This window comes from Ammospiza nelsoni, chromosome 1, assembly GCF_027579445.1.
Source record: "Ammospiza nelsoni isolate bAmmNel1 chromosome 1, bAmmNel1.pri, whole genome shotgun sequence".
Taxonomy (NCBI): domain Eukaryota; kingdom Metazoa; phylum Chordata; class Aves; order Passeriformes; family Passerellidae; genus Ammospiza; species Ammospiza nelsoni.
In genome coordinates, this window is record NC_080633.1 from 107,256,592 (window position 1) to 107,544,949 (window position 288,358).

At 40.9% G+C, this 288,358-nt stretch overlaps 6 protein-coding genes across 9 annotated transcripts; 5 read left to right on the forward strand and 1 right to left on the reverse strand.

Annotated features, from left to right (window-relative positions):
* The first annotated feature begins 700 nt into the window (after positions 1-700).
* On the forward strand, positions 701-37,487 carry TTC39C (tetratricopeptide repeat domain 39C). The gene is made up of 14 exons (XM_059489335.1): positions 701-858; positions 11,536-11,584; positions 13,065-13,193; positions 14,164-14,278; positions 17,770-18,124; positions 19,500-19,668; positions 26,038-26,131; positions 26,970-27,077; positions 27,566-27,675; positions 28,352-28,475; positions 31,428-31,525; positions 32,424-32,528; positions 34,252-34,290; positions 34,924-37,487. The coding sequence occupies exons 1-14, from the start codon at positions 725-727 to the stop codon at positions 35,011-35,013; spliced, it is 1,719 nt and encodes a 572-aa protein (XP_059345318.1). The 5' UTR covers positions 701-724; the 3' UTR covers positions 35,014-37,487.
* A 7,474-nt stretch (positions 37,488-44,961) lies between these two features.
* On the reverse strand, positions 44,962-123,008 carry OSBPL1A (oxysterol binding protein like 1A). 3 transcript variants are annotated; one of them, XM_059471443.1, is made up of 29 exons: positions 122,840-123,008; positions 122,544-122,723; positions 117,092-117,214; positions 112,291-112,376; positions 110,287-110,361; positions 109,394-109,505; positions 108,187-108,272; positions 104,815-104,959; positions 104,013-104,080; positions 103,888-103,932; positions 102,426-102,499; positions 102,283-102,346; positions 101,253-101,354; positions 99,690-99,812; positions 97,852-97,933; positions 95,143-95,249; positions 75,305-75,467; positions 68,290-68,446; positions 63,169-63,244; positions 61,440-61,574; positions 57,806-57,903; positions 56,930-57,112; positions 56,341-56,448; positions 56,160-56,249; positions 55,786-55,912; positions 52,411-52,527; positions 51,506-51,629; positions 49,750-49,840; positions 44,962-46,125 (listed from the first exon to the last, which is right to left on the reverse strand). In XM_059471443.1, exons 3-29 carry the CDS (start codon positions 117,210-117,212, stop codon positions 46,023-46,025), a joined length of 2,862 nt encoding a protein of 953 aa, XP_059327426.1. In that variant the 5' UTR covers positions 117,213-117,214; positions 122,544-122,723; positions 122,840-123,008; the 3' UTR covers positions 44,962-46,022. The 3 variants fall into 3 exon arrangements, with proteins under 3 accessions (XP_059327426.1, XP_059327427.1, XP_059327428.1); XM_059471444.1 differs by lacking the exons at positions 95,143-95,249; positions 97,852-97,933; positions 99,690-99,812; ... (11 more) ...; positions 122,544-122,723; positions 122,840-123,008 and adding an exon at positions 92,642-92,845; XM_059471445.1 differs by lacking the exons at positions 75,305-75,467; positions 95,143-95,249; positions 97,852-97,933; ... (12 more) ...; positions 122,544-122,723; positions 122,840-123,008 and adding an exon at positions 72,640-72,775.
* A 6,590-nt stretch (positions 123,009-129,598) lies between these two features.
* Positions 129,599-142,693, forward strand: IMPACT (impact RWD domain protein). 2 transcript variants are annotated; one of them, XM_059480870.1, is made up of 11 exons: positions 129,599-129,665; positions 130,485-130,613; positions 131,344-131,396; positions 131,683-131,745; positions 133,767-133,852; positions 135,465-135,593; positions 135,884-135,978; positions 138,216-138,289; positions 139,933-140,023; positions 142,106-142,240; positions 142,488-142,693. In XM_059480870.1, exons 1-11 carry the CDS (start codon positions 129,630-129,632, stop codon positions 142,557-142,559), a joined length of 963 nt encoding a protein of 320 aa, XP_059336853.1. In that variant the 5' UTR covers positions 129,599-129,629; the 3' UTR covers positions 142,560-142,693. The 2 variants fall into 2 exon arrangements, with proteins under 2 accessions (XP_059336853.1, XP_059336860.1); XM_059480877.1 differs by lacking the exon at positions 131,683-131,745.
* Positions 142,694-145,315: 2,622 nt separating this feature from the next.
* LOC132074224 (histamine H3 receptor-like) lies at positions 145,316-155,014 on the forward strand. Its single transcript, XM_059473865.1, has 3 exons — positions 145,316-146,171; positions 148,711-148,877; positions 151,464-155,014. Exons 1-3 carry the CDS (start codon positions 145,925-145,927, stop codon positions 152,256-152,258), a joined length of 1,209 nt encoding a protein of 402 aa, XP_059329848.1. The 5' UTR covers positions 145,316-145,924; the 3' UTR covers positions 152,259-155,014.
* Positions 155,015-157,614: 2,600 nt separating this feature from the next.
* On the forward strand, positions 157,615-163,334 carry LOC132078650 (histamine H3 receptor-like). Its single transcript, XM_059480924.1, has 3 exons — positions 157,615-157,894; positions 160,491-160,657; positions 162,381-163,334. The coding sequence occupies exons 1-3, from the start codon at positions 157,648-157,650 to the stop codon at positions 163,164-163,166; spliced, it is 1,200 nt and encodes a 399-aa protein (XP_059336907.1). The 5' UTR covers positions 157,615-157,647; the 3' UTR covers positions 163,167-163,334.
* Positions 163,335-244,519: 81,185 nt separating this feature from the next.
* On the forward strand, positions 244,520-247,744 carry LOC132079201 (uncharacterized). Its single transcript, XM_059481686.1, has 3 exons — positions 244,520-244,616; positions 244,789-244,981; positions 246,581-247,744. Exons 2-3 carry the CDS (start codon positions 244,810-244,812, stop codon positions 247,054-247,056), a joined length of 648 nt encoding a protein of 215 aa, XP_059337669.1. The 5' UTR covers positions 244,520-244,616; positions 244,789-244,809; the 3' UTR covers positions 247,057-247,744.
* Positions 247,745-288,358: the final 40,614 nt, after the last annotated feature.

The following is a 288,358-nucleotide window of genomic DNA, read 5'->3' on the forward strand; positions in this document are numbered from 1 at the left end:
CACCGTCCTTGGATTTGTTTGAAAAAAGACTGGACACAGTGCTATGGTTTAGTTAATGAGGAGGTGTTGGGTCATAGGTTGGACTTGATGATCTCAAAGGTCTTTTCTCACCTGGTTCATTCTGTGATTTTGTGCAAAGGTTCTTCACCCAGAGGGTGTTCGAGTATTGGAACAGGCTCTCCAGGGAAGCGGTCACCAAGCCTGCCAGAGTTCAAGAAGCCTTTGGACAATGCCCTCAAGCACATAGCGAGATTTCTGGGGTATCTATGCAGGGACGGGAATTGAACTCGAAGACCCCCGTGGGTGGATCCCTCCCAAACCAACTCAGGCTGTGATTCCGCGAAATGCGGCTGAAGGCTCCGCGGGCAGGGCCGTCAACGCAGCCCCGCCACAGGAGGAGCCGCCCCGCGGCCGCTGCGCCCCCGGCCCCTCGCCCGGCGCCGGTCCCGCGCCTGCGCGGCCTCGTGGCGGCGCCTGCGCGCTGGGGCGCGGGGCAGGCTCCACCGCTTTCGGCGCGGTTGCGGGTGCGGAGCGGCTGCGGCAGCGGCACCGCCGAGTTCGCGCCTCCGCGAGCACCGGGCGCTCCCGGCTCGTCCCACAGGCACGCCGAGGCGGCACCGGACTGCCCGGGAACGGGCGGGCGGGTAGGCACTTGGGTACGTCGGTAGGTACGTAGGTAGTCAGGTAGGGGAGAGTCGGCTGGTCCCGCTGCCTCCTCATCGTCATGGCCGGCTCGGAGCAGCGGGAGGACGGGGAAGCGCCGTTGCCCATCGAGGATTCGGAGCTGGCGCTGGCCGGCATCAACATGCTGCTGAACAACGGCTTCCGCGAGTCCGACCAGCTCTTCAAGAAATACAGGTCAGTCCCGGCCGCCCCTCGGCCGCCCGTTCCCCGGGCCCCTTGCCGCGGCGCGGCCCCTCCGCCCCCGCGGGCGGGCGGTGAGCGGGCGGCGGGGCCGAGGGGCGCGCAGGGAGCCCCGGAGCGGGCAGCCTCGCCCTGCTCGGCCCCTCAGAGCGGGAAGGGTCGTGCTGCCGGTTACTGCCTCGGTCAGCGCTCTCATGGGGAAGGGACACGAGTGTTGCACTGAATTACAGAGTGGGTCAGGTGGGAAGGGGCCGCAGTGGGTCCAACCACCCAGCTCAAGCAGGGTCATCCTACAGCACATGGCACAAGATTGTCCCCAGATCGTTCTTGAATATCTCCAATGAGGGAGGCTCGACAAGCTCTCTGAGCAGTCTGTTCCTATGCAGGGTCACCCACCCACACAGTAAAGAAGCTCCTCTTCGTGTTCAGGTGGAACTTCCTGTGCATCAGTTTCTGCCCATTGCCTCTTGTCCTACTGCTTAGAACCACCGAGGAAAGCCTGGCTCCATCCTCTTAACACCCTTTGGATATTTATACACATTGACGGGGTTCTCTCTCAGTCATCTCTTCTCAAGGCTGAAGAGGCACAACTCCCTCAGCCTTTCCTCCTAAGGGAGCTGTTCCAGTCCCCCAGTCATCCTCGTTGCCTTCTACTGGACCCGCTTTAGGAGCTCCATAGCTCCTTTGTACTCAGAGAGCTGGAACAGGGCACTTCAGATGTGCCTTGACTTTATCAGGGCTGAGTAGAGGGGCGGGATCACATCCTTTAATCTCTGGCACTGCTCTGCCTAATGCATCCCAGGGTTCTGTTGGCCTTCTTGGCCGCAAGGGCTTGGGGGTGATATGTGCTGTGGTGGGGGGTGTCTGGTACCTTGTTGGAGGGTGGAGAAGGGCTGAGCAGGGGTCCCTCGGTAGCACTGTCTGCATTTGGCTGTCGTGTATGTGTAAACACACACGTGTGGCTGGAGATGTGTCCTGGGGGGTTTTCGCTCTGGTGCTCGTGTGCGGTCTGATGCGGTCTTCAGCGTGCAAAGTAGATAGCAACAAAAGGTCTGTGAGTGCTGCTGTGATTATCTTTGGGCTGTAAGATTATGTTCATAATCCCCACACACATCATGTCTACGTTTCTGCGTTAAGTAGGCATCTGGCAGGAGTGGCATTAGTGCAGCTGTGTAAGTCAGGCTTAAGGAAAAGGTTGCCCCTACCTGTCCTTGCTTCTTTTCTTAGGGCTGATGTCTTCCACTCGAGCTTGGGCTGCTGTAATTGCGCATACGTTCTAAATAATTAATATGCACTATGCTGTTGTCTGTATGATTAAAAAAGACTTTGGTTGACTTAAAATAGAACTTCATAGTGATGATGTACTTATGTATTTAAATCTTGTTTACAGAAAGGATGGTTGGAAGTGGAGTGCAGGGATTGAGACATGTTAATATTTCACTTAATAGCAGCAACAACGGGGCAACACTTAATTGTGTACCTGCAACAGGTTAATAATATTAAACATGTCATTTTTGTCTCCAGTATATGCTGCTATGTTACACAAAGTACTGTTGTGTAGAACTAACTGGAATTTTGCAGGTGACAAGCAAGGTCCAATTCTGCATTCCTCACATGCCATGAGCATGAAGTCCACCTCTTAACCCAGCACTGCCGAGACCACCACTAAACCCTGTCTGTAATTGCCATGTCTACGTCATGTGAAGTTGCACCCTATGAGCTACTTCTTAAGTATTTCTTTCTTTTGAAGCTCTCAGTTGTTCTGTGTATCTAAGGAACCTGTTGGTTTTGGTTGCATGCTTTTGTATTGTGTAATTTTTTTAAGGTGCCAGTTAAGGAATACTCAGTGTGGTTTCCTCTCCTCCACTTTTGCTTGTGCTCTGCCAATTGCTTTCTCTCAGTAGTGTGAATCTGGAAGGTAGTCTAGGAAGTCTAAGTATGTGATGCTTCTTACACTTTAAAAGTAGTACTAGGGAGTAAAATTGTTAAGATTCCTGTTCTCAAAATGCAGTTTAATCCTCCCTTGACAGGGTGAATAATGATTTCTTCTGCAAACTTCTCTTGGTTGTCTAGAAGGTTTTATTACTAAAGATATCCTAAGTGAAGAAATCTGCCAATCTTTTTTGCCAGGTGCAGGCTTTTCTTTGTTTGATTTTATCAAGAAATGCCTCTTGAGTTCAGTGTACTTTCTGATTGTGGCTTTTAAACACCCCCTGCAAGGAGTAGATATGAGTCCCTTAATAAGATTGATAGTTCATGGTTCATAAATTGATAATTGCTCTCTTGGGCTGGAGATTTTTAGAGTAATTCAAAAACTTTGTTCTTAGTCCCAAAATTTGTAGCAGGTTTCCTCTTGCTGTGAACTAATAAACTCTTATTGAATTGGAGAGAGGATGCAGCAAATCAAGCTCAACTTCCTATAAACCTGAATTCTGGAGACATTTGCAGTGAGGGCCACTTGTTTTTCCCAAGAGTTTTTGGTTCTGTGCTTGTCTTGAATGTGTTCTTTTTTGCAAGGACTTAAGCAGTGCTTAATATATGTTTGCTTGCATGCACTCTTAATGAGTGTATTTTTGTAGGTGTGTGCTTGGAATCATGCAGTAGGATGGGTTCATCCTAAATGGGACTGGTAAGCCCAATGGGGAGGGTTTAGAAGCTCTCCATAATGTAATATCAGTGTTTGTAGTTAATGGTGCTAGAGGTCAAAGATGTCTGATGGCATGCAGCTTTTTTAACTTGATATCAGTGTGTGTTGTCTGTATTTCAAGTGACCTTTCTGGTAGAAAGTGTTAATTCTAAACTACTGCCTGTGCAGGTAATTTAGCTCTGTTTCAGAAGCTTAACAGTTGTTAACGAATTGTAGAAGTGAAGAATGGAGATACTCAGCAAAACTTCCATTTCAGTAGCCACCTCACTTTAAACTACCTAAAACCATTTCTTAGAAACTGCTGGTTTTGATTCTTTTTGTTACTTCAATTTTAAATTCAATTGCCTCCTGAAAGATCTTGTGAAGAATTCAAATTAATGCTTCTGTCTTTATGGGACAATAGGCAACCTGGTCTCTAGAACATGCAGCATGTATTTTTCTTTGCTCTTGTGCATTTTTGCTTCTTCCAGATAGTATTGAGTATTGAACCAGAGTGTTCTTTTTCCTCTTGTAGCTTTGAGGATTTCTAAGCATATAAGAGGGAAACTGTCAAAAGAAAGCTGACTGCTGAGCCTAAAGTCAGTTATATTTGAAAGCTGGTCATTATGCAGTCCTTGAGGAAACCAGGCTTGGAATTGCAGCTGTTTCATACACGTATTCACACCAGTAAAATCTTGTCTATTAAGAGTGGTGGCACTTTGAAGTTATGTGCCACAGAATCATGATTTCTGTATTGGACATGGAGAGTGATGTTTTGTCTTCTGTGGTTACAGCTCAGGTACATGTCTACAGAGGATCTGAAGAAGATGAATATTCAGTTGTGTGCCAGATACAACATGTAGTTGGAACTTCATTGACTATCACACTGAAGCACTTAATGATTTGTCAGGTGTGGTTTGGGAGTACTGTTGTTTTAAATTATACTTGAGGGAAGACAGTAGGGTTTGAAAAATCATCTACATGTAGCATGTATATCTGCATATGCTTTTTCACAAGTTTATTTTTTTTTAGAAGTCCAGATCTTTTACCTGGTGGTGGTGATGACATTCTGATCACGAATCAAATACCAGTGGATGTGGTATTTTTGTAGATCTTTACTAGACAGCACCACTGTTCTTAGTGCTTGTAGCCATACTAGGTTCCCTCAGTGCTAACTCATATTTGAAACTGTCAGATATCAGTCTTTGTATTCAGCTTGAACAGTGCTGACTCTGTCCTAGTTCTCATCAGTTTAAACTTTTGAGTGTCTGTGGAAGCTGCAAGAGGTATGGAGGTTAACCAAGGACATAGGCAGTGAAGATGGAGCCCTCAAGCATCAGGATGGTTTGGTGAACCACCCTGACACTAGAAGGAATGCTGAACTGGAATATTCTTTTTCCCCTTGTAGCTTTGTGGATTTCTAAACATATAAGAAGGAAAGAAACTGTCAAAAGAAGTTATTTTTTTACTGATTCTTCACTTCTTAAGAGCATTTGAAATTCAAAAATGATTTTAAAACTTCCTCCAGCTAAGAGAAGACAGTGTTAAATAAAGCCAGGAGTTTTTTCACTGAATGTTGACTCACAACGTAAATTGTCAAATCATAGAGTATCCTGAGTTAGAAGGGACTCATCAGGATCAATTTATTGAACTGTGCCCTGCACAAGACAGTTCCAAGAATCACCCTATGTGCCTGTGATCATTGTCCAAAACTCTTTTTGAACTCTGTCAGGCTTGGTGCTGCGACCACTTCCCCGAGGAGCCTGTTCCAGGGCTCAAGCACCCTCTGGGTGAAAAATCTTTTCCTATACCTAACCTAAACTTCCCCATATGCAGCTTTGTGCCATTCCCTTGAGTCCTGAGTGAGAAGAGATCAATGTGGGCCTCTCCTCTTCCCCTCAAGTTGTAGGCTGCAGTGAGGTCTCCTCTCTGTCTCCTCCGGTCTGCAGAAGCCAAGTGACCTCAGCCACTCTTATGACTTGCCCTCAGTGCCCTTTGCCACCACCTTTGTGGCCCTCCTTTGGATGCTCTCTGATGGCTTTGTGCCTTTCTTACATTGTGGTGCCTAAAATGGCACAGAACCTGAGCTGAGGCTGCCCTAGTGCAGAGCAGACAATTGTATCCTTTGACTGGATGACAAACTCTGTGTCTGATGCACCCCAGGACACATGGTTGACCCTCCTGGCTGCCAGGACCAATCATAAGCTCAGGGCTATTATCTCACAAGAAATCCAACAATCTTCTGTCTCCTACCCAAGAGACATTTGACTCTGCATGAATGATTTTAACACCTGAGAAGGCTGGAAAAATTTCCTAATGGAAAGATAAATGGTACAAAATGACAAGTAAAGTGTATACAGTAAGGTCATATCCACAGAAGAAATTGAATATTATATGGAGAAATGTGATTATAACACAAAATGTGTAAAGATTTAAAGAATGGGGCTAGTATAGAAAGACATGATGTTCAGCCTGCCAGGGTAAAGCAGAGCATGCAGAACTGGAAGCTGGTGCAAATGGGAAAAAGCTTACTATGGTTGCTTAAAAACCCTGAAATTAATTTAAAGGTAACATGCTACATCATGTGTATTAACAGGCACACAAAGTTAGTAATGGACCAGAGGTCCATTATTAATAGGCATTTGAACCTCATATTACCAACTTAAAATGCCCTGTGGCCCAAAATACTTTTGATCCAAATGCAAGTTGAGGCAAGGTAACATTAAGCCAGCATTGATCAGTAGGTGGATTATGACCCATGTATGGGCTGTCTAACCACTGCTGAAATTCTTGCTTATATACCTCAGGGAAGGAACCTTAAGAGCAAACCCGAAGTGATTTAGTAGATGCTGCAGCAGCCTCTCTAAAGATAAGGCCAGCAGAGCGGGAGCTGACGTCACTTGGTTGGGCACAGGGTGATAACATCTGGATTGGCAGTGTGAGAATAAATCGTGAGTGCCCTGCCAGCGACCCTGTGTGCTTCTGTTTGTTGCAGCCATGGGCAGAGGAGCAGCTGCTAGATGGATGTGTAGAGAAGGGAGTTGTTTGTAAGGGAAGTGATTTTTAGTAGCAATATTCTAAATGTGTACCCCAGTGAGGCGAGATTTCATTGCTCAGTGCCAGGCAGAGTAATAGTAATAACGATGCACATCAAACCAGCGTCACTTTTCTGGCTATTTGGATAGATTAGAAGTATTTTAAGTATTCTGCAGTTTAAATCTTCCAGGATCTGGGTATGCAGAGATGATCACTTTTGTGGACTTCTTGACAGAGACAGAGGGGGTGTTGCCAGAGGAAGTGGTAGAAAGGGTAGAGGGAGGCTGAGAGATCTATTTGTCATATGGAACAGTATCTGGTGGCTAGAAGTCCAAGGGAAGATGACAGAAAACTAAAGTAAAATCTGGGTTTATAACTCAGAGGTTAGAAGTCAGGTTTGGAGATGGCAGAAGAGGTGTGATAGTAAGCAGATCTTACTAAATTAATTCTGTGAAAGATGCAAATGCTTTAAAGACTTTTTACTCATGTTAGTGCACCCACTCATTGATCTGCTGCTTCTGGTAAAATATTTCAGGCTGTTGTGATAGGATAAAACATTTTTGTTTTAATCTACTTCAGGATTTTCAAGGTATTAAAGTTACATGATGTCAGTTAAGCTGCTGTAGTTGGTTGTGGAAAGTGATTTTGGTCAGGTTGGGAAAAAAAGGTTTTGCTTAAGTACCCGATTCTGACAGATTTAGAGAGTGCAAGTGGAGAGCTAGTACAAATCTGCTGATGTAACTAGCTTGTCTCTTACCTTTGTAACTAGTTTCAAATTAAACATACAATTGAAAATTCTTCTCCTAATCTCCAGTGTTTTGATGTTGTGTGTCTAAAGTTCACAGCCTGAAGTTAGAGCAAAACAATCTCTTGTTAATTTGCAGGAGGACAAAACAAATCGGATAAAAACTGGATAGAGCAGGGCCACAGAATTGTTTTTATGTTCCTGAATGTCTCTTCTGGTTGTGTATGCCTAGTAAAAATAGAAATGTATGCTGAGGATTCATTTAACAAAACAAATATGGGCTGATTATGAAATGTAAACTAAACCTAGATCTGATATTTGCAGTTCTCAATGTGATATAATGCTGTAATGCTTCCATGACACTTTTATTACCATGGGTATTTCATTGACCAGTATTGGATGAGAGGTGTACATACATGGCTCTGTCATGTTTGTAGTCTCACAAACAATTTCTAGAACACATTTTAAAATAATCTGTGATGGAATAATGACCAAAGGGTTTGAATGTTGTTGCAGTGAATTCCTTGCCTTTCTATTTACATATTTTATGCCTTGTTTTAAAATATTCAGTTCCTGCTTCTATATTTATCTGTGAACTTAGATGAATTATGCCATTTTGCTTTATTCTTTCACTTTGTGGACAGAATTAATTAGTTTTGTTTCAACCTGAGCATCACTCTCAGCATGATGGCTGGAATTCTTGATGGACTGTGGTTAAAGTAGCAATGACTAGAAAAACACTGAGGAAGTGTTGGCAAGTTAATTACATTACTCTAAATTTAAACCTGAGCTAGACTGTAGTAGCTTTAGAAGCTGATGTGGAGAAGTGAAATACTGTCTTGGAAATAGCTGTAGGAAAAAAAAAAAGAAAATACTGAGAAGTAATTGATTTTTTTTATTTGTTTGTATGTGCTTCAGTTCTGATGTGTTTTTTAATTGTGAAACTGGGCTGTATTATCTCAGCATTCTTAAACCAAAGCTTAAAACCCCTGAATGTTATCATCATGTGTGAAAATGGGGCATAATGGACACCTTTCTTCTGAAAGTGAGTTAATACCTTAAATGTATGCTATGAAATGAGGCAAATCAGTCAGGGTTTTTTGGGAGAAGCAGTGTCTTGTGTAGTGCTAGTTTATATGTCTGGAAGAAAGTTCTACTTCAGTGCTCTTAAGTTTTTGATTTAAGTTTGGTTACAGATGCCAACTTCATTGATATGTAGGACCTTTTACTGTGGCATCTTGCAGTACTGGTGTTAATAACATAGTTTCTTATAAGAAAGATACCTTCTGAGTCCTAGTTTCCCAGGTGAAGTGCAAACTGTGTTTTACAAAATATGTCTGGAGACTGATTTTTTTTTTCCTTTCATCTTTGAACTAATTAAAAGTCTTGAGATTTTTCTTTACTTAATGGAGGTTTTTGCTTTCAAAGTCATGAGGACAGCTTGGGTAGTGCAGTGTCCCAGTGTTAATTTGTATTCTGTTCCACGGCTCCTGTCAGCATTGATGCAACCCTTGGTTTGCTGTTAATATCTTCTCAAGTGCTGCCTCATTTTTTTGTTTCTTGACAACTTCAGAGTTGTCTGTCAGATAGGATGAAACTTCATGTCTGAAGCTGAAGGTCACTTACAAGGAGCTTGAGCTTTCTGTGGGATTGTGTTTTTCCCAGAAACCTACTGTCATCATTAGTCACACCTGTTTTTACTGGGACAGTACTGTGCCATTTGAAACTTTTCCTAGCCTTCAAGGAAAAGATAACCTAAACCTTGAAGAGTTTATCAGTCAACATAATACTTACAAAGACTGAGCACATAACATGGTTATTATTTAAAATTGTATTTTAAACACTGAAATTACCTTACTAAATGATCTTCCATAAAGCTGCAATTATAGTTTCTACCCAGTGACTATGTAGGAATGTGCTAGAAGTGTTCCTTATTTTCCTTAGTGATGACACAAACTCTGTGTGGGGGACTCCTACAGTAAAGTTTTGATGTTTTGATTGCCAGACTCCATGGTCTCAACAGAACCATCTCCAGACACAGGATAATATTATGCATCGTGTTCCCTTGCTTCAGGGTCCTTTTGTGCTGCAGCCCATATGTGCTGTAATGGCAATGCTTTTTATAGACTGAGTGAGTGAAAGTTAAAAAGAACTGATCTGTGACATTTACCTCATGTATTATAGCTACTGATAATTTCAGAATGGAATAATAAAGTGGCTCTTGATTTTTTTGTTGTTTCATCTTTGATCATGGGGGATGAATTGGGAATAGAAGCAGCAGTGAGTGTCAAGAGTGCAAGTGTGGAAGTAGTTTTGAAAGGTCAGATGAAAAAGATAAGTATGTACTTGGGGAAAAAACTCAGCTGTACTCAGACAAATATACATTGGAATACTTGGGCAAATTTTCATTGCTTCAGTATATTTTGCACGCTTTAAAGAACAGTTGGCTCTCCACTGTAGTTAACTGTTGCAGTTTTTAACATGAATGTTTTTTAATCCCCCAGAACTGCTTGTGTTCTGTGTAAGTGGGTCTGAGGAAACACAAAAATGAAACATTTACTTTATTTCTGAGCTTCTTTAAAATGTGACGTAAATGCAGCTTTGTACTTACATACATGAAAATGATCTGTGTGGTGTTGTGCTGGTCTGTTCTGCAGTTTTAGATCGGTTGGGTGTTGACAATGCAGGTGTGACCTTGGAATGCGTGGTGAAGGTTGTGCTGGGAGTATGGTGGTAGGACTGGCTGCTGGATGGTCCCACATACCTCATGAGCTGAGAAAGGGGTTATGGGGGAGCCATGTGCCCCCTGGAGCAGGAGTTCATGCTGGAAGTGCCAGCTGCAGCAAGTGCACTTGGTGTGGCTGATTGCTGCTGCCCTGTGGAACACAGCTGCTGGGAGAGCACAGCCCAGGTACTGAGAAGCAGAGACATTTGCTGGCAGCTGTTCTTTGTTGCCTGCTATCAAAGGGGGAAGTACTCAACCTATTTTTCCTTTGGAAAAAATAATTGGAAAATGTGTCAAGTTGTATTGATCTTGCATTTAGGTGTATATACAGAATTGAGCAGTGTGTATAAAAAGGGAAGGTTTTTCCTGTTACAACATGCTTTGTCTTCCCTGTTTTTCTTTCTCATTATTCTTGTTCATGGTCTTGCTTTTAGATATTTATGCTAAGTCAAAAGTGAGAAAAGGTGTGTGTGGGGGAAACATTGCTGACTGCTTTTTTAAAAAAAACAAAACACCAAACAAACAGCCAAACTACTCTTGTATTGTATAATGTGTGTTCACTGCTGGAAATTTGTGTTTTAGCAATATACTTCTTCTTGTTTTTCAAGTACCTCTGCTATTTTAAAACTATGCTTTAATATAATGCTTGTAGAATAAAGTTGAAAAAAATTGGGTGCTTTACTGTAGCAGTATATGTTTCTGTAGCCCAAATTATACTTCGTAAATCCTTGAAGTCTGTGTTTTTGTATAACCTGGCAGCCCACCACTGAACAATGTGAATCACTGGTACCACTGAGGTCATGATGTTTTAATTTTATTTTTTAAGTGCCTTCTGTGTGGCATTACTGTAGCCTCATGAAACCTGTCTGATTTATGACCAGGGTTTTGGTTGCCTGAATTTTTTGATCTAGCTGTGATTTCACCCTTGGGAATAGGCCTGTGAACAGAATAGGTTGAAGCATGTTAAAGCTGATCCACATAGGGTAGAAAAATATGTATTCTGAGCTTGAAACAAAGCAGCTACAAAACTGTAAGCATTTTAAGAACCTTGTATTACAACAACTTCATTATGTAGTAGATGCATTTTTTTAGTGGGTAGATTAACTTAAATTCATAGAAACAGTTGGAAATGGGACTCTCTTAATAGAACCAGTTAACATTTGTCTTCTAGGACAAAATCGTAGTGGTGAATCACAAGAGGAGAGTAGAATTGGCAGATTTTTAATTTTTTGTAGCTTTTTCTTTTGACCTGAACTGAATGTATTTTGATGGCAGTGGTTTCTCTTAAATATGTAATTAAAATATGCTCCATTGTAATACCGAAAAGTTATTTTTATAAGATATGTTCAGTATAGTAAAATATATGAAGCTTTTGGTTTTCTGTTTCCATTATGTTTTACAGATATCTTTGTAAGTTGACACAAAATACCCATCAAGACTTATTTACAAACATGCAAGCTAAACCCAAGGAATTCAATATGGATCTTTATTACAGGAAATATGTACAAATATAGTAACTATTTTTTGTTTTCTTTACAGAAACCATAGCCCGTTAATGAGTTTTGGAGCCAGTTTTGTAAGTTTTTTGGTGAGTAGATGAGAGCAGAGAGTATACATCTCTTGGGGTTCCTGAGTGTATGTGCTTGCATGTGTTCATAATACTCTAATTTTTTTTCTTTTTTTGAGACTATTTTTTCCAAATTTATAGATTAAACATAGCTGGAGAATGAGGCATTATGCTGTGTAAAGCTTGTTTACCCATGTGGTTTAAATAGAAAGTAAAGGTTCTGCTATTCAGCTTAAATGTATTAAATATTTATGTGTTCCATTAACAGAGCCGTAATAAAAAGTTCTCTTAAGTGAGCAGTGGAGTTATTTATTTATTTGATTAAAATAAAACTCATGAATGCCTGTTTTTCTGGTAACTTTTGCTATTGAAGATTTCTCCATCTGTACTTCTGGGTGAAAGTTGTTAATTCAATCCATTCACATTGCTTCCATTTTGGATAGATGAGAACTGAGAATATTGATTTACTGAAAAGTCATAATGAACAAGTTAAGTTTGTTAAATTTTTTTTTATATAACTTACTAGGAATTATAATGCCATGTATAAAAACTGAGCAGGTGTATTAGAAAGTGTTTGGATCTTGTTTTTTAGACTGTCTTTGCTGCTTCATCTTAGATCTCACCAGAAATTATCTATGGTAATACTCTTTTGACAGACAGAATTTACTATAATATGCCGGAAATACATGATATGTGAATGAAATAAATATGAATTCTCTCTAGTGTGCAATATGGAAAAATACACTGGTTAGGAAACCTCCTGGGGCATATGCTTCCTATTAAGTTGGTGTGGAGGAGAGGGGAAAGAGAGAATCTCTCAGGCTTGCTTATCTGAATTAATGTGCTGAACCAGTGCAGCATCAGAGGATCTTGAAAGTATCTTGCTTAGCTGCTGTTCTAAATATAGAAGCAGCACTTGGTGTGCCTGTGTCATTCAGAGCTTTTGTTTAATAAGCTCCAAGAAAAGAAGTTACTTGTCCTGAAATTTTTTTCAGTTGATTCAGCAGTAGTTGGAGTGAGATGTGGTTTCTTTTTCTTCTTGCCTGTGGAGGGACTGTGGCTATTATTTTGAAGAATTTAATAGCTGCTTGTTGTTACTGACTTTGAAGGCCTGTTTTTTATATGAATGAATAAAAACAGATACTTGCAGAGATGCAAACCATGCCTTGCATAACAAAAATCAAAAATGAATGTATAGGAGTTTTTCTTCGGCTTAAAGTAATCTGGTGGTGCACTCAGTTTGACTGTATATAAAGGTCTAAGATAGAGGTTTTCCCTTAGTGTGTTCTGAGTTCATTGTCTTGAAATCTTGGTAAAGATCTCAACTTTCTAGTGTGATGTTTATGTGTTAGAAGTGTTTGCACTGATGTATGTGTATTACTACTTCAGGTTAAAAAGTTTTATTGTCTGGTTTTTATGAAATTTTTTACTATCCTAGAGTTTTTGTAGAAGTAAAAGTATTTGTGGTTTTTATCATTCAAATATGGTTGTTTTTTAATAGAATGCCATGATGACATTTGAAGAGGAGAAAATGCAACTGGCATGTGATGACTTAAAGGCTACAGAGAAACTTTGTGAAAGTGAAGAAGCTGGAGTTATAGAAACAATCAAGAATAAAATTAAAAAGAATGTAAGAACATAGTTTGTGTATTGAATAAATTTTTCTGGAAACTTCCTTTCTGTCCTATTTGTATATTGAAAAGATGATTTTTGTTATGTGAAGAGCCATTGAGATTATTAATAAATTTGGAAATTCAGTCAAATATTTTACTTCTATTTCCTAATTATTCTAAAATACTTAGTCTCAGGTGAGTGAAGTGTCTTCTAAGTGTCAGGTTTTGTTGATGCTAGTAATTGTTTCCTGAACATGCAAATTTGTAACCTACTAAAATAATTTCAGGAAGCTGGTAGTCTGTCTGTCTAATTCAGGCTAACTTTAATTCATCCATGCTCTAGTAATGTTCAAAAGTTGGGATGTTGAGGCTGCAGATTGCTGTGAGCCAGGCATATTCCTAGGGAATTTTCCTTCCTTTTTTAGATTTTTCATTCTAAATAATGAAGGAAGAATAAAGCATGGAGATTCAGAACAAGTTAAAGTAGTTGTGTAGAAGCATCCAGTGAGCAGCCTGCCAAGTGCGACACAGCAGAAAAAGAAGCCATTTCTCTTCAGTGTTTAGTTTGCTAGGTAAAAAGTGTTGAACCTGTCATACTTAACTCTGCTCTTAAGAGGCACTGTATTTACCCTGCCACTTGTCATACACCCTTTTCTGTTCTCTTCCTGTCTAATATCTGTTAATTGCATGTCTTATGAATTTAGTAATAATTAAATAAAATTTAAATCTGTTATGACAATTTGTAGAACCTTGGGGAAAATAACTGGTAGTGTATGTATAAAATTTCTCTATTAGGTAGGATTTTGCATGATAATCTGTCTGAGAAATTTTAGTGTAGTTTTGAACTTCAAAATGCTGAGTTACTTTAGTAGCAATACCACCACTTGCAGTTAATTTTGGATTTTTTAATTTCTCAGATTTAAACAAGTATTGTGTATTATCTTCATTAATATTTCACTGTCCTTTGTGTTTGTATATTCCAAACAGGTTGATGGACGGAAATCTACTCTATCCATGATAGATCGTCTACAGAGGCAAATAATTGTAGCAGACTGTCAAGTCTACTTGGCTGTGCTCTCATTTGTAAAACAAGAGTTATCAGGTGTGCTGTGGCTTTCATGTTTAGATATATTTTAGCATGTCTTTTTTATAAAACTTGATCATAAAATAACCATATGACTTGTAGTAAAAATAATTGCTTTGTAAGCACAGTTCCATTTGAAACATTCCAAGACTGGTACACTTAAAGATGTATTCTGCCTTTGTGTAGGTAGTGGTGAAAAATGAGATTGGTTGCTGCAAATTAGGGCTTTTTTTCTTTTTCCATACCAATAATTATATTCAATTGGTTCTCCTTAGACAAGTTTACTTGTTATCATAGAGGTGTTGAGTTGGGGAAGTTTGGATGGAGATGGGTAGTGTCTGTGTGCTTTGTAGCCTGCAAGATAAAAGAGGCTATTAAATCCAGGCCACTGGGAAAATCCTGATGTTCCATATGTATTCTGTTCATGACAATTCAGGGAGGTGACAAAGTGCCAATGAAAGCAATTTTAAATGAATGTGCTGAACATGGAACTGCTGAATCTGTTCTTACTCTCTGGTCGCCAGAGTGTGTCCTTGCATGCCAAAGCAGGTAGTCCTGTCGTGTTGGATACAAACCCTTCCTTTCAACTGCAGAGCTGTTTCTGATGTTTTCTTACATTCCTGCATCTCTTGCACAATCTTAAAACATGCTTTCATCTGTAAGTTTATAGAAACTGTGGTCAAGGTCATATAGGAAGTGGAAGCATATCTCAGGTTTCTACCAAATCAATGAAGACCAAGAGATGGCAGACAGACCAAGCTCTGCTGATCAGCTGCAAGGAAATGGGGAAATAACATTCAGATTATTTAAAATAACACTTAAAATTTTCAGTCAAGGATATAATGCATTCTGTGATGTGCAGACTTGTTTTATTCCAAGCTATGGCATCAAGAATCTGTTTGGTTCTTGTCAGCAGAAATTCAGGAGATATTTCTGTCCACTTTACGTGTTGTGCTGCAGAAGAGTTTTCTTGCTATTTTTGATGCAATTCTGATTTTTTGTTTGTGGTGGTTATTTTTTCCCTCCCTCTTGAAGCTTTTTTCCCTTGTTTCAGTATGTATTCTGCAACTGCATAACTGGGTTGGATGCTGTAACTGAAGGTGGTGTCTGTTCCCTTTCTCTCTTGCCTGCAGCTCAGAGAACTGAAGTGGGTAGTAGAGAATTGCAGAACATGCTGTATATTTGGGTTATTCTGCTGAGCAAAAAATACACCTGTAGTGTTTAGTTAAAATTCCAAGCAGCTAATTACTACCCCAGTGACTGCTAGTTACTGACATTGCTGAGCTACTGGATCTATTATTTTCTGTTTTAAAGTATATTATCTTTCTGTATATACATTCTTTATTTGTATAGTATTCTGCACAGAAATAGCTACCATATGATTGAAATGAGTGTAGTTTCACAAAAAACACTCAGGAGACAAATATTTCTGATTAGTGGATGAGAGAAAAATTCCTTGTGTTTTTCTTCCTGGAACAGTTTGACAAGAAGCATATGATGCCACGCAAGTTGGTTTCTCACATGCTTCACACATTTTATATTTTCTTTTCCGCCCTCGTGGATGTATTAGAAATAGTTTCATCATAAAGTTGTTGGCAGACCAAATGACATTAGCTTCTCCTGGCAATACTGAACTACCTTCTCTTAGTATTTACCACGGCTGTCATGGGTCTGACTGCTTTCATGTTGGGAAATCAACTCAGTGATTTGGCTGGATTTAACTCTTGTATCTAAAAATTCAGAAATTCCTTGTTTTAATTTGTTACATTATTTTATATTGGTATATCAATATCATATAAATTATAGTTATCCTGTGTTAGGGAACTGTTAATGACAGCACACCAATGGAAGCAAAGTGTAAAACTACTTTTTTTTCCACCATACCACATCTTTTCCATTTCATGCTTGCATTGGAATACACTGGTTAGCTCTGGGCAGAATCATTATCTGTAGGCTAGGTAAAATGTGGATTTTTCTTACTACCTGTGTGCTACACTGCTGTGCATAGTTGTGTGAGCATTCATCTTGTGGTGAACCACATAACTTTTAAGGTACTCCGTGCAGCCAAAAAGTGACCTAATTGCTTAGAATTGGAGTAATGTTGGTCTTGTAATGCAACTGAATCGAGATTAGGGGCTTCATTTTTTGTTCTAATGCTTTAATAACACTCATCTCAAGAGAGAGGATTCATAGTTGTTTTTTTTAATACTTCCAAGTTCATGTTGACAGAACCCTTCTGTCATAACTGAGAATTCAAATTTCGCAGTTTTTTTTCAGTACAGTTTTTTAAGACTATCAAACTAACTTCTTGCCCTCTTCGTATAGCAAGAATCCAAAAAGAGGCAGTCTAGTCTGTGATGTTACTTTCTCTAGAAATGTTGGGCTTTTTTTATGATTTGGGAGGGGTTTTGTCAAAGGCCTCAAAGGCATCAAAGGCTTTTATAGAACTGTTTGGTATTAATAGCATCTTGCTTTTCTTTGACACACCCCACCTGTTATGGTCTAATTCTGGCATTAGTTATAACACTGATCTTTGCAAATCTGGCTATATCTGTTTAGAACACTGCTGCTTAAAACATGTTTTTGTTATATTTTTAGTTAGTCTTTGTCACTGCAGTTCCTCACTCTCAGGGCCCTGTCACAGCCAAAATGCTGGTGTCTGTTTTTACAGCTGATGTGTGCAAGGATATTCCCCATTTGTTTCATGTTTAAAACTTAGCATTATTAGAGGGTGTGCTTATAACAAAGATGATTGCTGTGTAAATAGGCAAATTGAACACCTTCCCCTTTTGATGTCAGGCCTTTCTTTACCCTGCTGTAAAGATCACAGACTGAGAATGCTGTCATTCTCAAGCAAGAATACTCAAGACCAGATTTCTAGGGAAATTCAAGTACCCACATTGCTTTTGAAATTGAGGAAGTTAGGCAACTGAAAAATAATTTAAAACCATGTAATTTTTGTGTGGGTTTTCTTTTCGTTAATTGTAGGGCACTGTGTTCATGCAAAGGGCAGGGAAGTGACAATATTGAAAATCTTACTGTCTAACCCAAAGGAAAAGGCTTCTCTTTGTATTTTCCCATCAACTGTGTTTTAACACAATTTGGGTTTAAGAGAGGAGGTGTAATCTCTTCTGAGTTGTGCTTCTCTCTGTTTGCTAGGCAGTTGTTTCATCTGCACCCTGTAGTGGAGCAAAATCCAGCATGAAGTTCTTTGATTGCTTTCTTTCTCTCTGACAGCTCTCTTTCCACGTCGCTGACCAAAGCTGCCTCTGTGTTGTGTGCTGCTGTAAAGTCTGTGGTTGTACACACTGAACTTCGTAGTGCCCACTGTGCAAGACCTCTCTGAGGGAGCAGTAGCTATTACAAAATCCTTTAGACATTAAGTTGTCGCAAATAGAGAGAGCATCTTGGGCTTGGAAAATAGCATTTACTACTTAGGATGTTCTGCTTCTGAAATACGTCCTTGAAGTATTTCTTTCTTTCTTTCTTCCTTGATTTTTTTTTTTTAGCATACATAAAAGGTGGGTGGATACTTCGAAAAGCCTGGAAAATTTACAATAAGTGCTATACGGACATTAATACACTTCAGGAAATATATCAGAAGAAAACAACTCAGGAACCCTTGACTTCTGATGCTGCAAATGATAATCATATTGCTGCAGAGGGTGTAACGGAGGATTCGCTAAACAGACTGAAAGGTGCTGTTAGCTTTGGATATGGACTTTTTCATCTTTGCATATCCATGGTGCCCCCAAACCTGCTCAAAATCATCAACCTGCTGGGTTTTCCTGGAGACCGCCTACAGGGGCTTTCCTCACTGATGTATGCAAGTGAAAGTAAGGACATGAAGGCCCCTTTAGCTACGTGAGTAGCTATATTGAAATGCTTTGGTAGATAACTTAGTACTAAAAGTAAGTAACTGGGAAAAAGTCAAAACCAAAAAGTCCTGTTGCTTTAAAGGAAACAACAGCAGGTAAAATAAACTGGTAGTTTGTTGTTTAACATACCATGGTTTAGTAAATTCATCACTCACTAATGTATGAGATCTCTGCTGTTAATTATTTACATGTATTTGGGGTTTGGGTCAGTATTTTGCTGTATTCTTCAGTACCTGCAGTTCTAATGTCCTGTAATTTAAATTTGAGTAAAAGCTCCCCTTGAAGGCTGTGTGAATTTACCTGAGTTACATTCTCTGCTGTGGAGAGCATACTACTTAGTATGAGTCACTGGTCTCATTTAGCCTTTTTTTCTTACTACTAAGACAAAACATTTTCAGTTGTTTTAATTTTTTGGTTTGTTTTAGCATCTCAGTAAAATGAGATGTTCATTATAGTATTTTTAAGGGAGTATTTTTTGTGTACTCTTTTTCCCAAGACTTCACACTGTGCCCAGGTCTTTTCAAGATCTGAAGGATTGGCCAGACCTAATTTAAACTGCCCTCATAAATGGCTTTATTATTCCATTATCTAAAAATTAATGCTTTTATTAATGGACCTACTGCAGGTACCATCAGGTGTCAATTTTGAAACATGACAGTAGAGCTGAAGTCTCTTCTGCTTCAGGAGAAGTATTGGGATTCTGTTTGTTTCAGAAAGCTTAGGATTAAATATTCCTGTTGATCTTTCTCCTTTCTCGGGGAGAAAAAATATATATTTGGGGGATGTATCCTCCTTCAGATAGTCTTGGAAATCTTTGTGCTCTGCCTTTGTTTCCAGGAGTGATGTAGGTCATGTAAATATCTACCCTTCTGAACACAGGATGTATTTATTTTTCACATTGATTTCAGGAGTATCTGCTGGTGTGTGTTCAGGGTTTTTTGTTGATTTTTGTCGGGGCTTTTTTTGTTGTTTGGTTTTGGGGTTTTTGTTTGCTTGGGGTTTTTTTCTTTGGCTTTTTTTGTTTCCCTCTCTAGTAAGGAGTTAGTTTTCAAAGTATTCTTGTGGGTTTTTCTTTTCTAAAATCTGCTGAGATCTAAAGGCTTAACTTCTTTCATGCTATGAGCTCAGTTGTTTCTTTGCCTTTGTGTAATGTGCTCTGAATTGTATGTTCAGGTGCAGTTTAGGAGTACATTGATGTATGGCAGTAGTATTGTGTTTAAAGTATAAAGCCAGATTGTATAATACAAGATTCAGATCTATATTTGTCTTCCAGAATAATTTAAAAGTTTGTCTGTGTAGAATGTTATCCTTAAATTTCTGTTTACAAGCTGTAATCCTTTTTACTCTTACATTTCTTTTAGATTAGCTCTGTTGTGGTACCACACAGTGGTTCGTCCCTTTTTTGCCCTTGATGGCAGCGATAACAAGGCAGGATTGAAGGAGGCAAAAGAAATTCTTGCCAAAAAAGAATCTGCATATCCAAATTCTTCTCTGTTCATGTTCTTCAAGGGAAGGATACAGCGATTAGAGGTATTGCACATTTTCATCCTTTAGACTGATTTTTTCCTCCTGATCGTTCCTTACATTTTTCTGATGTGAATGAACTGTGCAAGCTTCAGCAGATTGTGACTAAAGATGCAGGTACATGGGAAGATAAGAAAGATTGGATTAAGTCCTTTCTAGTTTCAAGTTCACATGCAGACCTTGCTCTCCCACTGCATCTATCTGAATTAACGACATTTTGAAATTATTTTTCAGCTTCTTGATACTTCTGCAACTCTGTGCTAAAGGAAGTGCATTTGGCCACTCAGATTTCTTGAGCTATTTCAGTTTTGCTTGTCAAGCTAAAATTGAGTATTATCTGCTGAGTACATAGTATTTATCTTCCTCTCTGTTTTATGCATTGTTTGTATACAGCTAATTCTCTGCAGCAGTTTCCCTTCAATAACTACTTTGCTTTTCAGAGGTCACACCAGGATGTTTTCTGTTACTAAGGGTGAGCTTTGACCTGAGCAGAAATGTATTCACTGAGATGTGTTTGTGAATGCTATTGCAAGGCATTATTCAAACATGGCAGCAGCTTTGTGGATTTTGGCAGAATTATTCTCTAAGAATCCGTTTGAAGTACTACTCAACTCCTAGCTGCTGCTTTTATCAGACCAGAATATTTTCTGAGCAATTACATGAACCAGAAAACCTAACACAAAAGCAGAAGCCCAGAATGTTCAAACCCTTCATGTCAACATTATAATTACAAGAGCTAATTGAGATGTTGATATTGGTGTTCGTTTTTTGCTGGATTTGCAGCTAAGTCTTTCAGATGTAGCTCAATATTTTCAGAGGTAGTAACAGAGCAGAGGAACAGGCTTCAGTGCCCTTTCAGATTTGCAGGCATATTTCCTGCATGGGATTTGAATGTTGTTTTTCTTTTTTGCTATCTTTTTGAAAGCAGTGGTGCATTTTGGGAATTATATTCTCACAGGCAAGTTGTCGCTCTTGGGAAAGTATTGCTGTTGCCTGAGAGACCTTAGTGGGTTTAATTCATTTATATGCCTATTCCATTCTTATGGTAAAAATCTTTTTTTTGGGGAATAACTACACAATGAATTCAGGGTATAACTTGGTATTTTAATGTAACAAGGAATAAAAGATGATTTTTCTGACTTTCAGGGCAAATTACAGCAAACGTCTAAACATAAGTTGTTAATAAATTAAGTGTATGTGTAAAGAAAGAGGATGTATTTGGGATAAGTGTCAGTTTTGTGTGGTCAGTCCCTTTCTGGAGAACTGTAGTATTTCAAATGAGAGTTGTTTAAATGTAATCTTACTGCATTATTTAATGCACAGTTACTGTATGGAGATAGTGAAGTTTAGCTCCACGCGAATGGAGACACTGTGGCCATGTTAACTAAGTTAGTTAACTCAGGCAGGCAGAATGCTGTGCATTATGCTATGTAGCCATGCCCTTAGTCAGCAGAAATGTCCCTTTGCTATTCATGTGTGTGTTTTCATGAGAGCTTTTCCATTCAGCAGCCTCTTCCCCTTCCCCCATCATTTCTTTGGTCCAAGTGGTGCTCAGTCACGGAGGTTTTGCTGTGTCCGAATGTTCCAGTTTAAGTCTTGCGCTCTTCTGGATTTTAGTAGAACTTTTCCAGCTTAATTTGCTTAAATGCTGTTGGCATAATAGTGAAGGAAGGAATGAATGTGACTGGTGGCAATGGCATGGGGAGCTGCACTGAGTTTCTCCACAACACACTTGTGGTTACATGACCTGAATTTGGGCATTGGTCTTACAAGCATCCACTGCATATTAGTGTGTCCAGCAGTGACTGTGTCCCCTGTGAGGAGGCACTGGTGAGCCCTCACCTCAAGTAGTCTCCAGTCCTGGGCCCCTCAGTTCGAGGCAGACATTGAGGTTGTTGGTGTGTCCAAAGAAGGGCAGCACAACTGGTGAAGACTCTGGAGCAAGAGTCTTTGGGGAGGGCAGCTGAGGGAGCTGGGATTGTTTAGTCTGGAGTAGGGAAGGCTCAGGGGTGACCTTATCACTCTGTACAACTAGGCAGTTGGAGGCTGTAGCCAGCTGGGGATTGATCCTTTTTCCCAGGCAGTGAGCGATAGGACAAGGGACATGGCCTCAAGTGAACTAGGAGAGGTTCAAGTGGGAGATCAGGAGTAATTTATTCACAGAAGGGGCTGTTTAGCATTGGAACAAACTGTGCAGAGAGGTGGTAGGATCACTGTCCCTGAAGGTATTCAAGAAATGACTGGATGTGGTTCTCAGTGCTGTGGTTTAGTTGACAAGGTGGTGATTGGTCAGAGGTTGGGCTGATCTTGGAGGTCTCTTTAAACCTAAACAATTCTGTGATTCTGAACCAGAAGTGCACAGTAACTCTGACATTACCGGCTAATTTGCTGAGTTGTAATTTCCTCCTTATTTCTAAGGTGGGTGAGGAGAGCTCCTGCAAAGTCTAGGAAGTGCTGATTTGGTCTTGCTTGAAACTGTTAGTGCACAGTTAGGTTTAAATTCTTTTCAGTGGGCTTGGGATATAATTCTAGGTGGCTTACCAGAATTGTATTTTAAACTATACACACTTAAAAGTATACCTTGAGCTGAAGCTTATATACTTTATAGAGTCCTTCTTTTACATCTTTTAACAGTTCTGTGACACAGTATTATAGTACAGATGGATAAAAGGCCCCTTCTGATGTTACTCAGAAGACCTTGTGTGTTTCATTTGTGGTTGTGGGGTTTGTATTTAGGGCCTGCTAGTACTCAGTCCATCGAATTTTTTCTTGTGATCCTGCATACATTTTTTGTAGCCTTCAGCTGATGGTATATTCAGCTTCCATTAGGAAGCCTTCATACTGTATGTGTCTTTTCTTTTCTATGGAAAAAAAACAGTAAGGAGCACAGTTCAGCCCATGGACCCTTGGAGACAGGGAAACTGTTCAAAAGGCAGAAGCAGCAATTCAGGACTGGACAGTGAGACACAAATCTGACAAAGGAGAAAATTGCCAAGGAAGGCAGTCAAGGAGAAAGCACTGTCTCTGTGAAACCTTCCTGTCTATAAAAGACAAATGAACAGCATGGGACTGAATAATGCTTTGTGCCCCAAAAAACATGAATGGATATTAGTCAGTAAAACCCTTAGCAGACTTCAGTTTTTGAAGAAGCAGCCTTACAGGTGTGATAAATGTGGAGCAGATTATCTTTCAGCTTTTTTTCCCCAGATTCACATTTTTGAGAGAAAAGTCTGAAAGCATTTGGAGACTTTTGAATTGGGCAAGTTAAGGGAAAGGAAAGGAAGATCCTGAAAAGACTGGAATGAAAGTGCCCCAGAAAGTTAAAGGTTGCATTCCTAGGTTGATGAAATGTCTCTTTTCTTTACAAAGAGTAGGTTAAGAGACTGTGTATTAGAAATAGTATTTTTCCTGACTTTGGCATAATTTACTAAGGCTGCTTTTATGGACATTTCTGTGCTTGATTTGTGATTATGTGGCACATATTCCAGCCTCAAAAAATATATATAATATATAAACAACAGGAAATCTCTGGCTGCAAAACTGCAAAAAAACCCCTCAGGTTCTGAGGCTTGATTCACATTTTCCATTGGGGTAGGTGTAGGTAAATAGTCTGAAGGAAAAAGTACCAAATACTCCAGGTGACAGGCAGAGCACCAGTGGTACTTTCAGGTGTGCTAAAGTTTGGTTGATGAGCAGGCTGCAGAAAATGTGCAGTGGTACTTAAATGTAATGCCTACAAGCACCTCTTGCTTTTTACTTACCTTTTGTAGATATTGTGTCAGCACCATCATTCTTATTTAGGGGTGGGAGGGTATGGTACAGAAAAGCAGACTAAGGACAAGAGTAATAACAAGCATTGAGAAGTCTTAAATGAACTTTCTGGAGGAAAATCACAGTAGTGTCTAAAGTAAAAAAAATTGCAGAGCATGCATAATGTCAAGGTTTATTTTCAGGAATTGTGCTGACTTTTCTAGTTACTTGTTCCTATAAAATACAAATATCCTAATTTTATTCTAGTTTGATTTTGTGACTTGTCTAAGGAAAAATAGGTTTTAATGTGTTAAGGAATAGAAAATACAGGCTTTGAAACATCCATATAATGTCCTCTGGTGTAAATTGTTAGCTTTTAGAAGTTGGTTTTTAATTTTTCCCTATTTCTGAGCATGACTTCTTAAAAGCTTTATGAATTCAGAGTGGTGATTGAGAATGGAGAAGGAAAGGGTCCTGAGATTTCAGAACAGCTCTGGGAAATGCATGCTGTCTTGGGAAGCCAAATTGTCTTGGTAAGCTCTATAGATGCTTAGTTGTTGGGGTGCTTTTAGTTTTAATCTGAAGTCCAGAAATGTAAGACTAGGCTTCTTCTCACATTAGATTTATTAGTCCTCTTTATGGTCTTGTAGTTCTATATTTTATGGGTTAGTCTTTTTTTAATTTGTATTATGTCCAAAAGAGATGTCAGTGATACCTATTGAAGGAAATGCAAGTGTGTGTATATATCTTTATAAATCTCAAGAGCATCAATTTCAGGTGCAGCCAGGATGTTACACTTGCCAACTCTTAGGATGTTGTAATTATTTTTGTTTGTTCTTTTAAGCAGTAAACAGAAAGTAATTAATTTAAGAATTAACACCAAGAGTAGTAATTCATATTCCAGGATGTTGCTGCCATCCCTGGAGATGATTGAAACTTTAATTATTAATGAATGTCTGAAACATACTTGAATGAGCTTGATGCTGAAGGAGAACTTAGGCGGATGTCAAAACACGTGAGAGATTCAGAGAGTTAGAGAGGTGGGTTATAGAAAATTTGAATATTCAACAAACTGGACTTGTATATTGCAAGGTGGCCCCAGACAGGGGTACAGCATTGCAGACAGTGAGTTGATTGCCAGTAGTCATTGTATGGAATAAGTATTTTCTATTTCAGAATGGTTAGGGCTTTAGAAGGCAGTGTATCTTTGAAAAGAACTAAACATTTAGATTTTTTTTTTCTTTTTTGTCATTTTCCTCAGAAGTGTTGAAGACACATTCAAAAGCAGAGCTTTTGAATTCCTAGCCCAGAAATAAAGTTCTAAACTGATGTTCTTGTATTTTATCTTTTCGCTAAGACTGGGTCCATAGCAGTTACTTTCTGGGAAGGTGTGTTGGGGTGGTGCAGTGTCAGTGGAGTCGTGTAGTGCAGAGAATGTGCTGGCACAGGAGTGAACAAAGTGCACCTGGCTCAGGCTCCCTAACAATTCTGAGAGCAAATACAACTCACCTGTCTTTCTGTGTTGTATATTCTTCTGCCTTGCCAACAAGCATCTAATTTCAATCACTGTTGTGCTTTCCAAGTGTACAGTGTTTGTATTGATACAGCTGTGGCTCCCTGTGCAGGCAGTTGTGTTGTCTTGATGCAATGTGTATTATTTACAGTTAAATCATTCCTTAGCAACTAAACCAGTTTTCCTTGATGAGATAAAGGAGAAAACCTAATACAATCATTTCAGAGCTTTGTGTGTGCCTGGTCTTAAGCTACAATGCTCCAGATTTTTGTAGGAATTTTTGAATTCAGTTATGTTGGCATAGATGGTGAGTTTGCATTTTCAATGGTTTCTTTTGCTCACATGCTTAGTCAGCAGAGAGGGGCTTAAAAATTCTTCTGTTGTAAATTACAATAAACGTATGTGATAAATACAGGAACAGTATTAAAGCTGGTATAGGCTCTGTTGGAATATATAGTATGTTTAATTAAATACTGATTTTCATTCCACCCCATAATGATTGAGAGGGAGAAGTCCCACCCCAGACTGGGAAAACCAGGTAGTGAAAAGAACTATCATTCTAGTTCTTAGAAAAATGTCAGCTCTTTTTACTAAGTTGTTGTTAGCTAATGATTTTTTCAAAATGCTTTTTCTCTCATATGCTTTATCTTCTTACATGCCATGCAGCATTTATAAATTCTCTATTAATTGTTGCTTGAAGGGGTTTTTGAGGCATATGGGAAGAGGTGAAAAGTTCACAATAAATGAAATCAAATACTAAAGGTATCCTCTTGTGCAGAAAGCTAAACTTCATTAGCAGATGCTAAAAATATGATTTTTAAAGGTGGGATGACTAGTTAAAGTAGAAGTGAGATTGCTTAAAAGCTTACTGCACAAACTCAATGAATTTTGGACTTAATAGCACATAGGAGGAATATAGTCACTGATTTTAAAGGTTGAAGGTGGAGACCTGATCTGACCTGGCTGCTATTACACTATTAAACTCCTCTAATCTAGTTTTTATTAACTACCTATTAGAAGAAATACGAATTTTTCTTTTTTCATATTAAATTATCCAACAAATTTTAAATCTCAGGTGTCTGAATTTTTTCTTTTTCTTTCACCTTTGTTAGTGTCAAATTAATAGTGCCTTGACCTCATTTCATACTGCTTTGGAACTTGCAACAGACCAAAGGGAGATTCAGCACGTCTGCTTATATGAAATAGGTATGTTGAATGTGTTTACACCATAAATGGCTCACTTTCAAGTTTTCATTGGCAGCTTCAGTAAACAAACTGGAGACTTCTTACTAGGATTTTAAAAAAAGGTTTTAGATTACTGGCCTATGTCTTGGGTAAATTATGGTTTACTGAATTCTACTTGTTTAGACAAGTAGAATTCAGCACTTTTTCATAATAAAATTATCTGCAAGTACAAGGTGATGCAAAATCAAAGAGTAGACTGTGGAATCAAGGGCAAACTGTTGGCCTACTGAGTATGATTTAAAATTAGAAATAAATTCATCTGACTTGTCTATGGATTCATCATTTCTGTGCCAAAAACTAATTGGTTTTGAGGCTTCAGAGTTCACAGTGTCTGTATTTCTTGTTCATTTCCTTCTGTCAATAGCAGGATATGATTAATTTGCATACAAGTCTTTATAGTGGAGAAGATAGGTTGCTTCAAGCTTTAAATGGGATCTTGTCACAGTTGAAAATAATAATGGAAAAAGTAGTAGCTGTCTAAGTTTCAACATTCTACAAAATGTAGTATTTAAATTTTCAAAATTAGAGCTTTTGGTATATATTTTTGTTCCTGCTCTGAAATGTGGATTCTTTATTTCCTATGGAATCTTCTAATTCAAAATGTCCCAGTAAATTTAAATTAGATTTTAAATGCATGTCATTTGTTTTTGTTTTTAATTTTTCAGTTACTTTTGTGGTTGTTAAACGTGCTCCAGCTCTCATAACAAAACAAACACAACAGAACTGTGTGTTTCAATCATGTTGACACTGAGTTTGAGTTACTGTACTTCCCCTGAAGTTAAATCCTTGTTGCTTTTAGGTTGGTGCAGCATGATAGAGATGAACTTCAAGGACGCCTTTGAATCCTTTGAAAGGCTTAAAAATGAATCCAGGTGGTCCCAGTGCTACTATGCTTATTTAACAGCAGGTGAGTGAATCCAGGCTGTTGGGGAAATGGTAAGTCAGTGATGTGGTAAGGTTCTGGCACTGTTTTCTCTTGGGAAACTTGCTGGTGCATGTAGTGCCTTGCACACTGCCTGCTGCACATGCAGCTTTGTGCCAGGCTTGACTTGGACAATTGTGTTTGTTTCCATAATGAACACCTGCATGCTCATACATGTACCTGCCTGTGTGTACACCCCTCTCCATGCTGATAGAATTATTACCACTTCACAAGCTTGGTGGCATTGCTTCCTTTAATGGATGTAAAAAGTAGTACTGAATTTTAATGAGCAGAGAGGGTACCTGGGGGAGCTGCTCAAATCTTCAGTCTAGATAACTTTTTGGAAGTGAGTATGTGGAGATTTTTCTCTGTGACAATATGATATCTCATCCTAATTTTTCCTGTTTCATATCCTGGTACTGTTAATGTATTTTTGTTTCTGTTAATGTATTTTTGTTTCTGTATTCTTGCAGTCTGTCAGGGAGCCACTGGTGATGTCAATGGTGCTCAGAATGTGTTCAAGGAAGTTCAGAAGCTTTTCAAGAGAAAAAACAATCAGATTGAACAATTTTCAGTGAAAAAGGTTAGTTTTTGCATAGGCTGACTTTGTTTTAGTACACTGATGACAGTTCAGTTTTTAGTTCAGTATTTTCTTTAGCAGGATGCATCTCTTTTCTGCTGTCCTGCTTCTGTAGAATTTGTGGGAAGGAACAGTGTGGAAAAATAGTAGTGTCATTTGAAGGACCTAACAAAGGAAGTGTGAATTAGCTATTCACTCTACAAGCAAAGTAATTATTACAGATAAAAATACATGATACTGTAGTTGCTTCGTAATTTTCCTTCTGGCTTTGCCTTCCTTACTCCTTTTTGTCTTGTCTTGTTTGTGAAAGCCTTAGTTGTTTTTGAGAGCTAGGAGGTGTCAAGGAAATAGCTCTCAACTGGTGATTTTGCAGATGGTACTGTCTCAGCATCCAGTCAGTTTGTGTTGGGACTGTGAAATACAGTAAAACCCAGTCAGGCTGCATACAAGGAGGTTTTAATGTTGATGAATATGTAAGCTCTTAAATTAGTTGCAAGATTTTAATTTTCAGTCATAAAATTTTTAGGCAAAGTTACCGCTGACTTTATTTTCATAAAATTGTTGCGTGACTTTATAAAACAGTTAAAATTAGTGTTTGTGATATATTGTTTGTAAATATCATGTTCCCTCTAAAGAAAAAAATTACGGATCTCCCTTCCTTCTTTCTTGCACTTTGCAGGCAGATAGATTTAGGAAACAAATGCCAACCAAAGAGCTCTGTGTCCTGGCATCCATTGAAGTGTTATACTTATGGAAAGCCCTTCCAAACTGTTCCCTCTCGAACTTACAGCATATGAGTCAAGGTATATATGGCTCCTTGATTTATTTATTTACATTTTAAAATGAGATGTATGATTTTGTGCTGTTGTGTGGAGTAGCTAATTGCAGTAGCATGGTCATTTTAACTTGTGTGAATGTGTCATAGCAAAATACAGGTGAGTAACAAAAGAATAGTGACCCATTATGATTCTGCCTAATGCTTCATTTTTACAAGCTTTTGGGAAAAGTTGTAACTGCCTGGTGCATATAGCTGTTTGTTAATAATTTTTTGAAATGAAACAGTAGCATGATAGTTACTGTTCCAAGTCACTAAACAAAATGTAACTCATTTAAACCTAGCAACAAAATAGAAAAAAATTAAAACAATGTATTCATTCCTGCATGTCAGTTTTCTTCTAAGAGGAAATAGTTAGCTTATGAGGTATCTATGACATGATGGGTATTCTGTTTGTCCTGGGCCCTTCTTAGTGGTGAGTGGTTGCCTCTTCCTTAGTCTCTGGCTGACTTTGGGTGTCTGCCATGTGAAGCTTATTGTAGCAGTGTATATCATGAAGTGTTCAGTGCTTCTTACTCCATCCAGCAATCACTCTTGTTGGCATTCTGCAAACAGTTTCAAGCTGGTTGAAGAGAAGCTCAACATGACCTGCATTGGCAGCCCATTGGCTGCATCCTGGGCTGCATCAAAAGGAGTGTGGCCAGCAGGTCCAGGAAGGTGATTCTGCCCCTCTGCTCTGGTGAGATCCTACCTGGAGTGCTGTGTCCAGCTCTGGGGTGCTCAGCCCCAGAAAGACGTGGACTTGTTGGAGTGGGTCCAGAGGAGGGACACACAGATTATCAGAGGGCTGGAGTACCTCTCCTATGAGGTCAGGCTGAGAGGGTTTGGGATGTTCAGCCTAGAGAAGAGCAGCCTTCAGGCAGTCCTTAGAGAACCTTTCAGTTCTTAAAGGAGACCTACAGGAGCTGGGGAGGGACTTTTTGCAAGGGCAGGGAGTGGCAGAACATGAGGGAATGGCTTTAAACAGAAAGAAGGCAGATTTAAATTAGATATTAAGAAGAAATTACTGTGAGGGTGGTGAGGCACTGGAGCAGATTGCCCAGGGAATCTGTGGCTGTCCCATCCCTGTGAGTGTTCCAGGCTCCACAAGGCTCTGTGTAACCTGCTCCAGTGAAAGATGTCCCTGCCTATGGCAGCGGGCTGGAACTGGATGATCTTTAAGTTACCTTCCAACCCAAACCATTCTAAATTCCTCTGATTATTACTTGCTCATTTAGAAAATAAATCTAAAATTGTCTGCCACGGCTTGCCTTTTTTTTTTTTTTTTTTTTTTTGTAATCGTGGAATTTTGGGGATATACACAATTTTCACGTTATGCTAGAAAACTCCAGTCTTGAAGTCAAGAGTCAGGACTAGTTGGGGTGTTCATTCCAGTTTGAATTTGAGATAACTTGTCCATTTAAATTGCGTGATGGCAGTGGGTTATAGTCAGATTCCTAGTTGTCTAGTCACAAAGGTAATGGTAGGCTTCAAAATCAGATTTACTTACATCAAAATAAATTTAAGGGTTTTTTTTTGTTTGCTGTCATTTGCCTTCAGAGTGGTCAGCTTTAGAGGGTGTAAGGAGTTTGTATTCTCTCCTGCACACTCAGAGGCAGTGTAGGTCTCCCTTGTGTAAGCTTCCAGTCAGTGGTTCACATTTTAATGTGAAGTAGCAGTATGGCTTCAAATTCAGAGATACATTGCTTGTGAGTTTGACACTGACAAATATGTCTGCATCAGCCGTCCCTGTTTGAAAATTTTCTGTACAGTGAATGTTATTTCTGCACCTTATGTGTATTTCAGAAACATGAATAATAGGTTTTTTCCCACATTTGTTTCCTCTTGTCATGAACAATTGGATTGTAATTTGTTGGGGTGGATTTCCAGGCTTTTCTTCAGGGCTAGAACTCAAAGGAATTAATTTGCATCCACTTGTATCTCTGTAAGTAAAATGCCAAATAACTTGAGACTTGTAATCCACACAAGAACTGACAATGCAAATACTTCATAAAGCCACCTTATAGTTATCCATAGGTGGCTTCTTAGGGTTGTGTATTATCTGTGTTGTGAATGGAGAGCTGGTTAAGATCTGGCAGGGTTTATACTTTGAGGCAGAATGTTTAAGGAGCTGCACTGCTCCAGACACAGCAGTTAAGAGATGAAAAGCCCTGTACTCTCTCCTTCCTGGAGGTGCTGGTGTGGGCAAGTGCAAATCGCTCCTCATGGAACTCGCCTTGATTTAGCAGAGCTGGCACTGATAAGCTTGATCAAAATGGAGTCTGATTCATTTAGAAATGGTTCCATGCATTGTGATTCAGTTTTTCCTGGAAACAGAGCACTACTCAGCTGAGGCACAGTCTGTCCCCAGATTGTGGACCAGCTAAGGTCTGGCAAATTAACCTTATCCTCCCATCATCACTGAGATTTGTGATGCCAAAACACTCTAGGCTGGGTTCTTGACTCCAGTGCAAATTTTTGTGCATCTGTCACTTGGCATCAGTTTAGAAAAACTCAGGTTTGTTTGAATTGCTTGCTCCTTCTAACTTGGACTGTGTATTTTTCTTTCAATATGTGACTAACCACTGTCCTGTAACACCAGAATGAGATGATTGTTTTTTAAGTTTACCTTTTAGTGGATATTTCAAAGACCAGTAGAGATCAGTCCTCCTCTTGTGAGGAGAACACATCAACTGCCTTTGACTTCAATCCATTCATTCCTGTTAGGAACTACTCTCATGAGTGACAGATTTCTTTATAAGGTTCATACAGAATGGGTTGTATTTAAAAGAAAATACAACTACTTGTCTTTCTATTGATGTTACTAGCATCTGCTTTTTCTGGCAAAATTTAAATACCAGACTAAAAGACAATGTAAATCACAGTTATTGTCTAAGAAAGTATTTCAAACCACCTTGTTTACTGGAATCTTTTCATTAAGCTTGTCATGATGTGGATGATTCATCGGCTGCTGGTTTGAGGAATTTACTTCTTGGTGCCATACACAAATGTTTAGGAAATTCTGAAGATGCTGTTCAGGTAAGTAGATAAATGATAATTTCCTCCATTATTCCTATAATTTATGAACTGTCCTTTTAAAAACAGTGAATACTTTTGAGTAAGAGTGTTAAGCAAGTCATTAGTTTTTCAGTGCCATTGATCATTCTGGTTTGTGAATTCTAACAGAGTTTCTTTTAAAATCTTCTGATTTAACATGTCTTCATTATATCCTGTGCTGTGAAAGTAATTGGCTTTGTTGAATGAACATGGCAGTAGAGTGGTTTGTAGTAGCAAGAGTTAAGGGGAAGCTGGGAAGAATAAGAGAAAAGTTTTTGCTCTGCTAGATGTACTTTGTCCATCAAAGAAAATGAATTTTTTTTAAAAGTATCTTGGAGATTAACTTTTTGAAGGCACAGCTTTGCTGCTTCTTCTCTGGACATGTTAGAGAGAGGAGTTTGATTATTAGCACATACAAAGAATAATTTTGCCACCACTCCAGGTTTTGATCTGTAGGTACAACTCTCCTTTTTCCTCCCCAGAACAGAATGTTATTCATATAAGTAGCAAGATGTTGGCTTTAAATCCTCCTTCCCCCTGCCTCATTTCTCTCTCACATACCTTAAATAATCTGGGTACTTCATCTTTGATGTCACAGTTTCTTGTTAAAGCTAGTATTTTTTTCACTATGAAATTGGAAAACTCTTGAATCAGTCACTATAATACTTGGTAAAAATCCAAACTAATAATTTTGTCTTGATACAGTAGTGCTGTAAGAATCTAAACCATTGTACATTTTAAATATATTCTCATTTTAGCTTTGGCTAATTCCTACAGATTAAAGTTGAATGGTGCTACTGTATTGTTTGGAAGTAATGACCAGTCAATTTTAATGTACCTCTGCAGTCCTTGGTTTCTTTTTTTCCTTTCATTTTTACAGTACTTTCAGCGAGCTGCTAAAGATGAACTCTGCCGTCAAGGCAACTTGTACGTCCAGCCATATGCTTGCTATGAACTTGGCTGTATCCTGTTGGACAATCCAGAGGTAAAAGCATGACCTGTTTTTACACTTACAAAAGCTGTGGAAGGGGTCAGCATATCACCATGCAAAGAATGGAACAAAGTTTGTAGGTGACTGTGCATATGAAGTTTTAAAAATTTGTTTTATACCTACCATAAAGAAACCTACAACTTTGTGAGGGATGGGGATTCAATCCAAGAAATGGAATGTGTTTTAGGTCACAATGTCTTAGTTTTTTAATATTGAGAGTGTTCCTGGTGCTGGTGGCAACAAAGGCCTCACCAGAAGGCCTTGGGTAGGCAGAGCTTTCTTGTCTGCTGCTGATATTTAGTGTGGTAGATGCCTAGAGTCCTTTTCTTGCCTATTTAATATCCTGTTGGGTGCCATTCAAAGTTCACCTGTACTTATCCTCTCCAAATAGAATTTGATGCCTTCCTAAAATAGCAAGTGGTTTTTTAAGTAATTTAAATTCCATTAAAGCTGTTTGTGTGGGCATTTTGACTTCCACCCTGAGTAGTGAGGGTTTTGTTCTTCAGGATGTGGAAGAAAATAATCCACCTAGCTTTCAGATTGCCCAAATGGCTTGGCTGGCAGTACATTTAATTGTTCAGGTCTTTGCACATACCCTACCTCAGAGAATCTTAAACCAGAGCAGCTTGTGCAGCACTCTTGGTGCCATTTCTCTTCTCAAATGTGTAACCCCAGTCCTTGGAGTTTATGCCACCTTGTGTTGTTAATCAGATGGCAGGTTAGGGGGATGTGGTCACAGGGTAATCACTTGAACCCCCCATTCACTGTGTGTGGTGTATGAAGTAGTGAGCTGATAGTATCTCATGTTCTTCAGATTCTGTTTCCAGTTGGTTTTGCTGTTGTCACATTTAGTTAAGAGTTGAGCCTTCCCCTTAAAGGGGGAAGGAGAGGAAAATCTTTCAATAAAAACAATTTTCATAACAAAGGACAGAACTAGAAACTAGAAATTGCTTTTAAAACTAATTTTCTTTTTGAAAACCCTGCTGCCCTAAGACTTAGAGCTGGGCTTCAAAGCCTGGAAGGAAGGTCTGAGCTCCATAACAGTTCCTGCTGCCTTTCTTTCCACGTTCATGTTTCAATTTGATCAGGTCAAGTGTCTCTAAAAAAAACCCTAAAAAATGTGGGTAGTGAAGGCATGTTAAGATTTGAAGAACATGAGAGCAGTCCTTCCTTCTTCCTGCCTTACACACAGTGTGTGCACACAGTAGCTGAATATGCCCCATGCAGGGTGTTTGAGGGCTGAACCAGCCTCAGCTGGAGGAGCTGTGGTAGCATTTAGTGTATGAAGGATGTGGAGGAGACTCCCTCTTGTGGCACTCAGAAAATGAGGAGGTAAATGATGCTTGGCTTCAACAAAGTGGGATGGGGTAGAGAAAAGCAAGAGCTAGAACTAGAGGTGAATGGTTCCTGTTTACACAAAATTTCATTTAGTAGCTGGGGTGTTGTGCTAGAGCTCCATAATGGTTAAGAAAGAGAAGGGAATAGGATTTTGTAGTTTGTGTAATTTCACATTTTCTGTAGAAGACTAGAAATACATAATAGTGCTTCTCCTGGGTGCCTCATTAGTATTTCCAGTTTGCTAATTTGTGAGGGTTTTGTCTGCTCAGTACCTTTTTCAAAGGTAGAGATGCTGCTTGAGTCTCACCAGCTCATTTACGTAAAGTATTTTCTGTAACATTTGTGATGTGTCTCCAATGCAATGTTTGTATTTTTGTAGACTGTGCCAAGAGGCAAAACCTTACTGCTCCAAGCCAAGGTAAAAACTAAGGCATTTTCTAATTTAATAGTCTAAAATGAAAGGGCATTTGGGAGGTTGTGTTTTCAGGGGACTGGGGAAGGGGGGAGTGGGTGTTGAGTGGTGGTGTCCCTCACCTGTAATCCACAACTCCTGTCATGTGGATGTGCATTAATGTGCACGATACACATTTATGTGTGCTCCATAGGTATGTGCTGCTAGGTCAGCCATCACACAGAGCCCACATCACTGACAGCTCCTGCAAGTGTTAGAACCTTGATCCGTTTTTCAAGCAAGATTTGCCTACAAAACTTTTGAAAATGACAATTCTCCATTCCTTGTCTGTTCCACCTGGTTCCTGCCTTGGGCCTGTTGGGATTTTCTGGAGCTTTTGGATTAGTAGAACCCCTCAAGTGCTCTTCAACTATATGGGCTTCAATCTGCCCTCTTTACCAACTTGGAATTTCTGTAATAATTCCTTTGCTGTGGGTAATACGGGGATATTGCAACATGCAGTCGCCAGTTCATCTCTTTTCTTTGGACTCTTTTGTAACATGATTTTTTAAGCATTAATAGCAAAATTATCTGCATATCTCAAAGAGAAGGAGGCTAATAGGTGTATATTTGGGATTTTTTCCTTTTTTTTTCCCCCAGGAGGAATTTACTGGCTATGACTTTGAGAACAGATTGCACGTCCGCATACACGCAGCCTTAGCCTCTCTAAGGGAAGTGGTTCCACAGTGACCATCAGGAAGGCTTGCTATCCTTTCCCACAGTTCCTGCACTTTAGGATGAAGCAGAAGAAAGAGCTGTTGGGAAGTCCAGCTTTTCTTCTGAAAACCACTTGTGCCAGAGACACTTTCCTAGTATGGCTGAGTAAAAACATTACAATTTTAACTAAAGGTAAATCAACCAGGAAGAAGGTTAAGTGACCTTGTGTTTTTAACTCTTCATTTTTTATTTTGTTCAAACCAAGGTGAACACAATTACTTGTAACTCTGTGGGTGAGCCTAAATAAGCACATGATTTACTTCAACAACATTGGCAAGGCTGATTTTTACCTTTTAAAACAGGTCTACATCTAAAATTTGCCAGGAGGAACACTTTTGGTTTGATTAGAATAATGCAATATATGTAATTGGTTTAAATGTTGAAGTTGGAAGTGGTCAGAGTACTCCTTTTTCTCCAGGTATTAGCCAGCACACCGGAGGAGGAGGAAAACTGTTTGGCCACAAAAAGTAGATATACTAATTTTTTGTGGCTTTTGCCAGTTACCTCATGATGGCTAATGGTGAATTTAAACCTCTCACCTCTTTAAGTTCTTTATCCCTTTCCTCCCAACCCAGCTCATATTTGTGATATCAATGATGTCAATGTTTAAGTTCTTTGCTTCTGGTACATTCCAGAAAAATCCTTTAACATGCAGCTACTGCTTGGGCAGTTCTTATTTCGGCTCTTACATTCTGAATACCATATTAAGATTTTACATGTTTTTTCATTCAAGCTGCTGGATCCTTCCAGCATTGACCTTTAAAGGTATTTTAAAAACCCACAAACAAAAAAAATGACAACCCACAAAACTGCTTTAGTAATTACACCAATATTACAATATCTTCAGTCTCTGTATAGTATTTCAAGCCTGTCATGTCAAGTTATTGAAATACCTCAGAGAGCCTAAAACTTTTGTCATGACCATATAATTTTTAATACTTGGCCATCAGTGTGCTTATCTGTAGCTTTTTTTTTTACTTTTGTCCTGAATGTGTAGTATTTCCTTATGTTTTATATTCAGCTAATATTATATTCTAGGAAGGTAAATATTTTTTTAAAGACGCTTATGAATGGAAATCTGACCATAAAGTTAGTTGAATTGTGTTACTTTGCAAAGCTAAGAAAACTGGATATCCTTGGAAATAGTTATCCAAAAGCCTTATCTTTACTTTGGTCAGGTTGCCTTAAACAGTTCCTTAGCTTAAGCTTTTTTTGTTTCTTCTTACCTTTTTGTAGAGCATGTTGCCAAAGTTCTAGACTTTGCCCACCTAACCTTCATTGATTTGCTTTTGAGGTTACATCTAAAGCAAGACTGATATGGAGGAGAGAAGTAATGTCCTGTTTGGTAGGCCAAATGAAATGGTTGAGACACTTTTATTTCTCTCTAGAAAGACACAGTTCTGCTATGAAAGGCATTCCTAGAGCAGTTTAACACTTCTGTTGCAGTTCCTGAAGGAGAGGAGGAACTCTTTATAAAGCAGTTTTATTTTTGTATAATCTAGGTGTCTTACAGGTAGTACACTGGGATTTTTTTATTCCACTTTGATGGTAATACTGAGTCATAAATGGGTGTTCAACCTTATTTGGTCAATCCAAATAAATATTGACTAGAAAATGATATATTGTATATGTATATAGTGACTGCTTAGAGTTCAAATAATTATTTTAAAAATGGGCTTTAATGTACTTGAAATCTTATTTTGTCCTATCTGACTTTTAATGTTTTTCAATCAGACAGTCTGTTCTGGGTAAATAGCTGGGAATGGTGCAGCTACTGGCAAAATTCTTTTTAAATACACTCCTTAAATATGATGTGAGACTTGGCTGTTCAGGACACAAAGCACCTGCATGCAATTTGTGTTGGGATATTTAGAGTCTGCATACTTGGAGGTAGCTAGAAAATTGTAGTAAATTTACTAAAAGGCCTGTTCTCACCAGGCCAGGAGTGGGTATAGAAAGACATTATATGTTCATGTAACAGTTCAATAACTCTGTGCAAAGTGCAGCTTTCCTGTGGGCTTAGCAAATCATCACAACTGTATGTTTCTGTATTAGTTACTTTTTCCCTCCCCTCTCCTCACAGGAGACCCTCCTACACTGTATATGGCAGAATTATTTTTTATGTTAGATTGTGCCTGTGATGAGAAAAAAAACCAATGGTCTTTTGTGTAAACTAGTAAGTTTTTATACTGTGGAACTCGGAGGCATGGTCTAATAGCAATAATGGAATATGCATCTTGCTAAGTAATATATAAGGCCATCTTTACTGGGACAGGTATTTGTTGATGTTGATGCAGTTTTTATCTCAGTACAACTCATTTCAGATAACTAGAATTTTTAGATGTCACAGGGTGGCATATTTATTGTGATGTACTGTAAATGTTGTTAATTTACAGAACTTGCACTTTTATATTTCTGAGTAAAATTAAAAGAAATGTGGACATGAATTTTGTTCCTTTGCTTCTTGAGTTTGAATTCTAATTGGTAGCCTCCTGAACAAGACGATACAAAGTATTGGGAAAACTTCTGGGATGTTAAGTGACTTTGTAACAAAGTTTTCTACTCAGCAATTACCTCCAGCCATTTTTCTTCCAGTATAATTGCAGTCTCCTGGATTAGCAAGTGAGTTACTTCATATTGAGCTCAACCATAGAGTGAATGAGCTTTAAAGTACATTTTTAAGATGTCAAATTCACTTGTTCATCACTGAAGAAAAAGAACCACATAAAATTGTATTTGTTGTATTCCTACACCTTTGAGAAGTGTTTCTAATTTACTCTAAAGCAAGCACTTTAATTTCTCTGACTTTGAATGTGTGTTTCATACTCTAGTTATGCTTTATTCCTAAATAAAATTCCCCAAATGCTGTACTCAATTGCTTTTCAGTTTGCAACAATGTGATTGCCTTTTTAACAAATGATTGTACTTGTGTTTAAGAACTGCTGTGTACCTGCTGAAGTCTGAGCAGGTGTTAGGTTGATGTAGGCCTGATCAAACCTTGCAGTGGGGTGGAAGCAGAGTATGGCACTCAGCTCCCCTTTCCAGCAGTCATTATGGAACACCAACAGTGGCAGAAAAAACTTTCATTACAAGTTATGCAATCCCAAACAAATATTGTTAAAGCTAATCTTGAGTAAATTTATGTTTATCTTTTTATTTTAAGTTGGGAAGCCGGTGGCATCTGTCAGAAACTTTGCAGGCAGCCTAGAGCACAAAGGAAAAGTGAAATTTAGGAGTAATAGACTTGTTCAAGTGTATTACTTCACAAAAGTGTGCCATTGTTAGGAGATGGTGAAAAGTGTTCCTGCTCACCTGGCCTCTTCCCCACCCATTTCCTACCACACAGAAATTCAATTTGAGGCAACTTTTCCAGAATTAAATGCTGAATTGTTTCTATATCTGATTACTTTTTTGATGTGCGTTTGGACCCCACAGCTGGACTCACCACAGGTTATCAGGGTAGGTACATATTAGTTGCAACTGTTATATTTCTTCCCTGCCTTTGCTCAGAACCCCTTTGCACAATAGTCCAAGATCTCCACAATCTACTGAACCCCCTGTGTTTTTACCACCAGTGAGAGTCAGCCATGGGGACTTCATGTGCAGCTGTCTTAATGTTAGCCCTAATTTTTCCATTGCTGGTTTTTCCAAAATGCTGCTTGTCTTTTGATGTCACCTATTCCATGATGGTGTTCCAGTCAAGTACTCTGTTAAGCTCAGCAGGACTGGCTGTTGGTCAGTGTTCTTCAGGCATTTCTGGCAAGCTTACCTAGAGGAGATGCCCAGGTGGGAGAAGGGAAGAGATTAAAAGGAAAAAAATTACTTGTTTGACTTGAGGATTTGAGAAGGAAGGGAGAAAGAGATTGTCAGAATTTGCCTAGCAAAGTAATTTTTGTAATAATGACCTCCCAGTCTTTCACTAAAAGCAATATGTTTATTATATTGAGAAAAGGTAGTTGTACTGCTGGGACATAGACTTCTTCCCAGTTAATGAATGACCTGATCCCTTTTCTGGTAGAAAAATAAAGCTTATCTGGGACCTTGATTTGCTGAACTTCTGCCCAGGCTCTTAGATTTCAACCTTGTCTGGAAGCTGTTACTTTTGCAAAGGGGCAAAAGGTACAAGGCAATGACCTCAGCTGGGCAGGCTGCTCATGGGCTGACAGGCCCTTCCCTATGGGGCCAAAGGGTGATATGTGTTAGTAAAGTACCTGGTACATTGCTCTTGATGGCTTCCAGAACCAGCATTTAAGTCCCAGCACAGTGAATTAGTTTCCAGACATATTTTTTCCTGTAGCTGCTCTTTAGTTTCAGACACACACAATTTTATGTTAGGTTAGTTATGTTAGGTCCTGCAGCCTTTTCAAATATTTATGGAGGTTTATGTTTCAGTTCTGTCACCTCTGGTAATACCTTTTTTCTGTGGTTTATGATATCTGTACTTAAGCATCTTTGAAGCTTTTGCTGTGCAGAGCTTTGCTGACCTTGAGTTCTGAAAGTTTTCCAGAGAAGCAAATGTGCAAGTTCTCCTCTGCTCTGTATTCACTGGGGATGGTTTTGAAGTAATCATGGCTACCTTTCCACTCAGGTATGTGTAATACCTTTATCAAGGCATGCTGCTTCCATGTGCTCTCAGTACAGAAATCTAGACTTTGGATTGCTCTCCCTACTCCAAAAAAGATTCATTTTCCACTTCTCTCATATATATATTCTTGAAAGATTTTTTCTATAGGAAGCTCTTCTTCCTAGTTTCACGAGTCATAAAATACAAAAATTTAACATTTTAAATATTATCATCTGTGTTGTCACTCTCCAGGACTGAAAAGATAATGTGAGAAGTTTTCTTGAGAAATTACTAAGGATTCAAGAAGCATTTTGTGGTGAGTATACATTAACATACTTTCCTGTGAATGAACTTGAAAGCCATTCAAAATTAGCACAGTTCTGCTGCAAGTATGTTACTTTTAAAAAGAAGCTGTTACAGATTTTCTAAATGCTTTAGCACCAGTGAGTTTTAAATCTTCCCTACTGCCGGAGTTCCCCTCAGGTTTGTGTAGAGATGCAGACATCCAAGAATGCAAGAGCAGGTAGACAGATGATGGTTTTCCATCTGTAATGAAGGCTGATCTGCAGCAATGTTTGTGGTTAAAGTTTTTATCCCTCAGGAGACTCCTGATCATGCCTTGCCCCTGTGATCTTTCTGTCTTTACAATCCTCCAAAATACAGTGGTAACCTTGAAAGTACAGCACTACACAGTGACCTTTCTTGTGCTTGTTGTATGGGAACAGAAAATGATCTTTTGTGTACCTACTAATAATGTGTGCTGGGAAGCAAATGTCACCTGCCCTCATCACCTGGGCAGGTGAGGTTTGTTTCAGGGTTTGCCCTTGCAATCATAAGATTCTGCAGTACAAACAAAGCCTTTATGAAGGAATAACCTGGTTCCTCTTGGGTGTGGCTGAAGAAGTTACAGTCTCCAGCTGTGTCCTCTGAGCCCCTGCCCGAGGCCACTAAGGAACATTGCTGCTCGAGTGCTGTATTTTGCAGTTTGTTCAAATCCCTTGGGTTTTGTATGGCTGTAAGCAAGGGATGGTCTGTGCACTCAGCCCTTCACCACAGAGGGGTGAGATGTGGCTGCAGCCTTTCTGCTTTCTGCAAGTTGCAGCATTAGAGAGTGTGGTGCCATCATAGCCTGAGGCTGAGGGAAGAATTGCCCTCATCCTGGGAAGAAATGTCTGGCTTGGCTGCTAGTGAGGAAAACAGGTTTTGGCAAAGGCACTTGCTTAGAAGGGTTCTGCCTGTGCTGGGCATTAGGCAGGTCAGTGGCAGAAAGCAGGAGCAGATTTCATGGTACTGTGGGGAGGGGGAAAAGGCAGCAGCTCATAGGAATGTGTGAATGCTGTGGGCAGATGCAAGATCTTGCACTTGGCCTTGGCTGAGCTTCCTGGAGCTTGTTTGGGCCCAGTCCTCAATCTTGTCCATCCCTTTGGATGGCATCTTGTCCCTCTGGTAAATCAGCTGCACCACACTCAGCTTGGTGTCATGTGCAAACGTGCTGAGGGCACACTTGATCCTGCTGTCATTGAAGAGACAGTAACAAGTCTGCTACAGACTTGTTACCAATAGTTTTGGTCCCAGTGCAGAGCCTTGAGGGTGCACTTAGTGCTGGTTTGTTTCCACCCTTCTAGCCACTTCCTTATCCATCAAACCCATGTATTTCCAATTTAGCATCCAGAATATTGGGAGGGACTGTTAAAGAAGTTCAGGTAGATGACAGCTGTAGCTCATCCCTTGTCCACTATGCAGTCACTCCATCATCCAAGGCTACTAGATCAGTCTGGTACTGTTTGCCATTGGAGAAGCTGCAGCTCATGTTGGCTGTCCTTAATCACCTCTCCACTTTCCATATGTTTTGATGTATCTTCTGGGATGATCTGTACCATGGCCTTACCAGGCACAGAGGTAAGGCTGGCTGGTTGGTAGCTCCTACAGTCCTCATCCCCTTTTTTTAAAAACAGATGTGATACTTCATTTTCTCCAGTCACTGGGGGCTTTGCCTGACTGCCGTGATTTTTCAAATATGAGAGAGTGGCTGCATAATTGAGAATTGCCACCTGAATGCCTGTGTTAAGGAAATATCCCTGTCCAGCCATCCAGGAGGCACCCACCCATAGTGCCAGTATAGGATTTGGGACTTGTGCACCAGTAGGGAGCTAACTGGATTGCACAGCTGCAAGGCAGCCATTCCTTTCTGTGGCATTGCCCAGCAGTGACAGGTTATAAATGGGCCTGACTTGCCTTGGGCTGGCAGGGAGAATAATGTTTTTTCAGAGGGGATTTAGCTCTAATGCTTCGAATAATGTCTCTCATAATTTCTGATGTCATTCAGAAAGCAGCTCAGTGCTAAGCTGTGATGATGAATTGAGAGACCTGCCCTCCCCTCTGCTACTATGTTGGTTTTACAGAGAATGATCATCTTTTACCTCCACCATCACCTGCTCCTAATGATCCATTACAGGTTATACCTTTCTGCAGTGAAACCAAGGTTACCTGTTGAGGTAACCATTGAGGTTACTGGTGAGGTTGTACCATTGTGTTGGGATGACGAATTGATTATGGATGCAGAAGTTCCATCTTTTATAGAGCAGTTTTCAGAGTAATTCGCTTTGTAGACCAAACAAATTATCTGTTAAAGATGAAGCAGCCATTAAATGCATGCCAGGCCTCAAGTACTACAACCTTAGGTCCATGTGATGATTTATTTGGCATCCAGAATCTACAGCACAACTGGAATCAACTGGCATCAATCAAGTTTATCTTGTCAGGTAAGAAAATTTGGGCATTCGTGTCATCTTCCCAATTCCAACTTCCAGCTCTACAGCTTAGTGGTAAATAAATGAAAGATCACCTATTGGCAGTGCAATGCAGGGTTAGAGGTGACTTCTAAGAAACTACTGAACCAACACTATCTGGCCAAAATGCTTATGCTATATTTCACTGCCATTTAGTCCAAGAAATGTGGCTCTGGCCAGGACTCTACTCCTGAGGGCAAAGAGGCAGGTAAGAGTGATGGCAAAGTCCTCATTGATGCAAAATGATCTTGCTGAAAACCTGTAGTTTCTGAAGCAGGTGTTAGGAACCTAAGATGTAATCCATGTGCCCTGTGGCTAAGGAGAGGTGACTAGTTTGAATCCTAGTTTTGATTCTCCTTGACTGAAAGATCATTTATTCCAGAAGTGACCTAAGTTTTTTCCCTTAGAAAGAAAATGGTGGTGGTTGCCTGTGGTGGCTGGACTTGGTGAGCTTCTGCAGCCATCCTTCCACAAAGAGCAGGAGAGCTGGTGCCCATCTCAGCCCTTGCCCAGCTGGAGAAATCCTCCAGCCTGGGGCTCTCCTGCACCCCTCTCCCTGCAACAGCAGAGCCTTTTGTAAAGGAGAGTTGAGCTTAGGTAGATTTCTAGATTAACAGTGGCTTTTTGTAAAAAATCCTAAACTTTTAGGCAAGTTTGTCAAAGTTCAGTTTCAGAAATACCAGACAAAATAGCCTCTGCTCTGACAACATTTTATCTTTTCATTTTTATTTGCTAGGTTGCAGGTGTTTGTCACCCACCTAACAAGTGCTGTTTGCTGTCCCAGATCCCTTCTGTATCATGCTTGCTTTCCCTAGGTCTAGGTGTGTTTAAGACATAAAGATTTACAATATGACTGGAACTAACTGCTTCTGATTCCCACAGTTATGTCTTTTTAGCTTCAGGTGCCTGGGACATCCACCACACTCTAATGTATGGACCTTCTGTTGTCTAACTCAGTTGAGACAAGGTTAAAATTACCATGAAGCTTTTGTCCTGCTGGAGGTGGGGGTCCTTGTTCCTGGGCAATGCTCAGCTTTTCCAGGGGAGAAGATTAACAACATGGTCAGCTGTCACAAATACCTCTCCAAATTATGTGATGCTAGAAAAATGAAGTCAGTAAATCCTCCACTTTTTGTTCTAGCGGGCTCTGATGTTCCAAACACACAGGACTGGAAACCTGTTTCTACCCATGCCATGTTTGGACAGCCAGATGCTGATGCAAGGAGGAGGAGATCACTACATTGCCTGATGAGAAATCAGCAAGCCCTGGTTCTAACTCTGCAGCTGAGAGCGCAGCTAAGCCATGCAGAGCCAGTGTTTTCCCAGTGGCCATCCCTCTGGCAGATGGGATGTCTGCAAAGACCCACTGGCAGTAGCACACACTAAGTGCTCCTGCAGGAAGTTACAGTACTGCAAAGACAGGCTACCATTACATCAGACCCCATGCCCAGAGCAGGGTACTGAAAAACAATGCTTGCTTCCCACATAGGCACATGCTACTGTTTGGATTTTACTACTAGAAACTTAATTTATCCCTTTTCAAAACAAAATAGAGATGATTGGTTAAACTAGTTGTCCTATATAACACACCCACACTGCTTTCCTCTGCTTGTTATTGTTTGCAAGTCCTGCTCTGATTTTAGTCTGAAAGAACCACAGTTTTTAGCCTCATATTTATACACATCTTTTTGCCTCTAGCCTGAACTTTTAGTTGTTTGTGTAATATTCAGAGTGGGGCAAAATACCCTCCCCTTGGAGTGCATTTATGTAGCACCTAAAGAAGTTCTTCCACACTTACCTACTGAGTTCATGTTAATTTTTAAACAGAAGAGAGAGAGAAGAGAGGCTGTTTGCACTTCAGGAAGTGGTCAGGATGAATGGAATTTACATTGCAATAAATCAAATAATGTTAAGCAAATGTTCAAAAGAAAGCACCAGCAATTAGAACTGCATTCCCATGTTGAACATCCCCAATGTTAGCCTTGTGTGAACTGTGCCCCCTGCCACATCTGCTGGAGCTGTTCCAGTGAGGAGCCACCCATGCTATAGTCATGGGGAGCAGGCAGGAACTAAATGTTTTGCTTTCCTTGACCTGCACTGGCCAGGCTAATTTTGCAGATCTCAGACTCACACCTGGAGCTGCACAGCAGTCCAGACAGATTTCAAGAAGCTCTGGCCAGAGAAGAGGCTTCCTGCAGATAGAACAGGTACTAAAATCCTGCATCTACAGGTCACTATGAGAGCTGGCCCCTGACAGGAAAAGCTGCCAAGGAAAAAGCTTTCCCTTATCTATGCAAATATGGGGAATGTGAGAAGTGCCTAGAATAAAAATAGAAAGCATCTCATTGCCTTATTAACAGTTTCAGTAGTCCACTCAAAGCTCAAACTGCAGGAAGCTCAGTTCCCCAGCCCTCCCCACCCCCTAGAAAGAGACTATTCTTTGCTTATGGAGATGAGAGGTCCGTGGAGCACAGGGAAACATAATACCTGTCCTCACTGCAGCAGGTTTGGGATGAGGCTTGCTTAGAAGGGGTCAGCACTGTTGAACATCACTCACTTTAGACTAGATGCAGAAGTTCTGAAGCCTTTATTTAGTAGCAATTAAATTATTCAATTAATACTAACCTCCAGACAGCAGTTAAAATACTGTACAAAGAGCAGCTTGCCCTCTAGAAGCTCTGTACACAGTTCAGTATAAACAGACTAAGATTGAATGCACCCCACTGAAAAGGGGTAAAGCAGCTGTGCACAGGAGGCCTCACTGAGGTGCTGTACTACCTTTGAAATGCACAAGACTTCCTTGCAGGGAGTTTGCACAGTACAGACACAGTCCTGTCCCCCTGCTGTGTTCCACCAGGTCATTCCTGGACTGATTAGGTTCTTGCAGTGGTGCTGGGCACCGGAACTTCTAGTGCATGAAACAGATTCTTTTAAAACCTGTTACTAGTGTGCAGTTCAAATCAAATCTGTAGATATTTAAATGGCTCTTAATTCCTTAAAATTATAGGTTGGTAGCAAAACAGGAGAGCAAAATTCAAAACACACTGCACAAAACATTGAATAAATAACCTCTGAGTAATGTTACCAGCTTAAACAACTGCATTACTGCTCCAGAGATGGGAACACTTCTGGAATCTCCTGAGCAGAGCTCAGCTTAAGGGAATTACTTTAGTAAAAGAAAAGTCACTTTATGAAAAATTACATCTTTACAGAAGTGACACCCTTTTCTTCATTTAAGAATAGAATATTGCAATTACTTTGTGTGCTTTTTAAACATTCCCATGTCACAATAAATAAAACCAGTTTTACTTGTGCCAATGTTATCTACAAAATAAAGTATTCACAGAACAGCTGAAGGTGTTCTATTCCTCATACACCACAACCTAATATAGGTGTACTCAGGGCAGCTTGAAACCACAGCAACTTTGTCCATGCAGGACCCACCATCAGCCAGAAAAGTTATTCCCCTACCTTTAGGACTGCAGATCATGTACCACCAGATTTATTGCAGAGTTGCTTAATATTCTGTTTGATAACATGTCAGTATTTTCAGGAGATAAGTAGAACAAGGGAAAACATTAAAACAGATTAAGACTTATTTGTATCAGTCAGAGGCTCCTTACTGCATTTTAATAAATATCAGGCAAATTAAAGTAGTTTCTGTCCCAGTAGTTGCCAGAGTAAAGCCAGTCCTGTGTACCAGTGTGGGGATTGGGGCCTTGGTGGAACCATCTGCAAGGAAACACACAGCAGGTTAGTGAAGCTATTAAGACTCCCTTGTACAAGTTCAGAACTACTATGCTGCATCTTCAGCAGATGTTATAAAATACACAGCACAAAATAATTGTTGCAGGAGTCCTCTTGGTTTTAAATTTGTGAGTTTAAAGTCATGTTCAGTGATTACATTTCCCCATTTGCAACATTGCTTAAACATCTCTGAGATGGAATTACTGACACCAGTGTTTTGCCATTTACTGCATAAAAAAAGGACAGATACAGCTTTATTTCAAAGCAGTTTTGAAAAACCATTCTGGCATGCAGAAGCAGTAACAGTTTTTGCAAGACATGTAAACACCACAAGCACTGCAGTCCTAAAAACAAATAGATCCCTGGATCCCTTGTTTTTTTAAAGCCTTGTTTTGCAATGCACTTCATCATAGAATTGTACAGTGACTTGGGTTGGAAAACACCTTAAAAACCATCCCCTTCTTTGACCTTTCTTTTCTGGTTAACATATGTGTGGAAGCCCTTTGTGTTATTTTTTTTTCCAACGCTTTGCCAAGTTCCGGCTTTGCCTTGGCCTTCCTTACCCCATCCCTATACAACTCATCTCTCTGTTCTTCACAGGTGACCTGTCCTTGTTCCCACTGCCTGTGCTTCCTTCCCTTTGGTTTGACCAGCAGGTAACTTGGAACAAGTGTGCCAGCTACCCTCAATGAGGATGAAACATCACGCACAGGCTGCAGGAGGAGTTCTGGATTATGACAAGTTAACTGTTGTGTTACACTGTTGGCAGCAGGAGACTCAATTTGAATGCCCAGAAAGCTGATTCCATCTGCACAGAGCTCCTTGCAAGCTTTTACTAAGCTTGTTATTAATAGAAACACTGATGTTGAGCACCTGCTTTCTTTCCTTTCTTCCCTCTTCCTGCTTAATCTAGAAGCACCACATAGCACACAGTGAATGCCACTTTCTGTTTGGCCCAGTTACTCAATCTTGTGCCTCAGCAGTGCACAGCACCAGACCTCAAGCATTTTAACTTCCTTCTGTATTTTGCCAAGCCACATTTATGGCACAAGCCAGCTTTGTAGAAGCTGTTTCTGTGGTAATGTGCTCCTCAGCTTCCTTTCACCTCTCACTGACCACAGAAGGCATTGTCTCTCTCTGTGACTCACTGTAGTGACCACAGTCACTTAAGTAAATGATCTGTGTGCAAGGCAGCCTGTTTAACTCTGCTCTTCCCTTCTCCAGCAATGTTTCAGAAGAGAAAAGGCACATTTGAACCAAATCTGACTTGATCTCTTTAAAAGGCAAAAACCCAAAGGCCACCAGTACTGCAGGGTTGTGCTACAAAGCAGGGCAGCTAACAGGCAAGTCTTGCTTGGCTCAAAGGACTTGAGAGAGCTGTGCTGCAAGAAATGCCTTGTGCTGCCTTCCTGGGGGTAACTGACCAGGTGAACACTCCAGCAGTTCTCCTGCTGCCCTGGTTAACTGAAGTCAACAGAAGTCATTCACCCCTAGTACTGTACACAGCTCACTCCTGCTTCTCCTCCCACAGGAGCAGTCAGTTACTCCCAAATAAGAGGTGTCTGGATTGGCTTAGGTGTCCAGTTCACTGGTGACAGCAGCTCATTCCAGAGCTAAAGCCAAACATTTGCTGTGAGACAGGGCTATAAGCACAGTGACCTCACCTCTCAGATTAAGAAATTCTACCAGCCCACAGCTCATTAGTGTGTCCTCAACACTTGTACAGGTCAGGCCAGCATGCCCCTCCTCCAGTGTCCACCTACTTCAATAGGAAGGGGAAAGGCAGTGGGAGGAACTAAGCCTGAGAGACCTGTAAGACCTAAATCAGTCAGGGATGTGGGGAAGATGGGACAGACTTCATGAAAATCAACAGACCACTTCAGAACTGAGTTAAATAATGTTACTCAGGACTTAAGATTACTGGTCAGCATCTAAAATATTCAGTATTCAACATTAATCACCTCTTGAGAAACACCTCACTTGTAAAATGGATTCAGAATAATAAAATTATATATATTAAATAAAAAAATCACTGGGCACTTTGGAGAATCGTCTTAGGAAGGAGAAATTCTACCAGACAAAGCAAGAAACCTGTTTTTCTGTGCAGGGAAATGGCAGCAGTTTAGATCTGAGCTCATAATGCACTGCAGAATAAGACCTACAGATGACCTGGGAATGGGTAGGACAGTTCTTCACAGCATGCACTTTTCCCCCCAGAGCACAACTCTCCTTAAACTTAACATTCATCCTTTATAGCCACACCTGGCATTCCTACTAAAGAGATCAGACACCAGGAATTTTCTGCCAAAGCTTTAGGAACATCCTGGAAAGCAAAGAGTTCTTAAAGGATACTCCAGATTAGTGCTGAACAGTTTTACACAATGCACAACAGCAGTTGCAGAACCTTGTGAATGGAATCTGTGCTAATTATATAACCCAAAAACCACAGCTCTATGGGAATCCCCCAATTTCCAGCCTCAGGTGCTTTGAGCTATATTTAAGCTACTTCAGGCACCTGGAAGAATACTATGTAACTATCCCAGGTTTGAAAACACCTGGTGAGAGCTAGAAGCACTGAATTTGGGAAAGGAAGCGAAAGGTGCAAGGCTGTCCAGCACTTAGAACCTTCACAAAGGTGTTATTCTCCATCAGTCTCTATGCAAACAAACCCAAACACTTCAGGAGAGCAGGCATAGGAAAAAGACAAAGGCAGACATGTCCAAACCTGGGATTTTGGGATGATGGGTGACTTCATTTCAAAAAAAAAAAAAAAAAAAAAGAAAAACGTGATTTATTGTTACAAACACTTTAAAGATATTTAATCCAGAGTGTCTGACCGTATTAATAATACAGAAGAGAAGAACCTTGCTTATTTTAGTTTAGCACTACTGTTGTTTTTTCTGAGAAGATAATGCCAACTTATTACTATGCTTTTAAATAGACTTTGTCTGGTAAAACTTGATTCATCTGGTTAGGTTTTCACAGCTTGTGTGTAAGAGCTCCCAGCTGACTCCTTGTAGTTTAAAGAAAACCCCCAAAACATACTGGCAGGCAGGTTCCTTGTACACTAACTTCTCCCTTAGCTCCTCTTTTGTAGTTAGGGGCCCCCTCCATAAGGAGGCAGGGTCTTGGATAACTGGGTGATAAACTGTGAGAACACAGCATTGTCAGCACAGAGCCATGGGGCTGAGAAGTCATGGGTGAGCTCACAAGGAGGGAGCATCTCCTCTTCTCTTTGGCCAGGCATGCACATTTGAGGCAATTATAAACTAACCAGCAACACCAGTCCTTACCAGCAGCCCTCAGAGGTAACATCTTTGTCATGCCAGAAGCAAGAAGTGCTCAGAGAAGACAACAGTTTGTTTGCATATGGGTGTGCAAGAGTGAGAGAAGGAGCCAGAGCAAGCCTGGGGCTTCCCTCTGGAACTACATCCCCATCCCGCTGGGAGCGAGTCTGCAAACACAAGGCAGCACTGCAGACCTGATGCTGTCTGTCTGCTCTTCATGCTGACACAACACTCACTGCATGTCACCAGTGGAGACTGTCACCCAGCTTGAATGTTCAAAGCCTTTATGTAACCACACACACACAGAGACAAGGGCACCAACCTCGTCTTCCAGTCTTCTTCTGACTTGGAACGATTTTTGCGGGCAGTCCTCTGTTTTTCCTCTAGCCTCTTCTTTTCTTCACTAGCCAGATCTTGAAGGAATAAAAATACACAAAAATATACATATTAAAGCATAATATATAAGACAGGGACATTACTTCATCTGACCCAGAAAATAAATAAGGGCAGTAGTAGAAAATGTCCATTTAAAAAGCCATCTACAGAACACTGATGGTTACTGGGTTAGTCTAAAAGCACAGTCAGGCTAAAGGATCAGCCAGTGGCATCCTAGTCTTCAAGACTGCTGAATATATATTTATCTATGGCCTAAGGACTCAGGAAATATGTCTGCATGATAGCAAATGTGAGCTAAGACAGGTGGCATATGTAGAATTTATTTCAGTAGGGAAACTTAAGATATGACCAATTTATTTCAGAAATCTGGCCACCTGCTTCTTGTTGAATTTTGAGTTAAGTTGCTACTAGTGTCTAGTTCCTCATCACCAGAGGTATGGAATACTCATTTCCAGATTACAAAGAATTATCTCTGCAGCATCCCTTAATTTTTTTTTTTGTAATGCACTAATGCAGCATCCCAAACAAGCAGAGCAGTTGCTTCTCTTTGCCAAGAAAGGACAATCAGAAGGTCTGAGGAGTAAGTCAGACTCAGAAGCAGATTTGATGAAAGTCAATCACACTTTCCTGAATCCTCTAAAAGCATTTCATACACAAGTTTTCCGAGAATGATTTTCTTAAACTATTTCTATCAGCCATTCCCTGTCAGCTACTAACCCACTGTGTATTACTAGCTGCAATACAAACTTCATGCTGCTAGTGTATCATGAAGGAATATGGTCTGTTGCTAACAGCATAGTTATTTGCTCTTTAAATTTACACAGACAAATTACTGGGGATGCTCTAAACCAAATATATCCATCATCCTGGCCACAAAACAGTTGTACAGGCAGGAGAGAGTGGTTGTGGGAATTCCCTGATCTGTTTTAAAAGCCTCAAAGAAATGGTTATCAGCTTCTGAGTAAAAAGAAATAAAACTGCATAACTGCACTGTGTTACACCATGACAGTGATTTTTATTGCTAGATCTCAGACTACTTACCTGAAGTCTCATAGTTTTTGCCCTGTTGTACAGCTGAAACCAAATCAGGGTTTCATGACTTACCCCAATCAGTTAGCCAGAGAAAACAAGAGCCCCCATACTGTTAGTCTACAAAGCTGGCCATCCTGCTTTCATGTTGGTTTAAAAGCACACTACTCTATTCACTATTCTAGGACAGCAGAAGTGTTTAGCTCCCAGTGAAGTATAATTTTGCATCAAGTGTATTTTTTGGCATTGCAGTTTTACTTTAATAGTTTTGACTGCATTTCTCAGAACTGGCACAACAAAACACTTCCTCTGCATCAGGCTGATGGAAACAGACAAACTGAAAAGTTCACGAATATTTCTTTAACACTATGCAGGTATTGTTTATCAACACTGCTTTGGTCACCGGTCTAAACCACAGCAGCAGATATGGGTGACTATGAAGAAGAACACCTCCATCCCAACCATTCCCTGTACGGGTGGGTGACACCAGAAGCTCAACACAGCCTGCAGAAGGTTGTGTAAAGAGTTACTGCCTGGCATCATGGAGGAATGCATGGGGAGCTACTTCCTCTGGCTGTTCATCTAACAACTTTTTTCCCAGTCCCTCAGTTTTAAGAAAAAACAAAACCCTCTTTGTCCATAGCTGAAGTTACCTATTTCTCCATTTTCCATAGCTCTGATATCTGGTCGTAGCCGGCAGTCAGTTTTGGGAATGACACTCTCCATTTCTTTGTCCAACTCATTCAAAGCCATAGCAAAGCTTGTAAAATTATACATCTGAAATTCAGAGACAATGATGAAAGGTGACTTTACGACACCTCTAGCTACTGTGTTAATACAAAAGGAAACTGCTGTCTAAAAAGAAACATCCAAGTGCTTTTGTATTACTTAATCAGTCAATATAGGATTGCTCAAGATTCCAGCAAAACTGCACTGTCAGGCAGTGTAGGTGATCCTTGCTATTTCTGCTTAAGGAGGCCAGCATCCAATTACTCAGTGCACTATTTCTCCCTTATCTTCTTTTTCCAGTCCTACTGGTATTTTCTCTATCTCTGTGGAGAGATGTCCCCCTTGATTAATACAGTGGGGGCATCTTTTCTGTACCAATTTCTTTGTCTTCTCAGTTGCACAGAATACCCTTGTATTCTGCCTAGTGGTTCTCCAGCTTCACAGCCCTTCCCACACCAACTTGTGCCATGCAGGTCTGTCCTTGGAAATGTCTGGCCTCTAATAAAGCCCTTCAGTGTGATTTCTTACAAGGCTGGTGCCTCAGTGGGTGAAGCAATGTGGAGAGAAGAGGTGGGGAAAGGCCCCATGCCCCTATCTACATGAAGCATCCCATTTTCCAGAGAAATTCCACGAATCCTAGATTGATCCCTGTGGCAGTTATCCTTCCAACCCCACATTAGAAAGTTACAGTTGTGGTGGGGAGGCTTGTTGCAATAAACAGGCAAACCCAGACTTGCGAATGACAAAGACAACAAATGGATGTGCTTTGTGTAAACCATACAGAGTAACAAGATAGCACACACTTTCAATAAGGAGAACCATAGCTGACCTGTGCTGAATTTGGGGGCCTTGGAGTTATCTTCCATAGCAAAACACTTCCAGGAATAACATACACACTCTCAGAGTCAGGCAATGGCATCTCATCTGATTCCTCGGTATTGCCCACCTAAAGGCAGCACACAAAGAAAAGAGTGGTTCTTTGAAATCATGAAATCATGAAACCATTCACACCCCATCATTCCAATACTGGAACTTACAGAAAATTATTTCCTTGACTAAAGGTGAGTAATTTCAGCAAAGAAACTTTTCTTGCCAAGGATTGAGGTGTTTACATAGCACACATACTCCCAATTCTCTCCCAGTGGAACTCTACCAACAGTTTCTTGCATCAACATCTTTATAGATGTAAGTTGGATGTTCAAGCGCTAAGAAATGTCAATTTTTCCACCTCAGAGATGTCCTCTTTCCTCAAGTACAAGCATTTTCATGCCTGATACTTAACTTCACTACTGCTTCATTAAAGGTGAAGAATGGAAGCCACATTCCTCATCCTTCCACAACAAAGAAATGCCAGCACATAATGCAGATCCTGCCCAGTTTGTGCACAACAAAAAGCCCTTTCTACTGCTCTGTGCCCAGAGGAACTTTCCTTTGCATTAACCACTGCACCACTGAAATGGCAAACTGCAAATGTGAAATTAATATCCTAAATTAGCTACAGCTTCTGGAAAGGGGATGAAGGGTGACACATACAACCTTGAGGCAGCTGTAGCCACAGGACTTTTCCCAGAAAGTAAAAAACCCCACAGAGGGTTACTGGGGCAGAAGAGTAACTGGTGATCACAGTGTAGGTATGACCTGAGCTAGATCTGAACCATTTCCTTTTTACACACAGCTTTAAAGCAGCTGGGCTCTGATGCAGCTGACATTAATTCCACCACAGAAGTGGATGCTGGAAGATCAAACTAAAGCCATGCTGGACAATGAGTAAGGCTCTCCCCGGAAAACCTGGTGTCACAATCACAGCTAAAAACAGCAGCATGTTTCAGAGATCACCAGAGATTAACACCAATCTTAAAGGCAACTAATGCTTTAAATACTTTGACTACAGGCCAGCAGCTTTAATCCTGCTGCTAATAAGCTTTGCTCTGCCATGGTTGCATCAGATAATACTGAAAACATCCAGTACCCAACATGCACTCCAGTTGTCCTCTGAGATTATTCATGCGTTGCACTTCCAAGAAAATCAAAAGTAGTAGTAAGGATTCTGCTTCACTGAGAAGCCTTTCACTGTGCTTCTAATAATGAAAGTCAGCAGAACAATGTGCAGACCAGGTTCAGCCCCTCAGCTCTTAGGAAGACAAACAGGGCTTTTAGTTGACTGTACCTGAACTGGCAACCCATTATTCTGTTCTTTAAATGATCCTGATCAATCCTTCAGAAATTGAAAATTAGAAGCAGAATCCATCAGAAAATTATCCTTGTATCAAAACAAAGACAACTCAATATCAGACTGTCAAACTCCAAGGCTTTTATAGAAAGGCTACAATACACAATGTAATTAATTTCTGCCTTGTTGGAGAAGACTTGAAAATAGCATAAAAATTACAGAGAAATAGGTAATGTGGATTTTCATGTGCTCTTGACACAATGATCCGTATTTTATGCTCAATGCTACTCAAGTATGCAGTATATTGCTGTGAGGATAGTTAACAGACCTGCCAAAGCAAGACCTCTATAAATGAGGTGTCTCTAAATGAGGCACATGTGAGGGCAGTTGCTGTTGCCTATATTACTCTCTTCCATGTATTTGCATTGAAAATTCTGCACAAAATGCTTCATCTTGGTTAAAAAAAGACTCCAGTTCATTCAGAGCAGAACCATCCTGGTCTAACTGTGGGTCTACTATAACTCTTCTGATGTAGTAAAATATCACCTTTGCGTACATGAAGGCTTGTCTAGTTCCCTGAAAAATTAATTACCCCTAAGTTTTATTCCTATAAAAATGAAAGGGATTCAGGGGAAAATCTGGGGCAAGCTGCAAAAGGACTCTCATCCGAGCAGGTTCCCTCAAGGAAGGCAGAAGCATTTCCTGATTGGTAGCAATGTAGCACTAGGTAGTAGAAGTAATACCTGGAAAACAACTACATAAATCTGGAAATTCTAATGAGAAGTTAGAAAAGCCATGTACCTTCATGTCTGAATGAATTTTTCCTTCCCATGAAGGGACAAACCACATCCAGATGTTATATGTGAGACTTGGCTCACCTAAATGCCCCAAAACCATAGAATGTACCAGTTCCTCAGGCACAAGGGGCACTGGGAGTATATATTAGCACAGAGTAATCTGGTTCATACCTAGCCTAGTTCATACAAAGCCTTCAGTTTTCTACATAGAAAGAGTTCTGATAATTGAGTAGGGAAAGCATTTTCCTAGAGTCAGAGCAGCACTGCAGCTTGAGCTTTATGCAACAGGATGCTTCATTTCCAAGTGAAAAGCAGTGATCATCTTGAACATTGTTGGAAAATGCAAACAGGCAGCTGAACAAAGACACAGGGAGTGTTTTTCTTTATTCCTTCTCCCTAGAGTTCTCCAGGTCAGACTCCCAGAGAAGCAGCAATTCCCAGTGCTTTACCACCCTCCTGATGACAAGCACTGGAGCAAGCTCAGATACAGCAACAATCTGAACCTGCACAGGCACAAGTGCTGTCAGAGTTCTCCCTCTCTTTTATTCATAAGTTTCTTCAAAAACTATCAACACCCAAACAAACAAACAAACCTGGCTGCAGTCACCAAAGGGGAACAATCCCTGTTTAAACTACTGTCCAAGTGACTGCTCTTCACCAAGTTGTGTGTTGTCACCATCACCATTCATCCTAAACAAAAAGCTTACTGCTAACCAGAAGTTTGGAAGAATTATGAATGAGGCTTTTTCACAAGAGGAAAAAAAAATCAATTGTGAAGAAAAATAAAAAATTGCCAGCACTTCTACAGCTGTGAAAATTCAATAGAAAGCAATAAAAAAAATCCTTGTAAAAGTTGGAAAATATGATCTTCTATCAAGTTAAGAAACTAAGCTGTCCTGCTTCTAAGAATCAAAATCCTCCCTCTAGAATATGTTATTATACATTATCAGACATGGCCCAACTAATGCATATGTTATTTCCTCCATGTAACTTTGGAGGAAGAAGCAGGTAATGAACTAGACAGTATTTCAATCACATCAAGTTTTGGGAAGTTTGAATACAAATTCAAGAGAAAAAAAGCATTTTATCCCTTAATATTGGTACTCATTCAATCTGTTTTGTATCCTGCCAGGAAAGAGAAGATAAGTGAAGGAAATCGTAATGCTCTTAAATGCTACTAAAATATTTAGCTGTCTGATCATGCTTTTGAGATCCCAACTCTTTACATGATTAATACCTGTTTACTGCTTTTCTTCTCTTCTGTATTTTTCTTGTCATTTTTCTTGTAAGCTTCGAATGTAGCTGGGTCAACACTGTACAAACACTCAGTCCACTTCCCATACAACGCACAGAGTTTCTTTTTGCTGTCATAAAAAGCAGACAAAGTTTACAAAGGAGCTTAAAGAGATTTATTTCCCACTTCAGACAAAAATACGCTAAAGAAGACCTTTTGAGGGCAATTTTAAAACTCCATTACTGGTACTGCAGAATTCATAACCCTGCTGTTGCAGGTTCTTGCCTTTGAAAGACTCTGTTAAAGGCATTCAGTTCTACAGCTCCCCTCAAAACCAAGGGCAGTCATTTGTTTCCCATTTGGAATTAAGCTGTTACCTTTTGTCCTGAATGTAGCCTTCAACTTTGTGCAGCTCCTTCCCAAAGAGGCCACATGGCTTGAAGCTTAGTACACACTTCTCCCCAGTTCTAAAGGCAGAACAAGAGAGCACTAATTACTTCCAAATGCTTTTCCTTTTCAAACTTGCAGGAAGTGAAAGCGCTCACACTCTTAACTTACTTATGGTTAGTTATTTCCACATTTCCATACTGCTCAATCCAAAGTTTGCCCACAATAATGTTATGCACACAGCAAGTAGGGTTTGTCCATGTGTAGGCTTCATTGTGCCTAAGGGAAGGGAATAAAAATTAAAATACTGTATCTGCGTAGAGGATGTCTGTCCTCAGTAAGTCATTATCATTCCAAGTCTTGAAGTGGGCATGGCAATAAGTCAGTAAACCCAAGAAGTTTATTAACCTGTTGCTACTGATTTTACCAGCTCCTTGGAACAGTCACTTTGGTGCCATCACTGTTAGCATGGAAAGGTGTGAGGAAAGCCAACAGGACTCAGGCATGCTGGCTTTAGCAGAACTGATGTCCAGGCACTTGGAGAACATCCAGGCCCAGGTCCCCACTGGTGCTATTAGCAGCATGATGGGGAAAAAATGGTAGTTCTTCATCTTCCCATCCCCTCCTCCCCACAAAGTGATCTGCCCTCAGGCTTTGGGATGTGGGTACTGGACACTTCCATTCCTAAGCCTGAGACTAATTCACTCTAATAATCAAGGATGAGGCACTGTACCCCTTCAATTATTACTGATCTACTTACTCAAGAAGCTCCAAAGTCATCGTGCCTTTTGGTTCTGCTTCCACACTCTTGCCCCAGAATTTGAGTTTAGGATAAATTGATCCATGAAACACAAAATCATTATTTAAGCCTTCAGCATAGAAAGCACTGATTGGTGGATGATGGCTGACTTGCTCTGAGAGAAGTCTGAATCCAAGATCATCTCTGCAAAACAAAGATAACCAAACCATGTACCTACGTATCAAGTGTAGTGAAGTTGCAGTTGTTTTTCCTGAGGTGAAAGGGATAGTTGGATCCATGCATAGTTGCTGTACTCAGTGCAAGACATAATTAAAAGCCTAAGCTAAACTGAAAAGATCAACTAAAACATAGAACATCCCGATCCTAAATAACTAAGGACTGAATATAAAAAAGAAACAAGAACTACCAGATCTGATGAGTCAATATAGCTACTTTTGATACTGATCTCTTTCTTAAATCTTTACCTAAACATGGGCCAAAATATTAACTGAAAGGAAAATCTGCCTTGTGTAGCTGTACCTATTAATAGACTCGTGCTGCTTATTAAGTACTGTGAACACTCCTGTACACTCTCCTTATGTACCATTCACATTTTTCATTCATAAGGTTTCGGGGAAAAATTAATTTTTGTAGCTAAAACTTGCTTTTAAACCTGGCAAATTTCATTGCCTGCTCTGAATTGAAAAGTTAAGTAGTTTCTCTTCACTGAAAGGTCAATTGGTGAACATCAACACGCAGTGCATGCACCTGCAGCAGCTGCTGGGAGAATGGCTGGAAGCTTATGAGCTCAAGTGCAGTCTGCAAGCCAGCCAACAGATCTAATGAACCATCTCTGCCATGCAATACCCCCTCCAGTGCGGCAGCCCTGTTCATTACCTGATCAGTTCATAGGTCTCTCCAAGCAATGGGTTGAATGGCTTCCCAGTACGTTCCCACTGCGAGGCTACAGCAGACACAGCAAATGCAGCCACACACTGCTCGGAAAGGAAGGTCACACAGTTAGCCAACAGTAGCCATGGTGTTACAGAATATCAAAATACTTTCCTAGACAGGACTCCTGGTTTCTGCTGGGATAGAGCTGATTTTCTTCCTAGTAGCTGTTTTGGATTTAGAATGAGAATAATGCTTATAACTCAATGATGTTTTAATTGTTGCTAAGCAATGTCTAGCAACAAAGTCAAGGACTTTTCAACTTATTATACCACCCCACCAGGCTGAGGGGAACAAGAAATCGTGAGGGGCAGCTGGGAGAGCTGACACATTGACCAAGGGGATATTCCATGCCATATGACATCATGCTCAGTATATAAATAACCTAGAGGGGAAAGAAACCTGGCCAGGGGCTCCTGCTGCTTGAAAACTGCCTGGGCATTGGTCAGTGGGCAGTGCACAACTGCACTGTGCATCACTTATTTTGTATACTCAAATTATTATTTCTTCTCCTCTCCCCCAACCCCCTTCCCAGTTCTATCCCCCATCCCATGGAGGAGGAGGAGGGGGGAATTAGGGTGAACAAGTGGCTGTCTGCTGCCTGCTGGCTTAAACTGTGACAGTTCTGGTTCTGTGCAAACTCCCACCACATGGGTCACATGCACCTGACTTACTGTACATCTCTGGATAGCTGCTTGTCATTCAGGTCTTCATAAATCACCTCCAGCAGGGCTGCTTCCCTCCGGTACTGACACCTTTCTCCAAGGTGCTCCACTTGTCTGGGTGACGTATAACATCACCCTTGAAGGAATATCTTTCCTTCACACCTGACATGAGTCCCCTTCACAGTGACTTGTGTCACTTCTCCAATCCCTCTGTCACTGCCTCCTAAAAGGGGATCCTACCTGATTGGCTCCCTTATCCTTCAGTTCCAGACTACTGGCTCTGTTATTACCCCAACACTGAAGCAGGCTGGTGACAATGTGTTCGCCTGGATGACAGCCGAAATCTTTTTGTGTATCTCACAGCTCACTCAGGGACAGGGATTGTGTGGATACTGTCTCATGTATGAATCTTTCACCCTCCTCCTCCCCAGTCAGCAGCTATCTCTCCTCCTTCTCCTGTTCTCTCATGACACCCTTCCTCAGAGTAGCCTGTCTTGTCTACATCTTTCTCCTGCTCCCTCTTGGGAGAAACTCCTTCATCCCTTACTAAAGGAGCTGATTTTTGCTTCCAACACTTCCTCTTGTGTATAGGGGTGACTGACACCAGCACAGGTTGGTTCTTAGGTTCAGCAGTGGTGCCAGACCCAGGAGTCAGAGTAGCTCCAGTGCCTCTTGTTCTATTGTCAGATCTGGAGGCCTTCTCTTGCCCTTGAGAGTACTGATGTGTTGAACAGAGCTCATTAGGCCTGGGCCAGGCCCCAGCACCTTGCAGTGAGTTCTGTCACTCTAGAATTGCCAGGGTGACAGCATACTTTTTCACAGAATCACAGAATAATGAGGTTGGAAGAGACCTCTAAGATCATCGAGTCCAACCTATGCCCTAACACCTCAACTAGTCTTTAGCACCAAGTGCCATGTCCATTCTTTTTTTAGATATATCCAGAGATGGTGATTCTACCACCTCCCTGGGCAGAGCATTCCAGTACTTTATTATTCTTTTGGAGAAATTTTTTTCCTAATGTCCAACCTGTGCCTTCCCTGACATAGCTTGAGACGGTGTCCTCTGGTTCTAGTAGCTGCTGCCCAGTGGAAGAGACCAACTCTCACTTGTCTACAACCACCCTTCAGGAAGTTGTAGAGAGCAATAAGGACACCTCTGAGTCTCCTTTTCTCCAGGCTAAACAACCCCAGTTCCTTCAAAGGTTCCTCACAGGGCTTGTGTTCTCAGCCCCTCACCAGCCTCATTGTCTCCTCTGGATGTGCTCCAGCATCTCAACATCCTTCCCAAACTGAGGGGCCAGACCTGGACACAGTGCTCAAGGTGTGGCCTCACCAGTGCCAAGTGGAGGGGAAGAATGGCCTCCCTGCTCCTGCTGGCCACTCTATTCCTGATCCAGGCCAGGATGCCCTTGGCCTTCTTAGCCCCCAGGGCACACTGCTGGCTCATGCTCAACCGGTTGTCAACCAGCACCCCCAGGTCCCTTTCTGCCTGGGCACTGTCCAGCCACACCGTCCCCAGCCTTTCCAAACATTTTATTAATTTCTCAGGATTCTGCACTTGCTTAGGAGTGAAATTTCAAGATGTTAGAGATGCCCACTATCCTAGTGCTTACCCAGACTATCCCACACACCCTGCCACTCATAGTTTTCCAGCCCTGGGGCAGATCTCTGGGTGGTATCCCCAAATAGTTGTTTTACCATAAACAATACCAGAAACACATTCATGAGATGCAGCAAAGGAACAAATGGATTTGATTTCCTGATGATATTCAAAATTCTCAAGAGCTAATCAGCCTGGAGGAGAAGGGGATGATGGAAGAAGGTATCTCCTACATGGATTGGCTCTCTGACAAGAAAAGGCAAGAAGTGTAACTATGAATAGTTTCCTATAGATGGCTCCCAAGATGTGGAAATGCTGGCAATGCTGAGTACTAGTGCCAGCTCAGACACACCACCAGGAATCAAAAGACAGTGTTACAAAGTACAACAAAGTGTTAACCTTAAACCAGTCCCCAGAGGTGATACACAGCACGGCAGGGAACATATACAGAAAGTCAGATGTTGCATAACCCAGCTCAGAGAACATTCACAGCAGCAAATAAATCAACATTGCAACCAGAGACTACCAAACTAATATCATAAGTGCTTATAATGAATTTGCTTTATTATGGTCTGATCAGATTCATTGTTATCTCGACCCTTCAAGCTCTGCTCCTTGTGGGGTACCATGAAGGACTACTGTGGTTTAACCCAGCAGGATAAACACCACACATTTGCTCACTCACCCCCTCCCCAAGCCAAATGGGATGGGGGATAGACTGAGGGGATAAAAAAGGTGAAATCAGTGGGTTGAGATAAAGGCAGCTTAATAGGGCAGAAAAGCAAGGGAAAATAATAATGATAAAAGAATGACAATCATCACAAGTAATGCACAGCACAATAGCTCACCACCCAGGGACTGATGGCCCATTAGATCCTGAGCAGCAGCTCCCAGACAGCTTCCCTTAGTTTATGTACTGAGCTTGACACCATATGGTATGGAATATCCCTCTGGACAGTTGGGGCCAGCTGTCCCAGCTCTGCCCCCAACCCTGCTTCTTGTGTCCTTACTAGTGGGGTGGCACACAAGGAGCTGAAAGTCTTTAAATTACTGTAAACACAGCTTAGGCACAACTAAAACAATGTGTTACCAGCATTATTCTCATTCTAAATCCAAAATACAGCATCATACCAGCTTCTAGGAAGAAACTGAATATCCCTGTGAAAACCAGGACAATAAACAAAACTAGTAAATGAATAAGAGAACTCAACATGCAGCAAGTCACAGCAGTTCCTCCTACAATGAGACTATGTAGAAGAAGAAAGATCCCACAACACTGAGCAAGAGCTCACATGAACAAGCAAAGCCAACACACCTGCATCCTCTCAGTGGTGCTGGAAAGCGAGCTGGCTTTGTGGATGAGGTACGTGTGCTCCATGTACTCCGTCAGGCGCTGCAGGAAGCTCAGGGGCTCGTTGAATATAACCGGCATTGTGATCTTCGACAGCTCCTGATGCACAAATGAAATTCCTGTTACAGGCTGAATGATTAGATACCCTGACCCACAGTAACCCAAGTGTAATTGGCTTATTACAAAAATAAATGATGCTCTTAGTGCTAATGCAATGTGCTTGACCTGGCTCTGCTAATACTGAAAGGACAAAACCCTTATGAGCTCAGTAAGCAGAGCTGTGCTGGTGTTAAGGCTACTTTTAAAACAAAAAGTAAACCAAGCATCAAACTTCCTATCAATGAAAGCATTAAGAAGGTGAGATGAAACAATGGAAAGAAGTATTAAGGACCCCTTTAAAGATTAAGTTATTTATTATTCCATAAACAGATATAGACCATAGGCCATCTAATCACTTAAACATATTATCTTTTTTTGGAGGCAGGTGGGCAACTGGGGGGAGAAGAATAAGAAAGAATAGGGAAACATGGTGGTATAAGAGTAAAAAGAGGGATTTTGTATTCTGAACAAAAAAGGGAGTTTGCAACAGGAATAAGAATTTAAAGGAAGCCCTACAGTTTGGATGCTATCTATTCTCTCTCTGCATTTTTAAAAAGCATGCCTTCTGAATGCATAACACAGCAATGGTTTAAACTGCCTGCCGCAGCAAATTAAAAGGCTGCAAGTGTGACTGCTGGCCAAGGGTGAGGCAAACAGCACCATCCTGAGCCATAACAGCACCTGGCACCAGGAGCCTTGGCAGATGCTTTGATACAAGCCACTACAAGTTCTGCTGCCCCCCACAACTACAACTTCTCTGCAGAATTAACACCCTTTATTCCTGCACATACCTTATGCAAGGCAGGCTTTCAATCTGTTCTTTGTATTTTGTAACACTTTTCCACTAAAGACACTGGGAGAAGCCTCAGACACTTCACATCAACTCGGGAGACTTGGAGCTGCTGATTCAGGCATTCCCCAGCATTTCCACACCTCATTGCTTGATGCTGTTCCTAACTACACCAAGGGGAGGAGGAGAAAACAACAGCAACTAAACCCACAAACTTTCCCTTCTGTAGACTACTGTTAGAGACTGACAGAGGTTTATCAGCAGCAAATATTCCCAGCCTATTGTAGGATCTAATGGAGAGAAGAGCTCTTCTCAATTCACACCTAGCTGGAAGCAGATTAGGTGCCAACGAGCTAACTCTGATCTGGCCACCGTCTGGTCAGTAACACCACGGAAGGGGGAAGACTCAGATACTAAGGGGAAGGGACAAAAGCAAAATGAAAGTGGTTGTTTTTCTGGGGTTGTTTTGTTTTTTCCACAGTCAAAATAAATTTAAAAAAAACCCGCAAAGTACTTAAAAGGCTCAAGTCAAGACACTTTTACTGAAAGAATATTGCTTTGACGATTTCCTACCTTCTTAAGTTAAGAAGGTAAAGCATAAAGCAAATTAAGCATAAACAAAGCAGCAAATTAATAGAGCATAAGTAGCAAATTAAAATGAAAAAAACCAACCTAAAACAAACCAACCCCATAAACAAACGAAGAAACACATACAAAAGACCTCTTCTCCCAAAAATGTTTTCATTTGGGCCTCAAATAAAACAATCACTCCCCATTTTTTATCATAGCTTTCTGATTACCTACCATGCCAATGCATTTTCTTAAGATACTCCAGATACTGAAGTCATTTCTGGAAAACATTGGAGATGGTAAGCTTGTTCTGTGGAAAGAAACAAGGGAAAAAAGCAGAAGTAAGAAAAGGTTTCCAATACTAAACATGACTAAGAAATGCAAGTGCTTATTTATGAAAGGAACAGTTTCCCAGTTTTTAAATTAAAATCCCTGGGGCAATGACAGTGCAATGACAGAGAGTTTGAAGCACTAAAACTGTTTTACCTACAAAGAAACATTAATTTCTCCAAAACCAAAACCATTACTTTTGCATAACACCAACAGAAGAGAATGTCTACAGCAGTCATCAGAACAGTTTTCACAATGGCACTACTAAGATATTTAGTTGTGTCTTTGTGAGAAAGTGGAAGTTAACTGAATAGGTACAAAAGTACATTCACTGTGTCTGAACAGATCTGAGGGTTAAAACAGTGTGTTTGTCTTGGGGTTTTTCTCCTAGTCACCTTTACACTGACACTGAAGGGCCACAACATTTATGGCCTATATTAAAACCAGCCCTCAGGAACAACAGAAAAAACCAGCATCATTAAAGAAGGGCAAACGGAGCAGCCTCTTCTACAGGGGGCTGATATATCCCAAAACAAGTCATGAGCATACTTTCAGGGACCAGCATTTAGGCTGAGAACACAGCATGCATTTCTCAGCCTCATGGAAAATCAAGCACGCAGTTTGTTCAGTTTTCTTACTGCTACTGAGCAGCTCAACTCTTAATCCAATTTACTTCTAGAAAGGCATAAATATTGGTCAAAGTCCTTTGTCCTTTGACAACACAAATCCATTTTTGGATCACGAGGCTATTGCCAACAAGCAAAATTCACAATTTTTCTGTTCTTATCAATAGATAAAAATTACCTAGAGCTTAGTCAAACTGCATGAACTATTAAAGTTTCAAAGTTTAGTTAACTCCAAATTATTGTATTGCTATCCTAACCAAGGTTGTCTTGTCTATGCTCAAGGTAGCTAAAGCAACCTTTTTCAGAGAGTGTGAACAGGCTGTACCTTCCTTCTCCACCCCACCTTTCTGATAAACAGAAACACTGCCTTTAGAAAAAAAATACTCAGGCTAAATTGTTTGTTTCAGTAGCCCTACTTGCTGTGCTACCTCCCCTACTTATCTGCCACTGGAACATCTTTACCAGGGCTGATGCTTCAGTTGTCAGAAAGAACAAAACCAAGAAATGTTCCTTAAAATCAAACAAGCCCTATCCCATCAAAAACCCAGTCATGTCTGATCTCCTCATGGTAGCACACTATAGTGTTAGCAAGTAGCTACAAGCCCAACACTGACTTGTTTTACTCAGCTCTCCTGCAGAGGATGAGTGGGTAGGAGGATTTATTTTAATTGACCAACACACCACCACTCACTCCCCAGTCTGACTTTTCACTGAGACAAAAATATTTTGTGAAAAAGATCACCCTGAATAATATTAAGTATAAAATACTTCTGTGGATGTTTTGATACATATGTCCAGGAGAGGACAGTGTCCACCAACGACTCAGTCTTATCTCTTCACTTGTAATGTTAACTTGTTTTTCCTGTGTATCCTTTAATGCAGGCAGTCAGCAAAGTGGGTATTTTTGTTTTAGTAAGTCCTTCTGCATGTTAAACACATTAACCCTTAGTTTGCTGAAGTATACAAAGAAATTGCTTTCCTTACATACTAAAACTTACATTTTCATTAAAGTTAACCTGCCCTTTTGTTCAGTTTGAAGGTTGGCATTCAGTTTCAGCCACTCATCCGTATTTGCTGCCTATATCAGTCAAATTTGCTGTGGGAGTCAGTTCTCTCCTCCCTCTAGAACACACACACACTGAAAGAACAAAGCAGTTTTAAGCCACCAAGGAATATCCCAGGGACAAGTAAGGACATGTGGACAAATGACAGCCAGCCGAGACTTGAGGCCTACTAACCTTGACATACTCCCTGTGATTGAACAAATTATTTTTGAATACAAAAATTCCTCTCCAGATGTCAGTTTCAAAAACAACTTGGGAAGTTAATTTTAGTTTTAAGTGACAAAAACATCTGCTGGAATTTCTGTGCAGTAGAACAGATGAGATTTATTTAGGATCCTTTACTTAAACAAAAAAACACTTGCCCAAAGCATTAGCTATTACACATCAACTGCTACAGGAATCTTGTGAGGAAGGAAACATATGGAGTGAAAAAGGCACGTTTAGCTTGCTTTTCATGCCAACCTGAACAGTCTCCTGGCTCCCATGAAACTGAACACCAACATGTTTGCATTCTGAAAGGCCCCCAGTGCAGGGACCAAAGGGAAAGCTGACAACAAAATTCAGCAACAAGAGGAAAACAGTAGTGACAAGTGGATATGAAATGTTGGCACTTCATACAGAACATTTTTATGCACTGGAGTTTTTGGGGGTTTGCTTGGACTTTTCTGAGGGCTGAGGTTTTTCTGCCTTTTTTTTTTTTTTTAAGTTTGGCTCAGCTGAAAAAATTCCCCTCTTAAAAAGAAGTTATTTGCTTCCTGATTATTTACTGTACTACTCTATCTCTCAGATCCTCTCCCAAGAAGTGTAACAAAAATTAGGTCTACTCTCAACTCTGTGAACAATCAGCAGGATGCACACTACATAAAAAAACCCAACCCAACAAACAAATAAAAAATTCCCACCAAAACAAAAAAACAAACCAAAACAAAAAAACCCAAAACAACAACAACAACAACAAAAAATTCCCTAGAATAAACATGCAGATTATATGTGATACTGGCTTCACCTATCTGTAGATGTACTTCCCAACACTTTTAATTCCTTGGAACCAACAGATTTGTTCCTACATTTCCAAACCCAAAGCATGTATGCTCCCCCTGCCAAGCAAAAACCAATCCCCACTTCTCTGTGAAAACTCTCAACTACTCAAATAATATTGAGGCGCAGTTTAAAGCTCAGGTTGTCTAGATGAAGACAGAAAATCTTATTTAAACTGTGGGCTGAACAGTGTCAGGTAATCTCATGTGCAACCTAAAGGCACAGATCATCTACTCATCTGAGGGTACCAAGATTTAAAGCAAAAGAAATTAATATGGTCTATTTTCCAAGGGACTTGTTTCCATGTGGTTAACACAAACAGAAGTTAAAAAAAGTAAAAGTTATAAGCAAATTCAAAGGTGTAAGGATGGAATTAAGTGATGTTAAAACATTCTGAATCCCTCACTTGTCCTAGCATCAAGAGGTTACAGTTTTTGCTCTGAAAGGCCCCAGGTGGCAAAGCAGGCAGTGCCTATTTGACCATGCACACAGTTAGAACCAGACCCCCTGACAAAACAGGCACAAATTGGAGCCAGCAGCTCCAGGCATGTAACACAGTTCTGAGGTTGATGCTGTACCAGGCCAAACGTGGCTACTACCAACAGCCTCAGAAAAGAGGCTAAAAATACCACACATCTCACATCCTCTGAGAAGGTTCTCCTGGAGGCAAAGTTAAAATTGCCTGAGCTTCTGGGGAGAAAGAGTTTGCATCAATATATTTGGGGACAACTCCCAGTGTGCCAGGTAAAAAAGCCTAACATTACAGCTCAATCTATAATGTTGTTATAGTCATTTAATCCCAGAAAATACAGCCATGTATTCTATAGCCATTTAGTCACATAAAATAAGGCCATACATTCTTATCTAAATGCAAAACAGATTCAAAAAAGTTTCCACTTTTCTTTAGCAGTAGATTATTAGCAAATTTATGTACCCATTTTACTCCAACATCCTAGGCTCTCTTTACTACTAGAAGACAGGCAGCTCAGAGAAACAACTGAGGTAGATGTACTTGTTTATTACTTTTCATTACTCTTCTTAAAATCAGGAGCTCTTAAATGCTTCTCCAGTCACCTGCTCCCTGCAGTTCTGACAGCACACTGTGCAGCATCACAAGAAGTTGGAAAGTAATTTTTTATAGTAGATGCAAGAGTAATTCCTGTTTGAACTCCTCAATACAGTGCAAATCAACATGCACCATCATTTTCATGTTCATTGTATACTGCATTCTCTCTCCTTACTGTTTCCAAGGCAGCGAAGGCAATTCAGATGTCCACCTTCATCTACTGCTTCCTCCCCACTCACAAACTTCCTGCTCTGATTAGGGAAGGCACTTAGCCAAGGCCATAAATACCACATTGCTAACAGCACAAGAGCAAAACAACATGCTTAGTCAGCTGGTTTATGTTATCTCTCCAAAACACTCATTCCTCCACCCAAGCCCTCATTTGCTTCAGTCTTTGTCTAGCATGAGACACGCACAGGTCGACCCTTGAAATATCAGGTCTGATGCTACCAACTCACTTCAACAGCAAGTTGAAGTGAAGTCTGAACTACCAAGACACCAAGTAACTAAAGCCTATCTAGCTTCCTTCTGTAAAATTACATATTATTTTCCTGGTTTTACAGAAATGTGGTGTCCTCATCATCATCCTGTATATCCAAAACACTTCCAGAATAGTCTCTTTGAAACATGCTGAAGTCTGGCTTTATTTGTAGAACAAATGTTATATTGCCCTTTCACTGAAACTGGAGAAGAGTGGTGTCTGTTACATCTCATTAACTCCAGACCTATTGTCCTCCTTTATCGGCAAGGAAACAAACAAAAATGGATCATTTGACAACACAAAATAAGCACATAAAACATGGATGAGACTTTTAGAATAAGACTCCCTTTGTTCACATTTGAGTTTCTGATGCCAGGCTAGCAATGTTTTTCATTCATTCCTGATACCAACAGAAGGATCAAATAACTCGAAATTAAAGAGGCAATAGGAGGTACAGATCATTAAAGATAAATGAAGGAATTAAAATCCACATAGATTTCAATAAGATCTAATAAAAAACAAGTGTGTCCATTTTTAAACAGCACAATATATTTTCTTTTTACTTATTTAGATTGGATCATCAAGATGCAAAGGAGCACACCTTGGAAAAACAGTCTTTATAAAATCATAGCACAACCAATTACTTGTCAATCATCCCTAGCAAAGTTTTAAAGTCAGTTTTTCAGAGATTCCTGTGGTCTATTACCATTAATGCACATTATAGAACTTTAAGAATGGACAACATCCTACCTGTGTTTTTTGATTCCGTTTGACAGCGCCTCCCCACTTCCACACACCTTTTCTTCAGACATGCTTGAAGTTATTGTATCTTTTGAATCCATGCTGTCCTCTAAGGAGTAGGCTGCTGCTGTTTCAAACCCACTTAATGATTTTTCAGATTCCGAATCTGCAAAAGAGCAGGTGCATGTTAATGAATCTACCGCCTGTGCTAGGCTTCAGCCACTAACAGACCTCCCTGCCTTGTACAAAACTGAAACCTAAGTAGCCTACTGTGTCCTGATGACAGCATCCATTTGGTAAGTAACTAGTACTGCCAGAGACTGCTGCAGCCCAGCATCTAGACATAAAGAAATTGCACAATAAGCAACACCACAGTACATTAAAAATCCTCTACCAAACTGAGCAAAAATCTGGCATATTTATTAAATTGAAGCTACTAGACCTTGCCTAGGACAAGTGCCAGTGCCATAGAGATGCCACACCAGATGCCAGTACCCTACCAAACAAACAGGTACCTTGAGTAGTGACTCCTTCTTCAGTTAGGTGTAAGTTCTAAGACTCTCAGTGCTGTTCACCAACCTTCACTTCCCAACTCACTGAACAAGTATCAAAGAACAGAAGGATGTATCATATAGATAACACCAACTACGTAGGTCCCAGCAAAGTCTAAGTGATAAGCTCACCAATCAACAAGATAAACTTTGTTCTGTGGAAGGCAGGTTAATAGTACAATCCACATCACATCTTAAACTAAACCAAACATCAACAACAAAACCTTCTTTCCAACCAGTGTTTTGGTCAGATAGTGTTTGTCCAGCTCTGGAGAACAGACAGTATTGCCCCAAATCAGAAGGTACTAATTTCCTGGCAAAGGCTGTATTTTTGGGTTAGGTTTTCTTTCAAACCTGACAAGATTATCTAAGGATTATCCAATTGCAAGTTCCAGGAAGTGAGGGAACAAGTCAAGACATTAACTTCTATCTCATTTGAAAAAATCTTTAGCAGAAACCAGGTACCACACTGAATGGCAAACAGCTTAATGCAAGTCTCACTGTTCCTGAAAAATGTACACCCAATCTACAGTAGATGGTATTCCTGCTATGTACTGCTTCCAGCATATGCTGTTGCTCTTGGCTGCAAAACCCCAGAGAAATAACTGCAAAATTAGCCATTCTCTTACACACTCGTTCTAATTCAAAACCAGTAATCAAAATCTGCTGAAGTAGCACAGAGTCCAAAAGAATATCTCGCTCACAGCTGTCTAATGCCAGGTGCTCTCTTGTTTTGTCTTTAAAAAGCTATGCCAGTAGCTTCTCCAGAACATGCAAATTATATATTGCTTTGCTGAAGGGTGTGTGTATGTATATACATACATATATATAGATAGGAGGACTTTGTACCACATCCAGATCACATAAGGGTCAGGAACAGGACAGAATCCTGATAAATGGATGGGCTATGTCACAATGTCTCCATCTCTTCTAGAGAGAGATATCTAGAAGCATAAATGAGATTTTTCACTTAAAACATCCATGCCTATCCTCATCAAGACAGTTCTGAAATTAAGCCAGTTGCTAGGGAATGAAAAGAACTGCCAGCTGGTGCTCAGGATATGTTAAAGAAGTGGACTGGCACTCCAGAGAATCTTCTCACAATTTTCCCCAAATTTGTCAGTCTAGTTCTGTGCCAAGTTATGACATAACATATCAAAGGATTAGTTTGGTGGGTACTATATTTAACAAGTAGGGTAAGGAAAAGCATTTTTACTTGAGACAAGTTTGTTACATAAAATACAGATTTGTCCAGAGATCCTAAACTCAGGTAGCCAGGAAGATGGAATTTTCCTGCACATCCAAATACTGCAGAGGAAGAGACTCTAGGAGTGTGACCCAAATGGGGCCTCAGCTTTCTGACCACACAACAAGCTATAAAGCTCCTTGAGGTAAGTACTCCACCTCTCTTTTAAAAGAGCTGCTCAACTGTGCCAACAGTTATCATGACAAGAAAAGCATGAAGCCAACCCAGTAACACAAAGGAAAGGCTGGCTCCTGTAGGGTTCTTTCTTCTCTTGTACCATCCAGGACTGTCTTGCTTTCAGACAAGAGTCATAGCGTGCAAATTCCTTCAATCTGAGTCTCTGCAACAGACCCAGGACTCCAGAGCAGAAAGGCAAGAGCAGATAAGCTTCACCAGAACTGCCTGTCACTCTTGGATATAATTCTCAGTATAACAAAGATTTTTAAATACCAGACACATTCAGTTCTCCTCATGCTGGCCTTACAGTGCCAAGAGAGGATTCTGCGGACTGAGCTCTGCACCTGCAAACCTCTCCAGAGCTGTAGACACTGATCAAACAGCCTTCCCCAGGGCATGAGCCTTACCTAATGCAAGAATACCATGCTGTACAAGAAGAAACAGTAGAATAATGAAACACAACTGTTCTAAGAAACTGCTCCCTAGAGAAACCTCACCCATTTTCCTGAGAAACAGAGAAAGTACATCTACAACAGCACCTGCCATCAAAAATCTCAGTCTCCAATCCCTAAACCTCAGCCACCTCCTTTAACCCAACGAATTTAGCAAGCCTTGAGAGACTGTTAGGATGCCAGAGTGCACAAGCCTGGTACTGTACTGTGAGCACAGATCAACAGGCAACTCAAACTGAGCTTTTCCCTGTGCACTTGCAGCGAACTCTTTTCTGAATTAAGATTTGCATACTCCCCCGTCACTGTAAAAAAAGATTTATATTCACAAGTTTCTACAGAGCAGCTGTCAAACAGATGACTAGGAGAAAATGAAGGTTTTTTTTTTTTAATTGAACTTAAGGGGTTGTGGGCTGAGGAGGGGGGAGAAGGAATAAGAGTCCCTGTACAGAAGCCAAAATTTTAAAGTGATCCCTGAGACAAGACCAGGCTGACTAGGAAGCTCTCCAGCTCACAAAACCTGAAAGAGTAATAGTACAAACACCAGCTAAATTTTGCAAAGTGGGAGAGCACAGGGAAACAGCAGAAGCAATGACAGAAATTTAACTCAAGGGACTTCATTTCCTATTGCTACAACTGGTAAGTTTTCAGATGCAGATAGGAAAGTCTGGCCAATATTTTTGATTAATAAATAAACCTGAGAAATATAGTGTTTAACCATTAGCACTGTTGTGTTTCAGTTCTGACCAGGTGTTTCCCATCCCTCTGAGACACCCGAGTTCATTCTTTTAATTCTATTCAAGGCAAGAAGTGACAGGCAGCAGTGTTCCTACAGAGGCTGTGAAGTATTTTTGGTAAATGTTCAAAAAAAGCCACTTGACAAACTACTCTAAACATGGAAGGAAGGGCAAGAGGTTTGTTTGCTTTTTGTATCATTTTTACTTTCAAGTGATCTGATTACTGTAGACAAACTAGGAAACAACAAGGGATGTAGTCTGCTACTTATTGTACCATTTAGGAGAGTTATTTATAAACACAGCACCCAGTAGTGCTAGATACCAGCAGAAGCTATACTATGACAGGTTAGCTTCAGTATTTAGTGTACTTAAATATTCCTGTAGCTAAATAACTGCTTTTATTGCAAGATTGCATGTATGCAAAGCCATCAATAACCCTCTCAACACACACAAAAATTCTGTTTGCAGAAAAAACCCCACTTCTCAGATAAAACCTGTTTAAAAGAGAAAAACAAAGGAAGATCCAAATTCTTCCCAAACTGGGTGCACAATTTGCAAATGAAAAGGGAATCTTATCTGAAAGGCAAAAATGAAGTACTTTTACCCTTCAATTCTTGACCTGCTTAGCCATTTTTCAGCCTTTTGAATGACCTCTGCATTCCTATACCATTTTCATATGCTCCTGGTCTGTATTAATCAAAGCTAATAACTTCTCCACCTCTCTAGGAGATGCATTGGTCTTCTTGAATTTTTCTACTTGTTCAGTGCTCCTTCCCTTCCCCAGAGCCCTTCCGTTCCACCCCACCCTGCTTTAAACATAGAAGAGTTTGACACATGTTAAGCATTCAATCCTGAAAGTGAGAGCTGCAGCACTCTGTGTGGTATCGAGTTTAATTACACATTTCCACCACGCCCATGATTAGCGGATCACCCCACTGGGAAGTGCTGCTGACTGACCTATGGCTATCAGAGTTCAGATTAATAACACCCTTAACTTTGCTCTTCTTAACACTGGATATCATGCTTTGGTAAGACAAATAACTGTCATTTTCTCTAGGTTCTTCCTTTAATTTCTCTCTCTTTGCAGGGATTTAGGAATTACTGCAACAGTCAAAAAGTACTGATAACAGCATATCACTTAAAGACACAAAGAAAGGAGACTTCAGAAAATCAACTCCAACTCCAGTAAGTAATCTTACCACATTGCAAACATTTTCCTCACTCCAGTTTTGGAAAAGGAAGAGGATATTTCTGTAACTCTGGCCACAATTTCTACAAACAGGACCACACACCACAGACTTTAACAGTGAACAATTCAGTCTATGCCAACATTAGCAGGTAGCATGGATCGGGCTGGAGCAGATCTGCAAGAGGAACAGATGGTGCTGAGGACCTGACAATCAAACCAGATACATTTCTGGTGCTGTTCTCTTCACATCTGCTCTTACTCTGCTGCCATAGACTGAGCTCCAATAGGAGCTGGACTGTATCTTCTGATTCAGCTTCATTCAGGAGCAATTGGAATTTTCTACAATGTGAACTAGAACATGGCAAATAGGGACAAGTAGTTGCTGCACTGACTACATCCTTTTTGATACACCTCTTCCTCAAAAACCTGCTTGAAAATTGCTCTGAATTGCCCCATTAGTGATACTTCTGTTGAGAGTAAACAAAAAATTATTTTTAAAATATTAAATAAATAAATAAATAAAGAGCAGTGGCATCTTTTTTCGACCTGTCAAGTCAAAACTAACAATTCTTCAGCTCAAAGTGCAAGCCTACTTATGCAACACTCTCACTTCTAAACTCACTCCTACAGCAGGGATTTAAAAATTCATAGAACTGCAAGCAGAAAAAGATGGCATCCTGATAGAAAAAATACTCTAAGTAGTGCCATTTTCTCACTGACAGACATTATAACTTGTTATATCACCCTGTTAAAATACATTGGTGTTTGCTCAATCTCCCACACAACTTCAAAAGGCAATTCATGAATATGGCTATTTGTCCAAAATCAATATAATTTGACACTATCAGTTTGCAAATCAGGTTAAGCAAAAGCTTTGCAGACAGTTGTAGCAATTTAGATTTCCAGAAACAAAAAAAACCCTCTCCTCAAACCATACCAACAAAAAACTAATTCCATTCATGCTTAAAGTGAAAGTGATAACATGTATTCAGCAGTCACGAAAATACATCACATTTCCCTTTTTCTAGCCACCTCCCCATCCCCACCCCCTTCAGAAACAGAAAGGACCTTAATCTCTGCAAAGCACTAAATGTGAACAACCTAGAGAAGAGAATCTAACACCAGTCTGATTAAACTGACAGACAGCCAAGAAAGTAAGTCTGTCCCAGAAAATTATTTAAAATGCAATTAAAATGAATTATGTCAAGTAACTTCTCACAAAGGAGAAAGAAATAATGTTTGGGTTTTTTTAGGTATGTTTGTATATATATACACACTCAGCAAATTTCCCAGTTTTACAAATCCACTTGATACGATTTGTTTGTAGCTTGCAAGGACAAAACTACCACCTCTGACAACAGGAGAGGTGGCTTTGGACACTTTCATTCAACAGTATTTAGAGATCAGGTCAGTTATGAGATGTGTCAACTAGCAGCTCTTTAAAGCTTAATATTCTCTCATATGCACAAGGCAAGCCCAGCTGGAGAGACTACATTCCAACTGCATCAGATAAAGAACTATTCTCTGCTTTGTTGACAATCAAAAGAGCCTGAGGCCTTTCAGCAGAATTGTTCCTTTGGTTCCAGAGGAAGAACCTGTTTTAGTGTTCCTCAGTCTCTTCTACTTGAAGGCTTGATAAATCTGCTGCTGTGCCAAAGAGCAAAGTCTCCTTCACAAAGTTGATTCACTGTGTTCCTGTGCATAGACTTCCTTTGCCTGTTTTTTCACGGCTTAAGTTTCTCACTGCTGAACACCTATCAAGGAGTCTGGGAACACTGCTTTTCTCATCTGTTCAGTTCAGAACACTGCTTTTCTCATCTGTCAGAAGCATCAGACAGTTCAGTTCACTGAAAAAGTAACCCCATCCTTGCTAGTGAAGTTTGCCATCACAACCCAATTGTCTGCTACAGTTAGATTATGTTCACCCTCAAGCTTTTACAGATCCCTTGTAGTTGTAGACAGGTGTGTGCTGCCGGATCACCCAGTTAGAGCTACTGCTGAGCTGCATGCACTATGTACAGCCTCTCTATACAAATGCATGCTGCAATCATTTCAGGCAGCTCAGAATCTTCCAACTATTGGCATATTCTGCATATGAAATTATGAAAGGTATTCAACTGAAGAACAGATAAGGAAAGAAAAGACATTTAAGAAATGCATGCAGGATTTTGATTCATCCTTTTCTTTCACGTTTAACCAAACTGAAATAAAACAAGCCCTTCTTAATATCATTATCCCTAAAAATTGGGGATTTTTATAGTCTTAGTCTTAACAACACAACAAAGGAAAAAGCACACATCACCACGGACAAAGCAAGTCAGAAGGCTACAAGATACAGTTACCTTTCCCAAAATAGGAGCCTTATGTTTTGCTATTTAAAAAAAAGGGTGTAGACTCTCAAGCAATCAGACCTTTCACTTCTGTCCTGTGGTTTTCTAACCTTTGGTCATCCTAAGGTGAAGCAATACAATTCTGCAGGTGAGCTCTGGCAAATTTTTACAGTCTTACTCATAAAACACACCAAGCTTACTCCTAAAATTAGGTCTGTGTTAGAAAGGCAGAGATTTCACTTGAAGTTAGACTGCTTCCACCTTCTTCCCCCACCCCACCTGCCCCCAAAGCATTCACTACACACATGTTGTCTACATACTCACATTATACACATCACCACTTACCTGAAACAGCATCATAGAACTGCTCTTCACTGAGGATGCTGAGAGGCGGAGATCCCTTAACCAGAGACTGCTCTAGTTCATGGTGCTCGGTAGCGAGTGTCTCTAATGCTTCTGACAAGATCTTGTTTTTCTCCTGCTCATGCTCCAGTTTCAAATTCCTCACCTATAAGTAGATACATGTATGAATAAAATCTCATCTCTCTGAAGAATGTGTAGCTGGAAGCTATTCAGAAAATAGACTCTAATGAATAAATAACTAGCAAACAGCTGGAACTGAAACCGCATGGATTAATGAGAATATTACAGTACTTGTGTGATGACAATAAGGTTGTTAGTCAGCATCTTTAGTAGCTGAAAAATCTGACATGTAAGATCTAACAGTATCAATCACAATTCTGTAAGTGAATTGAAGCCAGATAACTATACCCTAAAACAGAGGGGAAATATTTACAGCTCTACTTGGATGACCTTAACTACGGAGTCAGTGATCGGTTTCTACGCGCACCAAGCTCCTTCTACTAGTCCGCTCCAATTTAGGCCAAGCAGCATCATCTAAATTGAATTACAGAGCAAATGTGAATGCCAGCTACAAATAACTACAACTGAACTATGAGCTGAAAACATTTAACCCTGAAGATTACAGAAGGAGGTTAAGAAAGAGATTCCTCTGGTAGCTGACTTAACGTTGATATAAACAGCCCTCCCTCTGAACTCCCTGAACAGCTTGCAGAGGAGCCAGAAGTTAACAAAAAGAGAAGCCCAGCCAGCAGACAGTGGACCTTTTTTAAAACCCACACATGCAATGGGCTCCAGGGCAGATGATGTTATCCATGTTTTGAGTTCAGTACTAGTAATGGAAAAGCAACATGTCCTTCCTATTTCCTCTTTTTATTTTTTGCTGATGCCTCCCTGCCTTCTGTGTCTGCCAGTAGAGGGGAAAGGGCTGTGGCTGAAGGCTCAGAAATGGCCACTTCTCCCAGCCCAACAAGGCTTCAGTGTGCTGCTACCTCTCCTTCAGTCCCTAAACCGTCAAGTCTTGCCCTTTCTTCCTTCCAGTCCCTTTTAGAAAGCATCCCCAACCCCTGCCTTGTCCTCTAGTTTACTCTCAAAGGTCAGTTTACAACACTAATTCCCCTTCCACTAAGAACATGCAAGGACATGACAATTAATCTCTTGGAACAGTTACAGGGACAACTTACACATATACCAACATTACCTTTTTGAATCTAATTTAAGAACTGTTCCTATGTCCTCTCTGGTTACAGTTTACATTAAAGCTTTACTTTGGAGGCTTCAGCCCCCTCGGTTATAACCACTTCTCAAACAGTGGATTCAGAGCTGAGCGCAAAAGGAGCTAGCAAGGAGATATTAAAAGAGATTTGCCACTTCCAGAAAAGAGCTTCTATGCTGGTGAAAACATATCCTCTAGAGAAAGATTTATAGAAGAAATTTTCACCCCCTCAGTTGTGCCAAATACTAAATCAGCTGTTTTGGCTGCCAGGCTCTGAGTATAAGGGGGGAATCCAATTAAATGATAATTAAAAGAGTATAAAATTGGGTTGCTAATTGAAAGCAGAAAAACCAGTAAGTCACTTACTGTCTAATAGTTTTACTCTGAACAAAATGAAAAAAGTCTGGACTAGTTACTGTCACTTTCATTTAAAGTTCACTCTGACGGTACCAATGAAGCCAATTACTGCAATGTTTCATACAAATCAGACATGCCATTGCAAAAGATCTGTTATTAGGCAGTTTCTGCTAAATACATTTGGTACACTGTCAAACAGTTATGGAACCACCAGCTTAGAGAAACAGCATCAGTATTTTGCTCTCCTGATACAGGGAGGATAGAGGACTGAAAATAAAATGGTACTTTTCATTTTTATTAAACAGCAAAGTAAAATCAGTTATGAAAATGCTATTTGCAATAATACTGTATTTGTACAATTGAATTAGATGCCATTATGCTATAATGCTTTGGTAAGTGATTTGAGTGATTTAAATCTTTATCTAAAACTTACAATCTAAAAATTGAAATAAAATTGAAACAATCTAAAAACCTGGACCCTTTCAGCATCCTTTAGTCATAGTTGTGTGACTAAAGAAGCAACAACACACACAGGCCTAAGACCACACCTGCTCCAAAAAAGTATTTTCTTGACCTTAAGGTTGCTCTGTCCTATCATAATGTAGAGCTAGTCAGAATTGCAGAAGGTGTACTACAAATAAATTCTCTTTTTGTAAAATCAATTTCCAGCTTTACAGTAAGGTTCACTTTTCTGTGTGCTCCCAGACCTCCTCATTGCCAGACACTTACTAGTACAGCAATTATACACCAGTAGGCAACAAATACCCAAACATTTCATCTGTTCCATAAGCAACAGGGTGCTAGCCAGAAGCTAAGGAATAAAGAAAACCCACTTAATTTTATTGCTTGCAATTGTTGGGATGTTCATTCATAACTGAATAAACTGGATTTAAAGCAACCTTAATCAATATTTAGGGGCTTGAGATGGAAAGTTATAATATAGCATTTTTTTTCAACAGTATGGAGGTTATGGGATGGACACACACATTCAGACAGAGTCCAGAGATTGCCCTACCAATCTCTACAGCCTGGCACCTCTACATTAGTCATTCCTTGAGGGCCGTTGTCAGGAAACACTGCAACAACATCACATCCTTAAGCACCAAAACAGTTTCACAGCATCAACATGAGAATGAAAAAAGATTTTAAAAATGATTCTACTACCCTTATTTTATTGATTTTGCCTGTAGAGAAGCAATGCTGGGAGAGATAAAGCTGACACAACCCTGACGTACTCAACAACACAGGAGAAAGAACCTTGCTTGAAATAAGCAGGGGTTTTTTTGAACACCAAGCAGCTTTAAGAGATACTTCCATTTTGTCAATAATAAAAGTCAAAGTAATGAAGTTCACCTCCTAAAACCTACTTACAGTAAATTGAATGTAAAGGGATGATGTTGTTTTGCTTTCTCAGAATCACATACACTCTCTTCCCAGTTTAACATGAAACACTGCAGGCAGATTGGGGCTGCTTTCAGAGCATAAGATTATTGTAATTGACCAACTGAGTGATAAGTTTTCCCAAAATGTAAGCAGCAGATTTCCATTTTGCATAATTTTGCCATGCGCTATTTCTCATTCACAAGACATGGTCAATGAACAGGATTCTGAGGTGAATTAGTCCATCTACCTTGCTACTCCACCACGACTTTTGGAGATGGCATTTCAGCTTTATCCCTTTTGCAGAAGCTGTTTCTTTCCCATTGTGTCTTTCTTCAGTGTCTCAACACAAAAACATCTGCAAGATTACAGAAGCAACCTCCAGACTAGCTTTAAAATTTGTTATTAACACAAAAAGTGTAGGATTCATGTAATAAGCAGGAAGAAGAGCATAAAACAACAAAGCTGAGAAGCATTTCAGTCGATTAAACTGGTTGCAGAGAGATCAGTGTTCTTCAGTGAAGTATCACCTGATTTTGTGAAGTTGCATCAGCTGAATACTTAATCATTTTATGAACTGACAGAAATATTCATGTAATGCAGTAAATATCACACCAAAATGATGCAGATACCTGTGTTACACACAGTTCTGGAAATCCAGTCTGAGCAAGAGGAAGTATTGGAATAATCATTTTACTGACAGCCTGAGTAAGGCACAGCTTGTCATCCAGCTGTGGTTTCTGTACCTTTCATGGTGGTGCCTGAGCTGAGAGACAGATGGCAAATCTGACTGGGTCCAGCTCCTCATCCTCCAACCATGGAATGGCTGCCACCATTAGACCCCTGTCACTGGTGTCCACAATGCCTGTGCCACCAGCAGCATTCTCAGTTGTCCTCAGAGCCTTACACAGAAAGTGGCACCAAGTGCTCAAGTGAACCCGGCATGAGGCCAGCTGAGCTCCCAATGCCCAACTGGCCAGGCCTCCTACCTTATCCCTGTCAGGAGCTGTTGTGAACCACAGCAAATAGTTATCAATGAAGCTGGGCTTGTGCTCACACTGTTAGTCAAGGACACTTTAGATCAGTCCTGCCTCCATCTCCAAAGAGAATGGTATTACAGTCAAACTTCAGACTTCCTGTTTCTGATGGAAGCTATCTACCCTTGTCTCACAGAAGCAAACAATCACTCCATCATTATCCTTACAGCTATAGACATAGCTATAACCTCAGACTGAAGTCTTGGTGGTTCTCTGTCAGTGTATCTAGATCAGTGCAACAATCCACTTTTAAAAACGTACTTCTCCAGCTGAAGATGTTTGATATCCACGGTCTGGTAACTAGTTTCACTTTTGGTTTAATTGAATAGAAATCTGCTTCCAACAGCTTCCTATACAACATTCCTGTAAACACTACAGTAAAATTTGCTATTTGTGAACTCCACATTGTAAGTTTAAATGGTAGAAGTGAGTTATTTTAGCAATCAAACTGCTCTTTCTTTTGTTAAAGGAAAATAACAAACTATGTGCAGATACTCTATTGCCGTTCCATATTATCTGAAATCCTGCTAAGCACAAGAGCATGGTTTAAAAGTTAATTTCTTCATTGTGTACTACTGGCAGAAACTTCATATGCTTATTCCAAAATATCAAAAAGCTTATCTGTGTGTAACATACACCAGTCCCACTCTGTTCTGTACCCTCAGTCTTACTTAGGTAGGTAGGAGACCAGTAACAAGCACCAAACCACTCTTTTTTATTCCCTTTTTTCTTTTTTAACGGGTAAAGTCTTGAACTATATCAGCACAGCCTGTAACCAAGGCCTCTCTGTCCATCCTGAAGACATCTTAGTACAATACACAAAATACTTGCTTTGTTTGGTGCTGGATGCCTTTAATTTAAATTAATGCACAACAACAGTAGCACTTCTGTGGGGTAGGAAAGGATCACACCACTCTATGCTCAGCTAATAACTGATCATCTCAGCAACATGCTACTGCAGCTGAAAATAAGCACTAAAGCAAACATACAGCGAGCAAGGCACAAAACAAATACAGACACCCAATAATATGCAGTGCTACATGCTTTCAACATTAGAACAGTAAACTAAAAGACAGCATACCTTAGATCCCACTTCTCCTGGACTGAGAGAGGAAAGACAGACTTCACAACACTGCAGTGTGATTTAGCTGAATTTTATTTTCAGGAACTCAACCTCAGTGCTAGGAGCGACTGCCCAAAACACACAGACTTCAGAGTTGTGCTGAAAGAAAGTACCTCCTCTTTCACAGAGAAACCATGAGGGGATCTGAAGGCAGACTCTGCTGGAATGTCAGAACACTGCGTACCAACCCTGCTCTGCAGTAAGCTGAGCACAGGAGAGCTGCCTGTGACACGGCCTCACCAACCGCTCTGATGCCTCAGAAGGGAGGGTTTGCTTTTCAAAATCAATGGCCTCGTCCAACTGCCACAGAAATTCCATCCCCCCAAAATGTCATTTCTGATGGGATATTTGCCACAAAGCACAGAAATGAGGTGCAACTTTCAGCTGGAAGGTAGGGGCTAGATTAATACCTGGCTGGAAATTAACACATGACCAAGGAATCAGAAAAACACTGCTATAGTAGAAGTGGGATTTTTATGCGAACATCTCCCAGTGCTTTATATGTGCAATAATAAAGCAAAGCAAATCAAACCTGCCATTTGTTTCACACTACATCTATTCATCTGAAGCTGATAGTTTCCAAGATCAGCTACTCCAACAGGACATACTATACTGAAAGACAGAACTTAGCACTGCACTGTAACACACTGCACTACAGAAAACTCGTCACAGAAAGCACTGGGAATCCAAAACGAGAAACTCTGTCCCTTCTGTGATTTTCATACCAAACGAAAACCCCTACCAAAAACGTTAGGCAAAGAGTGGAAACCACAACCTCGCTGCAGAGTTTGATATATACACAGTTTGTCTATTCTAACAAGCACAGTTGTAATTTTGCTGTTAGTACAATACAGTCCCTATTGCTAGTGCCTTCTTGCATAAGCCAGTCCCTTGTGATGTCCAGTTTGAACTAGTGCTGAGTAAATCTATTAATGTAGAATGAGAACTAAAAAACTCACTAGAATGAGCCAGGCCTGCCTCTGTGTCTTGAACAAAGGTAGAAATATAAAGACTGAGTATTTTCCTCGAGGTGTATCTGTTTAGAAATGGAACAGTTCTATATATTTTGCTAACTAACTTCAAAGCATGCTACTGCAGCACTAGTTCTACAGGATAGACTTCTAAGAAAAGTGCTGTTAAGACTTTCTGCTACCTGGAATAGAACCAAATTGCTGCTTAAGCTGCTACTGAAGTGAAAAATGAAACCAGTTGTTCTCAAGGAGAACTCACTCCAAAAGTTCTCATAGTTTTAACCATAATTGAGCTTCAATACTTCCCAGATGCTTCCCAGAAAGAAAACAAATTTTAGAAAAGGATTGATTTTTACCTCTTCTCATGGGACTTAACTCCCACTAAGCACACATCAGTATATGATATGAATATGTATAATCATGCTTTTCTCTTAAATCTTCCACCCCAAAAAGCAGGAACAGTTCTAGTTTCAGAATGCTGCTTTGTAAGTATGCCTCAGGTGTTTGAGGCACTAGATAAAGGAATGAGTGACTTACGAATACTCCTATGGCACATCAAAAAACTGCAAGTGTGACAGCACACATTAAAGCAACAACAGAATGTTCCCAAACAGATGCAATCAATTTCATGAAGACATCCCCAGATTCCTAAAGCATGTAAATATTTTACACAAACCTTTCAGAGTTCTGATCTGTTTATACACAATCCCTTCTACAAAGAACCTCTTGCTGACTCACTACTCCCCAGCACCATCAAGCACAAGGGACTTGTGACAAATGTCTGCTATGTAAACATATGTTAAAGTCTTGCATCCTAACTATTCATTTGCTGGAGTAAACCAGCTCCTGTAAACTTCATCACAGCCTTGACTTTTCGCAGGGAACAGAGGACTGATCCAAAATAGGTCATGATTTACTTCAGCCATTACTTCTTGCTCAGGTTTTCCCCCTCTCTGTGCCATAAGCCTGTCAGTTACCCAGCTTCAGAGATCTATCACATTTAAACCCAGCATAGTTAGAAAGTGAAAGTGAATTAAACTACTGCTACTCCAACTACTGAAAAGCAAAACAAGATGTGATCACTTAACTGAGGAGGTAAGCTGAGCTCACTGGTGATAGGCAAATGGTTATTTACTGTATCACAAGACAGCATCAGTCTTCATCTCCAAAGTCCAGCCAGCTGACTCTACAGCATTGGAGTACCACATCTCACTGAGATCATCATATTCAAAAGAGAAAACACTTGGAGGCAACAGCTGGCTTGCTTTCAGACCCATATACAGAAAACATCACCAATACAGTTTCTTTTTGTACAAAGGCTGAAAGACCCACATACACACAGCCAAACCCCATACATACCAATTTAAAGTCCTGGTAATCTGTTCTCTTACATCCCAACCCGAAGTCTATAGAGGAAAGCAAAGACTTTGTAGAACAAGTCATACGACTGCCTCAGTCATTCCCCAGATGAACACAAGAGTTCATTGTTAGTCAACCACAAACATTCACATCAAAGTTCAAGAGGACGAGTTTAGCAGGGCTGATTTGGAACTGTTACATTTCATTCTTCTGAGCACAGAGTTGTAGTATCTCCCTATATTTGATTTAATAATATAAATTAAATTCTGCTAATGAAGGAAAGGATCAGGTATGATCATAAAACTTAGAAAAATACAGCAGAAGCAGCAGTAGAAGCAAAAGTCATGCTATCCACACAGAAGGAACTCTTACTTTGGCAAGATCATGTCAACTCAGGCAGACATTTCGGCTGTAAGAGATCAGATATTGAAGAGAAAAGCCGAAGATGCTGAGAGCACGCAGCAGCCTTATCCCAGCGTACATGTCTAATATAAAAATTCATCATTCAAAACTGCTGGGAACAACAGTTTCTGAACTGGCCACATGCTAGGGACAAGGACTGTTTGCCTCCCACCTTTCCGTCCTAAGACACTAACACTTCCTCCTCAACACGGACCTTGCTGCCTTCCTTCCCCTCTCCTGTTTCCACATTTGGCTATGTCAAAGTGTGTTTATTCAGAGGCTGTTGAAGCACTGCAATTTTAACCAGTGGAGGATGTCACAGTTCCCAGCCAGGAACCTGTCTAAAAGCACATGAGCAAACTGCAGAGACTAATTGCTGATTGCAGATTAGAAGGCTGGTTTTGGCTAAAAATCTTGGATTTGAGTTTTCTGTCAGAGAAACTGCTTTCTTCAAAGTGTTTCTGCACAGTCAAGACCTAAAAAAGCTCTTTATGGCTTGTTTCTAAAGTGAGACTCAATGGCAATTCCAAGTCTTCCTCTCAAATGTATTTGTTTTTCCCATTTTACTTTAACAATTTAACTGTAATCTGATAAATGTCGTAAGGTCCACTTAGGTTTGAAAGCTGCAGACGTTGCCAGTCTCCAGAGCCCATTCTGTCCCTACTTGAGTTCCAGTACTATAATACTGATTAGTCAAATACCAGGACTTCAAAGAAAAAGCCTTCTGTTTTTGTCATTTTCTGTGAAGTATTGTTTCTATTCTGAGTAATGCTGAAATTAAATATTGCTGCTATTCACTCTTGCCAATACTAATGCCAAAACAAGCTGGGAGTCAATGACATCTGCAGCGATGCACGCATTTGGGAAGCGCGCTTTGAGTTGCAGACCTACGAGATTACCAGAGAAAAACAACACCCCAAGGATATTTCGCTGCCCCAGTGAGTTTAAGCGAGTATGTCTTCTCAGAGGCATATGCCACAAGTAACTTTCCTCAAACTAAAGGCCTCATTGAAGCTGATCTATCATACTGATGCCAGCAGAACCAGAACACCACACTGCTGCATGCTTTCAGATCTGGTAGAGACAATTTTTTGTCTTCTCCTTTTGAGGGACTGGACATCTTTGAAGTTTGATAGTCCTACAGAGAGACCAGATTTTAAGATGTAAGGGATCTTAAGAATGCATACAGGAAACATTTTCTTTTTATTCTTAAGGACTGTTTTGAAAATAGATCTTAAGGCAGTTTTGATTTAACTACTTCCCTTAAGCATTCTTCCGTATACACCACTGATTACTTTGATCAACCCCTTTGTAATCTCTCCCCCACACTTCTTCCCAACTGGATTATGGCAAGTGCATGTAATGTTTTCTCTTTTGAAGCAAATGTCATGTTCTTGCCATGTTATTGTTGGCTCTTACTGGCTTAGTAGTGCTGCTGGACTCAATTGTTGACTCAGTGAAAACAGCTTCCTATTAAAAAAAATTAACACTTCTGAAGCTGGCCGTCTGTTGTACAAGCTCTGCATTGGGAATCTTGTTAATTATTCATCATTCACTAAGTCTAACTGATGGGTTTTTTAAGAAGAAATTCCAAAACAAACATGCACGCCTGTACAGTTGTTCTGCATTTCTGAAAAACTCAAGATGTCTCACTTGCCAGTTTTTATTTCATTTTGGATACCAACCAAATTGAAGTGAAAAAATGTTACATAGGCCAGAAATCAACAGTGAGTTTTACAATGCAATGCTGGAGTTCTTGTCTCCAAATAAAATCCACCTTGGAAAGCATTCTTTGCTGTTTCTGCTATAGTCCAGAACACGTTCTTCCCACATTTCCAATATTAAAGAATCAGACTTCAAAGACCAATACAGATGCAAAAATCCCACTTCTACTTCATATTTTAGAAGACTTGGAGCATTAAGAAGATTGCCCCTTCTTAGGGATGATTTTTCTCTGAGACACTGTTTTTGTCCTTACTCCTAAGCAGGCAACAGCCAGCAGACTTCAGCCAGGCCCTGGGTAGGGTAATAAGACATTTCCTGAAATTAGAGTCAGTCATGCAGACATTTGTCCAGCAGTTAGAGCAGACAGATAAATATGCTCTGGAGTACAGAAATTCAGTGCAGAACTAGATAATCCAAATGTTCTCATTAGTGGAACAGATCCTTTCTACTTATGAATGATCTCAAACACTTTTGCCCTTATGTGATAGAGACTTTATACTGTCGTTGTGTTTGAGTTTTTAAAAAAATTTTTTAAGAACATTGCAGCAAAGTTATTTACTGTTAAGTATTCTATTTACTACTCTCCTATATGGAATCCAGCAGCATCTATAGTTCAGAGGAAGAAGTGACCCCAGATTAAACTTCTAAATTCTCCCCACTACAAACTGAAACAGAATCTGACAGTCTAGAATGACATATCATTTTTTAGATTCATTAAATTGCATGTGTAAACAAAGACAATACTAGAAAAGCACTGACCACATATTATCAGCTCATCTTGGACACATGGTTCCTTGAAATTTTCTAACACTACTGTACTGGACTGCCCCTTAAGTATTTGTATGTTGAAGGATTGTTCAAACTAGAGAAGAGGGGGCTCAGGGCAAATCTCATCTATATACATAACAGAAGGGAAGATGAGAAAACAGCTGAAGCCTGGCTCCTCTCAGTAGTGCCCAGTGCCAGGAGAGAAAAAAATGAGCACAAGTTGAAAGGCAGGAAATCCTCTATGATTGTCAAAATGTCTTCTTTTCACTGTGATGGTGACAGAGCACTGACACAGGCTGCCCATGGAGGTTATAGAGCCTTTATTCTTGGAGATACTCAAAAGCCATCTGGACATGGTCCTGAGCAACCAGCTCCAGGTTGCCTTGATTGAGCAGGGGGGGTGGACCAGAGGACCTCCAGAGGTCCCGTCCAACCTCAACCATTTCCATTTTGCTCTTCTGTGAAATTAGGGTTTAGGCCTTAGTCTAAAATGTTGCTTCAGAGGTGGAGGAGATTCAGGTCAGACAAAACTAGATTTCTGCTATCCATAGGCACAGATGCCTGCTGTCTAAGGTTTCCAGCTGTCTGAAACAGCCAGCTCATTTTAACCTCAATTTGATTTGTCTGACCTTGCAGCAAGGTGTTTCACTGGAAAAACACACAATCCAATTTGGATGCATAGCACAGGACACATCCACAATTAATAATATTGGGATTTACAGAAAGGTATAAACTACTGACAAACATGGATTACCACATTACCTAGAGGAGGTATACTACTATCTTGACAACTCAAGATTTGTCCTCACCACAATGATCAAAGCCTTGTTTATGGGTATCTCATTAGTTTATGTCTATCAGGGGAAAACCACCAAGTTCCTGCAGATGCTTTTCTGCTGCTGCAGCTCTGCACAAGACCTGGAGGCTGATACTCTGACCATTTACACTGAATATTTCCAGACAAGGTTAGAGTAGTTTTGTTCTCTCTACCCTTTCTCTCACCATAGTTTTTGACTCAAAAAAGAGGGATGTGCAATAGCACCACTATTATATTTCAAGACTAACAAGAAGCTGTATTCCTATTTAAAGGTCAAACATACTTGAACAAGATTTTGTTGTGGAAGCTGTGTAGCTTTGGCAACATAAAACTCCTTGAAGCAGATGAAAAAGTTTGCGGTCTACTAAAGTACCCCTACATTATGAAGGTACACTGCAGACCCTTTCAAATAGGCACGCTCTAAAGCCATTCTCTAAGTCTACTAGCACTTGGACCTATGGATCCAAGAGTTATTGCATTGATGTTCACATTTTAACATTGATAATGTAGCCCTGACAAGCACGAGAGAAGGGAAAACATTCCTATTAAAAAACACGGAGTCCATTCACCTTACAAATGGCTCAACATGAAGCTATGCAAGCAAGGTAAGCACATCACAGGTGTCACTCCCAAAGACAAGATGTTCAGATGAGGGCTGTGCTTAGAAAGCCAGGCATCATCTTTATACAGGCCTCATCAGGATGTTCACAACAAATGGATACACTCTGTTTGTAAGAGGAGCTCTACCTTACCATTTATTTGCAGTAACATTCGGTTCACTATAAATGGAGCATAAATTGTTTTGTGTGTGCTAATCAACCAACCTGGAGAGCATAGGCCTGTATTTCCCATTTATACATAACACTGAAAGCATTTATTATTAAAGTGTATTATTGCTGCATTTCAAGGAGAGTGACATTAAGAACAATACAAGCAATGTAGAGAAGGAGTTTACTAGCATTCCTTTATGAACAGGCATGGCATGTACCTTCAAGGAAAACTTCAACACCAGTGATTTATTTTCAGGGTGTAAATGCTTTCTAAACACAGTCCATTTACCAATTCTAGTGATATTGCCAGTGACTCAGCAGCTAGCATTACACTAAGGCATTTCATCAGTGGACAGCAGAGCAAGCAGAGATAACACACTTCTGAATACTAATATTAAAACAAATAAAGCTTTTAAAGTCACTGCCTTTCTAGGGGGGTGAGGAGAGGGAGGCCAACAAGTACACATTTGGACACAAAAAAAACAGACAAGAGGTCAAACTCCACCATTGCTTACCCTGATTATAAAAATGGTATCAGCTCTAATAAGTCAGAATAAAAAAAAGTCCAAAAAGCAGTTCTGGTTAAAATACCATGACTGTGACCTGGTGAAGTTTAGGTTATAAACAAAAACACAATGGACAATACACCCTCCCCATAAACACTAGTACTGTCTAAATGGAAATCATCCCTTTTTTTTATTTTTACTTCATAGCTGGAAGACCCCTGTATTTCATGGAACCAAAGTGACTAAAATAAGCCAACTGAAAAAATGAGAAAGAACATCAGAAAAGTAAGTTTAGATTCAGTCAATCTCCTTTACTCAAGGAAAGGCTACACATGGACAGCTTATTAGCCCATAAGGCAAGAGATCTGGCATCGCTGATGTTTAAGGAAACCAATAAAACTAAAATATACTTAAATCTCACTACATGACAAACTTAAGATGATGGAACAAGTGTTAAGTGGCACAAAGCCTTAAGTTACTTATGCTGCTCAGAAACGCTGCTTTTAAAACAGCTTCACACAAAATACCTGCATAATAAAGAGTTAAATGTTCTGTCTCCCCCAAAAGCATGTGTCAATACCCAATACTGGATAGACTACATGAAATTTGTTTTTCATATGTGTAGAAATTATTATTTTTAATTATTACTCTCATAAAATAGCTTTTATCAGACTTACATAGAACAAGAAGCCTTATTTCCTTATATATTAATTTTTCATAAATCAAGTTTCAAGAAAGAGAGGTCAAGAAGAAAGATACATCTTCAGATAATTAGTATATGTGTTTGACCACAGTTATCCAGTTTGTGTTCTGATGTTTTATGCAGCTGAGACACAAAACCAGACCACTTAGCCAGATTGTGACTGCAGTCAATTAACTAACACACTTGCCAAGCAAAATCTCAGCAAACAAAGTTAACAGATATGGTGATATGCATAGAGATTCAGCCTCCTGGGTTTTTTCAGGGCCTAATTTTTTTTCCTGAACTGTTACCAGTCCTTAACTGATAATACACTGGTTGGCTTGGAGCAAAAAAGTTTTAGAACTCTGCTCTTCAACCATTCTTCCAAAACACATCAGGTACAAATTAAACCAGAACATGGAAAACAAGCTGATCAGTTTTACATGCCATGATACATCACAATGACATCAGAAGAACAGAAGTGTGTACCCTTCTCACTCCAATTTGTTCTCTAAGCAGGAGAAAAAAACAAACAATATTCTCATAGCATTAAGTAGTGAAAATACTTAGAGAAAATATCCATCTTATACATTTCTTTTTCTGTTTGTCTCCATTAGCTGGGAGACAAGGGCATAATTTCACAAATACATTCATAGAAAACAGAATTCCTAATTCATATTTGAGAAGCTTACTCTATCAAGAACTATTCCATTACACTTGATTGCTGCTCAGTTTTTTCCCCCTGCAGCCTCAGCTAAGACTGTTTTCTCAGCATTAAAAATTAAGTACTCAAACAAGTGGTACACAAGACCTTAGAAGTAAACCTCAGAGCAGGAGCTGCAGAAGCACATTAAGGAGGAGTCTCATTTCAAACCAGTATGTTTTTACACTGTGTTTCCCCAGAGGCCCATAAATGGATTCCAAGTTAGTATACACAAGGCTGCTTAACAACAACCGCCAACAAAAAACACATCTATGGGCCAAGCATTAACCCACTGTGAAAAGTGCAAGAGCAGCTTAGCAGTGGGCTTCCAGCTGGGCTACAAAGTGAGCAGCAGGGAATGCCTTCAGACAAGCTGTCTGACCAGCTTCCATGCAGGCTCTTTGAGCTACAGGTCAGTAAGAGTCTCTGTGTCGCTACAAGTCAGTATGTCACTTTGTACACTTCAAAGTAACCTCCTTCCTTGCAGGTGGTGATATGTTGTATCAGCAATCTTGAAGAAAACAAACAAATAAGAAAACAAAAAAAAAACCCAAACCCACCAAAAAATTCTCCAAAGTTGAGACCCTGCAGTATTAGAAAGCCCAGAAGCACTTGCCTTTTACCCTATAGTAACATCAGAGCATCCTTTTGTGAGCCAGAACCATCTTTCACCCAGAAGCCTTTCCAGCACTTGCCCAAGGATCTTACCAATTGCTTCAAAACCTATCAAATGCTTCAAAAAAAGCACTCTGTCAACACACATAATATCCTTTCATAAAAGAACAGCAGTAATATTTACTTATCTTTCCCCTGAATGGAGACTCAATATTTCTTATTTTAAAAAGCTTCTGCTTAGCTTCACTTCCCACTCTGGTGACCTATTGAATCTTGGCTGCTCTAGGGAAATCTCAGAAAAAAGAAGTTATGGTCTTTAACTCCCTCACCTCTGAGATACTTTGGACTTGCTAAACTCCTGCCTCTACTAGTAAGGACATTGTCTTCACAGATCTATAGTTGGCTTTATACCTGCAAGGCTGCAGTACACTGGTAATAATGCTTTCAGAGGAAGAACACTATGCCATCCACAAACATCTCACTATCAGGTTACTCCAACTTTAATATCTTCACTATAGAGCTTTAGCCCAGATGAAAAATGTGCATATAGAGAACCCAAAAATTAGTATAGCACAAATCATCAAGGCATGAGTACAACTGTCAACATTCTAGCAGGGGAAAAAACCAAATGACTTTCCTGTCAGTAGCTTTGTTCTCTTATACACACTGCCTATACAGCATTCCCCAATATTTTACATCCTCGGCTCCTTGCATATGGGAAAAATACCATTCTTTACTAGGGAGCCCATCTGAGCATAGAGAAGCTTCCATTGAACTTGTAACCTTCAAACAAGATTCAAGCTGCACTAGGTGTTCCTAGTACACTTCCACTCATTTGGAGGAGAAGGGAAGAAACGGGATCAAGTCAGTTACTGACCAAGAGCCAAGAAAGGTTTTCTTGATGTAGGTACACCTTGATTCTCTCAAAAACAAGCAGCTCTTGCTGTGTTCAGTCCAACCATCAACTTTCTGAAAACTGTTCTCCTTCCCAGAAGCACACAACCTGAACAGCAGTCCAGTTGTTCAGGGCATTGCCTACAGGCCTTGACACACTGGGGTTTTCCCTCGATCTCCGCTACCTTCAGCAAGAGCTGAACAGAATGGACAACATTAGTTCCTCTGTGCTCCAGTGATTGAAAGGAATAAAAATTAAAAAATAGGGCTAGCTACTTGTTTCAAAACACAAAAGAGAAAAGATCAGAAAAACAAAGGCACTGGTTTTATCAGCTGAGGGAGTATGGATTCTATAGTTCTAGGTCTAGTTCAGAAGCCAACCAATACACGATCCCCTTACTAGACCTAACTCAGAAATCTTATCACTAACTTTTTTCTTAGCTTCTCTGATTTTATTTCAGTCCCTCACCCCTCTTTATCTCTCCCTTCCACACACACCAGAGGCTCCCAAGACCTTATAGAAGTTAATGTAGCTGATGATATTGCCAGATGGAAGAAAAGGACTGCTGATGGATGCCAGGACTTCTCTAGCAGATTTGCACAGGGTGCCTTTATCAGCAGTTCTCCCTTGACTGCAGATTCTCATCACTGCTCTCCTCATCTGCACCCCCACAAAGAAACAGATAATAAAATTCCTCATTAAGGAGTTATCTGGACATAGCCTACAGGCACCTTCTTCATTCACAATACAGTAAGGTAGGAAGGAGGTTTAAGTGATAACAGCCATGCTCATACCTGTCTCCCAGAAGACAAATCAGAAATATATTAAAGACAACTATTTATATGCCAAAGAGCATGCAAGCATTCACTCACAAGAACGCACACAGACACATCTAACATTCAATTATGATTCCAAGAAATCTGAAATAAACTAAGGCAGTGCACTGAATTTCCAGAGACTGGTATTTGCCAGTTGAACTGTGTGCACATTTTTTATTTACAGGATGTACATACAAGAGATAGCACATTACGCCATGGTAAAGATAACTAAGTTCAAGGACTATGACCCACAGTATATTGACATTAAAAAGTTTTTGTGAAAGTGACAAGCTTAATTTGTTATGACAAATTCTTTATAGCTGAAATATACAACTCATTTAATGAAAAAGTGAAGAAACCTTTCCTGTATTCCTTATCTCATCAGCTAAGGCTTTTCACCAGCTTGTAAACAAGTCCCCTTTTTAAGACAAAAACAAACTGGAAAGAATGACAACTGCAAAGGCTGAAGATCAAAGCCACAAACAGACTACAAATGAAACCAGCTTACAACTGCTACACGTTCTACAGTCATGCTGTACGAGCTCTTAATTTACTGTTACATATAACCCTTGATGGCAAAAGCGAAACTTAAAGAGTCAAGATACTCATCTACACACTTTACCTAAGCACTGGTTAGTGAAGAAGTAAGGCAAAAAAAGGAAAAGCCAATTTCTTTAAATAAATAATTTTTTTCTATCAATTTCACACTGCTTCAGTACAGGTAGTTCAAGTACTAGAGATTAATTTTAAACTCATTCAGAAAATCTAGCAGAGAGAATACCGTGAAAAGAACCTTATGTTCAACTTCTCCTACAACTACATAAAATAACTCAGGTTGCAAAAACTACTAGAATCAAACTGCTTTAGGAATGTAGGTTCTGATATTTGCTAGAAATAGTCCAAGGCAAATCCTGCTTTGAAACACTACTCACTAACCTTGTGCCAAAGTCACTGCAGAAAACGTTTCAAGTTGGGCAGGCTGCCTCTGACACCAACGCCCCAGTATGTACTCAGATTAAAGCAACCAAGTTACATTCCCTTTTCCCCTCGCATGTTTTAACTATTTGGCAAAAAGTATCTGTGCTCGCATCTGTTTGACACTGACGGGTTCATCCCAATGTCAAGAAGGAAGCAGAGCCACTGAGAGCAGCCCCCAGCCCATCACGAACGCTACATACCGCGGGACGATTCTGGGCAGCGCCGTTCCGAGGGAAGCCGCCCCGGCCGTAGCAGCAGCAGCAGCACCCGCCGGGCGGGCACACGCCGCGAGCGGCCCCTTCACCTTGCACCACACGCCGCGGGCTCCGCGGCCGCCCCGGCGCGGCGCAGGGCGGGGCGGGGCGGGGAAGTGGCGGCCGCCCCGCGCAGCCGGGGCGCGGCTCCGCTCAACGCCGCTCCCGCCGGGCTCCGCCGGGCGCGGGGCGGCGGCGCAGGAGGAGCAGGAAACCAGCCCCGAACGGCGGGGCGGCCACGCCGGCTCCCAGCCCGGCTAAAAATGGCCTGATGGAGCGAGCGCGCCCGCCCCTGCCGCGCCCCCGCCCCGCCGCCGGGCTCGGGCGCTGCCCGGCGCTCACCGCCGCGGCTCCCGGGGCGGCCCGCGGGCTGTGCGGGCTCCCGAGCCGTGCGGGGCCGCCCCGCAGCACGGAGTCCCGCCGCAGTGGGTTATTTTTGGAAGCTCCCTCCGCCTCCGGCTCTGCGGCGTCACAGCCGCTCCCGCCGTGCGGAGCGGGGAGGTCACGCCTTCCCGCGGCCGCCCGGAGCCCGCACCGCGCCGCGCCCCTCGCCGCCGAGCCCCGCACGGCGGCACCGCGGGCAAGGAGAAGCGGCGGGCAGACGGAGCGATCGGAGATTCATGCACCATTTCTAGCGCAAGTGGAGGACGGCTGAAGCTGGCTGGTTTAGTGCTGCGTTAGCAGTTTCATCTGCAGACTGCGCGATTATGCTACAATTGGCAAAGCACAGTGATAAGTAACACTAAATAAAGTTTCCTCTAGAGAGCAAAAAGTGCGTTCACTGTGGTTATGCTTACTGAAGTGAGGAGCCTCCCCTCATAAGTCAAGCAGTAGCTTCTGGTATGCTGACAATTTAAATTAGAGCGAAAAAGAATTCTCCTTAAAGATGAAAGATAGAAAGGCACCAGGCTTGAGAAAACATTAATTCTAGAGATAACTGGATTTCATGGGACATGGACAATACGATTGCAAGGTTGTATATATATTGCTTTTAAAATGCCAACAAAACTACAGTCCTGAAATCAACCCTGAGCAGCAAAAAATCAGGGCCCTGACTTATAAAGGACAACAAAGCCAAATGCTGTGGGTTTAAGAACAGTAATGATCAATGAATGTAGCTTCTTGGAAAGCTGCAAGTCTTAGGAAGAGATTATGGCATTTTAAAAAGCCTGCACTGTATTTCTGAACTTAGTAGTTTGAAGTTTAAAACTACCAAGAAAAAAAAATTCTCCAGGATCACATCATCTCCCTGTCATGACCGACTGATTTCACTAGCTATGGTGGAAAAACAAGTTCACACCTCAGCCTATCCCTCTGTGCCCAAATCCATGTGCTTCCAGATTAAAATAAGGCCTCTATTACACCTACAGAGACTATTCAAGTTCAACTAAGGTGACATTACAATTTCACCATATGCTTTGCCATACACCACTCTGGAAAGCTATTTTAGTCTGGCTTGAAGCAAGATGCCAACACAATTAAGGAATACTAACTAACACTATACACCCACTGTTGTAACAATTTCCCCCTCATCCGCAAATGAAGCTGGCAACTTTAATATCAGACTTTCTGAAGGAAAAAACTCCATGTGAAAAAAAAAAGCAATGGTTGTTTCACTCTGCTAGAACTTAAGTAAGTCTAAAAGACTCGTGACTGGAAACAAAGGACTTGGAAAGGAATGAAAAAAAACCAAACCTAGACAATGGAGCCAGTGTTTGTAGCTCACTGTTAAATAACTGGAAGACAAGCAGCATCAACACAAACCTCATTCTGAAACACAGCTTACAGAGGACAGTAGAGTAAGAGCCTAACCCAGGGATTATAGTTACCACAGAACAGGAAGACAAGCTTATTCCATGGTACAAGGGTATCGTCAAGAAGGAAGAAAAATATCAGCTCTCCTGCTCTAGGAACTAGTGAATTTGACATATATTCCCAAATTGAAGTGTTTGCATGATGTTTAACACTATAGAAGACATTTGTTACTGGGAAAGCCAGAAGTTCAACAAATAGCATTTGCACACCCACTAAGCACATGGTCTGAAAAACAAATTCAGAAGCAATATTGTTCAACACTTCAGTTAGCTAGTAAAAACGAAAAAAAAAAATCCAAAACCTAATTTTCTCAGTATTTTGACCTTCACATCAGCAAAGCAACAGCTTTATTGAATTCAAACATTCAGTCTGAACATTGCAAGCAATAGCTTGTAACCAAAATGTCTCTTTTCTGAACACCCAAATACTAAGACATCCTTTTGCAAAGGCATATACCTAGTCTTTCTCTATAAGAATAAATTTTTGTCCCATTCAGTATGCAAAAGGACAGCTTATCAACAACATGGAGTGGTATGGGTTTGTGTATTTATTTTTGTAACAGGTAAACAGGGAACTAGACAAATATGCTAAGTTTTTAAACCCTTTATAGACCCAAGCAGCACAATACATACCCCTTCTTGCTTTGTGAACAGGTTAAGGCACTCAGCCAGAGCCTCACATGTTTCCTGGGATACTTCAGAGACCACATCAACTTTCTGCAGGAGGGGAGAAGATATTCCTGAAAGCACAAAAATATTAGTAATGTTAGAAGGACACTGTAAATGTCAGGATTCTTTAAATTATTTATTCCTCTAAGTAATACAGACATAACATTCACATGTTACAGGAAGGCTGGTGCATTGCAAGATCTGTGGGAGGGTTTTTTTGCATCCTTTCCCTAGTACTGGTATAAGAGGCACATGAATAGATTGAGTTTCTCTTTCAGCATGGTTTAGAAAGCAGAGGCAGTAAGCCATGGCAGCAGGACACTGGGAAAGGAACTAGCAACAATCTCCTTTTAACCACTTACTAGACTTTAAAGCTTCAGCTGACAGAATTTAAATAAAAAGGATTCTGCACTGGTTTACTATAAATAGAAGTGTAAAATTTAGATTATTTTTTGCCTTCTGCCATGTATTACATAGAAGAGAAAGAGCTTACCACAGTGCTCAGTGCAGCTGAAAATTTAGGTTTGAGAAAAATACATTGAATTGTAACTACAAGCACACTGAACAAGTGTGGGGGAAGGGGAAGACCTTATTTTCATGGACTCATGTGTAAGTAGCACAGCTTGTCATGTCACATCCTCACTTCTGTGACCATTTAAAGAAGGAACTGCATGTCTAGAACCAGCAGGAAATCATAACTCAATCAGCTGGTAGAAATGATTGGAGTCAATCTGTGAAGTTTTCTGATGCGCAGCAATTCCTTGAAAATCAAGTAAGTAATTTTCTCAGGAAGCATAGTTGTTGCAATTAAAATAATTGCAACATTTAGTGCCTGCAGACTCCAGGATCAGTTGACAACATTTAGTAACCCAGGTGCTTCGAACTGATGTCACACCAGTAACATTAAGAGGTCCATCAGTGACAGTACCTGAGCTCAATTTTTAACTTATACTGCTTATGCAGGACAAGATACAGTACATTTCCACACACTAATTGTGGTCTCTGAACCAGAGCTCACCACTGACTCAAACTGACTCTTCCAGCAGCTGCTAAGAACAGCTAGTGCCTCTAGAAGGAGGGCAGCACACTAAGTGCAGGGGACATCTTTATTTGAAATATACAAGATGCATAAGTCTCAAAGATTCAGAATGGCATGCCAAGTCCCTGGACTCAGAACAGCATGTTGAAACAAGGAGAGAATTTTAAATACCAGGTGCCAACATAGCCATTTTTATATTACTCAAACGATTTTAGGGAAAACACCACACAGAAGGGTTTCTAACTCAGAAATTTGCATTCTTCTGGAGCCAGAGGATTCAAATACTTTAAAAATACCACAACAATGGGAGAACTAGAGCAGTTCTCTCTGCTGCAACCTACAGAAGGTGCACATGATTCCAGAAACAGTTCACTGACCTAGCAAGTTACAAACATCCCTTGGAAGGAAAATAGGAACTTATTATTGCTATTGGCCAAGACTAGTAGTTTCTAGGAATGGAATCTGCTTTTGCTTTACTATGGGTATTGGTTGTTTAAGTTGTGTATTTCCTTTAAAAAAATGTTTTTCTTCTTTAAAAAAGAACCTCACTTGTTCTACAGTCAGGGAAACTGCCTCTATAGCTACCAAAGGAAATTTATCCACCTTATAATTTTCAAACTGGGGGTTTTTGTGAAAAAATCTGTTTTACTGTAACAGTGATTACAAAAGCTACACAATAAGTCATATACATTATGAAATGTCCCTTTGCCTTGTGAAATAAAAATATGGTAAAAATTCAGTTTATGAAAAAGACAGTGTAACATCACAGAGTAACTTACCCCATTGGCATGTGGAGAAAAAGCTGTATTTTTAGCCTTCTTTTGTAAAGGCACAGGGATGGAATAACTTTTTAATTCTCAAAACTGGTATTCTACTACAGACTAGGGATCTGTATAGACAAAGAACTTGTTCTCTAATCTGAGCTACAAAATTTTAGCCACAATATATAACTAGGACTCAGGTCCAAAGGACCAACAATTCTTACAGAACTCCTTTGTGTGTTTAATACATGAACAACTTCTCTACATGTTTAAGGTATTTAATAAAACAAGTACAAATCTCTAGCATCTTGATGCCCATGATATATTTTAGCAGTTATTCTGCAAAAATTTAAGAACGTGTTAAGAATTATAACTTGAAATGAAACCTGAGAAGTTCAAATCTGGCATAAAAGTCATAGCAAAATCTGTGGTATATATCCCATTATATCATGCCTCCAGTTCTCTGTATAGTTTTGTGATTTCACTGCTCTTTGTACCTGTGAAGAGACACTTATGCACTACAACAAGCTACCAACCACAGATTTGGTTTTAAAAAAACCTTAAAGCAGACCCATGTTATATTTTTATGATACTATTCAATAAGGACTATAGCTAGAGGCAGTTCCACTGCATTTACAGCTGCTAATAAAATTTCTTTCAATCAGCATACTTCTTAGTTGTTTCTCCAAATCTGAAATCTTAATTGTTAGCAATTACTGTAATGCTACTTTATTTGAATCTTTTTTCATGGGGAAAATTGTCCTCCATTTTCAAGCTCCTGAAAATTTGATTTTGGGGAAATAAAAGCATCCTGTTAAAAAGAGAAAATTAGTTGCTTGGTAACAAACTACATTTTAAATTAATCAGCTTTACCTTTTGTAGCATCCAAAGATTTAACCATTGCAAGGAAGTCTGAAACCTCTTTACTGAGTCTTTGTTGGCATGCTTGTGCTTTCTGAAAAAAATAAGGATAGCTACTTCAGAAGTACCTTGTTCTAAGGAAAGTGTATGTTTACTTTCTTTATTATAGTGAAATTTTAAAATTTGGACAGCCAAGAGACTGATATATTAAAACTGAAGCAAATTACTTAAACTACCTTCAAAGACACAAAAGCAAACAGAGTATTTATGAACATCTTATCACTGACTAGATTTTATTTAATTTAATGTAGCAAATCAACCCCAGTCAAAATTGTTCTATGTGCCACTTTTGCTATTCACCTCATTCTTTACTGAGCAGTTTAAAAATCTGGGAAGAGCAAGTACTTGCTCTTTGAGAAACTTAAGGACAAAATAAGCACATGCATAGGTTAACTGATAAATGGCAAGTATAGTGGCATGCAGAAACTAGCCCCAAGACCATATTTCAAGCCCGCATTCAAACCTGGAGACAGTTATAATAAAACCATAGAATGGCTTGGGTTGGAAAGGACCTTAAAGATCATCTAGTTCCAGCCCCTGGCCATCCACACCTTCCACTAGCCCAGGCTGCTCAGAGCCCCATCCCACCTTGACCACTTCCAGGGAAGGGGCATCCACAGATTCTCTGGGGAAGCTGTTCTAGCACCTCACCATCCTCACAGTACAGAATTTCTCCCTAATATCTAAACAAAATCTCTCCTCTTCCCACTTATCCTATCACAACTACATCTAGTGTGTAATCACTACTACACAGTTGGCCTGTGTAAAAAGTCACTCCCCCTGTTTTTCACAAGCCACCCTTAAGGCCACAGTGAGGTCTCTCTGAAGCCTTTGCTCCTCCAGCTCTCTAAGTCTGTCTTCAAAGGAGAGGTGTCTATTCATTCCTGGTGGTCACCTTTGTGTCCCTCCTCTGGACCTGCTCTAACATGTTCACATCTTTCTTGTGCTGAGGACCCAGAGCTGGATGTAGCACTCCAGGTGGGGATCTCATGAAGGCAGAAGAGGGGGGCAGAATTGCCTCCCTTGCCCTACTGGCAGCTCTGCTTTTGATGTGGCCCAGGATGCAGTTGGTCTTCTGGGCTTCAAGTGCACTGTTATCTATTAAATAATACCAACTTCTGTAGCCTGCTGGGGACTGCCAGTGCCAGTGATCCTCCCACCTCTGCTGTGCCATGAGCTACTTCATGTTCTTGTACCAAAAGGAATGGTACAAGCTGCTTGGAGTTTAGCCACATGAAGATTTTTGCACTGCAGCATCAACTTTCCATTAAAATAGAATGTTTTAGCAGTACATGTATAGCAAAAAGAATCACAGGCTGAATGCTAGAATTACCAAAGACTACTTAATCCCATTGCAGATATGAGCAGTCACTATTCAATGCATCTGATGTGATCTGGGGTGATAAAAGATCGTTTCTAAAACACTTCATTGCCTGTTCTGTAGAGGCAGAACTCGATGTGGGTTAGCTTTGGTGACACCAGGACTGGAGGATATCAAGTAGAGTACACAAGGCTCCCTCTCCTGGCTGAAACACTCAAGCAGCTTTCTATCTTACAGTAGTGCTGGCAAAAGTGAAATCACAGCCCTGTAGCTATGATAAACATGTCATCTTAGCCACATAGCCTGAGCAGGAATACATGACAGCAAGCAGTGCAAACACAAGTAGCATTTATGCATCCATATGTGGAATCATCACTTTTAGTCAAAGGTATATTGAAGTATTTTAACACAAAACAAGGCTAATCTGCAACTGCCAGATGCATGAGCCAGGTAAGTATTCAGTACATACTTTTAGAGTGTCCTGTAGGTCTGTAACAGATACTGCATCATCTTCATCATCACTGCTCAGCTGTTCCTGTGTGCAGTAGTGAGTGCTATATGCAGAGTGGTCCTCTATTGCTTCTAGCCAACTCTGGAAAGGAAAAAACAGAGTTAATAAACATTTCAAAGGTCATCCCCAAAACAAAGTATCATGCAAGCAGAACAACAAAATTTTCTCTTTATATAAATAAGATAGTCATTAGTAAAATGAGACATCTCAATAGGTAAAATATGGTTTGCTAGAAAATGCAACATGTATTGCAGATGAAATACTCTGTGGGCAGAGTACCACAGACTTAACTTATTATTAACCCTTAAGCAAAAATGTAACCCATGCCTCAGTCTATTCAAGGTCACATTAAAAAATCTTATTAATTAAAAGACCATAGGGAACATATTTTGTATCTTTGGATTTCTGTTCAGAGAGCAAGGTCCCTGTGACAAAGTCTGCTTTCTTATGTGTGACAAACTTTGTGCACAAAACCTCAAGCACTATCATAATTAAGAGGTAGATTCTTCTCCTGTTCATTGGATCACAGAGTGGCTGAGGCTGGCAGGGACCTCTGAAGGCCATCTAGTTCAACCCCTCTGCTCAAGAAGGCCCACCTAGAGCTGGTTGGCCAGGACATCCAACTGGCTTTTGAAAATCTTCAAGGATGGATATATCACAACTCCTGTGGGCCCCCTGTGCCAGGGCACGGCCACCCTCACACTTTATGTTCAGAGAGAAATCCCTGGGCTTCAGTTTGTGCCCATGGCCTCTGGTCCTGTCACCAGGCACCACTGAAAAAAGCCTGGCTCTGTCCCTCTTAGCACATCTCCTCAGGCATTTACCAACATAGGCACGCTTCCCTGAGTCTCCCCTTCTCCACACTGAGCAGTCCTAGCTCTCTCAGCTTTTCCTAGTAAAAGTGATGCTCTGATCCCTTCAATCACCTCCATGGCCCTTTGTTAGGTTCTCTTTAGTATGTTTGTATCTCTTTTGTTGTGAGAAGCCCAAAAATGGACACAGAACTCCAGCTGCCTCCACCCAAACTCCATCTCTAGTTAGTACACCTGCAGAAGCACAAGAGTGAATGTACTACAAATAGACCTAAAACTGTTTCAGAGGCACCTTTTGAGAAAATACAGTTTATTAGATCATCTGGGAGTATGGTTAAGAGTAGACTGTACCATTAAGCATTCTTTTGTTTGGGAATGAACTATGAAAGTGCAACAGAAGGAGGTTCCAATAGAAATTTACCACATGGAGAAGTGAATGAAGAACAGGAAGTTAGATAACAGGGCATAATGCAGGCACAGAGCTGGAAAACAAGGTAGCACTTATTTTAAAGAAGTAATTACAATGGGCCAATTTTTTTTGCTGCTTAATCTGTAACCATGCTAAAAGATTTAATATCTGCAGCAATGCTACCAAGTTCTGATGATCAAAACATGAAATACGCTGCTGCTAATGCATCCAAGTAGTATGCAAATTATTCATTATGGAAGTTACTTTATTTTAATGCCTTTCATAAAGAGTCATTATTACCTCTCTTGTTTGAGAAGGAACGTTATTTTTAGGAATCTTGAAACGATGAACAGTGTCATCAAAACATCTGACAGAAAAGAAGCAACTGTCTGTTGATTTTACCTAGAGCAAAGTGGAGAAAAAACAAAATTAGTATAATGAATCAGTCAGAAAAAAAAATAAAATAAGTGTATGCAAAGTATAAAATTATGCTTAACTCAGTAGTTTTTGCCTCAGCTTTGATCCAAGTAATTGTAACTTATAAAAACCTTGGTCAGAACAGTTTTCCAAAGTGTATCATTATGTCATTAATAGCAATACAGAGGTTCTTAAGGTTAAATATTATATTTGCATTTATTTGCACCACTTGATTCAGACAAAACCTCAGCAATGGCTCAAGATCACCAGTATTAAGGAATTTGTAGATACTGAAAAGCAAGTCACTTTTCCATACAATATGAGTGTATTTATAAGTGCAGTTTAATAGAACTTGTGGTGCCAGACAATGATAGGGCAGTTATAGAAATATGGAAATTATCTTAAATGCATCTTTCCTAAACACTTCATCTTGCTGGGCATTATAAATGACACCTGGCATTTGTTTTCTCTGTTCACCCCTTCCAAAACAGATTCCCACAAGCACAACAGAAATCAGTAAAGTTTTCCAAATGTCACCTTCAACATTTTTTAGTCTTTCCACTGAGATCAGCTTAAGTTATGCAATCGGTCACAAGCAGCCAGGGACAGCTAAGGAGGAACTGGAGCTTTGGCTATTCCAGATCACATGCCTCAAACTGACCCATTCTGCTTTCAGGATACCTTGTGTGTCTAAATCTTCAATGCTTTAGAAAGCAGTGAAGGAGCTTTATGGCCACTTTACGTAAAAGAACACTTTGCTGGACAGGAACAAGCATTTCTTTCAACAGCACAAGCTTTCTCCCTATTTTATAACAAAGATCAGGTTACCAATCCAGTGGAAGTTTTCATTAACCAGGAATGAAATACAATGGAACATAAAAAAAACAACTCAGTAGTTACAACACATTCCTACCGTGCAGACAGCTTGTGTTAGATGCTTGCACCCCTGACGATGATCATTATTCACAGCATCAGCTCTTTGAAAGAAGAAGAGATTTAGTGAAGAAGACAGGAATTATTTAAACTGCTGTTCAGAAATGTAACCACAGGACTTACTGTCTCCGATACCAGGAAAGCACTCCATGTTCTAGAACTATCCAGTAGAGTTTCCAACCAAAAAATCGTGAGCTCTAAAAGAGGAAAAAAAAGGCTAGCTAAGCTCAACAGAATACTTTCAGTATAGACAGCTCAGTGTGCAGCTGCAGTGTGAGCTGCAGAACTGAGCTCTGGGTGCTAGGAGCCTGAGGCAAGAGACCATGAAGTGGCAATGACCCTGTGCTTAGCCGAAGCCACAGGGACTTTGTGGTGTCAGGAGCTGAGGACTCAGCATGAAGACTCCTGACTTTCACACACTTAGATTGCAAGGGCTGAAAACCCCAGGGGTTCCTTCGTTTGGGTACCTCCTCAGAGGCACCAGCCCAAGCTGCTATCTTGTTACTGCACAATGATCAAAGATCCAGACATCTGACACTCAGCTATAGGAAACCAAGGGTCAAGCTGGTAAGGAAACCTTGTCAGACTGAGTGTAGTGAGTTTAGGGAGCTAAGCTGGGCACTTGTCAACTCCCTGAAGCCACCAACTGCAAAGGGGCTTCAGTCCCAGCAATTAAAAATCTCTGGTGGAAGAAGTGTGATGGACAGAGTGACTCCTGCATGGTCAGGCAGAGAAGCTTCCTTAACACTTAAAATTAGTAAACATTACAAAAACCTTTTTGGTTCTGCATATCCTGATGATCACAGCAACTAGAGAGTATTTTATAAGTGCAGCACTACTCCTGTTTTTGGAACCACCTAAAGATAACAGTTGAGCCTGCTATTCAGTAAGAACTGAAATATTAAAATGTTGTACTTTTTAATATTACAGGAATTGGTGGTCACCACACTATTTTATAAAATCAAAAGAGAAACAAAACACATTGACATCTCCAGCTACAACATTTTATCTTTCTCAAGCTTTAGCACACAGTTCTTTTTTAAGAACAGTTCCTTATATTACAATTGTGATATAGGAAAATTTACACTGAAGAAATCTTTAAAGATTTCATTAAGCAACACAATTAAACATTCATGTAGACCTTAGATTCACTTGAGCAACACAGCAAAATGAGCTTTAAACTCTTTGAATGCCATCTTCCCACTAAGTTTTAAAATTTTCAGAAGATGATGGCAAAACATTAGTCACAGTTTCTTAAAGACAATGTATCAGTCAGAGATTATCAAAGTCATCTATTGAGGAAAGAAAAATCTTTTTGCCCACACAAAAAGAACAATGCCTTATCACAGTGTAGCTTTGCCACAAAAATTAGAAAGAAATAAAGATTTTAGTTACTGAGGTTAAGATCAGGGTACCACAAATCTGGTAGCTGCTCCACTCAGCCAGCCCATCTATACATATTAAACAAAATGACTATTAAGTACTACTCAAAAATTCTTTCACTCATCAGTTATCACTAAAATATAGAAAAAAGGACATACTTTGAAATCTTACAAGCAATTTTAGAAAGGGAAATAAGCCATACCTTCCACAGGAGACCTTCATATCGCCTCAGGGGTTTGTTGATAACCTGCATAGAAATTAAAGCTCATATAGTAATAGCTTCAACTAGACAGCCTTGGCATTTTAAATTGATACAAAAGTTCCTACCTTTCCAGTTTTACCTGCCAGTATCAGTTTCATTTCTGCACCTTGGGCTAGATCAAGGGGTGTCTGATCTGTTTAGTAACAAGACAAGGCATGAGAATTTGATGCAAATAAACTTAGATGTACTTTAAAATAATTTGACACTCATTACCCATCAGTTTGGCCTTCAAGCATCTGCACTTGTAATTGGGAACATCAACTCCTCAAGGGCAGAAGACTAAAAAAGGTATTGAACTTCAAGGCACTGCACTGCTTGTCAGAGTTCTACTAACCACAGAGAGCCCTTTGCCCTTACAAATTTAAATTTAGTTTTAGCTTCCAGCTATAAAAACCAGTTTAGGACACTCACAAATACCAAGACAGAGGCATCTTTAAACAGAGGACAAGAACACAGTTTGCATAACATGTGCATCAAGTTTTCCTCTTTGTGGTTTCATTAGAGGCCTTCTACTAAGGAGTGACTTTGTCTTGGGCACATTTTCAGTCTTGCTTTTTTTTGTTACCTGTGTTCAGTGTTTAGCATCAAGAAAACAAAAGCCAGGCACATTTTACTGTTAAGACAGTCAGTAAATTTTCCAGAAATGTGCAAGCTTGGACAATAAAAGCACATACAATAAGTATTTTGCTACAGTTCTCCTGCCCCTTGCAATTTAGCCACTGTTGGCCTTCCTTTATTAGTGAGACAAAGCTTGTAAAGCACTGTAAGATTTTGCCTGAACGCTGTGTAATAAGTAACACAGCTTGCAGAAGATGTTGAATTCGTGTTTCCACTTAACATTTAACATACTTTTCATTTGGTACTCACCATTTTTATTTCTTATTTTAGGATCTGCTCCATTTTTTAGAAGTTTCAATGCACAGTGCTTATGAGCACGGTATGCTGCACAGTGCAAGGGCGTGTTCCCCATCTGATCTGTACAGTTAATATCAGGTGGCTTGCGCTTGTTTAACTGGAAAAAAACAAAGTTCTTGCTACTTATCAGTTTTCCCCCCTCTCCAGATGCCATATTCTCTCTTTTGAAAATTAGTTGTTCCTAACTAGGATGCTTCAGTGTAGATCTGGCAAAAAAGAGGGCATTTAGCAAGAGTTATGACAAGGGCAAGGAGTGCAACAATCAAACAAGACATTCAGCTAGAGCAAAGAACTTCAATGTTTTGCTTGCTATACCCCTTCCACCTCTGCTGCACAATATGGACACATTTTTCTGTTCAACTGCAGTGCCAGGGAAAATTGCACAGTACTGCAGTTCAGTCATTTATATGCTAGAAGGGCCCTGCCCAGCTCTACTGTCAAAAGTCCGCTGTTCTTCATAGAAGACTCCCAGGCACAGCGCAGAAGTTAGCACAGGCCAGTGCTAATCCAGAAAAAAATTGTGCAGCCCCCCTGTTTCAGAGAGTAAGAACTTTGTACTGAAGGGTGGCAGACCTGCCAGTCCCAATGCCAGATATCCTAGGCCATTTACAGCTTCTAGGATAGGCAATCTGTTATACAAACAGTTTTGCTGCATTCTTAAGTCTATTAAGATAAAAGTAGCTATGTAACCAGGGAAAAAAAACCAACCCAAATTGAGTTTTACTTGCACACAATATAAATGCTTTGAGAAACTGACCCCTTCAAAGAGAAGGGTCATGAAGCATAACACTGCTAACTACCTTAAAACACCACTACACTTCTACTCAAACATGTGGCTACTGGATGCTTACATGGGGGTTGGACTGAATGATCTGTAGAGGTCCCTTCCAACCCAAACCATTTCATGCACTACCAGCCTCTTAAGCTCACAAGCCAGATGGGAGTGCCTCACTAGAAAGGCTAAGTTACTGATAAGCAGCCTTAGGAGACCAGAGTCACCAGTGCATGACAACAACTTTTGAGAAACTCAGTTTAAGTACTCATATTAGGCATATGCTTAGACAAAATTACAAAATAATAACAGAATTCCCATGGCCATAATTCAACAGCAACTACTTTATATGTACCTCAGAAGTAGTCCTATAAGGGATAAACTACTTATCCCTTATACAAGTTATTGTTTACAGATCAACTGGTAAGAGAACAAAAGTCAAAAAGAGGGAGTTTGTGGAAGTGTACCCTCATTAACACTGTAGTCAAATACTTGCATTCCTGAGGATTCCTAAGCTTTAGCTCTTTCCAACCAGTTGTTTTACGTTTACTTCCTCTTCTGACTTCTTGCCTCCATACCTTTTAAGCCACATGCCTGTGCTTTCAGCACCTTATGCCATACTACAAGGGAATATTTGGAAGGAAGCTTCATGCATCAACTCATTCAGATAAAAATCTCTCCAGTCACTTCAGGAAATGTACAGTACATTTTTGAGAACTCACAGGAAGAACACACTGGCTTTGCCTCAAGTAGACTAAGGAGCCTGGGTTAAGATTCAGCTGCTGAAGATCTAACTTCTAGTAAATAACATGTTCTGGTGTTAGATGTCACAGTAAAAGTAGATATAAGCAGGTAAAGTTCCATGAGCATCATAGTCTGCTAATAAAAAAATTTAAGTAGGAGCAAAAATGCCTGAACAATCAGTAGGTAAAGTACGGTGAATTTTGGAGCTAAAGGACAGTTATGAAGAGCTACACAAATTCTGCCCAGAGGTATCAACCTAAGGGTAGGAAAGTCAAAGAGTAGGAAACCATAGAACTGTAAATGTATTCCAAGGAACACCTGTTAAGGATTGACTTAAAACTGACTCCAGGTCAAAAACATGAAAATATTATGAAAGGTTTTAAAAGTCAATATATAGCTGTCTTTATATATACAGAGCTCAAAGATAGCAAATATAAAAAATAAAAGAAATATTAAAAAAATAAAAGAAATAGTGAAATTATTAAAAATAAATATTAAAAATATAAAAATATTTTAAAAAATAATATCACTTAGAAATTACAATGTTCACAGGGAGAATTACATGCTCATGCATAGTAACATGCCACATTAAAGAAAGCAAAGTTTTTAATGACAGATTTCTAGAAGGAGCCACTTTTTTCCCAATTTTATTTTCACATGAGCTTAAGGATCAGCAGACATGTAACAAGTATTAAAATTATCAGAATCAGAACAGATCACTTATGTCAGTGTATTAATTACAATTAGCACAGTTGTGAAGTGTATTAATGCATTTTTTAATGCATATTTTTCTACATCTTAGGTGCTGTGTACAGCTCTGGTTCTCTCTCCATTTCCAAGAGGACAGTACAAAATCTCCAAAAAAGAATTACAAGGATGACCAAAGATTTAACAAGGGTTTCCATGAAAGGAGCTAGAAAGACAAAGCGCTTTGGGCTATAAGAAAAAAAATTAGAGTGGTGGAAGTAAATTGCGAAGAGATGTTCACTTCTGGCTTCCAGGCAGAAAAATAAAGAAAATCAGATATCTCAATATACTAATCTCACATTTGTGAATTTTGATGCCTGAAAAGGCATTTCTAAAGGTGCTAAGTCGGTAAAAACCGTTCCATCCTGCATGTCTTACTTCCAAGGACACTCTTCAGGACTTTCCAAAGTGTGAGTTCAAGCATTGGGACTCTGCTTCATAACCCAGCTGGATTTGGTCCTGAGCAACATGCTCTAGTTCATTCTGCTCTGCAAACAGAAGCTGGACTGAATCACATCAAGAGGCACCCTCCAGTCTTTCTGTGATCTACTTCTGCCACAGCCTTACCAGGCCATCATATGGTTCATCTGGGATTACTATGAGTGTGCACACACAAAAATTCAGTTATGAACTCCTGCTCAGCATGAAACTGTGCTGGGCAGACAACTGTCTATTAAAAACTACAATGGATGCTAATGAGAAAGAGCTTATTTTCAAGATTAAAGACAGGCCACACTGTGGTGAAACTCTAGACATCCATGACATTAAAGTATCCACAATAACATACTAAGCTTATCTCAGCAGACCATGAACCATTACACTGATGTTTACAACTAACAAGCTAACTCTATCTAAAGGATTTAAAAACATGAAAGAAGTTGAAAACTGTTGGTTTTGCAACCTCCAACAAAGAGGAAAATCCTTGAGGGTTCAGCACCTTACCAATATAACACAGGGCACAGCACTAATATTCCATAGTCACAGCCTTTGAAATGCAAGGCACAAAGTTATATTTTGTTACATCAGCATAATGGATTGAATCACTTGACTTGAATTCTTACCAAGGCAGTCAGTTTCCCTGTTTCCCCCTCTCTTGCTGCTCCTAAGAGGAGTTCTTCCAGTTTCCTTTCTTGTGTCCTTTCCACTGCTAAAAAAAAAAAAAAAAAAAAAAAAGTAATTCTCAGTAAAGTACATATGAAGTACAGCATTCAAACAAGTATAGCAAAACAAGCCTAGAGAAGTAAATGTTTCCAGTATTATTTAATTGGGACAGGTATAAATAGAATATTTACTCAGAAACATCTGTGACAGAGCAAAAATATGTTCAAAGCACATAAACTCTGATAAGATGTGTAAGTTTGTATACACGTACAAATATATAATACTATTATTTCAATACTTAGAATCAAGCCCACTCCCTGCAGAAGGGAAAATGGGAACAATGCAACACCCTCATCTCAGATCTTCCCTATGTATTTTTCAGCTTCTCTTCTGCTCTTATCATCCTACCAAAATTTTATTCTTCTCTAATGATTCAGCAGATGAGCAGTGGAAATGAGTTATTTGTGCATTTGCACGTAGAATCAGAAGAAAGATCACTTCATATATGCAGTCTGTGGTAGTGGACACAGAGCTCCATCAGTATTTAAGAGTATTACATAGTAATACCAGGAAGCAAAAAATTTCGGAGAGTTTTTTGAACTCTCCGAAATTATAATCAGTGAACTAGATTAGTATTTGGACACCATCTGCCTCATCTCTGACACCTGTGAGGCCATGGAGGAAACAAGGGGAAGTGCTTTTATTTTTTATGCCTTTTGACACAATGTCTAAGACTGCAATAGCAAGTACTAAATCTGATCCATAACTGGGTCACCTTTGCAAACTGTTGGGAATTTTGCTCTCTAATGATTTGTTTGACACAAAGTCACTTACTGTTCTTGACTTGACTTTTGTCTCTTTCAGTGAGCCAAGGCTTTGACTGCCCACATACCACTCAAATCTGTAGCAAGGACTATCCCAGCAGGACTGAAATAGTAACCTAAATAATGCTATTTGTATTCATAATACTTAACTCTCGAGTCCCAAAAAAACCCCACTTGTCAGTACTGCAGACAAGAACCAAAAACTATGACTGTTTTCTTTCTAATAACCAAATTTAAAAAGAAAATTCAACTGAGATTCTGTAACTTGCAGGAAAAATAGCAGCTTTTAGAATGCACACATGTGAAAAAAAACCCAAAACAAACTTTGACCTATTAAAGTTACCTTCCAACATATTCCTTATGTCTTTGTCATAGGTAACTTCTTTTGCAGTCTCTCCACTGCCGTTAACAATAGAAGGATCAGCATTATGCTGCAAGAGTAACATCACCACCTCCTGAAAAACAATTTGAAAACCACTGCTTATCTGTCTGTGTAACTGCAAGGCCACAATCAAGCTTTCCAGCTATTGACATGCTGTAAAATGAGCTTTGCAACCAACAGCTTCTCACCACTGCTGGTTTCTTATGAAAACAGGAAGGGATGTTTTAGAGAGATTGAAGAGTGAGACTAACTGCAACATTTTCTCTCCCATCAGTCAGGCTGAAGGAACCAACAGGAGGTAAAGCTGAACAGACTGACCCTGAAAAGCTGGTGTACCTGGTGTGAATGCTGACTTGGACAGATAAAAATGGTACAACTGGCTTTGTAAGTAAGTAGTCACTCCTGAAGGGCCAAGATGTTATCCATCTGTATTCCATAGTTTTGGAATGATGTATTCCAAGATGTATTCCATAGTTTTGGAATGATGGTGGCCATGGTGGGGGAAATCAAACTAGTGTAAAATTACACAGGCCCATAAAAAGCTCTTTAGTTCTAATTAACTATGAAGAAACAGCTCTTCCAAACACCAAATGGGCCTGTGTGTCCTAATTTAAGAGATTTCTTTCCCCTCCACAAGCTACTAAGATTAAAACAATGTGGTTTCTCTCTGTGGGTTTTTGTTTTGTACAGTTATGCAAGCTAGGCAATGTGCCTAATCCTTCTGAACACACTGTACCAAAACAGACAATAAGTCATTTTTAGACCCTGTAAAAACATCTTTTTGAAGTGATCTTATTGCTAGCACTTTCTTAATAATTCTACAAGTGAGGCTTTAAAAAGGCACCATACTTTACCTTACGGCCCGTGAAAGCTGCACGATGGAGCGGAGTGTCCCCCATGTCATTCAGCACATTCACATCTGCACCTGCCTAAACAGCAAGACCAACAGACATCTGAATATCCTTCCAACAAGAACTACATGGCTATTTCCTCTCCTTGGGAGGAAGGGGAGACAGGACACTAATGTAGACCTAGTGGCAAATCAGATCAGAACTGTAATACAGTTATTCTGGAAACAAGGATAAAGTATGTATCTAAGATCCACAGCCAACATTCTCTCAACTGCTTCAAAAAGGAAAAGCCCCCTGCATTTTTCCAGGAATATCCAACACTTTTAAGAAGAGAGTATATGGAAAGTAAGTTTAAAACAAGGTGTGGGTGCTGTTATTGTCTTGTTTTTGTTTGGCTTGGGTTGTTTGGGATTTTGTAGGTCTTCCTATTAAATCTCCCTTCCTTTTGTCACACACTTTCTCCATCCCATGCCTTTTATCTGAAAGGAGGAGTCTTTGCCACACTGCACAGGCACTCTTCCAAGAAACCAAGAAATCCTATCCTTCTTTCATTAAGTATTTCTTCTACGCCACTCTACCTAACCTCTCAAAGGGTCAAAGAGAGGGCAGGGCATACTTAACTTCATCACATATGCTTAGATCACATGATTTAGCCAGGTCATTGCTGTCTGCCTCAATTGATGAACCTAACTAGTTCCAAAACTCTGTTTCTGATAATGCCTCCTTCACTTGCTCTTTGCACAAGTACATACACACTTATACTTGCCTAGCTTTCAGAAGTGCACAGACTCACTTATTTCTCACTTGGTTCTTTAAATAGTACCCTTTCAAGAGCCCTATCAAAAGAACTAAAAGTATTTGTACTTCTATACTCTATACTCTTCCAACTCTTCAGGCTGGATGCTTGATAAATGCATAAATCAAGTGATAAAACTTTACCTTCTGCTTTAAATAACCTGCTTGAATTGAAAATGGCTTTATTTACTAAGCAAGTGTACTTGCTAGAGAAGAATTTCTCAAAGAAATCTCAAATTTGTTTCCTCCTTTAAAGTCTGGACTATGCTGGCAGCTTTTATTCTTAATGAAAATCAAGTTTAGATTAGCTTTGCACTTGAGACTGTTTATCACACTGCTGCCATCCAGCAAAATCTTTCAAATATTAAAGAGGGTCTAATATAGTTAAGGTTGGTTGAAGCTACCCTGAGACCAAAAACAAAAAACAATTCGGTCAGAAACCACATAGTCACTGCATTTGCAGTTGTTTTGCAAATAGAAACACATAAATTTTGATAACACAAGTCCATAGTTTCAAAATTCACCATGCAGTTCATTATTTCAAAGATGTTAGAAAGAAATAATGAGTCCAACTGTATTAGTCTGTGCCTGAAAGAAACACATACAGGCTATTTTGCACAAAATTCTGTGCATATTTCTATGCACAATATAAAATTAGATCAATCAGCATTTTTTGTATTTGAGACACTTTAAGCTTTTCTACAACTTGGTAACTGAAATTGCCTAAACTTAAGCACTTTATGTACAACAGTAAACTAATCAAACTGTTGAAGTAATTGCATTACTAGTATCACATGCTGTGATATATTGTATTCTACTATCACATGGTATGATATATGTATTATACACAGATACCCAGTAAGCTTCAAAAAACCTGAGCTTTCATGAGTGCTCACCTATATATTGTACATCTTTGGCTCCAACATGCAGACAGTTACACTCCAAGAGAAAACCAGCCAAGTACCAATAATTGTAAAAACTGATCAGAGTAAGGGCCAGTACACTACTGTATAGACTTCCACTGTCACTATTTTGGGTCCTTCTAAACCAGGCCTATCTTAATGCCACAACAATCAGTTATGTCTATGCTTCATGTAGATAAACTGTAGGAGTGCCTCTGCCTCTCTGCAAAGCCTCTTTTCTTCTACCACAAAAACCTGAAGAAACACTAACTGCTTCTAGCACTTCACAGAGAGGAAAACAGATATATACCTTCAGCAAATCCTCTACCACAACAGCATGTCCAAAGTAGCAAGCAAGGTGAAGAGGTGTCCAACCCATATTAGACTTACTTCTGCCTAAAAGACAAAACAGGAAAATTAAGTTTTGATCACACAGTACAAAAGAGTACTGTCATGTGCTCGGAGGTTGTCATGGATGACCATTTTTCACAGCAGCAGAGGAACAAAGAGGCTGGAATCATCCATACTACTCATTATTTAAATTACTAAATCAGGAGGCTGTTTGAGAAAGCTGGTTTCAAATCTAAAAAAAAAATATCAAAACAAAGCACCAAAAAAACCCCCAAACCTTAACAAATCCAACAAAATCAACTCCAAAAAGCCCAAACAAAAATCCCACAACCTTTTGAAAGGGAAAAGTTATGTCACCTGACTGAGAATAAAACTTTTCTTTGTACGTAACACCTTTCAATACTAGCAAGTAGCTTCAGTTACTTTCATTCTTTATTCACTATGAAAATCGCACATGCAAGCACATTTTTCTCTTGTTTTTCAAAAAACTCTTTGGTTTACACAATTTTATTTTCTTCACATAAATGAGAGGTAAGACAACTCATCTTTCAAACAAAGGATTCAAAATAAAATAGGTGGAATGATCTAATGTTGAGGGTTTTGTTGTTAGTTTTTTTTGTTGCCTTGTGCTTTACTCAGTTCTGATAAAGACAGCCTCACTAAGAAATGTGCTTTGAAATCTTTATGCACAGTGGAACTCATTTATCATCTACAACTCTAAGTTGCAGAATTATAAAGCACAGACAAAAAGCAGGCACAGAAATGAACACGTAAAGGAAAATATGATTTATGCTTTAAAGAGCATTTAAAACATGACCTGGAACACTGGCTGAATGAAATTCAACAATTCCCCTACAATCATTTCTTTTAAAAGCAAGATATTAAAGCATTAAAGATTACTCAAGTTAACAACTCACTTTACTTTCCAACTGCAACACTCAACTATATTAAGCAAAATAAACCTGTATCTTGCTTTTAACTAAGCAATACACACACAGCATTACAGTGTCATCTAAAAGCTATCATTTTGTACTTGGAAGAAAAATGAAAATAAGGCAGTAGAAATTGTTTTTAAATCATTGCCACCATTAAGTTTTCCCCTGTCACATAAGCTCAAGTACTGAGGCATGGAACACGCATAAGATAAGTTTGCCCTGAGAAAACAAGCCACAAGCACAAGGAAAATACACTGTTCATCTTGAAAGTTCATCATCTCTCTTGCTCTCATATTAAAAATTAACATTAGAACATAGTTCAGAGCTGAAATATTTTCCCATTTCTTATAACTGTTTCCAGCTAACATTCCCACCCTTTATTGACAATTTCTTTTGTAATTTGATTCTCTTTCTTCTCAACTCTTGTTGTTTCCAATCCCAGATTTAGATCTTTCCCTCATTACAGTCTGGCCTACACCAGACCTCCTACCCTACGTTACTGATGGGCCAAAGTACCACAAAAAATATATCCTGTGTGGACCACTAACTCTGGGGGGGATAGTTATGTTGGATAACATACTAAATGGACATCACTCATCCCTCAGTCCAGTAGGGAGTAATGTTCATTCAAAGACTACAAAAGAGATCTGAGTTGCACTGAATTCATACAATTAGGTCAAAACATTTATTAGTTAACAGCACTGATAAGGCAGTGATGCTGCCAAGGAATTCAGTCATGAAAAAAACAACCAGGAATCTGTCCAGATTTATAGTTCTTACTGAATAAAGTAAGAACAGGCCCTTGTTCTGCATCCACTTTGAATGTCTGCATTTCTGATGTCAGCTGACCATTTATTTCTTAAGCTTTTGAGGTGTTACTTCTTTTCAAAGTGACCACAAGTGTTTATACTTTATTATTATTTTAAACCATGACAGCATTACACAAGGGAGAATGCAAGGATAGAAAAGGAGAAATAATGTAATTCCAACAAAAACCATAATTGCTTTCCCTCTTACACACAGCTCTTTGGTTTAATGCCACTTAACTCTAAGTGCCAAGTGTTACCATTTGCTTAGAGAATGGAGACAAGGTAGGCAGCCATTTTCCAGCTGTGGACTGCTAGGCCACGGTGCGGTGATTCAAATGTTAATTTTGCCATAACACACTACTGACCATTACCCTTACCTTATGGAGTTTTTACATTGCAAATTCCTAGATACCCTGTTTTCTTGTATTTAAGAAGAATGAGCCAACAAGAGATGGCCTTAGAAAACACAATTATTTTGGAAGAAACCTGGCTTTGGTACTGTTTTAATGTAGACTCCTTCTTTCTAAAACAGTGAACTGAGGAACCCAAAAAGAGAAGTTCAGATAATTTGGCTGGATTTCCCTCAAGCAAATCCTGCTTATCTGCAAGCACTGACTGGGAAGAATACAGTCACAGCTGAGCAAGTACAGGAAGCCTAAATTTATTTTCTCTTCCTTCACTTTGGTAGAAATTGTGATGTTTAGGGTCACTGTTGTCAGACTTGACACTTATGAAGGTACAGCACACACAGCCTCAGATGTAGGTCCCCTCTGAAAAGACAAGGAGATGTCAGACAGGCTTTGACACCCAGTCACACCAACCTGTCAAACTTAGGGCTAAGAAGGCACATCCTGCAGGAAGTTTGCACCTGCAGTGCAGCCTCCCACCTGCTCCAGAAGCACTTTATTCCAAGCCAAGTGGCACTGCTGTATCAGAAATCCTGAAGGAACTGTTACTACAGCAGTGAAGACATTCCCTATACCCTGACTTTCTAGGGACATCTATTATCCAAGGTAATGACAGAAGCACAAGAGGCTGTCAGGAAGAGAAGATAGTTACAGTCTACAGTGTGTACTTTAGTAATTGCATAACAACCTGATGATTAACTATCTGGTGATACTCAACAGATCAGAACTTGTAGCAAAACATAGTGGTCTAGCTAGTAAGGAGGCAGAATGCCAGGGCCAGTTATACAGCAAAGGCTGTTTGGCCTGAATTTGTCTTAGACTGTTTCCAACGGAAGACTTCATGAGAGCAAAGTGAAACAAGTCAGTCTCTGAAAAATGACTGCAGAGAAACAGAGATTTAACTCTGAAGTTTCACACAACTAGAGCACTTCTTCCAGATAACACTAATTACACTTCTGTGTCCTCAGACATTTAGAAGAATTGAAACTTCAAAAGCAGAGATTTCACAGTGAACAAAATCCATATTTGGAACTAGTTTAGGTTAAATATAATATCACAAGCACATTCCCTCTAGCTTCCTAGACCTCCTATTAGCAAGCAAGCATTAACCAGCTGGCATGTACTTCTAAACTAGAAAAACAGCTAAGCACCACCTTTCACTTCATTACCTGACTCTCTCCTATGCTGCAGACTTTCTGACCAGAGACCCATTTGCTTGATATAACAGACAACAGAGTAAGCCATTTCATTAAGCTTTCTTGACTTCAGATTATGTGTAAGAACACATCAGAGAAAGTCTGAAACCTCTTCTAAGCACAAGAGACTTCAGGAACTTATTTATGGGCACTGATGCATGAATCTTAAGGTACTTTTATTCCAATTGTTTTGGCACTACACATACTGAATATTTACCAAGGATATACTTCTGAGGGTGGAAGACTTCAGCTTCATCAAAGTATGTTTGGTTCCCCTTTAAATTATGAACTAGCTCCCCAAAGATGAAATAGAATGAGCTTGGGTTTCACAACTTCTTTTCTGAGGTGAGCACATTAACCATTGAGAAAGCAAAAACATGGCTGAGTAGTCAAACAAAACGATAAGTAAGCTAATGATTAAGAATGAGACTTGGGAAAGGGATAGAGCTTGTTCAGGTAATAGGAATCACTGCCCTTCAGGGCAAAGTGTTCCCTTCTGTTATGGTTGAGAGGAAGCTCAGTGGATCTCTTCCCTCTCCCTCTGCAGCACTTTCCTCTCAGTGCTGCTAAACAGTTAAATGACAAACAATGGAATACCAGCCTGGGTAGAAAGGGTGACATTCACACCCACACCTTGGAATCAACCAGAAACATACTCGTGTAAATAAAAAGAAATATAAAACTGCTAAAATAACAAAGAAGTAAGGTAGTCTGCTAGCAAGCTTGCAAATCTAGTCCCAGTTTGAAGTTTTAATGCACAGCAAGCAAGCTGCTCAGCCACACCTCTGTTAGCTGCACATGAGCAAAACTTCAGCAAAGGCCAAAGACCCAGACAAAGAGCAGTCTTAGTTTCTTTCCCAAGCAACCTAGTATTCTACCACAATTAAGATATAAACATTTGTCCCAAACATTTTTACAAGCGACAAGAAATGTAACAGTTCTACTGTGTGCTAACAAAATATGGGCCTAAAAAACCCCAAAATAATAAACCCCTACACTTAGCAGAGCACAAATGACAGACCTGATCTAATATTCTCTGCAGCTCTGATGAAAGCAACTTACCTTCCTGAACAATCCCCAGGCACCACAATCTGTTTTGTTTAGTATTCTAAAGCTTCGAAGTTGCCATAGGCATGAACACAGGCAAAAAGAGGTACTGATTCTTTGTCTTGTTGACACTTCCAGTGTCTATGAATTTGCTGAGTTTTTCTGTACACTGCAACTATCCGTACTCTTTTATTATTATCTCTCCCCTAAGCAAATATGCCCTTAAGTCAGTGTAAAAGTTGTTTAAGTAGGTTTTTTATTACTCTACTGGGCACTCCAAAGAAAGCAAGATTATACTACCACTATCAGTTTCACTACATGTGACTTGAACAGCAAGATTACAAACACTTGAGGAAGGCTACTAACCTTTACAGTTGATATCAAAGCTTACTTCTCCTTTGTCCAAGGTATCCAACAGCTGTTTAACTTCTTCAGCATTTCCATTTCTAGCATCATGGAGAAGCTGCTGTTCTGCTTCTGTAGTCATCTCTGATAAAATACACAAAAGAGGAGATTTTGCAATTGGTTCTACTGCTGTAAGTTATGGCTTAAAATTACATCACTTTTAGCTGGTATTTAACACTAACCCTGGTATGAGAAAGATAACTATTCTCTCTGTGGCACACACTTAATGCCCAAGCTGTTGCAACGGCCCAGCACTCAGGCTACTAAGAAGCATTAAAATTCCACATACAAAGCAGTTAAATAACCAAATACCCATATTTTGTTGCTTCTCTTGTTTTCTAGGTTCTAAGGGTGGCTTGGGAGTTGAAACTCTATGCCACAAACCAGGCAAGCTTTGCTACAAGCATAACCAGTAAGCATTTGCTTTTTCCTTACAAGGCTTTCACCCTTATCCCTTCATGTATCCAAAGGCAACAGGAGTGAAAAAAAGAGAAAGTTAACTATGTACATCCATTAACCCAAGTATTACCTGAGAATTAATTGACAATTATTTTGGCTGCCAGCCCTGAGGAACAGAATGTCTTTGCATGGAGATGTCAGATACACATCAGTGATTAGTACTATGGAGATGTCAGATACCCATCAGTGACTAGTACTATCATCTCTTGAGCCCGGGTATCTGAGGCCCTGCAATCTTCACTTGAAGGGGAATGGGGGACTCAGACAACTTCATAGATTTGACTTTATCTTTAAGAAACACAATAGTACAATATAAGGAAGTTAAAACACAACTCTAAAAGATCACTAATTAATTCTAATCCTACCATTGCACTTGAACTGCAAAGGAAAAAAAAAGGCATTTATGTCTTCCAAAGAAGGGAGAAAACAAAACCTTTTAACATGACTATTTTACAGCTCTCTACTAGATGGGGAGCCTTAGATCTTTGGGTAAGCAATAACGCTATTTACCAGGTCTGTTAAAGAATACTGTTCCTAAATGATGTCTTAACCAATCTTTTCCCACTCTGAAATCACAATCTGAAGTTGGTTTGACTTTTTTTTTTTTTTTTTTTTAAATGCTATTATAACAGCTACCAATTGTATGAAGCTTAACAAGTACAAGTGCTGGACTCTGCATCTGGGACAGGGCAATGAGATGCCAGAGAGTACCAGTGCAGAAAGGGACCTGGGGTGGGTCCTGGTTGATGGCAAGTTGAACACAAGTCAGCAGTGTCCTGGCAGCCAGGAGGGCCAACTGTGTGCTGGGGGGCATCAAGCACAGCATTGCCAGCCAGGCACGGGAGGGGATTGTCCTGCTCTGCTCTGCACAGGGACAGCCTCACCTCAAGTGCTGAGGACAGTTTTGGGCACCACAAGAGAAAAAAGGAATTAAGCTATTAGAGAGTGTCCAAAGGAGAGCAATGAAGATGCTGAAATATCTGGAGGGGAAGCTTTATGAAGGGAGGCTGTGGTCATTTGGTTTGCTCAGTCTGAAGGAGACTGAAGAGAGACCTCATTGCAGTCTTCCACATTCCTATGGGGGAAAGCAGAGGGGCTGGCACCAATCTTTTCACTCTTGTGTCCAGTGACAGGACTTGGGGAAGAAGCACAAAGCTGAGTCAGGGGAGATTTAAGTTGGGTATCAAGAAAAAGTTTTTCACCCAGAGAGTGGCTGAGCACTGGAGTTGGTTCCCCAGAAAAGCAGACACAGCACTAAACCTGACAGTTCAAGAAGTCAAGAAGACAATGCTCTCAGCACATGGTGTGACTCATGGGGCATCCTGCAAAGCACCAGGACCTGGACTCAGTGATCCTGATGGGTCCCTTCCAACTAGCTTATTCTATGATTCCACCACACCTAGATACAGCATTTCCCTATTTAAATACACTGCTTTTAAGTGGTGTCAAGAAACTATGTTAAAAACAGCTTCAAAAGACTGTGCTGCTATAAACAATTTATTGCTATTCATATAATAGGAAAAAAAGAGACCCTGTCCAAATTTAATGTCTCCAGTTTAGTATATTCAGACACACTAGGTTTACCAGGTCCTGCAGTCAGTGAATGATTACTGGCCTCACATAGGTAGCTTTCCTATACTAGCAGAGGTTTTGAATAGTCCCACAAACTGTTTACACTCTGCTGTTCTGGACAGGCAGCTTGATTGCACCACACACACTCACAGCTTAAATAGATGCAGGGAGCTCTTTGACTACGGTAAGATAAGAAGCCACTCAGCAAGAAAAGAGACAGTGAGAACACTGGGTAAGGAACAAAAAGCCTGTAACAGTGGCAGATCCTGCAATATTCAAGGCTGAGGCAGAAATTAGAACAGGACAGACTGCCAAAGAGCTAACAACACAGCAAAAAAGGTTTCTCTACCTTTTCTTCAATCAGCAAAGGCAGAGAGACTCTGTTTCCAAAGAATTTGACAAAGACTAAGCAAGCCCTTTCTAGCACATTTCAGAAGAACAGACTGGATCAGTCACCTGCAATCTATCACAGACACAGGATACAAATGCCTTCTCCAGAAGCAGTTAGTCAGCACTCTCGTTCATGCATGCTTTTCAGTTCCACCAGAAAACAAAACAAAACAAAACGGTACTAGTTCTTCTAGCAGTCCTTAAAGTCCTGAAGCTACTTTCTCCTTTAAACAGCAATCTATCCACTTGTGGAGGCAACACAGCACAGGTTATTGTTACTGGGGCAGGTATAACTTTCCTCTGTGAATCAGTTCTAGCAGTGTCTAGAGAATGACCAAAATCATGTATGTTAATGTACTATCAGCCTGTAATACTACCTCTGAAGCTGAGTGATACAGTTTCAGCGGGACACAGAATGCAGCACTGAGAATCACACAAACCAAAGATAAGAGGACAGTTACACTCATTTTGCTGGCTTCTGCTAGCAATCATTGGGGAGAAGGGGGGGGAAGAAAAAAAGCAAAGCCCATCGTTCATTTTCACCCCCTCCCACACAGTATTGCTTTAGCCATGTCTCAGATGAGAAACCCCTGTATCGTTTGTCAACATCCCACATACTCAGCAGGTACGAATAGCAATGCATTTTCAACGCATTAACAACCTGCTGTTTCCATTTGATATTGACGAGAAGGAAGAAAAGACTGTTTGGGAAAGAAACCAAGACGCTGATTCAAACAAACAACTCCTGCATACACAGCAAAGCCTGTTATGTGCATGAGCAGAATCTTAAACAGATCAAAATACACAGAAAGTTCAACCACTATATAAAATAACTTGCATAGTTTTTCTACCACCGAATAGTTGTAAGGTTAAAATCACTGATTTGTTTGTACTCTTAAAGCAAACATTAGCAATAGAGTAATATGCATAGTAACATGGACTGCCTGCTTCACTGATTTAGTCCTCAAAGACCTTGCTGTTCAGGCCAAGCCTCCAATTCCAAATACACTTTGTAAGCCCGCAGCATGCAATGACGCAGAATAATTACAGTCTGGCTACTAATCACGGAAGGATCGCTCACGTGAAAGCATTTCTACAATTGGGGGCTGGAAAGTGCATCTGCATGCAGTTACCCATCAGACAAATTATAAAGAACATACAGCTTCAGCTAATAAGCTAAATGACATGCCAAAATAAAGCTGGCAGCAAAGAGACTCTTAACAGAACCTTTTATATTGTTGTAAATACTGTTTTAAGCAATAGGATTTGCTCTGTAATGGAGATGAGAAACCACTAACAGAAGTCTGAGTGACAAGCTTAGAGTATGGAAACAAATCAATGCACAGGCATTCAGGTGGTGTGCACTTGCAGCTGTACTTTGTACAACTATACTCCTGCACAGACAGGAGTTTATTTGGTCCCATGACCCATCACGAAGAGCTCTAAAATCCCCACCCACCAGTTTTAAAGCACCAATCCAAGCCATCAGCACTGAGGGAGAAACTTTATAGTTTCATTTGGAATTATAAGCTTTAAGATACTGCTAGCAGGTTCATCTATATGGATTGTGCTGCCTCTATGCAAATCCACTAGCCACTTAAAAGAGAACACATCTTTCATTCAGCTGTGTTGCCATCATTACCTTATTCCATCAATCAGCTGATACAGGTAAACTGCTTTTTATGGCCCCTATTTAAGCCTTGTGCCCTTGAAAGGCTTGCATGGCAGTCTCCACAGTCACAGGTACATCATGACAGAACAACAGAACATTATTCAGCATCCCCTCTGCAGCTGAGATGTGACTGCAAGGCACTTCTGTTGAACTCATTAGGACTACCACAGCAGTACTTGACTGCTAATTGAATCTTATCCTTTAAGAAGGTATAAAAAATAGCATTGAGATGCTCTGCTTTTATCTTCTTCGATGAGAGCTGTGCCAGAGTGACTGTCACGCTACTAGAGGATCTATCTTCACACAGGGGCTGCTTCAAACACAGAGAACACAGGTTACCATTCTGCCTGCATGCCTGCTTAAGGGAGCTTTGCAGAATACTTCAACACAAAAGGCCAACCAACTATATTACAAACTACCAACTTTACCCAACTGCTAGGATAAAGTGCAATCAAAAAAACCCACCTGCTTTTCTCAACGTGACCTACGAAGATCCAGAGTGCCACTTATGACTGTGAGGCAGCACTACTTGTAAGACCCACTTGCTTTTACTTTGGTTTCTTCTCCTGCTGAATTCTCTAGCTAGGTACACAGCCCAGAACAATGACAATATATACTAAGGAGAATATGAGTGGGTTTCACTCACATACAGCTAGAAAAGCAGGAGAAACAGCATTAGCGCTGGCCAACTTAGAGGCTCCAAGGCAGCGGCCATGGGTTGCATAGGAAGTTTTCTCCTGATGACAAACAGTAAGGCTGGCAAAAAGCACAACATTATCTAGTATTTCAATAGATCTTCCTCTAGCAATGAAAATTAGATTCCTGTAGGAGAAGATGATACATGCTCAGGAAGATTTCTTACATGTCCCAGCACGCACAAGTTATGATGTGATGCTTGCAAAGAAGGCGGGCAAAATGCACCAAACTGCACAAACAGACAGAACCTGTCCACAAACCCACACAACACACTGTACTGACAGGAGCTGCTCCAAGAAGAGTGGCTGTACTAGAAGCATGAGTGATGTTATCTAAAAGTACTTGTTTCAGTCTTTGGGTAAAGGGTCATAGAAGTTAGAAGCTGGTCATGCTTCTATGACACAGCCTCCTTGTGAAAGCAGCACCTCTCTAAAATCAAGATACTGTCTGTTTAATAGCAATTTACACATCTGCAACAACACATCTATTCAGCACCACTCCCAGGTAGCACCACTACTTAAACTAATTCTCGTTCTTGGGCATCTCCTGGATGTTTTCCGCACATATTTAATTTCTGTTACATCAAACACTTCCTTTCAGCCCAGGCGCTCCGAATAAGCTTACCCACAGTTCGTGCGAGATCTCACCCGGATCAGCAGGCAGGCACAGTCCCAAGCAGTGAGAACTTCAGCAGGACGGCCGGAGTTCCCTACGCCCGCCTGGAATCGAGCGGCCCGTTCCGGTCTCGGGAATTAAACACTTTTTAAGGCGAGTCAGGCGCGTCGCAGCAGCGGCGCTCCTTGCCTGCGGGGAAAGGTGCGCTCAGACCTGCGAGCACCGGCCAGCGCCGCGCCCGTTCCAGGGAGGGGAACAGCGGGAAGAGGAGGAGGAGGAAGGAGGAGGAAGGATCACCCACGCACAGCAGCAAGCGAAGACACCGCTTCCCAAGGGCGAGAGACCACCCCGGCCCCCGCCTCCAAGGCCGCCTCCGCTTCGTGCCTCGAGCCGAGCCCGGCTTGGGGCCGCCCCCTCAGCCCGCACAACGGACTCCTGAGGGGGCAACAGCGACACCCCCGAACACGCTCCCGCCGGCTGCGGGGGAGAGGCGGCCACGACAGCAACAAAGCCAACGTCGCCGCGGGAGGGCGGCGCATCCCCCGCCGGCCCCGCGTCCCTGCCGCGGAAGGAAACCCGCCCCGGGCGGGCGGGCTGGCCCACTGCCGGCCTCGCCTCGCCCCGCGAGCAGCTGCCGCCGCCCCGCGCCGCGCTACGCGCACCGGGCGCGGTTACATGTGACCGGCAGCGGCGCCCCGGCAGCTCCCCCCGCCGCGCAGGGCGGGCGGCGCGGGCTCCCGGCGGGGCGGGGCGGGACACGGCTCCGCCCGCCTGGCCGCCGCACCGCCCCCGTGACCGAGACCGGCACCAGCGCGGGGACCGGCCCCAGGAGCCGATGTCTCGCCGCAGCCCGCCCGAAAAGCCGGGAGGGTGAAGTGGGGTCCCGCTGAGGGCGCTGCGCCCGCCCCTCCGGCCGTCTGAGAGAAAGGGGCCTGCACCAGGAGCAGCCGGCGGCGGCCGCTCTTTCCAGGCAGGGACAGTGACACCCCTGCGGCCCCGGGGCTGCCCCGCAGGTACCGCGCTGTGCCCGCTGCGGTTTGGTGTCACACTCATTTCAGCAGTGCCCAGCGACAGAACGAGAAGCAATGTCCATAAAGTAAAACACGCCAAGTTCCATCTCAACATGAGGAAGAACTTCACGTTGAGGGCGTCTGAGCACTGGAACAGATGCCCGGGGAAGTCATGGAGTCTCCCTCTCTGGAGACATTCCAAACTCACCTGGACGCGTTCCTGTGTCACCTGCGCTGGGTGACCCAGACTTGGCAGGGGGTTGGACCAGATGATCTCCAGAGGTCCCTTTCAACCCTAACTGTCCTGCGAGTGCCACTGTCCTGCGAGTGCCTTCGCCGCCGCTCGGGTGCGCGGGCTGGGCTCCGCTCTGCCCCGGGAGCGCCCCCGGCTGGGGCGGGACGCGGCGGGGACAGACACCGAGAGGCCCTCAGAGACACGGGGGGCAAACCAGCCTCAAAGAGAACTGTAACACTGCGGGAATGGTGCATCGACAGAGGGGAAATCAGGGTCTATTTGGAAGCCCCTTTGGTAGCGTGTACAACCGTGGTGCAGGTGAAAGAAGACTGTCAGCACACGCTGCTTCTAAGAACAGCGCAGCCAAAAGCAAACTAAAAGAGAAATTGGGTGCTACCAGCGACAGAAAGTGAAGTACTCGCTTTTTTCAAGGCCCTTTCGTCCACATCTCCTTCCCCTCGGTTTATCCTACCCTTATTTATTCTCCACTACACCTTTCATCTGAAGAGCTGGCACCTTGTTTTTCTGCCTTTAGCGCATGAGAGGGGTTTTGCATTTTGAAAACTCCCACAGTGCCTCTGAAATCCTGCAACAGTTTATTAAGGGAGCAGAGAAGCTTTGCAGTGTTGTGGGATGACCAAGTTTGTGTCATACGCAGAAGGAGCACTGAAGAGGCAGGGCGGGAGCCACAGGTGCCGTGACAAACTATCACAAAATATTAGGATGAAACTTCTGCTCCAAAAGAGGCAAGTTTAGACCTGAACAATTTTTCTGAAATTCTTCATGCATAAATAATGAGACAAGCTTCATTTCTCTGTATTGTCTACAGCTACACATATTTTTAATCTTTGAAGAATGACATAAAAAAAAGAAAAGGAACAGTTTCACGCCTGCAGATAACACAAATGTATCATATTTGAACTACTGCCTTTTGTTACTTTTAATTAGTTTGTCTTACTTAAGAGATCTGCTTCCAGGGATGCCTTAGTAATACTTATATAACATCTGAAAGGCTTCAGGAAAGGATCACATTGGCTTTCTTTTCTTAGGAGCAGAGCTTCAAGTTGCTGCCCTTACTTTCAAAGCACTAGCTGTGTCATCCTCATATACCTTTTCGTTTATTTCTTCCTTCTGCTTCTCACTTTGAGCCATCTTTCACAATGCCATAAATGCTTTAAGCAACCTCACAATAAAACCTTTTCCTATTTTGTATTTATTTTGCATACATGAACACCAATTTAAAATATGCATATTGTCACCACATATTTCTTACAAGTTTTATAACAAAATTGACGTATTGTCACCCACCTACTCTATAACCCATTGCAATGCAACACAGAGTTTACAGTTCAGTTTCACTCTTCAGCCAGTTAGTGTAGGGTTTTTCTCTGAATCTGAGTAAGAAAGGCCTGAAAACAAATAACTTAATAAATTTAATTATTTAAAAAGACAAAGTAAAGGCCAACAGAGATAGGAAGTAAATCAGAAGCCATGGTGTCCACAACTAATCCTGGATGGACTTCTCCTTTGGCAGGCTGCCATTCCATCTCTGGACAAAGGCTCCTCTTTGGCTGCAAGATTTTAGTTTTCTTACAAGAAAACAGCTATTCCATAAAGGATGTTCACAAGAGAGCTTTACTCTTTGTATGTTTCTAGATAAGGGCAAGGCCATGCAGTTGCTCTAATCACCTGCACTCTGTGCCAAGGAGCTAGTGAAGCTGGTCCTGCTCCCAAGGGTTTTGTGCACCACAACCCAGGCCCAGAGGCAGCACAGCACAGACCTGGGCCTGCTCCACAGTGAATTACTGACTCCTGGATGTACAGGGCTCTCCTGGCCAGTATCACTACACTTCCCCTGCTTCCATCCTCTCCAAAGAGTGTCTATTTTTCATCCATGTTTTGCCTCCTTGCACATCCCAGAGTAATAATGTCACAGTGCATTTTGGACTTTGAAGTGTGGAAATGAGAAAGAGAGTGTTGCTGATATCGAGGTTTTGTTCTCTTTTGTTTTGTTTTGGTTTGGTTTTCATGTCATTCCTTTTTTCAGATAACTTGCTGAAATTAGTGATTCAGAAAGCACGAAACATGTCCCATCTTAGGGCTGAACACACTGGCAAACAGCCTTGCACAAAACTGAACTGTTTTGTTTGTCATTTTCACAGTATAGTAGTTTTTTATATCCTCTCTGTGATGGGACAACCTTTATTGCACTGACACTTTGTGTTCCTCCTCTTCAGACTAGAGCATACTGGTCAAATTTCAGATGTACAACTGGGCAACAGAGTGCACACAGAGAAATGAGAGGAGGAAATAGTAAACTACACATGATGGGTTGTATGTTTGTTTTCACACAGTAACATGTTAAATGACTGTGTTTGTTAGCTCACCAGAAGTCCTAAAAATTTGTTCCTGGTGCACTTCCTGAGGAAACTGCTCCCCAACTCTGAAAAGCAGTGCAGCAAGCACAGGTCCTTGCTGTATTTCCATACAGATTTTATTTACTAGGCTGGCAAAACACAGACACAGGAGAATTAATTAATGTGCTGACACTCTCAGATGTGATTCTTGTGGATCTCTCTGGATTACCATGAGCAACTGCCAGTGAGTGATCAAAGCAAATGTTCATGTTGTTCTGAAGTGCCTGCAATAGGAATTCTTGCAGATGCTAGTCTGTTGCTGAAGTTTCTTTCATACTTTGCAGGTAATAACCATATAATGTAGTGAATTTGTGGATGGTGTGAGATGGATTGCCTCCTGAGCTGAGAAATGCTTTTTGCTGCTCAAAGCAGCACTGAAGCAAGCTCAGGTGGTTTCTTGAGGTATCCTGTATCAGGGAAAAAATCTTATAACAGAGAAAAGTTCCTTTTTGACAAGCCTATTTTTATCTGAATGCAGCTATGGCAGGAGAAAATGTGAGAATTCACTGCTGGTCTTCTTCTCTCAGGAGGCTCCTAAAACCTGCTAGTAATTACTTCATAGAAAAGCTTCTGGATTTCTGTAACTCTACAGAAGGCAGTTATACCCTGCTGTAGCCAGCACAAAAACTGGGTTGTGGCTAAATGAGAAGAAACATTTCTAACCAAGGTGTTAAATCACCTGTACATATACTTCTCCTTACGTGTGCTTCTCCTTGGTCTTACCAGACATGTAGTTTTAGAACAAGAACTAGGCTTGTTTAAAGCACTTTATTTTTCTTGTGACTGAACCAGTTTGGTTTGGTTTTAGTTCCAAAATGATTAATCAGCTGCATGTGGAGAGTTTATATCTATGAACCATACAGGTAATTTCTGTCAGTTTTGACCACAATCTAGCAAAATGCATCACTGTGGAACTGGAATCAGCTGAACTACTATGTCCTCATATGGATAAATGCTCATTATTGGATGGTCCAATTAAGATTTCTATTACAGAATGAGATTTCTATTGAATGTGGAGTGGAATTGGAGCATTGGAGAAAAAATTAGTCTTTTGTTGGTAAGTAACTATAGCAAAATGCTCTCCTTGAGCTATTCTTAAGACACTACCGGAACAGTCTCAATAGAAGAAAATCCTGCCCAAAATCAGGGTCCAGAACTGAGGGGATTAATCATTAGTACGTGACATGACATTGTTCTTATTTCTCCTCAATCTTCCTTTTATTGTCAAAGAGGAGTTGAAAATACATCATGTTGTTTGAACTGTTGTATGCAAAATAAAGCAGGGTTGTGGATATTTTACTCAAACTTTAATTCTTCTGTATTTCTTAGTTCTGTGTTTTTCACTTCTTGGGATTCACTCCTGATTGAATGACTATTATTTGTATCTCATTTAAGCTTTTCATGCTCTAGTATTAGATTCCAATTGCAGAATTACATGAGTAATTTAATTCCCAGTGCCTTGACAAGACAGAACAAAGAATTAGAATTCAAGGTAGCAATTTGGGCTGCTCCCTGACCTCAGGGGTTTTTTTGGCTTAACTGATTTGATTTAAACTTTAAATGTTTTAATTTGCTATCTATGGTTCACAAAGAAGTCTTTGTGAACTGATGGACCAAGGTTAGACTTTTTAATAATTTTAAATATAAAAATTTATGCATTGCTGTGAAGAGTATAATTTTGGGAGATGCATCACCATAAAGAATAGTGAGGTTCATATATACTCTTTTAGAATACCCCAAATAGTTTAGAAAACTCCACTGTGCTGTTATCCTTTGTTTGAAAGCTGTGAATATGTATTTCATATCTGCTTTAGTAGAATGTTTCACACAGACAAAGACAGAAATTATCTGGTAAATAGTGCTGTGCACCATAGCAGTTCAGCTACTCTGTTATTAATTTAGTATCTCTAAACATGCTGGAGATTCATTAGCCACATTTATCTCCATTTCTATTTACTAAGACTTGTCACAAATATAAATGACAATGAAAGGAAATTACCAAGTCCTCTGAAATCTGTCAGAGGTGTCTGCAGTCCATACAGTTTTTGTGATTTATTCTCTGTGCCTCCTTATCTGGTACATTTTCTTCCTGGCCCAATAGCAGATTGCTGAAGTCTTTCATATCAATGCTTTTATATGATTTAGAGAAACACTCATAAAAAGTGCCAATAACATTTTAGAGTTATTTAATAATAAAAAATGTGTACAGTAATGTTGTCAACTAAGTCAAAACTAGCAACCTATAAAGCATCACACAGAGATTGTTGTCAGAAAGTTTAAGTCTTGTCATAGTTCCCTATTTAGATTTATAAGGCAATTTACTATCAGGATGAACAGACGGAGCAGCATCTTTTCTAGGTCCTTATGGATTAAAGCTTTCAGTTATGCTTTGGTCAGAAGTTAATTGATTAAACAATAAGCTAACTGACTGTCTACGTTTCTATCTCTCTCTCTCTTTTAAAATTAACTGGAATATGTGACTTTGTCTGATAAAATATGCGGTTTTGTCATGTTCTGAGACTAGGTATATATTCTTTTTATTATCTTCTCAAAAATAATTATACCAACTCTGTTTGTGACACCGAAGACAAAGATGGTCTTGGATTCCCTCTAACTCTGAAATAATTTCTGCAGAACTGCTGTGTAACCAGTAGCTTTCCATCCAAAATGTACGTAGTTGATAATACAGCCCTAGTTTTATCCCTACTCAGTACCATCCGGGGTTGTTTTTTTCCTTTTTTCTTTTCTGTAGGTTGTTAGTCTGTTTTAGTTTTTGTTTTGTCAATTTCGCCTGATTGTCACAATCATTCTGAACCCTCATCCTGTTCTCCGGAAAGGGTACAAATTCTCCAAGCTTTCGAGAAAAACAAAGCGAAGTTTACCTCGAATTCTTCCCAATGTGTAAAAAAATCACACTGGAAAAAACCATAAATTACAAAAACTGCAAAAACGGTGAAACCCATGTTTTGCACACAAAGAGATCTTTACTCATCGGTGCCGTCTCTAAAAGAGATGCCTTAAACTTCCGGAGGTTAAATAAAATAAATGGATTTCTAGAAGTGTAATGAAACTGCTTGAAACACCTGTTACTCTTAAATAATTTTTAAAGAAAATGTTGTAGTTACGTCAATCGTTGCATCCCGAGTGCCATAAACGCAAGGTAGAAACGGCTTCAGTAAAATCCTCAGTGAAACAGAACCGCTTACACACTTTTGTTTAACAACAGGATGTAGGGAATACGGGAAAGTTCAAAGACGGATATAAAGGATGCGCGGCAACGCGAGGCAGGAGCGCACGGTCCGCCCGCTCCCGCTGTCCCTGCGGCGGAAGGAAGGGCCGGCGGCGTCACCGCCACGGCTGCGCACACGGCGCGGCTACCCTGGGCTTTTCCCTGCTTCTCCTTCCCTTCCTCCTGCTCCTTCCCTCGGCTCCGATGGCGGCGAGTGACACGGAAAGGGCCCAGCAGCAGGTGAGCGGCGGAGGGGGCCGCGGGGAAAGCGGTGCCTTCAGGGGGCTCCTGCTGAGCCCCGGCCCCCGAGCGGCTCCGTGCCCGCCGTGGCGCCTGCACCGCCACACTTCAGTGTTTCTTTTCTAGGTAAAAGGCACTTCCCTGGTTTTTCTCTATGGGAATTTGCTGAGTATCCGCTCCTCCTCAGGACTAGCTTAGTGCCGAACCCTCGGGGTCTTACCCCTGCTGGGGTCCGACCCATCCAGCCAGGAGCAGCGCCCGACTGGGAGCTGCAGGGAGCGTGTTGGCACCTGCTCCCTGTCACCTTGCTCGCCTTGTCGCTGCTGAGATGACAGGATTATCCAGAGACATTCAAAAGTTGTTGTGTCTGTGTGAGAACTGTGCAAAGGTTACTCACAAAATCACAGGGTCAATTCGGTTGGAAAATACCTCTGAGATCATCGAGTCCATCCTGTGACCAAACACCTCCGTGTCAGCTAGACCAGGGCACTGGGTGCCACATCCATTATTTCCTTAAATACCTCCGGGCACAGCGACTCCACCACCTCCCTGGGCAGCCCATTCTAATGTGTAATCACCCCTTCTGTGAAGAAATTCTTGCGAATGTCCAACTTAAACCTCCCCTGGCACACTTGAAGTCCTGTGAATCAGGACTGGATCTGCCAATACTTAGGGCCTTCCTGTGAAGTGAATCTTGTCACATCTGGCAATGAGTTATAGAAGAGAAAGACTTAAAAAAGATGAAAATATGATTGGCACACAAAGTTGTTTGGGTTTTATGGGGGGATATTTACTTTTGCTTTTTTTTGTTTTTTTTAGATTGATGAAATTGAAGCCCTTTCATCGATCTATGGTGATGATTGGTGCGTTGTTGATGAAGATGAAAAAATCTATTGCATTAAGATTAGTGACTGTCTGGATCAACCAAAATGGACCCTCTGTTTGCAGGTATAGTGGTGGTAAGAAGTTTAGCATGAATTTTGCAGTTAGACTGATGCAGGTTTAAATATGGTTTATTATCTATTCAGATGATTAAGAAGCTTTTGGATTGGAGTCTGTGATAAGACTTTTCCGTGATTCTTTGTGTAACACATTGGTGTGCATGTGATATATTCAGTAATTGCATATCCTAATTCCACACCTAACCAAAGGTGTATTTTGGTGTATTTCACCAAAGACTAATTTCTGAAATACTTTTACACTGAGGACTTTGTGCCTCAGTGAATCTACTGCAAGTGCATCTAGATTTGCTTTCTGGAAAGTGTTGAGACAAAAGGAAATTTGGATCAACTTATTTGATCCAAGTCCTTACTTTATGTTTCAGAACTGAAAGCAATAAGTTTACTTAGTGTAAGAAACATGGAAGTGTCTACTTAGGGAAATGTGGTACCACTTTTTTAAGTCCAATAACTATGTGTGCCGCTTCTTTCAGTTTTTTTCTGTACTTTATTTTGCATCCTTATAAATTGCCCCATAAAATATAACTGTATGCATCACCACTATTGGAGTTTTAAGTGCAGATATTCAGTGTTTCTTGTAATTCTGTAACAACATACCCAACTGCTTTCTTCATTTTTATAACAGTAATTGTAGTCCTGGTGCTTGACATCAGAGTCCTTCAGTAAAGCTCATCTAGCTGAAGGTAGTGCAATGAATACATATCCTGAATTTCTTTCAGGTGATTTTGCCACCAGGATATCCAACTGCAGAGCCACCTATTTATCAACTAAAGTAGGTGATGTTTTCTTGCAAACGTTTGTGTTTGATAAATTGCCACTGTTAATTGTTTACCTGTAAGTGGAAGTTTAATTAAAATACTCCTTGAATTAAAGTGTACCAGCAGTGGGGGATGTTTCCAGCAAGGATATTCTGTTCTTTATTCTGCTTTTTCCAAGATGTTTGCAGCTGGAATCTTGATGATTGGCAAAGTTATATTTTCAAGGTGTTCATCATATTTATTTGGAAATTTTGGAAGCAGCATATAGCACAATTTTCATTGCATTTCTATTCATTCTAGTGCCCCTTGGCTTCGAGGACAAGATTATACAGAACTAGCAAATAGCTTGGAAGAAATATATCTGTAAGTTTGAGACTGGAATACAGTAAAAGGAGACAATGTATTTTCAATTTCTATCTGTTCTGCATTTGAATGTTAAAACACAGAATGTGAAAATATTTGTTTGTCTTAGACCATAAGTGGAATACAAGTTTTTCTTAAAAGTTAAGGGATACCTAGGTTTTAAAATAAACACATGCAGAATCTCTTAACTGGAATCTGGAACATTGTGGACTGTTTATTATCACAGTGTGCAGCTGACACATAATACAGGCCACAATGGATGCATGAGAATAACCAGCATTTAGAAATACTCAAATTGCATGATTCTGAATTGCTGTGAAAGGGGGGGTGGAAAATGTAGTAATTTTATATAGTTTATTTATTTCTTTTAGATCCCAGAGATTATATAAAAAAGCACAATCATGCCCCAGACAGTGAAATCTGAGCATCTTGCATAAGAAATGTTTTTTTAATGCCATAAGGAAGAGACCACTTAGCTTGCATAAGTTTTTTATTTTTATTAACTGGGTTTCTTAATTAAGCAACAGATCGTTTAAGCAAGTAAAATTTAACTTGAAGTGTTAAAAATGCACAAGGATTTTAAGTGAAAAGTTCTGTGCGATCATATTCACCACAGTTGTTCAGTGGAGCAAAAAGGACAGAGGTTGTCCTTAATGCTGTCCAGATTCAAAGGATTTGATGGAGTCTCTACCACAGGTAGAGCTGCTGGTTCCTTTTTTGTTCCCCCTGTGCAATCCTGTAGGCTGTCAGACTGTGCTGGTTCAGTTCCCTTCTCTCTCTATCAGCTGCTGGTCAGGGTCCTCTCTGGTCTGCTCTCACTTCTGTTTGTTCAGCTGGAAGTGAAAGTGTTTGTACTTTAGGCCATATATGTACTTTAGATCATTTTAATCAGTCTGAAAACCTGGAGTAATCACTGATGTGCACAGTATTTGTGAAAACCTTTTATCTGTTCAATGTCTAAATGATTGTCAGATGAACAGAGATACTCTGTATCATTTACATTGTGTTTGACCAGCTTTCTAGTCCCTAGGGATCTAAGTTGTGTAGTTCTGCAGTGTAAACCAACATGAACTATACTGTCAATCGCTGTGGAAAAAAAATGGATATTTATAGATCACAAGTCTGTTTTAGGAGACACAAAGTAATTCACAACTATTCAGAAACTGTAATTGGGTGATAGTTGGACAAATTTCTGTTTACTTTTGTAAAACAGGGAAATTTTATTCCTCTTCTAGTCTCTCTCCATCACTAAAAATAAGTCTTCAGATGTTAAAGCAGTGAATTGGTACTATAAGCTGTGTGAAATCAGGATGTTGAATTATTCTGGAGTCTGTCTGGATTTTGAAGTGAGAGCTAGAAGTTCATAAAATCCTTATTTTTGCTTGAATATTTTTCTTGAAATATGTATGCTTATTTAAATTTGATTATTTCCAGCTGTAGTGCTGTACACATTACACAGAGTTTAAATGCATAATTTTGTTACTTAACTGGTGCCCAGATGGTGGCAGTAAGTGTAAAATTAATGAGAAACCATGAGATATCTATGGTCCTAAATCTTCAGTTTTGTTTCTTAGACAAATATGCACAGTTCATAACCATTTTAACCATTTGAAATGTGTTTTGAGTTGTTTGGGTCCACATAAAGGAAGCATTTATTAACTCCTGACATGTGTATATAAAATGTATTACACCCATTCTCCTTCAGTACCTCAATACACACCTGTGTCCCCTGAGTGAAGCCTCCTAGGCCTAAATTTTTATCTCCTGTCCTATAGCACTGCCTGTTACTCAAATTGTAGTGTTTCATTCCAATGCTCCACTGATCTACTATCACAGTCCACTGATAAGTTTTTCACCCAGTGAGCTACTGAGACAGAACTTTACACAAGCCTGCTTAAGCTCTTTATCTCACTAGCTTATGTTCAATTTCTGTGTGTCTGAAATCTGTATGTTGTTTAATGTACTTTCCAAGTGAAATTTGTAAAAGTGATCCTTCATTTACCATGACCTTTTACTTCCAGACAGAACCTTGGTGAAAGTATACTGTATTTATGGGTGGAGAAGATACGAGAAGTTCTGGTAGAAAAGGCACAGTCTTCAGATTCAGGTACTTCAGAAAATACATGAGGCTTTTATTTTCCTTCTTCCACTGTGAAGTAAGATTTTAGTACAAGTTAGTTTAGGCCCACTTTTGAATTAGATCTAAATATCAAAAAACAGTCTCCTGTGTCAGGGCTTAGTGTTTTACAGTGGCAGTGTCCCTTTTTAAAAAGCAGTAGGGAAAAGAAGGTGGGGATGGCCCCTGAACAAGGTCTGCAGTTCTCTCAGGAATGAAATTATTTGCTTGAAAGGACAGTGCTGCCCACAGGTACATTAGGCATTGCCCTCCATTCTGCAAAGGATTATTCATACCAGTAATTAATTTCTGGTGTTGAGTGCACTGTTGGAGGAATGAGATTCAAGAGAAGATAACTTCAGTGAACTCTGCAGACAAATGACCAAATATTCTATCATTTTTACTTTTCTGTCCTTTCATTCATTTTACTGTAATGAGATGAGGAGTACATCATCAGTAAGCTGCAGTGACTCTTCTGCTGTTATTCTTACAGAGTTTGTGTAAATTGACAGTTGTTGTTTCAAAAAATGGTGGTAGGTTTTGTGCATTAAAATGCTAAACTGCTATGAATTGTGTGAGTGACGTGTGCATGTACAGTGGTAAAAAGAAACAGAACTACTTTTCTCTGTCAGGGGTGTTATCTTTGTCCTGTGAGAAATAAAAGTCTGAAGAAAAAAAATTTCATTTTCAGTGTGGTTTCATGATAAGGTCTAATGTTAGTCTGTTGATAAACTGTGCATTTTGTTGCTACATCACAGAAATTGGAGAAGTCATTCTTCACTGATGTGATTAAAGGAGTGGGCCCTGAAAAGTGAAAATTTTACTGGTAACATTGGAAGTTTAGGTATTTTGACCACAACCTTACGACTTCCCTTTTTGAACATGCTTTATTATACCTCTGGTTTTTTTAATGGAAAATACATATATTATAAAACCTATGCATCATAAGCACTTCATAGGCCCTGTGAAACTGTGTTATATTAATTTGGCTCTAAATCCAGATGTCAGAACCCTGTATATTTCCTCCTCTGTTAGTGACTATTATTTTTTGGACGTTCTGTGAATGAAGGAAAACAGGATATTTGAAATCCCAGAATACTTGAAGCATGTTGAGAGAGATGTTTCAAATCTAATAATTTTTTATCTAATGATTTTACACCCTCATGAAGTAGCACTGAACAACAGCTCTGCATTTTGCCCCAAATGACTGATAAATGGCTGGAGTTCTTGTGAAACATCAGCTTAATCTGATCCCTAAATTCAGATTAAAGGTAGCATTTTGAATGTTTAATGGAAATAGTAAACATTATTGCTCTTTTTTTCTTAGAAATACTGTTACTTAGTATTGAAATGCAAGGTCTTATGGAAGGATCCCATAGTATGAGTATTTTATTTTTAATTCCTAGGAATATTAAACTTAATACTGGGGTGAGTACTTTTGGGTTTTGTTGTAATTAATGCTGCTATTCTGCATTTAATAGTTTTTCGTGTCAAACTGTTTTGAACTGAGAAGACAGAGACTTTTGAGAAGAAGAGTTTGAAATTTTGTTTTGCTTGTCTTGCAAAAAATGTGTAATAAATTCTACTACTTGTATCTTAATAGAACCAGATATTAAGAAAACCACTGAAGAAGTTGATGAAGATGATGGAGATGATTTTCTCCTGGACTATCAGCCCACTCAGGAAGATCAAACTAAAATGTTAAATTACATGACATCTGAAAGTCATGAAGGTAAAAAATACACTCTTGTTAATTCTGTTGAAATAATTTAAACAAGACCTGAAGATTCTGGTTTTCTACTCAGCTTTAGAATAAAATTAGTGACAATAGAATTACAATAACATTTAATAACAGTCATTAAAAAATGCAATATATTTTTGGTGGGTTTGTACATTATTTTCTGTACTTCACTTTAATAAGTCCCTTTTCTTAAAGTTGAGACATTCTTTAATTTTGTAGCCCCATGCATTGTTTCTGTCCTCTTCAAAGAAAAGAAACACTCTCTTGTTTGTAACCCATAGATGAAGAACTGCCCCCCATACATCATGGGAACCCAATCACAGATCGAAGGAGCACTTTCCAGGCACATTTGGCTCCAGTGGTGACAACCAGACAAGTTAGTAGAGATCAGTTCTTCTCTTTTTGCCTGTACTTTGAGCTTGGCAAAGTATTACTGGAATATTTGGGATTTGCCAGATACGTTGGTCTGTCTGTGCATCTTTCCGTGCTAGTACTGTCTGAGTAGTTATTGGTTTCTCACTTTTGCTTTTACTTCTCTTCCTACTATTTTTCACCACTATGTGCATTAGTTGGATGAGAATAAGAACACTGTAATTTGACTTCTGAATGTTGGCAAGTTTATCATAAGATGTTTGTAAGTTACCAAATCTATCATGTGTTAGCTGGAAATGCTAACACATGAAATGGATTTATACACATCTTCCCTCCTTCAGAAAGGAATTCTGTTGAAGAACACACTTGGATTGTGCATAAGTAAATCTTTATCATGACCTAATTGAGAGGGGTTTGGAGCTTCTTTTATACATTACTTTCCATCTGTTACCATCAGCCTTCTTTGATCATCCCTTTTTAGTGGGGAACCTACTGTTCTTTTCTTTTATTAACTCAGAGTTAAACCTTGAGAGGATTTTCCTCTTTCTTTTTATGCAATTTTAGGATTTTTTAAAATAATTTTTGGTGAGGGGTATTGTCAAGTGCTTCTTGAAGTTCCATGTAAGCTAGGTCAGCTACATACTCAGTGACTATGAATAAACAGTGACAGGTTGACAATGTTTTTAGGCTGATTTCTCTATACAAAAGCTGTAATGTTTGAAGCCATCTGTGTTTTGTTTTGTTTTTTTCTTCCCCCTCAATAATTTGCCTAATATGGACATAAGAATTAGTCTCTAAATCCCAGCATCCCTTCTGGAACACTCTCACCTTTCAAGTTCACATACTCTGTACATTCATGTGGGGTTTTGTGTATGTAGAACAATCTTACTCACAAATCATGATAAAAGGATGAGAGTATTTTGAAATGAAAAAAGATACATTAAGCCAGTGATTCCCATTTCTTCCCTTTCTAAAGTAACAGAGTTCATTTATTTTATATATATATATATATATATCTTAAAGACTCACTTAAAGAAGATACAGCTGTAGCACAAAAATTAATCTTTAAAGTACATTTCCAGGAACCAGGTAGCTGGGAAGTAAGTAATGTCAAAGGTGATGATTATTTCATATGAATTGTCCTTTAAGTGCCTGGATTGAAATGTATTGTTTTAACATACTCTCCATGTTTATGAAAGTGTATGAAGTAATACAAGTTGTCTTCCTTCAGTGTTTAAAGTAAGGGGAAGATAAATGTCCGAAGCAATATTCTTCATTAACAATAGGATTTTTTTCATTGAGATATCTTTTATTTGAGGTGATTTTTGTCAGTTGAATTTCTTCAAGAAGTATTGGAAATAGCACAGTATAGCTAGGGCAGATATTAAATATATCTGTTGATTACTCCTCTGAGACATTTGTTTTTGAATGAAAGGCAATTTACTTGCCAGGCATGTTTTCCCAAGCTTTCTCAACTTCAGTAATGTTTTGTGTTATGTACTAAAATGATGTCTTTATCAAAAGCTCTTCTTTTTGCTAGACTATTGGAAAGGGTTGAACAATTCCCAGCTTGTTTACTTAGTAACATATGATGAGCTGATATTGGTAAATGTTTTGAATTTGGTACTTCTTAAGAGCAAAGAGATCATAGACATGATGGGAATATCTGTTTTCTGGGAAATACTGACACTTTCAGGCTCCTAATAGGATGTTTTTTGTTTTTACTTTCTTTGTGTGAAGTGGAAACTGAAAAAAAAGGCATGTTTGAGGGAAAAGGGAAAACTTGAAATGTAGTATCTACACATCATATTTTTGTGAAATAAGTAAAAGCAGTGGAAATTGTGTAGTGGAAATATGTATGTTGTGTTCTTTTCCAGCTTAACTTTATTGTTAAAAAAAGTAAGCAGGTGCAGTTGATACTGAATACTGACAAAACATATTTTCTGGATCTTACGTCTCTTGTTTAATAAAGCAATTTGACACTTCTACATCTTGAGCAATAATATGAATGTACACAATGTAGAAATTCAAGGGACAAGCTGTTTTCAGTATCCCAGGAAAATTGTTTAAAACAAGTATGAGAATACTGAGAAGCTGCTTCTTGAGTTACCAAACATTTTATGTCAAAGCATAAAATCATTTCATTGTAGTATTAGAGAGATGTTTGTTTAGCAGTGATTTTGAGAGGGATGTATGAAAGCCGTGTTATAAAAGGAAGTTTTTTTCTGTTGTTTTTTATAGGTTAAAAGAGTTCTTGAAAAACTATATGAGAACAAGAAAATTGCAAGTGCTACCCACAACATATATGCATACAGGTGAGATACAAATCGTGATTTTTCATTTTTCTTTTTAGTGTTCTTTCACAAATGAATGCAGGACATGAGAAAGAAATTCCTTCCTATTAAATTCCTTGTTGTTAAAAGAAATTTCTTGCTTTAGGGAGTAGGTTTCTTATTTGTATGGTTTGTGTTGCATGTGTTATTTTGAATTTCAGGTCAAGAAAGTAGAACATACAGTAGGAAATATGATAGCGAAGCAGCATTAGGAATAGAAAAAGGCGGATTTGAACATGTGTTGGTATACTTTTGCAGTATGTCTGAGCATGGAAATGCTACATCATTCTGAACTAAATGTCTTTTTATTTGGGTGAAGTAACTTCTTTTTCCCCCCCAACCTTATATTTAGAAATAGCTGAAATGTTCAGTTGAAATAAGAGTCGAATCAGAAAGCCTGATGCAGACATCTGGCATATGAAGTTTCAGCTGAAATACAAGAAACTTCAGGGATTATGAGAAACAGGTAAAAATGAGTTTGGCAGTCACCTGCCTCTGGCAACTTTTGTGAACATAGCTTATGTGAAATGAATTGGTCTCAGTACAATGTAGGTTTTTTCCAACCAGTATAGGTTTTCTGAAGAATGTAAGAGACAATAAAAGGGAGGAACTGTAGGAACCAGTCATCTAAAAAAACATGCACCAATGCTTATTCATTCATGCCTATCCTGCTGTGATCCTAAGGAAACATGAAATGAGAGCAAGTGAAAGCTTATTTTACCAAAAAGTGAAAGCTGCTACCTAAGTAAAAAGTTTCTGTAAAGAGGGCGTTTCTGTCTGTTCTCACAGATGATGATCTGGCTTCCTTCACTCATATTACCCAAATCCACTTAAACAAAAAACCCCCAAAAAACAAAAAAAACCCCACAAAACAAAACAAAACAAAACAAAACAAAAAAACCACAACCCCCCCCCCAAAAAAAAAAACCCAAAAGAAAAAAAAAGAACAGGCACATACTGCTTCCTCTTTGTCATCTAGTACTAGAAGCCTCTTTCTCATTGTGTCAGCTGTAACTAAGTTCAGAAGTTAGGAAGTAAGTTGGTAACAAACCAACTTATTGGTCAGTAGACCTCTGAGCATTACTTATGGGAAATTAGGCCTGGGCAGCTGTCTTCTTTATGAAACAATACACCCAGTGTATTTACTGCAGTGTCCCCTGTGAGGAGGGAGATGACATGGAGAATCCAAGGGCAAATTTCAGTTATAGTTTCATGTTGTTGCTGAAATACAGACATAATTAATTATTAATAATATTTTTGTCCAAGTTTTTCTTCTAGGGGTATACCGTTATTTGAATCTGTATCTGGTAGAGTTGGTTTCAGCTAGATGCAATTGTTAGGCTAAAAACCTGGGTATTTTTCTGTTTAGGGACTTCAGACTGGTAATGACTGGAGTTTACCAGAAGTAGCTGAAGTCTGTGTAAAAGCTTCTCAAAACTTGTTCTACTGTACAGATAAACACTTGTGGTTTACCCTGTGCCTCATCCTGTTTTCATGTAAATATGTGTAAGAGACGATTAGAATTGATGCACACATGTATGAAAGATGTGAGACTTATTAATAATGTAGAAATATTGGTTGAAAATTAATAAGCTGACTTTTTAATCTTTTTTTTTCTTTTATAGAATATACTGTGAAGATAAGCAGACGTTCCTACAGGATTGTGAAGATGATGGAGAGACAGCAGCAGGTGGACGTCTTCTCCATCTTATGCAGGTTGTAGAAATTAATCTCTGGTTTTTGGAAATCTTGAATTTATATTGATTTTAAAAATCACTACAATGTAAATAAGCTTGTAGAAGCCTATTTTGAATTTTGCTCTGCTAGCAGCCAGTGAGATGATTGCTTTCTCAGGGTGAAAGGAGAAACACAGACTGTAGCACTTTCAAGTCTCAGATCATAGAAACAAGTGATTTTTCTTAGGTGGCAGTAATGGGTTAAAATATAACTAAGTTTTAAATGCTGTGCTTCCTGTGTGGTGTAAGGTACACAAAAAATGAATACTGGGAGAAGCTGACTATCACAATATAACTGCTGACCTGTGCACAACCTTTCATGTGGTTTCCTTGAGTAGACATAATAAAGAGACACCAATATATGAACTGGCAGAATATATTTGAACTTCAAATATAAAAGGAATGAAGGAGCTAATTTGTTTTGATAATTTAGTCTGTTTTGTTGTGCTGTTTTCTGTTCTGGGTCCATAGCCCTCATACTCACATATATTTTAGTTCTTCAAGCATTGAAATAAGATTTGGCAAAGGTGGTACTAAACGTGAGTTGAGATTGATAAATTTTGGTTCACGATGCAAGCCCTAGTAAAACCATAATTAAAGTAGCACAACTACACGAGACAGCTGTATGCATCTTAATGCTGTGCTTCAAGTCACTTAGCTGTGTGAGCAGACAAAATATTTTTATTTTAGATTGATCTTCCCTTCACAACAGTAGTTTTATTTTCTTGTCCTTCTCTTGCTTGAATATTCTTTTGCTTAATGTGTTGCACTCTTATTCCTGGAAACTTTTCTTTCCCCACCCATGTTTCCTTTTTTTTTTCTGAAAAAAATACAGTTGAGGGAAACATTTGACATTTTTAATTTTGAACTTTTTCAGACTTCTAAAATAACTCAAACCAGACTTGGGAAGTTTAAATAAATAAACAAACTTAGGTTATGTAATATATGCAAGTATATATGCTAAGTGTGAAGACATTATTGTTATGAAAATAATGTAAAGATACAACTTGGCAGTTACTGTGCCTCAATTTGTTCTGAGATTATCAGCTTTTTCTCAGCATGTTAGTGCACACTTTTGAAAGTTGTCTAGGCACTTAATATTCCATAAAAATCCCTTTTAAAACATGACATGAGTGTCACATTCAAATGTGAGTGGGTATAAATTATGGGGATCATAATTTTCCATCTGTAATCCTGTTACTGGAAATATTTCTGTTCTGGAAGAATAGTAAGATAAGGATAAGAAAAGTTCAATTTTCAGCTATAGGAAAAGATTAGTTTATGGGCTGATTTCTGGATGTTCATAGATCTTGTAGTTTTTTTTTTTTTTCTGAGCTCTTATGACATATGGGTATGAAAATTAGGTAATTTAAAACATTCATTGTTGCTGAATTTATAGGATTTTTTGTTGTTGTTGTTGTTTTGGGAGGGTTTTTTCTTTTTAATAGAAATGAATCTTGTTTCAGATCAGACCAGCATTTCAAAATAGCACTTTCTGGTTACAAGAAACTGCATTTTGGATTAGCGCCATCTTGCTAATCCAAAATTTTTTTGTTTTACTGTTTACTGCCAGGAGTTGTTATATGTATACTTTATGGCAAATACATAAATGCAGAGTAGAAAATTCCTGTCATAGAACAGGGCCCTAGTCCTTTCCATTTTAAAATTGTAAGAATATTTCTGTTTTCACAAACAATGATTGACTCTTCTGAAAGTATTGTTCTAATTAGTCAGATATCTGGTTATTTCTCCTCAACAGAGATGATTAATGGTTGCTAACATGTAGATATTAACAGCACTAGGTTGAGGCATTTTATATATTCATATGTATAATGCCTGTGGCCTGGCTATTATTAGCCTCATCCACCACCGCTTCAAAAATGTGTATAGACAATCAGCTTAGTGACAGAGTAATAATTGATCATACCACATCATAAGAAATGTAACTCCGTAATTTTTAAAATAAAAGATAGTAGACCTTTTCTGTGTTTCAAATTGGTGTCAGCAGTAAACCAGGATCAATGAAAAGATAATGACTTTTATTGCTTTCTATTATTCACAGATTTTGAACGTGCACAATGTGTTGGTTGTGGTGTCCCGCTGGTATGGAGGTATTCTCCTGGGACCAGATCGTTTCAAGCATATAAACAACTGTGCAAGAAATGTACTTGTAGAGCACGACTATGTACCATCAACGGTATGTCTCATCCCTCCAGAATGGAGGCATTTGCATGTGAACTTGTGGGACTTCCCACTGTTAGATGAAGCCAGAAGAAAAGTAATACAACCTGTGTGAATGGATAAACATGTCCAAATTTTCATAAATTTCTGTAAACTGTGAATACTGTTTATATTAAAAATAATTCTCGTGGGTAAACTTGGGAGAATACTTGTGGTTTACATTAATATTTTTTAAATTTTGCAATGCAATTTTCTCATTTCAGGAAGAATCATCTAGACAAGTTGGAAAGAGCAAAAAGATAAGGAAGGACAACAAAAAGAAAACAGAACACTAATTTATTTTTTAAAAACTTTAAAATATTATTTTGCACATATTTATACAAAAAACTCTGGACCTTATTGCTTTATCTTATAGAATGGACATGTTGTATTCAGAAGAGAATTCAGTAAAGCCATAGATATATTTTCACCTTGTTTTGTGATTTCTTCTTCTGTTCTGAAGTAGAGCTTAGACACAAATTTTCTGTTTTTTACACATGTGAGCTCCTTGTTACGAGGACAGTGCAGCATCTGGAACCATTGCTCCATCCCACCCCTTCCCACCAAACAGCATTTGACTAATGGAAAATGTGGATTTCTCATCATCTCCATTCCTGGAGTCAAATATATGTCTTCTATTAATAATTGAATTCTGTAGTTGTACTGAATTACTGGAGTAATTCATATACCAGGTAACTTAGAGAGTTTTAGATTCTCCTTTGTGAAAGGAAAGCATGGGGTCGAGTGTGGTGTTTGGGGTGCCTGGTCCTGCCTGTGCAGTTCCTGATCAGGATGCTAGATAGGGGCTGCTTGGTTACACATGGAAGACTGAACATGGGCAGTGAGCTAAGAAATGTGATGAAACTACTGCAGAATCTCTTTGAGGATTGTTCTGTGATGGTTGGCACACCAGGAGCTTATTGAAAATATGAGAATTTCATGTTGCATAATTAAAGGAACCAGTGAAATAGACCATACAGTGAGTGAGCAAGATGAATCCCCATCTTGCTTTAAAATGTCTGAAAATGGACCATCAGAGTGGAAATGCATTTTTGTTTTCACACAATTTCTTTCAGAGAGAGCATGAAGTACTGTCTAACTGTCTTGTGGACACTTTTGGTTAGAGAAGTTACAGTCCCTTCCTATTTTTGTTTGCAAGCATTTCCTAAGTTTAAACTTCCTTTATTCTAAGAAGTAGATACAGGACAAAGAGATTACAAAAATGTCTCACAACAACTCTTAACTTTAAAAATTCTTCTGGGACATTATTTTTAATGCTAAACTGAAGCAGCAGATTTTCACCATTTTTGTTATCAAGTACTGTAAGGTTTTTAAGACATACTGCTCACTTGTGGAAGAGTTACAAATTTCATTACCTGGCAAAAGAAAAAAAGAAAAGAAGGATGATAGAATTAATTTATACCTAAAGTACAATTGCCTGTCATAAAAATATGTCAACAAAAACCAAAACATCAGGAAAGGGTGTATAGTGGCTTTTATATTTTGGCCACTCAGTTTTAATATATTTTAAATTTCTTGGTTTTGTTTGTTATTCTGAAAATGAATCAAGAGTACAGCTGAACGCAGGTTAGTTGTTACAGCATTAGAGTTTCCCACAAGGTAGTATCAGAATGATTTTTTTTTTTTTTTGTGTCTCAAACATAAATGAGCAGACTAAGATATCTGCTGTCTGATTGGAGTACTTCATTAGCTGAGTATCTTCTGAAGAACTGCTTGGTGGTTTCAGTGTCAGTCATTTCCTCTAAAGGTCCTGCATGCGTCTGGAAATCTTCCATGCTTAAATATGAAAAGTCACGTTCTTAAAATCTTAACTTTTAAAAGTGAAAATAATTGTCTTTCTTACAGCAGAATACCAATTCTGGAGTGTTAGTAATTTCTTCATATTGCAGGTAATTCAGGGTGGTAGTTCTACTGTTTAGTATGTGTATAATGTGGGGGAAAGAAGGATGATAAAGATGAGACATTTACTTGTGAATCCTTTTGGAGTGTTCATCTTTGCTATATATTTATTGCCTAGCCTGTCTATTTTAGTAGAAAATGGAAGCAGTTTAGTTGCTGCTTCAATATTTTTCTAGCTGGGCACGTTCTAGACTGATTTAATCCTTGTCATAGCCACACACAGAGAAAAATTCTGCTAAAAGCTCATGAAGTGGATCTCCTATCTTCACTTCATATGTGTAGATGCTTTGCAACACACAGGCTTTCCAAGCATGGTGTGGAGGAATTGGGTATTAAGATTACAAGAAATCAAGTTAGATCTAAGATCCAATAAGAAATTTTGAGGGAGGGAGGGAGAATACAATTAGGCAGCTATATATTCCAGAAAAGCACTCTGAGATTTAAGCCATGTGGCAAGGTCAGCTGGCTCTCATGAACAACAGTGAAACTGCTGAATTTTGTTTTGGGGCTTCAGTATGGCTAGCAGAAGAAAAGCCACTGGTATTACTTAGTAATAGTGCCACAGTGTGTTTTCTGCAGTACCTGGACACGAAATAAAGCTAAACCAGTGATGGATGCTGTGAAGATATTTGCATGGATAATAAGTTTTTTATTTTTGCACTACTGACAGTCAAACATTCAGTAAAAGCACTTGGCAAATGTTAATGAATTTGTTCCCACAACTGAAGCAAACATATGACAGCCAACATTTTTCAAATTTAAGTATTTAAAATTAGACAACAAAATGTTTTTAGAACTCATGATAAAAATGATCAAATTTTTACAACTGTAGAATACTTACAGCTCTCTGCAAGTGGCTCCATTACTAATACAAAATATAAGAATTTGTGGAAGACACACAGTTTTCCCCACCAATGTGGAAAGAAAAGCCTCATCCTGTTAAAGTTAATTGCCAAACTCTCATTCTCATTCAGGGAGTCCATATTTAGTTCCTGGGTTCTGGGGAAACAGCAGCTGGTGATGTGTTGCTGAAGCTGCTGCTAAGATTTTTGAAACTGATTTCAGTGAGAGTTTTGAACTTATCTCTGAGGGTTGGATCATTACAGGTAACTGCTCTGGTAAGTAACTGTATGCATACTTATATCGTATCTGTTTTCAGCCGCAGAGTGCACAAAAAGGAGAACAGCAACAACGAAGTCGACCATGCCTTTCCTCAGCAAAAAGTATCAATATATAGATAGAGAGGGGCCAACGGCTTGCTGAATTGCAACAATGTCAGATAAACAAGGATGAAATTAAGAAGTAGTTTAAATTCTCATTATGATATGTACACAGGTTGAAGAAAAAAAAATTAGAAAATGTTGTGTATAATGGTAGCAAGCAAAACACATCAGGAAGGGAGGGAGGGAGGGAAGCAAGAGGGGAACCTCAAATCAGCCCTCCTGACCTCCACAGATAAGGATCATGTTGCTCAAAGAACTTGCATTTTAAAATACGAGCTTGAAAAATGGTATATTTCTTAACCAGAACTCTGCTAGAGTTCTGCTTTAAGAGACTCTTAGGAAAGCTAGATTTATCCAGTATCAAAAGCTTTTTATTTTTTCCCCTCCTGAGAAATTTTTTTTGGGTGCTTATTGGATTTTTGACCCATCCTATTTTAACTCCTTATGAATCTCAACCTTTTGGATAACTTTGCCAGACACAACTTCCTTCCCAGACTGACCTGGCCTGGACACCCACCATGCACAACAGCACCGCCGAAATTCCGCACGCTGCTGAGACGCAAAACGAGACTTGGTCCGGCCAGGCGCCGAGCTCCGAGTTCTCCCTGGGTGTGTTGGCACTGCTGGCTTTCCTCATGGTGTTGCTGTGTCTGGTGACCATCCTTGGCAACATGCTGGTGATCCTTGCTTTCATTATGGACAGGAACCTGAGGCATCGGAGTAACTATTTCTTTCTGAATCTTGCTGTTTCTGACTTTGCAGTGGGTAAGTGAGAGCTCTGGAGCCATGTGCTAGTTGTGCTGTAGGACTCATAGGAGAAGCACTGGTGTTCATTTTCTGTGTGTTTTCTTCTGAGAGAACTATTTCCCAGCTGTGTCTGGGGGAAGGATGGGGAATGGTGGAAGCTACATGAAGTGTTTCAGCAGGCTATCATTTTTTAGACAATAAAGGATGCTTTGTTTAATGTTTCAGGATAAAATACTACTATGGGAATTTTATGGACTAACAAAGAATGGGAGCTGTTTGTGTTTTGGCTGAAATTTAGATAGTCTAATCAAATACAGCCTACATTGTCTGACAGCTCCTCTTGCATACATGATCAATATCTTCTCTTTCAGTCTGCTATCACACAATACAGATCATTACCTGACAATTGTTACTAAATAGCAATGAATGCTATTTTTAAACATTTTGCTGTACATGCTCTATATAGAGAAATACCTTAGGAATATGTGTTTGTATAGGCAAATAAAAATTACAAATAAAGCAATTTTTAAGAAGTTTGATGCTACATGTATATTTATATGTAGGGACACATTTAGTTTTGAAACTTTTACTGCGAAAAAGTACAATTGAAACAGGAGTGTGATTTCAGTTGGAGACTGAGCTATTGCAATATTCTGTGAATTGTTGGGTGTCTTTGCAAAAAAACCTTGGTTAAATTTTGAGTGTGTAGAATGATGGTTTTAAACAGTTGTGGCTATTTAATGAAATCTGTATTCTGACTTGTCATATCACAACAATTTGTAAGTCCACTTTTAAGAAGTATACTGAAAGAGCAGAAGAAACTTTTTTTACAAATTTTTTTGCCAGTGCCAGAAGTTCTGTCAGGGGCACAGCTTCTAATAATCCTATCCTTGTCATGTCCATATCTTCTTGCATAATGTTTTGATACCTCCCTGCATATGCTTGACTTCTTCCAGCTTATTTCTCCCTTGCTATGCTACAGAGCTCTTGCTGCCTGTTCTCCAGTTAAAGTGCACTGGAAAAAAAATAGAGCAGTGAGCAGAAAACCAGTGGACAAACTGATGTTCTCTCATTTGACTCACCATCCAGCATCATACTTAACAAACACCAGTCCTAGCTGAGAACTACAAAGTAAACAACTTCTCTGCCAAAGAAAGAAGTACAGCTTACTTGGCATTTCCTACTTTCCATGCTTTTCTGTTTAGTGATATTATGTTTACCTGAATGTCTAGTTTTTAATTATAAATTTTGTTAAAAGATTTGCCTTTGCCTTAGTTTGACTTTAGAGTCAAACTGATTTGTATTTTTGTAGCTATATAATTATGCCTAAATTATCCTTGCTTTCTTCTTGATCTAAATTGCTAAAAGCTTACAGAAACATTTGCTTATTCTTTTAACATATCTAATCTAGCTGCTTTTGACATACAGTAATTTTTGCTTTGTCTTGGTGCTTCAGTACCTATAGCTGGGTTTGAATAGAGACCTCTTGATTCTTAGTACAGGGAGAATAACAGGAACCATAAGATTTTTATGGAAATAGAAACTTTCAAGATACTGTTACAGGAGTACACACTGTTAGGTGGCAAATCTAAAGTTGAAACCAAGTTTTTTCCTGATGTGAATGTTAAAATCTATAATGTTTTACTCAAAAGACAACATGCTAATTGCTCTGTAAATGCAGTGATTCCATTTTATTGCAGCCTTGTTACTGTTCACTGCATTTCTGCATCCCAGTTGACTGCACTGTTAGTTCTTCAGCCTCCCAGGGATGTGTTGTGATTCTGTGTAGGGTGATCATCTCAAAATCCATTAAAATGAGGTCATATTGGCACTTTCACAACATTTGGATTTAGCAGCCTAAATTTAGGTAGCAATGGATGTGGGTGGATCACTTGTGTTCCCACAGTCTGGGGAGTTCCCATAGATAATATCCTATCAGCTCGCCCCTTAAAAGTAGTTATTATCAAGATTTAAGATGAGGCAAAAGGTTAGGCTGGGTGTATTTAATTAACTGTGCTGTTCTTGTCAGCATTTTGATCATATACTTTTTAAAATTAGTCCAAAACTTGTATTTCTGTAAGAAGTTAACTTCTGGAACATTTTCCAACACCTATGCTTCTAAGAGGATAGAAGCATGGCAATTGGATAATTTGTTATAGAAAACAGTGAATAGAATTGGCAATTGGATAATTTGTTATAGAAAACTTTGGAAGAAAGATGCTTTTGTTTGTTTTAATTTCAACAGATAACACAGAAGAGTGTTTACTTCAGCAGGTAGAGCAGTCAGCTGCTGCTTCTTTCAGCAGGTAGTGTTAATTGGAGAGGTAACAATGATACATAATAAACATGATTCACCTTTCAGAGGGGTATTAATTATAAGAATGTGACTAGTACCTAGTTTGTAGTAAAGGTTCTTCAGTTGCAGGGTAATACAAAGCCATCTATGTGGCAATTCCAGCCAGTATTGATCAATCTTTTGTCAGATACTGCAGAAATACGTCTCTGCTCTCATGCAGTGCAGTGCTGACTGACGTGTGCATTTGGTTTCTTTTCACAGGTGTGTTCTGTATGCCGTTGTACATGCCTTACGCCCTGACAGGAACATGGCACTTGGGAAGGAGCCTGTGCAAGCTCTGGCTGGTCATGGACTATCTCATGTGCACAGCTTCAGTGTTTAACATCGTCCTTATCAGCTACGACCGTTTCCTGTCAGTTACAAAAGCTGTAAGGCTAACATTTCTATTTATTGCTTTCTGTATGTTGGGATTTCTATAAAACTCTGAGTGTTTCACAATTGACACTTTGACCTAAATGGTGCTTTGTTATTGGTACCATTTTTTAATAGAGAAATTATGATGCTTCAGTGTTGTGTTGGGACTGAGGACATTGCCTTGCTGTGATTTCAATGTTACCCTTGTGCCACCTGCACTAAAAGTTATTTAATTACACTATTAATTACACAGGAGATGGGAAGGTCCAGGTGGGAAAGAGACAGCAGGCATGTGGAGAGCTTGGGTTTTGGCCATTAGAAGAGTTGGTGGGGATGAAAACTAGGTTGAGTCAAGGATGTGCTTAGGCTTGGATAGATTTTGTAATAAGAGCATTTGGAGAGACAGTGAGATGGACTGAGTGAAGATCAGATGAGGATCTAAATTACTGCAGGGGGTGATTGACATGTGCTCACAATGAGCAGTTGAGTGGAAACTGATCCCTTGAAGCAAAAAGAAGAATGAATCAAAATATATGGAGAGATAAGAGAAGTCTCTTCAATGTTGTCGTTCTTCTGTTTCAGAAGATAGCCAAGGAATCAAGTAAGAAATATTATCATTCACCATTTCTAAGCTCTGCTTGGTGTTTGGTTGTAGAATCTGAGAATGGTTTGGAAGAGACTTTAAAGATTATCTGGTTCCAACTCCCTGCCATGGGCAAGGACACCTTCCACTAGACCAGGTTGCTCAGAGCCCCGTCCAACCTGGCCTTGAGCACTTTCAGGGATGGAGCATCTACAATGTCTCTGCTCAGCCTGTTCCAATGCCTCACCATCCTCATAGCAAAGAATTTCTTTCTAATATCTGACTTAAACCTGCTCTCTTTTGGTTTAAAGTCATTGCCCCTTGTCCTATCTCTGCTTGCCCTTTGGATCCTGGGAAGCTGCAGTCAGGTCACCCCAAAGCCTTCTCTTCTCCTGGCTGATGAGCCTGCTTGCTTCAATGACATGTTTCATATTTCATGCTTCTCATTTGGGAGGTGCTGGTACAGTACCTAATCACTTTCTCTTCTTCCCTAGTGGTGTGGTTTTTACAAGTTGGTTTTTGCTAGTTTGTTGGTTTTTTGTTTTTTTTTTTTTTTAAGCTGAAAAGTATAAGAATCCCTGTATTTAAGACATTAACAAAGCTGCAGAGCTCAGAATAAGAATAATGTGAAATAAAAGGGACTCTGTAACCTAGTTGAGATCCATGTTCTTGTGCCATTGCTGATGGTCTCCATTTACATGATCACATTCTGGTTTTCTTCTTTAGGGTATTAGGATGGAATGAGTCTAGGAATGTGTAACAGGGCTGTTATCCAAAGAAAAGACACCATGCTTCCTCAGAGACTTGGGATCTACCTCTGCCTCTGCTGCAAACTTAGCCTGTTGCCAGGTTCCAGTCACTCCAGACTTAATAATTTGTGAAGCTGTGCTCAGCTTCCTGTTTTCTGCCTCTAAATTGAGCTGCTTGTCTTGTACAGGGTGGCAAATTCATTACTGCAGATCTGGAGCTGTGCACAGAGCTAATATGATGCTTTAAGATGTAGAGGAGTCTGAATTTTCAGGCTACACATATTTAAAACAGAGAATCCAAACCAATGTGCATAATCCTGAACTACTGCTCTGATACTTGGTGGTGAAATAGGGACAATGCCCTTTGTGTGCAGTGAGGCTGTGAAGGTGCCATTCATTATTATTTGTGTACCATGCAGATGCTTTTCTAATGAACAGTATTGGAAGCTGATGAGGAAGGCAGCAGTTTTGGGAAAAGCCTGAGATGCCAAATGTTGAACAGTATAGAGGAAATAAAATTGTCCAGCTCTTCATTAACTTATCTTCTTGTGCTATGAAAGATGGAGGGGACCAAGAGTATGAATGGGGTTATTACAGGGTGGGCTTAGCTCTTGTATTTCCTAACCCTGGATGATTTTATTTTAATTCTTAATGTGCTGTCTGGGTAGACATAAAAGCATCAAGATTTTCACTAGTGGAATGAACTGTTTACAAGGTAAGGCTAACATTAAAATAGAGTGATTCAATAAGGCAGAGGGTGTTACAGTGTATGTCTGGGATAGATTTTTCTGCTATGGCAAGAGGAAACAGTATGAGAAATTATATTATCTGGTGTTTGCAGTCTCACATGGCAAACTGTCTAATATAGAAGGCTTCTTCTTTTGCTGGGCATGTAGGAACTCCCACAGCTGCTTTCACTCTCTGAACCTGGGCTGATGAATCATAAACCTATTTCTTACCAATTCCTTATTGCTACTTTACTGTGTGGTGGAAACAAGATATGTCCTTTCATACCTGGAAGCCAAATGATAATTTAGCCATCACAATTTCTGCTCCTCTCCTATGTCCAGTATTAAAATAAATCACAGAGCTACAATGTAAGGAGAACAAGACTAGCAGTTTTTCAGAACCTTACATAGTGAGGACGTCTTAGGTGTCTGGGGAAATACAGAACAAATACTATATTTGGCTTGATTACATTTGGTTTTTTGATATAATTTCCCCCAAAATGTTGTCTGAATATGTGACATGTCCTTTTTCCCTCACAGGTATCTTACAGAGCCCAGCAGGGAATAATGTCCAGCTCTGCCATCAAGATGGTGGCCATCTGGGTCTTAGCATTCCTCCTGTACGGCCCAGCCATCCTGTTTTGGGAGCACGTGGCTGGACAGAGCGTGGTGCCTGTGGATCAGTGCTATGCTGAGTTCTTCCACAACTGGTACTTCCTCCTGTGTGCATCCACCCTGGAGTTCTTTGTGCCCCTGCTCCTGGTGACCTACTTCAATGTGCACATCTTCCACAACATCCAGCGGCGCCAGCGGCACAGCAGCGTGCAGGACTGTGAGCATCCCAGGAGGAGCAGCCTGTCCTGGAGGTTCTGTGGCTTGCCAAGGCCAGGAGCATCATCTCCTTCGTCAGAAGCAGAGGACAGTGTTTCATCACTAACGAGGTCGTGGAGACCAGCAATGGTGGCCAATGGTCCATCTCGAACAGAAACCAGTTCTACAGCTCTCAAAAGGAACTTTTCTGCTTCTTTCTGTTCAAGTTCTGGATCAAAACTGCAACGGGACAAGAAAATAGCAAAGTCCCTTGCCATAATTGTCTGTGTGTTTACCATTTGCTGGGCCCCATACTCCTTATTAATGATTATCCGTGGGGTCTGCCAAGGAAAGTGCATCCATAAGTCCCTCTATGAAGCAACATTTTGGCTTTTGTGGATCAATTCCTCTTTGAACCCATTTCTTTACCCTCTCTGCCATATGAGGTTTCGAATGGCTTTTCTGAAGATATTATGTCCCAAAAAGTTTGCAGCACTGAGATCTAGTAACACACCTTCTATTTAGCGAGGTAAAAGGAATGTCTTACAGATAAGGTTCCTCTGTCATTTAGTGATACCTTTTCAAATGTGTCGTTGGCACAAATAGAGAAAAAAACTGTTTGTTTACTAATGACATTGTTAAGGAGTGCAGCAGAGTTATGTAGTTGTCCCAGTTTTGCTAATTTTCAGGATCTCATTTTTGGTTTTGCTGGTATGATGCTAGTTTAATTACCATCTAGTGGATTGAAAAGAATAATGAGCTTTGCTGAGTGTTCTCTTGCTTTGTGGGTGTGACGTATATTTTTTTCTTTCTCTTTTTTTTTCTTTCCTTTGTTTAATATATAGAGCTGGCACTGTGAAAGAACTCTGCTCTTGCTATTTTCATAGAGAGTCACTGGAGGGAGATACTTGTTCATGTATGTGTTGAATTAAAATTTATGTTCTATTTATGAATCTAAAGCTGTCAGTGAAGAAGTAATACTACTACATTTTTCAAAGATTGTAAAAATACTCACAGAAGCAGTATATTTTCATATCATAAACTATTATGAAGACAAGAGAGTGCCCTCTCCTTGTTAGAATCCCCACAGTGAGCAATATGCAAGTGAATGGACTGCCTAACCTGCCATATCTGTCTTTTTCAAGTTTTAATGTAGCTCATACCTGACATTGCAGGACAAAGTACACGTAAGTTAGTAATTCTGAATGATTTTCAGAGAATGAAATTTTCCATTCTATGAGAATTGTGAGACTGGTTATCAAAAGTGTCAGACACAAATGGTTGTTAGTCTTTTCACCTATACTGTTTTTTCACCTGACATTGGCTGCCCCTTTGGTCATGCTTTAATGATATTTAGTGCCAGATCTGTGCACTATGTGATTGCCTAAAAGATAGGCCAGGCTTGGGCACGTGATCACATTCCTGTTGAATTAGCAGAGCAAGCAATGCTAAGTTCATACTGGATTTTTGATTTTGGCTGGCTGTGCAAGAATAGACAATAGCCTCTCTGGTGTAAAGCTTTGCAAGTGCAAAGATATTCCATCAAAATGTCTGGAACAAATTTGATCTGACAGAGTGATTTTTTATACTAGATCAGTGCTTTATGTCCTGTTACTGTGACATTATATGGATTTTCTCTGCCACACAACAAATATCAAACTTAATTTTTTCAATTAGGGAGCAAGGGCCATATTCACTGCTTTAGAATGAGGTTTACAGAGGTCTGGAAGCTGATACAGAGATGTCTTAAGCAGCTCTTAACAAACAAAGCAGTTGAATGTCCAGTGTTGAAAGGAGTGAGTAAATGTCTTGGAGGAAGCAATGGAGCTTGATTACACCCCATTCCATGTGCCAAACTTTCTTACCATGTGTTGAGTGTTGCAACTCACCCAGAAGGCTTTCATGGATGGGTAAGTGAGAGTCACTGACTGCATTTTTTTCTCTCCTTTTGTGTAATTTTATTCCTCTTTGTTTATAAATATAATAATGTATGAAATATTGAAAGAGAAATCTGATGCACAGAACAATGAAGAGCAGTAGTCAATTTAAATGGTTTTTAATCTAATTTGAAATTTGCTGTAGGAGTGTTGCCATAACAGAGTATTCCTTTGCAAACACAATTCAAATGCATGGAAGCAGCTTAATGATAGCACAAAAGTTGATGGCTTTGAAGAGCTAGGATGTCTTTTTGTTCAGAGGTCTGGAACTGAAGGCTTCTCTTGCCAGTTTTCACACTGCTGGAAGATTATCTTTCACCATTCATTCTCTCTATGCTTCCTTGCCTCACATGGATAGTGTTACGGATTGTGAGCCTAATGGCTAGGAGAGGTGCAGCTTCAGGAGGAGGTCATTGATTCAGCACAAATGTTTTTACTGTCATGAGCTGTGGTGCAGGCATAGATTTTGTGGGGTTTGCTTTTCTGTGATGCTTAAAAAAATCTAAACACACACACAGAGTTAAAACATTTATAGAAGAGCTCGTGTACTAAACATCTGTTAAATAGAGAAACTGAAGATGGGCCCAAGACAAAAATGTGTTTGTGTTGTCTGCATTCTATCCCTATGCTTTTAGTAAAAAAATTCAGTTTGCATTTTGTGCTAAAAGAATGTATTGTTCATTTTGGAAAAATAACCTACAAAATTATTACCTAGATAAACTAGATAATCCACGTTTTTTCCAGCAGTGCTGAAAAGATAGTTAGTCCGGGAATTTGCCAGGCAGCACAATCCGCAGTGAATTTGAAACAACATACCATGGTGAAACTACTAGAGATCAGTGTTTTTCAGAGTCTGTTTTACACACACACTATTCAAACTGTTTTCTCATGTCACTCCTGTGTATTAGATGCATTTGTTGTATTTTTCTAATTGTTGAAAATTTTGCTAAGTTGTCCCAGGGCAAGTCAAGCACTGGGTTGCTGTGTCCACCACTTTAGGTCAGTGGCATCATAAATATTCTCCCTTGTAAATTACAAATGAGTCATTTTTCAGGGTTATGGTATGATACTTATTCAGCATTTGTTCTTATGCCCCCATTCAAGTGGATGTTTCTTGACAAATGGTTTTCTAACCCAGATCTCTCTAACCAGTCACTCATCCATTTCACTATTTCATGTCCTTAAATTTTCTTCTGTCTTTGCAGATGTTCAGTAGGCCTTCTAAATACATGGTGACAGTAGCAATATGGGCTTCAGCTTTGTGGGCTTCAACTCAAACCACACTATTTTTCTAATCTGACTCTCTCATATTTAAAAGAAAAAAACGCACTCAACAAATAAAAATACATGTTGGAAGAAATTGTGTTATCTTTTTTTTGTTTATTTCTGAAACAAATATTGAACGCTAATGATTCTCCTAATGTCCATGTCCTTTATTTTCCAAAGGAAATACCACATAGATTTCCCCCTGAGTGCCACACAGAACTATGATTAAAACTTCAACATTTGATTTATTCCCTAATTATAAAGGCAAATGACTACATTCCCCTTGTCCACTAATCCAGTAATTTTATCAAAGAAGACAACCAAGTTGCTCAGGCATGATTTACCCTTGGTAAGTCCATGCCAACTGTTCCCAGTCACCTTCTGCTCCCCCAGGTCCTCAGAAACACCTTTCAAGGGGACTCACTCCATTATTTTCCCAAGAACTAAAGACAATCTGACCTCTTGTCCTTGTGGCAACATTTGAAAATCAGTTTTCTGATTTTCTTCTTTCTTCAGTGGTTGGGAATCTTCCTTTATCTCCATGACCATTCTAAGAGGATAGAAAGTGGCCTTGCAAAGGTGGTAGCTGGTTCTCTTGATAGCACAGTGGGTTCCATGGACTTTTATGGGTCAAGTCCCCTCAAGTAATCCTGTTTTATTCTCACCTTGAACAGTTGATGACAGTTCTCATCCTTGAACTCATTCACTAAGCATGGAGGAAAGGGAGACCTAGATAGTGATGAATGAAGCTAAGAAAGCATTGGGTACCTCAGCCTTATCTGCACCTGCTGTCACTGGATTACTGGTCCCATCCAGCAAGCTACCCATATTTTTATTATTCACCATTTTGCTCCTAATGGGGTGGCTGAAGTTTTCCATGTTGTTTTTGATGTCCTTTACAAACATCAACTATAGGTGAGCTTTTGTTTTCCTAATATAATTCTTATGTTGCCAGACAACGTTTCTAAATATCTCCTTTGTATTCTGTCCCTCCTTCAAACTCATTCATGTTCTCTTGTCACATTGTAGTCTCCAGGGTTAGCTACTGTCATGATACATCTTCTTGTTTTCTTGAGAGCTGGGATGGACTATTCTTGTGCAAGGACGTTGCTGTCCTTAGAGGCCTGCAGCTTCCTTGATCTCCTTGTCTTTTGGATCTGGTCCCGTGGGATTCCCACTACCACTTTCCTAAATGGAAATCTGCTCACCTGAAGCCCATGGTCTGCACTGCTGCTCTCCTTCCTCATCCTGTTTAGGATCTTGAGTTCCACTACCTCATCATCACTAGATCTGAGTCTGGCACTGACAGCACATCCCCATACAGCCCCTCTTTACCACTGAGCAGATGTTTCAGTTGTGCATCACCCCCATTAGCCCACGCAGAATTTGTGTCTGAAAGTTCCCCCTGACAGCCTCCAGGAGCCCTGTTCACTGCTAGACCTGTTGTATTGCACTTCCAGCAGATGCCATGAACACTGAAAGTCCTACATAAGAAGTGGGTTCTGTGGTCCAGAAGCTTCCTTGAATTGCTTAAAGAAGACTTCATCACCTCCCTCACCCTGAGCTCTGCAGTGTGCTCTCACCATAATGTCACCCATGTCAAGTGTGGCTTGGTGACTGCACAGGAAGATCTAGTACTTCCCTTTGCTTCCCAGGCTGCAGCTGGGCACGCACACCTAAGGCAGCTGGGTCTCATTGCCACATTTTGCCATTCCTGAGGTCTCTTCTTTTTCTGTCATGCTACACCTTTTGCTTTAATGGCTCTTTACAACATAATTCTCCCTGTTCCTCAGTATCGTAGCAGTGCACTGCATCTTTCCTCCCCACATTTTGCCCACTCTCTCTTTCCTTGTTTCTTGCCCTATATCTTCCCAAGTACCTGGCATTATGGCTGCAGCTTGAAATGCTGGTCACTCAAGGGTGCTATGGTGCTACACAGTCAGTGAGTGTCAGCCACAGCCATGGCCTACCAAATTCTGTGCACTTCCACCAAAATAAATGGAATTGGGATGAGGAAGGGGTGTCTTTTCTCACACTTGAAAAAGGTGGAAGTCTTGGTAATTCATGGAGTAAAAGCCTATGTAGGATTACTTGTCAGGTGCTGGATTTGATGGCCCACACCATAAAGACCTCCAAAGTCCAAGTATTTGTTCTGCCCAGAACTTCTGGTTAGGGTGAGCTGAAGAGGTATTGATGATGCTTCTGCTGCATGGAACTGTATTACAAATGCTCTGTAAACAGCAACACTAAGAAATATCTCTCTGTTATTAACTGTAAGATTTAGAAAGTTGTGTAGCAGCAAGTGCAAAAGTGTTTACATTTTACTGTAAGGGAAATAGAATTGTAATAATTTTAATCCTGTTCACCGCTATGGAAGTGAAAATGAGATATGGCTTCAGCACAATTTGATGTGCAAAACCACTCACACATTGCTAATATGCAAACTGCTTGACTGTGAGAAGAGTTGTTCCATGTCCAGGAAAGAAACTGATTGTGAGGTGTCTTTTCTAAGGCAAATAGGTGCATTCAAATCAAGAAATGTCAGAGAACCCAGGTCTTCAGTTCTTGTATTACATTTTTTTGATACTGTGAATATTTTCTTTTTATGTTTCAGTATTTGGCCCAGCCTGTTGATAGACTTATCTCAACCTTTTGGATAACTTTGCCAGACACAACTTCCTTCCCAGACTGACCTGGCCTGGACACCCACCATGCACAACAGCACCGCCGAAATTCCGCACGCTGCTGAGACGCAAAACGAGACTTGGTCCGGCCAGGCGCCGAGCTCCGAGTTCTCCCTGGGTGTGTTGGCACTGCTGGCTTTCCTCATGGTGTTGCTGTGTCTGGTGACCATCCTTGGCAACATGCTGGTGATCCTTGTTTTCATTATGGACAGGAACCTGAGGCATCGGAGTAACTATCTCTTTCTGAATCTTGCTGTTTCTGACTTTGCAGTGGGTAAGTGAGAGCTGTGGAGTCATGTGCTAATTGTGTTGTAGGACTCATAGGAGAAGCACTGGTGTTCATTTTCTGTGTGTTTTCTTCTGAGAGAACTATTTCCCAGCTGTGTCTGGGGGAAGGATGGGGAATGGTGGAAGCTCCATGAAGTATTTTAATTGCCCAATAAATCTCAAAGTATGTTATAATGAGAAATGCATTCTTTTTCATACAAATACTTCTAATGTTGCTTCAAAAAAAAGTAGTGACTATTACATGTGAATACTTCTTGAAGAAGTTGTTTGCTGCAGTTTATGATTTACCCTTGTCTTTCCAAATATAAGGTGTTCATCACACACTTCAGAACAGGCGACACATATTTGGCAGCTATGTGTGATACATCCACGTAAATGAATTGCTTCTCTACATAGTACAAATGGTTTATGAATGTTATTACACTACAACAAGACCCTTTATCACCCTGAGTTTTTACTGGCTTCAGCTTAACACAGGCTATTGATCCGATGGGTTGTTTGATACCAGTTTGACCCCTGCTGGCGTCCCTCATCTATATTCCTAATTGGTCCCCTCTTCCCATAGTGTCACTGCAGAACTCCAGGAGAGTTTGTTGCTGGACCTGCCATGGATCCAGTCCTGGCTTGTGATGCTAAGCAAGGTGATGGTGGAGTGAACACCTTTTGCAGCACTCCTCCACGGCTGAAGCCAGGGAAGCAGCCCATGTGGCAGAGAAATCCTGACAAAACCATAGTTCTGTGGCAGATGTACCAGCAAATGTCTTGACTTAAGGCTGGCAAGGAGGTACTTCTGCACACAAAGGCTTTTTCTTCAGGATGGTCACAGAGCATGCACTGAACTGTGAGAAAGGAAATTGTGGCCACAGACCTATTGCACTTCTGACAATACCGTCCCCCCAAAATGCTGTTCCTTTGTCAGTGCTGTGTAGGCAAGTGTATTAGTTTAGCCTTTAAGGTTTTCCTTCATTTATACCATTTATAACATGTGCTGCCTTTTTCTGAGACTTGCCCCATGGAGCAGAAAATGAAGCCTTTGCTTTCCTGCTAAGGCAGACAATTTGCTGGAGCTGCTATTTCATTGTTCAGGTTGTGTGCAAAAGTCTGTTTCTCCTCATATCTCAAAGTTTAATAAGAGAGTTAAATATCTGCCTTCAGCATCTCTTCTTTGTGGTTGGTGCCTCATGCATTCTTAAGTCAGCCAAGAGGAAATGATTGCCATCAGTATTAGATTGGCCTATACAGACTGTAAATTTAAGATTTTTGTCTCCGATATTGGTCGGGAAATGCTTTATTTTCTGAAATTGCTGTGTTTTTTTTTTTTAATTTATGAAAAGTCTGGAATATTTATGGGGATGTGACTCATGTCTTTTGCATCCACCAATTAGTAAAAGTAAGAAAAGCTTCAAATATCAGTGCTTAAAACCTGGGGTTTGCCTCTATATTTATATGCATAGCTAAAAGCACTCATTACTTTTTGACATGGTGCCAAACATTGATCGCATGGAAGTTTGTGAGAACATTAGCAGTTTTCAGCAAACATGAAAAATGAGTATTTAGTACCAGAGTGATGCTGCTGGTATTTAAGGAATATGTTAAAATAAGCCATCAGTATTGAAAGTGCTGTGAGCATTTCCCTGTTGACAACAGTCTGGCAGCTCATTGCCCAGAGTTTTATTGTCAGTGGACCACATCACCCTGAATATGTTTAGTAACTTCTAAGATCTTGATGGCTTTGTCAAGAAAGGAGTAATCTGGAGAGTTTTAAATAGAACTTGATGCAATATATAATTTTCTATTTGCCTCTGGTAGTTCAGCATTTTCAGGGACGTAGAATCAGCTATTGCACCACACTTTTGAAAGAATGTTACTGTTAAAATGAAGAAGTTGATGGCTTAAAAATAAAACACAAATATTGTTTTCTTAATTAGGAACTTCAGTGGAAGTTCTTTTGGACAAAACACAAATTTAACAAACCAAAATAGTTCTGGAGTTATTCTGAGGTAAAGAAGAAACATGAGATCAAAACACTCCTTAAAAATGAGAGTTTCATACTTCTGCTGTGTCTGCTCTATCTCTGGCAGAACGCCACACAGGCTGCCCAATATATTGTCTTCAGTTTACAAAGGCTGACCAATTTTACAGGAATAACTGCCATTGGCAACATCTGCAGATGTTTTTGAGGGAAAATCCTAATACAGATGAAAGAATTGAGGAAATAAAATGATGAGGTTACCTATCAGAATGCAACCACTGTGCATATATGCTGCAGCACTAATTTTATAACTTTAGAGAGTCTAAATTGGTTAAACTTGGATTTTCATCCTCAGTAAATCCTTCTTTGCTGAATTGCTTCCAGCTTATTCTCAACAACCAGCATACATAAATCACACTAAGACCTAAGACATAGAAAGTCACCATCAGATTTCATGAGAATTTAAGAATGTATGTATATAAATTACATACTCACCTTAATAGATTTGTTGATTTTTTTTTACCCAAATACCAAAACGGTGTGTCTCTCTGCTTCCAGGAGTTTGCAGTCCCTGTGAACCTCATGGTGCTTTTGTTGTTGCTGTCTGCAGGTGTGTTCTGCATGCCCCTCTACATCCCTTACAGCCTGACAGGGAAATGGCACTTGGGAAGAGGCATCTGCAAGCTCTGGCTGGTCATGGACTATCTCCTCTGCACAGCTTCAGTGTTTAACATTGTTCTTATCAGCTATGACCGTTTCCTGTCAGTCACTAAAGCTGTAAGTAACCTGTTTAGAGCTTCTCTGATTTTTTTCCTTGGATGGTTATATTCACCAACCTCTGCCATGTTGATGAGTATAAGCCCAAATTTAAAGAAGATAATACCTCTCAAAAATATACTGGCATGTGGTGATTATTAGATATTTTGTAGCCAGATGGGGTGAATATTCTACATTGGGCATGCTTCACTGCAGAGCCAGTCAACCAGGAGTTTTCTCACAATTTCTGCTGCAAGCTGCTCTTGTGTTACTGCCTGAGGAAAAACAGTTAAGGGGGTAAAAAGGGTAAGGCAGCTGACTGGTAAAAAAGGGGCAGGGAAAGAGGAAATTCAGAGTAGTCTGGATTGGTGTTTGGACCCAAAATCAGGCATGAAAGTTAAATACAGTGGATCTAGGGCAATAAAATAAAGGACACTGGGGAGGGTGTCTAGACCTGAGACGTGGTCAAAACTTATTCTAATAAGACCAGGAGCAAGAGCAAACAGGCAGAAAGTGGAACAAAGGGCAGACTGCAATCACTGCCTCTAGATATGCAGCAATAAACTCCTCTTTGTGTGTGGAGCAGAATCCCAAACTTCAGACACGTTCTGCCTCTGCTTTCTGCAGAGAATCCTACATGCCTGGTGTGAGCTTTATGTCTTGGGCCATGTGGGGGGTGGAGGCCAGCATTTCTCACCAGCCACTGGTGGCAGGGAATGTCACAGAGAACTAAAGGTTCCAGCTCTTTTGTGTGTATGAGACTGTCAACATAACTTCATGCAATAGAATTTCAGTCTTATTTGCGGTAATTAATTTAACTTCATATAACTGCCTTCTTATTTTATTTTGTTATTTTACTTTATTTAAGAAAAAAAAATATTGGAAATCAAACATCAAAGTTTTTGGTATGTAAGAAACTACGCTGGAAAGCCAAAGACTCAACATTTACAAATTGTAAAATTCAGAGCACCTCTACAAATGCAATTAAGACCTATGGACATTTGTATGACAGTTCTAGTGACATTAACTCAAGCTTTTGTTATCAATTGGATGTCTAAGCTTGCAGAATTATACATTTGTCCTGTGAAAGGGATGAGGCAGAATGTGAGCCACATTGTATCTATATATTCTGCAAATACAGTGAAAAATATGTACTGGCCCTGGAGTGGATGTAGAAGGAAGAAAATGGGTGATTTTTTTAGTTTCATCAGCTAAGGGCTGTGGTGCAGGTGTGGTATCTATTCCTTCATCCTTATGAATTGTGTAGAAAGTAATTTTCTTATAGGTTGAATCTGTGTGTCACCTTTTCTGTTGAGCACCATGATGCGTACAGTTATTTGTTTGTAAAATGCCATAAAAAGCAGTGCAGCTTCCAGTGAGTAGGAGTCATCCTCCCAACAGCTATAAAGTGCTAATTCCTCTGGCACTTCAGACCATAGGTATCTCTAACAGGGCATACCAAATTACTAGGCACTGATGGATAATCGTGTTTTATCCCACGGACCTGGACCCTGACATTAACAATGTTGGGACTCTAATATTACAGTGACATTGACTTGTAGAGAGACAGCCCTATGCTCTGTCAGCATCAATGAAATGAACGTGCTTGGGGGACCTTCATCTGATCAGCACAGCCACTTCTCTGTATTACCAAGCACCTCTTGAGTTCGTCTCCATCTGCTTCTCTTGGTCCCAAAATGGGTCTCTACATGTCTGAACTTTTAATGTTTTTTTTCCCTCACAGGTATCTTACAGAGCCCAGCAGGGAATAACATCCAACCCTACCATTGAGATGGTGGCCATCTGGCTACTTGCCTTCCTCCTGTACGGCCCAGCCATCCTGTTTTGGGAGCACGTGGCCGGACACAGCGTGGTGCCTGTGGATCAGTGCTATGCTGAGTTCTTCCACAACTGGTACTTCCTCCTGTGTGCATCCACCCTGGAGTTCTTTGTGCCCCTGCTCCTGGTGACCTACTTCAATGTGCACATCTTCCACAACATCCAGCGGCGCCAGCGGCGCAGCAGCGTGCAGGACTGTGAGCATCCCAGGAGGAGCAGCCTGTCCTGGAGGTTCTGTGGCTTGCCAAGGCCAGGAGCATCATCTCCTTCGTCAGAAGCAGAGGACAGTGGTTCTTCTTCCATGAGACCAAAGAAAGAGTCTTTGGGAGCTGACTGCTCATCTCCATCCACAGACAATTCTGTAACCCCAGGAAATGACTTTTCTATTTCTTTCTGTGCAAAGACCAGATCAAAACTGCAACGGGACAAGAAAATAGCAAAGTCCCTCGCCATAATTGTCTGTGTGTTTGCCACTTGCTGGGCCCCATACTCTTTATTAATGATTATCCGTGGGCCCTGCCAGGGAACTTGTGTCCATAACTTCCTGTATGAAGCAACGTTTTGGCTTTTGTGGATCAATTCCTCTTTGAACCCATTTCTTTACCCTCTCTGTCATGTTAAATTTCGAATGGCTTTTCTGAAAATTCTATGTCCCAAAAAGTTTGCAACATTGAGATCGGGTTCTTTTTAGAAAAAAGAAAAACAAGGTCCAAGAGGAGATGGATGAGGGACATAAGTAGCCACTGTTTGAAATTAGATTTAGTCTTTTCCAGGAGATTAAACTATTTGCAGAATCTAAATAAGCCTTCTGTGAAATGTCCTCCTGCAGACAAATGTGGATGACCAAGGTTTGTGTACTTTTCCCAGCTATTTGAATTGATCAGGTAAAAGCTATTGCCTCTGTCTGACTTTCCCAAGTAGTCTATCCACATTATCTTAATTCTGATTGCTGAAAATGTTGTCTTCAATTGCAGTACCTCTTATATTTGTGTTCACAGATGATATTAGTTAAAAATACAATAAAGTTATATATTACCCTTAGGGTCAATAGTATTCTAAAGTTGCTATCTTCTCTGTTCTTCTTTTGAATGATTTGCATTCAGGACCCAATTTTTGCCTATATGAAACATCCAATGAAGTTATGATTTTTGTTTCCAGGCACATAAAAGGATTACTTCCTTTCACTAAAGGTTTTTGGCCATCAGAAGCAAAGAGGAACTACTTCCAAAAACTTGGATGTATGTGTTCTTTGCAGAAGGGCATTGCTCACTATATTTGTTCAGATGCAGCAGTAGAGAATTCAGGTGTGTAAAGCATTTATGTGGATGTCCAAGTATTCTGCAAGAAACCAGCCTTCTTCAGATGTAGTTTTGAGAGATCATAGAAAGAGAAGTGTTTGTTCTTACTCCCTGGGGGGAAAAATCCAATTCTGTTTCTGTTACAAGCCCTCAGCTGGAGGCTGTGATAAATGGTATATTTCTTACACACTGTGTAAGGCTGTGTTTTTTTTTCTGCATGAGCCAGGAAAATGGCTGGCCTGGATGGCTGCCTGTAGCATGTGTGGTGAGAGCTGAGACAGCTTGGAGGTGATCTTCTTTCAATACACACTTTCCATACTGTTAAGGACTATTTACTTGCATGGCTCTGAAACTACCTGATATTAACTTCCTTACTAAATAAGCAGGCATAACTTTAAAATGTAAATAATTTCTTTTCATCACATGGTCAGTAAGTATAAGACTAGGAAATAAATGGAAGAATGAAAACTAAAGAAATGTGAGAGGTAGTATTTGGTAGTATTTGGTGTCCATTTTATCTTCTGTTTTTTGTTTTTTTTTTTTTTTTTTTTTGCGTATATTCATATAGTACATTAGTATATTTTACTTTACAGCCTTCTGAATCTTCTTCTAAGCTTAACTAATGTTTAATCACCATTATATGTTTTGTTATACTATATGATAATTTATACTCTTCTACTTATACAAATTAAACATATATTCAGCAATGTAAAAAGTTTTGTCTCTCAAATATGAGATGAAAACTCTAATATTCAATACAAACTACTTTGAAGAGCTGCTTTTTGCATTTGTTATAAGATTTTGGCCAGTGAGTTGGGCTTGTAATTACTGCTAGAAGTCAGCATTTGTGTATCTCCCAACATGTCAGAACACAAAACACAAGAACCACTACACCCACCTGTTGTCTTTAAGTGCAGCATGTACCAGTCTTGCACCTGCAAAGATTTTGTCATTCTTTTAAAATACAACTTGTAAAGTCAGTAGCATTGAGCACGTGCAAACAGATCCTTCTGTGTCAGCTTTTAGAGCAAATCCTCCTCAAAGTTTATAAGACATACTTTTTGACTGTGTCAGCAATAGAGAGTTAAAGATTTCATTCTGGTTAGCTTATCAAACAGATATTTTTGAAATTTAGCTATTTCCATATGTAGATAAGAACACATAATCTTATATCTATGATGTGTTACATTTTTTTCCATTCTTCCTCTTTCTTGCTCACATCTTTTGCTTTCTTCTCACACCAGCCTGGCCTCTGCCTCAGCCCTTTGGTACAGGCCACAAGAGCTGAGTGCTGGCATCAACAGAGATTTATTTATAAACTGAACGAAGCCTTATGAATCCTACAGCAGGGCTCTCTGCAAAGCCAAGGAAAGGTAAACTGAGGTTAGTTGATACAAGATATGGAGGACAGGCTTAGGTGCTCTGAGGGGCAGTGAAACACCTGAATCTGCCTCCATTTGGGCTGAGCTGACATGTTAGAAGTTTTCAGAATAAACACTCTAACAGGACTGTGCTTTTAAGTGCAAACTTGGTTTTAGAGGTGTGGGCAGATATTTTAGTAGTAACTCTGCCTTACTTTTGTCAGCTTTTGCAACTGTACTGGAAAATAAGTTGTGAATCTAGTTGGTTTTGTCTCCCTCACTTTTCCTGAGCTACTGTTAGTAGGTTAGAGTAGTCAGAAAGAAGCTGATGGGAAGGCAAAATGGACTTTGTTTAGGTGAGGGGCTAGATTAGTCTCTTTATTCTTCTGATGTAGATTTTATTTCCAGCAGAGAAAGGCACAGAATTATAGCATTGATGCTATGGTTTGGAATGGAAGGGGCCTTTAAGATCATCTGTACTGGGCAGGGACACCTTCCATTAGACCAGGTTATTCAAAGCCCCATCCAACCTGGCCTTGAACACTCCCAGGGATGGGATGAGGCATCCACAACTTCTCTGGACAACCCATGTCAGTGCCTCACCACCCTTGAATTTATTCCTAATATCTAATCTAAACCTGCTCTCTTTCAGTTTAAAGCAATTGCTTCTTGTCCTATCACCACATGCCCTTATAAAAAGTCCCTCTCCAGCTCTCTTGTAGCCCCCTTTAGGTACTGGAAGGCTGTTTCAAGGTCTCTCTGGAGCTGAACAACCTTCTCCAGGCTGAACAACCTCAACTCACTCAGCCTGTCTTCATAGCAAAGGTATTCCAGTTCTCTGATCATCTTTGTATCCCTCCGCTGGACCTGCTTCAACAGGTCAATATGTTGGGGATCCCAGAGCTGGATACTGAACTCCAGGTGGGGTATCACAAGGTCTCTGTACATTGTACCCCTTACCTTTCACCCAGGCTGTGTAAACACTTGGAATTGCCAGGGGAAGGGTTCAGACCAAGAAGACTCTTGTGGACAGTGAGTCCTTGTAGGGGTTGCACAAGTAATCTGCATTACTGACCTAAGGGATGCTTTCATGCTGATGGCGTGAGGTTCTTCCTACGCCTGCTCTGAGCCCATGGTCAGTGCAGGTCCTGCAAGCCATGGCTGGGACCCATGCTGATGAAGGACATCAGTAAGGCTGATGGTTAGAGGGAAAATCTGATACCACTGTCAGATGCAGGTTTCACTTCTCCCTTGGACTGATAGAATCATAAAACAAACCAAAACTCAGATGTGCACCTAAGACCAAAGTTTAAAGTTGGATGAAATACAGTGCCATGCTTTTTAGGAGGAATTTGTCTGGACCTTGGAGAGATGGCTTTTTAGTTTCATTAGTGAACAACACCTTAGTACTTCATGAAAAAAATCTTATTTGGGCTCCAACAAAAAGAACTCATGCAGCACCTATTGCTGAGAAAGCTAAGTCAAGAGCAATTAAGTCTTACTCTATTTGTGTGAGGGCCTTGTGGGCACCCAATAGAACTTAATTGCTATGACTTGACCTCCCCTGGACCTCCACTCCTTACATCAGCCTTGGGCCTAGGAGCATCATTAAACTGGAGTGGTCCTCTCCCGAGATACATGAGTGCTTGTAGGCTGCTCTGAGCACTGTCTTCTGCATTTTTTGAGGCCTTAGCTGGACTGCTGAGATTGACCTTGGACCCAGCTTGTCACCTTGTGTTTTGTCATGTTCTGCCCCAGCCACTGCTGGGGAACTGAAGCCATCCACAGCAGCATAGTGTGTGTTATCACCCATCTCTCAGAAAGAAACCACACCAGTGGGTCATATCCAATCTGATCAAGGACTCCTTAGGAGGTTCTCAGTTCTGCCTGCTAAGGACCTCTTGCCTTCCTCTCTCCAAAAAATTCCACATCCCGCTCTTTACCTTTTTTTTATTTTTACCAGTGCTATCCTAATGTTTTATCATTATATCAATCTTCCCTTCATTTGTATAATTCAGTGCTAAATTCCTTTTTCTTGCAGACTCACCACATTTTTTGTATTTCCTCTATTACCAGATTTCCCATTTTGCAACAGGTAGTTCATGTTCCTCCATATTGTGTAGTATCGATAGATCTGCTATGACACATATTTCTCTATGCCTTGCTCAACAGTTCCCCAATCATATTGACACAGCTTTTTCACAAAACATAAAAGACATTTTAAGCTGAGAGACACAAAAAATTCATCTAGAACAGGATTTTTTCCTTTCCTTTTTTCCTTTGATTTTGTTTTCGACTTGCATGCATCTATTTTAAATGCAAAGTTTTAGCAGCAGTGTTAATGAAGTGCATTAGAAGCAGCTTTCCTAGCGTAAATAGGGTAAACTGGCATAAAGTGGAGTGACTGGATTTTTGTGTGGCAAAAGTGGAACAGAATCGTGTAATGAGGTGAAATTCAATTTGTTACTGTGCAAAAGGGGAAGTGGAAAAAACAGATTTTTGTATATCACTGGTAATCACTAGGTATTTTTCTCTGAAGACTTTCCCCTTCCAGCTCCTTTTTTTGGTGATCTAGCTACTATACTTCAAACTGGATCAAACTTTCTTGCCTTTAAATGTTGGCACAGTGCTCTGATATTTACTTGTGTGTATACTTGATCATTTACTTTCTCTCCTTTCTAAACAACTCTGCCCAAAATTTTTATCTTAAATATTCCCGTGTAGGCTTAAGTATGCCTGGAAGGCAGGCACTGTGGATACATCCTTGCAATAGCTTCTCATTTTGGCATTTTTTTCCTGTTGCTGTTCCAACCAGCATGTTCCTGCAGGTGTCACTGGTGCTACACGGTTTTTTAAACCTTGCAAATCCGTGGGTTTTTCAAAAGGTGCCATTTATGTGCACAATCCTACATGATATGACACCAGCACCTTTCTGCTAAAACTGCCACCAGATCTGCTGTATTACATCTAATATTTACTCTGCTGCAGGAAAGATTAGGAGAAAGGCTTATTACCTTGGCAAAGAAAGGAAGAGTTTAGTCACACAGATAATCATAAGTCAGTGCAGAACTTCTTCCTAAGTTGCTCTGCATAGAAATCATCCTGTGCTCAGAATTTGAGTCACAGCCTCATGTCACCCACGGAAAAGGAGGGAGAGTCAGAGTGAGCTGAGGGCAGGTCCTCAGCATTGGCTTGTCGGAAAATAAAGTCCCCTGACATATGAAGGTTTTTTTCTCATTAAGCTATTTAAGCTATTCTACTCGTGGGCTGCTGCTAAAGAAGTTCATCTTTCATACCCTTTTTGCTGCCCTTTGTCAGCAGCTTACTTTTGGGTTATCTTCAGCTACCAATGAAGCTGCAGCTTTGGATATGAGTACTTGGTCATGTTTCTCAGCCATTTCCTATGGATCAGAGCTTTAGCTTTGCTAAAGTCATTGGGGAATTACCAAGACAGCCAAGTTGTGACAAACAAGAGCAAGGGGAAAGCCTTTGCTGGATCTGTACTGTGGACAACTTCAAGAGGATCAGCTCAGCAGAGTTTTTGAGGATGGAAAACTTCCCTAGTAAGACAGATCTTGGTTCTAATCCTTTCCCTGACGTTCTAAAGATCAGAGCAACTTGAACTCTGTCTTGAATCTTTTGTACATGGGAAACTGTTTGTAATTGTTGAAATTTGTGGAGTTCCCTGCTGGGACATTTACATTCAGCTGCTTTTGACAAATGACTGTAAGCAGAGTCAATCCTCAAGTATAAACAAAGACAGTATGTCAGTGCAAATGCCTTCTTTACAGGACATGAGCCAAATTAGTTTCTGGAATAAAGCCAAGGAAGTTAATGGATATAGCCTCTGAAGTTAAGGGTTTATATTATTTGTATTCTATTTCTGTAATAATTTCTGGTGTATATACATCGATCAGTTTACAGCTTGTTCTGCTAAAGCCATCTCAGGTTAACTCACCACCTGATTTTTGTGGTATCATACTGATGCACTGTTTCTCTCTGTGCTCTGTTGCTGGGTTGTTCACACTATTTAATGTCACAATATAATTTTTTCATTATTATATATCAGGTATAATGAGAGCATATTGCACTGGCCTCTGATTCACCCCCTCTTACAGCCTTGCACCTGGTGTTGTATCCCTCCTCTTTACCATGCTGGAGGTACTGGAATTAGAGTGCTTTAAGAACCTGTACATAAATGCTTGTAAGTTTTTTTCATGATAAGGAATGTAAGTGTTATTTTTTAAAATACTTTTCCCATCTAGCATTCAGATTTATATCTTTCTTGCTACTTGAATCTGGGCATATAAAAGACTGAAGAAAGAAAACTTATGCCAAAATTGAAGCAAAGTGGTGATTTAATATTTTTCCGAGATTCTTCCCATGCCCAGAGCTTAGGCCCTGCCCTTTGTGTGAAGTATTTCTTGGGAAGTCAGAGTTTTGTTCCTCCTTGGTAACATGGGATGGCATATCTTCACAGGTAGGAAATTTGAACCAAATGGGGATGTGAGGAGAAGTAGCTGCCTACTAAAACAGCAAATGGACAAAATACACCTCTGGTTTTGGTAAAGACCTTGAGCCATATTTGGGTGTCTCATTTCACATAGTTTCTCAGATGTTATAAAGGATCTGAGTGAGTCAATTACCATAGAGAGGTATAGCAGATTTCTTCAGATGTATTTCTAATGAGAAAGGGAACCAGCAGAGGGACAGGTGCAATTCAGTGCTATGTTATATCCATTTCTGGGCTGGAAAAGCACTGAGAGTTTAAATAGAGTCTTTTTTTCTTTTTCCCTCCAAATTTGCTAGATCCTTAAGAAAAGGATGCTAGTAACATGGGTGTAGTTTACTAGATTGCCCTTTTAAAATTGGGCTTTTTTCCCCTCAGTTTTAACATGTCGGCTTTGCAGAGAGGGAAAACTGTGAACTGAACTTTTGTGCTGCTGAAAATGTTACAGATTTCTGGCCAGGTTGTGGAGAGGATGCTACCTCATTCACAGTGGAGCAACATGAAGTGTCTCTGTAGTGATTAGTATTCCTAGAGTGTGTTTGTTTATTTCTTGGACTTGAAGCCTTTGCATCCTCTCCTTCCTTCCCCAGATCCTCCCAAAGCAAAAATAGCCATTCTAAGAGTTCTTGTGGGTGCTTCCTGGCAGACCTTGCTGCTAAGATATTTTCATCTTGGATTCTCTTTCTTTCTTGCTTCAGGCCATTAGCCTTTGCCTTGTCCCCTTTGACTGCCCTGCATAATTCCTGCCTCTCCATGGCTCTTCCCAGTTCAGATTCATTAATTGAAAGGGAAGCTGCCTCTGTGGCACCTGAAGGGCTTCTGGCTGAGCCTGAGGTGGGGCAGCAGCCTGCAAAGAGAAGTGGCTGCCTGGTGGCTCTTGCTATCAGCTCTGCTTTGCTGACAGTCAGGGCACTTAGCCTCCAATTTAGCTTTTCTTAGAGGCAAAAAGCTCCACAGCTCCACAGCTGTGAGGTGAATTTGAAAGCCGTGCCCTGCCCCAGAGACAGGAGGGCAGAGGTGTGACATGGGCAACAGAGAACCAAAGGAAGCAGCTTTCCAGAGCTGGCTACCCTGAGCACAGGCACCTGGATGACCCAGCCTGCAGGGTCTAAAATCATAAATTATCCTTGCATATAATGACAAACATTGAGGGCAGGTTTATCTAATTTATGATCTTCCTTGGGCTTGTGTATTCCAGGCTGGACAATGTCTTCAGATTCTTTTTTTTTTTGTCTCTAAATGTCAGGCTTTGAAAAAAGAATTCACCTGAAAACTTTTGCTTAATTCCTGCTGCAATTTATAGCCAAAAGCTATTTACTCCTCTTTAATACATCAATCAAGCTATGGATCTTGTCACAGGTGGTTTCCAGACTATAAGAGAGTATAAGTTGTTTATTTACTGATCAAGGGTGAATGTGGTTGATTTCCTTGCTGGAAGGGTGAAGCAGAGATGAGGGCCAGCATGGAAGACCTTTGTCTGAGCACACACTTTGGCTGGCTCCTTAGGCTGCCCCATCACCCCTACAGTTTTGGGGGTATATGAAGGTGCTGCAGCCCATTTTCTCTTCTGAGCCATTGATTGCCTCTCCACTGTAATGTTCACAGCTCCAGTAACATGAGCTGCTAGTCCTTTAAAGCATCTTTTCCTTCCTTTTTTTATTACTCTCATTTTTAACAGCTCTGGATGTGTCCTCGGTGCTGGGGAAAGCAAAGTTACATTTCCATTGGTGCAGTTTCATTAAGGGAACAGAAAGAAAAAGCAAAACTACCCTTTATTTACAACAAAAAGTGTGATAGAAGGAAGTGAAACACTATTTAAGACTGAATAGGGAAAGTTAAGTTTCTCTGGAAATGAGGGAAGAGAAAAGGAGGCTGAGGGGAGACCTTATTGCTACCTGAAAGGAGGCAGTGGCAATGTGGGTGTTGCTTCCAGGCAACAAAGGATGGAATGAGGGGAAATGTCCTCAATTTGCACCAGGGGAGGGTCAGGCTGGACATTAGGAAAAAGTTCTTCACTGAAAGAGAAGATTAAGCAGAATAAGAGGCTCACCAGAGAAGTGGTGGAGTCACCATCCCTAGAAGTGTTCAAAAAAAAAGGGCAGATGTGGCACTTTGGGATATGCTTTAGTGGACATGATCGTTTTTGGTCAAGGGTTGGACTTAATGATCTTGGAAGTCTGTTCCAAGCTTACTGATTCTCTAAGATCTGAAAAATAAATCAAAATACTAGCTGCAAGCCTATTTATGTTTCACATCATGTGTGGTTATTGTGCAACATGCCGTTAAAACTCCGCTGAAGGACAACAAAATGATGGAGTGCAGTTATCCATACAAACTTCAAATATTGTGGGATGCATTCCTCAGTCATGCAGGTAAAACTGGTGTGGTATTGTTTGATTATTCTTTATTATAGCAGCCCCCTACCTCATAAATGATAAAGAGGAATCCCCAAATTGAAGGGATGTCTGCAATATAGAGAATAAACTGTCTCTGAAGCATGAACGTTCACATGAATGCACTCTGCCTTTGCAAAGTAGGCTGAGAGCCACATTTAGTTATGACTGTTCTAAAACCTCACAACTTTTTAATAATATAAAGCCTAGACTTTTATCTGCATAAGTTTAATAAATATTGATCAGATTAATGCTTGATACAGTGACACAGGGAGCTTAAGTTCTTCTATTTTAAGATCTTAGGTGAGCTAAGAGTTTAAGGTGATTTAAGGACTTTAGATAAGTAGAAAATAATAAATGGTCTTTAAACCCTTAACGCAGCTTAGCTGCAGATTTGCAGGCCATCCTTCAGACATTAAAAAAAATATTAAGCCTTCCTCATGCAGCAGAGTTTGTGTCAAATCCAGCAGGTTTCAAATCTGACTTGGTTACACATTTTTATGTCCATCAGAGTTTTCAATGCCACTGAAATTCCTATTACCCAAAGTTTAGTGTTTTCCCGCTCAAACATTCATGAGTTTGGGGATGCTGTGAGCAGTTTTCTCATGGCTTGGTCTTGCAGTGCCATCCTTGTAGGCAGACTGTACCTGGCACTGAATGGAGCCTTTCTGCTCCAAACTGTTTCCAGCTTCCATGGGAGGGGTCAGCTGGGAAAAGAGGCTGACAAGGCCTGTAGCACCACTTCACAGAACTGCAGAACAATTTTGGTTGGAGGTGACCTGTGAAGGTCGTTTAGCTCAAGAGAGAACACTTTGAATGTGTAAACAAGTTAAGAAGTTTCACTTTTTTTTTTTTTTTAGTAGTTTCTTTCTGTGTGTCAGTTCTGATTCTCCAAGGAAGTGAAAGCAGAGGAAGTACAGTGCTACAATCCACAATTGTTTTCCTGTGTGGAAGACTTCTAAAGCAAGACAGATTTCAAATGGAGAGGAATGTTTCTGAGGCAGCAAAATGGGATCCACCATAGCGTGCCATTCACCTCCTCATCACACCCTGCCCCATCAAAACGAGACAAGGACATTTCAATGGCCAAGAGGATCCTGTCAGCACCCAGCAGCAGCTCCTGCCACTAGCTAAATTAATAGCAATGCTAGTTTTGTGCTAGTTTCTTAACATGAACTAATTTGAATAATTTGGTTTGAAAGTTAGTTCAGAGCATGTGTTTTATGTAAAACCCTAGCAATTGGCTGAAGTCATTGAGTGGGAACTGAGGAAATCTTCATTGAGAGTCTTCAAAGTGACGCTGGTCACTTTGTTGGGCCATGCTTTTTCACATACCTGCAGCTCAGCCTGAGTTGTAGTTAGCTTTCTGGGTCTCCACTCTTGTTGAAAACCTTTGCTTGAGCTGCAAACTTTTGCAGCTTGTTTTCCTTCCAGCCTGAATTTACTTCTGACCACTTTGTAGTACACATTCTGTCCCAGTGCTTTTCATTTTAGCTAGGTCTCTGTTTGCAGACACATCCCCAGTCAGCCACTCTTTGTTAGGCTGAACAGCCAGACACCTCACATCCATTTTCCTAACCTTCCCACTGACCTCTCTGTGCTTCTTCCAGCTGGAAGGTATCTCCCTGAAACATGGGTGACCAGGATTGTAGCAGTTTTCCATATGGTATCACCTGGGCCTCATACAAAGACATGAATGCTTCCCTATTTTTGCTGGAAATACCTCCCCTGCTGCCCTCATAGTTCTCTTTTCAAAAAATGAAATTAAGTGAGTCTGGCAAGGTCTACCTTTAGTAAACCCATGTTGCATTTTATCCCATATTGCTTTTACCTCTGCATCATTAATTAGACTCCCCACAGAACACTATTTTAAAGCCTAGCAAGCTATTCAAGTGGTTCTAATAGACGTGTAAATATGGGTCAATTTTTTCACCTTCTTAATTGGAGGTTATACCCTTGTTCCCCAGTTCTATGGCACTGTCCACAACCTTATTACTTTACCAGAGACTTGCTAACAGACTTGAAAAATCTTGTGGCAAAGCTTTTCTAATTTAAGGCAGGATATTATCTCATCCTTCCTTTTCTTGCATGCTGGTCACCTTTGTCTTAGGGAAGCAGAACATTTTCTTTATATTTAATATTCAGTTTGGCTGCCTTACCTGCACTTTTGTTCTTTCAAGTTAATGACTTTACTAATAAAACTTCTTTTCCTGTGTTTTTCCTTTAATTTCAGCTGAGACAGTTTGTAATAAAGATTTAAAAGATATTTTCTTTAATCATCTGTCTTTTACAGTGCCTCAGATATGACCCAAATCAAGTCCAAACTGTGATCTTCTGAATGAGGGTTGCTGAGGATGAAGATACTTGTTGATCATCTCAGTTAATGATATTGTCAGACCATATTACCATTAAAAGTATTTGTTTGCTAACCCACATCAAGGAAGTCATCATTTGCCATAATGCCATTTCTGACAGCACTTAGCCCTTAGATTGTAGGGTAGAACCAAATCTGGTGGTGAAATTTAGTGTCTGATCATTGGGAAAAGCTTCTTCTTCCCAAAAATGTTGTTTCATTTTTAAAATGTTTTTTTTTTGGCCTCAAGCTCTTCTTGTATGTTGGTGCCATCAAATTTTATTATTATGGCTTTCTTTCTTCTCATAGTACTGCTTCATAAAGTCCAGGATATTTTTTAGATTTCATGGTGAAATTCGGTGTTCTCAAGAACAAAAAAAAAAAACAGACGGTATTCATCTCAGAAATAATATTGCACTCTTTAAAATATGCCCCTGCTGTGGATTTTGAAAAAATCAGTGATGCTCAATGTATTGTATAAACTTAGTTAGAAGTGTTCTCAGTTGTCAAAGTGGGTTTCTTTTATTTATGGCTTTGATTAGCTATTTTTCAGTTTGGGGACATAGGGAAAATTTGGGAAGAGTGTGAGCCCATAATGAATGGCCAGGAGAACACATTTTTCTAAAACAAAAAAGCCTCTAACCAGACCATTCTACAAGCAAATGTGCCCAGTGGAGATAGTCCAGACGACTGCACCTGGACACCACCTGGATATAATTAAGGTCCCAGAATGGAAGATGTGTTAAAATAGATGCCAGGAAATTTAACACTCTCCCTTCTTTATTCATCTGCTGCAAAGGGATGGCATAGATAGTACAGAACAATGGGCCCATAGGAGTCTGGATGTCTCCAAGGAAGATATTTTTTCTTCTTTTAGATTCTGCCAGTGTCTGTATGCATTGGATTTTTGCTGCTTCTTGACCCTACGAGGTGCAAACACACACCAAGGATATTGCTATGGCTTGGGGTATTTATTATTGGCTGTGCAAGAAGGAATTGTTTTGGTTCTCTCCCTTGCTCATATCCACAGGCCACACTCAGCCCCTGTGAGTTTCCTATTATCCTCAAAAGTGTTAATTCTTCTTAAAATAGCACATGCCATGTCATTTCTTTCACCCATTACTGACCATGTTATTTTTTTCCAGTGTGTTGTTCAGCACTGAACTTCAGAAACATGGCTTTCATGGGCTGCTTTATTATCCCTAGGTGAAGGAAATGCAAGCAAGTTTGCAGACATTTAAATCTCGTGTATTCAGAATCCAACTTAGTTGAAACAAAATGTAATGCTTTGCCTGAAAAAAAGTGAAGGGGAAAAATAAGGTTCAGCTATGCAGAATACAACACTCAGTTGGTTAAAATCTAACATAGTGCCTTCATTAAATGTTAAAAATCTCTGTTGAAACAGTATTAGCACAGCAGGGTTGTGAAGAGCCAGAGATAAATAATGACTCAGAGCAAATAGCCTCAGCAGGAGAAAAGAGGTGTTTCACCTTATTGTGATCAGAAGCTGTCCTTATATATGTTCAAAATTATCCTTAATCCCATTATTATTACCATTAAATATGACCTTGCTAAGTTTCTATTGTAAGAATAAATGGTAAAAAAAGGAAGTCTGAGTGAAGACTTTCTACATATTATCATGATATATTAATTTTGTAGAGGAACTTGGGAGAGGAGTCTGTTGCAATAGACAGTGCACAGGGTGACTTGGTGCCTGATTGACCTTCTTGTATTGGAAGCCCCAAGAGAGGGACAATGGAGACGCATGCAATCAGATATTATCATGATTTACATAACTGGAGGCTGACAGACAAGCTGGACTGAGATTTAGCTGTGCTAGGTGCCTTATAACCACAGAAGGATCTGGTCCTTGCCTGAAAAGGAATTACCAGCCTTGATAGGCACCAAAATGAAATAAAATTAGTATATTAAAAGAATCTCAGCCATCTGGGACTCCTAATCAGTTTTCAGAGATTCTGGAAGAAATGAGTCTTGAAGAGGGATCTAGGATGGTGGATCACACCTATCTTGTCTGTCTGTTGTTGGGCTCAGTATTACTCCTCATTCACAGAATTTACAGTGTTAAATAATTATGTGGTGAATTATAGATAAGGGCAATAGCAATGCTGAAATCCCTGTCAGCATGCAGGGCCTTCCGGTACTTTGCTCAGCTTTGGGGCTTGGGTCTCCATGATGCCATGATTTTGGTGATTCATCCTTGCTGGAGGAGCTGGGAACAGCCTGGGGACACACTCGCACAGTGAGTGATCAGCGTTGTGGTGGGGAGATTGTGCTCCAGGAGGAGGGATCAGCACAGAAGAAGTTGTGAAAAGGAAAGAGGAGGGAGTAGTAGGTTCGTCTGCTTCTTGTAGCTTGGGTGGGAAGTAAAGCAGATAGAGAATCAGGGCCCTTATGAAAATGAGAGCAGGCAAAAGGGGTCTGCAGTCTGGGGAGCCTAGACCTGGTACAGAAAAGAACTTCAGCGGAGAAGGTGAAATTGAAATGGAGATTAGTGTAAGTGAAAAGGTAGACCGCTAGAAAGATGTCATGAAATCTGTTTTGAATACACACAAGAAATAATGTGTATCTTGGATTTGATCTCAGAGAAAAGCTACTGTAATGTGTGTAAATGATGATTAATTCACACATATAGAGTTGTTTCCAGTTTAAAACTTTTTTTAGAGTTGAAGGGACTTAAGGTATAGACAATGACAATAGGACAGGAAAGAGGGTAGTGGTGTTTCCCCTCACAGGTGATAAATTTTGAACATCTTCACATGTAAGATGCCTGTGTAAAAAAGGGAACCTGTCTTCTTTCTTTGTGTGGAAGTATGGCTCTATTCCCAGCTAAATGTGCATTGTACAGGTGAAGTTAGAATAAAAGAATATCAAGAACACAGGCAAAAATAAGTCTTGAAATGTATATATTTGGGCAGAGTATGAATGTTTAAAGGATATTAATATACCCTCTGAGAGATGAGGAAAGGTTCTGCCATCTCCTATTATCTGGCTTAGTAGGCTGAATAAGTGAATAATTCAGAGAGCAAAGTTTCTCCAATGAATGAGTCACCTAGACTCCAAACTATTAGCATGCAGCCGAGGCACATTGAAAAAGCAGAGTTCATCCACACTGGTTTTAGTAACTGCTCCACTCAGTGGGGAAATAAATCAGTTTTTCCTCAGTTAACACAAGATCTGAATAACCATCGATTCCCCCCACAGTATCTGCAGCACAAATGGTATCACAGATGCTTGATTGTAGGTATAAATTAGCATATTATGCCCATAGGGGAAGGCTGGATGATGATGGCTTGGTAGCTGAAGCCTGCTGGCCTCTGGGAAAGTGCAAATGTAATGTCAGATGACTCAGTTTGCCAGGTGAACAGGAGAAGCTGTGCCTCCACAAAACAAAAAAGGTGAAAAATTAAGACAAATTGTAGAATAGTGCGTGTTGTCATAGATATGGTGCTACCTGACATCCCCACTGACTGACTTTTAGAGGCAAGGAAAAGCACCTTTGGAACTTACACTGATACAAAGGAAGGAGTGAGAAGTACCTGGGTAAAATATCACTGCATGGGTCTTTCCTCTTACCTACTGGCCCTTCCTGGAGGAAGGGAAGTGACAACTACTTGGAAACCTTATGAGTTAGAAGGAATTGTAGGAATTGAAGGAACTACCTGTGCAAATTCAGACTTCCATCTGAAGGCAGTATCCATGACTGAAAATCCTGACACAGGTTAAAAGCAAAAGAAGGGACCAAACTCACCACAACAACTGACTTTTTTCCTGTAAGTTTATTCCTCTTGTATTTCCCCACAGTAGGTTTTCCTCCCCGTCTTTTTGGTTTGTGTATTTTTTTTTTTTTTTTTTTTTTTTGCTATTCTCATCCTTTTTGTTCTTGCCACCCACATTTTTTCTCTTTTACAAAGAAGAATTAGATTCCTATAAATCTTCCAATGCTCAACACTTCTCTCCTGGTGGCCTGTTGTTCATGAGGCAGCATCTGCACAGTGCCAGGTGGGATCCTTTGTCAGCAACTGACAGGAGATGCTGCTGGTAGCTATTACACACACGAAAAGGAAGAGGATGCCGAAGTGGGGTTGTTAGGGAAGCACGCGGCTCTTTCCTCATGTTGGGAGGACAAGCACACAGATTTCTTCTTCACTGCTGCCTGCCAGCATGTAGCCGTCAATTACTGGCAGTGCTTTGACACCCGAGCAGCAGCCTGGCCTCCTCCTCCTCGGCCATGCCTGCCTCCTGTGCTGCACAGAGCTGCCTCTGCAGGTTAATGAGGTGCTGCTGTGATTTTGGCACCCGGATCTCTGCTGACAGCTGTACCCCGGCTCCAGCAGTCCTGGCGTGTTACCACCACCGTGGCTGGCCAGGCCCCTCGCTGGAGTGCTGCACATCTCATAGCAGCTGGTCTCCCATGGGCTGCTCCCTGTTAGGCCTGGGGGAAGCCTACTGCAGCAGCAGTGGCCAACACTGTTACACAAGCAAATTGTGTGAGAAAGTTTTTTCTTAAAGACTGGGTCAGTCCAGCTTTTACTGCAGCTGCTAAGTGAGAGGGGAAAAGCAGAATCTGTTCTTCTCTTCAGCTTCCACACATGGAACAGTTGTGGGTGCTCTGCAATGGGAGTAGCTCCATGATGAGGTCAGGGGCACATCCCTCTGCCTGCCCGCCCTATGACAGTGGCAGTGGTAAGAAGTCATTTTATTGTCATGAGATCAGTGGCATGTATTCCCTGAAAGGAGAGGTGCCTCTTTCCCTGTCCTGGTGCTGTCTCACCCAGGATGGGTTCAGCTCTGCCCACGTGCCCATGGCATCCCCAAAATGGTTGCTGCCACTGAGGAAACCTCTTCCAGTATTTCTAGAAAGAAAATGATTCTTAGGAGACAGGAGCAGGGCTGGAGCAAGGAGGGTGTCCCAGGCACTGTTGTGAGGGGCTTCAGCAGGAGATCTGCAGAGTTTCTATCTTCTCTAAAATCTACCATGTGTAAGGTGGAGGTGGTCTACTAAAGTCCTGTCAATGCCTTAAACCAGCCTGAGACACTGAAAATTTAAAGAAGAGGGTTTCCCTTCTGTGGCTTGAAGTTGCAGGGCTTGATCTGTAACGGCAAATGTTTACTTCTCAATTAGTTATTGATTTGTTTTCCAATTCACTGACAGTCCTGAACATCCCTGGAGCAACTGGGAAAGTTAGAAATAAAGCTATTATTTACCTTAATTAATTATCTGGGGTTTTTTTCCTGTCAGGGACCAAGAAACCACTTCTCAACATTCATGGGCCATGGATTCCTCCCTGAGCATCCATGTAACATATTTAAATGTTAGAGCTATGATATCTACAGTGCAGCCATGGATAATGAAATTGGGAAGTGACTTCTCATGTAGTTACTCCAGTCCTTCATCTTTAATGCACAAGGAATGACTCAGGCGCACAGAGCCCTTCTCCCTCCTTTATGATGGCATTTTTTCCACCTACTGAGTATTTTTTACTATTGTAGATATTGTGAGAGGAAAGATTGGTGTAGGAGTCATGGCAAATTACCTTGCAGCACTTGCAGTCAGTTCTATTGCCAGCAAATGCATATTCCTGGAAATACTGGGCTGCTGCTGTGTGAGGGATCTTGCAGGCAAGGGTGATGATGAAGGTCTCTTTGCAGCAGGAGAGCTGAGCTGGCGCAGCCTCAGAGCCCAGCAGCACAGCCACAGCTCACGGGCTGAGCTTCAGAGGGAGGAGGGTCAGGAGGAAAGGCCACCGAGGCTGAGCTGGGGCTGCCCCAGGCGCTGCTCGTGAGCTGAGACTGCTGCCTGTTAACTCGCCTGCCATCACTCCTTCACAGGAACTTTTGCTAGTACAGCTAATCCTGCTCTAGGGATTTACCAGGAATAAAAAACAGGAATAAAACTGTCACTGCTTAAACCAATGTGGTTCCAGAGATAGAGGTTTCCAGTGCAGACTTAGCCTCAGGTTGGATTTTTAAGGGTAGCTCTTGTCATCATTTACACTAAAGCTGGACTGTTGGGGGAAAAAAAGTCAGAGAGGTTGCAGCATCACTGACCCTTTGATTTTGCCTGTTTCCCTGTACTCACTATTTTGGAGCCAAGGTTATGGTGATGGGCAGATATCAGGAGAATCACAGCATTTGCCTTTTTTTTTTTTTTTTTTTTTTTTTTTTTTTTTTTTTTTTTAGTCCCTTGACTGTAACTGGACAATTTACAGGCACAATTGTGAGGTTTGAAACAAGGAGATGGAAAAACACCACCAGGACAGTTTCACTCATTTGAGGCTGCTCCCCATCTCTTTTGTGGTTTTGGGGGGCTAGTGGCCGGAGGCACAGAGATGATCTTCCCCTTCAGAAATACTGTCTCCCCCTCACAAAGGTGTTTCTGCCCTCCTTCTTCGGGCACTTTCTGATTTGCCCCGACTGACCTGCGACTCTCCAGCGCCTTCAGGGGCGCGCAGGTTTGCGGCTGCAAAGCGAGCCCTGTGTGTCCCTTAGGGCTGCGCTCTCCCCAGCCCGGCAGGTCTCTGTGCCCTGTTTTTTTCCCCATAATGAAGGCAGAGCATCTGTAATGGTCCCGAGTCTTTCCCCAGCAGGAGTCCCCCGGTTCGGTCGGGGGGATGCGGCCACTGGATGTCACTGTTGTTCCGCGGAAACCCTTGGAAGCCACGGGCGGAGGAGCGATGGCAGCTATGGGGTGGCAGAACGCTCATTTCCACACCCGCTGCGGGATCTGCTGCTTTGAGCGGCTCCGAGCAGCCCCGTGTCAGGCAAAATGTCCGTATGGATTCTGGGAGGGTGAGGTATGGATGCTCTGGGTGTCGGTGCTGTTCATTGTTTGTGATAGCTACTTATTGATGATGGAAGGAAACAGTGATGAAATTAGCAGGATCCCCCAGCAGTAGCTTTAGAGTGTTTTTGACAGTTCCTGTGGCTATTCACTTCATGGACTCATAGAATCCTGGAATGGTGTTGGAAGGATCTTTAAGGTCATCCAGTTCCAACCCTCTGCCATGGGCAGGGACACCTTCCACCAGCCCAGGGGGCTCAAAGCCCCATTCAACCTGGTCTTGAACACTTACAGGGACGAGGCATCCACAAGTTCTCTGGGCAATCTCTTCCACTGCCTCAGTCCCCTGACAGTAAAGAGTTAATCACTTCTCTGCATACAAAGGTCTGAGGGCAGTGGGAGTCCAGCCAGGACTGGAAGGCTGCATCTTGTGGACCTGCAGAGCATCAGGGCCAAGCTGCAGGATGCCAGGAAGGGAGCCAGGAAAAGCACATCGTCCCCAGCCTGCACTCACTTGCTGGGGCAGGCAGGGCGTGTGGAGAGCAGCGTGTGACCGCTCTTGCCCAGATGAGCAGCTGGGTGCAACTGGGCTGCCCAGCCAGGGAGCTGGGAAGTGTCCTCAGGTGCTCCCAATGCAAACAACGTTTGACAAACACCAGGGAGCCCAGAGCAGTGAGTCTGTCCAGAGAGGATGATTGTAGACAGTACAATGTTAGGGAAACCTGTGAACACCTCTTTGTTTAGAGCATTTAGGCCAGAGCAGACTGTAAGGCTGGGCAAGCAGAGAGACAAAGGCAAAGGAATTTAACTCTTCTTTCCTCGTCTCCAATATTTGTGTTGAACAGAAGTTCCTCATGGATGAAAACTGGTTCCTAGATCTGAGAGTCCAAAAGAGAGATGTTGAGCATTTGTGTTTTAGGGAAGGATTTTTCTTCCAGTTGCCAGTCTGGCTTTAGGTTAGCTCTGCAGGGATGTCAAGATTTTTATTCTGTGAATTGTCCTACCTTTCTTAAGATAAGAAGAGGGCAACTGTTGTTTTCCTACTAAGTCTTCATTGATTAAACTTCCAAAAGTGTTTCTAGCAAGAGAATCTAGTTAAATGGAAAGAAAATACATCTGTATAATTAATTACTTAAAGGTTTTCCCAGAAAAAATGTTCTGGTAAACAAGGTAAGAAGTTGCAAATCAGCCCTGTTCCTTAGGAGATATTTATTTTTATCACATTCCCTTTCACTGAAGCTTTGACTCAATAAGATATTTGCATATGTGACTAAGTCATTTGGGTCTAATTCCCTTGGGTATCTGCAAACAAAGGACAGTCCCAGGAGTGACCCTTTGAAGTGACCTTGATTACACTTTAATAGTAGCAGTATTGAAAGAAGTGAGGGTGATGCTTAGGGAAAATGAGGAGACAAAACTTACTATTAAAAATTGAAGCTGGCAACAAGAAAATGAATGAAAACATCCAGCACCTAGCAAGTGACCTAATATATTTGGTTAAGTGGTCATCTATGCACAGTGCAGGCATGCCCCAGTTAGTGTTAATTCCCCAGAGAAGCTCCTATGGCATAATGAGGCAGTCAGGATATCCCAGCTCAGGTCCAGAAACAGCAAAGCCATCCCTCAGCGTATGCCCCAAATGCCTTTGGAGGAACAGCGACCTCCATGGACCCCATGTCTCTGTGCTCAGCCAAACCCTGGCTGTGAGATGCCCAGAAGCTCGTGGCAGTGCTGCACTGCCCACAGGCCCTGCTGAGATTCTGGGAAATAATTGGTGCTCATCTTGCTACTTGGCCTCTGGGTGAGGTCTGACTCCCCTCTAGACGGCTGTGAGAAAAGTGTGTCCTGCCTGTGTGGGTTTGCCCTGCAGATGCTCTCTCTCACCTGGGGGTCTCTGTCCCCAGAGAAACCTGCTTTGCCCCATAATTTCTGTAACCCAGGAGACTGCTTGAATCATGATGGGCCACTCTAATAGAAGGAAATACCCAGACTAGTGACTTCTTAAGCTTTTCTCTCCTTTGATCTTTTCTTCCTGGAGGCATTTATTTGATCTTGGAAGGACCTTAGGGCTACAGTCTGCCCTAGCAAAGATATGACAGAGAGCAGAGGAAAGATTTGGAGTCTTTTTTTCTGACTATTCCTCTACATAACACAGGCAAAATATTGACATGTTTCTCCCAGGAGCATAGGGGCAAGATGTAGCAAATCAGAGTGGAGATAAACCAAGTGAAATTTCCAGGATAAAAACAATCATAAAAGGTTATGGCTCTGAGAAGTAGGATACTCTTCTAGAAAGTACTGTATGGGTCTCAGGAGGCTTGGATCCAGGAGACCTGACAGCCAGTGTGAAACTATGTAAAGGCCAACTGATTGCTTTGTTTCTCAGGTCTCCACCTGTGAAATATCCCCTGCCCCTTCTCTGTTTTGCCTTAGTGGGACTGTGGCTTTTCCAATTAATACAGAAACAGAGTGAAGGTCTCCCACTTTCTCTTGGAGCCACTAGATGGGACCAGAGTAAAACAATGAATGTAATTTCGACATACAGGCCAATAAAGACATGTTATCTTTGACCTTTAAGTCTAGTCTCAGGATTCAATCCAAATGCCAGTTTAGGATTTCAGAGTTCCCTGCTAAAAATTAATCATCTCCTCTGCTTCTACTTTCTTCCTTCTTTGAAGTAAGCTTCATCTACATAGCTGGTATTTGCATTGCCTTGTTATAGGAGCCAAATGGTGTGCATCTGTAGACATGAAATATGGAGGGGCCATTTGGGTTGCTGAAGTGCTTCCCTTCCCTCACCACACTCATTCCTGAAAGCACTGAGAGAAGCATTAAATACCAGAGGGAGATCAGATGTGGACACAAATGGAGAAAAGCTGGGGAAAGAAAAATGAAGCACATCTTCATGTTTCCCTCCCCACAAGCTGTGGCTAGGGAAATAAAGCAAACTTAACAGCTGAAAGAAAGGCAGGAGCAAGGTTTGCAGTCCTTCCCCTGTTACTTTGCCCATCCTGGCACTCCATTCCTCTCTGCACACCTATTTGCCATAGGTAGTGAGGATGAGTGAGGCTGGGCAGGGCCCCTTTCCCCCAGCTCTCTGTGGAGGGAAGTGCACTGGCAGCGCTGTGTGTGTACCAGCACCTCCTAACTCACATTGCTGACAACCAGTCAGAAAATGAAAGTAAACAACCTATTTACATATATTTTAAACACGGCAGTCTCATTATTTTGAGGCAGAGGTTAAAACAGACACTGTAAGGCAAGGACCTTACATACCAAGCTCCAGCCCTCGTTGCATTAATATGGCTGAGTGGAGATACTAACATAACCTTACCTGTAATGGCATGAACACACCACTGTAATAATTCATTTAGAATGATGACACCTGAGACCTAATTTAAAACTCCTAGATGAATACTGTTCTCACATTCAAACCCCAAGGCTGCTGCAAACATACCTAAGAAATCCTAAGAACTATAGTGAGCCTAATTGAATAGGACTTAAATGGACCATTGAGGTGGCCTCACAGAGCTCTGGGGAATTTATATTGTCTATACTGTATCAGAATCACAGCTTGAACTGAATAACAGGTTACATCCAATCATGTTACTGTAACTCATGCTTGAGGAAAGGGGGAAACCTTTTGCTATCAGCAAGGCTGTATGGAAAACAATTTCAAATCACTTTAAACCCGGTTGGCAACTACTTTGCCAATTATGGACTCCTTTGGGAAAGGTGTGTGCTAGGGCTCGGGACTAAATGATTTATGTCAAGCGCCCCAGTCCCCGGAGGCACATACAGGAGGCTGGAGAGGAGGTGCTTGTGGCTAATTATTTCTCCTAAGAATACTTTAGCAAGGTAATTTGTGCTTGCAGATGAGTCACTCTGCTCGCTGAATATAACACAGGGAAAGCAGAGACTTCAGTGCTACGGCACACAGACAGATAAAAGCAAAATGAACGGGATCTTCATTCCTTAATCTCATATGCAAAACCCCAGCCTCCGGCCCCCTGCCTGCCCCCTCTCCCCCAAGGGCCCCTCACCACTCCTGCTCAGGGGGGACCACAGAGGAAGGCCAAGCAGAACTTCATCCCCACACCTAATTACAGGAAGGAGCCCGGCGTTTAAAAGGCTGATAAGAGTGTGATAAAAGTGTGCACTCTCTGTGACTCTTGGTGGTGCAAATCTGCTGGCGGCTGGGCGTGCAGGAGGGAAAAGCTCGGGCAAGCTGAAGGAGGCAGCAGCCAAATGCCTTCCCAGCGATCCTGCCTGGGCATCCCCTCGGTGCACTGGCAGTTTCTTTGCTCCTGTTGTCTCAAATCTCCTCACAGGTGCACTGTTGACACTGTGTTATAATTTATGAAGCTGCAGATGCCTGGAACATGCAATTCATTTTGCAGATGGCAAGTGTAAATTCTGCTGTTCCTCACATGGCACAGACTTGCCTGTTAATAAAAAAGCTGACCTCCCAGATCCTGGCTACTCCGAGAGGTGTAGCAAATCCCTTTTGGATGTGTTGCTGCCATCGAGTAAGGTGTAAATAGCATTGATCTTGCTGATGATTCAAGCCTGATTCCAAGATTCCTACTACCCCAAAGCTCTGGGGTGTGAGCTTTGGGACTGACTCAAAGCAAGGTTAATTTTGGTCAGAAATTTGGGATTGATTTGCAGCTGAAGCTCACGTTAGAACACTGAGCATATTCTGAGCACTGCCTTACAGCTTTTCATCTGATTTTAACCCATATTGTACAGTTGACTTTTATTCAGGTCCTATCGTCCACACTGGCTTTGGGATTTCAGGAGCAGTGAGAACATGAATCTGTGGCAAACACAGAGCTGCTGTTCTTGATCAGGAGTTAGTAGAAGTGCAGACACATTCTCCTTTTGAAAAATGCATTTGTGGTTATCTGCTGCTTTACAGCAGCTGAGGAGAAGAAAAAATGCTGAAAGTCCCCATGGAAATGCCACTCAAGCCTTCCAAGCCCAGATGAGCCCTGAGCCCCCAGCTGAGCCTGGGGCCCTGCAGAGCAGATGCACTGACCACTGGTGCCTGCTAGAGTGCGGGTGGGTAGTGAGCCACCAGGGCTGCAACCTGCAGCACTCTGCATGGATCAATCCGCAGCAACAACCAGGGAAAGATGTGAAGCACCTTTCTTTCCTGCAACAATATAGGCAGCAACACAGCTGCCACAGATGGAGAGGGGCTAAAGGATTTGCTAACCCACAGCAAAGAAATAAGTTGTGAAAGATCAAGTGCCTGAATTGACTACCAATTGGCTATTCACCCAATGGCTTTTGGGTGAGTCTAGTTTGTCCAAAAGACTTGTGGTCTTCCAGTCCATGCTCATGTGACAGCCTTCCATTGGGAGTGTGGGGCAAAATCCATTCTTGTTGATGTGATTAAGGCTCAGCTGCAAGGCACAGCCATCACTGAGAGGCTCCTCTCTCAAGCATGGGCTGCAGGGGACAGCTAGCTGGGAAGGCCAGTTAAATGCTGGCTGGCAGGGCAGGGAACAGGCAGTGTTAGCAGGCTTTGTAAGCCCATGGCTGGCAATAAAAGGGTCTGCACTTTGTAGCATTATGGGCTATATAAGCTGAAGGGAGCAAACTCCAGGGAAACCTTATCTGAGGGTGGTTTGGCTTTTTTGCTTCTCTTTGGACATAGTTGAATGTAGGTTCAAAACATTCACCTTGTGCTGATAGAGATTTTGTCGCATGGTGTCTGTTAGAGAGTAGAGGCTGAAGCAAAACACACAATCCCGTTTTCCCTGCTCCTGCTCAACCTGTCCCCTCTGTCTGCCAAGGAGACACTCCAGAGTGCTGGAGTAAAGCGTTTATTATGTTGGTCTCATAAAGGAGGCAGGACATATACTGCTCATCCCTTGTGGATTTAAGCCACAGCAAAAATTGTGTTGAAAGCTGACACCCAGCAAAACATCAGTGTTCTGTCCTCTGCCTGATTGCCCCAATCTCCTGGTTTATTGGACAAAATCCTGCCTTAAAAATTTGCATGCAAGAGAGAAGCCGGAACGCATTCATTGGGAAGTGTGCATGAAATGGAGCACTGGTTCAACAGAAAGTCTTTCACTTGCTCTTTTTCTTCTTTTTGATCCACTTCCCTAGAGTCTTTTCATGACCATTCATCACCAGGCACACAAACCCCTGCCACAACAGCTTAAGAGTCATTCCTTCTGTCCCAGCTGATGAGAAGAAACATTGTTCTGCAATATGGTCAAGATGTTCCAGGTCCTATATCACCCAGAGCAGGATCACAGAAAAACTCCTCACAATCTTTCCTCTTTTAGTATGGAGAGTTTACAACTATATTATGCAGATCTTTTATACATTTCTTTGTATTTTACTTTTTTATTCTTCCCGATCTCTTTTAAGCTTCTTCCCCTTTGCACATCTGAGCTTTGCTGATCACAGAGGTCAAATAGATTGAAAACATGTGTGCAAGTAAAGTGGCTTCACCTTTGACCTCAAACTATTCCTTCTTGGGAACATTTAATTTTCTCTAACCAAATGTATTTTTATTTTAATGGAATGCTCTTTGCCCGAGGCAAGCTGTGTGGAAGTCCGTCAGATGTGTTTTCATTTTACCACTTTGTAGAAAAGTGTATTAATCCATTTTGCTTTACATCTGGAAATTTTTTCACACAGCCCTGGGATTTTCCCCCTCTATCTGCAGCACTACCCATGGCTCCTGTGCAGAAAACAAAACAGTGCAATATGAAATTAAATAGACCAAAGAGGTGTGTTAAGAATGAAAGTCGATCCTGATTGCAAAGGGAAAATTCTTTTGGCACTCTGGGTCCATATATTTCTATTTCTGCTAGGTTATATATTTTCCAAGGATGACGATCTGTGCTATGCCAGACGGCAGAGGATGTGAAAATTTGGTTTATTACACTATCCTGGATCATTCTGGTGAGGTGAGGTAAACTTTACGTTAGTATCAAGCTTTGGCTACAGGTGCTCACTTTCAGCTTGTGTCTCTGTGATTTAATTCAAGGCTCGTAGCACTTTGTGGCAGAACACAATGTAGAAGGTGCAACCATTTCAGACCATGCTATAGTTATGATTGCTTTGGAAGTCTTACACAATAGTTTCTCCTAAGCGGCTCCTAAGCTGTTTGGGGCAGTTTTCAAGCTGCTAAGCATTCATGCATATTCTGTGAATATCTGCTCAGCCTACCTGTTATAAAAATCAAGAGATATAGCTAGTTTTATTTTTTTAAATTTTTTTTTTCCTTCATAAGAGATAATTTCCAGCTCATGTAATCTTTGTTGTTGTCTCACCATTCTGATTCTGACACCATTCATTTTGGGGTCAAGTACTGAATTCAACGTGATATGACAACTTAACATGAGAAAGCCAGAGTAAATGTCATCCCTTAATAGACTTGAATGATGGAACAAGTCTGTGCCCAGGAGTCTCCATTCATTTTGCATAGTCCCTGCATCCTACTTGAGCAGCTTGCTACTGAGAGGAACACCCCTCCCTCTGAAACCTGAAAAGGTGAATGAGCCCCTGTGTGGCTGCAATGTTGTCCTACTTTTCTGCTGTGCCTCCAGTTAACAGTCTGCTGTCAGAGGAAATTATTTCAGTACTACCACTGTCTAGAATACTACAAAAAACCATAACAGCAACAAAAAAGAACAGTGTGTAGAAATATAAAGATGTATTTCTTCCTCTTTTGGATCCAAGGGAGGATTCCCACAGTTGCAGAAAGTAGAGCCTACTGAGATTATTCACAGTGAGTAAATTGAGTAAATTGTAGGGCCAGTGATGTGTTTTTTTTTCTTCTGTGCATGCATCAGTTATTTCTTGACAAGGTCCAATTTCTGTTGATAGAAATATTTGTTAATAAGTATTTGTAATAAGTATTTGTTATAAGCATTTGTTAAACAGCTTGTACGAAGCATTTTCAGTCCAGTGAGAGGTTCACTTTGGACATCCACTATTCATTATTCACCGTGTGTGTATTCACACAAGTCATATGGTATTGTCACTACTCCTTACTTGAATAACTCTAGTTAAACAGAGACTAATGAGTGTTGGAGCACACATGGTGAATAACTAATAACAAGGAACATGCTCTCTCACTTGCACCTGTACTTAGCTATAACCAGGGCTGTCTGACAGCATGGGGGAGGTGGGGTCTGTAATCTGGGCCTCCCAGCTCCAAGGGCCTCCTTCTCCCACTGTGGCACTGTGTTGTGCATGTGAAAAAATATCCATACATGTCATTCTGGATGTGCAGCTTGTTGCGGTGTTCCATGAGACACTTCTTATCTGGACTTGGGGCCTTGAGTACCCATACATGGGCTCTACCAGTAGACACAGCCATGCAAACCTGGTAACTTCTCAAGGGTATGGGGGTAAGGAAATGGGAATCTGGCTATTTAAATGTCAGGAAACAGAAAGACACATGTGGCAAGTCCATAGTCAACCCAGCTCCTTAAACTTTCCCCTAGCAGGAAATCCAGCTCCCAGTATTGTGCTTCTGGTGTGAAGGAACAAAGTGCTCCCATGGATGTACCTCCACAGCAAGGTGTGAATTTAACACCAGATGAGGAAACAGTGCCAGGTGCCAGTTAACCAGCATGCCTATCAGTGTCTTTGAAGGTGCACTGCAGAGGCCTCAAGCCCCTCTGGCAACCAGGGATCCAGGTGTGTGCCTGGTGACCAGTGGAGATTGGACAGCTGCAGTCAGATGGGAGAGGCTGTGCTATCATATGGCTGTGACCACCACCTTTAATGTGAGAGGCAAAAGCATCCCTTATCTTGTACCATTTTCCTTCTTACCACCCTTATTCATTTTTTTTACTCAAGTTCCCTTCCAGGAACTTGTCTTCCAGGATCTCATGCTTGCCATTACTAGGTTAAAGCTGGTACGTTCGTGATATTTATCACTTTGCCCAACTTGCTTCTCACCTTGTCCACTGCTTCCCAAACCCAAAGGTTTCTGAAACCCCTGAAAGTGTGGTTAAACATACTTCACATACACCATCATAGTTACAGAAGAAAGAGTGTGGGGGAAGATGTTCCATCCAACAGTGATGGTTTTGTCATCACATCTGCCTTCATATTTTTAGGGGTTGCATCACCATACAAGAGGGTTTTGTGCCTCCTTGTTCCTCAGAACCTGTTGGGGCAGGACTACAGTACTATGTTGCTTTTGCCCTCTTCAGAGATTTGTGCTTTCCCACCTTCTGACTGCTTCTGCTTTTCTCATTTCTCATCGGGGAGATTCCAAGCTCTTTTGGCGCTGGAACATTTTTCCTCATGTGTTTGCAGTATCTAGCACAACATAGCCCTGATCTCTGCTGGTGAATATTAGGCACTCATGGAATTCAAACAATAAATAATCCTTATTCCTGCTGCATTGCTCTTCTTGTGCTATATATCAGATGAGAGAGGGTGGCTCTTAATCTTCTTACTGTCAGGATTATACAGGTATATTTCTGATAGAGAACTTTTAAACTACCATACAGTGAAAAGTTGGAAGGTGTCTTGTAAATCACACTTTACTCACATATAAACATAACTTAAATCAAGTTGATGAGCAATACCCTCCACAGGATAAGTGTCTGATACTGGATTTATTTCAGATCTGTTTACACAAAGGATTGATGACGATCAATATCTGCCCTCGGGATGAGCAGGGAAACAAAAATGCTGGCGACCAGACCACTTGATGTCACTATTGCTTGACAACGTGCACAGGCAACTGAGAGTATAAATGGGGTTAGTTCAAAAGGAGAGCAGGACAGGGGGTTTAAGGAAGGCCTCTGGACTATCTATTTAAAAAGAGTGAGAAAGATACACAATTTGGGACTGAGCATAAACTCTGCCTCTGTCCATTTAGCAGTGTTAGCGGAGAACTCCCTTCCCTTCTGCACTCATGGCTGGAAGTGCTCTGACTGAGTTTGGAGCAGGATTCACACATTTTTCACTCTCTCAGTGTAAGAACAAGACACTTTCTTTGTCTCTCTGACACCTCTGTGTGGGGAGCATTGTGGTACTGAGCAGAGGGTTAGTCTGATCCAGTGATCCAGGCTTATGTTAATAATTCTTGTATTTTACCATATACCAGGTAAGACTGGGTCCATAATGTTAACTATGAAGCAGAATACTTTTGTCCCCTGCCATGAAGTTTTCTGGCTGATTTTTACTAAGTGCAGTTTCCTTTGAAGAGTTTGGGTCCTCACCTGGGCAGTTGACAGAGTTTCTATTTCAATTTGCTTACTTATCAGTTGCGAACTTATCAGCGAACTTATCAGTTGAACTGTAAATTATTTATCAAAGTTCATGGTGAAAAAATATCTAATACTCCTACCCACACAACTGTATCTAAGTACCATGAAACCAGGCAATGGGTTTCTTCTCCTTTTGGAAGGCCTAAGGTTACTAAATAATACAGAAGTCTCTCTCCTGGCTTTGGTAGGATGTGTGCCTTTAAACTACCTCAAAGTGCTTTTTGTTAGGAATTGAGCCATACTGGTCACTCCTTTGTCCTCTGGTAAAGTGAGTATTTACTTGGATGAAAAGTGGGTAAATGTCTTTGCGTGTGAAACTGTGACAGCACCTAAAACCCAAATTCCTTGTTCTCAGAATGAATAAGACCATGGGCAGTTTGAGTATCTCTTTCTTGGATCATTGTAATTTACAGAGAGCCCTTGGAATTGTCCTGTTTAGGAGGAGTTGCAGGTGTGCTATGCTTGTTCAGAATATTTATATTTTATCTGTTTGGAACAATTAACTTCTTTTTGGTTTACATTTTCAATAATCAGTTCACTTTCCCCCTGCTGTTAGTTCTCTCCCTTGAGCAGTAGCGTTAGTTATAGCTGCTTACATGGCTCTGACTACAGGTGAGCAACATGACAGGCAACATCTAAATTATTTGCATGCACAAGATACCCACGAGTGGAATTTAACCCATATCTCCTAAACCATGAGCCAAACTCTTTTACCATGGGACAAGCTTCCCTTACTGTTAGGAAAGTAAAGCTTGAATTTCACCAGGTTTCCAAGAGGCCCCATTTTTTTATGAAGGGTGTTCATTGCAAGTGGTTTGTAGGAACCTGGCTTTATTTCTTAATTTTCCCTATAGATGACCCTCTGTGGATGACTAAAGTAACAGGTGCTGTCTTTCTCCTTCTCAGAGAAAAGGGAGATGAGCTATTCCAAGGTAAGTGATCATCTCTCACTTCAGCAGCTTGAGGACTCTCGTTCCTAAAACCTGTGGAACTGGCTCAGACGTGTCTTAGCCCTTCTTAACAGAAGATCAAGATACAACATTGAGTAAGCTTTAAAGTTGAGGTAATTTGTAGTGACTCCACTGACATATGGTTGGAAGGTCACTGAAAAGAGGCAATTAAAAATAATGGTGCACTGAATCAAAAATCTGCTGGTCTATTTCCAAATCTTTCAGTCTGGGCATTACCCAGTTTATGAGCTGAAGAGCTGAGGTGAAATCCCAGCTGGCACCTCCAACAGAAGCGCTGAGGACAAGCCTGTGCACCCTTGTGGCATGGTGTGCTATTCTTTGCTGTTAGTCTAGCTGGCCCAGTGGAACTGCTCATGCCAGCAGTTCCATATTAATAGTGCTGGGCAATTGATGGAAGTGTGGTACAAAAGACAAAAATGTACAAAAAAAATACTCTTTCTGACAAGCACTTTATTTTCTGCACAAAATATTGCAGCCTCTTGTGAATTTTAAACTACCCAAAAGAATTTAATGTTGAGGCAACTGTTCTTTACAGAGTTCTGCAGCTTATTTAAAAAATACCAGTAGAAAGGTTTTGTTCTCTATTAAACTGCGTATGTTTTAAGAGTAATTTCCATGGAGTCCTTAATAATTTCTGTAGCTCTCTGTTTCATTTTCTTTTTTTCATAAAGAACATTGTAAAACTGGAACTAGTATGGTTGGTGACCACGTTTCAGGGATGTGTCATGGCATCTCTAAAAGAGCTGGCTTTCATTTCATTTCCTTCAATCCATTCTTTGGCAACCTCTAACCATCTGTACTAGCATGGAAGAAAGATCTGAGCATTAATGATGGATTGTGAGTGGGAAGGAATTGGAATTGTCTTTAACGAGCCGTAGCCATTTGGTTTCGCTTCTCCGACAGTCCTTAAGTACTTTGTGTACTTTAAGTAAAAGACAGAATCGAGCACTTTAAGATGTCTCAGAGTCACCCCATCATTTCAGCATTATCTGGGCATTCTGGTGTGCTCTCCCATTACAAGACCATTCTGGAATTGAATGGTCAGTGATGATAAACAGTGATAATGGATTACTGAGCGGGGGAAGGTAGGAGATATTAATAACGTAAGATTTTTAATTAATTTTTCAAGTTAATTAAAATGTCCAAAAGCACAATAAAACTGCAGAAAATCTGGCAAGGGAATGGCAGCCTGTCTGATTAATGCAAGTCAACTGTCTTCTGAGGGTAATAGTAATAATGATGAGATTATGGATATGGAAGAACCTGCTAAAGAGATATGAGATGCATGTGGAATACAAACTGTGTCCTAGTTACTATTTTATGGTGCACAATGGATCTTATTAAGGAGGAATAGCAGTAAGGATTACCAGCGAATTGCTCAATAAAAGTATTGTGTAATTAACACTGCTGCACCATCAGCTTGAGCGCTACCTCCCATTGATACTCCATATCCTCCATTTACTTTTAGTTTTTAACTAAAGTATGGGAGTTTCAATGGCAGATGCAGGCAGCTTGAAAAACATGTTGCCTTGTGCATGACGACACTTGGAGAAAGACAAGCAAGCACTGAAGAGCTGGAGTGGAATCTGATATTCAGAAGAGACTGGCAGGAACTTCCACAAGTGAGAGTTTGGTACTCCATTGCCTCATCAAAAATAACACTGAAAGAAAATAACAATAATAACCATGATAGAAAGAGTAAAATTACTTTCTTTCTGGCATCCCCAGTCTAGTCCCTAATGAGGTTTTGAAAGCATGTGTTCCCCATCCAAGCAGAAAACAAGACCCACTGAGGCTGGCGCACAAATGATGAATGGGATTCACTGATGGATATTTTTTCACAGCATTAAGTTTCTTATTACATATATATGCCGTGTGCCTGCTGCAGTGGTGCTCTGCTCTTGGCTGAGTAGTCCAGGCAGTCTCCGATAGAATATTGTAACATCTTAATTAGAGACATCAGTATCCTACAGGAGATGACACTTGCTGTAGTTCTGTCCTGATGGAAGAAGAAGTAGTCAACATCATCAGGAAGAATATGGTACTGCAGGTCTTATGGTAACTCACCTAATTCTCAAAGAAATATCCTTGCTGTTGAAGAGCAGATGTAAACCAAAGCTCATACACTCTCAGCAATGCCCTACAGAAAACAAAATCTGCTGGCTGAAAAGCCACACTCCTCAACATTAATATTGAAAGACCAGTTCAACCACAGATTTGGCCAGACCAGAAATGAGATTTGAACTGCCCATGTGTTTCAGGATGTTTGGAGCCTGAGTTATGAAGTTATGATAGACCGAGCCCGTGCTCATAATGAATCACTAGATTTTTTTCAGTTCCCGGCTAGGTTATACTATATCCCATGCTCGTTTTACTCAAGCTTCTTTCTGTCAAGAGCAAAATTCTTAATTCCATCTTCAGTGTTTACCCAGGCTGCTCTTAAAAATGAAAATAGTATCTGGAGGATTTTAGTCTTGGTGAAATAATAAAGGAAAGTAAAAGCCTCCTGTCTTGAATTCTGAGTAGGCTGCATCACCACATGCAAGAGAAATGGTTGCTATAGATTGCCTTGTTATTAAAAGGGGAGGGTGAAAAATGGCAAGGAAGGTTTGAAGCTGGCTGATGTAAAACAGAACCAGTTTATAGGGAGCTGGCTGAGGACTGCAGTTTTATAAGGTGCACTTTAAACAACCATTGCAGTGTACTAAAAATATCATAAAAACTATAGCTTCTAGCCACAAGTTTCAGAAAATGCTTAGTGGCAAAAAGAGAAAAAGCTGGAAGATATAGGGCATAAAGAAAATCTCATACACAGAATGGAGGAACATTTAGGTCTAGGCTTTTGTTTCAGGCTCCAGCTCAGTGCAAGTACAAGATACCACATGCTGTTCAGTAGGATTCATCTTCATAGTGTTAAAAGTACATAAATGCCACAAGAGAGGAGCCACAAAACATTCAGTATCTGAGTCTGACTTAGATCTTTCACTCCATCCTCTGCAGACCCCATTGACACCCACAGAAGTGCTGCCACCCATTCTGCTATTTTTCTTCTGAGACCTCACCAGATTAATCAAAGAAGTCTAACTGCTCATCACTTGTCAAATCCCACTGCTCCTTTGCTCCCATTTTAACAGGAGAACACTACCTGCAGAGGCTGGAATGAGTAGTTCCCTTCATAAAACCATGTTCCCTGAAAGAGCTGCCCTGCTGCTGGAATAGCAATGGTCCAAAGAGATGATCAAGCCATGTTTGCAGGCTTGGAAATCAGTCCAGAAAGGCATCAGCAGAAACCAGCCACTGGTGCTGCTCACACCAGAGTGTTTTTCATGGCTTCTCTTTGTGGCTGTTTGTCCCCAGCATTGCCCAAAAGGAGAGGTCATGCTTGGCTGGTTTTTTTTGTTTACCTGTGGCTTGGTCTCTGGAGCTGACTGCTCCTGAAAACAAGAGAAGGGAGAGACCAGAAAGGGCAGGAAGGTTGCCGTGAAACAGAAAAACTTGCATGGATGTTATGAACATTTGTCATGCTTCCTGGGATCTTTAAATGTTTCACTGGAAGTGTATGGCATGGCCCTGTCAGCCACAGGATTTTAAGGGACCCATCAGAGTACCTGCCTCACCCCCTCCTGGCTGTGTGCCAGGTCAGGAAGGTATTGACTAACTCACCACTGATCTATGAGGGCAGCAAACTGAAATATCCCAGTGTCAGTGCTGCCATACTGTCTGGGACAGATGGGATCAAACTAGGGATCCTTCCCTTCCACTCCACTTCTGGAGCCAGCTGCTCCATCTGATTTCAGGAGAAGGAATGATACCTTGGTCCGCAGTTTCAGTAGCAAATATCACAAGGTGGTTGCAAGACAAGGGGGAGGAAATAATTGTTCTGAAAACCATCACAATTTTTTTTAAACAGGATGTTAAAAGCAGGCTTTTAAATACTCCTCTCCCAGTCCTCACCTGCAATAGTAGTTGCTGGGGTCAGATGTCTTCTCTTGCAGTGATTAATACCTTCCTACAGGAGGACTGCCATTAAAGGGAATGAGGCAGCCTGCAGAGCAAGGCTTTCCTCTGCAGGAGAAAGAGTGGCTGTGCGTCTGCAAACCGTGGCAGACTCTGAACTTCTCAGTTTTCTCCTCTGCTCAGGCAGTCAAGTCTCTGACTGCCACCTCTCGCATCCTCGGTTTATGGCAAACATAAAACAGGAGGCCATTTAAAAAAATAAGATAAATCAGACCCTAAATTTAAATTGTGTTGATATAAATCATTCATGCAACAGATTGCATTTATTTATTGCCTTTGTTTGCAGAGCAAGAAATCTGTTAGATGCGCCTCACAGAATTCATAGATTAAAAAATAAAAATCCTTATGAGATACAGGCTTTGTGCCCAAAATGCAGCACTTTCCTATTAAAACCTTTATTTGTCTTCAGAGGGAATACTTTGGCACTGTTTTCCCCCATCATCTACTTCCTCCTTCTCACCTCTGAAGCTGCTTCCCAGCCACAGGGATGCGTTTCATACTCCAGCTCCAGTGGCTCATGGCCTTTCTGAACTTAGCTCCAGCCTGTCTCCTGATGGACAAGCTGGCAGCTCTTCCCCCAGCCTGGAGGACACCTGGCAGCAGCCTCATGGGCAGAGGAGCATTGGGGAGGAGAAAGTGACCTTGTATCTACTCTTGGGACCAGAAAGAGAGGAAAAAAGTTCATTTAAAAAAAATCTAAGTGGGGCAGTCTTTCAAAGACCAAGAGTCACCTCTCAATAGTGGGACATCTGGTGACATTAGCTGAAGTTTCATAAAAGCTCCCTATGGCCTTTTCAGAAATAGAGCAGGTTTCAAAAAGAAGGAAAGAAAGAATGAAAATACAGAGCCCTATGTACTGGTGTTGATTTATCTCCATCTTCTATGCTAAGGTACTGCTAAAGCCAGCAAAGGACCCTAAATTGATTTTCTTCATCTCTGAAACGGGAGAAATAGCTAGTCATGAATGTATTTTATTTACAAAGATGTGGTTTTGTCCTGCTTTCTTCCTTTATTTCATTATTTATTAAGTAAGATAATAGCTTATGGTACTTACACAGAGCCAGCTGTTTGCAGGATGCCAAGAGCAGGTGGTCTGGGAGGCCTCTGATGAATTGCAAAAGACACTTACCAGCTGCTATCGCTGTGTGAAATGAGCAAACCTGCAAAATCTTTATTTTCAATTGGATTGTACTTTTAAGTAAGCAAGGGAGACAGCCAGTATAACTACAGACCATGACCAACAACCCACATAAAGTGTGTGCAAACACAAGTGATTAATGTACCAGGATTTCAAAACATCCAAAATGAGTGAGTCAGGTTTAATAGAGTGCGTGAGAGGGAAGGGGAGCAGGAAGGTATGGGTGGGAGCTGGGGTATGCTTGGAGGGACTGCAGGAGAAGGGGCTGCTTACATGACTTGAGAAATAAGGCAAAAAGGAACTCTTTGAAGAATCTGAATAATCTGTATTGTGTTTTTAGCATCTCCCATATTTTTATACTCCCTTGTAAACAGTACTGTAGGTTGAAAGTTTTCATGGTCCTTTTCCTTCCTTTTCCTTCTTTCTCTTGTCACCTCCACTCCTCTTTTTTTTTTTTTCTTTCTTTTTTTTTTTTTTTTTTTCAATTATGTAGGGCACTCTCGTGTGCTGCCTCACCAGGGCACAATCCTTTGGTGGTAACCACATCCTCAAATGGTCACTGAAGAGATGCAGGGATAATGGGTTACAAAGACAGACATTAATAAGGTAAGATAAGAGAGGGGAGGTTTATTAATTTTTCAAGTAAAGTTAGGATGCCCAAGGGCACAGTAAAACTGTAAAGAATCTAGTGAGGGATGAGAGGCCTAGCTGATTAATGCAAGTCAGCTGTCCTCAGAGGGTGATTGCAATAATGATGAGATTATGGAAGAACCTGCTGAAGACAAATGAGATGCATGTGGAATAAAAACTAAGTGTCCTAGTTACTCTTTTGGAGTGCACGATGGATTTTATTAAGGAGGAACAGCAATATAAATTACTGCCGACTGAGATGCCAAAGTGAGGAGCTGGGCTTGCTTTGCTGGAGTTTCCTTGCTCGAGAGGTAGCAAGCAACCCAGGGTGCCCTGCTTGAAAACAATCCAAAGAAAACCTGAAAAAGTGAAATGGGGGCTTTGTCCCATAATGCAAAAGAAGATAATATTTCTGCTTGGTGTCTTTAATGTGCCTTTCCCTCTGCTCCCCTGTCTCCCTCTTCAGCTTCATTACCTCATTACTTCCCTATGCTGGGGTGGGTAATTCAAGGCTTCCCAGTTTGTCCCAGGAGCCCTTACCCTGTCCAGAGGTGGCTCCTCTCCAGACAGCCCCATCGTGCAGTGCATGAATAAGGCAATGTTTCAGAGGGCAGCAGTTTTCCAGACTGCCTTCCTGCCTTCCTTTTCTGACACACCTTTCCATTTTCTGTTCCTTGACACTTGCCCCCAAGATTTTGCTGCCCCTGCCTCCTTGTCCTTGGTGTCCTCAGTTTCTCTTACTAAACCTGTTTTGGCTTTTTCCTCTCTACCCTGGGTTGGTGGGATAGACTCTCCCACCAGCCTTCCAACCCTCACCGTGACCTCCCTGCCCCTCTCTTCTCTACAATAACATGAGGACCAGAGGCACAATGATTACTACTTTTGTAGGGGTCCATCAGCACACAGGAGACTTGGTAGCACGTCCTCTGCAGCCCCTAAAAGGTGTAGGAATAACTTCCTGAAGTGCGAGGACAAGAGATGACTTCCAGATGCAGGGGGCTGGCAAACCTGCGCCAAGTTGCGCAGCGGGAACCAAACTGTAATTAACAGCACTGTAAGAAGTGGCATGACATGATTTCTTGTATAAATTTTCCAGGTCCTCTGTTTCTTTCCAGTGTATTAACTGTCCATGGTAACAGGAAATAAGAAATTTTAATAACGACTGCTCGTGTAACAGTGCAAAGTCAGCATTTCCATTATAAGTCTGTTTAATGGCTTTGAGTAATATAATAATGAACTTTCATTCAGGATTAATCCTGGTATTTAGAGGTCCCAGTCAGATGGCAGGTTTTTTTCCCTACAAAATTTAGTAGATAAGTTTGGGCATTATAAGGCTTTACCACCTCCCCATAGCTCAGAATTTGCTTTCTCCTGAAAGCTTTAAACTTCCCTTTATCATCTTTGTAAAGTCATGGTATGGGCTTCTCATCTCTTTTGCCTTTATGATTTTTTTTAAAATGGATTTAAGTAACTACTGCATGTCAAAACAACATTTTCTCCCATAGGCTAAGTATGTAGTTACTTGATAGATGGACATTTCTGTGTTATTAAGATGGTCTAGATACATATTTATGCAGCAGACAGTAATGATTTTATTTTAGCAGCTCCCTACATACATATTTACATGACAGACCATAGTGTTCTGCAGCTTCAGCCCCCATAAACCTCATTTCTGACACGTGAATCTGCTGCTTTTCATGCACAATGCTGCAGATGTGTAGAATGTGGGGATACCCTCACCGGGGGAGTGGTCACTACTGGACGAACAGAAAGCAGCGTTACATAAATAGAATGTATTTTCCAAAGGAAGGGAAAAAACAGAACTGCAAACATACAAAAATAACAGCCCTAAAAGATCATGTAAGTATCGTGCCTCTGATTCCCAATAGCAGATGTTTCGGGTGTTGAAACTCCCACCAGAACAGCTGCAGGAATGTAGAATCACATCTGGGCTTGCGACGGGGCTGCATCATTACCCACCAACAGCAAAACAGCCAGATGCTCCCAATTCATTTTAGGGACAGAACTTAAAGTTTGAGTCCGTGAACATCCCTGCTTTACAGCCGCTGTTTACCACTGGCTGTGGCTATTCCTGGATGTGCGGCTGAGGTGGTGGTGGGAGCCAGGACATGGCCGAGCTGCTGGGTGGCATTGCCGTGGGGGGGGGTCACCTGACACGAGGGGCAGAGGTGGGGCAGGGGTCTGGGCTGTCTCACTGCCAGCTTTGGGAGCTGAGGATGATTTCTTCAGCCCCGTGGAAGGGCAGTGGAGGTATTGCTGCTGGCAGCTCACACGCCGCTTCCTCGTTGCAATGCTTGCAGTACCTTCCCTCTCCTGCTACTTTCTGCCTCTGGCAACTGTGTTCAGCACACCTGCGTGTTTTGGGATGGTGTTTTGGCTTCATGTGCTACCGAAGGATGTGTAATGGGAGAGTGCCTCGAATCTAGGGAAGAAGGCAAGTGAGGGCAGTTGGCTTGACACTTGAGCCCTGGTGCCCACCTCTCTTGCCACTCTCCTTCCCTGCACTGGCTCTGGTGGACAGAGTGAGTGTGAGCTGTATACTGAAGGTGTCCCACTCCAGCAGCACTCCCATTTACGTGTCAAAGCTGCTTGGGAGGAAGAAGTTTTGCCTTTGCTCTGGCTCCTTGCATGACTTCCTGTTCAGAACTCTAGTTCCCATTGCACAAGTATGTCAACTGGAGACGATTCTTCCAAGTGAAGTGGTTACTTAGTGTGCCAAGTACCCAAAGTATGGCTTACTTGGTTCTTCTCTACCAGTGTTTTTCCATCTCTCTCATGGGACTTGCAAACTCTGTGGTGGCAGCTGTATTGAGCTATTTCATCATTCTAGAGAGGGTTGCTCTTACTTGCCTGTTTTACCACATTTCAGCACTGGCTGATGCCTGGCAGTAGTTATCCTGTCTGTCAGGTAGAAAGTGCACCCTTGGCTCTCTCCTTCTACCTTGGCTCTCTCCTTCTACCTTGTCTCAGTGGGAGTGCTGGTGTAGGCACAGATATCCACTTTCTCCAGCCTCATATTCAAAACAGAAAGAGTCTTGAGGTTTACATGACACAGGTATTAATGCCTGTACAAAATCTACATCTGAACCTGATCAGAGGTGGATTCTGACCCCTGGGCCACCAGGGCAACTCAGCTAGTTCTGCTCTCACCACACTATTAATATGGTAATTCAGTTTTTTGCATGTAACCATACACAATAACTGGAGAAGATTAATTACATGATTTGCAATAAAATTATCAACTTAATCAAAGGTTGTTACTGCACAACCAAGAATTGCACAAAAGCTTTTTAATAAAAGAAGCTGTACACAAAATAAAATAACAGTACTGACATTTACAGTCTTGTCACTTGTCCATAGTCTGGACCACAGGAGGGGCAGAAGAAGGTTTTAATATGGCTCCTGATGTGCCTACAAGAATCACAAAAAGGCTCCAATTGACAAATAGGACTGAGGTGGTTTAGCAAAATGTTCAGTGTCAGATGGTTTAAAGGACAGACATAGTAGCAGATGGACTTCTCCTTCTAGGATGGGGGCCTAATTGTCAGTGGGGCAAATGGCATCCATAATCTTGCCTGAGGAAGAGACTGTTCTCTACTTTCATGCTGTCAAACAAGATCACTTTAAGAGAAATTGATGACAATTTGTCTTAAAAAAAATCTAACCTACAAATCAGAACATCCCTCTCCCTAGGGAGAGGATGTTGTGTGTTTTTGTATTGTTTAGATTATTGCTGGTGAACATCTGTTATGACAGTAGCAGTGAAGGTTAAAAGGATTAGATAAACTTCCAGTACTGCTGAGAATATGAATTTCTCTCTCAAATGGAACCTTTTAAGTAAGATCTACCCCCCCTTACCACCATCATGTGAAGATCAGGAGGAGGAGGAAGAGAACTGTGCCTGAGTCAGACAGAAGGAAGATGTAGGCAAACCCTCCCTGGTGCAGGAAGCCCCATTTTCTGTCTGTGGTCTTCAGGAGTGTGGCCTGGTCTTCAGGAGAAGGGTCTCCAGTCCATGTTGTCTGTACCCCTCTTTCACTCTGAATTTCCATGATAATCACTTCATGTCCGTCTTTCTGGGGTTTTCAGAAGCCTCTACCTTCACAGCTTTACTGAATGGGAGAAAATGTTCTGAGGGATGTTCCTCTTGAGTGCTGTGAACCCCCAGAGGTGGGGTGGGAGCAGGGTATCCCTGAGCCCTGGGAGGGCTGTACTGACCCTCCAACATGCAGCTGCTGCTCTTCGTCTTCTGAAGGAAAACTGGGAGGCACAAAACTCCAAAAGGGTCACAAGTGCCTCTGAAATAAACTAGAATGTAAGCTCCCCAAGGACCCAAGCTGCTGTTGTGGGGTAACCACTGCCAAAGCAGAGCTTGCTTAAAAATACTTGCAGTGTTTCTTATGAGTTCACCAATGAGTGCAAATCCTTTCTCGGCCTGCAAGGTTCATGAATGTCATTGCAGTGTGAAAGCAAAATGGAAATATAGTGCAACTAATGAAAACAAAGATTAAATGCAATTTCCCAGCTTCCTAAGGGAACAATATTTTTTTCAGAAAACAAATTTCTATCATTTCTGTCTATATGTGAGAAATTGTGCAGCTTCCTTTTTTTACCATTTTCATAAAATTTTATACAAAACTTGATATAAAGAGGAAGAACATAGTAAAATAGTGTCTACTTGGTGCAGAATATGGTATTATAGACTAGACTACATGAGCAAAATCAATAGCTTTGTATAAGCATGAAGTCCATAATCACTCTGCAGACATACCTTGGAGAATTTATGCATTTTAACTGTCTTTGTATAAGACCTTCCAGGGAACTGCACATAGTAATAATTAATCATGTAATTAATACTTAATTTACAAAGGAAACAGTATGCCCCACTCTCCTGCAGAGGCACTTGGAGTGATAAGCAACAGAAAAATAGAATTCAAATAAAAATAACTCATTAAAAGGAAGTCAAGAAAGATTATAAATGAAGAAGGAAAGATGTGCCACTGCAGAGGCATAAACAGAACAGAAAATGCTTAAAAACTCCCAGCCTCATCCCGCTTCTAATAAGACTCCCATTTTCTTTGATGGAGACAGGGATATCATTGAGAGCCTTGAGAAATCCTCATGTGATGCTTTGTGAAAGCAGAAAAGATATCCATCTTCCATCAAAGCCTAGTGGGTTTGTGAGCTGGAAGTCTGAGAACGCTTTGTGGTGATGAATAAACCCTACTGAGTGAACTGACCACCACTTACCGGTGAGCTTGCTGCCTTCTCCAAAATAGATTCAGGATGACTAAACAGGTGCTGACCTTTTCCAAAACTGGCTTAGCCCAGTGTCTGTCAATTCCCCTCTTTCCTATGGCTGTAGGCATTTTCCTGGTGCCAGAGTAAGGCTTACTGGTCTGTAGTTTTTGAAAATCACTCTTGCAAAGCTTTCCTAAGGACTGTGTCATGGCTGCCATTTTTCAGGCCTGTGCTACAAAACAGGACAGTCAGATAAACTAAGATTCAAGCCAAATTTGGTGGTAATCAACTTCATATTTGAACTCTTTCAGAGCTTTTGGGTTAAAAAATATCCTACCTTCTGATTTGTTATGATTTGAATTACTAATTTTCCCTGAAACATCATCACTGATAGTCTTCTTGTAAGACATTTTTCAAGCTCATTTCCCTTGTGTGAGGTGTGAAAACTTTCTAGCTTCTGATGTGCATGCTAATACAAATAAGTTGGGTAGATTTTGCAATGTCTTTCCTTTTGATGAGTTTTGATCCCAGTAACTTTCTTGTAGGTCTTTTTGCTTTTTTCCTCTTTCTTTCTTTTTGCTTCTTTCTAGAGGCAGATGCTTCTCAGTCTTTCTTGCTTTCATTAGAATATATTAGCATGCATATATATAAAATTTAGATGAATGTTATAAATTCAAATGTTCATATTCTTACTGATTTCTTCACCTATGCATGAATTCCCCCTTTTTTTTTTGAGAAATGCCTTTTTACTTTTAGTAGCCTCCTTTTTTCTAACATTTATCCATACTGACATGTTTGAATCTTTTGGAGCAATGTATCTTTAACATGAGCCTCTGATGTATAGTCCTTAGACACCTCCCACAACAGCAAAAGCACATCTTATATTATAGAAGCCCTCTTTATGTTGCTTTAAATTATTTGCTGATGTTTCTGTAGCTCTACTTTTAGAAACCAAGAGTTACTTAGTGTGATCTTTAGAAATTTTTCCCTCTGAAAGGAAAGGACCCTGAATCTGAATGCATTATAGTCACTATTTTAGGGTCACAGCTACATTTTGAACCTTCTTTTAAAATACTACTTAAAACCAAGTAAAACTACAGTTTACACCTCTTCTTGCAAATGGTCAGACTAGCTAATCCAAGGAGTTGTTTCCCATGTCTAAAAAACAGCCCTTGTGTTACAGCTGACACAGAGATGCAGCACGGGGGAGCATCTGATCATTTTGTGCTTTCCCAGATTTGTTTGTCTCCCTTCCTCAGTGGGATGTGGAAGACTAAGGATCTGCACTCCTTAATGTGTGTGGAATTCCAAGCCATGTCACAAATTATTTCTAAGGTGATTATTTAATCCCATATTCCCTAGTACTTTAAAAACTGAATGAACTTGTTGACTTGATGAATTTCCTTTGTATCATGGCATTATAATGAGTCACTGATCATCTTTGTTCTCCTAAATAATTGGTGTGACTCTAGGGATACTTCCATTTCAAACCTGGCATTTCAGCTTGTCCATCTTAGCTGTAGGACTCCTGATGTTTGTGTACAGTCACCAATATATTTACAGTGGTCTGGTGATCACTGTGTCTATAGTGATCTGGTCAGTCTCACATAAACTTGTTAGATCGTGCTTCAATTGTGGATTTTTTGTCTTACTGATTTCCTAACTTGTGAAGTTGCTCTGACTCCAGGACTCCAGCACTATAAAACATCTTTCCCCATATCGTGCCCATCCACCTCATGCTCTTTCCCCAAAAAGAGAAAAAAACAAAAAACAAAAAACAAAAAAATCTCACTTTTGAGCTCTTTCATATAGCAGATATTTGGGAGCCTTTCCCAAATATCTCTTTTTTCTCAGAACTTGATTGGGCAGACAGACTTCTGTATGCAGCAGCCAACACAAAACCCACAAAATGCCAAATGAACTCCATCTCCCAGTGGAGCTGACTTCAGGGAACTCAGCAAAACTTATCTTCCAACAGCAGGTAATGGTTTTGGGAGAAGTTAGCACCTACAAGACCTTCTGAAATCCCAGAATTTGCAGGATATATAAGACAACTGTGGTTTGATGCTTTACATCATCCTTTGGAAAGCCACAAACTAGTACACACCAAGTGATGAAATCCAATAGACTTCTTTGTATTTAATGGGTTGTTTTCTCTTGTATTTCTGTACTTCCTCCACAAGCAAATAATACCCTAGTGAGGCACGAGAATGAAGTCAGAATTTGCAACTGTGGCAGAGAAACTATTAGAAGTCTATAAATAAATATTTTTATTGCAACAGTGCTGCATGAGCCAGTACTTTCTGGAAACCATATCCACATTGAGATGGGCTGGGGGACTATGTTGGGTTACCAGTGGTGGTTACTTGGAAGTGTTTGTCTGGGAGATGTATGCAGCCTTCTCAATATTCTCATGCAGTTGTGTAATTCCAAGCCCTGCGGTGTTGTTATCCCTTAAGAAAACTTCTTTCTATTTCAGAAGCACCAACTCTGAATGTTAAATTGAAAGGAGATAAAAGAATCACAGTGGTAAAAGCTGTACAGTTTCTGCCCTCTTCATGATACAACAAGCTGGTTCAGTATTTGCTTCTTTACATTTTTATGCAGATATGAAAGGTTACTTTGGGAAATCTGTAACACTATTATTAAATGTCACTGAGCAGAGCTGAGAGTAGCCATGACTCATCCTCAAAAGATTTGATTTAGTACACATTAACTTCCCAAGTGTTGAGTTCTCATTTTGAACTATACCAAGCAGTGTGCCCAGGTCTAAAGTAAGGACCATTCACATCAGCAGAAGTCCTACCTCTAGCTTCAGTGGTCTTTGGATTGAGAGCTTAGTAAGAATGAATGTTCTGGAAATTTCAATATGCTTAATTATGAGTAATAATTATCTATAATCACAAGGAACAACTTTAAAATCAGGTCTTACTGTGTAACACTGTCCAGACAGTAGAAAAAAAGTCTATGCCATAAATCTACAAAACAACTCAGATAGTATTGGGAAGGGATGCGGACCACCATGAAGATACATGCCATGGCAGAGGTAAATGTCATGTTAGTTCAATTTCTGTTTCAATAGGTTAAGAAAGAAAAGGGGAAGGAAAGGAAGGGACGGAAAAAGAATTTTGAAGGAAAACAGGGTGAAAGAAAGCACTAGAAGAAGGAAGATAGTTTAGAAGTGAAATAAAGGTGGAGATTCTAGAGAATGGGAAGGGTGTGGGTTTTGAAAGCATCAGCATAGAGTCTGGTATATGACTGATCAGAATATTCCCATCAATAAATTAGCAGAAATTCCTTCATTTGAACAGTATTAATTTGGAATAGCCTGAAAAGCCTGTCAGTAGACTTGTTTCAAGTATGACAGATAATGCTCTCTGCACCCCTGATGCAATAGTTTCCCACTCCAATAATTCTATTAGACAGCACCTAAGCAGACACCAGACTTAGGGAGTGACATGAGAAAAACTCCACTTTTAACCAATAACGTGGCCACACTTAAGCTTCTTGGAACTATGAGTTTGGATCTAGACTTTCAAGCATCCTGTGGTCCTGGGAAGGAAATCTTGTTTTGTTTTGATATTCCAGTGTTATTTAAATTATGGACTTAGCCTGGAGAAGTTTAGCTATGAAACCCCAGTACACAGCTCGTGAAATGGGAAATGTTTATAGCACTCCAATCTTCCTCTGTGTTTCAGATAAGCATAAGAGGCCTGCACGAATAGCTAAAACATTGTTCAATAAGGAAAGGAATTTTCCATCTTACCCTTTCAGAATTGAACATCAACATTTACTCACACTTTTCCGAGCCGATTAAACAATTTCTTCTATGAAGAAAATGGATTTGAGACTCTGTTACCCTTGGGAATCTTTGTATAAACTTGCTTAAGGTTGAGGGGCTTTACTGGCCGTGGATCTTCACAGTAGGATGTGGCTGTTGCACTCAGAGACTCCCTGCTTTTGGTAGATACTCATCCTTATGACTTCTATTCCTCTTGTAAAGTCCAAGAGACATCAGGGGAGGAAACAGGGAGAAGAAATGGGACAATGCTGGAGAGCTGCTCCCTCAGAGGCAGTGGGAAGCACAGAAGAAATTAGGACAGCTCTGAGTTTCTGTAATTTTCACAGCAGGTTGGACATGCAGAGTTGCTGAGAATTAACACCTGTGTTTCTGCAGAAGCAAATCCTCAGGAGAACTGTCACAGACTTTGATAGAGATGAAAGCAGCAGGGTTCTGCAGAAACTGAAAGGCATCCCCTGGAAATGTTCTCAATGCCTCAAGGATTTAAGGTGAATGCTATTCTCCTTGCAACAAAGGTAATAATTTTAGGTATCATGGATGCATGAAGATGCTATGACACTAGCATATAAATATGTAGGTGGGTGTTTACATCTATAAAATACTCCAGGAAAGTTGAAAAATTAAACTTTTAAAACAGAATTAATTTCCAAATTACAAAATTAATTTAAATGAAATACCTTTTTTGAGAAGGAATCTGTAACAGAGAACGGAATTGCATGTGACAGCACTCATTGACCGACTCCCAACTGTTTGAGGATTTGGCAAGTTACTGCTGGCGGGGAGGACAAGGACAGGACAACTTGCAGATAACGTCTGCTTGAGATGAACAAGAGGTGCAAGTGTTAAGAGGGAAGTGGGAAAAGATGAGGAGACAAAAAAGCATTCCTAAGATGAGAGACAAATATAGCACATGACAGCTGAAGAGGCTACAGAAGAGGTGTTGGAACTTCCAAGAGTAAAAAAGGGACAGAACCAAATGTGGGAATAAACAAGGAAACAAGAAAGGCACACTACACACCAGGCCTTAAAATGCAATTTTTATCATTTCATTTCATCACTGAATCCATTTCAGCACATTTAATAATACAATGGTTGAATTAGAACACCCTAAATGCATTCACTGTAAGATCTTGTGGAAAGTTTATTAAATTTCCCTGGTTTTGAGCAATTCAGTTACATCATGCCAAATGTGGGCAGAAAGGAAAAAAAAAAAATCACTTCCCCTGTGCAGTGTTAGTGATATATAAAGCAAAGGAGAATCAATTTAATACATCACCACTGCAATGTGAATTTCTAGAATCGTTGAGCTGAAAAGTACAATCCCACCAGTCTGGTACCATGAAAATGAAAGTTGATGTCTGCCTGGATCAATTTTATCATGAAAATAATGGCATCACTCTGGACACAAGATTTAAAGCCTTCAAGGCTTTGGGAAAGACACACTCGGTAACCTACATACGAAAGTAGATTGATTGAGAGTGGCTGGAACACACATAAAACTGACATTTTTACCCATCGTGGCCTTTATCAAGACTGATAGGCTGAAACATTGTCTTTCTGAATGTTCCCACTGCTTTCATGTGTAAGCTCCTGGGTTTGCATTAACTCTTGAGGCTTTCACAAGGTGTGTGCGTGGCTGATCTGATATACCACTGGATATGTCTTGATGATGTAAAGAAAATGACCTCAATTCATCCCGCATTTAGATGCTTCAGAAAGAAGAGGTTGTTTTCACTCTTTAGTTTTCTTTTTATGTACAACAAAGTCTAGACAGGATCAGGTACACCTTCTGAGACCATTTTAGTTTGCTTGCCTTTTGTGCAGATATAAACTTTGAACATGCAGGAGCATGTACAGGAACTTTTACCTGTTGCTGGGTGCCTGAGCCTGGCAAATGACACACGTACTTTACAACCTCTGAACCTCTGGCCCCTCTAGATTCACAGAGAGGTGGTACCACTCAGCCAAGACTTTGGATCATAGAATAATTCAGGTTGGGAAAAGACCTCTAAGATCATCAAGTCCAACTGTTAATCAAGCACTGCCAAGTGCACCTCTGAACCATGTTCCCAAGTGCTACATCTATGTGTATTTTAAGTACATCCAGGCATCATGACTCAACCACTTCCCTGGACAACCTGTTCCAATGCTCAACAAACCTTCCCGAGAAGAAATTTTCTCTAATATCCAGTCCAAACCTCCTCTGGCACAATCTGAGACCATTCTTTCTTCCCTTGTGACTTGATACATGGGAGAAGAGACTCTCCCACCTGACTAGAGCCTCCTTTCAGGTTTTTGTAGACAGTGATAAGGTCCTCATTGAACCTCCTTTTCTCCAAACCAAACAAACCCAGCTCCCTCAGCTTGTCCTCATCAGACTTATACACCAAACCCTCCACCAGCTCCACTGCCTTCTGTGGACACACTCCAGCATCTCAAGATCTTTCTTGTAGTTAGGGGTCCAAAGCTGAACACAGGATTTAAGGTGGCCTTATCTGTGATGAGTACAGAGAGACAATCCTTGCCCTGTTCCTGCTGGCAACACTATTCCTGATCCAGGCCAGGACGCCTTTGGCCTTCTTGGCCACCTGGGCACAGCTGGCTCATGTTCAGCCAGCTGCTGACCAGCACCCCCAGGTCCTTTTTGGCTGCCAGCTTTCCAGACACTCTTCCCCCAGCCTGTGGAAATGTGTCATGGGGCTGTTGAGAGACAAGTGCAGGACCTGCTTAAATAGGTTCCAGCCCTAAAGAGAACTTAGCTCAAGGCTGTTAACATTCCAGCCTAAAATAAAGCAACTTGTTGGTAATTACTAGTATAAGAAAAAGTTAAGAAAGCAAGGAAGCAAACTAAAGTGAACTTGGGTTCATTTTAGGAAGTAAACAAAGGCTAATGAAAATGCTAATAAAGAAGAAAAAAACTTAATATGCTATTATGAAAACATATAGTAATTATGAACATTAACAGCATCAGAGGCTGGTGCAAAGAGAGTTGCTGTGTATTTCCCTGAAGATGAAAAGCATCTGTGTGCATCAGGAATCATAATTTTTTGTTTCTCTGGGATAGAGGATGATATGCAATTGCTAGGCCTCCATTTACTCTACAAAAATGTTACCCTGTGTGACAGTGACTGTCAAAAAGCATTCCATACCTAATGGCAAAAAGAAAATGTACAATAAGATAGATTCACATGTTACCAATTAGGTGAACAAATCTATGGAGAGATTTCAAGTAAATTAAGCAAAATCTGTGGAATGAGCTACTGTTGCTCAACACTCTTTGCTGCTTTGCTCCAAAATGTCAACAAGCTTCCACAGTATTTCAAGAAGGAAGGAGAAGCCTGATGTGCCCCAAATTATTTACTCATGAAAAACCACAATCCAAAATAACAAAAAGTTTGGCAGAAAATTATAAAAATATCCAACTGCATATTTTTAGAGAAAAGGGGACTTGTTGCTGATTGAAAAGCAGAAACTGTGGTGTGTTCCAGATCTTAGTATTTTTGATGCCTTGAATCAGACTAAACCAAAATGTAGATAGAAAAAAATATGCTACATAAAATGAGAGATGAATATAGTGGCACATAGTTATGTGGCACATACTGAGAGTTTTGCCCTACAGCTAAACAGTTGTAGGGCCAAATTACTTGCTGATCATCTCAAAATGTAAGGAGAGAAAGCAAGAAGAGAATACACATGAAAAAGCAACTGAAGGGTAAAAGTATCATTTATATCACATGCAACCAAGCTTGGAATAGTTTGTTGTCTGGTTCCCTGCTTAGAGACCACACACTAGATGGACAGCATTTCTGTGTTATCCCTTGTAAGTTAATACTACGTTTGAGGCAGTGTCAGTGTGGCACTACTGGATGGAAGGCCTTAATTTACCATTCAGCATGAAAGAGAATTATATTAGCCTAAAAAATATGGACATAATAATAGTTTTTCATGGTCAGCATGCTGTTGAACAAACTATCCAATGCATATGTTGACATAATCAAACGTGATCATAATAGAAAACTCATATGTTTACAAATTAAACTAAAAAGAGACCAAGGGAATGTATCCACAAGTTCAGAACTGTCACTGAATACATAACCTCTCCAGAAATAAGTCCATATATTCCCTTTTCAATGAGCAATCAGCCTAACCAAAAAATGCAAACTCAAAGGCTCAGCAGTGAGGGTTCTGTAATTATTTACACACCAATGGTCTTGCCATATATTCTTGGTTGTGTTTTTTAGAGCAAGAAATGACTCAAGAGCCTTTGGGAGCTGAGAGCATATCTCGTCTTCCCCATCAAATCATCAGTTGGGCAAGCTGCTATTTATTAACAAGTTCTTATAAATAGTGAAAAGGTTTTCAACTTCAATATTGCACACATTTTGGGTCATCCCAATTCAAGAAGGATGAACTTAGCCTAAAAACCCTGTTGTGAACTGGTGCTATGATGGCATGAAGAGTGTGGGAGCAATTTGCAATAAAAAAGACTGGAAGATTTTGACTTTCTCATGCTCAGAAAATGAAAGCTGGGAGGGAGTTAAGCGCATACGCATACAAAAAAAGAGTCTTAGTAAAAGTAGGTCCTGGATCAGCTCGTTAACAATGAAGTAAAAAATCCTACCAGACTGGAAGATGGCGCTTGATGAGCTTCTGGAAGGGCTTTTCAGGCAGTAGTATCTGAGAGAGCTGTGGACTAGAGCTAATGAACCGAGAGAGATGATCTACTTTCAGCTTCCTAAAGCTGTTATTTGTTTTCATACAGAAGGTCTGTTTGAACTGTCTGCCCTGGGGAGCAGGATGGGGAGCTGGCTCTGGCTTCCAGTCACACACCTCCTGCTCCAGGGAGGAAGCACTCTGCGAGGGACTCTGCCTGCTGCTCCACCTCAGCATCGCTTCTTGGAGCAGTCGTGAAGTAGGAATTGTAGATCAAAGAGTAAATTATGGAACTGTTCTGATAATAGTAACAGTGGAAACGGTTCATGCATTTATAGACATTATGAGGCCAAATAGCAAAGAAAAAGGAGTCTCAAACCCAGCTGGTCAGTGTAAGCTCTTCCATGTAGGACGTATCTTCTCCATTCCACTGTGCCTCTCCTTGGCTGGGCCTGCCACAGTATCATACAAAACTTACAAATTTCCATACTGACACCATCAGAACTTATTTTCAGACTCTCTCTTCCAAATATGTATAGGCAATCTTGTGCCACTCCACTTCTCCCTTTTGGACAGACAAGCAAATACTTGTGGCTGAAATAAAATATTTAAATTTTAGAAATGCTTTAAGTCTTTGTTCCAGCTGACTTCCGTGCACAATCAAATTTACAGGCATTTTGAAATCTACATTTATCACATGTTCCTTACAGGCAATCTTGCAATCTTCTGACCCAGCTTCCACCTGCCCCCCCCAAAAGCTTTTTATCACTTTATACATTCCCTCTGGATATTCAGCTCTATCAGTTGCTATTGATGGAGTTGTTTGCATTTCTTTCAAACTGTAGTTTTTGTCACAGAAATCTTGCATTCTAGATCTGTATGTGATTTATCTGAAAAGCTGTCAAATCAATGAAATTTCACTTCAGCTGCCAGAAAAAAAAATAAATCTATGCGTTCATTTCCCTCATGAGGATTTAACTAGTCATTATGTAGCTGGTGATAAGTGAATATAAAAGGGGGCCTCTCACACCACATGGCTTTTAGTCATGTTCTTTCTTCCAAGCTGGCCTAGACCATGGACCATGGCCTCTTCATTTCAGCTTGCTTCAGTTAAGGGTTCCTCTTTTCTTTCGTGTCCTGAGGAAAAAAATCCCCCCAATGTAAGTCCATGCGTTCAAGTTGGTCACCTTTGTAGCAATCACATTTTAATGCCATTCTGGTACCAAAGCCAAGCTCTGCTGGATGCTGTCACAGCACGAGCTGGTACCAAAGGGGGAGAGGCAGCTTTTCCAACCAATTCAGTATTTCTCAGCCACTTTAAAATGTTTCACACTCTCTTACTCTTTCCTCAGGCAACGGGACTGTGAACTTCAGAAATATGCAAGTGTATTTCAGCTACTAATACTGAGTTCTGCTGCTTCTGAGATTATTTATTTATGTATTTAAAAATGAATGTATATGAAAAGTTCCTGATTAAATGCCCTGGCTGTAAGTTGATCATTGACAGAGGAATCATTGCATGCCTGGGATGAAGTCTGCATAATCAATTTAAAATCACATTAAAAGTCAGGAAGGAAAACTTGACAGATAAAAATTGACCTTTTTTTTTTTTTTTTTCTCCTAAAGAATGGAGAAGAAATTTACCAAAGTTTTTTTTTTTTTTCCCGAATTTTTGTATCTTTTTTTCCTGTATAAAAACATGAAGAAGTGGCAGCTATCTTTCCTCAGTAGCCCTAGATTGTTTATGAAATTTATTCTGTGGACTATCAGTGTACCTGAATTAAACCTATGACAACTCAGGGGCTGCCTGAGCACTAAATGACAAGTCTGAAACTCATTTGACAATGACAAGAGTCTGAAACACTTAAATGACAAGAGTCTGAAACTCTTGTCTCCAGTGAGTTGAGAAGGAAGAAAAGTGGTTCAGTCATTCCAGCTTGAGATTCAGGATAAATCCCCAGCTCCACCGCAGACTTTCTGCATGTCCAGGACAAGGGAAGTTCCTCAGGATTCAAGCACACAGCTTTCAGCCCAAACATTTCAGAACCTGTGATGGTAGGTCATTTTCGTATCCAAATATCTCCCAGGGAGGTTCCAAAGCAGCTGAGCTCCTGCTGGGCCAGCACAGCAGGGCTCTCACTCCAGTAACACGCTTTTCCTTAGCATCCCCAGTCCTTAGGTCTGCATTAGGTGTGCAGCCCTGGCTTTGGTGTCCCACGCTTCCCCAGGGGCAGGACGGGGTTGGCAGTGGCCCAGCAGAGCTGTTCCCTGTTCAAGAGGTGCCAGGGTGGTGTCCAACCCCCTCCAGGATGCAGGAACACTACTTTGTGCCACAAAACACCATTCACACAGTAACAGGGACAAACCCTCAACTTTCCCCTGCAATGGAACACTGAAACCTCTCCACAAACCAGTGAGAACCTCCTCCCTCTTGTGCAGCACAGACACTGTCCTGCTCAGATCACTGGGGACAATTTCCTTGGCTCCTTAGATTATTTGAATGGTGTTTTTTGCCACCTGGTGCGGTACCCAATGCATGGTGATGTGCATATCTGTTCCTTCTCCATCCTGCAGTGAATGTTGCCTTTTGCATGGGGTGCATCTTATCCAAACATTCAACTAGTGAGGTTGAATGTTTTTTGCTGGAAGAATGTCCTGTATTTGAAGCAATCCCTCACTGAATGACACCTAAAATTATGATTTTCTCTCTCTCTGAGACCACTTTCATACATAGTGGTTACATAGTTACCCCACATTGAGACAACTTTCCCAGGAGGAAAAGAGCTCTCCTATCCTCCATCCCTCTGCCATCGCAGAGTTGTTTCCAGGCTGCTTCCAAGGTTTCTTCAGCAGAGGAAGGGATAGATTACTCCTCTGTCTCCCTGTGATAACATCTTGGAAAAGCAGCACAGGGTTGCACAGGTACCCTTACTAACCACACTGTTCTTCCAGTGGCCTTTATGAAGTGCTCACCTCGCTGACTGGCACCCAGACCACTTTTTGAGTCACACAAAAAGGTGAGTTTGGGATGGATGTCTGCTCCATGAGAAACAGCCAGGTGGATGCATGAAATTGGTGCCAAGCTGCTCAGCTCTGTCAAGAGTACGATGCTCAAGGGCAGCCCTTCCAGGCTCTTAAAAAAATTAAAACTGAAGATGTAGACAATTCTAATGAAAACTCCTGAAAGGTTTGAAGGCTGTGACAGGATGATCCAAATGTGGGATTTTGGCACAAAGAGCTGCAGCACAAAAACACTGCATGGATTTTTGGACAGCTTTGGTTAATAAATCTTGCTGTAATCAATAGAACCAAGGTGCTTGCCCATGCTCAGGGACCTTCACTACAGGGCAGCACCTCCTCACCTGTATATAACAAGGTGCTCTTTGGAGTAGCACTTCCACACTTTGGTGGGAACGGGAAGTGAGGAAAGCATATCAGGAGAAACAGACAAGCAGGGGATGTGAGGAACCACTGGAGGCTGAAGATGTGAGTGCTGAAACGAGAGATACCCCAACAGCAGATTTTCAATTTGATTTGGGCCATGAGTAAACCTCACCCAGATTGCCCCATGACATGAGATGTCCTGAAGAAGTCTTGTATCTTCTCACATCATCCCAGTCTCCTGGGGAACTGCTACTAGTCACTACCAGAGTTATCAGCCCTGAAGTCAACATATAGAAGCTGCCAGAGTGCTTCCTGCAGAGCACTCCTCAGCAAATTACCCAGTAGACTTCAACAGAAATTAATTAAATAGCTGTGGCTTAGCCTATAATGTAATCAATGAGTCACATCACTATGTTATGTGAATATAACTGCCTGGTTGCAGAAAGATTATTCAGCACAATGTGGTTTGGGTTTATATGTCATTATTTAATGATCATTAGCCCCCCCAAGGATCAAAAGCCACCTTAAAAATCCTCTTGCCAGCGATGCTGGAATGTTCGCCCTTCATACTATATGAACAACTGGTGAAAGCTTCTATATCTATGGACTAGGGTAGAAATTAGTTTCTTTCAAGCTTTCATGTTGCAGGAAAATATTTTGCAAATTATTTTTATTAAATGAAACTCACCTTGTGGTTATGGAGCTCACACCTGTCTGAATGTAAAGTGTTTAAGAGAGTGCAAATCAAATTTCAAGTTGACTGACCTGCCTTACCAATAAATCATCCTGCCTCAGTTTGAGTGCCTCATAGATCTCAGCTGGGGCTCATCTGCCCTGGGGATTTGCTTTTGCCCCACTGTGTTGATCACTAATCCAAGCCACTGGTTGCATTCCACCTTTGGCAATTTACTCTGCTGCGAGGATGTTCCTGTGCAGTTCTGCTAGCACACCAGCACTGGGCTGGAAGCTCACATGAGGAAGGCCCTTCTGTCTTAAAAAGGAGAACATTTTTGTTAATGTGAACTCTGCTGGGTGTGACCAATGGCATCCACTGAGAGTGGGGGTGCAGCTGTGCACCCTGCATTGCTGCTACTGCTGCTCCTACTTAGCAGGGCTGGCCTTGCTGACCCTTCTACAGTACTTTGAATTAAAAAAATATAAATTTAAAGAACAAGTTCCACTCCTACGGACCTTCTTAGGCAAATAAGCCTTGAACTATTTACAGCTGTTCTATAGCTACTGTAACTGTCAAGAGAGAAAATGTTTCCTTTGAAATGGCATTCTCTTTCCAGACTTTGATAAGTGTTGCCATGTTAAGTGGGAACTGTGACCTTCATGCATAGTGCAGAGAAGCAGATAAACATGAAATACAGATGTCATTTGTGAATGCTTATTTCTGCAACATATATTATCTTTTTGACAAGGCAATGCTTTTTAACAGATATGGTAAAGCTCATTCTAGCTATAAAATTCAGATTCAGATCAGGAGCTGGACTTTCTGAAGCATCTTCTTTTGGATCATACTAGGGCTTAAGACTGACATTATCTGATGCAACAAGACTAGTTGTAGGATATGTAGAAGGTATTTACTTTTACCAGGCTTTCAGAATAATTCAATAGTCTGTGATAACTGTCACCGGCATCTTTTCATAAAAATCCTTGCTTTAGGATTTTTCCCCCTTCTGAGAAGCTGTGGCCTCAGCAAAAAAATGTAAACAATGGTTATCTGCTGCTGTGGAATGCAACAGGTGCATCCGTGATTGGTCTCGGGTGGATGTTTGGATTTACTGACCACTCACGGCAGAGCTGGCTCTCACTCTGTGCTGAGACACAGCCCTTTGTTATTCATTCCTTTTCTATTCTTAGCTTAGCTAGCCTTCTGAGAACTTTCTCTTCTATTTCTTTTAGAATAGTTATAATATATTGTAAAATAATAAATCAAGCCTTCTGAACATGAGGTCAACATTCTTGCCTCTCTCTTCATCCTGCAACCCTTGTGACAACTGTGACAGATAACTATGGGCATCTCATTTTCCTGCTTTATAACACACTAAGTACAGCAGTTTCCTGTTCCCACTCATGTCTCTGTGCTAAACTGTCCCATTCTCTTTGGTTCCTTTCATACCAAAATGATATCAGGCTCCTATTCATCTTGTTTCCTGCCTCTGCTGTATCCTTTCCAAAACTGGGTGTATAAAATGCTGTAGCTGCAGCATGAGCATTATTGATGCTTATTGTGGGACTGTGTAATCCCTACTTTTTTTTTTTTTTCTCTCTTTAAAAATTAGGATAGTGTTCACCTATTTTTTGTGTAATGGCAATTAAATTCTGAGCAGATCTTTACATTAAATGATCAACAGTGTTGCTTGGGGACTTCTCTTTAAACATCAGCGTGTTTGCATTCTTCCTGTGCCTCTACAAAATGCCTGAGATCACACTACACAGCCCTCCATTTTCTTGTGTCAGGTATTAGCACTTAAAATTTAACAACTGATGAGCACATTTTGCAATTGGCTGCATTTCTCTACTTTATTTTCTTCTGGGATTTTGCTATGTCTGGCAGGGGATGTAGGATATGAAGGAGACAGTCCTCCAGACTGTGAATTATCCAGCAATAGCAATAAGGCCTGCATCAGAGAAGAAGAACGAGGCAGCTTTTTAGTCTGGTAGGGTGAGCCACTATAATAATCCCAAATGTAGAAGGTTTTTTTATGTGATGAAGAAAGAAATGCATTTAGTTTATGCAGCAAGGCTTTGGTAGCAGGGCAGCTGCAGGATTGGTTTCTGTGAAATGAGACCAGGAGCTGCTGCCATGACCCAGGTCCAGCCAGCTCCAATACACACCCAGGCTGCCCAAAACCCAGCCTCTCAGTGATGCTGGTGGCTCCTCTGTGATAATGGATTGAAAATAGGCTGAAAAACGCCACGTGCTTCTGGTCAGCTTCCTTTTTACCTCACCTTGACTGAATGACCAAGCACAAATGTAAGCCAGAGGAGACTTTCCTTTTAATATTTCCTCCCTTTTCCTTCAGATCACATTATATGAACTCATGGTACATGAACCAAGCAGGAAAAGTACAGTAGTAAGAACTCTGAAGGGCTTTAGTATTGCATTAGTGAGCTTCACTCCCCTTGGTATAATATAAAAATGGCAAAGATGGTATGGAATGAGCATTTTTAATAACTCTCCTAAGTGTTCTATTAACTGCCGTGTATCATACAAATGAGATGCAGAAACTAGGGAAGCATTTTCAGTTGCTGAGTAAAAACAATTTAGGGTGTAAATGTACTTCCAGATTTGCACACAGGAATCCTGCCAACCAGGCTTGTGTTAATTTTATTATTTTTTTTAAAAGTTTTTGTAGAGAAGTTCACGACACAAAAGCACTGGAAATATCCTTGTATGGAGTCAGGGTGCTTTTGAGGCTAAGAATAGCCTGCAATCTGTGCCACACTGCAATGGTTGATGGTCACCTCCCTGTGCTGGACAGAAGTCAGGGCTCACGCTGGCTCTCTGAGATGTCTTCTGTCCCAGGTTTTCACCTGAATGCCTTCAACCTCAGTGTCTGAGTCTGTCAGCTGCCTTGGTGAGTGCTGATCTTCAGACACATCTGGAGTCCCTTACAGGGGATGGTGAAACCAGCTTGGAGCGGAATTGCTGGAAATATATTTTTATTTATAAGTATGTGTAGTATATATATGTATATATATATGAGCATAAAATGCTTGTGCAGCTAATTAAAGGCAAGTGTGACATTTTGTGGCATGTTGATATAAGGCCATTAAAGTGAAATGTCTGTCAAACACCTGCTGCTCTCTGTGCCCTCCTACCTGGCAGCGCCGTGAGGACAGAGATTAGAGGCATGCACAGCAGAAAAGCTGCTGTGTGGCATGCTTTTATTTCAACCAGTTTATGCCACACACAGCACAAAACACTGTAATTTTTGTTTTCAATTCTCCTTTAAAGTCCTCGGTGATTGTATTTATCTTTGTGGGTACACAGATACCATTGTGAAGAGGGATGATACTTCTTAATAATGTATGTTTCTCCCTTTCTCTCTCTCCTTTCTTATATATATTAGGCAAAAAAAAAATTGGTCAAAGAAATGTGCTTTGCTTAGGAGGCACAAAAATTCATGATTATCCTGATCTTTTTCAGGAAGGCTCAGAGGAAGACTTATACATTGACCCACTATTGATTACCTCTTTCCAAAATGTTATGCAGAAAAATCTCTTAGACTTTCTGTACAGAATCTGACCTTTAGTAAAAGGCTAATCATGCCCTAGATAAGCCTTCTTAAGATTAGAAAATATCATAGTTTTAGGTGCCAGTGTAAGCAGGAACACCATTTTTGACCAATGTGAATGTCTGCTCGGCATTTGAAATAATAAAAATGAAACTGGAGATGCCAGGATCATATAGTTTTATACTACTTGGATACTTCCTAAGAGTCACTAAAACCTGCACCAGATCTGAACTGGGACTGTGGGCAAATGCATTTCTGAGAAGGAGGAATTTGTATGAGGTGCATTTTCCTGCTCATGTGCTGCATTCCACTGGGCAAGTATCTTCTTGAGAGCAGGAATATACACAATGAGATTTCTTGAGATGGAATGGATCATTGGTCATTGTATAAAATGTCTTTATGGAACTGGGAAATGGCAAGGATAAGGATAGGCTACCATCTAGTGGATGCATTGTAAAATTATTACATTTGTATTTAACCCATTTTGTGATTTGAATGGCTAAGCTAAATAAAATCAATTCAACCATTACATGCTGAAGTGCCACCTGAAAGCACTCTAGCCATTTGTGCATTCAGCCTGATTCTAAAAAACCTTGCTGTGCTTGCTTCTGGTGCCTCAAAGCAGCTCTGCTTGTACCAAAGACAAAAAGACAGGACAGAGAGCATCATATTGGTCAGGTGTCCTTATTCCTTATTGAACTCTAGGATGCAAACAAACAAATGCACATTAGTATCCATATGAAGTTTGAAGATGTAAAACACAGAGAGAGGTTGAAAATAGACAAAATAGAAGAAAGAAGACATTTAACTCAAATATCATGGCACATGTCTAAAGGCACAACATAAAATACCTAGTGTGGCTCAGCAATTACTGCAGAAGGAACACAAGTCTAATTTTCTCTATAGCTCTGCTCTACCCAGCTGGCTCCAGGGCAGTGATTTCTAACCTGAACTGCCATGCTTGCCTCTGGAGGAATAAGGCCTCAGAAGCATTTTGATATGCTGATGTACACTGAGCTCTTTGTGTGATGTGAGTAGGAATAACAAGAGTAAGTAATGCAAATTATGACTTCTGAATCTGATCTAGGTTGGTGGAATCATCAGTGCAACTGGACAGACAGAAAGGGCATGGAGTTGTTGGATGCATCCACTTGTCTTTGTTGTGCTGAGAGCTGCAGCTCAGCTACAAGGGACGTGGTATTAAATGCAAAACATAGATAAAGAGCTGGGTACCACGTGTCTTAGATGAACGTTCTTGTTACAGGAAGTACTTGCATCAGAGAATGAGAGACAAACACAAAAATAGAGCAGCCTGGTCTACTGGGCTTGTGGATTACACCGATGGTGCTCTGATCTGATCAGGTGATGTAACTCCTCACCCCATGATAACAGCTTCAGAATAATTTATTACTGTCTGATAACAATGAGACGTGACAGAGCCTTACTACCTGAACCACAGGTATGTCTACAACTCATTTTCTTAAACAGTGGAAATACGAGCTGGCCTGTGTGCCAAATGGCTTTGTGCTGCCTGCCTTGACCTTCCATATCTGCACAGAGAATAAAGGATGTGTGCTGTGGGATGAGCACATGCTGTGTGCCTGCCTCCCTGTAGGGATGTGCCATGAGCTGAAGGGAAGGTTGGAAAGAACGCTGTGGAAGCTGGAGCCCTCCTGCTGTCAGCACTAAACTGGTGCTGGAGCAGGGGGTACTGAAACTGCCATTTGTATGGACCTGTAGCACTGCATCCTCTGTGGAGCAAGGACAAGGTAGGCTGAGGACTTTAAAAGACAGCTCATGAGACATATTCCATTTGGCTTTAAGCTGTCTGTCTCCAGTGGTGTTAGTAATGCAGCCATGGCAGTTCAGTACAGTTTTTTACCCAGCTCTAAGGGCAAGGTATGCCACTTCTGCTGTTTCTGTGCAAATGAAACTAGCCAGGCAGCCAGTTGTATGTTACAAATTCTTTCCTAGACTTAATAACATGAAAAATACAAAGCTCTTATGTATCTTGTTAAGTGCATCAACAGCTGCTTTCTTTAACTCATTAACTGTGTACCTTTGGACCAGCCTAGCTCGAGTTTTCTCACCTGCTATAGCTGTTTTGATTGCTCAGCTTCTGTGCCTAAGCAGACACACAAAGCAACAGAGAGAGGGGAGGTTAAAACAGAAGTTGCTCACACTCGAATTCAGGTGGACAGCAGTAATTCTGCCAGACTGGGGTAGTAGTTCCTCCCTAGAGGCAGCAGTCACCTTTCTGGTCCGTTGTTTTTTTGCTGAAAGCTGGAATTGGCAGGGAAGTCTTCTAGTTGAACGATGTTTCCTTCTATCTTTTGGTGGCAGGAGACAGCACAAGAAGCACGAGATAACCAAGCAAAGTCCCAATCAAGAGTCTTACAAGTTAAACAGGGAGATGTAGCAAATGCCAAGGCCTGAGGGTTATTGTTAAAGCACATGGGACTTGGTGAGGGGGCATTAAGACTACAGAAAAAGACAAACACAAAATAGGATGTGGAAACTCTTCACCTCTGATAAGGTAGAAACTCTCCAATTTTATAGATTTTTATATTTCTGCTCCACAGAAACTAGAGAAATCCTCTTCCATGTTTTTCTAATAGCCTTTGTCCAACTGATCTTAGCCCACCATGGTCAAACCAGTGAAGTTTGGTTCCCAAAATAATGTGCCTAACGTTCATGAAGTCTGCCCTGGTAGGACATTTTAGAACAGGTCTGTCTAAAATGATCTTCTGTAGAGGTCTCTCTTCCACCTGAGTCACCTGCTGCCTATTACCCACCATGGCACCTGTAGAAGTTGCGGGGAACAGGCACCAGCCCTGCAAAACAGGCATTCCTGAACCAATACTGAGAAAAACAATCCTGTTTTATAGAGGAATAGGATATGACTACCCCTGGGCCTTTACCTACCTCATTATCCAAAGGGTAAAAATTAAGCCCAGTGCTACCAGAAAGGTAGCAAATAAAAAGGCACAAATTAAGAACATAATAGCATTTGTACATACATACGGGGTTTTTTTGCAAATAATAAAATGGTTCCCCAGAAAAAAAAAATGGTGCCACTAACCACAAACCACTCAAATTCAATATAGTGAGGTGTAAACATAAGTTCTCAGAACTCAACCAATCAAGGATAATACATAATCAGAGGACATATTTTTGTGAACTGGGATGTTTTGTGAGCAAGATGTGAATAGAAAATTTACTGGCCTGGAAGGGATTTTGCTGGAGATTCTCCAAGACATCAGATCTGAGGTACAGAAGCTTATACATCTCAAGGAATAAGAAAGAAAGGACAAGGTGTTGAAGAGGTAGGAGTCCTTATGCTGACACACTGATAGTCAGCTTCCAGGATAGGGATGTTTTCTTTTGACCATTTTACTTAGTCTGGTTTCTGTCTCCACTAATGAAGATTTGCTTCTCCTGAATGGACATTTCTATCTACTGCTGCATTTTAGTTTTCACCCCATGGTTGCACCAGCTCAGAGTCATGTATTTATCTCTGTTTTGGAGAATGGAAACATTTAAAAAGCCTTTCCCCCACCCAGTGCCTGTGACCTTGCATTGAGCAGAGCTACACAAACATTCAGAGCAAAATCCAAATGCAAACCTGAAACCTGCCTTTGGGTTTTGTTATGAACTTGAAACCGAATTTTACCCCAAGTTTTATGAGCCTTGTCTGAGTTGGAGGGGACCTGGTCTGATTTAAGGTTTTACAGGGAACCATTTGATACTCAGAGGCTTAATGTGATTTTGGCTTGAAACAAGCAGTTCTTGGCTCACTTCAGGCATTTGAATCCCATATCCAAGGTGAAATCCAAGGGCTGTGTAAAGTTAGGACAAACTGAACCTGATGTGTGCACATGCTCATGCACAAGCAAGTTGTGTCTTAATGCGCCTCGCCAAATTCAGCACGGGATTGTGGCTCTGTTGAGGAGCGTCGGGATGTGACTCTTCAAGTTCCAATCCAGAGCTGAGCAGGCTGGTGAAATCTGAGCAGTAGACAGCTGAAGCTCAGACCCTGGCCTTCTGTAAACAAACACCTCACTCTCCATATGTTTGTGGAGTAATAGTGACATCCTGTGGCCAGTCCCGATTAGTCCCAAGCACGGACAGGCTGTTTATTCCTACTGGTGGAAGAAGTGTCCTCTATTCCTAGACATAGGACCTGCCGGGAGAAAGGATGAAGGCAGAGCTGGAGAGGGAAAAATTTCAACCTTCCTTAATCTAAATGTTAAATTTCAGTGGAGACGAAAGAGTTACAACCCACTTGCTCTTTAGTCATAATCCAAACATTAAGGCCCTTAGCTAATTTAAATGTAAAGTGATTTTAAACATGCTTTCAGAAGCTGAGCATAGAAACGAATACCCATGGGAGGCACTGGGCACGGCAACTGGAAGGGGGAACAGGGAAACTAAGCTCTGAGCCTAGAGCAAGGAGAGGTGAGGTGGGAGTCAGGGATGTTTGAGACCATCCTCCAGAGCCTTCTGAGATGATCCAAATAAACCAAGTATAAAGGTACAAGCAGGAGGCAGCGCTGAAATGGAAGAGCAGTTTCATTTCCCAAGCCCGCTGTATTTTGATGTTAACAGGCACGGCCGTGGCAGGTTCAGGGAGGGACGTCTCTTCTTTCCCCTTGCAGCCGACATGCTCTCACTCAAGTACTGAGGAAATATACTGCCAGCTGAGTCAAGTACAAGGATTGCCCAGAAAAGAGAAAATTTAAGAGGAAAAAAAAACGCAGGTGTAGGGCAGCCAATAAATTGTCAATGAAGAGAGAAAGCAGGCAAAGAGAGCAGCTGGCTAGAGCCCAGCAGAAGAAGCTCAGTGCCTGGGAGACCAGCTTTCTGTGCTACATTATTTCAAAAGCCAAGAAGCCACTGGAGTTCAAGGAGAGAAGGGGCTGGACAGCCAAGGTGACTTTTCTTACGGGTATTCTCATTTTTATTGCCTAAATTACAGTAACTCCTGTGATGTGACAGAGATGCTGCTCCTGCCCTGAGGTGTCCACCGATGTTGTTTTATGCCTTGGACAGTGTGATCCAAGGCCAGCCAGACTCAAGGAAGCCAACTAGACATGAGGAACACGGTGTGCTGTGGGATTATGGCTGAGCTGAGTGGCAGAAGGGAGATATAAACAGGCAGAGAGTGTCAGAGAGAGAAAGCTGTGTCCCCATTGTGCAGAGGAAAGAAGCAGTGGGGAGGAGGTGAAGCTGTGATGTTTTCCAGTGACCACGACTTCCTTGTAGAATTTGATTGTCCCAAGATATTTCCTGAATTGCACAGGCTTGTTCTATGGGACAGAGCTCCTGTTGTATCTGGTGTTTCAGAGGGAACATTCATTCTTGCAAATACTTGATTTGCGTTTGGACCCTGCAAGGTAGAGGTGGATATAATGTCATCCCTTGACACTGGCTTGAGGTTCAAGTACTTCTTCCTGCAGGGTGAGGGAGTTGTTTCATTGGACAACTGGCAAAAGCAAAAGATTTAGTGAACGTGCAGACTTTAAGATTACTCTCCCAAGATTGGCTGAATTTCAGGTGATGAGACAAGCCTTTCACCTTCTTCTCAGATGGCTGTAGAAAACCACAAATACACTTTTGTTGTGTCAGGAATCTGATCCCAACAAAGGAACCATTTCCCAGCTTAAAAAGTAAGTAGAAGTTGCACAAACCCCACATTAGCTACAAACCAATCTATGTCCCTGGTGGCTGGCACAGCAAACCATGGGCTCATATGCTGGTCTGTAATTCAGTGTCTCCAAGAAACAGCAGAAAGACCAGAGCAACTGAGGGAAGAGTCAGTGAGGTAAAACAAGACAGATGCAAGAGTACTACTAATGTGGCCCTGAAACAAAACAGCTACCTGGAGAGAGAGTTTGGGGACTGAATGCTGACTGGAAGAAGCCAGGAGCCATAAAAAGTGAAACAGGCTCCTGTTGTCTGGTTCTCTGCCCATGCTCTGGGAAGCAAGGCTTCATGTATTTCTGTAAAATAAAAAGAACTATATCCAAAATAGTAGATCATCATGATTTTCTCACTCTACTGGGGATAACCCACAGGGCTTTGGATTTGATCTAGCTGCTTGGCCAACAGCAGCTCTGGTCTGATAGATTAGCAAAGTCTCTGTGGTGAGTTTGTCATCGCTGCTGATTCAGTGCCCTCCAAATACCTGCCTCTCATCACTGCTCTGCACAATTCCCAAATTAGGCTGTGGTGCCAGGTAGTGAACTCTCCCACTTGCTATGCTCTGATTGAGTTTGTAGGTCTTACAAACACAGAGGTAATGCTATTAGTTTTCAAGAGTGGGATTCTTCGATCTGATCATTAACTTTCTCCATTGCTCCCTGCCCCCCTTTCTGTAACTCTTTCCTGCCACATCTACAAACTGCTGTGTCTGCTGGAATGGTAAGAGACTCTAAACCAGTCACTGGAGCTGCCTACACCTTCCCAAAGCCTGAGGTTTACAAAAGCAGCTTCCAGGATCTGTCATGTTAGGAGAAAGAAACATGCTAAGCCCTCCTCTTGCTGAGAATATACTTTTGCTAAATGGCAATATAGAGTTAAAATAAAACATTTGCTTACAAGGGTCAAGTGTCTGCAGCTGGACCATGCCTGATCCTAAATCTGACCTGCAATAAATGTTGCTGCTAAACAGAGCACATCACAGTAAAATTCTATGTATCTCTTCAAAATTTATAAGCACAGCTAGCCACTAACACAGGAAAGATGTTTCAGAGGGAACAAGAGTTCAGGAGAAGTCCTAGAGAATCAGCTCTTCCATCCCTTGAGATCCTTACACTGGTGAAATTGATTGAAGGTCCTTTTTTTCATATTTATTTCCCTCTGCTTTTCTTTCTCCCCCTCTCTTTCCTTATTTTGCAGCTACTCTTCACTGTAGCTTTGAGTCCTCAGTGCACAGCTGTCTCCCTGCCAATAACGTCTACTCCTGGAGCAATGCTGGGTAAGTGTGTGGTGGCCTGGCTCCTGTGCACCATGGCCCAGCCTGCTTATGGTCCATGCTAGTGCTGATCCATTTACAGCCTGTCTGTGTCTCAGGCTGCAGTGGTGCACCTCTGACGGGCCACGCTGGAATCCTTGCAAGCCCATAACTGTGGAGTCCTCTGCTGTGGAAGAGCCTTTTCCCTCAAAGTGCCTCTTTCCTCTTATCCTACTCAGTGCTCCCAAACTGTTCTCTGCCCCTTGTAGCTTGGGGGATTATGATATCTAGGATCCTCACTGTTTTGGAGCAATGGGATGGCCTTGGGGGAAGCTGAGTATGGAAAGGCTGGAAATGCCCTCAGGGCGCTGAGGATCAACACCAAACAAACACATCAGTGCCTATTAAATAAAATAAGCAATTAATTCAAGTAGTCATAAGTTTATGCCAGTACTTTCTTGAAATAACTAGTTACCAGCATGACCCCAAATCAGCTTAACTAATACAAGGTGCTGCTATCTCAACCTAGTTTTTTGTGTGAAAGGTGGTGGAGCTACATGAGAAGGAGCTTGTTCCCAGGCAGAGTGCATGTCTGGACTTCACAAAAGGCAGAGAAAGCATCAAGAGCAGCCTGGTGCATGTCTTCATTAGGGAGGTTTCACAGAGCACAGTCACGGTGCTGGTAACACACATCCGACATCGCTTTCTACCTCAGACAATTCATTGCTTCCCCTACCATAACAGGAGCACTGGAAAAGAACATTTTAGAGCAAGATGTGAAATCTAGCAATTCTGTTAAGGTTAGAAAAATTCTAGCTGAGCTGTAGCAAGAAAACAAGTTTTAAAATGCCAGATGAGGCAGAAGGTTTTGTCTCATTGGAACTCTACTTATTCCATGCTTGAACAGCTCTTGCAGCAGCAGGAACCTCAGTAAACCTATGTATACAAAAGACAGGCTTAGAAAATATGAAGCTGGTATTTGTTTATTGAAATGAATTTTGGCTATTTTTCCTATTTCTCTCCAGGATGCCTTGTTGGTGGCAGGTAGGAATAAAGACCTGTATTTCTGGTACCTGTACAATTTATCTATAGTCTAAGCTGAAAAATTAATAGGCACACCTATTGACTAACACTAAAAATATGAGGGCTTTTGAAGAACTTTGAGCTACTTTTTATTATTTTATTTTGATACCCTGAAATAATGCTGTGTTTGATTCCTATTTCACAGAGGAAAATGAAACCCTGGGATGAATATATTGGTCCCTGGAAGGCGATTCCTGTAAACAAATTAATACAACTCAGGCCTACCTCCCCTACATTTTGTTCCTTTTCTTGTGCAGCCTATTGATTGATTTACCTGAGGGAAGAGATTCCTCTGACTCAGATACTAAGCAAGTTCTTAAGGAAAATATCAGCTTTAAAAAGGGAGCAGAAGAAAGAGCAGCAGTTGCAAAAATTGCTAATCTTTCATTTGCAGGAGCCACTGAACATCTGGATAGTATGAAGCTCCTTTAACCCCCTGAGTGCAGAAAGAATTAGCACCAAAGGGCAGCCCATGCTAATTCAGTGCCATTAAACTTGTATAAGCTAGAAGAATGTGATGTTATACTTCCATAGGGCCATATTGATACCACTTTGCACTTTGTATCCATCAGAGGGACTGGCAAAACTAGTTCAGTATTGTACAGTATGGTTCTTAGAAAGATAAAATAGCCTCTGTGCAATATTATACAGGATTACATGTGTCTATCATATCACACCTTATAACCAACCTACTCTTTTAATTGTAGGTGGGGAGATTGTCCACTGACATGCAACTTTTGAGCTTCCATATTTCGGAGAATGAAAGACTAAATGTTGCAATAAAAACAGAGATTTAATTAATTGTTTTTTTTATTAGCAACTCTTTCTTCTTTTTTAAGGAATCTGGCATTTTATTAATACGGCTGACTAGAGACTTGGTTTTCAGATGAGTTTTTATTTATGTCTCCAGCTTTAAAGATGACTTCCTGCTAATCTTGCTGCTCCCTTCATTCCTCTTTGTCCATAGCAGAGGGGAAAATGTAGCACTTCCCTTGGAGCCCCCTTCATAGCTTTCATGTAACCTTCAGTTAAGCCCTATTTCAGTTCTCTCTGAATATCATTTTTCTCAACAGTGAAAAGTGAATAGGCTTTGCTTTCAAAGTCAACATTATCTGTGCTCAACAGTATCAATATACTGTAGATTTTATAGTGATTTTCATATTTAGATTTGAAACTGCTTTGCCACAAAGAACAGCCAGCACAGAATTTAAGACTGAGATTTTCTAATTTAACCCCACTCCCAGCCACTCAGGGCCTGACAGCCAAGAGGCACAGCCCTGAGTGGTTCCTTTGCTGTGAGTCAGCATCAATGCCTTCCCCTGGAGCTATTTTGCTCTGTTGCAGGTCTGACTTGGATATGGATGATTCCTAGCAAGATCAGTTACCATACATCTTACATCCTTCATTGTATGTTTTCATGTGTTAGGAAAATTAAAAAATATTATAAACCAGAACTGTATTTTAAGGACAACAAATAAGAAAGGGAATGCAGTGGTTTACAAAAAAAAGCCCCTTACTTCAAACTAGGTAGAATTATGCAAAATCACAGTGATCCTTATCATCCCCTATTGCTATAGGAAGCCTCCTCACTGAAAATGTGACTGCATGGGAACAAGTCTCTGGATAATGCTTTAGAGACTCAAGGATTGCCAAACTCCAGCTCTTGGAGTTCCCTGGGGCTGGGGGTTTAGGTAAGGACTCTGCACTTGGATGGAGGCTCAGGATGTGCTTGTTTTCTCTCCTGCAGTGGTGAGTCAGATCAGATCCAATTCACAGGCTCAGCCTCCCGCTAGGCAGTAAAAACACTGCTCTCCTTTTGGGTATAGTTCCCAGCTCCAAAATAAACACTGAGAGCAGCCAAACTATGGTCAAAAAACATCTAGAATGAGCACACTGGGTTGCAAGGGGGATGTCAAGAGGCTGTCGCTTCAGACAGTGCACCCTGCCGAAACTTCTCACCTGACCTTGAGCACACAGACAGGTCTCTGCTCCCGTCAAACCCAGGAGAAATGTTTGTACATTCCAGTTAATTGTGGAGCTAGGCAGCAGAGCAGCAGAAAATGACTGCAAAGCACAAAAACATCAGGGAGCTGTAGAGTGGCCTGCGAACTGAACAAGTTCAGGGGGTCTGAATTCAATACATCCAGGCCCAATTCAGAAGAAGCCCTGCTAATTAGGCTAACCTAATGCCCTGAATTATAGCCCCCAAAACCCCAAAGTTGGATGCCAATGTTTTCTTCTTGTTGTTGTTGTTATTTTTGGGGTTTTTTTTAGGCAAGATAAGCCAGAAGAATACAGCCTTATTATTTCCCCTGGATTATTTGTGTGCTTTGTCAGACTTACCATACAGTCCTGCCCTCTAAAGCTCTTTAAAATAACACGTCTTATTGTGGTAACTTGAAAGGTAATTCACAGATCCCTGGGGAAACACTCCTCCTTTGGCACAGGGCTCTCAAAAATCGTCTGTCACTTGGATCTTCCAGGCTACGCCTCCCATCCTGTAAGGCCCTAGAGCAGGCTCTGCTGTGTTAATGAGAATATCAAGGTAATTGCATTGCAAAAGCCAAATGTCTTGTTTTGAGCTGTGTTTTCTCTCAGGTGAGTATCCAGATGAGATACTCAGTCCTATGAGAGTTTGTTCCCAGCACAGCTCACAGGCTTCACTGGAAGCACAGTCTTTGGTCCTGGTACACAGAGAGATGCCTTTTTTGTGTCCACAGACCACAGAGAACTTAGTGATTTCTTTAACAGTGAAGGAGAGTTGACATGCAAACCACAATGGGCTGCTTTTTTTTGAGTGAATGCTCCATGGACTTAATCAGACTCTGGGTTTGTCCATAACAAGTTCAATAGTTGCTATTTGCTCTTAGATCCTCAGCTTCATTAAATGTAAAAGTTTCAGCTTTTGCCAGCAGTTAGTTGCATCTAGATCTATAAAGGCTGTTCTGTCTCTCTAAGATGAGACATAAAGCTGAGGCCTCGACCATCTGTGGTCATTAAGGATCCCATGGCATGCTTCAAAAGGTGAAGATGGTAGCTTTTGTCACAAGACCAAATTCTATTCTATTCTGAGTAACTGAATTCCTTCAAACCTAAAATTCACCTCTGGTGTTTAATATAAAGTACTGTGTTTTCTTAAGTGTTCATAATAGAGTGATGGGCTGCTAGCTCATGGCCACATTCTATCCTAGGAATTATAGCATTATAACAGTGGATTAAATGAAGTGTGCAGGTACACGTTCGTTCTGTTGGTCACAACATGACACAGAACAAGCCTGTCTCAGCACAATAACATACACACACACACATGGAGGCATATAGCCCAGAATTACAAGGTTTTAATTTTTACTTACAAATTAAAAAACTGGTATCTTACCAGATAGATCCTGAGCCCTTGCTGATCAATAGAGAAGTGAATCCCACTGGAAAAGAGATAAGGTTGGCTGCAAAGGGAGAGTCATTCCTCCCATGTCTGGAAGCTAAAAACAGTGTGTAAAACCAGAATAAATTATCTACCATTACCTTGCTGAAGTGTTTTTAATTTACTGCCCTGCTGGATGCATGTGGTGGAACAGATACATGAGAAAAATAAGAAGGACTGTATTTATCTTGAATGTGCTTTGTACCCCATAATGCAACACATTGTACATTTAACATCCTGCCATAATGAGTTGGCTGACGTTTTTCAGAATTCTGCTAGGAAGGGAACACATTTAACCCCAAGATACCTGCAATTCCAAGTGAGTGAACGCACCTGTCTGGTGTGTGTGTCACTGCCGAGGTTCTGTTCTGAGCAGAACTGAAAGATTGTATTAGCTGTTTATTTCAGAACATGTTGCAAGTACTCAGGACTTCATGCATTTTAGCTCTACAGTTCCTTTATCTGTGGGTGGAGCACCCCTGAAAGAGAAGGTAAGCCCATGAAAAAATGGAGAGTCCACTTGATTAAATATGATACAATTATTAGCAGCTACATTTCTTTTAAACTCAGGAAGGTAGAATGGAAGATGGACTAATTGTAGCAGTGCATGCTGGACATTGCTTAGAGTACAATAAAAGAAGCCTACCAAGGCTGAGAAGTTACTAAGTTACTGCCTGCTCTTCTGTCTGTTTTTGTGGAAAGTGGAACCATAGGTCTAACTATTGGAAATAACTTTTCTAGAAACTTCAGTGACTTGTAATACAATAATCCTTCATATGGGCTATAAACTTTCGGTTCCCCTCTCTTCCAAGCTGCAAGATTGAAATGAAACTTGGCAGTGTTCTGTTTGTTGAAATGAAAGGCCCAAGGTCAGATTCTGATCTCTCATTGGCCTTACACCTGTCAACTCACTTTGATGGTGCAAATTTTTACTTACTCCAGCATAAGAAATGACAGAATCAGACCCTGCATATGCTTTTTATCTAAAGCTGTGTTCCAGATGTGTTTATGTAGCCTGGTTTCAATGAAATGTGTGCATTTTAAGATGTAAATGGATTTTTCTTTAATTATAACCATATGGCCTGTTATTAAATTTTCATTTTAAAAGTGCAGATACAGCTAGTCCAACCATATTGAAGCGTCACAATGGGTTCACTTGACCAGTGCAGCTTTCACATGGCACTCAAGCAAATGCAAGACTCTTAAAGCTGGGAAAGACTGGGAAAAACACAAGATGACATCAAAGTGTGTGTGGAAAACTTCTTGGTGTGACTTCTTCGTTTTCCTGATATTAGAGTGCCGTATTCCATTGGGTTACTTGCCTCTCCTCTATTCAAGATGAGGCAAAATGAAGTGCAAAGCTGGTTCAGCATATTCCTTCCAGCTGAGATATCACTACCACTGTGCTCATTTTTGTCTGCCTTTGCTACAAGTCAGCAGCCCTGCTCAGCACTCAGCTTCTCTCCAGGCTGTGACTGGATGCCTTGAATCCACAAGCCCTCAAATCCAGAGTTACATGGTTGGATTGGTGTGTTAGGAGAATCTATGCCTGTCTGGGGGTGGGCAGGGGCAGTCTTGGAATGAGCATATTCCATATTTCACTTCCAGCCTGTGTGCTGTGATACCACATGCTGAGGCCCCAGGAAGGAAAGGTCAGCCTGCTGCTGCCCCCAGCCCAGCTTTGTGCTCAAATCAACAGTGCTGCCTGAGGGGACAAGACCTCCCCGATTCTCAGGCTTGATGGTGCCCATTCCTGAGGGTCCCAGTACCCCCCACAGCCTTTTGTTCCTCTCCACACATAAGGGCTGCTTCCCAGCCCAGAATGGGAGCTTGATTGTTCCAACAACAGAAAGGTGGGGGCAAGTAAAAAAGTTTTGATTGATGGATTTTCCGTTTAAAAAGTCAACATATTTGTTAATGAATAAATGTTTAAGAGAAAGATGTCAGTGTTGACGGAGTTTTTCTTTTAATCTTCCTGAAATTCAGTATTTCAGTAAGGTAAAAGAAAATTCACTTGGAAAACTTCTTTTAATTTCACATCCACAGCTCCATGAAATAGGGGGCTGGTATAGTCATTATGCTTATGCTTTTCCTTAGCATATTCTGACATTATTAAATGGAAAGTTTTCCACTACTTTTCCACAAGAATGTTTTTATTTATTATATTTATATGTGTGGTTTGTTTGTCTTTGTGGAATAACTGTTCTCAAATGAAATTGATTCTGAAAGGGAATTTTGCCTGCCAAACCTGATAATGGTTTGAAGTTCAGTCATGCTTCTGTGCTCTAAGGATGCTTTCTTCCTTGGAAAACTGGAGAGCACAAACTGTGCTTCTCTCCTACTGTCATTATTGTTTCCACACCCTTTAATTTCCTTCTGGGTATGTTGGATACTTATGTTTGACTCATGTCTTCTTCAGAATACAACTGCCAATTGGTGGGGAAGTTCAGTCATCTTGGACAAGTTAAGAATGATTTTTTCTCCTGGATTCAACTGTTGAGGACTCCTGGGTCATGTTCAGCTGTGTCCCAGTAATGCATGGTAAAAGGAGGAGGATGCTTGCCACAGCAGTCAGAGTGTTCCTGTGCTCTCTTGAGGAGGGAAGAGTTCGATAAATGGGAAAAAATGTCTGTTCCTGGAAGTGGGTGATGGACTCCTTCACTGCAGGGCTCAGGCTTTCCCCAGACCTTCCCAGGGCTGCAGTCATGAATGCTTGGTTTGGCTGCACTCTGGTGTGTTATGAAGATGTGAAAAGTGAGCTCGATGGCTGAGCTGCCCCATCTGCATTTTTTTTTCATTTTAAAATTTAATAAAACCCCACGTGGTTACAATTGAAAAAAAAAATCCATTAACGTTCCCAAAATGCTTCATATCTAAAGCAAAATGTATATTAACTTCCCATCCCCCATCTCTAGTGAACAATAAGATATACTTTTTCATTGAATCAGTAAAAATCATTAAATAACTCATTACATCATCAACCCAAACCATGTACTTACTTTTCTAATGACTAACAAATGATGTTAACATATCAATGTCTTTATATGCATCAGGGAAGAAAGGGTGGGACATGTAAATGTGGAATCTAAACAGAGATTCTTTCATATTTTTATACATTTTAAATAGGGGTAGGTGTTTCTATCTGGAGACCAGATGTTTGGGGTTTTTTTTAAAAACAATCTGTATGTGCGTAAAAAAAAAAAAATTAAGTGGTGTGGACAGCTACAGTGTGGGCTCTGGAGTTCTGGTGAGGTGATCTAGATATGAAGAGATGTCCAGATGAAAAATCTTTTTCCTCCAGGCACATTTTCCATTATTTGGATCTTAACTGTACAGCACCAGTTCGCAAAGCCCTGGATGTGCTTTCTGTGGAGCAGCAGCAGAGAGGAGTGACCATCAAGGGGCTTGTCAGTGTCAGTGTGGCTGTGGGCAGTTTAATGGCACCAGTGCTCTGCATGCAGGGACATTGAGGCTTTGCAGCAGTGCAAGGCATGAGTCCTTCAGCCCCAGAAAATGGAGGGCTGAGGGCAGGAGGGGCTCTCTGCATCCCCTGCACTATCAGGGTGTAACACATGGAGCAGGGCAGTTTTAATGTCACCCAGTCTAGCCAGAGACCGGTTTGCTACAGATGAACATTCCTAGAACAAAATGGCACTCCCAGCTGCAGAAAAAAAGCAGGCAGTCACCTTTGAAGTCATCCTAAGCCTGCCCCATGAACAGGATGCCTGGATGCACAGGTTCATCTTCCAGCCTGGGGGAGCTGTGTGTCATCACCTCTGCAGCGCTCCTGAGCCTGTGTGTGCCCCGGTGCAATGTGCAGCGCTGCTGCCAAAGCACAGGACCAGCTGGGTTATTCATTTTGCACTGTGCAAAAATGTTATTAAACTGCACCATACAGATAAGTACTAGAAAAATTGCTAGGTTGTTTTTTTCACATAAAATTAGCCAATTTGCTGGTGTATGTAATTGTAAAGAATGCAAAGCATCCCATTCAAGTGATTAACCTCTTAGTTTATAAAAGCAACAATTGCATGTGTATAAATAATATAGTAAAAGGAACATTCATATCAAAGTAATATAGCTCATACTATCCTGTTTCTGTCCTTAATTAGTAAATAATTCATCAAATTCTGCAATGAATTGTGCTCCCACCCACATTTCTTCATCCAATTATCGTGAAATAGGAAAGCAGGAGCCTTCCTTCTTTGAAAAGGATGTGATAATGAAATTGTTCAATAGCTCTTCTCAGCTCTCTGCTAGTCTAAATTAGTACTTTCTTGGGCATACTGTTTCTTTTGTTCATTTCTTCCCTTATTCACTATTTCTTTTTCTCTTAAATTGAAGATACCTTCTATGTTAAGTGTCATTTTACACTGACACACTTTAAAAGAAGTATTTTCACTGTGCTTTGTTTTCAGCAGACACAAATGAAATTAATTCTACAGTACAGATGAATGGCAGTGTTTGCTTGCCAAAGTGATCCTTTCATACTTCAGATTGTATCACACAAACAAAATTAAAAGAATGTTATAGAATACAAGATAAAAAAGAAGATGGATAAGCAAGCATGTGTTAAATTCTCAAACCCAGAATTCAGACTGTCCTTGAATGAATGTTATGTTTAGGTAAGACTCTTTGTTACCTGACCAAATTCCATTTCTTCCATTGGATCTTTGCAGGACTCAATGTTTGAAAGAGTGAACAATTCAGCTGTTTGGTGTGTGGTCATGTGTTTTATGTATTTCACAACATTCAAATGCTGCTCAGAAGACAGAATCCCTCATCTCTTTGTGGACATGTTTATGGTACATCTCACTGTAGAAATGGATGGCCTCAAACATTAAGGAAGAATAATTTAACAACACAGATATAAAATAAAGACTGTTGTCTTTATGAGCAGTGAACTAAGGCCCACAGAAATAAAGATGCAAAGTATTCAAGAATTTCAAGTCCTGAATTTGAGGCACAAAGAATCTGAACTTTTAGAACAACCCACGTGTATCTGTGCCTATGAGTACATATGACTCCTGTATAACATGTGTGCATAGGAGAATAAGTATTATTAGTGTATTATACAAAGCGCAGAATTCTGTTTAACGGACTGCCATTATTAGGGTTCTCAACAGCTCTGAGTGTTCTGATGTTTCCAGTGAGACAGCAGAACAAAGGACCCACGAGAACAACTATCACTGGGCCAGGCTGTTGGTGCTTTGCTGGGACTCCACTGAGAGCATGACAGAGCTCCCACGAGCTTGCATTGAGTCTCTACCCAGCTCCAACCTATCCATGTCAGGAATTTGAAAACTTTGAGAAAATTCTGTTTGATCTTTGTCTGCACCATGCCTAATGGGAACCAGAGCTTGAGAGATGAAGCTCTTAAAATCTAACACTTCAGAATCTTGATGCTTCATGTTTGGAGGGGTTTGCATGGTAAATCACCTCCTTTTGGAAAGGTCACACTGTGCCAAATATCAGATCCCTGTTTTGAAGCATAAGGCCTTCAAAAGCCTCAATGTTAATGCTACCAGAATTTTAAATTTGGGAAGAACTGTCCCTTTGCTGGTTTTCTAAAGTAGATGGGAAAATAGCCGAAAAAAAAAAAAATTGGCAAAAAAGCTTTTTAAAACCAGTCAGTGTGGGTAGACACCTGGTATTGAGAACTTCAGCAAAAATGTCTGGGTAGGGGAAGTTAATAAGCAGGCACTTTTGTTTTAATAGAACTATATAACATGTGAGGCCACCAGCTTTGCTTATTATAAGGTCATTATGAAAAGTACATTTAGGGACCTATATTACTATTTGCTTTATTTTTCCATGTGGGAAAGTAAATTTCACTATAGAAATAAAATGATGAAAAAGTGTAAGCTAGTCTGTGTTGTTGTTGCTTTTTTACCTTTATGTGTAAGCGTCTTAGTACTTATTGCATTTTAAGTAATACTTGGAGCATTATGAAACAGATTTTTTTCAGAAAGAAAAAGCAGAAATCTGCTTCAATTTACCTAGTAGGGATACCCCTACTACTGAATATTGACACTCAAACCTCTTCTTGAGGATTCTGAGACTACCATGTTGTATGATTTAAACACGAAAGCCCCTGCGAGGATTAGAAGTGACAGATTGTCCTCTTTACTCTCTCTATGGCATCAGCTGTATTTTTTCTTGTTTTAAAAAGAAATCTCCTAGTGTTATGATAGGAAAGAAAATCTGAAAAATATGACCCCCAAGTGTCCGTGCTATCCACCTGAACAAATAGCCATGCACCCTGAACTTCCACACTCAGGCTGCTGAGTTCAAAGGCTGCTAAATCAGATGACACTTGTGTGGCTTTTTTAAAACAAAGTTTTTATTGCTCCTTAAAGCAAAGATCTCCTTTTACAAAGATCTGTGCAATCCACTTTGATTGACTATTCTTGTGGATAAACTTTAATTGTAGCACAGAGGTGCTGAAGTGAGGAATTAAAAAGAGTCAGATGTTTGTGCCTGATGACGTGAGTCCAGACGCAGGCACTCCAAGAAGAGCACACAAGTGCACTTCGAGAAAATCAAATATGTGTTTGATACTGAAGTGTCATTGTGAGGAAAACCAGACCTGGTTTCCTTCTAGCTATGGAGTTGTAGAGCTCTGTTTTGGAGGCATCAGCTTCTAATATATTCATTTTGTAAAGGCTGTGAGTAACTTTTCCAGTATGGAAGACTGTGCCTCCAGCTCTTCAGCAATTCTGGTGACAGAAGCTGTGGTAGATGGTAGAGGATTTTATTCTGTCATGTTTTTTTTTCCGTTGGCTTCAGGCAAAGATCATTTTCATCACAAAGCAGTGCTCAGTCTCCTGGGACAAAGACAATGCCAGTTTTCATGGTGCTGTGTATTTCTTGTAGGAAGAATCAGGCTTGGAGTGAAGGTGATCTGCACCATCAACTCTGAAAAAATCAGTTACCCTGGCTTCCTCACATAAAGTGAAATGGCACCATTAAAATGAAAGAACTCATAAAATGGAAGCTTTCACAATACAAAAGGATGTAGTACAAGAAGACTTGCTACATTGTCTTACTATGAGAAGACAGAATATTGAAGACTGTTTTTAATTAAGCCTATGACTTCCCCCCCCCAAACAGTTGGATCTAAAGCCTGATAAATTAAATATTACTCACCAGAAAACAAAAAGCTTCAGTCAAAGGAATTTAAAGATGTGTTAATTAGTCAAATGAGAGAGTCCATACAGTCTTGTAAATATTATAGGAGAAATCTATTAACTTGAGTGAGCAGATATTAGTTGAAAACATTGTATAAGAGCTACAGAGCTCACAGAAAGTGCCTTTCACTTGCTATTAAAGCCTGTGTATATGCAAAGTCAGTAGCTAGCAGATTAGCTTGCACTCTGCTATGATGCCTGGCTGTGGATAACTGGAAAACATCCTCACAAGTTGGCTGCATATCTAGCAGCAAAGCTGTTACCTGCTGCCTGCGTATGAAGTGTAAATAACAGGTGAGGGGCTGCTGGGCTTCAGTGGCAGCCTAGAGAGGCTCCACTAAACACTGAGGGAAAGTCTTCTGAGACAGATTTCCTTCCCTCCGTCTTCCTCAGGAAAGAGGCTATGTCAAGATGCTGAGGCCTTGTGCCAGAGTTTGGCTCCTTTCTAGAGTCTGGTTCACACATGTCCAGGTTCCTTTGCTGTAAGAGCTGGAGCATTGGGACCTCGTGGGCTCATCTGGGATGGGCACCTGGCTGTGGGAGCTCACCAGCCCTCCTGAGTGCTCCTCAGATTACACTTAGGTGGCTACCAAGGAAAGTGGCCTCTTAACCATGCTCATTTCACCAATGGCATCTCTAGGGAGCTGAAGGTATCCCTCAGCCATCTTTTCCCCACTCACAAAGAACCTGCTGACCTGCTGCCTTGCTTCTGTGTGTTCTGAATGACAGTCAGAACAGCCTTTGCCAGTTAGGGTGAGCCATAAACAAATAGTCAATCACAATCATTAATCCTAAATGTTCCTCTGCCCCACCCTGTGGCCCCGTGCCAACCTTACCTCCCACTGCCTCTGTTTCCTTGCCCCTGAACAGCAGGCACTAGCCTTTGCTGCCTTTCATTGGACTCCCAGGGGCTGGCAGACAGCAGGCAGCTCCACAAGAGACAAGCCCTAGCAGTACACAGAGAGATGTCTGGATGCCTTTCTGCAGCAAAATTCACTGAGCTTATTTCCTAATAGTCCCTTGTAGCCCTGCAGTAACTTGTGAGGATGGCTGAGCTTGAAGGGCTGGATTCACCTAAACTGCAATGATCAACTCACCAGGGTGGTGCCTAGGAGGTCTCCATGAAGCCAGGGCAGGGAGAAAAGCTTTATGCAGCCATTCAGATCTCAGTGGACCTGAAACGGCTCCTAAAGGGGCCCCTCTCTGACTCTTATTTCTTGCCTGTACAGAGCCCAAGATACCCGCACTCCTAAATTTGTGGCCTCATGTTAACTAGGCTTAATAACAATTCCTCCTTCTCCCCATTCACTCGACCCCTCCAGTGGCAATTATGAAGCTCAGGAGTGACCAAACAGAAGTTTCCCTATCTTTTTATAGGAGCAGTAGCAGTCCTAATTCATAGGCCTTTTTTAAACCTCCCACTCTTCCTGCAAAGGCAGAAGCTCCCAGTGCCATTGTACCCACCAGAATGTGCCTCTGCAGCACAGGGGGTTCGTTGGTGGCTGGGAACACACAGCTCTGGCTGCACCAGTGGCCATGCTGTGATCATCACATCTGTCTGTGCACATGTGCTCCTGGAAGCACTTTGGATGCTCCTTTCTTATCAGACTAAACCAAGCGGGTGAAGAGGGAGGGCAACATCACAGCTTTTCCACTCCAGTGGCTTCAGTATTAAATTGTGTTTCCTCTACATTCCCCAGCAGTGAGATACGCATACCAGGTCTCCAGACAAATCAAATGGCTGAACAGGCAGTTAAAATCCTGGTTTTACTGCTGGGGCAGCATCAAATTTCCCTATCTTTACTGGGCCAATCAGTGAGTATGGAGGCTGTGGTCCTCCCAGATCCTGGCCTGGACAGGAGCCAGCGTCATCTGTGGTGTAAATTATAGCGATCCCAAACCAGACTGCAGCTGCTCAAATGCCACATTTATGTGAAGTTATTACCAGCCAAAGACCAGGTCATACACCTATGTATGATCCTAACCCTGAAGCCTCAGGAAAGATCTGCCTAGGTTGCTGTATAGGAATTATTCCACCCAAGGATGTAGCCATTAAGGGGTGGTAGGAAGGTACTCATTTTTGATGATAACATGGCAAGTAAGACCTTCCATAGCCTAAGAGGAAAACCATAGTGTTTTTAATGCAGAACCAACCTGAGATATGCTCTTGAGCTTGAAGTGCCTTCTGTGGTGTGCACAGGCTTCCTCCTCCAAGGATTCTCTTTTGGGAGTCAGTACCCATCAGTCTCCTTCAAACATCAGCACTTTGCTCTCCATCAGACATGCTGCAGGTATGAGTACATTACCATGTACTTGATGTATTTCTTTCCAATTTCCCAAATTTGGAACAGGGACTACTTGAGCAGATGAATCCAGGGAATGTTGAGAACACATCTTACTTGTCCTGGAACTGATTAAAATTCTGAAGAAGCACTCTGCTGGGTTACCTCAGATCCAGACCTGGTTTCACAATCACCAACCTTCTTACTACATTCATCCACCAGAAAACAGAGAGTGTTACAGTTCGGTACAGTCATAAACACATCATTGCCAATGGAAAATTGTGTTGGCAGATTCTTTCATACCCAGCCAAATATACAGAAATGGAAAGGTCAGCTATGCAGGCACTGGTTTTACATATGTGCATTAATTACAACACAGTTGCCTTTTGTTATTCATTTCATTTGCTCAATATGTATCAAATTGAATGAGAAGATTCTGTCCACAGAAAGACTGAAAAGGGAAGCCAGGACAATCTATGAATGGGACTGGTCCTCCCTTTCTGGATCACACGTTGGAAAAGATTCAAAACTAGCCAATTGCAGGGAATGGGAAAAGCAAAGACTAAAAGCAAACTACTATCCCATGTCAGCTACAGCTTTTTCTATGAGGCTTTCAGAGCTCTGCTGCAGAGACACTAGAATAGTTCAGTGGGTTTGGCTTCTTGGTGAACCCCTACGATGGAGATTATCCCAAGCAAGGTCTGTGTGTTCAGGCACCCTGGTATGTTAGATTCTTCTTAAGTATATAGCCATGGTCCTGATTTTAATTAGTCAAAAACCTTTTTCATTAAGCACCATGACAGACACGCACTTTTTGGGGACACCTGCCCTCAGGCAACACTGGAAACTGTGAGAAAGAGAGTACTGAACAATGTCATCAGAAAATTCAGAACATCAATTTGCATTCATGTATGGATTGAACACTTTTGGTTATGAGTGTCTGAAAAGCAGACAGCATCCTGTAAAATGTGGCTGAGGCTGAATACAACTTACATGATTCTAGCCTGTGCACTATTCCTCTCACAGATATATTGTAACTGTGTATTTACCTGACAGTGCAGTGCCCAGATACCCTAGGCAAAAGGATTTCCACTGTCAAAGAAGCACCACAGAAGTTGTCAGAACCTGGTTATTCTCTTCCCAGAACAAGAAAGATGAATGCTGTGAAATAATCACAGAATAGGATGCAACTTCCCCAGGGAACACACAGTAATGAGCATGAGCTCTGCAATTAGACTCGCTGAGACTGAGTTACCAAAGCCTCCCAGCCAGGCCATCCTCCTTCTGCAGCTTCATGTAGTGTCTCATGGTGTTGAGTTTTGGGAGTCCCCACTGCATGCACCTAGTTAAACCCTTTTAGTCACAGGAGCTTCGTTCAAGTGAGGAGAGCTTTCTGCTGTGCTATGGCTCCCTAAAACCCCTGAGCCTGGGGCTGCCAGGATTGTCCAAAAAATCACAGTACTGCAAAAGAGAAAAAAATTGCAATTAATAATTGTAACTAAAAAACTTACAATTAATAATTGTAACTAAAAAACTCAGATGATTAGTACAAAGTGAATTCTTCATTATTTAAAAAATGCATTTCATTAGATATTTATGAAATAAGCTGTATAGCCAGCCCTGTACCAGGACTTCCCCTTTCTGGTCGTTTAGGATTACCCAAAAAAATGGCTTTGCTGACTGCTGAGATAGTCATTCCATAGGACGGCTCAGTCATTTGATATATACTGGAAACTGGTATTGACTTGTAGGAACATGAAAGAAAAGTGGCAATGAGCTTGAACCTTTTTGGCCAGTAGTTCAATAGACCTTTTCCCTGAAACTGTTCCTGTCTCTTCCAGCCTATCCTGCAAGAACTCCAGATAAAACATTGAGTCCAGGGTGAATACAAATTGGGCTGTGCATTTGTAGCAGTCTGGTCGAGATCAAATTAGCATGGATTTTCTTTAATCCTTTGATCTATGTGCCATGCAGGGGGGCAGGCATTTACCATAAGAAAGGTGGACTATAATATTAAAGTTTTCCTTGTGCTCTTCATTGGTGTAGGAATTTCAATTCATTGCAGAGCCCCACAAGATGTGCACTGATATCAGCCTAACAGGAGGTGCCTAGACAGTGAGCTACATTTTAGAGTTTCCCCCTGGTGGGATTCCTGCAGCCCCCAAAACAATATTAACTCTATGCACACAAGCAATAACATGATGCCTCTACCCTGTTCTCTGTAGGCTGCAATTGTCTATATGCTCTACACTTTGCTAGCCTACTTCTAGTTAGCATATTTTGTATGCTTTTAAGGAATGGGCTGAATCTTGATTAGATACTTCCTTGTATGTTATCACAAGCAGATGTGGGGTAGTTAAAAGTTTTTTGGAGTAACTGTTTACTAATTTGGTGCAAAATTAAGTAACAATACAAGAAACTACTGTTTAGCTGCAAAAGCACAACTAAATAGCAAGGAAGGATTTGGACCTTGCATGCCTCCTTCACCTGCTGCTAACTGACTGATGTGTCAGAAGCAGGTAGCAGCTCTGTGGTGCCAGCACATCTTTATATGCTGTTCACATTCCATTGCAACATGTCACATTTGATATGGCATAATGCAATGTGACTAATTTAATCAGATGTGAAGTGCACTACAGCAGGCCTGAAAATTTGGAAAAAAAAAAGTTGGAGGAAAAAAATAAAGCTTTCTCCAGTCTATGGTTGGATTATTTTTCTCAGCTGGAGGGCTTCATTTTCCGAGCTTGGCCTTTTCTATTCTGACCTTCCAGCCAAGGGCATGTGTCAGGAGGCTTGTATTTCCCAAAGGCAGTGACACAGTCTATTAGGTCATATGAACTGGATCATCAAGTCTTTGTCCACCTCAACTTCTGGGCCACCATTCTTTACCCACCCCCACATCCCCCAGCACTAACTCATGATACGATGCCCTTGCCTTTGACAGGTCGGGAGGGGAAAAAGCATTTTATTGCTGAACACGTACATAGCAGAGCCCAGAAATGAAGCGAGCTTTCTGTGGTCTGGTGCTGCTCACTTAGTAAGTCTGCATTTAATTAGCTACTTCTGAAATATGACAAGGAGAAAACACAGGATTTACCAGCCCAGTTGCATTTCTAACCCAGGGCTCAGCATTGTTTTGTTTTAAGGTGATGATTATAATCATAAATACCAAAACAGCCCATGTCCACAGGAAGTTCATCAAGCTTTCAGTGCTTTTGGAAAGCATATCCACCCTCATCCATTCTGGACAATCTCCTAGCCTGGGGGAGTGTGGATGGACAGGCTGCCATGCAGAGACATTAGCAACTTTGCCCTTTCAAACACCAAGTGACAAGTGACTCGGAGATTATTCTTTCTTTGGTTTAGTCCTTTATTTTAGATCTGCCTCTTCAGTGCAAATAATAATTTGCTTCTTCTTCACTATAAACCTGAGGGTTTTTTTTTTTTTGGTGAAGTGTTGTGGTCCTCAAAGAGTTTTGAAAAGGTCTCAGAGGAACACATATAGTGCTAAAAGAAGTCCAAAAAACACTTAAGCTAGTGAAAATCTATGAGCTAGTTGAACCTAAGGGGGTGTGGGGCTGCTGTACAATGGTCACATAGTCCAGAAAGAAAACTGTATTTTCACAAGATCTGGGAAATGGTGCCCCTGGAAGAGAGGAAGGAGTACCTATCCAGTTACTGTGGCAGACACTTCCATAGAATAAATAATAAAACTGAAAGAAAATCTTAGAAAACAGTATGATAAAATATGTTTATATGTTACAAAGAAGTAAAAACTGTTTATTCTACTCTTGTCCCTGTGCTGAGCATACCTCAGCCAAAGGAGAAGCTCAGCCTTCTTTTTTGCCTCCTTGAGGACCAAGGAAAGTTTGTGATGGTGGGCTCCTTTAAGACCCAAATATCATAGGCAGGTTTTGTGGTCTCTCTTCTCATTTAATCAGGCCTGGAAAGGCTTTGCTGATTACAAATGAGAAGATGCTGTGTTAGCTCCTCCTCCACTGGTTTGTTTGCTTCTTATAGCCCTAGTCCTCTCTACCGGCCCTACCAGTGGAGTTACCACTGTGGTCCTACCAAGGAAGAAGGAAAGAGGGCCCTTTCAAAAAGAAGTAGAGCTAAATTGCAAGGTAAGGTCTGGTCATGCTGGAGAAGGGCTGTTGGTGTTGAATTAGCCCTAAGACTACTTTGTAATGTATGAGGTAAAGTTGAGCTTTTACAGCTCTTGGACTCTGTTTCCCATTTTCATGTAAAACTGGTAACTTCATGATAGGTCCCCTGTTTATTGACCTTTACCCCTAGCTTTAGGTGGACCCTATCCAAATGGCTCAACAGAGCAGCCTGAGAGCTCTGGGTCCCCCTGGGGAGGAGGATGTTGCAGCAGACAGCCAAACCCAGCAGCCTGCCAGACCTCGGTCCGGTAGATCCCGGAGAAGGAGGCGTAGACAGGCAGCTCCTGCATCCCGAGGAAAAGATGAACCTAGGACTGTTCAAGGTGATCTGTGAGAAAGGGGTGGTAGTATTGGCTGAGGAGGGGGATAAGTGCTACTTAATTTCAATTGCTATTCCTTGTTTGTCTTGTCTGTATTCACATAGGAAACTCCCTCAAAATAAGAGCTCAAAAGTAAAAGAGCTCTAGGTGACACCACTATGGCTGTCTTGTTAGCATTTTCAGGGCTGCTGTTTATTGACCTGCACAAAATTTTGTTTTATGTTCTTGCTCTGGCTCTCTTCTCCAAGAGCTAAAACCCCCTGTTAACTTACAAAGAAAACAGAGCAATATCATCTTAGAGGGCTTAGTCGAGAATTCCTTCTTTTATGTGACATAGGTCTGGCTTTGAAACTTTACTCAAGGCATCTTTATAGAGGGCTTGGAGTTCAGGCTGGTTCACTATGGTTTGAGTGGAGTTACTTGCCAGTCTCAGCAGTGTTACCCTCCCGCTGTGCAGATTGGCTCTGCAGCTCACCAAGAGCAAATGCCATGTAGGCTCTACTGGGTTTGTACCCACCCAGTGTGGCTTAGAGTTAGAGAAAGAGCAGCACAGTAATTTCCTACTGGCTCTTGTCCTGAGGAACCCAAAGGCTTCTTTGCAGCAGAACTGCAAGGCAAGGATGCTGCCAGGTGTCTTTGTTATAGGCAAAGGCATAGGTAGGCAGCTAGCTTCCAGACCTTACAGCCAACTTACATGTACAGCAAGCCTCCTTCTAGATTGCAGAGATTTTTTAATATACACAGACCTCCTCTCATGAGGAGACAATCTTCATGGAGAGCTCCAAACTCCCTTCTGTGCTTGCAGTTCAGAGTGGTGGGAGTTCCTGTAGCCTGGGAGAAGGTTTGATGGTGTAACACAAACCCTTTTCAAAGGCCACAGCTGGGCCGTGATAAAGATTGTCTGGTAAGATTGTGTAGCAATATTTCAAGGTCAAAACTCCTTTTCCTTAGCACTTCTGAGATGATAGAAGGACCACAAAGAAAGAGAAACTAAGAAAAGGTATATTGGTGGGGTGGAGAGTGTGGGAGAGGCAGAGGTGATAAAAGGGGCCAGAAGTAAATCAAATGAGTTAAGCTCTTGAATGAAAGGCAAAATAAAGTATTGAACTCAAGAATGATTTGTAGCTAGGTTTTTACCTTCCTTCAAATTTGTTTTTCTTGCTCTAGTCTTCTGTTAAAGTGAGCATGTTAGATGGATTGCAGGACTGTTGCAGTGGTTTGTATGGAGCTGGGAGAACACTGAAATCCAAGAGCATTGTGGTCATTTTCCCTGGCTTTAGTTCCAGCCTTAGTTAACCTGAGCATGAGGTGTCTCTGCCCTTACTGGGAAGACAGGAAGGGCTGTTTTCACAACAGTACAGGCCAGCAAAATGGAGTGCAGTTAATTCTTAATTCTGACCTTGGAAAAATGATGCTGAGTCCTGTGATAAACAATTTATTTTCTCAAAGGCTTAGGGTGAGGCTGGGGGGAAGTGGTATGAGACACCTTTAAAATATTTAGTGGTTAGGTAATGTAAGGCCAATCAGACACAAGATTTTTCTTGGCTTTGGCTTTGGATCTTTTTGTTCTGCTTGATCTAATCTTGTTACTTTGCCCCGCAGTCTACAAATTTAGCAGTCACGCCCCACCAGCGAGCGGGCACTGCAGTGGTGGCGGCTCTCGGAGACCTGAGCTGCCTGATGATGGAGATGTGATGGGAATGATGGCCAGGGCTGCGGGATACTGGGTGAGGCCAGAAACTCCTCGGTGCTGGGTCAGAGGCTGCGCTTGTGCTTGTGCCTGCTCGGAGGCGGAGCGAGAAGAAGGCCATCCTTCTGGGAGCCGTGTGCTGCCATCTGAGCTGGATGAAGACGACAGCTCGACCTCCATGATAAGAGAGGAATTATTTTCATTGAATGAAGACTATGATGGCAGCACTGGGGACACTGGGGCAGCCAGCTCTCGGGCTGGTGTTAGGAGTAATGATGGTCCCAGGAGTTTAGCAGAGGAGTATTCCCTGGTTCCCTTAAACAGACGAAAGCAATATTCTGCCCAGAGTTTTCATGATGCTGTAGAAAGATTTTTGAGAGGATTCTGAGCTTTGGCACATCCATTTTGAATTTGGGAGCCAAATCTGTGGAGATGCAAATGCCTGTCATCATGTGCAGAGTTTATTGTAATACAGGCTGAAGCCTGCAGAGAAGCCATGAAGGTTCAAGCAGAGTAAAGCTCAGTATATTGCTCTTAGATTGATAGACAGCTAGAAAGTTATTTGCATTCCAGTTTTGTCTTCTTGATATGTGTTGCTGCCTTCTTCAGGAGCTTAAAAACCTTTAGTAATCATAAGGCATTAAAAATGGAAAAATTACTTTGAGTCTAAGCTAATGTAATGACTATTTCTTTTGCAATTTTGAGAGATAGAGGCAAAATGCAGCTTTTTTTTTTTATTTCTCAGCAGTAGAGTATCTATTTAATAGCTTCTTGAAGGATATTTGAAATTCAAAGCCTTTGTTTATGCCAGTATTTCCTTTCACTAAATGCTTTAATTTACCCTATAGAGGCCTAGAGGCTTTGGTGGTTTTTTTTTTGTGTGTTTTTTCTTTAACTTGATCTAAATCTAAAAATTATATTCTGCTGCATATATTTGATTATTCATATATAAGCAGTTATGTATGATAATGTGAAATAGCTAGAGCACAACCTGCTTAAAAAGTCGCACACCCTTTGGCTGTTAACTTGTCACATGAATTAAAAATAAAAAAATATATTCTGAGGACCTTATTAAATTTTTCAGTTATTTTTTGAGATAGTGCGTAGCTGAAAATAATCTGGATTTCTCAGCTGAGAAATTTTGGCTTAGATATTTTTCTTTTATTTAGTTAAGGGCTAGATTTTAGGAGTATATACCTTAGCCTAACAGTAAAATGCTAGTGCATGGTTACTGGAAAATGGCTCTACTTCAGGAACTTGATCCATGGGGATCATTGAAGCCTAGCTCCTGGCAGAGACAGGCCCCAAAAATCTTATTAGGTGCCAGGGAATATTGTCCAAATGCTTCCTGTACTCTTTCAGGCTGATGATGTGACCACTTCCCTGGGGAGCCTGTTCCAGTGCTCAAGCACCCTCTGGGTGGAGAACCTTTTCCTATCTATAACCTAATGTCCCCTGACATAACTGCATGCTGTTCCCTCAGCTCCTGTTGCTGGTGACCAGAGAGAAGGGCTGTGGACTGCTTTGAGGTTTGCCTTCAGTCAAAGGGAAAAAAAGACAGTCCACGTTATGGATATTCTGCAGACATTTGGGTTCTTATGAAATGTACTGACAAATTAAACACTCAACCTCTAAAGGCTTCTTGACTTTACTTAATATGCCTACCCTTGAGTCAGTCTCCTCCTTTCACACTGGAGGCGGTATGAGACAAGCATCACGTGTGTGTAAAGTTGCACTAAAGAGAATCAAGCAACTTTTGCTTTATGCAATTGTTCAAACTGGGCAAAGGGCTGCTGCTTTAGTTGGAGCAATTTGTAGTGCCTGCAAATTTGAGGTGTGGGGTTGTTTGTTTTTTTCCCCTTCTCTAGTCATCTGTTAGAATACTGAAAGATGAATGTGACTTGCTCTTTCTTCCCTCTTCATTTGAGCCCCAAAGTAAGTCTCACTCCTGTGAGTTATAACTGAGCAGCTTTGTAGAGTAAATCACATGAAATTTTAAGTTTTGTGGGCATTTTTTTCCTGCATGTGTGGTTTGTTGGTTTGGGTTTTTGTTTGTTTTTAAGACTATCATAGTGAGATTTTTTGTTTACCTGTTAGTAAGGCATTTGGCAAATCTTTGGGACCAGTGCAGCAGTGGTCAAGCATGTGATAAAAAAACATTGGGGCTATGCAGCATAGTAGTGGTTGCTTACTGCTTCTTGATATGTGTGTTATTTTCTACTTGGATGTTTCCAGAAATACTTGGATCTTTTGCAGTCAGGTCTTTTAAGGCCTCTAGACCAAAAAATGGAAAATTTTCCCCAGGTGAATCTAATAGTGTCTTTTATTTGGTCCATATTACACCAAAACAGTACTGGAAGTATGCATAGCTCAATTCACCTGACAAGCCTGCTCTGTGAAGGTACTGCAGGGTACGATGCAGAACTGAAACTATTATCTTGTTGTTATAGCTGAAATACTGTAAGGCATCTACAGACACCTCTAAAATTATGCCCTTGATTATATAAATTTCAGAAAGTGATATGCTCATGAAAGTCAGCCTGGCAATGTTTCATGTAGTCTTTCAAGAGCTTTAGTTCTCAGACTCGTGAAACATTTTATTTTTTTTTAATAAAACAAAACCCCCTCATAAATGTCACCAGTAGGTAGTAAGATACCAAGCATTGTAGAGGTGTCAGCTTTTTGACAGCATGATTCAGTATTGTGCATTTTCAATTTGACAACTATTTAGTTTTGCCTTGTGGATCTGAGATCCTGTAAGCATTTTTGTGCATACTTGTCTGTTTTTCACAAATGAGTCTACAACTGGGATTTTTATCACATGTTGAGTTAAACACAGGTAGAAAGGTCTGAAAGATCAAGACCTCTGAGGAAAAATCCTCTTGTGGTAACTTCTGAGGAAAGAAAAGCCTGTGAGGCAATAGCTTGAGGTATCCTCTAAGAAAAATAGAAAAAGCAAAGCTGAGGAACAGCTTGGAAAAAAAAACCTGTCTCTTGAAAAAAATGGATCAGAGGGGATAGCATGTTTTTTTCTTTGAGAATTAGAATTCCTGTACTCATTTTGCATTTGGCTTACACTTATCTGTCTGTTTGTATATATGAGTGAAGTCAAGGAGTTCAGGACCAAAGTCCAGTGCTGAGTAGCAGCTCCCATGAGTCCAGAGTTTCCCATGTTGCTGAGCTTTAAATCATCGTTTTCTTCCAGCATAGCGGTTATAATGTCTCATCAGCTCATTACATGGGCACAGTAATAAAATGGCACGATTTATTTTTCTAATTATTCATCCTAGATAGTTTCATAAATAAAACAAAGTAGCACAAAGCTGGCTAGCCCTTAGAATATGAACGCATCAGGGTTCTATGTACATGATCTGTCTACATTTTAACTTTTACATCACTGCAGCATCACTACAGCTGGCACCCTTCCTTGATCCAGCCAAGAGAACTTGAGTATCTGGATTCCAGAGGACTGTTTGCTCTCTCCAAATTTTTCCTTCTTTTTTTCTCCATTTGGCTTCCTTTTCTGGGTCTGATCAAGGATCTGCAGAAACAGGTGTCCCAGTGGGGCTCTTTTATACCTTGCCTACATCTGTAGAGGTATCTGTATTTTCTTCAACTAAGAGCTGGCAGAAATTGAGAGGTTTGAGAGAGGAGAACAATCTCAGTGAACTTGGAGACCAGACTAAAATCTCTGGAGTGCAGAGGCTGTCTTTTTACTGCCTTTCCATCATAATTAATTCAGTGGGGCCCTGATCCATGACTGGGGCTCTAAAATAATATAAATTACTGTGACCTGTTGGAGTGAGTTCAGAGGAGACCATGAAGATGATCAGAGGGCTGGAGCACGTCTCCTATGAAGACAAGCAGAGAATTGGGGTTATTCAGCCAGTAAAAGAGAAAGTTCTGGGGAGACCTTAAAGCAGGTCTGCAAGAGAGCTGGAGCAACTTTTTACAAGGGAAATTGGTGAGGAGAGGATGGAATGGTTTTAAACTGAAAGAAAGCATGTTTAGATTAGATACTAGGAACAAATTCTTAGCTAAGTGGGAGTGCAGAGGTGCTGGAACACATTTCCCAGAGGAGTTGTGGATGCCCCACAACTGAAGGGTTCAAGGTCAAGTTGGATGGGGCTTTGAGCAACTTGGTCTAGTAGGAGGTGTTCCTGCCCATTGCCATGGGAGTTGGAACTGAATGATCTCTAGGGTTGTTTCCAAGCCAAACTATTTTATGATTAATTATTTCATTACAGTAGTGTCCTTTCCTTTCCCACATTCAGCTGACATGTAGAAAGACAGTTCAGAATATTCAAAACTACTGATGTTTTTCCTAGCCTTTCTCTACAGTCAGTGGACTTTTTATCATTGCTCTGAGCAAAAAAGCAAGACAACCTTCAGTAAAGGATGAGGAGCTATGGTGTTTTGAGGGTTTTGTCTATTTAAACCAGTCTGTCCATGCCTACTTAGCAAGATCCAAAGAGCGTGTGTCAAAGTGTTAGCTGAAGAGCTACAAATAGCATTTTATTCCTTTCTCCCTACCTCCTCCCCCCAATAACTCTATTGTTCTTAAAAATCCACAGCATTCCAGCTGTGCCTTGACAAGAGCCCTGACAGTCGCAAAAGCCAAATCACGGGAGCGGTGTTCTTGTTCCCTGAATTATTTTACACAGCTAAATTTAATACTTCCCCCCACTCCTCCACCTTTCACTCTGGCAGATACTTGAGCTGCAAATTAGAGATGCGCCGAATTAGCCTTCAAACCTCGCAAACGCTGTCAGACAGCTGACTCCGTAACGACGTGGCTTTGATAGCGGGCAGATTATTGCTTATGTACAGCAGCACTTACAAACATGTGTGTGCTTGTAGCTCCTGGCCCCGGTGCTCCCCGTGAGGCCGCTGCGCGTCGTTAACGCGGGACGGAGCCGCGCGCGCCCCGCCATCGGCACGCGGAGAGGAAGAGTCAGACTTTCCAGCAACCAGTTGGCAGGGCTGTGATTGGAACCATGTGACAGTTTGAGGCAACGTACCACGGGCAGCCAATTTGTTACATATGGCAATATGATTAATGGTATCAAGTGTTTTTATAAAAATTAAAAAGAAAAGTCCAAGGATATTGCAGCGGGCCAATTGCACGGAGTCCAAGGCAGTACAAATCTGTTCCATGAATTTAAAGGCAGGCAGATGAGGTTAAATGAGAGGGAGAGAGCCAAGATAATGATTGCAAAGTAAGTTTCAAAAAGAAAACTGTGTAGAATGTGCTCATGAGCAACAGCTCCTTTTCTCTCCTGTCTTACATCCTTAATGGGTATAGGCTGGAATCAGTCTTGAAACTAAACTGTCTCCTCCTCCAGGTTAAGAGAGTCTCCTGCTCTCTTCCTGTAATCCAAAGACTCATTAATGGTATCCAACAACCCTTTACAAGACAAACAAGAGGCAAAAAGGACTGTCATTTTGGTGAAGACTGTTTGCTTTGACAATGATTTTGTCTTTTTTTTTTTTAAATCAGATGTTCTGGCTTAATACACAGATGGTTTGTTTCTGTCAAAACAAACAAAAGTGTTAAAGGTACTATTATTGAGAGGAAAAAAAAATCAGGAAATGCAAGTGTGGAGGTGATATCTGCACATTGCAAGATCTTTCTTCCCTGTCTTTTGTTGTCCATCCTGCTGAGTCAAGAAGCTGTGGTACAATTTTGGTCTGTGTCAGGTGCCTGGACAGGAGCTGGGTGCAGTCTGGGAGTCTTCAGAGCATGGAGGCAGTTCCTCAGTCAGTCTGCAGAAGGCTGTGTTGCTCTGGAGGGTAGGAAGGATGCAGGTTGGGTTATGCTGGAGTGCCTCCATGCCACACAGTAGCCCTAAACACCTCTCAGTTGCTAGTGGTGGCAGAGCTAAAGTTGTTATGAATTACGCCCATCTAAAAGGGTTCACATGTGCCACCTTTCATGTGCTTCTCTGGCTAGCTCCTGGGGCTTCATGTTTGTAGGTAGGGCTATGTCTCCTCCTAATCTCCTTGAGTGCAGCTGGGCATCCTGCACATGATCAGTACCTTACCTGGGCTATAGAGCAAATGAGGAACGAAGGAGCTCACCTGGGTGTAGAGGTGTAAGGTGGGAGCTGCTGCCCCTCAGCAACAGCTCATATGTACCAGGGCAGCACTGGAGGAGACCTACAGGGCTGTCATCTTGTGTTCTCACCTAACCAGGGCTGTACTGGCCCCATTTTAATTTGAACTCTATAAAGATTGTCTGACCATTCCTGGCAGTGCTTAGGTAGTGCCCCCTTCACTTCCACACAACTACGTGATGACAATATGTGTTAAGACTTGTGTGTTGGATGGGTGGCTGATGGGATCGTCGCTAAAACTGCGCATGCATTAGACTTAAATCTCAGTGTGCCATGGAAGAGAAACCCAATGCCCAATGCCTTTTGCCTACTAACTACAGCAGTTGCAAACTGCTGCCTTCCCCAGGGTAGCTTTGAAGATACAGAGCTGCTAGTCCTGAGTGAGCACAGCTACAAATATTTGGCACCGAAGCATGATTTCTTTTGTCTACTCCTTTTCCTCTTTTCTCACTCTGCTGTTATTATCGATGGTAGCCCAGCCCTTTTGTTAATACCCAAGACTCCTTTGCCAGAGTGCTGTAATGCACTGCATGAAGAGCAAGGTATTTATACCTCTCCTGCCTCAGTACAGAGTGTACAGCAGGAGGTTGGATGTGGCCTGCTGCTGCATTCCGTATGGCTTGTGGCCACATGGTTCCTCTTCTCTGTGTGTGTGTTTATTATTGTTGGATAATGCTAAGGCTTGTAGTCATGCGGCCTGCCAAGGGGATTTTGAAAGGCTTATTTGGTCTTCAGTCAAGGAAAAGATTTCCTATACTTTGTGCTAAAGGAATAGTATTTGATGTAGATGCTGAGAGGTGCCCTTCAGAGGTGCCCAGCTTTCTCTGCTGAACACAGAGGGAGCTGACTGCCCTGACCACAGGATCTGCACCCACCCTAAATTCCAAAAGCAGGTGATGCGAATTCCCCCCTCCCACAGGTGCCCCAGTGTGCACCTCACAGCCCTCTGAGCTCCTGCTTATGAAAAACAGGCTGGCTGTACGTGCCTTAGCATTTTAACAAGACATGGAAACCTTTGAACAAATTGCCAGAAAAGTTTTAGCAGGGCGAGCGTGCGTGAGCGCTGCCTGCACCAAGTGACCCTCTTAACGCCAGAGAGGGAGAGACAAAGTGTGGCACAAAGAACGAGCAAATGAAAGAGCTGGCTTGCAACTCTGATCCTTGTGGACTTTTCTTGAGCTCTAGCAACAGAAAGTGTAACTCTTGTGATGAATGCAGTCCTACTGTTGTATTCCTACCTTCCAACAATAATTTCAATTGAACCCTACAGCATGTGGAGTCCCTTTGCTTTTTAGGTCATAAAAGCAGTATGTGGAGTAGAGACTTAAAAAATGGACTTTTAAAAGACTCCAATGCCTCAATCTCTCCAAGAATTCAACTGATAAATCTCCTGTGTAAAATGATCACATTTTATAGAGAGGAATCTTTGTTAGACATTCATTAGCAATAACATGTGAGCCAATTTAGGGAATGAAACCTTTCTTCTATATAAAACCCACTGTGGTCACTAAAACTAATGACTTTTTTCGGCCTACCACCCTTTAATTCAGTGGTGAAGCACGTGAATTTCCTGTGTTGCTTAGTTCTCCAACAATTTGTTTATCTTTGAAGAGCAGGTCTCTGACTGTGTGAACTCAGGCACATCCAAAAGGTTAAGTAATAATAAAAAAAGTAGATCAGGGCCATAAATGTGGTATTTAAAATCATTACAAAGTTCTGACTGTATTGAGGAGGTCTGGAAGAAGAATGGTTAATGGGCTTACTTCTATTTCAGCTCATCTCCACATGAGAAACAGCCTGAGCAGGAGAGAATTGAAAATATGACATGAATTTAAGTGCTCTGAGGCTGATCTGAACCCATCAAAGCTGGTGCGAAAAATTCCACTGGCTTCAGTAGCCTTTGGAATACTTGATGCTCATTACCAAAAATAAAAGGAAAGAAGAGGAAGAAGAAAAAAAGAAAATTAAATTTTTTTAGCCACCATGCAAGAAGGAACACTTCAGCTTCAGATGGAGGTTTTTGTGTGTTTTTCTTTAGATACTAAATTTTTGAACAATGAGATACAAAGATGGTAGAATTAACAAAAAACTCAAACAGGCTGGAAAACATAGAAGGGCATTTTTAAAACAGCTGACAATGGGAGGACTTACTCTTATGTTCAACTAAGGCAAGTTGTAAAGAGGGGAAAGAGGCAATTGGCCTAATAATTGTAAAACAAATTTTGTCCTGCTTTTGCCAAAGCTTTATCTGTGTTTCTGAGGGGATGTTAGCTGTAATGTGCCTTGCCTGAAGGGAAGACCAGAGTGTTTAAGGGCTGCCTTTCAGCTGGAGTGCCAGGCTTTCCTTACTGTTTAAAGGAAGAATTGGAAACTGCCTCTGTACATCTTGTCCAGATGTGGAGCCAAGGCATGAACTGCTGCCTAGCAAGTGCTCCTGGGTGTTAGAGCTTGGGAAAAGACAATGGGTTTCTTAGAGGTCTCACAGATTTAATTTTCCTTGAGGAATACAAAACTTGAAGCCTGTTTTGTTTTTACATAGTCTGCATAAGAATACAAGCATCTCTATAAGGCACAATTCCTTGGTGCCTAATTTGCTTCTATTATATTCTAGACAAATTAAGAACAAAACCATGTGGGAATGCACGCAAAAGTGTCAGTGACTGAGAGTTGATTTCCTGGGATTTTAGCTGAAATTTTAGTTCCCAAGTTGCTTCTAAAACATGAATTAGGTTCCTGAGTCACCCAGGAACTAATAAAAATGTTCCTTTGAAATGTGATGGGGAGCTCAGACAGAGCAAGAGTGACACACAATCCTTGGGGCATGACTGCCCAGAGGGAGTGATGGTAAAACTCCTTTCATGTTAGCTGTAACATTTTTAATGCAACTTATTAAAAAATAACATTAATGGCACTGTGCAAAGAGGCAACAGATCTGGCTGGATGAAGAGGTTTTAATGATGCTAAAAAGTGCACCATAGCAGTGCTTGGAGTGGTGCTGGAGTGCACTTTGGTCCCTTAGAAAGGTCTGGTCCAGCCTCTCCAGAGCAGTGGCACATTGTAAAAAGAGCAGTGGATGTCTGTGCTGATGCCCACTGGATGCTCTCCAGGCTGCCCTGGTATGAGGAACCCCTTTTGTTGATTTTGGGAAGCTTGGGAAAATTTCATGATCCCTTGATGTCAAGGTTCTGTCAATGTGTAGGCTTCCAATGGAATTCTCCTTCTTGGCTGTGTGTTCCTGTGGCCTCCTGGGTGCTGACAGGAGAAGGGTGATGGAATTGACCAGCTCCAAGTTAATCCAGCAAGGGGAGACCAGGGGTGAAAATTGATTTTTATCTAGAACAGTTTCCCCATCTGGCTCGTGTCATGGCCGTGTGGGGCTAACGCTGGCGTGAAGGAAGGAGCCAGCCTTTACACTGGGAACATCCACCTCCACCAGCTCAAATCTGTTGCAGAACTGCAGCGTAGCTAAGACCCAGCAGATGAATTTTGGAATATTTTTCTCTGTTACAGCAGAAAGACTTTTAATTTACCCACATATTATGTCTTCTTCATTAATAAGGAGGAAAGTAAGTAACGAGACAATGTGTACAAAATGAACAGCTTCGTATCATAGCAAGTTGACTGGCGAATTCTTTCATGAATGCTCTCTGTGTGGTATTTCTATAGTATAATAGATTCTGGCTGTTAACTCTAATAATTCTGAGCTTCAGGGTAAGATTTTATTTCTCTTTTGAAAGTAATATAATCAGTGGTGCTAGCACAAAATTCCCTGTGTGTTTTTGTGCATCCTTAACACTTCTTGGGATGAAAGTGAAACTTATTTAGAGCAGTTCAAACAACTAAGTTCCTTCTGTAATGGTGGTTCCTGCTAGAATTCCTTATGAAAAAACATTAACCAAGCTAACTGTACTACAAAGCATCATAGGTATTCTATGTTTGCAGAAGGAATGGGTCCAAAAAGCTTTTAAAAATGTTAGATTCTTTGTACAAAACGCGTATTTTAAAAGTCACCTGAGGACAATGTGGATATTTATCTACCCAGGAATTTTATTTATACTCTATCTGTGTGAACAAAGCTCCTGGAGATGAGGGCAAAGGGGTTTTGGCAAAGCATGAGGTAGCTCAGGACAATAATGATGCAGGCACTAGCACGTGTTTTGATTGAATTTTTTCTTTGCTTGTTAGTTTAGATGCACTGCCCTGCTGAGAGGATCACAGAGCTTCCCTGCCCTCCCTTCCTCTCCTGTGCCTGCCAGGGGGAGAGGACCACTCCTGCTGCATCCATTCAACTCCCAAGCTCCTGATCATTTTCTTGGTTTCCTGTGAAGCTCCCTAATTTTTTTCCAAGGGAAGGTTTATTGAGTCCTCTCCCTGCAGAGCTAGAGCTGTGTCTGTGGCAAGCCAGACTGCACAGTTGGAGGACTTGCTCAGGCAGTTCTTCCCAAGGCACAGGGAGGAATGAGTTTCTCATCTGCTGGCACAAGTGTTAGCTACTAAGTGGTTCTCAATAGTATAGGGTCTGAGTTTTCCCTTGAAATTGCATAAAGTTTCCCATGCAAGAAGAATAACTTCAAAACCAGAATGTGGTCATCTGTGCCAGACACATCCTTCCACTGTCTTCCCACAGTTGTCTCCATCTCTCTAGTGGCAACTATGCTATTTGCTTCAAGACTGAGAAGAGCTTTCCTGCTGCCTCCTGGGCAGCAAGGACCTTTCCTTATGCTTGAGCAGGCAGATCTCCTTCCCTTGCTTTCCTCAGTCCTGTGCTCAGCTATTCATGCACGGGTCCCCGAGGCCTTCATGGGACTTAGCTGGGGAAAACTAAGCTCAGCCTCAAATCGCTGGATTGTGGTTGCTGTCCTGTGAACTGGATTTCTTTGTAAGAATATTCACAAACCAGAGTAACTCATGTGGTTTTTTTGTTCTTCTAACCAATTTTATCGAGGTTGGTGAGATATTATTAACTGGCTCACAGGACTGAGAGTTCATCAATATGTACTAACTCATCACCTCATGATTTTTATCCATTGCTACAAACTGTGTCTTCGATGGCTGCAGCAATTAAATTAGACCTTGCTATGTGTGGAAGAAGGAAAATACGAGCATCAAGCCCTGCTATTATGAGGAATCATTAGTAAACAAAACAATCTTTTTTGATAAATCATGCCTGGGGTTTTAAGGAAAATATGTTTATCTGTTTCAACAGTAATAAAACTCCTGGTAGAAATTCTCCCATCACCTACACGCATACACATGATCCCCTAAAACAAACATATGCAAGTACTTAACAGATGGACAAATGAACCTTGGGATGAATGTATTACAAAAACAGAGCAATCGCTGTGTTTTTCAGCCGGAATTATATTAACATCTAAGGACCAGCTTAGAAATACTTCGATTAGCTGGAAACATAGGCTCAGTTTGTAGCAAAATCAGATTAGGTCTTTATTCCTGTTATACAAATAATATATGATTTGTGCTGTAGGATTTTTAGATGCCATGGATCTGATGTTGGATAAATTTTTCTTTGTCTTAAACGAGTAGCAGCTTTGCTATCATTTTTTTTCACCCTTTGTGCACACTGAGGTCCTACAGTAGTTTGAGAGCTGAGGTTGCCCTGATGCCCTTGAGGAGTACTTTTTGCTACTCAGCTGTGCAAAATGCCATGTGTTGCTTCTCTTCACTGCTCTGCAGAGATGACTGCATTGCAGTGGACTCCTATCAGTTCACTGTGAAGCCTGTTCTAAGTGTCTTTTTGATGGCCTAAAAGAGTCCACAGAACATTTTTAAAAGCTGAAGAGACCTACAATGAAAGCTAAATTAATGGCCAAAACAGATCTCTAATCTAACTAAGTATTTCAGATGAGGGACTTTGGCTTTGGAGGCTGCCTTTGCAAATTTTGTATTGTACTGTGGGATTAATTACATTACAGAAAAATTAGATAAGATTGATAAACATAAAATCACCTCTGCAGTTTAACTTGTCTTTGGATCTCTGCCTTTGCATCCTTCTCATATGAAGAAATGCAATGAGATCCTCTTCATCAGTGTTTTGTGTAGCAATATAAATTATAAAAGGAACAGCAATTGAGACATTAAACCTTCACCATAGGAACAAGATGTGATACAGGGTCTTTTCACTATCAAGGTTTTGTTGAACATCCATCAGGAGGAAAAGTGTGCTGCTCATCCTGCCCCCAGTGTCTCAGCTTTCCAGTGGGTAAGCTTTCCACTTTGGTGTTTCTACATTACATTTCAGGGGTAGCAGCAGGCACCAGGGTTTGTAAGGGGTTGTGGTGGTGATGTGTCAGTGTATTTCCCTATTTTGTTTGGACTAAAAAGCTACCAAAACTAGTAACTTTTGATTCTACTCATCAGGTGCAAGCAGATACAGATTCCCAAAAGTCAGTCTTTGACTATAAGGATTTCGGGCTAATTTCTAAATAATAAGATAGATAAGGTTAATCTCATCCTCTACAGATCAGGATTTTTCCTGCAAGTAACTAAGACAAACAAATATTTTGAGGTTTGGAAAATTTCTATGCCAAATCCACTTGTAAGTTAGGAAGATATGTGGCTTTTTTGCCAGTAGGCTTTTCTAACTAATTGATAAATAACCCAAACTGGATATCAATTACTATATCAAAATTGTTATTTTGTTTATGGGAGCCTTTTTGTTTTCCCTGACTGAAATTTTCCTTGTGAGGTGATTTTATGCTATGAAAATGCAGTTGTTATTATTGGGAATATCCTTTAGTCTAGATTGAGGTGAATAAGATTTGGATAAACTCTCTCAGCCTTACATCAGTTTACATTTCTGTGACTGAAATAATAACTTTGCAACATTAATAAAGTCCTGTAAATTTGACTCAGAGGCCATTAAGGTCAAGGGTAAGACCACCTGTGCCAGCATCTGCGTCCTCTGGGAAGTATCCCGTGTCTTAATTGATTTCACCAATATCAGAATCACAAGGTGAGGCTATGAATGGTGCTCTGCATTGCTGGGAAGCTCTTTGCTGCTATTCCAGAGGCTCAAGTTTCCTCACACTGATGCCCTGGCATACGGACCTTTGGAGGTCACCTTGCTGTTATATTATGACTACATTTCCAGATCATTCCCTTTCCAAGAGACTTTTGTTCCCTGGAACATGCCACGTGAATAAAGTCATATTAAAACACAAGTAAAGCCACCAGCAACAAAAATGATTCTCTGCAGATTTAGTAACTGCTACAGCATCTTCTTTCCTCTCTATTCTGTTTCATTGACATTGGCAATAAAAAATAATCACTTAGAGACAATGTCCTTGCAGGCTGGCAGTAAGTCTAAATGGCAACAGCTAAAAAGACCCAGAGAAGAACATTTAAGTTACATCTATTATTGCTTTGGCTTTTCAAAAAATGTCAGAAATAAAGTGTCTTTTGCTCAGCATTTGTGTATGCTTGGTGGGATGGGAGGAGGCAGAAGATATTAGGATATTCTTTCTACTGTTGTTACTAACTGCTAGATGGGGTGATGACTATATAAAGAAGGTGGCAACACTGAATTTGTACTTAGAACAAAAGAAAGCTCTAAAATCAGACAAAGCTTTATTTTGGCACAACCACAACATTTTTGGTGAAGACCTTGCTGTGTCCTTCCCAAAGTTAATGCTCTACTCCCCATTGTGAAAGCTGAAGAGGAGTACTGAGAGGTCCCACCACATTTTCTCCCCACTGTCCAAAAATTGGTTTCATATTTTCCTTTCCTTCATGTTTCAAGCACTTTTCTTTATGAACAGAGACATAGCACAATAAATAGTCTATCTGTTAAGACGACACATTGTGACAGATCCCTTAGGAGAGCTGCAGCTGGGTTGACATTTTTGTCTCATCACTGCTCTGAAGAATGGTTTTGTTTGTGAATTCAGAGAATGACTTACATAATGACCAAATAGAAGTGCATTTCGTAAACATCATAGGATAGCAGTAGCTGCATGGTTGGCTCATGTTCCTCTGCCTGTCCATGTCTGCGTAGAGTTAATGATAGATATTCTTCTGTATGGAAGGATAAAAATCTCCAGAAAAATCTGGGCATTAGGATGGTTCATCCAGTCAGATTTGCCAGATAAGCGCCTTTATGGTGAAAATGTATGTGTGTGTGTGTGTATGTATATATGTGTGTATATATAGATATATATCGATATACACACATATATATATGTATGTGTGTGTGTGTGTGTGTGTGTGTGTATGTGTTTATAACAGATTCTGATTCTGGCATCTGAGTTGTGTCTCTAACACCTGGCTGGAGCATGTGAGGACCAGGTATTTCTAGGACAGATGAAGCTGCTGTGTGGTGGGAAGACCAAGATTGCCTGGGTCCTTCCTGGCCTCCCACTCTTACATCACCTGATCTGTGGGCACAGGGGTTTCCCTGAGCAGCTGTGGGGCTGGAGCCAAGACAGCCAAGAAGGAGAGTCAGCCTGCTGGATGCCAGACATATTTCTGTACACACACATGCACACAAGCACATATGCACACAGGTATTCTGTACAGCTCAAACTCATTTTTGATTACCTATATGTAAATAATGAAGGGTGAACTTGTCCTGTGTCCCTCCCTCCATCTACAAAGCCCTCTTCTTCCATCTTCTGTGTTAGAAATACAGAATACTAAATTCAGTGCAGCACTCTGTGTATCTGACTTTCAACGCTGCTCAGAAAACCCTAAGGCCAGGACTGAAATAAGAGCTGAAATCCAAACAATGTGTGACTGAACACAAAACAAATCATGGCTTAGCAGGAATATGTTGTGACAGCTCTGCCTTCTCCCATAACTGCTAGTCAATTTTCCCCCTTACATTTAAATAACATAGTATACATATTGAACCAATAATAGGGTACAATGGAAAATGCATAGTGAAGCTAAAAAATGCTGAGATGTAAAATCTTCTAAAACCTTTCTGCAGGGGCCGCATGATATTCTCTCTTTCTCTCTCACTCTCCCTCCCCCCCCTCTTCTCTCTTTCTCTTTAAAAGCAAGGGTGGCATAGGGCTTGTTTCTATAAAGATACATAAGAAAGGCCCATTCAAATCACAATAAAGAAACAAAAGGGTGGAATTTGCAGTAAACTTAGGAATGTCCATCATATCTGGGCAGTGTTTGCACGTACCTCAGGTGAAAGCTTTGACCTGCTAAGGACCCTTGGAAATAAAGTTGAAAGCCAGCCCCTCTCACCCAGGGAAAATGTCTAATAAAACAGCAGAATCCCACAGCATTGTTCCCTCTCCTGGTCTGCTGCACTCCCCCATCCCTGCCTATATGGACCACCCTGGGGTGGTGAAGGCCCGAGTCAAGGCAGGTTCCCCATGTCTTCCTAAGGGAGATGGTGCTCAGGGAACTTCACTGTGTGAGCTACAGGTTGAGAGACACTGGCCTGAGCCTGCCTCTTTTCCCAGCCTGTGGCTGCTGGCAGCAACTACAGGCGTTGGGAGTGTGGGTTGAGCATTTGCTCGGCTCTGGCTTGTGCTCCTCCTCCATGTTCTATCAGGGAAGAGGGAGGTTGAGCTGAGGTGGCAGCACCATGAGGGTGCAGCTCTCATCTTCTGGTGAAGGAAGTGCTGGTTCAGCAGCTCCCATCTTGAGCTGGATTTTGACCTGAAAGCTTCAACCATGTCACACAACAAGAGTGAGAATGAGGCCTTTCCCCTTTCAGTCATTTCTCCTTGCTCATAGCAACCTACTGGCAGAGAGCCTTCCCTCCTGAGGGTCACCACAGGGCTTTTTTGGGGTCAGGTGTCTATGGTGGGCACCTCGAGCTGCTGGACATATGCCACTCCTCCATGGAAGCACCACTGTTATTAGTGTCTCTAAGTAGCTACAGAGGAGGAAGATGAAGAAAGAACATGATGAAGAGGTAGTGAGCAGCTCCAATTTGCCTTGTTTTTCCCCTTTGAAAACATTCTTTCTTTTCCAATTTTGAGTGGTTTTTAGGGTACTCATTAATCTGGAAAACAAGAACAACTTCCAGATCATTAGTGCCATGGTGAATTGAAACACTAGCCAGGCTGGACTAATAGTGCCAGGGTCATACAAAATACCAGTCGGTGCAGGCTGTAAAGTGCCAGGGTGATTTGAGAGAACAGCTTGTCCAAGATACGAATGCCAAAATAATTGGAAATATCTCCTCACAAGTTGGTGTGTAAATCAGCAAACTGTTTCAATTTAACAAAGTTAAAGGCAAAGGAGCAGTGCAGGTACCGAGCAGGGAACTGCTGATAGTTTTAGTGTCTCCAAGTGCTCTATTTCCTTATTCCTATGGCATGATGGGTAAAATTTCATTACAGGAGATCACAAATACGAGGTTGCCAATCCCTGAAAGCTGCATACTGTGCACTCTGATATCCTTTGAGGAGTAGGGAATTCCTGCAGATTCCAGAGACCTGTCAGTATGGGAAGTGGAAACATAATTTAGTGCTTATGTCCTAGAGATGATTTTGGCTTGAAGAATATTATTCAGCACTCTCCCCTGGAGCTCTATAAAGCCTGTGCTAGCTTCCCTAAGTATTTTATTGTCCAGCCACTGTTCTGGCCTGTCACCTTGTTCTGGAGTGTCATCCTGTCTGAAAAATCAATTTATGTAGCTCTACATTAATGGGAGATGGGATTCAGAGTGGATGTCCATCTCAGAAAACATGTCATCCTCTCCCCTACCCCACCCCACATATGCTCATAAAGTTTTTACTTTCCCAAGGGAAGCTATGTTAGCATCCTTGGCCTCTGTGCTGCACAGTTGATACACCTGAGCTGGGTCAATGGTGATGAGCAGCCACATTATTGTGCTTGGTAGTAAAAGGGAGGGAAAGATGGCTGAATATGGACAATATTGGTTTCAGGATGCGACCACATTTCTGGGATAATGTAAGAATGAATCTGAAGCCTTCTTTGAAATGTCAGTCACACATTCCTGTAATTAGATCTGAAATATAGTGTGAATTTTCATAGTGTTTCTAAAACACTTGTGAGCTTTGCAGTTCTGTAACAAATAGCTGTGAGAGTTACAAAACTCAAAAAGGCCTTGAGAGCTAATTTTTCTATGAGGCTTGCTCAAAGAAAGCATCACAACTGCACTAAGATTTGTTCTGTTTGGATTTCAGGCTCGCTTTTTGCAGGTTGTAAGGACATAGAGGAGGTTTGGCTACAAGTACTCTAAACTTCTGAAGCACCTGAGGTTAGGTCATCTTAATCTTTGAAAAGCTTTGCAAAAGGGAGCCTGAAGTCATCCCAGAGGTTCTTGAGAGGTCTTAAAGCTGTGTGAAAAGACTAGAACACTATAAATGGGGAAAAAGGGAAGTGTAGACACATCAAAAATGTGATAGAAATGGGATCGGTAATTGAGGAGGGTGTGACTGGGATGAATGGATCATGAAACATGCTTTCAGCAGTAGCAATGAGGAAAACTCCTCTCTTGCACAACTGATTGGGACGTCTCAGAGATGTTCATAATGTAGTCAGGTAACTGACTCTGGTACCCAGGCTGTATAAATCCCATCACACAGACATATCAGACAGCTCCCTCACATCAGAGGAAGCCTCACCAATCAACAGCTGAGCAACCTGTATGTCCTGTGCAGCAGAAACTTCCCCTCTCTTCAGTTTCCATCAGTGGTATGGTGTGAGACAGAGCTGCTGAGCAGCTTTGGGTGACCATGGATTCATTGTTTGCAGAAGAGGTCCTGAGGTGTTTCAGGTATATCAAACTGCTATTATCTTACTGAAGTGTGCATGCTGTATTTTGCCAGGCATTTTTCTTGCTAGTGTCTTGGTGCCCTAATCTACCAAGGTCATTTTGATGCTCCTTGCATTTATTACCATGAGACTCTGCTTGCCAAAACCTTCTTTCCACAAACTTGATCTAATAAACAGAGGTTCCCTGAAATTTAAACTCCCCACTGGAAAAATAACAGCAGAGAAGAATATCTCCAGCAGTGCCTTTCAGGAAAAAATAAACCCAGGATCCCACGTGTCTGCCCAGAGAGCACAAACTGCTCCCTACAAGAAATGACATCCCCACTCCAGCACTCTGGGGATCCCCCACACATGTGGATCCACATATGTGTAAACCCCACATCCACTTCCCCTCAAAAACTCACTTGGAAAGCTCATGATTTTGTGGTTCTCTTTCACAGCTGCTAACCTTTGTGACAGGCCAAACGTGCACAGCATGTGCCACACACCACTGACACCCCGTGTAAGCTGAGGTAGAGGTGAGTACTGAGAATACCAAAGGACAGAAAATTATGATAAAATTAAGATCCTCTTCCAGTGCCCTTTGCAGGACACAAACCAGAGGTTTTCTGAGTATTGTCTAAGATAAAGCTCAGAGAAGCCAGTGCATTTCTTGAAGGATTCATGGGAATTTTCTAGGACTACAGGGTCAATTACCAGCAGGTGATTGAATGAAGATGGAAGAAAGAAATCATTAGAAAACAAAACTATCACGTACTTGTTTTGTGTTTCATGCAGTTGTTTTCCTGAGCCTTTTCTGGGAAATAAAATTAGCTGCATTATTTAGGGTAAAGCAGACAGGTCTTGCCCAGGTTGAACATTATAGATGCTTACAAATGTTAACGAACCTGGATTGTATTTTTACATTTCCTGAGACACTTTCTATTCTATAGTTAGATACCTACCAATTGTTGACACAAGTGAAAAAAACACAAAGTATTCTGTGTGAAAAAAAAAAAATCAATAGACAACATTTTAGTCTACACTACTACAAATAAAATATATATTTCAAGGAATAAATTCCACACATGTACTGAAGGGCAGAATCTGGCCCTCAGATTGAAGAGAATTTCTGACCTAACTAAGACAAATCCCTGCAGCAAAGAACAGAATAGCAAGCAGGGTCTGTAAAAAAAAAAAAAAAAAAGGAAAAAAGGAGATATTTTTCCTTACCTTTCTATGTGTAGAATAGGCTCCTTACAGCTTCTTTGGAATTATAACTCCTATCCACAAAGGACCAAAATTTCTGCTGTCCTCAATTGTGTCTTTATTCAGGACTCATTACACAACACCTACCAAAGCCTCCCAAAAGTGCAGGTTAAATCACGTCTGAAGGATTTGGCTCTCCACAAGCAAGCTCATCTTGTTAAGAACATAATGGAGTCAGAGAGAACATTCATTTCAGAAGTGAATGTGTCTGACTATCTGATTTATTTTTGAGTGAGAAAAACAGATTTTGCTTTTGCAAAAACCTTTAATTTCATATGGGAAGCCACCTTTAAGACTCATCATTTGGCAACATGCACTATCATTCCCCTGGCTCTTTTTCCACATCCATTGCTAGTGGCTTGGTGTGTTCTTTATCCCTTGGGCCAGCTCATTAGCTGGATGCATGGCTGCTCACGTCTATCATCAGAGCCTGCTAACAAATCCTGTAGGACTACTCCAGGCCCAACAGGAGATATATTTGTTTTGTGGTTTGCGTTTTGCAGAAAACACCATGTACTTCTCAAAGCCTAAAGTATAGGAGATTAAAAAAAAAAAAAAGCAACAGTTTTCATACAGTGCTAAATAAAATAAATTACAGGCCCCAAATGATCTAATAATTCCTAAGGCAGAGTTCAGATGCGGTAATTAATTATCCCAACATGGAATTCATAATGATCAACTATTAATATGTGCATGGGGGACTGGATGTCTCAGGATTTGGTAATGGGATACAGAGACTTTCACCTCTAGGTTGCTGATTTGAATCTGACCCAGATCTCTGGTGACTTCTGAAAGCTGCAAGCACGTGCTGTTTGTTCTGTAGTGTATATAAAATGAAATTATCTAGGCTGCTTCCTAGCATTCTTGTGTCCATACCAGTGGTGCCAGAGTACAAATAACCTCCCCTTGTATGGCTTTAGCAGGGAGTAGCAGGGAGGTCAGGGGCTCTGTAGGTATCAGTAATGCCAGTTTAGCCTCGGGAATGGCTTCCAGAAAATATTGCTACAGGGGCAGCTCAGAGTGGGAAGCATTTCCCCCATACACCATGGAGATAATAAAACATGGAAGTCTGTGCCATGGCTCTTTGTGGCTACACTACCCCTTTGCTGTTCTGGGTGCTCCCTAGATGCTAGGGGCAGCTTTTCTTCCCATCCTCATGCCTCGGGTGGGAAGGGACCTCAATCTCTGGGGCCTGTACCCCTGGATTTACCTCAAGGCACCAAGCTAAAGAGGGAAAGAACAATCGTGTCTCCTAGGAAGAGGGACGCTGAAGAGGGGTGGCAGGTTTAGGTGTGTAGACTTCAGTGGAATCACATCTTTATGCATTAAAACCTTATCAGACTTTGGTCAAGACTGATTTGCCCAGATCTGAACATTAGCAGGTTTGCTCAACTCTCAGCAGCTGTAAATCTGAAAAGCTGAGTAGCTGTAGCATTACAGGCAGGACAATTGTCCTCAGGTAATACTAGGGCAGAGCACAGGAGTGTGAGTGCTTGGGAAAGTGGCTAGCGCTGTCACAATGAGGTAAGGAAGGTCTTTTCCATTTCTACCTTATTTGATTTTATGAATTCTATTCTGTGGTACCTGTTTCTGTTGTGTCGAGGAGTGGAGTCCTGGTGGCTGCCAAATAACTCAATATTTTCTTCCATTTCCTTGAGTGCTTGTAAATAAGTTGAGATACTGTGTGACTGATAGAAGGAGTTTTGCAGGAAAACAGAGCTGCAATCTGCAGAACACGTGAAAATCCGCACCCTCCTGAAGCCGCCATATCAAAGAACATCTGTTTTAAAAACAAACAGTGAAAAGTATTTAAAACAATTTCAGCAGAAAGTTTAATCCAAGTCCCATGCTTGGAAGAAACGACCTAATTTCTGAGAAATAGGAACTCTGGGCCAGTTTGGTAATGGATATTGGACTTTTCCAGATTTTAGTAGAGTTTGTAACTGCCATTAATTCCATCTGTGCACTGTACTGAGAATTTAGATCTTCTTTGTGAATCTTGCTGAATGTTTCTGAAACAAAAATTTGCACCATATCTTCTATCTATCTATCTATCCGTGCAAGAATTTTAGCCAAAATTTAGCACTTTTTATGCTGGTAGGTTATTCTTTTTTAAAGGCATTTCCAAGTTGCTTGCAAGCATTCTTAGAGAAGAAAATAAAAATTACTAGTAGGTGGTAGCTTAGAGGAAAAAAATACAGGAAATAGTAAAAATGGGCAAGACAGCAACTATTTCCAATTACTTCTCAAAGCATTCTGGATCACAAAACCACTATGCTAAAAATGATACAGAAAAAATATGTTTTTTAATGCAAGTATGTTAAGAACAGAAAATATTTTTAAATTTAATTTTCATTTAAATTGTAAATAAAATTAGCTGGGCAGTAATTACTAATAATTAGGCCTTTCTGTCCAGTCATGAGAGAATAAAACATTTTTAGAAATTCACATGATTTCTACTTTTCTACCAATAGAAGCATCAGAGGATATGTTGCTGTGTGCACTAATACAGGCTGTTGTATTCCTGCTGAAATTAATTTGGATCCATCTTCACTGGATCCAGTACAAAAACATGTTCATGTTACTTGTCAGCTTTTAGAGTTCCTTTGCCTTTTTTCAACTGTATTTTGAGTGGATGGCAGTAAAATATCTCCCTTGTATGGTATTTTTTATTAGTAAGGACCTCACATGTGAGACACTTTTCTAAATGTAGCCATACCTTTGGTGGAACAGGACAGATTTTTAGCTCAGCGTTGTACTGTCTGGCATTATATCACTGGAAGTGAAGAGGAGGATAGGAAAGTGGAAAATTAGCTTTGGAAAGAGTTAGAATAATCAGAATGCTATTTACTCAGTTGGAAGGAGAAGCAAGGCCAACAGCTTGTCCTTGGGGAAAAGATAATGGGATCCTTAACAGATATTTGGTTTCAGGAGAGTCTTGTACTCCATTGGAAGCCTCTTTCCTTAGGACCTTTTGAAAAGCAATCATGCTGATGGAGCACATGACAGATATGTCTAAGACAACACCAATAGTGGGGTAGAGAAGAAAACAGAGTAGGTCTTGCCCTCTTCTATTTTCTGTGACTCAGGAATCTTGGCTTTTTATTTTTCTGAAAGATCTCACCCACAATAGTGTGGTACCTCTTGTGGTTTTATATTGATCATGAAGATTTCCATTTCTGGAAGCAGCTGCTTTGCTTGGCAGGCTGCAGCAGGGATCAGACAAGACTTGGCTTACTTTTTAAGCCTTAATAAGGCCATACACCTACAGACAATAAGAATTGAGTTCGGTGCCACTATGTCAGATTACATTTCAAGATTTCTTGGGCTTTGCTTGATGCTCTCACATCTATTCCTTTTCCTTTTGTGTAAAGAAAACACATTACTTCCTCCACATCTTTCTCTTGTGTTGCTATAATGAATTCCTTGCTATTCCCTCAGGGGGCTGACTCACACTCTTGCATTTGAAGTGAAGTAAACTGGAATTTGTATCTTTGTGAAGGTCAGTCACAGTGCATAAGAACAGGAAAGAGGGGTCAGAATGGTAATGCAGATCAGAGATATGCTGGCAGTACAAATGCAAATGCTGACCATTGGAATATTTCAAGGTTGTCAGTGTACCACAGCAATTGTTGAGCTGGGCAATGTGGTGTTAGCTGATGCCCATTTAAAAGGTTCCAATCAGCCAGTGGGAAGCTTGCCCATGTAGCAGAAAACTCCTCACATCTTTCACAGAAGGAGGAGGATAGCAATTAAAAAAATAACCAAGCAAAGCACCCAAACAAGGGCAGCAATAAAAAAGCCCTAAAAAAACCAGCCAAGCAAACCTCCAATAACCAAGCAAGCCAAACCAAACCAAACCAAACCAAACCAAACCAAACCAAACCAAACCAAACCAAACCAAACCAAAAAACAAAGCAACTTTGCTTCCTCTATCCTAGAAAATTCCTTCTTATCCGTCATGATACATAATCCACAGCAGAAATGGCTGCTGTTTACAGTGGTCCTGGAGCTGGAGAAGTGATTAGCCTAGTTTTGCAGTAACTTTTCATGTAACCTGGAGTGGCTTGGGTTGGAAGGGACCTTAAAGATCATCTAGATCCATCACCCTGCCATGGACAGAGAACCTTCGATGAGAACAAAGCCCCATCCAATCTGGTCTTGAACACTCCCAGGGATGGGGCATCCACAGCTTCTCTGTGCAATCTGTTCCAGTGCCTCACCACCCTCACAGTAAAGAATTTCATCCTAATATCTTATCTAAACCTGTCCTCTTTCAGTTTAAACTCATTTTGTCTTGCATGTGGCCAGTGTAGGATACTCTCTGCAAATGCTTTCCCCAGTGTTTGGGTGAGTTCAGAAACATGGAAGGCCCCTTCCTCCTTTTTTTGGCTCATCAAGAGCAATCTGGTGACCCCGGCCCTATCATTCAGCTTTGTTCTGGATCCTCAACAAAAGTCTGGAGAGATGAGGAGTTGGTGACAGGTTCCAGTTTCAATAATTAATTTGCAAGCCATGAAAAATGGCTTAGTGCCTAATTGAATAGTCTGGCCTTGTGTTTTGAGTAACTGTGAAAGATCAAATCTTTAAAATAATCATCTAAATATCATCTCTCTTTCCTCTCTGCTTGAGTTCTCAGTGTTGTTTAGCAAGTGGTCTTTGAAACGGGAGTTGTAGAAAACAATGCCTTTTACACTCCAAAACAATATCCTCTGTTGTGGCATTTCAACAGCTAAAAGAAAAAATTGGAAGGAAAAAGAGAGAGTCAGATAATGATCAAAGTGAACATGTAGCAGCTTTTCAGATTTAGTTGGCCAGAACAAACTATTTGAACTTCAAGATAAAATAGTGAAAATAAATGAAAGGAAAACCAGCAGAACTTAGCCAACAAGTAAACAAAATGAAACAAAAAGATCAGCAGCAAAAGACAGGAGAAGGAAAAAAACCCCAACCTTAATCTTCACTAACTTCAGGTTGACACCTATGTGTTTTCCTATGCTCTGGTGCACTGCATCACCTGGTAATTCCTTCCCCATTGACATTAATTTTAGATAAGTTTGGGTGGATGTCATTACTCTGTTCACTAATGAACACCTGCTATGTTTCTTCGATTTTTGGTAAAGAGATGTTTTCACACACCATATACATCAACTCAGCTGTTTTTCTTTAACCCTTCCTCATTTAGAGGTGGAAAGAGTGGTCATGCTGGCACTCACCCAGCAGTAAGGCCAGCTCATAGCATAGGCAAAGTTGTCCTGCTTTTTCTTGTCTCACCAAGCTCCCTAAAGGAAATGGTATTTTCAGAACTTTCTGGCAAGCAGTCATAAAGGCTGATCCTGCAGACCTGTCTACTCCCACCAGCAGGGGCAACAAAAACATGGATGCTTGAGCCTCTGAGGAGCAGCACACAGCTTCTGCAGCCCCAATTGCATTTGAATTTAGTTATTGCTGCAAGATTTGAAGTGATTCCCACTGCGCCAACCTGCACAGAGCCAGTGTCAGTTGGTACAGTGGAGCAGGGAGTGTTAACTTCTGGGCGTCTTTTACACTGCCTGAATAAGGAATTTCTTTTCAAAACACTGTTTTAACCAGACATAAAACCACAAGTTATGTGGGTCCTAACTTCTTTCAGAGCATAACAAATTCGGTGTATCCAGAGGCTGCCCATCCTCTTCTGTCTCTTCTTGATGACTGTGCTTCTTCACTTGCCCAGGCATCTTCTGAAACTGAAGGAGAATTATTCCACTCATGTAAAAAGGAGAAGTATAAACAGACCACCACATATTATATAAAATTATGGGAAGAAAAGAGCATCTTAGGTAAATACCAAGCTACTTATTTTATGATTTTAAAATGTCATTCTTTTGTCCAATATTGACTTGTTTTATATGGAAGTTGAATTATAGATCTTAGAGCACAGGGGAGCCCATGACATCCTTGCTTTGACACAGCTGGTCAAGGCAAGAATTGAAGTCCCAGTAATTAGCTATGAGTGTCTCTGTACTGGGAAGCCAGGCCAGGATGAGAAAACATGAGGTTACTCCTTCCCTGACGTAAAGCCAAAGCCACTGGGAGAGAGTGGGACTGTCCTCAGAAGGAGTGCAGTATGGCATCCCCATGTCATGGCTGCACAGGTATTTCTTTGGGCAGTGAATCTGTGCACAGAGATGTGTTGTGCAGCCTTTTGCTGCTCTGACTTTTCTCTCCAAGAACATCTCTTGGAGCATCTTATGCATAATGGAAATCACAGAGTGTTGGAAGCTAAAGGTAGAGCCTGAACCTTAACTTCAGAAATTGTTTATTAAGGCAAAACCCCTGGCTGATGCTGATGGACCATGATAGGGGAAATCAAGGACAAACAGTGGGTGACAAGGGAGAATTCCCTGCTGAAATTTGAAAAAAAGAAAAGAAATTAAAATGAGAATGGAAGGAGGGAAGGGAAGGAAGGAAGGGAAGGGAAGGAAGGGAAGGAAGGGAGGGAGGGAGGGAGGGAGGGAGGGAGGGAGGGAGGGAGGGAGGGAGGGAGGAAGGGAGGAAGGAAGGAAGGAAGGAAGGAAGGAAGGAAGGAAGGAAGGAAGGAAGGAAGGAAGGAAGGAAGGAAGGAAGGAAGGAAGGAAGGAAGGAAGGAAGGAAGGAAGGAAGGAAGGAAGGAAGGAAGGAAGGAAGGAAGGAAGGAAGGAAGGAAGGAAGGAAGGAAGGAAGGAAGGAAGGAAGGAAGGAAGGAAGGAAGGAAGGAAGGAAAAGAGGGAGGGAGGGAGGGAGGGAGGGAGGGAGGGAGGGAGGGAGGGAGGGAGGGAGGGAGGGAGGGAGGGAGGGAGGGAGGGAGGGAGGGAGAAGCAGGCAAGAAGGCTGGCTGTTTGGAAAACCAATTTCAAGGTGGACATGCAGATCTGTAACAGTGTAATGATCTGATTGCTTTGAGAATATAGAATTGCCACCCAGCATGGCAATTCCTGGGACACATGTCTCTCTAATCTTCTTCTTTAAATGCCTTTAATTGCAGTTTTAATATTATCCTGTATATGGAAACAGGAAATCAACATTTCACAAATAATTAAAAGAGACAGTGTGGTCTCTGAATGCTGGACAAGAACTCAGAAGATCTGGGATTTCAGAGCCGTCACTGTCTTAGAGAAATCCTTCTCTCTTTCTCTGTCACCAGGGGGTCATTAGGAGCTCTCACAACACAAATAAATCATGGGAAAACAATACATTATGCTAGTCTTGCAGAGGAAGGGTCTGGAATCCAGATCTTCTGCTTCTTGCTCTGATATGCTGAGCTCAGGACTACACTGGCTGTTTTATTTTAATTAACCTTTAACAATGAATGAAGGTTCATTTCTGACAGGTTCGAAGAGGCACCCAGACTTTAGCTTGTTTTTCAGATATAATCTGCAATATTAATGTGTCGTGGGCATTCAATACCATGCAGGAATTCTTGCAATGAATTCATGGTTTCTATTGGTTTTTCATCATCAAATAATATTTAATTAACCATGAATTTTGGTAATGTTTTAAAATATTTTTAAAAATACAGGAAACTGTATTTTTTAATCAGTATTTCTATATCAAAAAATAGAAGAAGCCAGAAAGCATGATAATTATTTAATAAATTTCCCATTTATTTTAACATGCAATTGCAATCCTGTCTTTCTCATAACATCCACATAAAAGATCAGAAAGCTATCAGAAAAGATTGGTGATATTTCTAAAATACTGCTAATACTAATGATATTTTCCACAAAAATGTAAAAAAATGTAATTATTGACATCTTTTGAGAAGGTTCAGAGGACTGTTTATATGATTTTTAAAATCAGTTTGTTCTCAAAATTAAAACATTTTTGTATTTGACTTGGGGAGGGTGTCAGTATTTGTAAAAATTATTTCCAGTTTCCTATTCTTTCCATTTGTCCTCTCTTTTCCTTTGTTTCCTGTCTTGCTATGGAGGAACAAAGGAAGGAGAAAATAGACCAAGCCAACCCAAAACTATAAAAGACTCTTAGATGGAAATTTTCTTATTTCTGAAAATAACATAATTTCATACAGCGGCAAATTTCAGAAAACTAATAAACCATTTAAAGGAAACAGACAATTTTGTGAATAGCTTCTTTTCAAAGTGACTGTAATTCTGTTTTATGAGATTCAAAAATATATAATGATGAATAAAGAATATTTTAAGTAAAATTTTTTACTAGTACATTTAATTAACTATAGCTAGCAATTCCTTTAATTGGAATTTAAACATTCTTTACAGATTTAAGATTTCCAAAGGTACTGACGTAATAATTCCAACTGGTGTCAGTGAAAGACGTGCATAATCTGCAAATCTGTGTTATATGATTTTCATAAAAAAGGAATTAACCATACACTTCTTATGAAATTTGAGTGTATTTCATTTTCATCTCCAAACTTCAATGTGGTTTTCTTCAGAAATAAATTAATACTTTGGGAATGGTATTTTTTATTATTATTATTACTTTTACTATTTGAAATTCTTACCTAGCCATGCGTGCACAGCGTAAGTTCTTGTGCAGACCTTCCTGTACCTAGAAAGAGACAGCTATGGCATGTAAAATGTTACCCTTGAAAACTGCTACTTCTCATTATGACAGAGGCCCAGCAGGGGACGGAAGGAAAAGTCAGTGGCCCATGAACTGGGAGCCCAGGGCATCATCAACCTTCGCTGCTGCCCCCGAGGAAATAAAAAGGAAAGGGTGAAGAGTGAACCTGCAGGACCCAGAATGCCACTTTTGTGGGGGACGGATTTATTCTGTCCCTTCTCTCTCTGCTTTGCCAGTTGCCAGTCGAAGGACAACTCTAAGAGGCTGGAAATGGGCACTTCTTAAGAGCACAGGAAAGGACACTTTTTATTTCTCCACTATATATTTCTATCAGGGACTGTTATTTTCTGGGGTTTTGGTTTTGCTTTGTTTGCTTTTTTTTTCACCCAACCTTCACCTTTGCTTAGGCTGGCCTTGGGAGAAGAAGGAAGGATAAAAAGGAGCAAAGCCTGCAGCCACGCTGGTTTGTGTTTTCACACATAAAGCAGGGCTCTGAGATCTGCATGCCTCAGCTGCTCTGGCACCACGAGGGTTGGCTGGTTCCCATGTCAGATTTGGAGGGGAAACACTAAATGCCTCTTTGCTTGCTCACTGTGTGAACTGTATAGTGACCTAGGTAACCCACTCAACTCAAATAAAGCATGGAAAAGTAGTAGGATATCATGACTGCATGGTGTATTTGAGACTGGAGATACCTTGTGGTTTAGATTTATCTGAAAGGACTTAAGTGGGTTTTTTGTGCTCAGGCCCTTAACTGGGTAATGCAGAGTAAAGCATGTGTTACTGGATATGGCCCCAGCCATATCCGCTGAGGCATTTCAGCATCCTACAGCACCCTTAAGATTTTATCATAACCGTGTTTTACCTTCCAGAAACCTTTTCCCAAGCAACATGACATGTTTACCTTTTCAGTGTCTGGAGAATTGTGGATTTTCTCTTTTGTATTGCTATACTACTCATGGGTATTGTGGCAATGTGCATCATGATGTCTAAATAGAACTGACAACACTAAAAGAAACAAAAGTAACTGATCCAGCATAACATCTGCCTGCCATATTACACTTGTGCTGCACAGTGGATCTGCATATGCACCACACGGTTGACGTGCCCCACGTGCAAAAGATTTATTCTCTGTAATAAGGTCGGCTCCCAGCATACACTGTTGTGTGTCATGGCCAATTGTCCAGGGAGCGATGAAGCCCAGCTGAAGTTGCACCAGGCTCTTGGCAATCACTATTTGGGTGATTTCACTGGAGTGATGTGTGCCACTGGTGTCAACACAAACCCAGCGAGGAAGCCACACTACAAACAGGAACACTGAAGACACAGACTCTGTTCTGTGATTGTCATGGGAGTGTGGATCTAAATAATATTGCTGTTCTTGTTTTCTTTCTGCCATTGTCCTCATTGTTCTCCTGCATTTGGCATTGCATTTTGTGTTTTTTTTACATTACAGACCTCGTGTCTGCCAATTGCTCTGTTTTTATAACTCTGTCTCAGGACTGTAATAAAAGTCAACCTCTGCCACATTTTTTTACTGAATGCAAAACTTTGCTACAAGCTAAAATTTTTCATTCATTCATTAATGGATTTATTCCCAGAAAATGAGGGTGCGGTGCTGCTCTGATTTGGAGACAAGTGTTTAATTGACCTAGGAAAGGTTTTGAGTCATATCCCTGTTATTTCTTCATTTGTGGAGTCAACACAGGACATAAGATACTTTTTCCTTTCTATTCTTAAACATGTTTGTCAAGACTGTCAATGTAAAATCTGTTTTACTGCATAAATCCACAACTACATTTATCATTTAAAATTTTAACTGATTACAAAGTAGGTACAAAATGTTCGTGAAAATCCCCTTTACTGACAATCACAATCATTGTCTTAATTGAATGGAATGAAAAAAAAACATCTCAGATTTAGTCCAGGGTTATTTTTGATCAAACCTGCATCCAGAAAGGATTTTGTGCAAAAGTTTATGCAATGTGCCTTGAAATGTGCATTTTATCAGCACTTTTGTGCTGCTAAAATGCACAAGTTCAGTTGCTATAATACACTTTCATCAGAGTTTCAGCTTGCCTGTTCTTGATCTCAGCTTTTGAAATAGCATCTTCAGTATAGCCACTGCATGCAGCTGTCAAGAACACAGAGTCAGTGGTTTTCAACCCATCGTCCAAAGACACTCAAAGGCTACATCTAACAGGTTCTTCAAATAGGTTCTTCAAGGAAAGAAGCTTGTTATCAGGAGTCTACACCTCCACCAGAACATTTTTAAGATTATTGTAGTCAAATGAGATCCGACATCAGTAGATTAAGAAAACCCACCTACTTGAACTCAAAAGCATGTAGAAAGCCTCTGCAACTGAGAAAAGATGACATATGTTTGACACATCTACCTTTGCCAAATGAAAAAAAGACCTTTATCAGCATCAGCTTAAGTCTCTGGGAAAGTTCCAAGCACAGTGCATCACTGAGGCACTCAAACCTAGAGACTTAAGAACTTATCTCGAGAGCCAGTAGAGACACAGTTATCTCCTGACAGATTTTTGTGGGGTACATGGCCTTGGTTTTGAAAATCTGTATGTTGTTATTACTTTGATGCAAGCTGTTATTTGTGTGGCTGGGCGTGGCACACCTCCAGAAACACTCAGACATGTAAGGATTTATTTTCATTTGTGACAATTACTAAGTGACAGTCTGTACCATATTTGTCCAGCTAGTCAGATAACATCTCCATAACTCATTAAATCTGGATGATAAACCTTGTTTGTCAAGGCAAAATAATGACACAAGCTGCAGTATTTTAAAAGTACAGCACCCTTTTGGCTCATGCAGAATTGGCTCCCCAATGATGGGTAAGTTATTGTGGCTTATTGAGATTCCCCACATTGGCTGCCATATTACACTGCCCTGCCAACTGCCTACATTAGCTACCTGCTGAAGGGAAATAATCCCTTCAGGAATAATATTGGGAATTAGAAGAGGTCTCAGGAAAATGTCTTTGGAAATAGCGAGAAACACAGAATATGTTGTTTATAGTGAAAGAATGAAGATGTTCAATCCTTTTGGCTTATCAGAGAAGAGTAGAAGCAGAAAATTTATCGCAGACAGCTAATACTTTCCTAAGGAGCAGAAACAGAATAAGAGATGACTCCAGTATGCTGGATATTTTTCAGATCTAGAATGATTTTTTAAAAGCCCAATATAATTCAAATCAGGAGCATCTGTTGATCTCAAAGTAGCAATTAACACTTAGGAATCTTTTGGCCAAAGCAAGACAGAATATCAGATGAACAGAATGTTCTCTTTACAGCCTTAAAATTTGTATGAGTAGCACAATACAGAAAATATGCCCATTAAAAGAAGAAACTTAAACTAAACCCCTTCAAATCCTAACACTGTTTGAAAAGCAACCTGCTTCTGATTATTTGGATCAGCATTAGCTTCTGAAAACAGAGAGGTGACAATCCCATCCAGCCTCCTTTTCTTTGTTAGTGGCTCTGTTCTTACCAGGTTTAGTAATGTTTTTTTTTGCTCTTATTATACCTCTGTCTAGTGGACTGAAAATTTATTATCATCTCTGTGTTTCTTCTTGAAATAAAAATGGTGTTTGATCAAGTTACCCCTTAACCTTGTCTTTGATAAGCTTAGTTGCAGAAGCCTCCTAGGTCTTCTGACTTGGAGAAATTCTGGGGGAAGCCAGGCTGGGGGTGAATTTGCTTAGGTAGTATAAGACTAAATTTTGTTTTCCTAGAATTTTTTTATGAAATGGACTTAATTGCTGTTAATAATCATGAGAACCAGCCAGAAATGTTGTAATTGATTTTTATCCATGCTTTGGAACGTATTTTGATTGTTTCATCCAGCTGCTTCCTTTCACTCTTTGGTAATGGTTAAGGAACAATGACTTCCAACAAATGTCTGGGTTTTCATGTATGAATGCAAGTCTGTTCTTTGCCCTACTCTTTCAACAGCAAGAACAGTGAGATCTTTTCGCCTCTGCACTTAGATGTGCAAAGAAGACGCTCTGCGTGCAGTAAAAGCAGAACAATCAAAATCCACCCAGAGAAATCCCACAGCAGTGATTTGGAAAGGGAGCGGAGAGCAGAGCTCCTTTTCAGATGGTCCAGCCCCACCCCCTTGTCATCCCGATTAAGACAGAAAGGGTGCGGGTTGCATATTTGCAACTGTATCAGCTGCTTACCAAAAGGCTGTTATTTTTTCAGTAAAAGAAATAGAATATCATTGTTAACTTACTAATAATGAAAATAAACTAAAATAATGTTTTGAGGAGGTGTCTTTTTGAGAGGTAACTAAATGGATTTTTTTTCATGTATTAAAATATCACAGTATTTGTTTTAGCTTGTGTTATAAGGACTGTGCTTTAGTTCTTTATTAATATGTACAAATTGTAGAGAAGTCACTAAGTTATAGGAAAAAACTTAATTCCCCACTGTCTTTAGATCCTCCTCTTCCCCCATGTAGCTCTCCCAGTATATATGAGTCTAAATGAATATGTGTTTTGAGTGCATTCATTTTACTTTTCACAATTTAGAAAGATGAGGATTCAGTGTTACAAAAAACCCCAACATCTCTCTGAAAGATTTGTAAAGGTGGGTGAATATGCAATAAGATATTCAAAATCACACTTCTGCATATGTATCTTCTGATAAGTATAACAGCCTTCTTTCCTAAAGAGCCTCTTTCCCCTAGATGAAAAATTATACTTAGTTAAAAATTATGTATCTTCATTAAAAATATATATAATTTGCTGTCTGCCAGAATTTGAAAATCTGAAAGCAGTTGCTTCCATATCTCTCTGCAAAATTTCCTGGACAGAAACAAATGCCTAAGGGCTACGTGGTGAGTTTGTAGGACTCATCAGACCAAATGCATATGTGCTGGAGAATTGATCGGTGCTTACACAGCAAGTTCACTGAGTTACGGGATTTTCTGGGTGCATGTACAGGGGTGCAGGACCACAGGCTATGGTGTTCCACCTGTGTGAGATTTGGAGTGCAAACTGTATGGAACCAGGTCCTGCACGTGGACTGACTGTCTGTGCAGGATCTCTGCAAGCCCAGCAGTTCATGCAGAGCTCCAGCAACCTGAAACACTGCGTGCTTCAAAACAAAACAAGAAAAAAAAAAGGAAAAAGGAAAAAGAAATACAACCTGCTATTGCACAAATATAAAAACTTCTTCCCTAAGAGATCCTGCCCAGATGACCAGAGAGTGCAGCAGGGCAGTAGGTGATGTATAAGTATGGTGGAAATGGCAGGTATCTTTGAAGGATTTATTGAGTTTAATGTGTCATTTTTCCTCATCACCGCGGCAATTCTTGGTGGCAGGAACAATACCAGCGCTGATGTATGGGCCAGCAGATGTCAGTGTAGTTCTGTTCATTCATCTTCTCTTTTGATGGAATTCCAGTTATTTTCCTTTATCCCTGCCGTTCAGCTTTCTTATTTAACCATTGCCTGTTAGCTTAATGCATCATAATATTTTTAATTCATGTCTTCTCTCAATGTGTTTGGAAATGGAAATACTTCTTAACATACATCTTAACAAACACAGTCCAACACAAGGACTAATGCCAAAACACCGGCACCGCCAGGCGGGCCACAAGACAGCAGGAGAGAGGACAGGAAGACACAGCACGGGGGTGACGAGTGAGACATTGCTGTGAGAGACACCAGAATCCTTGTCGAGGCTCAGACTCCCCCAGAGGTCAGGTGTGTTGCAATGCAGAACCACCCCGAGCTCTTATGATCCTTTTCCCTGCATCTTTAAGGAGAGGGAAATACAACATGGGCAAGAAAAGAATGTGCTCCCATGTCCCACTTTTGGAAATAGTTTCTTCCTCTCTTGATAGTTCCATCCAGGGTGCTCTTCTCAGTCTGGCTGAATCTTCAGGGAGAGCTCGATGATTTACAGCATGGTAACAAAGCTACATGCTTTCTAGAACAAGTAATAGCCTCTGAGACCTCAGCAGAAGAAGAGAGAATTGGTTTAACCACCTGATTCCAAGGCTTTCTGTAGGAGCTGAAGGCTTGAGATAGAGAAAAAAAAAATCCTGAAATATTGATTTAGAATAGCTTTCTGTTGTAGTTGTAAGGGTGAAGGAAAAGAACTGTTCTAATGCTAAAGGTGACAGTATTTTCATGTGTGGTGATACTTTACTTTTTGGATGCCCTAAAACTTGACTACATGAGAAGTCTGTCCTTCTTTGTGTTGGACACACAGCTTCTGGGTGCCCAAGCAGCTGCTCTGTCAGTAAAGCTATATATAAGATTCATTGGAAGAAAGAGCAGTGGTACTTGTTGTATGAGACAGCCTATTCAAGCCTCCGAATATGAGCAGTCCAGACCCTGAGCTTGAAATCTTTCCCACCCTTCAAAGGAGGGATGCAACCAGGAGCATGCAAACGTACAGAAATTGCCTTGTAGCTCATGTTTTGCAACCCCTCATCACAAGGGCTGAGACTGTTTCCATGTACTTAACCACTGAAGGTGAAAATCCAACCCAAGAGACCCAATGCCAGACTCCCCTTCCCTTCCCTTCCCTTCCCTTCCCTTCCCTTCCCTTCCCTTCCCTTCCCTTCCCTTCCCTTCCCTTCCCTTCCCTTCCCTTCCCTTCCCTTCCCTTCCCTTCCCTTCCCTTCCCTTCCCTTCCCTTCCCTTCCCTTCCCTTCCCTTCCCTTCCCTTCCCTTCCCTTCCCTTCCCTTCCCTTCCCTTCCCTTCCCTTCCCTTCCCTTCCCTTCCCTTCCCTTCCCTTCCCTTCCCTTCCCTTCCCTTCCCTTCCCTTCCCTTCCCTTCCCTTCCCATCAGTGATAGCAGCTTCACACCACTGAGCTCTCCACGAAACAAAGACAGTGCCACATTTAGAGAAATTTTGGATCTGCATGGATATGATCCCAAAATAGATTGGCTTCTGGTCCCAAATTTTGCCTGTTACAGGCTTTGCAAAAGGTGGACTAGGAGCCAAATCTCAGAGGCTGGGATTACCTTGGGGTTTTTTTCAGGTCTATTTTTAGTGTAAAAAAATTATAGTATATGCTATGATAGAACTGTGACATGGTGTCATATATTGCCATGTCATGAAGTTATAACATGATGCTATTAATTCCTCACACCCTCTGCAAGTTGCTGTGGCTACAACCCTGTTTTTTCAAGCTCACATCACTGTGGCCTCTGGCTCATTATAAAATTACATGCAGAATCTCATGAGATGCAAAAGGAAAAGAAAAAGAAATTAAGATCTCTCTGTGGACCCTTTTGAGTTGTACAAGTCGTGGCTTTAGACAGGGAGAAACATTCCAACAACAGAGATTGGCAAATATTAGAAAATTTGGCTATAGATTCTTGGAAGTTTCTCAGAAGCATTTCCAAACCTCATCCTTAGATTATCCAAGACACTACACAGATCTCTTGGGTTACAATTTCTGTTCTTTGCTGACTCCAGCAAGCACAGACTTATGTGAAAATTGAAATATAAAATAAACAACTACCTACCCCAGGAATGCAAATCTCTCCCCTTTCTTAAATTTTGACTGACTAAATCTTTTGAGCTTCAGAAAACCGTATGCATATGTTCACTTGGATAGAAGATTTGGGTCATATCCTAATATTTAGTTGAACCAATTTTGAACAGCCATTCTGATCCAATAATTTGGTTTTAATGAATATGACAGGAAGAGCCAGGCTCCTTATTCCATTTAGCCTTCTCTGAGTAGCCTAGTCTTTGTTCTTCCTCCTGTACATCCCTCCAGCTGATCTCACAATACCAAAGCACCACTTTGATCCATGCCAGGCGACAGTGACTCTTGGGCTGGCAGTGCAGGAGCGTGTTGCACCCTGCTTCCATAGGTTTCCACATCACTGCCCTGGTAGCAGATGACCCATGTGGTGCCTATCAGCAGATTTATCCAACATGGGAACCTGCCAGAATGGGTCTCCATGCAGTCACTGCTCCCTTCCCATGTCTGTCCTGGTGTTTCCATCATCATGTTATCCAGTAAAAGCAGAAGTCATCAGGGTGCCCTCAGAGTTGCAATGTCCCCTTGAACACATTTCCCATGTCTGGAGCAGAAATGTCCCTCATAGCCTGTGCTGAACACCCTTGCACAAAATGGTGCTCGCTTCTGGGGGAGAGTTTGGCAGCTAATGGATTCAGTGTGTGGATTAGAGGCACTAAAAATGGTTTGGAAATTCTCCTAAGCATCTCCAGGTGTTCAATACATTAAAATCGCTGTAAAATAATAAAATGGAGGGAGAGGCTGTCAGTCATCTTGAACAACATTGTGGACACTTCTGACAGTCAGTGCTATCTCATTCAGAGAGAGCTCCTTTTATTTTGTATTCCCAAGAAAGGTTTTGTTGGGTCTATTAGTCTTTGGGCAACCCAGAGAAGGGACGTGACATGAATTTAATGTGCCCCTTCTTAAATCCTCACTGTTCTGATAATCACAAAGAGTTAAAGTAACACAACAGAAGGTTTCTCTGGGCCTCTAGGAGGTTCAGCAGATTACTAATACACTACAGGCAGTTTTAATGACAGAGCTTCCAGCTCAAATCTGGCCTTTTTATTATGATGAAGGGCCTGGCCCCAAGTGGTACAGAACACCTGCAGCTCTCATTGAATACAATGGGATCTGATGCTGATGAAAGGGACCATTTTCAGACTTCCTTAGAAGTAGGCGCTCCCCAGATGTTATGCAAAAAGCCCTGCAGAACAGGCATCAAGTGCTGTGATACTAGGCAGGCCAGTCACTCTTTTCCTCAGCTGGATAAACCCAGGAGTTTGTGCGAGTGGTTTATGTGATCAGATCTCCTATCCAGGAGCAAGCAAATTAAGGTCAGTGCTGACTGAATTAATGGAAGTATTAGACATTCCTTGAGAAGAGCTGGACATTCAAACAAAGAGGATTTTCTCTCAGTGGGAAGGTGCCTGATGACATCTGAGTTTTGTCACTGACAATAGTCATAGCAGGACTTTGAATATAATCCAGAAGAAAACTTGTGAGAAACTGGGAAGCGTGTGTATGAGGAAAGACAAAGGGACGTGCACAACTTCTTATGTGTCATTTCAAAGCAGAGCTTCAACAGAGACTTATTTTATCTGAACTAGTTGGTATCTGTAAATTTCACCGTTCACCCACAGTCAAGAGGAAACAATGCTTTCCACACCGTGCTATAACACTTTGAAATTCCCCTTTGCAATTCCCCATGAACCCCTTGGTTAATGCAGATGGAGATCCTGAGCCCTGTGTAGTACTGGTGCCTCTGGGACAGACCACTGCTGTAGGCATGGGTGGGATTGGTGCTGGCAATTATGGGTGAAATACTGTAAAACTGTTGATGAAGTGCAAGGCTGCACATTCATTTGAGTTCTTTATTGAATTTTATTTAGTCACATTCTCTATGCCTTTTAGCTGTTCCTCCCTCCTTTCCTCATTTAATATATCTACTTATTATATAGAGAGCTGGTTCTAATTAAAGTCAATCAAAAATAAAACAATACGCAAAAATTCGAATATATTGTATACTTGATTAGCCATGGCTGGGCAATAATATACAGGGGAAAATCTACATTCCTACTCCTCCAGCTGGGGATAAGATCCAGAATCATATTACCAATATAAACAGCATAAAGCAGCCTGCTTTATTAATACCTAATATATCAGATATCACACATTCATTGCAAAAGGCAAAAGAATAAAAGCATGCCTGCATTCTGACATTGACACAGATATTAAATAACAGATGTCCTGTTCTGGATTTTCCTTTCTTTGTTACAGGGTTGCAGGAGAAGAAAGGCATAAATACAATAATAGTAAAAAAAAAAAAAAAAGTTCTGTGACAGTTATGTGGTGGTGGCAACATTGGCCCATTGTATGCAGTGAGTAAACATAAAAATGCAACAAACCTCTCAAATAATTTCCATGTATCGGGCCAATTCCCAGCCACCACCAGCTGTCCAAGCACTGTGGATTTGCTGTGGCAGTGCAGCATAGCTGGAGCAGGGAGGCAGTGTATGAGGACTTGGGCAAATGATTTGTACAGCTCAGGAATGTCACAGAAGTGCTGGGTGTTGTTGGTTTATTTTTCTGCTCCTGGGTCCTCGAAGGACTAGTTTATTCTTTTCACAGGGCTGTTGTAGCTCACATCCCCAGTGCTGAGGGACTACTGTCAGGAAGAGAAAAGCTGAAGACTTAGTATTCCCTAGTGATGTTTCCTTTCTGGTATTCTCCCTCTATTCCTTAATCCCTTCCTCCACCATCATCCTGAGGGCGGAGGAGGAGGCGAGGTCCTGAAAAGGGAATGCCGAGGCAGTGCTAGATAAATGCTGCCAGATAAACCCCTCTCTGTCAAAGTTATTTCCCTGGACAGTTTCTTTGTGTCTGTGTAGCTGGCATAAAGTGGCCAAAGCATACAACTGCCTCTCATCACAGTGATTGTGTGTACAGTGCGGGTATGTGAGTATAGAAATTAATAAGGTTGGACTCTCTCTCTCTCTTGCTGGTTTTCTCCAAATATGAAACCCATTAGATGGTTTCACTGTATGGAAATAAAACTGTGCACTTCAAAAAACACTTAAGTAAAACTTCCACAGTAGCTTTGATATGGCTGGTTCTTTTTTAAGCCACTTGGACTTGGCATTGCTTCCTGACAGTCTGCCAGCCTTGGATGCTGTTGTTTTTATCCATGCTGGAGAATGAGACAGCTTGCTGATGGCTTTCTGAGTATGGTGTTTGTATGGGTTACCTGGCATCAACCTGAACTCAAGGAAATTGCAGTTCTCAACCTTTCACATCTGTGTGGGTAGCAGCAGTACAAGGCTGAGCCATGCACAAGCATGTGAAAGCCTCTATTTCCTTTCTGCTGAATGTCACAGTCCCTCAGGCAGGGGTTATGGTGTTACTGCCTTCATTCCCGTCCCACCATCACTCTCTGAAGCCGATGACCTAGGGCAATATTTTACCCATTTCTCTCTCCTCACAGCCAATCCAGCCCTGTACCTCAGCCATCTACCCCTGCCCCACATGCACCTGCCTTGACACTTCAGCCATCCGCCCCTGACACACAGCAAGACTCCAGGAGCTGACAAAGTTACCACCAGACAACTGATTACCTGCTAATCTGCTGCTTGGCAGCAGCTGGTTGTGTGAAAGCTCTTATCCTGCAGCTCAACTTTTTCACAGAGGGAGGTACGGCTGAACACGAACTCCTGTACAGAGGCAATTACACAAGCTACGGGGTTACTGCCTTGATTCAGGCAGTTGAAGACTGCTGCCTCCAAGCATCATTTGAAGTATTTCACACACCAGCAGTGGTGCACATATCTCAGCCTGGTTTGGTGGACTGGGCATTCATGAACCTGTCAGGTTCACTGAGGTCTGCTCTGCGCTGATGTGTGTGTGTGTGTACAGTCAGATTGTTTTGCTTCCCATTTGTAAGCTTGTTGAGGAAGATTGCTTTCTGCAGCATTTATTGGGCTCTTGCATCATGGGCTGCTTGCCTTGGTGGAGCTGTGAGGTACTACCAATACTGGCAGTCTGTTGCATGCATCCAAAGAAAATCAAGACATTTCCCTGATTGCATTTGCTTGACTGATGCTTTGGAGTGTGGCACATGGCATTACTTGATTAAGTATTATGGTAAGCCAGAAAGTGATTTGCTGTGACATAATAAGATGTGACTGATGTGTCCTGATGTGATACAAACTGAGCTGTTGCAGAAAGATTCACAGTCAGACCCACATGAAGGTAAAACCTAAAGCACTTTTTCTAACACCCAGTCCTCAGATATTTGACTTGGACAATTACAGATTTGCCACCAACGCTCTGCTGTCCTCAGTCACGACACTAAATCTCCCTAATTGGCAAATACATTAGTGAGAACTGACATCACCATGTTAGTCACTGTGCAAACATGGAGGTTGGCGGAGAGGTACAATCGTTCAGAGTTGTCCATAATTAATCACAGGCAGGTAGTTCAGAAAGGCTATGGGAACAGTCTCCACATTCACTCTAACACTTTATAATCCAAAACAGAATCCAGAAGTTTTTCCAAGACAGGTGGTCATAAAATCTTGAAAACTGGTACTGAGAGTTGCTTTTGTTGTGCCCTACATAAATCTGTCATATTTTGGCTAAATTATATACTGTTTAAAGTCAGCAGTTACAGTAAAAACAGACTGTGCTGTGCTTGGAAGAACCTTTGCTGCTGAAACCTCCAAGTGTTTGCAGGATGCTCTTGTGCTGCAGAAGATGAAACCTCGAAGGAGCTGAGCTTCCCCCACAAGGCAGTCCAGATGGGGCACTGCAGAAGACCTTATGGCTATATGCAGCCATCTGTGATCAAACAACAAGCAACACAAGAGCTTTATGAGCAGGGCATGTCCACCCTGTACCTGAGCCGAAGGGAAAGCACTGAGACAGCTCAGCTCTGTGTAACCTTCCCTTTGTCTCATGACATGCCTGTTCCACAGCTGATTGTGCGGTATGGGCAGACCCAGAGTGGCCAATCCATGCCATATGGCACTGGAGTCAAAGGCAACAACAAAAGTAACTACCATGCAAAAAACAACAACAACAACAAAACCCCCCAAAACACAAAAAACAAACAAAAAAAACCCCCCCGAACCAAAACACCCGCCCCCCCAAAAAAACCCCCAAGAAAACAAAAAAACCCACCCCAGTAGTAGCAGTTCAAGTCCTGTAAGCATTAAAATGCTTTGGGAATATAGAATACAATTGGAGAAGGTTTAAAGGGTGCTTCTTTCAAGTGGTGGGGGCAATCACAAGGCAGCCTTTCTTCTAGCAGTAGCTGGTGTGTGCACCAGACAGCTAAGTTAGAGAGCAAAGGCTGATTGTGAAGCTGTATTTTAGAAATTTGAGGAGTTTCTGTATTTCATGTAAGAATGAAACACGGGAGAGGAATGTTATTAAACAAAATGAAAAGGAAGGAAAAAAAAAATCACAGGGGTGTTTGTGGCTGGGCTCAGGATGAAGATTGGGTTTTACAGTTCTGGAGGCTACCTGAGACCTGATAAGACTGTGACTGTGATCAAAACAAACTGGAGGTGATTACTGGCAGATTTCAAATTAATCCTTTAAGAAAACATTAGAATGCACCACAGCATAGCTGATAGAGGATGGACTCTCCTATGGCTAACAAGACATGATACAAAGAAACTCAGTATTACTATAAAACTGAAATGGGGGGCCAGAAAAGCCCAGAAAAGAGACACAGGATGTTGCCTGTGCTGGGCTGACAGCCCACTCTCAACTAAGGACCAGCAGGTGGGAGAAGGTGCAAGAAATCCCTTGAAATTATGTCAGTTTGCCAGATTTGCAGGAAGCAGAATGATATTTGTGGCACAGAGGAGGAAGCGGACAGTGACTTAGTCAAACTAACACTTTCTAGGAGCTGGAGAGAGTGTTGCATTAGACCATTGGATGATAGTTTGGAGAGAAAATGTGTCCTTAACTCTACATGAGTTGAAGAGCATTAAGTCTGAGTTACCAGAAAGGGATTTCTTCACACTGCAGAAAAAGCTGAGGCACTAGAGAAAAGACAGCTAAGACCCCAAAATCCTCATGGTGAACATTCCCTGGGTGTTTGTGGAAAAGATTCCACTTGCATCGCTACCAGAGAAAAGGCACTACTGAGACACTGTTATCTTCTAGAACCTCTCAGTGGCAGAGAGAAACCTGCTCTGCTTTGACTTCCAAGCTCCTTTGATGTGAGCCTTTTGTGCCTGTCCAACATGCAGGGTACATTTTGCTTCTACACATTCCCTATGTCTTTACTTCTCAGACATATTTCTTTAACTCTAATAGGTGGACATATTTCCTGTTTCCTTTTCTCCTTCTCCTTCCATCTCATTCAGTGTTGGATCATTTGTTCCAGTGTTTCAGGTATTATTCTCCATAAGAGAACCACAGAATCACAGAATGGGCGAGGTTGGAAAGGACTGCAATGAGTCATCTCGTCCAACCTCCCTTCTCAAGCAGGGTCATCCTGAAGCACA

Bases quoted from the DNA above. Each gene is read 5' to 3' on its own strand.
- LOC132074224 (XM_059473865.1), top strand. From the start codon at position 145,925: ATGCACAACAGCACCGCCGAAATTCCGCACGCTGCTGAGACGCAAAAC. The intron at 146,172-148,710 runs GTAAGTGAGAGC...TTCTTTTCACAG, and splicing joins TGTTTCTGACTTTGCAGTGG to GTGTGTTCTGTATGCCGTTG. The intron at 148,878-151,463 runs GTAAGGCTAACA...TTTCCCTCACAG, and splicing joins TCCTGTCAGTTACAAAAGCT to GTATCTTACAGAGCCCAGCA.
- OSBPL1A (XM_059471443.1), bottom strand. From the start codon at position 117,212: ATGACTACAGAAGCAGAACAGCAGCTTCTCCATGATGCTAGAAATGGA. The intron at 110,362-112,290 runs GTATATATCTGT...CTTGCTGTTTAG, and splicing joins TGGTAGAGGATTTGCTGAAG to GCAGGTGCAGATGTGAATGT. The intron at 56,449-56,929 runs GTAAGTAGATCA...CCCTTCCCTTAG, and splicing joins ATGACTTTGGAGCTTCTTGA to GCACAATGAAGCCTACACAT.
- LOC132078650 (XM_059480924.1), top strand. From the start codon at position 157,648: ATGCACAACAGCACCGCCGAAATTCCGCACGCTGCTGAGACGCAAAAC. The intron at 157,895-160,490 runs GTAAGTGAGAGC...TGCTGTCTGCAG, and splicing joins TGTTTCTGACTTTGCAGTGG to GTGTGTTCTGCATGCCCCTC. The intron at 160,658-162,380 runs GTAAGTAACCTG...TTTCCCTCACAG, and splicing joins TCCTGTCAGTCACTAAAGCT to GTATCTTACAGAGCCCAGCA.
- LOC132079201 (XM_059481686.1), top strand. From the start codon at position 244,810: ATGGCTCAACAGAGCAGCCTGAGAGCTCTGGGTCCCCCTGGGGAGGAG. The intron at 244,982-246,580 runs GTGATCTGTGAG...TTTGCCCCGCAG, and splicing joins TGAACCTAGGACTGTTCAAG to TCTACAAATTTAGCAGTCAC.
- TTC39C (XM_059489335.1), top strand. From the start codon at position 725: ATGGCCGGCTCGGAGCAGCGGGAGGACGGGGAAGCGCCGTTGCCCATC. The intron at 11,585-13,064 runs GTGAGTAGATGA...GTTTTTTAATAG, and splicing joins CCAGTTTTGTAAGTTTTTTG to AATGCCATGATGACATTTGA. The intron at 13,194-14,163 runs GTAAGAACATAG...TATTCCAAACAG, and splicing joins AGAATAAAATTAAAAAGAAT to GTTGATGGACGGAAATCTAC.
- IMPACT (XM_059480870.1), top strand. From the start codon at position 129,630: ATGGCGGCGAGTGACACGGAAAGGGCCCAGCAGCAG. The intron at 138,290-139,932 runs GTGAGATACAAA...TTTCTTTTATAG, and splicing joins CACAACATATATGCATACAG to AATATACTGTGAAGATAAGC. The intron at 140,024-142,105 runs GTTGTAGAAATT...TATTATTCACAG, and splicing joins GTCTTCTCCATCTTATGCAG to ATTTTGAACGTGCACAATGT.